The following is a 264,438-nucleotide window of genomic DNA, read 5'->3' as shown; positions in this document are numbered from 1 at the left end:
GACAGATTATCAGCGGCCCGATTGACACTCGACTCCTTTAGTCCTTTCTGACAGGATTCCAACACTCCGACACTGACTAGTCTCTCTCCCTCTCTCTCTCTCTCTCTCTCTCTCTCCCTCACACACACACACACACACACACACACACACACACACACACACACACACACACACACACACACACACACACACACACACACACACACACCCGTTGCACAGAAGTAGGATTAAGACATCCAGGATAAGTGACTGAGCTGAGTTCAACCAATCCAAAACATGAGCGTCCAGGCTTAATCGGTTGCACAAAGACCAAGCCAGGATGAGCAGACACTGATTCAACAAGCCAAGTGAAACCTATCCTGGATAAGTATGTGCACGTGGCTTCTTCAAATAGACCTCGCCATCGATCACAGATTCACCGATTCACCATGGCAACTAGAGCGGCGTACTTCTCCCCGTCGGAGGCAGAAGTCCTAATGGAGGCTTACGACGAGGTGAAGAACCAAATTAAAAAGACAGGCAACACCGCCACAGTTATAAAACGACGAGAGAAAGCGTGGCAAAGTATTGCAGACTGCCAAATACCCACTCACTGCTCCGCTGAAACCATCACAATTACAATCCAAATAGTTGATTCCGAAAACGTAGTTGTACTCTGATTACGAATCAGTTGAAATTGTAGGTGAAATTGTGTAAATGTAACTCCATCAGACTGTATAACTCGATTCTGATTGTCTGCGTGTCCGTTAAAAAGTGTTGTAGGACTCCTATAAAAAAGTTCCAGTCAAATATCCTGATTGTTCTAAATTATTGCGCTGGCTCAAACGCTAGTTGGTAACAGAAACTGTCTTACTTACCTTACTTACTTGCTTGATACAGGGTGAATGGTGGATAATATTTATAAAAACGATTTAGGATAGACCTACTTGTTTGATACACATTTAATGATCAGAGTCAATGGTGGATAATATTTCTTGCAATAAAAACGATTTAGGAAACTATCTGTGGACTTTGATTCTTTGAAACAAAATGTCGCATCATCCTCTGGACACACACAAGCGGTAAGAGGTGCGCTTGCCCTCTGAAATGATACTTTGTATCACGTAACATAACGTTAAGCAATCATCTCACTTCCCTCCACTGATTAGGTCTAATATAACAGCTGCGGCTGACCGAGCTGCACGTTCTGTGGCCAGAGCCGGTTACCTTGGCAACGCGTCACAACGAGAGATATTAAATAGTCCACTTTTTGTGGAAAAACTTACGATTTTAACGGTAAAAAACAACATTAATGTATTAATAATTGATTTAATATTTATTTCTTTCGTAGTGACCATGGTATAAGCGGAGCTTCGCGTTGGACGGTTCACGCCTCCGCGTCGTCAATTCATTTCTGATAATGGACACCTCGTCGGGCATTATCCCTTACATAATTTCTCTTTGGGATAAATAAAGTTGCTCTTATCTCATCAAGTTAGATTGATATTAGATAAGCCTCTTATATTTGTGCTGTATACAAGCTTGTGGACTACTGCATCCATTCATTTGTCTGTTCATTTGTTGTGTACGGATTTGTCCTGCATTTATTTCAGTGTGCAGACATGTGGGGTGTATTATATACAGACCGTTGGATGTGTACTTATTCTTGTGTTGTATAATATGCTTTGATTCTGTGCTTTCTATTTTGTAGAGTCACTGTGTGACTTCAGTTTGGAAAGGAACTGATGCTTTGCTTTATCCTTATTCAATGAAGGAACATCATGTTACTCTTTGGTGTGTATTTGTATTTATATTTATATTGGATGTGTATTTTATATATAGTCTATGGGAAACTGTATATCTGATGATTGCAGCATCATCTAAAATCATCATTTATCTACAATGATTGAAATCAATTAAAATTGAAATTAATGATGCTTATGTTTTGTGTTAATGTTTAAACTGACAGTGGATCTAGTGAATGTGATAACAATGTGTAGTGGTCAGTGGAATAATTATTGGTTTCCATTTGTGATGACTGCTGACTGAGATAAGGGATGAGATTAAATAGATCCTGGAATTTAGCCTGGTCTGGAGCAGGCTAGCTCCACAGAATAAATCTCCATGGTAACATCCCATAACATATTCCACTTTCCGCTACCCTGCTTTTGTGCAACGGGATGACGGATAAATTGAGCCAGGATAACCAACATCCCGGCTTAATCCCTTATCCTAGTTTTGTGCAACAGGCCCCGGGTCGGATCCCTTCCCGGGTTATTATTATTATTATTATTATTATTATTATTATTATTATTATTAGTAGTAGTAGTAGTAGTAGTAGTAGTAGTAGTAATAGTGGTAATATTATTGGTGTGTGTGTGTGTGTGTGTGTGTGTGTGTGTGTGTGTGTGTGTGTGTGTGTGTGTGTGTGTGTGTGTGTGTGTGTGTGTCGGGTCGGATCCCGGCCGGATTGTCGTTATTTTTATTGTTAGTGAGTGCGTGTCTGGGTCGGATCTGGGTCTGGTCCCGGGTCGGACCCGGGAATTTATCCGGGACCGACCCGGAAATTTTCCGGGACATTGCCGGGACCGACTCGGAACTTATCCGGGACCGACCCGGAAATTTCTCGGGACATTGCCGGGACCGACCCGGAACTTACCCGGGACCGACCCGGGAAAGTTCCGGGTCGGACCGGGTAGGTACCAGGTCGGATCCCGGGTCGGATGCTGAAAAACTGATTCATGCCTTTAATTCAAGCTGACTGACCCAGCTGTTATCATCATCATTATTATTATCATCATCAGCGTGTGTCCTCGGTCTGATCCCGGCAGGGTTGTTGATATTATTATAATTAGTGTAATTATCCCGGGTCGGATCCCGGATCCCGGAGTTTTAAATACATTTGTCAGGGGTGATGATGACTATATGGGTATTAAGGTGTCCTTAAACACAGTGTCTCACCCCTGAAGTGCGCAAAGTGCAAATATATGTAGGGGCAGTGGCGGACTGATCATCTGGCATACCGGGAATTTGCCCGGTGGGCCGACGTGCTGTTTGGGCCGACAGTCGGCCACTTTTTTTTTTTTTTCTAATATTGGTCTGACCGGCCCATACAGACAGTTGATCAGCGGCCCGATTGACACTCGACTGGCCTAATCACGTCGTTAAACACCCTTTCGTTTTGGCCCTGCGGCGTAATGCATTCGGCGAAAAAAAAAAAAGTCAGCGCAAGAGTTTGTTTGTAAACACCGACCGGCCCTCGACTCACGCAGTTCTGGGGCCGATAGGTTATTTTCTTCTCTGACACGAGACAGGGCTCATCTCGCCCAATCATATCATGAAACACTTCCCTTCTTTCACGTCGGTAACGCAATGTGTTAGGATCTGCGAGAAAGGAGAGAAAACGAAAAGGAGGTGCAGAGAAACTGCGAGACAAGAAGAAGCTGGCTCTTCAAGCCAACGCTGCCAAATGCGCAAAAAATTCTGCTATGTTTGCCATGGCAGGGCCTTCATCAGCTCCCGTGGCCGATGACAGTGGTGGTGGTGGTGACATTGAACAGGGACATACAGTAAAACCTGCAGTAAGCTGGACTGCTTTCAGAACACTTGTCACGAGGAAAGCAGCCCAACCCCTTGGTAAATCTGACAATGATAAAACGTCAATAACATATGTAGCCCTCTCCCTTATTCATGTGTCATCATCCCTCTTAAGTTTTCAGTTTCTAAGCTGCTATTTTTATCTTGAAGATTGACCAATAATTAAATCTCTCTCTCTCTTTCTTTTTCAAACAGACATACACAGAGTTCAAAGTTCATTCAGGAGTTCAGCTACATTCATCCTTTTGGACTGGGTCACTTCACAATTTATTGAGTACTACTCTTGGAAGAGTTAGCATCTATCCGTCATTTCTCATCTCTATTCGCTCTCTTTTCTTCCTCCCTGAAACACATAGGTACACCCAATAGGATGACTTCTGCTTAAAGATCCATAACTGTGATGGAGTGGTGGAGTGTACTTTTTGTAGTGTTAATAAATTAGACTTTTTGGAAGTATTTAATGTGTCCACTCTCACTGATTCCCATTAACTCATTGCATGGCTTAAGGTACATGGTTTTAAAGAGTTGCACAGTTGGTATACACATTCAAGAGACTGAAAAGACCGAAACAGTGCGCGTTATCAAATGTGGTGGGCCGGTCTGGTCCAATATGCCGGGGCCGATTTCTTGTCCCAGTCCGCCCCTGAAGAGGACGGTACAGACTACAGACTGAAATTCTAAGATCATTCACTAAACCCATTAAATCACATTAAAGCTCCACAAAAGACACACACAATTTGTTTTTGAAACATATTTTAATTATTACTATTATTCATGATAGACCATTGTTGAACAGAGGTACAGGTATTGGTATTGCAACAGATTGTAATACTGTGGCGCAGCTGTGAGAGCACTTTGGTAAACCACGTGTGCCCATGTGCTGGAGAGCACAACAAATTCATACTGATCGGGTCAATATGGCGGCACATTACTGTCTATGTGTGATGACGAGGATAAATACAGAAATTTACAGACAAGTGTGACGACTGCAGGGAGATCATCTGTAAAAAAAAAGAAAAAAAAACTGAAATCGCTCTGCATTTGTCTCCTCTGGATTCTCCTTTCTTTCATCTCACATCATTACTGCATTTGCAAAGGAAGTGACATCATTCCCAGTGCCTGACAAGAAGCAAAGATGGTGGTCTCTTCTTCTTCTTCTTCTTCTTCTTCTTCTTCTTCTTCTTCTTCTATATTTGTCCTTGTGGATTCATCCACCTCATAATGATGAGGATGAAACAGTCTCTCACTCGACCTGATGATCTTCTCTAGATATTTTTTTTTCTTTGCTGATTGACTGATACACATGTATGATTTTTTACAGTTCTCATAGACTTACTACTAGTAAAGAAATATACTGTATTGTGAACTATCAAAATAAATAAAATTATGTTATTTACATAACATATAAACAATACTTCATCACGAAACTGTTGTAATTGTATGAATAGGCTACTGTATGTCTGTCATGCTTTCATCTGAACAAATGAAGCCATGAACGAGGTTGCACAGAGCTGAAATAAAATCCTCTTCCACCCTTTTAACTGGACTGCTTTCCAAGAGTGCTGCTGGTTCTCTGGCATCCATACTGACTTTCTCTCAGACCTGTTTGACTGCACTTAGACTGCAGTACTTTGTGCAAATAGGCAGCCCTCATAAACTGTTAATTGTACACATTTACCTCCTAAAACATTTCCCCAAACCCATGGAAGTGGCACACCTGGGCTGCAACAATTATACCTTTCTTAACTGCTGGAATATGTGAATGAAATATGCCTTCAGTGTTGGAAAAAAATGTAAACAAGGCTTCCTATGTGTACATGAGCATCACAAAATATCAAGAATAATATGAAATCAGTAGAGAATGATGGTGGTAATGTGTGCATTGAGAAAAATGTTGTTTAAATGTTGAGTTTGCTACACAAGCACCCAAATGCTGCTGAATTTTGTGTATCAAGATGTCATCAATGAAGCAATTAACAAAATCACAAGAAGGAATCAAATGCACCATTATTGTCTTAATAGCAGTCTGTGTAAAATGTAAACTGTAATACTGCAATCCAACATTAGAGGAAGGCAACGCCAATACTGTGAGGAGCACAGGATTAAAGCACAAGTGCTGCTGTTTGTCATTTTGAACACGTTTTGAACACATTTGTAAGAAAAACTTTCCACTCTACTGACCGTACCCCTCATTTTCACACAACTGCACTGTTCATCGAGTAACCTACTTCAATGTCTGAGCTCTACTTCTACACACTGCTCCAGTCCACCAAGCTCTTAGGACAAGTCAACAAAAAGTTATCCTTTAAGAAAAAGGGAAATACATATCAAAAAATGCAGTGAATAAAGAATGAATGAATAAGGTTCAATAAAACATGAACATTGGTCCATATTCTCATATTGCCCTGTAGAGCTGCTCCACCTTAAGGAGGTTTCCATGTTGAGCCCAAATCATCACTGAGGGGCGTCGCCCGTTCTCGCTCCTTGAGCTCTGTCACTGTGCTCAGATGAGAGAACGTCAAAAAGAAATAAATGAAACGTCTATCACCTCATTTCTCCTTTTCCCTCTTCCTCGTGATCTCTGTTTCTCGTTGCCTCTTCAGTCTGTCTCCCAGCCTCTCTACCCTCTTTTCCCTCTGTCCACCTTTTGATCGGTCTCTCCTGTGGGGTTTGGAAAGATGGATTTAGGAAAGCTAAAAGTTCTCTCTCATTTTTTTTTCTTTTTTTGTTGCTGTTTGTTTTTCTCTCCACAGTTTCCCCCCGTTCACCCCCAGCCTTAGATGAGAGGCTGTGGGGAAGCAGATGTCTCCTCTTCCTCCTCCTCCTTATAGAGGGAAGAGCTGGATGAGGATGTTCCTTCCTCACTTCCTCCTCCTCCTCCTCCTCCTCCCCCTCCGCCTCCTCTCTAGAAGGGCGAGCTGGGGGAGCAGGCGATACTGGCTGAGCTGATGGAGATGTCATCAGAGTCAGATGGGAGGCTGGGGTTCGGGGAAGGGTCAGAGCAAGTGTCAGGGGTCACAGAGGGAGGGGCCACGGGCAGGCCAGGGAGGCAACTGGGAGGCTCCGCCCGCAGTGTTTTTGTTGTTGATGTTGTTACTGTTGTCACTGTCGGCATCATCTGCAAAGGCAGCGGCTTCACATCCGGGTGGCGTCCTCGTCTGAGAACCTGCCCCTCCTTATCAAGAGGGGTGGCCTGAAAAGGGAGGAACAGGAGAACATTACGATCCTCTGAGGCAGGGATGCAGGAGCACAGTGCATAATCCAGTATGAAGGACCAGGAGAGCCTTGTACATGTTCATTAAGTTATTCATTGATGCTTAATTGGACAGCCAGAAGAGGAATTAACAAAAGCAATAAAGGCATCTATAAACTAGTCAATAAATATCAATGAAAAGATTCATTAAAATCCATTTATCAACACAAAAATGAAAAGTAGAAGAAATAAATTCATATTATTTTTGTTTTTCTAATTCTATTCTATTGTTTCTGAGTTCACTTTTCTATGGACTTACTTTACTGTAATTTTCATGGCTATGGTTTGTTTGTTTGTTATAAAGTGAGACTGTGTAGCTCTCAAAGTTAGAAAAAAAAGTTGTCTTGTTCTTGTGAAAAGTTGAATCAATAAGCAATAAAAATGCACATTTGCTCAGTTTAGCACACTCAGAGATTTAGCTCCAACAGCGTTACCTGGTTTCTATAGACAGATGATCTGGCCAGTAAGCCAAGTTTTACCAAAAAAAACCATTGCAGAATAAGCTAGAGATCTATTTATTGCTTCATTTTGTTATTTATGCATATTTTTTGTTACCTCTTTTTAATACTAGATGTATACATTCATGTATTAATTTCTTATTGATTTATTCAAGTCTGTTGTTAATTCCTCTTGTCAGTGTCCAATTACTGAACTCATAACTATAAACCTCTACAAGCCTGAGCCTCTAGGTCCTCCATAAATCAATGGTGGATGAAGTCACACATCAGGAGTTGGGCAATGGGGGCTGAACAGCCCTGGTGTTAGTGGGAGGCAGCCAAGTGGAGAGCATGACATCAATCAAAAAAAGCACTGAAACTGACTGCAGCAAGCAAGGGAACAGGGATATTTCTTTGGAAGGCAGCATTCACAAAGAAATGGTGTGAACAAAAAGTGACTGAAAAACCTCAGCAACACCAGTTTGTTTGCTTTGTTATAAAGCAAATTGGTTTTGTAGTACATGTTCAACAGAGACATTTAGGAAACATTCACGAGGGTGTTTTTACGGGCAACTCGCACTCCCTTATTCACACACTCAGAAGTCCAATGAGACACTGATATACAGCGATAAGACACAGAAGACGAGGCTTTGCCAAAAGACAGACGACAGCGATGCATATACTGTGTGGAATATGTGTTTAGGTGAGCGAGGGATGGGAGGGAAGAGGCAAAGAGCCAAGCACAAAGACCACAGACACGAAGCTGTCAAAGCAGCACAGCAGCAGCCAGTCAGCAGGGCTGCACGCAGGGAGGAGGGAGACATCAATTTCAGAGACACTATTTTGGTTTGTTATGATTTCTCGCTGGTTTTTGACCATCTATCCGGTTGTGTCTCTATGGAAACCTGGCGTACCTTATCCAGTACATGGCCGGGTGCTGGTAGAAATCCAACGACCCAGATCTCTGCATAGAAAAGCTGTCATCCAGCTGAACACAAAGAGAAACCAGCACAATCAATCTAAACACCAGTTCATTTGAAAAGAGAAACACCACAGAGCACAAACTTCACTCAGAAAGTCGTATCTGTTTGTCTGATAGGCAGAACACATGAACAACTGCAGACCTCCGTGTAAACCAATGCTGTGATAGCTACAACAGCTGAACCTAACGATCCATCAGACCTGTTGGTTTATGGGTACTGTAGATTAGTGACTTACAGAAATGACTGACACTCCCGCAGTGGTGTCGTTGACCTTAGGACTGGTGTTGAAGTGCTTCTTTATCTTCCCTGCTACTGACAACTGATGATCGTTCTCACATAGACCTTCATCCTGTATGAAGTGAGGTAGGAGAGGAAACAAAATCAGTGTTTCTGGGGAAATACTGCAATTCTATAGATGCGAGAGCTCAATTAACGCTGTACTTACAGTGACCCAAGGGTGCTCGAGCACCTGCAGGGCTGTGTATCTCTGATCCACCTCCACCTCCAGCATGGATCGAATCAGCTCCTTCAGCAGCAAACAAAACAGGGGTGAGTTTTGATACCCTCGATATAAAGTGACTTTCCTCATAATGCACGCAAACAGATGACGTCTGCGCAGGTGTACATAATCACCTTAGCTGTCTCTGATACATTGTCCCAGTACGGTAGAGGAAATTCTAGCTGTCCCATTAGTATCTGATCAAAAAGCACTTCCTGATCATCACTGCTCCTGCAAACCAAAGAAGAAACTCAGATTAACCAAAGAATATCAGTATGCAGTTCCTTAACTCTCATATTGACATAGTTTTTAATTAGACTATACACGACAAAAGCATAACATAATTCACTTTTAAAAAACCTGCTGTTAGCTTACCCTCGGAATGGCGGGAAACCACACAGCAGGATGTAGGTGATGACTCCAGCTGCCCAGATGTCCACCTTAAGGCCATACCTGCGCAAAGACCAAGAAATGTGATGACTTCAAGGCGAAGCAGAGCAGCATTGTTTCTTTTAAGATTAAAAAGCCTAACTGCATTACGACTGTGTACCGTTCCTCTGCAACCTCGACTCTGCTGCTCATGCTCTTACCCTGTTTCTGCGATGATTTCAGGTGCTACATATGTTGGGGTCCCGCAGACAGTGTAGAGGGGCCCGTCCGCCACAGTCGCCAAACCAAAGTCTCCCAGCTTCAGGCTTTTGCTGCCATCTGCATGCTCGTACACCTGAGCACACAGAACAAATGCTGTTAATAATAATAGTATCTTAAATGGCTGCACGGTGAGTATGCTCTGGACTCCTCTGTCTTGTGAATCCTGCCGGTGTTAAATGTTAAATTCTCACTCTCCTATAGATAAAGTGTTTGTAATTCATCCAAAGCTTCTATGTGTAGGGTTTTTTTAAAGCAATTATAGCATCTTCAATATTGTGACAAATGACAACGTTAGCAACTAGCTGGTGAATACTTGTGAATCATGAGGCAGCTAAAGAACCAGATATTTCCCTCAGGAGTTGGTGGAGACCAACAACAGAGCTACAAGGAGAGCCGACATTCACCAGGTGGCCAGAAACATGATTAAAAGTGGATGTCAGTGCTCCCATGTGTGCTGGATGTTCAAATAGACTTGTTGTGGTGCCCCCAAGTGGCCAAAAAATCATTAGCGCTGGTTCAAAAATGCACCAAAATTTTGCACATTGCATAATTTACAGAGGTAACACTCATTGTAAGGCTTTCATACACAGTGTCAGGCATTCTAGGTATTTTGTCCACCAGCTACTGTATATGTATTTGTTATTAATCTCCATATCTGGGCCTTAAAAATATATATATAAAAAAAGAGGACAACTCTGTGAAGCTAATTGACAGAGCGCCAGCACCCAGAAGTGTAGCGTTTCTCTTTTGGCAGCCCACTCAACCTCAGCACTTCTTATTTAATTGAAACAGTTGGAGAGCAAAGAAGGGGAGGCGGAGCAGAGGAAACACAGGAAACTCAGATACCTTTGGAGTGGAACATTTCTAAAGTCAGAGTCTGGCCAGACCATGATGATAATGAGTGACTCGGGGTGGTAGAAAGGGGCAAAGGAGGGAGTGAGGGACGGCAACTGAGGGATGAGGAGGAGGTCAACAGAAGGGAGAAGGAGGGAGGGAAGGCACAAGCAAGGGAGACTGGAGAAGGAGTGTGAGGGAGGTGTGAGGGCAGCAGGGATGAGTCATCTATCTTCTCAGTGAGAGTCCAAAGTAAGTGATATTGCTTCACTGTTCATTGAGAAAGGAGGGAGAGGCAACACTGCGGTAAGTTATATGATCATGTATCGAGCACAGATCCACTCCCACTGTGTGAACTCACCAGCAGGTTTTCCGGCTTGATGTCTCTGTGCACAATGTTGAGGCTGTGGAGGTATTTGATGGCATTGGCCAGATTGTAGAGCATGCCGCTGGCGTCTCTCTCTGTGTATCTGTTGGCAGAGGTGATGGCATCGAACAGATCTCCCCCCTGTGGATAAATCATGATGGACGGGCGGGTTGTGAGTGTTAGGAACAATGTCACAGGAGCCTGTTCGCTGTTTTCACACACAGAACAGAACAGACTTGCTTCCATGCTTTCACAGTTGCTCATCTTTTCTGCTGAGAGGACTTTTCAAGGAGAAAGTTCATTTAGTGACGGCGGTTTTTGTTTGCTCAGCAGCTGAAGGGACAAAATGTGTCCACTTTCCTCACCACGGTTGAAACGTCTCCTCTCTGTCTTAAATATTTCCTTCTCATTTTAATGTTTTCCTTTAATTCGCCTCTGTCCCTGCTCTCTCAGGCTTTTTTTTTTTTCATTCTGCATCGATCTCACCCTCCTCTTACCCCCCACCCCCCGCTCAGTATCTCTCTCCCTGAGTGGACTAAGTGGAACAGAGGCTTAAAATAGGGTTGAATCTCTCTCCAAGCTCAGACACACTATCGGCATCCAACCTGCACAGCGACAGTTATTTAAACACAAGAGCTGTCAAATGTCACAGCTCAGCCTCTAACCAATGTATTTGTCTACCTCCACTATGTGGCCAAAAGTATGCGGACACTCACACAGATTCTGCTGTAATGTGACTGTTGCACATCTCATTCCAAAAGCATTGATGTTAATGTGCTGCTACAACAACCACTTCCTCAAATTCAGCTACAACAGCATTATTGCTGTTGGGTGATGAAGCCTGGCTCTCACTTCATATCCCAAAGGTGTTGGATTGGGTTGACGGCACCTGGCAAAAGGACAAAAATCTATGCGCAAAGCATACTTCTGGCCCTATTTTGTATGATCTCTCTCTCCCTCTCTTACCCTTTGCCTCCTCTTTCAAACCATCCATCTGCCTTCCTCCCTCTGTCAGCCCCTGTCACTCTTGAAGTGACTCTCTCCACCTCATTCATCCACAGCCTCCACTCGATCCTCCCCCTTTGGACACGCTCACACGTGCACACATTTCTTCCACAGATTGCCTCTCATCTATATTCTGTAGTACTCTACACCACAACACGAACAGATGGATCACATTCCTGGCTCCTGAATTATGCACAAACATTTCTTGACTCAGAGAGCGGGAGGGAATAAAGAATGTGAACACACGAGCGCTCCGGGCCACAGACCGATTCTCTCTATCCCACACTGTGTGACTGGTTGAAATTCATCACTTGCTTCACCGGTTGAATGTTGCAGTTCTGTCTTGTCACTGTTTCTGCCTCCTTGTTCCTCTCTGTCATTCTCAAATTGGAGATCATGATCACCAGCACACAATATATAGAAAACAGGGTTATCTGTTATCTAATTTTGGCCATATATCCCAGTCTGTCCATAACCAGAGCAGATGGCAAAGAAAAACACCAGAATAAACATATAATTACAGAATACAAACACAGCCACACACCTTGACCAGCTCCATGACCAGGTAGAGTTCGTTGTAAGTGTCCACCTCCTCTATGAGCAGAACAATATTTGGATGTTTCACCCTGCGGAGGATGGCCACCTCGTTCTGGATCATATGCTCCTGGAAAAAGAATTGAAATGGATTTTGTAGCCAAGTGAGACCAATTTATCAGAGGATTAAAGAGTAATAACACCAGGCTGACAAGCGGTGTTTCATTGCAATCTGGTTGCAGGTTTGAGGGTTGTGGGTGTGATGGGTGTGGTCAGAAGTGTGCACCTTTAATGACACCCAACAGTAATGTCACTTTCAACCGAATTTCGACAAAATTGGCAAAAGAAAAAAATGTGAAAGAATGTTTGTTTCCATCCACTGTTACGTTAAGTGATTATTAGAAGTTGGTTTGTTGACATAAGCAGTAGGTGGCGCCAATTCTCCAGTTGAAGAATACCATACTATTGCAGAAGAAGAGAGCGCAACAAGATGCGGTCATTAAGAGTGGAAAATGGAAATGTGTCGAAATTTGACATTTCTGTTTGTTTCATGTATCAGGTTGAGGAAGGTTACATCAAATCTGTGTGGAGCGATGAGGAGGCGGGAACATCGACTGCTTCTGCTGGAGCAGGAACAGCTCAGCGGTCATGTGAGTTACATCTGAACTTATTCAGAAAAGGTGTTTCCATCTAATCTCTTTAAAAAAGCAAAAACACAAGTAATCCTTTTTCCCACATGAGTTCTACATGAGTAGCTTGGCACAGCACTCTTTTGCCTTTGCAGCCATAGTTTGTAGCTTACCTTGCCTCTGCATTTGCCCTTGTTGATGATCTTCAGAGCGTACTCCCGCCCTGTGGAGTGCTCCACACATTCCCGGACAACCGCGAAGTTCCCATCGCCTAACATGCGTCCCACCTTGTAGCGGTCCGATATGTAGGACGGCACAGCTGGAACTTCATCGACTAGAACCTCAGCTGCGGGGAGGAAGCAAGAGGTTTAGAGGAGCTGAGAGACTCAAGAAAGTAAACCAGTTTACAGTTGTTCAGTTCAGTGTTTTTGTGTACTCATTTTCAGGCCAACAAGGATTCATTGTATACAAAGAGGTAAATCCAGAGGACCCTGTAGAGCCTTGCTAAAGCATTTACTGCAGCTACTGTAATGGCTGATAACTAATTAATTGATATTTAACTGGGGAACAGGTGGGATTAATAAAATGTTTTTCACGTAAATAATGCATTAATAGACTGAACAAACTGTGAAGAAAATGTAATTAAATTAAATGTAAAACATTAATTAACTGATTGATTTATAGCTTCTAGGTTCTCTGGGTCCTCTTTCAGTAAATAAACAGATCCATGACTCAATGTAAATGAGAAGAATAGCACATTATCGTGCCATTGTTTGTAGTGTTAAACAGTTTTATGGAGAGTGAGAGAGAGGGAGGTGGAGAAAGACACCATAGGAGGGGATGAGGAGAGAAAATGAGGTGATGAGAACAGGATGTACAAGCTAGAAGGAGGACACAGAGACAGGAGAGATGTGCGAGAGAGCGAGAGCTGCATCAAAGGTCATGAACGTGATTCAGACACGCATGATATTTGTAAATACATCGCCTTTGCCCATTGACGGACAGATGGGGCATTCTTGCAATTTTCCTCACCTTCAGTCACAAGTCCGTCCCCATCCTCCACTGAGCTGGAAACCTTAGTGGAAGACAGAGAGGTGGAAGAACCCTGGGACCCCTGTAGAGAGGGAGAGGGGTAGACAGAGAGAGCAGGATGGCGAGAAAAAAGGTTAAATTTGCATCATTACCCAAAATAGTTTTTAATCCACTCCACAATCCCCACCAAAGCAAACATCCAAAGATAGACAAGAGGAACATTGTGCAGCCCGTCTCATCCTCAGAACATCCTTCAATCTGTCTTTGTGTTTGCATGTCTGGGTGTTTTATTGTGCTGCCCTGTGTTATGTGTATGCCGCGCTCACATACAGAGCCAGAACAGATTTACTTAAGCTACTGAGCTGAATATAAACCAGTTACTTATTCAGCAAAGCACCTGTGTGTGTCCACACTGGGACAGACGACTGCATCCCAATAAGCTTCTCTCCATTCACACAACTTCAACTAATTCCTATGTAACTGCACATTCCTTCAATTTCTCATTACTACCTTTAATAAAGCATAAAAACGGAGGTTTCGGTGACATTAATAAAGGCGGGTGAACACTGCCTTTCATCTGGTTGGTAAGCAGGAGGTCATTAAGGCGAAAGAGAGTGGCTGAGATGCGGTGTCTGCATCTATCTTAAGACAAAAACTCATTACGCCCTCCACCTCCTAACCTTCTGTCTGGTTGTCATGGAAGCAACAAGGGTGGGGAGCGAAGATCTAGTCGGGACTGTAAATGAGAATCTAGCCTTCTCATATTTCTGTCTTTTCTCCACTCCTGTCCATCTTCCTGTTCTCCTCTCCTCCTCCTCGGCTTCAAATTCTTTTACTCCATTTGGGCAATTTCATTATGCTTCATTTGTCTTAGCCGGCAGCTGTCAGGACGGTCAGTCTCTTCATTTGTAGAATGGACATTGTTTAAAGTGTTCAATATCTGTCTTTTCTCCCTCTCCTTTGTCTCCTCTCTGCTCAAATCCTCTCTCCTGCCTCACAGTCAGTCCGGAGGATGCAGCAGTGAGGAATCTTTGTGATTTTTGGGGTTTCCAAGTCCCACAGGTGCAGCCGGCACGTGCAGCCCGGCCAGTGATGGAGGTAGATGCCATCACATAATACAAGCGGAGCCCCCCGGCCCATGTGAATTATTAACAAGCGCAGTTTGAGCTGTGAATGGTCTGCACTATGCGCGTGATGCATGAGCCAATCTTCATGTGCAACTTGCCTGAAATGTAGAACCGAAAGAGAGCAGTGCATCAGCAGTCTGTTGGTGCCCACCTCTGACTAATGTTGTCTAGACCAGGATACATTTTTTTCTTTCCTCTCTCATTTCAGTGCAGGTGTAGTGTTTTTGGTGCTCTCTCATTACAAATTCACACCACAAAGTATAATTCACACATCAGCCAGTCCGGGCTCCTAAGAGGAGATGAGATATAAAATGCTGAATTCACGGATGCTGGCCATTGTTATGATAATAGCCCAGAAAGCTTTTGCAACAGGGTGAAGTGCAAATTTGGCTTCAGAGAATTTTAGCAGTTCATTATTAGAGCATGGAAAAAGTTCATGAAACTTCTTAAAACTTTTTAAAACTCAACTTGCACAGAGCGGGTATTCAACAACAACCCATTCAATGTAAAAATGCTTGCAGGGACCTGATCTCAGCCATAGTGTGAAGGATAATGTGTGTGCATTCGCGCACAGAAAAAGTGTGACGCTCACGCTCCACAAAGTGTTTCTCATTTGCTTTCTGTTCTTTCAGCCCGGCCTCATGTGAACTTCCTTTTTCTTCGGAGCCAGTCAGACTGGGTCGCAGCCTGGAGAGCTTGCTGTCATGGCAGGGCGAGGAAGAGGCAACCCATCGTAATGACTTAGATCTGAAAACCATTTACAGAGCAGAGCTGTCCTATATCTCTGCCCAAGTAGCTGTCAGCTCTTTTGCTCATCTCCACCGCTGTGACCTGACAGCCACCCAGGTGACTGTAGCTGTGAGTCAGGCTGAATGTGGCTTATGTAATGTTGTTTTTCGGTCGGGCACTCATCCCAGAACAACAAAACCCACTTAATGCCCGTAAAGGCAATGACCCTCCTGTGCTCCATCCACAAAACATCCCTCCTATTTTTTAATTTTCTCATCCCGACTCGTATATTTACCTCTCTCGTGCCCTCATCTCACATCCAGCTCTATCCTCTGCTCGGCATCTCATTTTGAACTCCTGTCTCTCTTTTTCTGCCACCGAGGGAAACAAAATACTGTTGCTATGGAAACTGCTCACAGAGAGGAGAGAGGCAGCTTCTGAGACTTCCAGTGTGGAGACAGACGCCTATATATGGCCATTTCCTGTCTGCGGGCTGGGAGGTGGGTTCAACCTTCTATGAACATTGTGTCTCTCTTTTTTGTGTGTGAAACACTACGAGGCAGATGGAGTGACAGACAGAGTGAGACAGAGACTGAGGAACACAGAGAGGGAAACAAAGAGACACCAAGAAGGATGTATGGAGTCTGGCCCAGTTGATATCGATCATTAGATTTGGCAGGAACTGTCTTGTTATTGTTAGACCATGCAGCTTTTTCCCTGTTGCACAACACAACATACACTATTCCTAGCTGCACATCTCTACTCTTTTGCTCCGGCTATGACTCATACTACTTAAAAACACACTGACAAACCTTTTACATCATGGCTGCAGCCGCTGCTCTTCAAACCTGCAAGGGCAACACTCCGCTGCTGAATACTGATCAGTGCATAAATGTGAATCAAACAGGATGTCCATGATTGACCTTAAATGTGGAGTGTCATCTCTGGAGCAGATGTGCAGCAGCAGACATGGTGATTTATTCTCTGGTGGAAGAGGAAGTCCATTAAAAATGCCACCACGCATTTACAAAACCAACTTAAGTGTGACGCTAGCGATGTCTTCAGTCAGATTACGACACACATCCTAAAGCCTTATTTCTCTCTGTCCCTGTAGCTTGGAGAGCCAAACCTCTTCTCCAAGCAGCATTTCCCATCACTTTCACTGTCACGCAATATCCAGCAAAAGCAGGACTTATTGGTGTTTGCTTTGGTGGATAAATCTAATAAGACTGGATAGAAACAGGTTACTTTGTTTTGTCCCAAGTTCCCACTCACAACAACACAGGTACAGGAGATAATATTTCTCCGCTCTTATTTTGGTGTCTAGACAGACAGGAAACATAATCTATTTGACTCTCATCTGAAGAGATCCACACCGTTTGGGGATTCAGTCTCTCTGCTCTGCCAGTTGGACACAGGGAAGTTTTCTAATCATGGTCCTTATGGACTGCAAATCCCAGGGAATCACAGGAATGTGATTAAATGCTTCAGGGAGAATTAAAAAAAGGGAGACTTGGGCTGTCTCACCCAAGAAAAGCCCATCCTAAACAGAGGCAGTGGGACAGGGGAGATGAATGCACCTCTGGGACTGTGTTGGTGTTGTAATCTCCTCTCTGCTCTACTGAATACAGACACAAGTTTAACAAAGGAGAACCGCTGATGAGGGTACAAATGAAGACAATCATCATAAACCTGCTCCATCTACTGGAAACATTTGATTTTGTATGTGATGAGCATGATGTTTGCCAACACAAATGGCGAGCGTGAGACGAAAAAGAACACACAAAATGAAATGACAATGAGTTTAATGATGACATCAACAAATGGAAATGAATACATGAAGCAAAGAAAATACAAACAGAAACAAACGAGCCGAGAAGAGCTGGCAGCCTCACACGAGTAGATGACGGACCAAGTTATCGAATACAATGTGCCTGTTTGAGTTTTTAGAGGCATCAGAGATATGTAAATACGAGCCAAGTTTGAATCATTTCTGAGTTTGAAGGGATAAAATGTTCAAGAAACAACGTGCAAGCTTTAAAAGTGCAACAGTTTCCTCGTGTGCTGCCGCCAGCACTTCTGACAGCTAAAGGAACAAAAATTGGACAGGTCATCTAATGACATCAACACAACATAGAATAAGAAATATAATACAGCCAAGTAACAAATACAATCTTAAGTAACGACACATGGATGAGATGAGACAATAGTTAACAAGCTCATAATACAAACGTTCTTCAGTCTGCTCTCGCTCTCTCTCACACACACACACACACATAATTTAATTATGAATCACCCGACACAAAATATGAACGGCAATAATAAGAGATGGAGCATGCAATTCAATGGATTATGGACATCAGTGACTCAATGGTGAGAGGAGGATGTAGGTGACACACTACGGTTGACTATTAGCACTTTGTTTCTCTCGTACACTGCTGTTGTTGCTGCCGTATTGGCATCGTAGACGCGCTGCTTGTCAGTCACTACTCTCTGCGTATTGTCTTTTTGTGTCACTGTGTGTTCACTTCCCCGTCTGTGTTTTTCACACACAGACACAAAAGCTGTGACATCAGCAGCTTATTTGATTCATCTGTATGAGCTTTAGAGTGAATACCGACAGGAAACACAATGCTCAGGGTGTGTGTCTGCGTTTCTCTGTAGGTTTAATATGAAATATTAAAGCAATAGGGAAAGCCGGGGTGCTCTTAAAGTGGCTCTGAAAGGACTATTAGGCGTGCAAAGAAGAAGAGGGGGATGGATGGCTTTAGGAATGTAGACCATTCTTTCATGCTTCTGTTGCAGACTCATAAAAATGGGTCATACTAGCAGGGGGCAAATGTATAAAACATATTAACATGTGCAAGTGTGCATCGAGCTAATTGTCTTTTGCTTGTGCACAAATGGCACTTTCATGTATAAAAGTCTTTTCTGTAGCACACATGACATGTGCCTGCAGCTATGCATGTGTGAAAGGGAAAGGAAAAAGCCACAGTGCAATGCTGTCTGTATATTCCGCTCGGAGAAAGAGGCTGTGATGGTCTGAGCTGTGCGAGCAACCTACATCAGGCAGCAAAGTGCCTCTAAGTGTTTAAATGCAGGGTCCAGTGAGGTGAACTATTTAAATGCAGTACTTGTAGTAGGTCACTCAGGCTCTGTGGCTGCTTGGGAAATGGGTTTATGGTAGCTTTCAACGCTTTACTGGCTGAATTTTCGAAAAGATTTTAGTCATATTCAGCCACAGGTGATCTTTTAAGGACACAGATGTTAGAATTCTGTTTTTATTGGAAAGAAAAGGGTCATTTCTAAGTCACGGTTTGCTTGAATTGAGTTATGCATTGGAGGCGTAAGAGTAAGAAAGGTGTTTGCTTGCCATTGTAAGTGTAACAATGAAAGGATCTGTGTGTGTACTCTACATTTATGATTATTCATGCGTGTATACACAGAGGTGAAGGGGGGGGGGATGTGTAAAAATAGTGTCAGAAACTTGGCGCCTACTTCTCAAAGAAGCTTAGAATTCATCTACAAGGGAAATGATGGAGTATAATTTGCTCCCTGTGAAGTTAATACCCTTTCATATGGGGAAGTGAGAGGGGGATGGGGGAGGTGGCTGGGTGGGGGTGAGGACGACGGAGCGAAAGAGAAATTAGAAACTGTCAGGGAGGGACGGGACTGAGGGAGAATTGCTAACAGGGAGGATAGAGAAAGAAGTAAGAAGCGGAGAAGAGAATTACATCGTCATATAGTTGGGGAGTGTGAAGCTGCAAGCCTAATGGGCTGCGAGGCTTCCTCCCTTCCTTCCCGCCAAGCCACTGCAGGCTTAGTATATAGAGTGTCAGCTGGTACAAAGACCTGAATAATCTCTAGTTGAGAAATACACACTGAACTTCTGTGAAACTAGAATTTAACCGCAGTATCGCTGAGGTCAGAACTGCACTACAAGCTAATTTGTGAAGGCTAATGTTTGATGAGGAAAGTGGACGGAGACCGAAAAAAAAAAAAAAAATGCAGGCAGTGTGGCAGAGGATTGTTTTTCCTCATTACATCTGGGTTAGCTCTCCATCACCTCACTAACCCCCGACTTTTTTGGAATATCTCTCTGACACCATGGAAATTATCTGGGAGGAAAGAACAGAGCAGCAGAAACTGAGCACTGTAATTGTCTACATTAACCACCGTGCATGCATTCATTCTGAGAGAAGTAGGCAGAAAGAAAGAGTTTAGAAATGTGTGCACTCGCCAACCTCTTTCCCTTTCAACACTGAAATCTATGGTGACCCACTTCCATTATACATATTACTGTGGAAGTTCCAGTGCACCTTGTTCTGTTCTCAGCAGCTACAACCCAAATCTGATCTGCTCCCATTGCCCTGGCTGACCTTCACATCGCATCAATATAACCTTGTCACTGACGGATCCAGAAGCCTAAGGGCCAGACCCTCCACCAACCATTAATTCTTCCTGGAACAACAAATGTAGCACGAGATTGAGGCGACTGAGCCCAAGAAATGAATTCTTTATGCTAAGCTAATTTTAGCATATAGAGTCGTGCACACACGCAGCCACACACATGCAGGAATAATGCACAATCCATTTTCTTTGTGTCCTATTAAAAGGTATTGACTCCAACTAACATTCTTGCCCCCCCCCCCCCCCCCCCCCCCCAGAAAAAAGCTTTGCACCTGCACCAATAAATAGCTAAATAATTGCAAAATTATTTGCTATTGCAGGGAGAAAGGTGGTACACACATGCAGTAAGTTGCAGACAGAAGGTCTGGGGCACTGATATGAATGCATGACAGGCTGGCATGTATTGCTGTGTCTGTATGCGAGGGTGAGGAGGGTGAGAGGGTGAATGCATGAGTGTTTGTTTATGAGGGAGAAGGAACTAAATCATCAGCCGGCTTAGAGCTCCTGAGAATTTAAGAGCTGCTGTGAGAAAACAGGGTCTGATTAGGATTGAGGCTGATATTAAAAGCTCACCATCATCACTGTCAAGGGCTGGATTAGCAAATACTTTGATCTTGAACACACACACACACACACACACACACACACACACACACACACACACACACACGCACACACACACACACCCTGTATATGAACTCTCTAACATGGAATTGAAGTTTTCCCTTTGAGTTGCATGCTCCCTCTCTGCACAGTAGTATTTTCTCTGTAGTAACTACCATCTTTACAGTGTACATAGCGTGTTTGCATCTCAGATCCTCTTTGTTCTCCCCTGGTGGCTACAGGAAACAGATTACGATTCTTTGTTTGGATGTTGGAGCAGGGATTTTTTTAAAAGCCAGGCCAATGGCAGAATAGATGACGACAAAGAAACTGGCTGAAATAATCTGATTTACTAGTATAAAATGCGTTTCTAAATTCTTTTCACAAAAGGACATGTACAAAATGACATGACTTAATAAAAAAAAAACCTAATCCTAGATCAGCTGTTGGTACTGATTGGGTCTTTTTTTTTTTTTTTTTTGCCGGCTAATGGAGGATTTCTTGCAGAATAAAACCGGACTTAAAAGACTGGAATAGGCCGCTCACAAAGCCGATCATCAGTTTCATCTTTAGAGCAGATATTGCACAAGTTACTGACTCATAGCTCTCTAAAAGTCAGTGATAGCGTCATTCATTGTTTCGCTACCACAGACAGATAGAGTTCTTCATAAGGAGGAAAGAGCTACGGGTCAGCATGTGTGGGGAGGCGACAGAACATCAGCATGCAAGTGCAACTGGCATAGAAAACTACTAACACTGGATAAGAGTTGTGACATGAGAGGATCCTAACATGAGCCTGCCATTCTTGGACTGGCAGAGCTGCACTGCGTGAGGTCAAAGGTCAATGCCCCACCCCCTTCTGAGACACTAAAGATGCCAGGATGCTGTGGTTTCTTCGAATTCTAGCGACTCTAAGATGTTGTCGGCCTATGCTCAGTCACTCCTTTGTCCTTTTCCTGAGAACATAGAAGGGATGTGTTATAGATTTAATGTCACTAAATGTTCCCTCTGACTGTTTGTGTGTGCACGCGTGTGTGTGTGTGTCTGTGTATTCTTGTCTTACCCGGCGTCGGCTGAGGCTGCCAGGGCTGGTTGGGGAGGGGCTGGGAGATTTTCCCGAATGAGGAGTGGAGAGCTGACTGGCCGGCGTCCCGTTCACTGGAGGGAGAAAAGGAGAGAGAAAATGGAGCAGGGTGGATGAGAGCGGTGAGACCGAGACGGAGAGGAATATTGAAATAGACGATCCTATAAATGTGATCATGTGTTTTCTGGAACGGTTTTATTTCTGAGTGTCTAGCAGCAGCCCACACTTCCGCCCTCAGCACCTATCCATTCACATGAATGAGGCAGAGGAGGAGGAGGACAAGAGGGGGAGTAAGAGAGAAAGGAAAAGAGCGCTGAAGTCCACGCTGCTCTTTTTTTCACCTCAGCCAAAATAGAAATCCTGTTGCTCCAAATCTTCCTGAAACAAGCCAGTCATACCTGAGCGTTCAAACACAATGCACGCAGAGTAATTACAGCATGTTCCAGGCTTCAGCTGCATGGCTGGAAGTCAAGAAACAACACCATACTGTCCTCATTTTCAACCAGATCCTCTGCTCCATGCACTTGTGACCTCAGCTCGGTCTACTTTTCCAGCTGCAGCACAGCACAGAAAGCCGGCGGCATCACCTCATTAAACAAGAACATTGGATTAATCAACGCTGCACCCAAATCCTGTGTGTGGTCAAGCACAAGCAGGATTCTCAAACAGCCTGATGGCATCATTAACCTGCACACAAAACATCAGCCATGTCTTTCATTTTGCTGAAGATATGGGGCTATTGCTTCTTGGCAACTAAACACAGCTTCACCTGAAGTCAACTGAGGGTGGCCTGGAGGGAGCGCGGGTGGGGGGGGGCTGTCTGGTGCCTTCAGGAGGCTAATCAGGAGGTCTGAATATCAGCTTTGATGGTCTGCATGGTTGAACGTCAACTTATTATATAATTTATGTGACTTCGCGGGTGGCAAGAGGCATTTAAAGTAAGTGAGATCTGGGCAATGATGCGACTCTTTCGTAGTTTTTGGAGAAAAAAATATAAATTCAAAAGATCCAACGAGGAATTACAAAACATCACCAGACTCACTATTCTCTGCCATTTCTCAGCGTTTGTTTAATCATAATGCTATCCATTACTGCCATTTCTTTGTAAATACTTCCGCATTTAAACATCATTTCATTTGTAGTCTTCACCTAAACGCATATTCTGAGACAATCCCTCCTGACGGAGCGCAGAAGTGAAACCTGTGAGAGCGAACCTTCTCCGTATAATGTTTATTCCTCCGCCGAGATCAAAGAACTTTCTGAATTATTCAAGACAAAGGAGATAAAGCCCACAGCAGACCAAAATAGCACCGGCTCTCAATTCATTACACTAGTATCCTGCATGTTTTAAACGCGCCGTGAAACGTTGACATAAAGAAACGAGCTATTGTTTGAGCAAGTCCTGGACATCTCCATTGATGAAATCCAGCATCAGCGTTACGCACACGGACAGACACTCCTCCCAGTTACACAACGATAAGTGTGAACATTTAAAGACACCTCTCACTGACTTCATGCCATGAAATCACACCATGGCAATGTCATTGATATTCACATCTGTGGAGAGCGATGGAAAATAACCCCGAGCGGGAGGGAATAAAGTTTAGGATGACGGGGAAACGACTAATGTCGTGGTTATAAAAAGCCGATTGACATGTCGTTTTAAGTTCCTACCTTCCACTTCCAGCATGATGAAAAACACAGTGATAATCCAAAGCGGGGTAAAGAGAAGAAGGAGAACAGCACCTCTTCACGCGCTCCGTCCGAGTGTGATAGTAATATGTGGTGAATGGGAGAGACGGAGCAGAGATGTACTACAGCGAGAGGCGGAGAGGCTGCTTGCGCAAACTGTGACGCGCACCGGGGAGGGAGAGAGAGAGAGAGGGAGGAAGAGAGAGAGATGGAGAGATAGAGAGGAAGAGAGACAGGGAGAGAGAGAAGAAGAAGAGAGAGACGGAGAGAGAGAGAGAGAGAGATAGAGGGAGAGACAGAGGAAGAGCTGGGGGAGGAGAGAGAGAGGAAGAGAGGGAGAAAGATAGTATGGAAGTAAAAATAAATAAATCTACAGTTTTGATATACAGGAGCAGGTTTTTAAAGAACATGACACTAAGATTTAAAAGTTGAACTAGAGATAGAGGAAGAAGAAGAAGAGGAGTGCAGATAGAGAGACTAAACAGCATACAGAGAGAGCCTCTGAAGGGGGCTGGGGTGGTCGGGGGAGGCAGCCTGTCCCACATGGATGCTGAAGGCTCTATTGTTCCTTGTCCAAACATCCTCAGGTAACAAACGCTGCTATTTTTGAACTGAAATTTCACTCAAAGCAAAAACAGTAGCAGCATGTTCTGCAGTTTCTCTCGTTCCTGCAGTTCACTGAATGGAGAAATGTGTGCAACAGTCTGAAGCGTTTTAGAAAACGTCTGAAGCAGCTCTTTGAAGCAGGGTTGGGGGTTCGATGCCCAGCTCCTCATGCCCACATCCGGGGCAGAAGCTGCATTGGACAAAAGCGTCTGCCTGACAAACACAATGTAATGGTTTCTTTCTGGACTCGTCTCCTCATCCGTTGAGGATCAAGACGCCAGAATGCAATGTGGCCACAAAAGATGGTGTGTTCCAGCTTCTTTCACACCTACTGTGTTAAACACTGTGGTTGCACAAAACTGCACAAGGAAGCTGTGCTGGCGATGAATATGGAAAAGCACCTCATGTGTCTGCCTGTCTCCAGCTCTGATGTGTTGGATGACACATGGTTACATATTGTGATATAAAACAATAAAACAAAAACATAGACTCACAGTGACTGTGGAACATACTGAGAAGATATGCAACAACTAGCAGCCTAACAGGGTTTGAATATTTCTATTTCTATTTAGGCTTTACGTGTAGTTGAAGTAACACCTTTGAGTCAATTTAAGGGTAGAAAACAAGGAAAAAAAAAAAAGAGTCTGTGGCCATGCAAGTAGCTTTCTGAGGCTGTACTCGGCACACTGGCTCTAATTTGCCAACTAATTAGTATGAGCACAAAGTACATCTGAGGCTGATGAGACTGGCTCTAGTTATGCAAGTATTTGGCACCAATCAAAAATATTGGATATTAAAAACTTTGTCTTAATGGTATTTCTGTCTGGACCAAAGTGGTGGCTGGACCAACATTGCAACATTGGAGCCATAACACTCGGGTGGGTAAAAATCCAATAGGTGCAACAGTAGCAAGATAAAGCCATGCATTAACAGTGCCAACACAATTCTATTAGGTGGCAGCGATGCATCTTTTCATGGGAAAAAGCAAAATACTGTTGGCAAGCAACACATTTGACACATTAGCTGTGAATAAACACAAAAGCTACAACTATGGCAAGCTATATGGGTCAGTGCATATATATCCAGGAGATTCCATTTAATGTGGTCAGACTGCAAAATCAGTGTGCTGGTATTTTCTTTTTCTTCTCTATGTTGGGAAGGACATCATCTAAATTTACAGATTAAAGGTCTTAATAATCAGCTAGTCACGTTCTTCTCTGGACATCTATCACATGTGTTCCACATCACATGTGTGTATCATCACACCTTCATTCTAAGGACCACACCTTATCATACGTATACCACGCTGTAAATGAAGCATGTATAATAACACATGTGGTTTATATAAACACACGATAACAAATGGAAGTTTGTGTGTGTTCTATGAGTTCAATTTATGATTGCTGAAAGTATACAAGAGCGTCACTACAACGCTGTTTCATAAACACAATGGTGGCTGGAAGCATGTCATTATCTTGCCTTTAGTGCAAATATCAATACTGCCTTGGCTGTTCATTTGTTTTTCTTGCAGCCTCTATTATTTGTTACACTCCCTGTTCTTACCAGTTTTCAGAAAGTACATTTGTACTCTTCGTGACTTGGTTTTCTGAAGCTGGAAACGTGGCAAAGGCTGTGCACATCATGCGATCACAGTTCAGACAGTCACAGCCTGCAGCTGATCCTCTGCAGACATGCTGGATGTATCTGTGGGTCGGCGCCCTGCACACGTCTCTCCCGTCATGAGGAGTTACTCATGACAGAAAGAGAAAGGTGAGACCCTTAAGTATCAAAAGCGATGCTTGCTGACACCATCTGCGGTCGTCTGTTAATTTTAGCTGACATGAGGCATCAGAGGAGGGCAGAGAGACAGATGGCGAGACAGGGAGAGAAACTAAGTCTGAGTGCAAATTGTTTTCTCACATTATTTTGGTGTATAGGCACTCAGCTGGAGTTGTGAGATCATCGCAGAATTAAGTGATGACAATGTCAGACTTACACGCAATGACCTGCCTACACAACGCACACGCACCTGGGAGGACGTAAAGCCACATCACACCCTCCACAATATGAAATACCTGGCATTTCTCTCAGCAAAAACAAACTTGCACTTAACTGCTGAAAGTCAGTCATCGAAATCATTAGCTGGGTTTGCAGCAAAATTTTTGCTGCAAAATTTCAAGAAAACTGGAGGAAGAAAATGCAAATTAATGCTTGTTTTCATCCACTACTGTTGTATGATTATAAGGAGTCGGTTCATCACCAAAACCTGTAGGTGGCGCCAATTCCCCCGTTGAAAAACTATCATACCACTGCAGAAGAAGTGGGCGGAACAAGATAATGTAATTAAAATAGGGGGATCAACTCTTTTTCAAAAAAGGCAAAATCCACCTCGAGCGAGCGCAAAAAGTTTTTCAGAAATTGATGTAATTTGTGTCTCAAGATTTAATCAGTTGAAATTCCTAAAAGTCTGTTCCACGTTCAAATCAGACGACCGTATGACTCACCCACAACTCATACTGTAGGTCTCCGCGCTTTGATGTTTCTCAAAGGAAGGAGAGTTCAGCTCGATCTGTGCCCGGAAGCAGCCTGAGAAGCTGTTTGTTGCTGCTGCGTTTCTAAATTGATTCTTCATATTTCTCAGAAGGCTCGTGTTCTTGAAACAGACGAGACGAGAGGATGCGCTCGCCTAGTCTGACAAAGCAACACAGAGGATAAAAAAAAAGGACTAAAAAGTTTCATCCTCCTTTTCATTCCACGTCAGTCCGACTGTTTTTGAGCTCTATCCACAATTTGCATCAGGAATACTTTATTCTACTCCTTTTCCTCCCAATGGTGGACAAATATGTTGTACATGACGGTTTTCACATATTTGTATTATACAGTAAGTGAGAAGAAGTAGCAGCACAACACAAGACATCACATTAACTGACTGCTTAGTTTGATAAACACTAACATTTCATTTTTGTCTCACATAACTAGATACATAAATTGTACATTTTGTGAGCATTAAGCAAAGTTTCATATCACTTTTGAAAAACTATGAGGAGCTTAGTGAAGGAAATCATTTAAAATTAATGGTAAAAGATCTGTAAAATGAACACATGGTTCTTTCTCAACCTGTAACTAAAGTCCCACCTGTCCCACCTTCCCACACCACATATTCAACAAATCACATCACCTCTACAGCCAGCTGACTGCACATTTTGGTGCGTCCTATTAAAGCGATGAACTTATGCATGCATGCGTTTTGTATTTTATGTCTGCAAATAGTTTAAATCAGTTTGGAGAGACCCATTTTCACGTAGACATACATTTTTTTGGCGATCAAAGACACACTAAACCCACTTCAATTCACAGTGTTCTAAAACAAAAGAAGATGAAAAGTTGCATTTAATCTTACAGCATGAGATCCCGTGTTTGTCTTCTTTGTGTGTTTGTGTTCAACTGTCTGTCTCACCAGTCTGCTTGTCCGGGCCCTCACACGCACTTCTGTTCCTCGGCGGTGTCGAGGTCTAAGCTGCAAACACACACATCGAGGAGCAGCCAGACAGACCCAGAGAGAGACACCAGGTGGTGTTTGACAGCGCATGTGTTGTGCTCCCCGTCTCTCTCTCTTTCACTATCTGAGACATAATTCACGCTTCACATCTTCTCAGTGCAGCTCTTTCAGTCCGGATTATTAGATGTGATAAGGAATGTTATTAATGCCCGTGTTGGCTGAACGGAAAGTGAATATGAGATTTCAAGGCTGCTTTCAGAATACCTGAACGCGAAGGTTTAAAGTGAAAAGCTTTCTTTATTATGAGCTCTCCCAGGGCAGATGAGAAATAATAAAAACCTACTAGTGCTGGTGTCTAAATATCAAGGAATAGACTGTCTGGTGTCCACGCTTTTAATTTCACTGCCAAGGTCTCAGATAAAAAGGGTTTGAGTGTAGCTGCAATTAAATAACCGACAAATGCTGCGATAAGGCAATGTTTTATATAATTAATCAACTTTCTTCTAAATGCATTATTCTGCAGAGTTAAGTGGCTTAAATCCCTAAATAATTATCATATTTAATAGAACTAATACAGAGAGCCAAGCCAGACGGCACTGTTTCAGCTGGAGTACCATCAGTTGTTGTCAGTGGACTGCACGGCCAAAGGTCCATTAGAGAACATTAAGATGACAGACGTCTCACATTTCCCGCCTGTGATTTCAGCCTTACTGTCAGAAAGCTGTGCACGCTTGAACAGGACACGAGGTTTAACACGAGAGGACATCAACAAAAATAAAAAGGACAGTCGATAAAGATCTGCAAGTCACACTCACAGTCGACACGAGGCTGGAAACACGGGGAGCAGCAGGCGACCCTTTCACATTCACGCCTAGAAACATTTCTACATTTAGAGGAAATGTGTTGCTGGGATCCCCTTGATTCATCACAAGGACTGCTTGTTATGTATTTAAGCATTTGTTGATCAAATAGTCCAAAACCAGATTATATTTAATGTACAATGCAGCAGATCCTCACTTTTGAGAAGATACAGCTATCAATGTTCGTGATCAGTGTTGATTCATTTCCTGTAAATCAGCTGATTGATTAGCTCACTAATTAATTAATATTAAGTCTCATTTATGAAACATCTGTATGGTAATACGTTTAAATAAATCACAACTGTGAATGGACGGCACGCTGTCCTAGTCGCATGGAATCATAATACCACTGTGACACAATGACTCTGGGAAAATGTAATTTCTTTATCAGACCGTACTCGTGCGAGATACTCTGCTCTATCTGACTGCCATCTTTTCATTTGCCATTATCAGTGGAGAGACGGCACATAAGGCCTGCATGTGAACACGTGGAAATAACAACAGAGCGGACACCTCCATAAGCCATGTGGTGCTGTGGTGCTCAGCTGCTGTTGACTATGTAATATAATTCTTGAACAAACCGTCCTCAAGGGAAGCGGCGCAACGTGTGCTTTAAAAGTGAACAAAAAAAAAAAAACAACTTCTGAGACAATATTGACTGATTGAGTGTCAGTCAGGGTCAAACAACGGACCAATCAATTATTTCTCATTTCCTCCTGTCGCTCCGCTCTAAAGTCTTCTGGTACAAGCTAATGATGTTTTGGGGAATAAATACAATGCAGCACAAAACAGTCAACAGCGCGCCGGGAACATTTTGATGATGTTAAGTAGCGGAAGCAGCGCCAGAAGGGGAACATTTCTCAGAAGTGAGAAACGTCGGGGATGCTCTGACTCAGGGTTCCAGCGAGGACCGAGCGTCAGTCAGCGCCGTTTCTCCTCTGCAGGCCATTACAGGAAGCCGCTGCCATATATGGCTGTCACAGGCTATTGTGTCTGTAGCTACATGCTCCTCCTGTGCTATGTTTCCATGGCAACCAAGACGAGTCAGTCTTTTTTTCCATCTCCCCCCCTCTGTCTCAGTCTCCTATTTTCTCTCTCTCACACACACACATTAGTACACACCTTCAATCCAGACCTCACCGCTGAGATCAGATAGCGCATGACTCACTCTCGTAACCTTTTCCCCAAAGTTTCGGAGCCATCAGCATCCAGAACTTTCTCCGGTCACCCGAGGTCTCTCCCCTGCTCTTCCCTCCGCCTCACCTCTGCCTCCACCTTAACAACAGTTGGTTTTCATTCTGCAAAGTGTGCCTGTGCATGCCCGTGTGCTTCAACAGCAGGTGGAACGACTTCTGGTGAGTTTCTGGATGTTGCATCACCCATCAAATCATCCCCCAACCCAACAGGTCTCTGTGCACCCAAATACCAGAGAAAACAGCAAACAAAATAATGACACTAAGGATGAAGAGTCAAGTGAGCTTTTGCATAAATGCTGTGAAAGTATCTATACTTGTAGACTTTGTTTAAAGAGATACAACCTCCACTAATTATACATGCGATAGTAATGAAAGTACTGAAGCTTAAAAAAACAGATGATACAATGAGATTTTCAACCCGAGGCTGCACAGATGAAACATTTTCTTTTTGGCTGTGGTATAGAAAGAGGTGTCAGGTATTGTTTTTTTAATATTCGTATTGTTAAGTTTAAAATTCTGGTATATGCACACAGCCAGAGCTCAAACTGTGCAATCAAGAAAAGAACGACCTGATACTTGTTAAAGCTCCAAACTAACTGCCAAGTCCTCAGCAGCTTTGAGCCACGCTGAATGCTTGGCCCACATGTACGCGCGCAGGTGCATCAATGGAGGCTGCATCCAGCTGTTGGAACTAATACCCTGTTTTATTTGAGACCATTTCCCTGCTTTGCCGTTGCCTCAAAGAGGGATTTTGTTTTGAGACATTCATAAAAGCATCATTATCGGGCATAAACAATGCAGCAGGTACCAGTGCAAGCTCTCCCCATTTCATTACATTTCATTAGTATGTCAGGTGAAGAACGGCTTGTGGGGAGCTGCAGGATTGAGTCACCAACCCTCCTCTTTCCCTCTCATCTTCACTCATGCTCCCCCTCTTTTTTTTTTACCTTCTCATCACTGTTTGCCTTCTTCTCCACTCCCTTGTGAAATCATTCTCATTTGAATTTATATTCTGCATGAAACAAGACACAGCTCACACACACACACACACACACACACACACACACACACACACACACACACAGACGCAGTAAACACTGGCAGACACTCCGCAGAGCTCTGATTTCATTGCAGTGTTTATTCATACTGTTTTCATTTGCTGCGACACTGATTAAGTAATGAGCTAGAAAATACTGAGCAATCACATGAGGAAGTATTAGGATACAAACAACTCCCAGCTGTGTCCATCAGGTCTGAGACACAGGACACACACTCTTCATGCACAAACACACAGACGTAGGGATAGGCAGACACACGCTCAGATGTCTTAAAGGACTATGACACCACATCACAGTGCATTAACAAATAGGTTCCTTGGGAGAAAAAAAGAAGAGATAACTTATTTTACTGTCTTACCTGACGCAGGGGACTTGCTGCGTCGTGATTGGACCACAGTCCTGGGGGAGCCTCGGTTCAGAGAGCCAGACATCTTCCCATAGTTTACAGACTTCACCACACGACACTCTGCAAGCACAAAGACGAGACACACAGATGTGTTCAGGGACAGCGTGGAAACCACAAATTCCCTACGTCTCCAGAACGCAGACGTTTTAGAAAAAGAGTCAGCATGTGGGACAAATCCAGTGTTTAAATCCAAATCCATACAAGATCCATACAAGGTGGCAACTGAAGTGCTACACATAAAGGCGGAGAAAACTCTTGCTGCTGGCACACACACAGTGATGCACTGAAAGAGTGAACATTAAGTGTGACAATGTGACATTGTGTTTCATGATACGCACACATTAACGAAAAGTTTTACCAAAATCACAACTGAGCATTGTGAAGCTCAGTTCTGTTAGACTAACATTCAAATTTCATTGATTTCTAACCAACTGTTGTTAATATTTTGATTGATTTTGACCTTTAGTCATACAAGAAAACACCAAACCACTAATGTACCAACACAGCTGTAATTGGTTTTACCTTCAGGTCGCCTGCAAAAATGAGTTCTGACCTTCACTGGGCTCGCTTTGCAAAACGCAATTATTGTGCCGTTTCAGGAGTGACAGCTATGACTCACAGAGGTCTGATATTTTACAGACACACAGTCTTGGTAAATGAGCCATGTGATGGTACTCGCACACCCTCCCTGCCTCCGTCGTCCCCCAAACTTTGCCGCTCTCCCGTTCATTAACCCGGCCCCATTATAGCTCATTACCACTTCAGACCAGGGGGAAGTGGAAATTATACACAGTCTGCACGTGTGTGGGTGCCTTCGTCTGCACATGTGTGTGTGTTACTTGCTTGCACGGCAGTCGTTGTGGCCCAGTGATTAATGTACAATGCGGAGTGTTAACATGATGACAGTGTGCCAGAGCTGAGGCAGAGGCGATAATTATAGTTATGCAGAGAGGAGGCGATGTTGTCTGCAGCTCTGACTCCTACTGTCTCTCTGTCGCGTCTGTTTCGTTTGTCGCTCTGCTTTCTCGTCTGTCTATTTCTGCCTCATGCCTCCTGCCCTTTGCCTCTGCTTTCTGTCTTCCAGGGCATGAGGAGGTGTCAAATTGTGTTAGTCTGTCTTCTGGAACAGAAAAAATCCTATACGTGTGTGTGTGTTCGTGAATGTGTGTATATTACATTAATCACAAAAATCAAGACCCCACAAGATTAAGCGTTTATATTCAGGTTAAGTTTAAAGCTTTGCTTTTGGTGCATATTTGGATTAAGGTCGTGGTTCAACATGTTTTTTTTTTTTTTATTTCAATCAATCAAAATGAGTGTATTACTACAGCAGTTGCCTTATTCAGAAGGAAGGAAGGAAATGCTAATTTAAGCAAAATTGCATGCAGTTTAATTTAACCATGTTTCTCCACAATATACTATAGGTTACAAAAGGTTTCACGGCCTTTGTGGTGAAACAAGTAGAGTGTGGTCATATATGATGTCTCCAACTGTATTACATTGACTCACAGCATCTCACTTTCTTCATCCATCCATCCATTGTCTATACCGCCTATCCCTTTCGGGGTTGCGGGGGGACTGGAGCCTATCCCAGCTTCAATGGGCGAGATTGCCCATCTTGATTTTTGTGATTAATGTAATCAGCCGATTGCAGGGCAATATGCAAAGACAGACAACCATTCACACTCACACCTAGGCAATTTAGAGTCACCAATTAACCTAATGAGCATGCTTTTTGGTCTGTGGGAGGAAGCTGGAGTACCCGGAGAGAACATGTAAGCTTCACACAGAGGGGCCCCGCCCGGGGATCGAACCGGCAACCTTCTTGCTGTGAGGCACGCGCACTACCTGCTTGCGCCACCGTGCAGCCCCACTTTCTTCATGTAAGGCTAAATCATCCAGAAATGTCTGAGCTGGATTACAGATACAGATACATTACAGATATATTAAATACAGAGCAAATAAGTCACGATCATGGGATATCTTTTTTACTTTAGAAAAGAGCAAAAGAAAAGTCCTAATTTACTCCAAAATGGACACAGACACAAACAGCGGGGAAATGACAAGAAGTGTTTGCAGCATTGTTTTGGGCGCTCGTGTTCACATGTGCAGACACGGGCAGATAATGCATTGCCTATAGCAGGTTAAAACGGCAAGCTGTTAATGGAGAGAGTCATCAGCAACTAATGAAAATGCAGATACGCTGGAAACGTGGTCTTCGTCGCATGTAGGACATTGTTTTGTGGTCCTTCTCAAGGTTACCAAAAAGAAACTAGCTAATGGAAGCTGCTAGCAATTATATTTTACAAGTGAAAGGAGAGTAGTGGGGAAGAGAGGGAAGACAAAAGGGGGAAGAAGGTGGAGGTTGGCGACCCAGGTGGGATGGATATTATTTAATGGATGAAGGGATATGGGGGGAACAAATCAATTGAATAAACCTTTGAACAAAAGCCAGTGCACACTCATTCATGTAGGAGACAGGAAGAGAGATGAGAGGGTGAGAATACAGATGAGCACTAAATGGCAAGAGTCTTCAGACAGCGATGCAGAAAGGGGAGACAGAAAGCGAAACACAGATGGGTGAAGCGAGGACAGCACGTATGCTCAGCAGACCGCAGTGGAGAGACAGGAAGAGAAGAAGAGGAGCGATGGCACAAAGGGTTAGATGGTGGCTTAAGTGCAGTGGACCCGTTCTTCCAAGAGGAGAGAGGAGACAAGAGGAGAGGAGGAGTAGTGAACTGTAATGAACTGGACAGCCTGCACAGTCCTCTGCCACCTGAACCAGGGAGATGTGTCATAAACAGGGAAGACAAGGGGAACTGAGGGACTGAAAGGACATGATGAATGAGGGAAAACACAGAGAAAGACAGAAAACAAGAAAGAAAGAATTGGGTTTTTTTTCCAAGTCGACTCGAGTTGATGGAAGATTTAAAATGCCTCAATAAAACAACTCAAAGCCTCATTTTAACTAATGTTTTTCATTTAATTATAACACAGTACAGAAGAAAGTAGGACGCTGATTTGGCCTTGAAATTTTCCAAATTGTCAGCAGTGTGAGACAAATTCAGGGATGCCATTTTGTGTGTATATTGAACAATGAGTAGCCAGCTTAGCACAGTTCAAGAATTTAAAGGGAAATAAAGTTTCTACACTGATGAGGGTTTGAAATGAGCTTCCTAATGAACACATTATGGTAAGAAGTCAGTTACAAGGCGTACATTAGATTAGAGTCATCTTTAGAGAAGTGTGTTGGTGGTGTATTTTTCTGTTTTGGCTCTGGTTGGACAACCTCTAAATAGTCAGATTGTTGATCACTGCATTGAACAGCAAAGGAAGATAAAACCACCAATTTGACCAAAAATTATTCCCCATGTTTCAGAATTACTGAAACAACATAATAATGTATCGCAACAACAACAACAACAACAACAACAACAACAACAACAACAACAACAACAACAACAAACAAAGGAAAAACATAGGAGGTCAAATGTGAAATGTGAGCATGGAAACGTCAGAGGAACAACCATTCGCCTCACCGCTCTCATCCAGCATCAAGTCATCTTGGTAGCGGAACTTCTCCGGTCCGCACGCCACAAAAATGTCCTCATCGCCAAAGAAGTCTTGCAGACATGACACCTGGAAGCAAAGACATGCAGATGAGTTCGTTATTTTTCCTAGTTGATTGGATACTTACACAGATGGCAGCTGCCAGGAGCAATGACAGCTTTCTACCATTATGGGCTGAATGCCTTGTTCAAGAGCACCTCAACCATTTGTTTAGGAAAAGAAGAGGTTCTCACAGTGAAAATGTCCCAGCTGGTCCGCAGATGTTTAAAGGACAATTCTATGGTCAGATGTTCCCTTAAACATACACACTGTGTACTGTACTGTCATACTGCTCTGCACATGCTCACAAACTTTCCCCTCCTGTGCTTTGGTGAAAAAGCACATGCACTGAGCACCAGGAGACGGATAAAGAACACTGGGGGGGGGGGGGTCGGTTTGTGCGTGTTTGTTTCCATGCATTCTCATTGGCGTCTGGGAACATCTGTGCGCATGCCTGACGTGTCCCTGAGCTGCAGCGCTGTGTTGTTTTTGCAGTTAATCAGTCTATCAGCGACTATAAAGAGACCTTGCTGACTCACTGATTTGCTGATGCTCTGCTGACACGTGCACCGGACATCCAGAGCAGCAAGCAGGGGGTCTGATCCCTGAATACTTGCATCTTATGAATGGTAATGACTAACTACCAAACTAACTAAAGTGAGAAACTCAGACAAGAGAGAAAGTGCATTACAAGCTACAGAGAGTTTTAAAAGAGAGAGAGAGAGGGTGTGAAGCAGGGAGAGGTTTAAAATAGAGATTTCTGTTGAGTAAGAACAGAGCTGACTAAGTTAATATCTGACTCACAGAAGAGGAAAAAAACGCAGTCTTGATGAGTCATTGTCATTCTTTGACAGAATCCGTCCTGTGGAGCTAATACCAACCTACAGTGACATGCTGACAGGCACATATTTAAAAACCTTGGGTCACCAAACGCAACACAACAGGAACTGGGTCATTAAAAAAGAAAGACGTTTTTTCACCAGAGGATCTGCAGAATCTTCATTATTTTGTCTAGAGCTGCCTAATTAACACATCGTTCACATATCTTTAACCTAAGGTCTTAACATTTTAAAGAAAGACGTGATCCTGTTGTTTAATCGGTAAAAACTCACCCGCAGTCTGCTCGGAAGAAATCTCAGCGATATGGTGTTTATTGTGACAAATCTGCTAAGAAACATGCTGCTGCTCATTATTCTGTATTTGATTTACTCGACAGCTAATTCCATATCTGATCTGAACTCTGCATGATTTACTCAAACAACTTTAATTACACCCTACAGGCCATCACATTTCAATCCCAAGCAATCAATATTCCAAATTATATTTCACGATAGGCAACGGTACAGTCAGAAAGGGATTCACGGGAAGACAATAGCTCATTCATCCGCTATGACAAATCTCCCACCAAAAACCTATTAAGAGCTATTACAGTTTGTGCTGCATGCGTGTCTAGCACCGCCTGGAGTTAACACACAAACACAAAGCTACCGTTATTGCATTTTCATGGCAATTAACATCCAAGAATCCATTTAGATTCCTATTAGCCACTGATCAACACCCCAAAAGAAAGTCACAGCTGATATAACAGCATTATGAACGAAATACCCAAAAAACAGCAAAGAGGCCATTCTGTGCGTGTGTGTGCGTGTGTGTGCTTGTGTGTGCGTGTGGAGATGGGAGTCCTTTAGCTTTACCCCCCCCCACAGACTCTAAATGAGCCAACAGGGAGACAAAAAACAAGTTTAATCTCAGACACAGACTCTCTGTGGAGTATGGATCGTTTTCATTTAACTTTTCAAATCAAGGCTCGGCGTCTGTGTGTGTGCGCATGTCTGTTTGCGTAAATTTGGCCACACATCACATGAAAACGCACACTTCTGCACAGGCATACAGGAACACGTGTGTGTGTGCGTTGTGTAAGGGAGTGATATTCTAGTTTATAACAGAGTGCATATTGCTTTGTTCCCTGATATCCCCTGATAGCGTGTTGGTGATTATTTCAGGGGCGAGCGGCTCCACTTCCTAACAAGATGGCTGTGATACCACTGCTGGTGCCGCTGCTGTTAACATTTCCCCAATGTGTCAGCACTGATAGGTAGCCGCGGCCACTCCTACCTCTTCTTGTACTGCTGTTTCACAGTATTTTCACATAATTTCCATCTTTACACCAATTTGAATCAACTTGCTGCTGCATACCTAGAATCTGTTGTGTCTTTTAAAGGTGCAGTGTGTCAGACTTGGTCACCTGTAAAAGGCTGCTGCAAACAATTAGGGGGCAGCATATCATCAGATTAACCGGTAAACAGCTGCTCATTGCGTTCTTTAGTTAGCTGCAATTAGCTGGTTAGCTCAGTTAGCTAGTGGTTGTATTCGCTGGCTGAAGTCTGGCAAAAAGACAGATTGGGACTGATGTTGTTGGACTTCGTGGACGGTGGAACCAGGCTCAGCAGCCTCAGCCGAGCCAAATAATTTTGTCAAACCTATGGCCCAAAACCCAAAAGTATTCAATTTATAACAGATGAAAATCCCCACATTTATGAAGCCGGCACTAGAAATGTTTTGCATTCCTTGCTTGAGCAATTCTAGGCCACAATTAATCAACTATCAAATTTGTTGCCAATTAACTTTCAGTTGACCTGACAAATTGATTAATCTACTAGGTGTTCCATCTCTGATCATGCTTTTTTTTCCATTTCAGGATGCAATTCATCAGTTTTAAGCTCATGTTATTCTGAAAGCTTTGTCCCCGTCAAAGAGGATTTCTGTTGGATGGGAGCAGCTGGATGTGTGTTTGCTGCTCTGAGTCAGTCTAACCACGTCCTCGGGCCAGGACTGCTGCTGTGACTGGAGTCAACCAAGAGGGGGTTGTTGGAATGAGGCCCTTTGAAGCTGCTCATCATGAGATAGAGGCGGTAGCGCACCAGAAATGTCGGGTAAACAGGGAGGAAAGAACACAAGCAGAATGTAATGAGAAGTGAGCTCAGAGGGAGGAAATCAGGGAAGGAAAAGTGTGAGGAAACAGGGGCATTCTTCATGTAGGGCAGCCTCTGAGGGCACCTTTAAGCTGGGGGTAAACTAATATGGAGCAGCACAAACACACACTGTATACTGAGAGGGGTGTGAAAAAGTATGGTTGCCATGGTGATAATGCCCTCTAGGCACGGGTGCATGTGCGTGCCGCTGACTGCACAATGTGCACACTATAACAGAGAGCTTCGTCATTCATATTTCATCTACTATGGGCACGATACTCTACAGAACTGTGTCATTCACACAAATCCACACACAAACACATACGAGTGGCACATGGCCGGGTTAAAAGAAATACTCCTGTTTGACAAAGACAGCGTGGAGAAGAAGAGGAGCTCGCCTTAAAGGCTGGGAAAGCACTGAATGATGGAGAGCTTCACGCTTGTTTGCCTCCACCGACCAGTCAAGCTGCAGTTTACGTCCGTGTCTGTCCTGAATCATGTAATATGCATCATGAGGACAAAAATGGAAGTTATCACTACATTCACATGTATGATTCTAGTGAATAATTTCCAGTGAGAAACATGCTGCCTTCACTCAGAGACTATTTTTAGAGGGGAGCACAGAGGGCTGATGGAGAGCTTCATCACATGGTGCAACAACAATCATCTAAAGCTCAATATCAGCAAGCTTGTGGACGACTACAATGCTTCAAACATGAGCGCAGCTGCAAAGAAACTACAAACTGTAAAACATGGATGCTTCAGCACCGTTTCAAGGTGGACACCCGATTCAGTATCTCAAATGTTAAATATGGTCACAATCTCTCCTTCTGTTGACCTTTGGCCCAGAAAATGTCACTTCATCATTTTATCTTAAAAAACGTGTTTCGACACAGTGACCTTGACCTTTGACCACTCAAATCTAATCAGTTCATCCTTGAGTCCAAGTGAACTTTTGTCCAAAATTTGAGGAAATTCCCTAAAGGCACGCCTGAGCTTTCACGTTCACGAGAATCAGAAGTACGCACAGACGGACTCCCTGAAAACATAATAACAGAGACAGTCAGAAGATCGCCAAATCCCCTGAGTTAGAGAGGAAGCAAACAGACAGACAGAGGGAAATGAGCAGCAGAGGAGGAGATCTATTCCTGACTGCTGCTCTGAGCCCTTCTCTGAGCCCAATGACAAAACAAGCCGCTTTGATGTCTCTGGTGCTCGGTTCTCACAGAGAACCAGTGCGGTTACACAACATCCACCACTGCTAAAACAAGGACAGAAAGAAACAAACAGAGGAAAAGAGGGACCAAAATAAGATGATGAGAAGAGAGCAGAGGAGCATTTCATAACCCTGCCGTCACCCCTCAGACATCTTTATTAAAGTGAGAAATGGGGCTCTGGGACTGGGTCACGATGGTCAAAGCAATTACCCAAATTAAAAAAAGGATCTGTAAATTGATGTGCTTGATCATTTATTGAAGTATTATTTTGGATTAGTGCAAAACAACAGGCAGAGGGTTGACAGCTTTACTTATTGTGTGTCACATCTCACTGACAAACCCTCCTGCCTTATTGTCCACCCCATGATTGATAGGATAGTTTATCACCTACTGTATTATGGCGCTCTACATGACAAAGGGAGAAAAGAATGATGAAAAAAATGATGAATTCACATCTAGAAGTGACAGCGAGAATTAGTCTTGCATAAATGGGATCATCATTTCCATCTGAAAATGTCTTACACAACAAATGATCTGAGTAAATCCATTTATTTTCTCACTACGCCACCTAGTGTAGAATCACCAAACACCTGCTACAGAGTCCGTTTCTCTCTTTCTTTCTCTTGTTTGTTCTGCTTCTCTTTCTTTGTTTCTTTCAGATTAAATGCACATTATAAATAGGAAACCAGCTGGTTTTGGTCAGATATGGTGCTGCAGGTTTGCACGACATGGCCGCAATGGTGGATCCCCAAACTGAGACAGACAATCACTGCCACCACATGGCGGCACTGTTTAACAACCACACGCAGTGGAGAGACTCACAAGCCATTCCACGCAGCAACAATTCAACTACAGTACCTCCAGAAATGCAGGGGGGGTAGACAAGCTACAAGTCAATTTTTCTAATGTTACACAGAGCCAAAATGATGTGAACACGCCAACCACCTGGATTTAAAGTGGAGGATGAATCAGAGACAACTGTAACTTGTGACTCACATGAAAATAGGTCGAACATCTACAATGCAAGAGCTCAAATATCAACATGTGAAACACCCGGGGACTTAAAAACCACATGTGGTTATATTTGAGTAAGCCGACCACAGCAGCGGATAGATTAAAACATTTTAAATCTCTGTTTGGTGAATGTCAGGAGGGATGACTGTGGAGCTGCTGTGCAGAGTTTTAGTTCGGGTGCTCGGGGACACACGAGGGGAAATGTGTAACCAGCTGTAGCAGTAAATTAAAAAAGGCATATGTTCATACATGGTCCATCTATAGAGCTCCACACACATGCACCACCCCCCGAGCTCCTCAGTGGTGCAAAATCTTATCATTTTACATTCAAACAGTCTGTCTGGTTCCTGCCAGCAGCTCCTGTGAATCAGCTGCTGGAAACAAATGATCAGTGACAACATTGCTCACTCTGCTCATTTAGATCAGCTATTTCTGTCTCCCTGTCAGATTTCAGAGCTACTTGAGGACTCATCTGTCAGCTCCTCACTTTTTAGTGGGAGTTTCTGACAGCCTCCCAGAGGTAGCTGAAGAAGTATGCGTGTGACGGCACATGCAAAGTGCATTTACCTCTGGAAATTAAACAACAGAGAGTTTGCAATTAATGCTGAAACGCCGAACAGATTAGTTGACTGTGAGAAAATTAATCGTCGGCAATTTTGCGAATCATTCGAGTCATTTATCAAGGAAAAATTCTAAATATTTCCTGGTTGCAGCTTCTTAAATGTGACGATTTGCTGCTTTTAAATTATATTAGATAATATTTTTTGGGTTTGGGAACATTGTTTGGACAAAACAAGACAGCTAATTAATATGACAGCTACGACATTAATACTGGCTTTGGGAATTTGAGATGGACATTTTTCCTATTTTCTGACATTTATAGACTAAACTACCAATCAATTAATCAAAAACTTAATATATTAATTGTTAATTTAAAAAAAAACAACAGTTAGTTGCAGCCCTAGTTACAATACACTGAACAAGAAACTTAAGTTTGTCTTTGATAAAAAACAGAAGCATTTCCTGCTGAGTTTAAAACAGGCAGCTACATAGCCAGGAAAAAAAAAAAAAGGAAAAGAGATTGGAGACTGAACCACTAATCTCCTGCACCACAATAGACTCACAGTGGTTACACAGAGGACATGGTGAGGTCAACATTATCCTGCCCACAGAAAGACCACATTTTGGAGGGACGAGCTGTCGCTCCACTCTGCCAGGGGAGATTAGCCCGGTGGAGCTGTCCGCGGTGCTGAATCAACTGCAGCTGGCCGACAGGGCATGCCGTGCTACTCAGAAACACTCAGCCACAGAAAGACTGAAGAGACAGACAGACAGACAGACGGACGGACGGATGGATAGACAGGCAGATGGATGCTGAAAGACAGGCGGACTGACAGAGCAACAGATGGATGTATTGATACAAGATAAAGGGAGACAGAAACAGAAAGGGCAAAGCACTGCTTGTAAACATGCAGAGCCTCTGAGGCTGAAGAGGAGCAGAGGAATGAAAACTGACTGACAGACATTGAATATTTACACAGCCGTGTGTTTGGAGCTGCAACACATCATCAGTGTTTCAGAATCGCACGCAGCGCGTGGCCTCGGGGGGGAACCATGATCAATAAAACTACATAGGTTTGACATTCATTTACAAAGAACGGGACATTTTATGTTGTAGGCAAACTCCACAGAAACTAAGCACTGTAAGGTCAAATCTACCGTCACTGTCAGAAATATATAACATATTAAAAATATCTGCTGGAACAAAAACAGCCAAAATGCATTTCCTTACTCTCTAGGAGAATTTAAATAATGTCCTCCCTGGCCGAAGGGAGACACAGACGGGCAGAGAGCCTTGCTGGGTAAAAAAAGGTGGACAGAAACTGATCTGAAAGTGGCAAGAGGGAAGAATAAAAGCACCTGCGCCCTGAGGGAGAGTTCACACAGCAGCATGACCTCCCGCTGCCTCCATCAGCACACTGACAGGGGATGACGGAAACTGACTGAAAGGGCTGGGAAACAAGGGAAGTCAGGAAGAGCTAAAAAACAAACAGAGGAAAAGAGAGCGGCGGCAACGCGAGGCCAATTAACTATGCATCGGGCTGAGCTGGCAGTGGTGTAACTGCGTTCACCTCAAACCAGCGCAGCAGACTGGCTGGCTGTTCTGTTGCATAACAACTTATGTAACAGTGTCTGCTCTCCACGGGGGGATAGCAAACTTTCTTTCGGAGCAGTGTTTCTCTCAGAGTTTCAGTGCATTTTCCTGTCATTCATGTGTCTGAAGGGAGCCAAACTTTTTGCAATCATGAAACAAATGAAAAATAAGGACTTATGCAGCGCTGTTCCCAAAAGGGCATAAATGGGACGCAACATGGCATCAGCATCAACTTCCAACCCCTCCTCAAAGCCTTTTAAGGGTCCCCTTATGGTAATTTCATCTCTCTTGACGGGCTCATCGTCTGATTTGTCAAATTATCTCAGAGTGTCTTGCTTTTATCAGACTCTCTGCTCTAACCCAAATTGCTCATTCCTTCATTGGTTTCTTTCATCTCAGCCTCGAGGATCTCTCTCCCCACTTCAGTGTGTTGGCTCTAATCCAGTTCCCAGTATGAGTGCGCATGCATGAATGTGTGTGTGTGTGTGTGTGTGTGTGTGTGTGTGTGTGTGTGTGTGTGTGTGTGTGTGTGTGTGTGTGTGTGTGTGTGTGTGTGTGTGTGTGTGTGTGTGCGTGTGTATACAAATATATAATGAGTATGCTGGATGTGGAATACATGGGTTACTAGAGAGAGCATTAAAAGAGGAATTCTATATGAGATGTATGAGGAAGGAGGGTGAGTGCATGAGGGGGCTTTTTAGTCTGTTTCTTAGTTTAGTTAATTGACCTCAGTATTAAAAATTAGGGCTGTAACTTACAATTATTTTTATGAGGCACTATGCTACTGATTAGCCTTATCTTGTTTTGTCCAACCAACACTCTAAGACCTGAAGATATTCCACATGACCACAACATCGCCGGCTGGTTGCATGTCATACCCGCCTCTCTCTCATGTCTACTTCCTCACTATTGCTGTCCAATAAAGAGAAAATGTCCAAGGATGATACTGACAGACAGACAGACTGTTGAGGAGTGATAATTATTTGAGGTACTGTTTATAGAAGCTGCAACTCGACAGATGCATTAGAGAGGACAAGAGTTCATCTATGCACTTAAATTCTAATTTTAAGCTGGTGCCAACTCTAAGGCACGTGTTAGCAAATCAAACTAGCTTGAAGACGTTATCTTCTAATGTTTACAAACTGGCGTCTCGGTGCTTCCGACTCTCACAGTCGAGATATGTCAGTCTCACTCTTTAAGCAACTAAAAACGCAGTACACAGTCTTTCAAATGCAGATTCAGTGGAGAGAGATTAGAGAGTGAGTGAGTCAGGAAGTGCATGAGTCAGACAGTTTGTGTGTGTGTGAGATGAAGTAGTGGTGTGATGAGGTTCTCAACAGTCTGCCATGGCTGAAAACGTCTGCCATCGATCCTAATTTGGCAGCAGATCCTCTGACTACAGACAGCCCTCCAATCTGCCACAGTCACTCTGCTGGTAAGCAGACACACAAGCTAACTGGCTGAAACAGAGGCAGACAGACAGAAACCAATCTGAAACCACCTGTTTAAACACAAAAACAGTGGTTTAATCTCAAGATTTCGGCTGATGATTGCTCTACAATCCATTTATTATCAATGTCACTTACTGCAAATGCACTGTATAGTCGAAAAAAGACTGTACACTAGGTGCATGACACACATTCACACTCTCCCCCCCACACACACACATACACGATGCTGTGCTGAGTAGCTGTGACTCAGCAGATCAGCATGAGCAGATGGACTTTGCTTCCCACAATCCTTCGATACAGAACAAAAAGTGACATCATCAACATGCAGTCCATCAAATGAAGATGAAAAAAGAGGCACATGCTTTGGACATAATCCCCGTACTTCAGAGGACGCAATATTTTTAAGTGACGTCGCTGTGGCACCCTCTCTACAGTCCCTGCAGAGCTGGACACAGGCCAAGGAGGAGAAAAGAGACGGGGAGGGAGCAAAACTAAGAAAAAGTGAGAGACAAACAGAGGACAAGAAATGACAAATGGAGGTGGGAGGTGAGGCAGGGGGACGCACAGAAAGACAGAGAGAGGGGGAAGAGGGAGGGGAGAGGGATATGCCATATGTTGCAGCTCTTGGATTTGGGGGTGCACGCCGAGTGTGCTAATTAAATGAGGGCTAAAAAGCCGTAAACACACGACGGCGTGTTGACAGCAAGAGACAGACAGAACGAGGAGAAATTAAGAGAAGAAAGGCGAGAGAAAGATCAGAGGAAGAATGGATGACTGGTGGATGTGAGGAGGGCAAATTTGTTGACAGGAGGAAAACTAAACATTATGCAAGAGGCAAAAAAAATGATGCAGATGGAGAGAGAAGCACAAGCAGCAATGGGGGGAGAGAGAACGAAAAGAAAATGGAAGACACAGAGAGATGAAGGAGGCTGCAGAGAAAAACAGAAGAGGAAGATAAAAGGATATTAAAAGCTCTTCAGCCTTGCCAACAAGGAGAAGAACTGGCCAACAATGCGGTTTGAGGAGTGAGAGCTGCACTGCAGATAGTGACCAAGTGGTTCATGCACACACTCCTCCTACATATAACCTCTAATTAACATCCACCATTTAATTAGCATGAAACAGTATTGTGAGTGCCATTATATCAAAAAGGGAGGACAGGAAATGCTAACATGCTGATGCTAAGAAGGTATAATGTTTATCATGATCAACATCTTAGCTTAACGCGTTAGTATCAAAGATTTGTGAGTATCACTGAGGCTGATAGGGATGTTATTAGTTTTGCAGGTATTTGGTCAAAAACCAAAGAAAATAAAGCTCATCTGATAGTTGGTGAGATATTTTGCTAAAAAAAAAAAAAAAATGGTAACACACTGGTGGCACTGAAGGAAAAATCAGGTTATTGACAATCCATCAAATAATCTAATAGTTTAGTAATAGTTTGAGATTGACTGGATCAGTGTTGGACTGACTTTCTTCCATTTGGATGAATTAAAAGTGTTTCCATTGGGCTGTCACTGCAGGAGTCATACCTCTTGTCCATGCTTCAGATGCAGACTAAAACAAGCTCATTAATGAGATACTCAGAAACAGAATGCAACCGACCTTCGAGATGACTAAGTACCATCACTTCATGCACTGGTTAATAATTGCCTCCAGTTAATGGCTAGCGATGCATGAGCAGAAATCTAGATGAGTACATTAAAAAAGAGTGTGTCACTATCTGCGCCTAAGTATGCGTGAGACTTGCGAGGCTCAAGGCTGGCAGCTGGGGTCCGACCTAGTGTCTGTGTGTGTAAACAGAGCTTAGATGTATTAATAGGCCAGCCATGTCAATGTCCTAAGCCACTTACAGCTTGTCTATCTTCTTGATCAGACCGGTACAGCTACACAATCCTGCCATGCTACTGTATGACATCACAGTGAGTTGGCCGGTTCCTAGGCAACTAGATCAAATCATCACACAAAATGGCCAAGGTGAAGAGCTCGCCGAGAAATATGAGGTTGTGGTAACTCTAAAGAGGGGATGGCACTAAAAATACCACCTATCTGATCCAGTGAGACCTGAGACAGAGAGAGAATTAATATCGCAGAGGGGGCAGAACCTGATATATTCTTTCTCCCTCAGTTTCTCCTATTACAGACAGAAATACGATATCCAAAACGATCACAGTGGAGTAAGCTCCCAGTGGGCAAAGTGAGTATATGGCAGATATCTGATGCTCACAGACGCTTGTTCACAGTCATATGGCTCTATCCCCCATCTCATTATCATCTGTTCTCCCAGAATACTGCTGAATAAATGCCGTAACAGTGATAACATCAAAACCATAGTTTTATAGCAAACAGGAAGTTGTATACACTGCAGGAGGGAAACTTAGTAATATTCTGTATTTTGTTGGGCAAAGTTTGTGTATGGCCACTTGTATTTAGACAACATTTAGTACAACCCTGCTTCCAAAAAATGTGGGACGCTGTGCAAATAAAAGCAGAATGCAATAATTTGCAAATTAACTGAGCCCATGTAGTAATATCCTTTATACATTATTCATGTGTTCACAAAGTGGTGAACCTCACTCCATACTTGCTTGTGAATGACTGAGCCTTTCCAGGATGCCCCTTTCATGCCCAATCATGATACTATCACCTGTTACCAGTGAACCTGTTTACCTGTGAAACGTTGCAAACAGGTGTTTTTGGAGCGTTCCACATCTTCCCCAGTCTTTAGTTGCTCTCTTTGTCCCAACTTGTTTGAAACATGTTGCTGAATAAGCAGATATTTACAAAAATCCATGAAGTTCATGAGGTCAAACATGAACTATATTGTTTTTGGACTCTTTTCAATAGAGTATATGTTAAATGGTTTGCAGAGTGTTTTGTTTATGTTTTGCACAGAGTCACTTTTTCAGAATCAGGGTTGCATTTTATAAAATAAAAAAAGGTTTGGCAGAATTATAATCCTCAGAGCAAGATATTACAAACAGTATTGTTTTGATATCAAAAGCAAAACTCTGTTAGCATTTTGGCAACGGGACTGAAAATCCTCAGTTACAATGAAGACGCATAATAAGAAGCCTGACAGAAGACTGCAGATCTGAACTTATTCGCAAACCAAGAACATAATCCATTATTCATTTCAGTGCACTTCAGCTGCAGAATTTTTAACCGAACTGAACTTGTGAAAAAATTCTGAAAAAAGAGTGCAATTAATTAATGTTAATTATGTTAAAAAAATAACAATAAAAAACAGTCTTGCAGGCTGCTGCAATCCTTGAGAACAATTGCAAAGAAAGAGAAGACGAATCTGGCTGTGGGGATCTACGCATACATCCTGCCCCACTGTCTCTGGCCTCATTACAGGGGTTAATGAAGGCAAGGAGCCTGAGATCCGGTTGTCAGAGGCTCTCTCTCAAGGCTCTGCGGCTCTGCTGGGACTCAACGTTACTGGCAGCCAGGCCCAGAAACCTACTTCTGCTGTAGGCTCAATGACTGACACGGCTCAGCTGACGGCAGCAGCCCACACACACACACACACACACATGCACACACACACCAAAAAAAAAACAAAACATGTACGTGTGTTTGCGTGCACACACATACTCTACTTAACCCTTAAAGTAACCTTATGCGGGTGTGCACTCAGGTAATTACCTTTAGCACACTCCTGATATTCAATAATGTGTATTCAAGTGTCATTAACACACCGTTAGCTCAGTGTATCCCTCCCTCCTGCCCTCACTCATTCATATGTTACTCTTATGATATTGTTCATTCATGTTCATCCAGATCTAGTTTATGTAATTATTAGTTCATTATGACCTAAAAAGGTTTCATATTGTGATATTGTCGCAATAAGTTATATTGAGGTTTATTTCCAGTTATACTGAGCCTGATTCTGTGTGTGTGTGTGTGTGTGTGTGTGTGTGTGTGTGTGTGTGTGTGTGTGTGTGTGTGTGTGTGTGTGTGTGTGTGTGTGTGTGTGTGTGTCTAAAATGGTCAGGTTAAAATGGATTAACCACATTTCATAAGGGGTTTACATTTGCTGCGAGCTTATCTAGTGTTTGAGACCTCTGACCTGTTCAGAAACAGGAGACTGTTCAGGTCTTGTCCAGGATTTCCTCTCATGCATGAAACGCACATGGACCCTCTCAACCTACATCCAAAGGTGCCCCAATCCAGTCTACTAACTCCTTTCAAATCTGTCCCCTCCTGCTTTACAATCCTTTATTCTGTTCTCTTCATAAAAACAATCACAAACTCTCCCACGTGCAACAACCCACGCATGCACAGGCACACACAATCGCACATAAAAATGAGAAGGAGTTGGTCGTGCACTCAGCCCAGCCCAGCCAATTTGCCAGTGAGCGTGTTACCATGCCTACAGGCCCAATCAATACAGTGTCTAAAAATAGCATAACCATACTAGTGTTCCTTCCAATCTCAGGGGGTGAACCCAGCGACAGCAGAGTTTATTGTGTAATCTCAAAGATAACTGTAAGAAACGGGGACCACAGTGTTAACAGGCGTTGTGCAAAAGCATGAGTTTAATCCCCAGCAGGAGGTTTGTCAGGGAAAACCTGACCCTGGGATTTTATTGGCTGGTGCCAGGCTCTAGCAGCAGATCAGATCAGGAAATCTGGAATGAATTTGTACTAGGTTAGCAGTGGATCATTAAATAGACTGCTGGACTTCAGAGCCAGTGCCAACACGCGAAGATTCATCTTTAGAACTGGGATGAGCGATAACACTGAGTATGAAAGTGGCATTTAAGAATGAAATGTCCATAGGGCAAAGAGCATATTCATGAGGATGAGTCACAAATTGGCCATTTAGAAGATGATTACTGCTGTACGACACAAAATGGCAGGACGCCCTTGACGTCAAACACAATCTGTTTCAAAATAATGGTGTCATTCTGATGCTGCTGCCAGGGGAGAAGTAGTTCTGTGGTGCTACATTCAATGTCTTGGAGCTAGGACATGACCTAGAGAGAGGCAGATAGAGGTGGAGCAGACGGCCAGACAGACACGGTGATGATGGGGGATGACGTGAAGACAAACAGGAAGAGACCAGAGAGCTAAAGGATGTCACAAATAGAGCCTGAAACCCTGACATGCTGGCAGAGACAGTGCAAAACATGAGCATGTGCCAGCAAGGAGAAAGAGAAAGTTCACCAGGGACCACATCATTTTCAGCACTGTGGTGGAGAATGTGTGCATACGTACTGCGCGTGCATGTACAGTAAAGCCTGTTCTTTTTATAGCGCCTCCCTCCACAGCTGAGAGAGGGAGCTGAATGGGTGGGTGGACTATCAAGGGGGCCTTGACTCTGATTTCTTCGCGTGTTCGGAGGCAAAGCTCTGGCACACATCACTACAGCGTGGGTGAAGCGCAGACTCCATTCATAGATTTCTTTCATCTTTACCTGCTCTCGACCTCTTTCGGTCTCTGTGGCGCTCTTTCTCGTCACAGCTCTGGCTCTGAACGGGGACGCTTCATTCATAAAAGGCCCATGAAAGAACAATGAGAGCGTGGTCATAAAATATTTAGCCGTTTTGATCATCCTATCAACCTGCTGATTTTCACTTCCCCTCTCCGAGCAGCACTAATGAATCTCTCAGGTGCATGTAAAACCATGTCCAAACACCAGCAGAAAGGCTCTTTGTTAACTCAGTGTCTGGTTTACTTCTCTCAATGGAGCTACTCATCATCAAAACATCAACTCCCACTGACTGCATTACCAGAGATGGCATTTAGACTGGAAGCTTTTAGAAAAATAATGCCACCTTGAGCGCAGGCTTACAATCAGCATTGCCAGTCATGATAAAACCAAGTCAAAGATATGTTTGATGTTCTATAATACCGCAAAAAGGTTCAGTGTTGCCTTCCATAGCATTAATAATGCTTATAAAATGAGCTTGCTGTGTGACACCATGATGATTTTGGGAGGATTTCTCACCAGTTTGCCCTCCAGCGTGTAGATCTTCTTCACCACTCCAGAGTCGAGCTTGATGGCATCGGTGATGTCGGTCAGGACTTGTTCGTAGGAATGAGCCGTTTTCTTGTTCAGCAGGATCCTCACAGCTTTGCGGGGCTTCACTCCGCTTCGTACCACTGTCACGAGCTTCGGGCGTATGAAGTCCTTGATTTCGCGGCTCTCGGGGGCCCCAGCCTTGGCACTGCCCAGAGAAGGAGGTCCGCGGGAGGACGCCGCCGAGGCCTTGACGTTCACCGACCAGTTGGGGTTCACATTTTTTGTGTAATCCAACTTTTTGTAAGCTTCAATGGAGCTGCACACATAGCTGTCACCTATAGGGGTTAAGGAGGGGAAGCAAGGAGAGAAAACGTATAAAAACACTGGGAGAATTCGATGAGCTTTAGAAATAACAAAACAGATGAGACTCTTTAAACAGAGAGAGAAAGAATACAGAAAAGGAAGGAAAGGAAGCAAGCAAAGACAACAGCATAGGCTGGCTACCAAGCAACAGCACTGTTATTCGAGCAGCCAGCATAATGCATTGATGAATGGACTGAAATTTAAAATCATACTGACATGGGACTGTTTGCAGCTCCTACATTTCACATCCCATACCAACCAAAGATGATGTCAACAACTTTAGCTCTTCCCATGTCACTCCTTAGAGAGTAAAACAGATCAAGAGAGAGCTAATCTGAGCCCAGACATCTGTCTGTATCACCATATGGTCATCAAATGACTGATATAATCTTCATAACAATAATCTACAGCATGCTCAATAGGATTAGACACTTTTATAGAGCAGTGCCTATAAAAATAGCTTGTGGAGCCTGATTTCAAACAAGCCTGTAAATGTTTAGCATAGCTTTAAGTTTGCTGGTTGTGCAACAGGGAGGTGATTTTTAAGAGAGAGAGGAAGAGATGTGCAGGCAGATGTGTCCAGTTTAGATGCCATTATGGATGCTGATGAGCAGGTGCATGAGAGGACCGGTCCTGCAAAGCACCGTGAAGGTACCCACCTTCTATCAGATGGTCAATAGAGGTGATCTTCTTGGAGCCATCCAGGGTGTAGATGGTCCGGACGCCCTGGGGCAGGTTGACGTTGTCGGACAGGGAGCGGGTCAGATCGGCCAGCAGGGCGTCGAAGGTCCGGAACCTGTCTGTGGAGATGGCGTACACTATCCCATTGAAGTACCGGTCTCCGTTGCGGTAGAATCGGACTTTCTTGGCTCTTTTCTCCGCGGTCAGAGTCTTCAGGGTCCGGGTCCGGTACAGGCTGCAGTGGGCGCTGTGCGTAGGGCTCGGCACGCCGTTCATCTTGGCGCTGGAGCGGCTGTGTCTCTGACCTTTATCCCGCTCGTCGAAATGCTCCATCTCCATCTCGCTGCCGAGGCTCACAAGTACGGCTGTACTATCTGGAGGAGACCAAACAGGAGGAATGCGGTGAAAAGTTTTCACCACCGAGAAAGTAAACAAAAACAAGGGGCGCAGAGGAAGGAAGGAAAAGCGAGCCGGGGAGAGGTTTGCGCGGTGGATAAAGTTGCCAGTCGGTGTCCGTCGCTGGTGTTCTGTCTCAAAATAACCCCCTAATGACAGATTAAGTGCTGTTAAGCCGAGCGGTGAACAGCATGCTTCATGACGACCCAGCGCTGTCTGTCAGAGCGCCCCGGAGTTGCTCTGACGCGCAGATGGATGGAGAGAGAGCGGCAGTCACGAATCAATAACAGCCGATTAATTCCCCCCCCTTTATAAATATTCACTACCTCCGCGCACAGCCGGGCGAGCAGCAGCCTTCAAGGCGACAAGAAACTGCGATTCTTACGTTAAACAACGAGTCAAAGGCGGAATGTATCTTTTCACTTCCAGTCTCGGGGTCAACAGGCGTGAATCTTTGAGACTAAACAACGAAAAGTGTGTTTTCAGACAGTGGCGCACATGTGAAATGAAAGAATGAATCACTTACATCAGGAGTTGATTGACAGGCTTACCTACGCGAGCAATTAACGCCTCTGTGACGGTCACCTCCAGACTGGCTGATTCCTTATTCCCCACAAAGATGTGAAATATGAAGAGTTCAGTGAGCTTGTCGCTGACACTGGATGTTGGTGTGATCCTGTCCTGGCTGCAGTGAGCCCCCCTCCCCGACTGTGCGTCCCTTTGTTGTCCGGTTGATGTGCTCCACCACCACCAACCCAACACCAGTATGTGTGTGTGTGTGTGTGTGTGTGTGTGTGTGTGTGTGTGTGTGTGTGTGTGTGTGTGTGTGTGCGTATTGAGCAAAAGAAGCAGAGGCTGGACTGGAAATGGACTAGGTAGCAGCTGCTTCCCCTCCCATTCTCTTTTCACCCCACCTCCTCTCTCCTCCTCCACGTCACTCTGTCGTGATTTCCATTCAGCGCCCCCACCCCTCATTAGGATGCAAAGCCACGCTTCCCACCCGTGCTGGGGGAGGCTGCTGGTCCTGCACGCCCCCGAAGGCACGCGTCAGCTGCGGAGGAGAGGGGTCTATCTTACTTCTTTTCTGGGAATTTAAGAGCAACTTTTCTTGTATTTTTGAACCTTACAATGACAAAAGAACACATTTCAGATGTTAAGGCTAGATTTTATTCTCATGTCACTTGCATGGTATATGTTTATGAATGAACTTTGGTGTGTAAAGGTTTATCACATCACAACCTTGAAACTTACTATGTTTAACCCACAAGAACATCTGCACGTGAGACGTTCAGTAACACATGTGGAAATGACTTTAGCAGCAACATGAAGGCAGAGGGCTGAGAGCTGGAGAGGATGCTGCTGTCTCATTATCATAAGCTTGTTTCTTCCTCTCAGCTCTGAAGTTTGTTTGTATGTGGCAGCAGGAAATAGTTTCTCCGAGCTATGGAAGAGATAAAGACCACTGACCTACATCTTGGCCTCCAGAGACCACCCAATTCCGCTCCATCACCACTCCCGGATGAACTGTGCATGTGTGTGTGTTGTCCAGCATTTATCTGTGCCAGTGATGGTGAAAATAAAAATAATCTCCTGCTGTCATTGTGCCTAGAGTGTTTAACAGGTCAAAGACATTTATCGCGTAAAATGTTTACTTTCTTTGTATTATTACGTTTGTTTCGTGCTTGTTTTCCATCCACAGCATCTGATCCAGACCTGCTGCACAAATGCATCAGAATGTATAACAGAGAGAAGGAACAACACAGCTTTCGCTATTTTGGGGACACACACACAAGGACCAGCGTGCGTCACAAACTGATGTTCTGACGAGGTGTTTCTGTCTAAATTCTCCTAAAAACAGGGCACATATGGGGGAACGTGTCGTCAGACCAGCACAAAAACAGTGGAGGACGCGGTGAAGGACTCAAAAGCAGGACAACGGTCTCATTTCCATTCCCATCAGATGTTTGTGAGTGTCTGAATACTGGATGAAATACGCTTTGAAGGCATTGCAACTTTCAGAGTAATCAAGCATAAAGAATATAAAAACCTATCTGCATCCATTTGCATCAGCATTGCCTCTGACTAATTAATGCAAAAATAACATCAGAATGACGTAGTTTGGGGGAATACAGAATGTGAACAAGTAATAAAAATGGGTGCAGTTCTTCACAGGGGTCATCTTTGCTCCTGAAGCATGACTGTGCACTTTCCTGAGATTCAGTTGACCTGCAGATAAAGAGATGGAGACTGCTGGCTTTTGAGACTAAGGTTAGAAAAGTGTCTTTTCAGGCACAGTTTATTCTATTTGTAAACTAAATTACACAGAGTACATTTAAAGTGGATCGGACAGGTTTACGATCTGCCATCCCTCATAAAAAAGGACAGAGATTATTGAGTTTTTTTATGCCCAGACCTCCTCTCAGTGCCACTTTTTGACTCTAATCGTTGTTTCAAAGACACTAAAAAACAGAAGTAAAAGCACGATTTATCCCAGCTCAGCCGCGACATTTCTGTGAAATGAATGGTGACAAATACAGAGAGCTCATTAAGATGCGGATAGATGGACTGATGATTAATGTTGTGGCGAGTCCCACCTGGAATAATTCTGAAAATTAAATCTGTCTTAATTTCACAGCCCATTTAAAAGCCCACCCACTCAGACTGCTGACAGATGCCACTGTACAAAGATACCCTTTCCATTCTGTCAGTAATCTCTGCATCTTTATGCTGCGAAAACATCACAGTTTCACACAGCATAGCATGTAGTGTGAACATACGGACAGCTGTGAAAGTCCACTCTGACACATCTTACAGGGTTTTTTTCTAACTCAAATCAATCCACATGCATATTTAGCTCACATGCATGCATATGTATGCATGCATGCAAAACTTGCAAATCAGTCCCATATATACACACACACTTCAAATGCACTTGCATGTACACCACATTGTTTGCAGCATATTCATGGTGAGTACAGAGAGAGGAGCTAGCTGAGTTAGCATGAGTAAGCAGCAGAGTGGTGTTTTGACAGATACTGTAGTAATTTGTCACCATGTTTCACCTGTCAGCACAAGACATCTACACACATTGCCCTGTGTGCAGTGTGATTCATGGACAGGACGCAGCGAGCTGTACTAAAATGAGCTTTGCATGAAACAGAGAGAAGAAGAGAGGCGAAAGAGGGAGAGGCTGGTGCACTGTAAATGTGCTCGCTCTTTCAATAAGGCAACACGGACCGGCTATCTTTAAATTAAGTCATCAATCTAAGACAAACAACCTGTCACTGCAGCACATTTAGGATTGCACACCAAGGCAGCCAACCATATCAGAAATATGAGCGGACCTGTAAAGGGAAAACACACCCTGAAACAGACTTCACACTGTGCTGGACCAATGATTTTAGACAGGAAAGTCAATACTCGCAAATGCAAACAAATGCGTCCTGGAGCTAGAAATTAGAGCTTTAGGATTTGGATTGATGATGTCATTAGGTGATACTTTTTGGAGATGGTTTACTGGATGAGTGGACCGATAAATTAGTGACTCTGAGAACATAGGATATTTAAGATATTTAAGATATCCAAGTGTAGTACTTAAGTGTGTGAATCACAAAACACCCTTAAAGCCATTGAAGTGACTAGCACAATATTGCAGCTAAATTACATTTTTTTGGACGGATTGCTGCTATCAAGTACTTTCAAACTCACATATGTCACTAAAATATGCTAGTTTTATTAATTCATGTGAGGAATTTCTTTCTTTTTTTCAATTGAGCTTTCAGTGTCATGCTGAAGGACAGATCAGCTGCTCTGATGTTTGGTGACACCGGGATTTGATCTTTGCCCTTCGAGTTAAAGGGCCAGTTTCCTTGTCACTACAACACACTGCCACGCCGGTCTTGGACATAAAAGTCATAGATAGTTAATGCATAATCCTCCTTCATGAATCTATGACCTAATTAATAGGATGTCACTGCACTTACAGACCAATCAGTGAACGAGGAAGATAAAGCTAAAGGGACAAGGCAAAATAATGAATTCCTGCTATGTGCCATGTGTTATGAGATATTATTTCAGTTCAGTGTTTTCAGAATGACAGCTGAATTCATCCTCCACATTTCTTCAGAAAAACAAATGAAACAGCTCCTGGCAAATTTCCTGTTCACTCCTGCATCTCATATGGATGCAGTTTTCTTACTCCTACGTTTATCAGGGCGGTCAGTGGGTGGAATGGGGGTGACTGGTTGCTGTGCGGATGGACCACACACAGAGAGAGTGGTGGATGTGGTGCTGCTTACGTAATGCAAGTCGTAGGAGGTGCGTCGAAAAAAAAATTTGCAGTGACAACAGAAATGTCAGACTCAGCAGGCTTCTAGCACATTAGGGGATGACCTCACAACACTCAAAGCCTGTAATATTCTTGGCTATAAAGATTAGTTACTCTTCTCTTAAAAAAAGAAACATGTTAGGAAATGATACTGCCACACCTCATTATAAATGTAACATTTTATGGCATGAGATTAAAGTAGAACTGTATTTTCCATCAACTGTAAAAATAAACACTGTAGTACAACTCTGACTGTGGCACATGGGCAGATAACCTACATGAGAACTGCATTTTTTCCAGCCATTGAGAAATGTGAACAAAGCCACAAGAAGCTGAAGGACATATAAGTACATTCCTGCCTGAAAAAAAGGTAATATTCTACTGCAATCATTCCAGCATTTGTTTAAAAGGGCTGTGACACCAGGTTTGGTTAGGGGTTGTGTTTCTGGTAGTACTTCAGGGTGGGTAACCTGCTTCCCCTCTGAGATGTCTTCTCTTCTCGTCTCTCTGCTGCTGCTGCTCCACCACCACCACCTCCTCCTCCTCCTTTCACACACACTCCTCCTCCATCTTCGCCTTTCTTAGAGTCAGCCTCCGCCTTCCTGCTGGCCTGCTTCCCTCTATGCAATCAGAAAGTATATTTAGGTACGCAGACGCACGTAGTAGATACAGGGTTTTCACTTCAAAAGATTAAGAGATCTGAAATTACAGCAGATTTCTAGTTTCAAACACTGCAACAATAACATACTAGAAGACACGTCTCTGAATTTATTCATTTATTAATTCTGAGTTAATTTGTCCAGCATGGTTACTTCACTAGATAGAAATCTGTGCACTAATTGATCCCAGTCGTATCCCAAAATAAATCAATATATATACATAAATTCCAATATGCTATTTACTCACAGAAAGTCACATAGCAAATAATATATATAAATATATATACTGTATATCAAATTATAAATTAGAAAATATCAAAATTAAGGCATTCAGACACCCTCAAACAAACGTCACCAATGTGAAACTGACATATGACACTTGTTCATATTATTGTGTCCATCACCTGTCAGTGTTGTGTGTCACTCACCTCCTCTGTTTGCTCTCTGGCGCCCTCTGTGGCTGGGTGTAATACTGTCTTTTTTGGCCCTCAAGGGTGGAGGACAGCTGTGGCCGTGGACAATACAGGAGTAATTACAAAAAAGTGGACTCCAGACACATGAGCACTGTGTAGCTGTATGCACATGTATGTGTGTTTTTGTGTTCACAGCAGGTATGAGACACAGTCACACACTCAAGCGTTTATATTTCTACTCCACACCATCCCAGATGCAAATATTGTACTTTTTACTCTACCACATTTGCCTTTTCAGTTTTAGTTACTAGTTACTTTTCAGATTACAATTTTCACACCTTTCCTGTCCCTTGAAAACCATGTATCTCTAAATTTGGTGATTTTGAATTTGAATGTTTCTGACAAATTGAAGGATCAAGTGTATCTTCATGGGTTGAGAACATTTTCCAACTTCTTAAGCTAAACAAACTATTGAAAAAGCATCTTGGATTCACTGGAAAATGCATGGTCGCAAAGCTGAACACAGGACTGTTTTTCTGAGCTTGTTAAAAAGCTGACTTTTTAGAGATACGTGGTTCTCACCAGACAGAATGATGATCTGGTAGAATATGATGCACTGCTGTAGATTAAACTGCACAACAGTATATGAAGCAGTTACAATCAGCTCAACCATAAACATCTACAGCAATAAAATGCAACATACACATTAATGCAGCTGTAATATGAATCCAGAAACATTAGATATAACAGTAAAACACTGACAGGGACCATTTCACTGAGAATGAGGACTTAAGCAAAATGTTGCTGATGATAATTAGATACTTTTACTTAAGTAAAGTTTTGAATGTAAACTGTGTCTTTCAGTTAAGTCAAGAATCTGAGTACTTTTTTCAAGAAGATTCGTTTCAAAACCTCTGAGAGAGAAATGTAGTTGACTTTTCTTTCAGACCTGCAGGAACCAGTTTTATTGCAGCATAAGGAAGAAAGTCCTTGACTCACTTTTTTTGGTTGAGCAGAGGCTCACCTATTATATAACACATGAGCGCAGCACAAGAGGATGAATGAGAAATCATAACTAGGCCTGAAAGAGAAGAGCTAGAGAGTGTATCACTCTGCTCTCTACACTGTATTGTCCTTTTGAAACACTTAACCACAACAGCTATTCTTCAGTGTGGAATATATTTAATATTCAACGAGTCTCAGTCGGTAGGTTTGATTTGAGAGCTCGATTTGTCAGTACAGCAAAACCGCTGTCACAGATGAAAGGGAATGCTTACCTTAGCGATTTCTGAAAGGTACGCCCGCCTCTCATCATTGGTTTTATGAAACGCCTGATATTTGAGAGAAACACAGGGCCATATAGTCACATTTCTAACTGTCAGTAATAATCTGTCTGCTCGTGGGTGCAGTGCTTATTCTGCCTTTGCAGCCTGTGTGTATTAAGAGTGTATTTCAGGAGGTCTTCAGTGTTAATGAGCAACAGATTAGAACGTGGATTACTGGCTGCACATGCTGTGGGTTAAACCTTATTTCAACTAATATCTTGCTGTTTGCAGAGCAGAACAATAAACAAAGAACCAAGTCGCTAAACTAAGAGCATACTGGCCTCGTCGCAGCAATACAGGACAAAGGTTAGGCTTGAATTTTGCATCAAGGGTGGGTAAAAAATAAAGATTGCAAAACAAATATATCAGCCAAATCTTTTTCAATCCTTTGCTAATGAAGGTAATTTGTAGTTGAAATATTTATTACCTGGAAAAATGTAAAGCTGCTTGTCTGAGAAATAATAAAAGTAGACGAGCAGACATTATGACCCTCTACACAAAATCCTGGCTAATTGTGCCCCCTGTCAACCGGAACAGCTGAGATCCACACCTTTCCCTCCTGCTCGATTCTGAGATGACAGTCCATCAGCTGAGCCTGGAGGTCAGACTTCTCCTCGGTCAGAAGCTTCAGGCGCTGTCTCAGTGTTTCCTGCCACAAAGTGCTTCCATTAATTAGCAACATTCATAACAAAAGAGGCCAAGAAGCATTAAGGTTTTCTACTGCTGATGTCTGATTACAAATCAATTCACACGAGAGGATCAAACATTTACAGAAAGGTTGAGCGCAAAAAGGCTCATACATTATTCAGTAACCAAATAAACATGCAACAGCTGAGCTTACACGGCAAGGCCACGTGAGATTTCAGAGCAAAAAGACATGTGTGTGTGTGTGTCCCAAAATGAGCAACTGAAGTCAGGTATCTGAGGTATCTGACGGACACACATAATCTTTCAGATGTAAAGCTCAAGTCGTTGGAAGCTGTGTTGGCACTGATGCTACAGAATGTATCAAAGGTCAGGCTTCATGTTTTGGGGGTTGCAGACACTCTGACAAGCTCAGACCACCAAATATTTACATACTGTCCTTAGTAAAAATAATCTATATTCTTCTCACAGACGTCTTACTGTCACACTCACAGTCTGTCTAAAGATCTTCAGTCCACAAGCTTTCTCTCACTCCTCGGATACACTAATGAGCATCTGTTAGTTCTGCCTTAAGGCACACAGACACACACACATTTAGACTGTATTTTGCAACCTTTCAGCGTATGGTGTGCATTCATGTGTGTGTATGTGTGTGTTTTAAAGCATTGTAATTAGTCTGCATTACTCTCCCATGGTTTGTAATCCTGTGATTACAGTGCTTTGATTAAACTCTGGGTTGTTCAGCCTGCGTCAACTGGAAGATGGAGAGCAGCTGGCATTACAATCCTCTCTGTCCTGCCTGCCCTCTCTCCTTCTGTGTCTCTGGCTCTCTCTGCTGGTTAAAAAAAAAAAAACACTAAATAACACCAGTGTAAAATAAACACATTTGCACTCACTACTGGCATGTCATCATAAGATCGTATGGAGGCCAATCGATCTGTGAAAAACAAGAGAGAGTGCGTGAGTGTTACGTGTGCATGCATTAAAATACAAACTTGCTTGAGATGAGTGCAGTAAACATTTTGCCTTCTTCATTTTTGTTTTTTACATTGAAGTTGTTGTTATACAGTACACATACAGCTGGAAGGGAAGATTGACTTGAAGAGTCTTTAGGTGTGGTGCATTCATGGGATATATGTAGATCCAAGAAACATCTGATGCTTGAGTATGGAGTGTGTGAGCCACAATAATTGTTAAATGCAGTAATACACAATTTATACTATGTCATCCGAATGGGAATATTTAATGGACTAATGTGCTTAAACTTGACAGCGCGTTTGGTATTTTTATATGCTTGTGACAGCTTACAGACATATATCACCAACATATAATTTTACATGGCTCACAAGCTAGAAATAATTTTTAAGAAAAACATGCCATATAAGTGACCACTTTGACACCCCGATGGAAGCTAAAACATGATAAAATGCTCTCTATTGTAGCCCAATGTGCAAGTAAATGTGATGAAGAGCCCTCTAGGTTGCCCTCCAGGGACAAACAACACATGCAGTGCCACAGAGGTTGCCCTACATCCTAGAAAGTTATTTGGCCCCTTGCTTGAAGCCTGATTTAAGCATTACACCCCTTTAAAAGCTGGCACCAGCCTGTGAACTCACCCATGGGGTTCCCTCGTAGGTCCTCCAGTCTCTCATGAATGAGTGACATCTGTCTTTCCAACTGTCCATTTAGCTCTATCTGTGTCTCATATCTCGTCTTCCACTCATTTCCTGGTGCATGAGAATAAAGGGAGGAAACTGTCACACTGTAGTCTCAACACAGACAACACTCGAGAGTCACTGGGCTGGCAGAAACCAGCAGATAGCTACTAGCTAGCTTAAGCTAAACCTTTGCTGGGGAACAGCTAGCCACCATTGGTCAGGGTAACAGATAGCTATATATAATTCTAGATATATCATAACATATAGTTTAAAAAATGAAAATTTTACTCACCTTCGCCATCCACACTGTGCAGTCTGTCTTGCAGTTCACACATGGTATTCCGGAGATCTGACACTGACTCTTCGAGCATTTCTCTACGATAAAGACCCAGACGATGCTATATTTCAGTGGAAATTAACATCTGCGATAACTGATATTTACTTCAAACAAACTTACTTCAGTTCTCTCTCTTGTTCGAGTTCCGCCTGCAGTCGTGCCGAACCATACTTGCTGTAGTCGTTCTCTCCAGTCATGTTTCCGAAAAAGTAACATCAAGAGGTTTGCTACCAGGGGTTTCCATGGAAACTGCCGCTTCCGGGTTTCTCCGGGTCCTCGGGCGTGATGGCGCCATATACGTAGACGCCTCATTACGTGCTGGAGCGTAATCCAGCATCGCCGCCATATTGGGTGGGTCTCCGCTAGCACCAGAGCCAACCGAAGTCAACGTAAAGAGCGCAACAATGCCCCTATTTTATTTATTTATTTTATTTTATTTAGCTTCCCAGCCCCAGTTACAAGCTTAACGGGGTAGTGTAAGACGCTGGAATGACCTGGAATTTTAAAGCTAACTTTTCCAGGCCTTAAAGAAAGAAAGAAAGAAAGAAAGAAAGAAAGAAAGAAAGAAAGAAAGAAAGAAAGAAAGAAAGAAAGAAAGAAAGAAAGAAAGAAAGAAAAAATGTACTGAGCAGTTATATATGGGAGCTTTGTATGTATGTATGTATGTATGTATGTGTTAAAATCAGTTTTAACACAGTTGTTTAAATTTAGACACGTCAGGCCAGAAGGTGTGTGTGTGTGTGTGTGTGTGTGTGTGTGTGTGTGTGTGTGTGTGTGTGTGTGTGTGTGTGTGTGTGTGTGTGTGTGTTTGAAAGCAGCAGTGGACTGTGGGCCGACACACATGATGAGTTGGCCAAAAAGAAAAAACCTTCCTCGTTTCGACAGTTTGTTTAATACGCATGTCAACAGGTTATGCGAGATGTCTGGTTTTTGTGCATGTGTTGTGTGCTTAACTTTACATTAAATAAACTCTGTGCACAAAAACAGAGATGAAGAAATTCTTGTGTTATTGGTGTGTACAGAAGGGTCATGATTTTGTGTGTGTGAGAGAGAGACAGAGAGAGAGACAGAGAGAGAGAGAGAGAGAGAGAGAGAGAGAGAGAGAAATCAAATGAACAATCAAACTGTTTCTTTATTAAAATCTATAATCAATTAATTAATACATTTATTAATATGCCATACCATATGTCTGTATTATGCTCTTTAACAAAGACAAAGTATTTCAGCATGGAAGTATTTGTTTTTAATGTGTGACAGCGTCCTGTATCATAACTACACTTTCCTCCGTAGAAATAAATGCACTGGGGGCGCAGAGGAGACCCATCCAAGATGGCGGCCGCGCTGAACGTCAGCTCCAATAGGAAGTCAATGAGGCGTCTACGTGTGGTCCCATTTACCGATGGTTGATGCGGCCGACGGAGGAGCCTCCGCGTCCTCCGTGGGCCGGGTCCTCCGGGCCGCGTAGGATGCAGCCCCTGAATTGGGACACAGCCACAGAGGCACGACCGGGGTCCTGCGTGGATCCCCTCACGACAATTTTGCTGGCCTTAGTGTTGATGTGTGTGTGACAAACATGTGTATTGGACATTTGTGAAAATACGGAACAAAACGCGTCCCGTATTAGTTCAATACGGGACGCAAAATTTAATTGTCAATTAAAGGACGATTCCGTATTTTACGGGACGGGTGGCAACCCTACCTATAATTGAACAGCCAATTATGTGGAGAGATTGCTGCCCCATACAAAATAAAACAAATATAGAACAGAAATATGTCAGCTAAGACGCTACATTGATGATCCGTTAATGTCAGGAAGCACCCAACAAGCCATAGCTTCGATGAGCCATAGACGAACGGAGTTCAATTCGCCTGATCTAATAAGCAATTGATGAAGCACTGAAAAAACACCTTAAAAACATTTTCATGGTCAATTTTTTAAGCCGAATTACTCAACAGAGCATACTGATTACTTTCCCAGATCAAAATGCGTGGACCGACGCAGATTTTGGAGAAAAAGCGAGATAACTTTAAATTTGTGGATTTTTGACTGCGGTTCGGCGAGCCCCGCAGCGTCCCGTTAGAGTCCTCACTTCGGGACGAAAGCGACTGCCACACTGTCAAAAACAGTTATATTTCTCCGTAGATTTTACAAATAGATCATAAATTATCGCTGAGTTTTAGGAATGTTATTCAAATGTGTACTTTTTCCATAATGAATCTTACCTGGCCACAGTTTCATGCAAACGATGTCCTCGTGCGCCTGAGATGAACGGCAGAGTCCCGTGATCTTGCGGGGCAGGTGGAGGTCTGCTATCCTGCACGTTCACATACAACCAGATTGACTGTCCGTGTACATGTGTGAAAGAAGATTCATCGACCGGTATCGAGGAACACTTTTAGGTCAAATTTCAGGTTTCTGCGTGAGCTCAGAGCGGGACACAGCGGAACTACACTGTTAAAAGGGATTTGGGCTTTTAGTCAGAAGGACTATTGCTGTCAAGCTGAGAGAACTCTGCCCATTACAACAAAGTAATGTGGCGGAGCGAGGAGGAGGAGGAAGAGGAGGAGGGGGTCAAAAGGACCTTTAAATGTTGTCAACAACGCCACCCAGGGAATTATTTTTCTCAAATACAAGGCACACAGGTTCGTTCAGTCAAGACGGCATGAGACGTGGTTCCCAATTTTAAAATGAACGTTTATTAAACAATTAATTTTACAAGCAATAAAGGAACACACCATTCTCACAGGACGGGGGAAGGGAAATAATCTAATCAGGGCTGGGGCCTGGTGGATGGAAAGGAGACTAGTGTTGGGGAGGAATCCACAAACGAAAGAAAAAGGGACTCAACTCAAATCACCGGACAAACGTGCCAGACACACTCAGTGAGAAAACCCGCTCCCAGGACACAGCAGACAGGGGGGACGCCACCACCAACCACCTCCACCACTGGCCTCCAGCAACTGCCACCATAGACATAATGTACGTAGACGCCTCACTGACTGACGCTTCCTATTGGAACTGACGTTCAGCGCGGCCGCCATCTTGGATGGGTCTCCCATGCGCCCCCAGTGCATTTATTTCTACGGAGGAAGGTGTATGTCCAACTACAATAATCATATCTTTTTACCCGATTTTCACACGGTTTGGTTTGTTACAAATGGCAGAGATGTAGTTATGACACAGGACGCTGTCACACATTAAAAACACGTGCTTGATGCTGAAATACTTTGTTAAAGAGCAGAATACAGACATATGGTATGGCATATGAATAAATGTATTAATTAATTAATTTTATATTTTAATAAAGAAACATTTTGATTGTTCATTTGAATTTCTCTCTCTCTCTCTCTCTCTCTCTCTCTCTCTCTCTCTCTCTCTCTCTCTCTCTCTCTCTCTCTCTCTCTCTCTCTCTCTCTCTCTCTCTCTCTCTCTCTCTCACTCACACACACACACACACACACACACAAATCATGACCCTTCAGTACACACCAATAACACAAGAATTTCTTCATTTTTGTTTTTGCACGCTGAGTATTTTTAATGTAAAGTTAGGCACAGGCACATGCACGCGTGCGCGCACACAACACACACACAAAAACCAGACATCTCACATAACCTGTTGACATGCGTATTAAACTTTGAGTAAGTTTTTTTACTCAGTTGTGTTGGAATAAAACTTCACCAAAACAAACTGTCGAAACGAGGAAGGTTTTTTCTTTTTAGCCAACACATCATGTGTCGGCCCACAGTCCACTGCTGTTTTCAAATACACACACGTACACAAACACACACCTTCTGGCCTGACGTGTCTAAATTTAAACAACTGTTCACAGCTTTAGGATGACAAAGATTCCACAATAGCCTGAACTGAAACTGCTGATGTTTGTGATACACTGATTTTAACACATATACATACATACATACATACATACATACATACATACATACATACATACATACATACATACATACATACATACATACATACATACATACATACATACATACATACATACATAGCTCCCAAATATACCTACTCAGTTTTGTTTTGTTTTTTTTTTAAGGCCTGGAAAAGTAAGCTTTAAAATTCCAGGTCATTCCAGCGTCTTACGCTACCCTGTTAAGCTTGCAACTGGGGCTGGGAAGCTAAATAAAATTAAATAAATAAATAAAATAGGGGCATAGTTGTTCTCTTTACGTTGACTTCGGTTGGCTCTGGTGCTAGCAGAGACCCACCCAATATGGCGGCGATGCTGGATTACGCTCCAGCACGTAATGAGGCGTCTACGTATATTATGTCTATGGCTGCCACCGCTGTGCGTTGCCATGGATACGAAATGTAACGGTACACACATCACTCATGAGAAGCTTTTTTCTCGCTGTCTTGTCAGTGCTGTGCCATGTGGCTTCTGTTTTTACAATGTAATCACTTACCATTCAGATGAGTGACATGGCCAAGTGTGTCCACTTTATAATAAAGTCGTGTTTATTTCATGTTAGGATACATTAAAATCTGGAAGCTTTAAATTGTGAACTGTGCAATTTTTCAGAGATTTGTGGCGATGCACAGTATTTTGCACATCTAAAAATACACATACACAATAAGGAAACTGAACGTAGTGTGTTTTGTGCTGATAATGGTTGTATATCTTTCTTTCTTTCTTTCTTTCTTTCTTTCTTTCTTTCTTTCTTTCTTTCTTTCTTTCTTTCTTTCTTTCTGTACAGGGTTACTTCACTTCAGTGTAGGCTGTGCTGTTTGGGGCAAATGCCCCTCAATGAGGTGGTCCTGCAAGTGTTTCTCCTCGCCGAACCAACGCACACTAATTGCCCATTATATGTCCACCTTGTTTTCATTTTCTGACTTATTTCTATTGCTCTGTTTGGAGGAACACTAATCCATGTGATGTTATAGAGAAATTGTCAAGAGAGTGGACATTTCAGTAATGTTTGAATGTTTTCATTTTCAACATTTTGAGCAAGTTTCTCAGATACGTTTTTTTGTTTGTTTGTTTTCATGAATCTTTGCAATTTACTGCAGCAACTCTGAACATTCACTCAGAAAGGACTCTGTTGAACTCGGGGAGTTATTGTTTTTCCCCAAAGGAAGGCTCTTCTTTTTATGTATATTATTATTATTATTATTATTATTATTATTATTATTATTATTATTATTATTATTATTATTATTTATGTGTGGGACAGTGTAATTTCAGTTTGTGAGCAAAAGTGTGTTAGAGGGTGTAAGGGCTATTTCTTTAATATGTCCCAAGGAAGGTCTTTTTTGATGTCTTGACATCCATTGACACTTATTTTGAAGCAAGGCTGCTTGAAGTTGGACTTGTTGGGGGTTAAATAAAGGTCCTTATTGAATTGTCTGTTCAGCTATTTTTTCTTGTGTTATTATTTAGTTTGTCTTAGTCTCATGGAGATTCTTTGTAGATATTATTTTGCTTAAAATTTTGAAATATAGCAATTTCTGTAAACTCAAGTAACTTGGCAATAAAGCATGAGAAAAAATAATAATGTTGCCCTAACTTGATAAAATAAGTTCAACCAACATCTTTTTTAGTTCTCTTAAGTAATGTTTTCCAGTCCACATTACTTGATACAGAAAGTTGAGTCAACAAATCGCAAGTTGTATCAATTATGTATTCCATGTTGAGCCAACTTGATCCACAGTTGTAGGAACTTGATAAAATAAATTCAACCAACATCTCTTATAAAAAAAATAATATTTGTAAGTTCAACTTACTTGATAAAGGAAGTTGAGTCAACAGACTATGTTGCATGAACTCATGTTTTGAAGTGTAAAAAACTTGACACTATAAGTTGACTCAAATTAATTCAGTCAAAGCAACAAGATGACTTGACATAATTAAGTCGGGTCACCTAATCTTCTTTTTTTTTCTCTTTTTTTTACAGTGCATGCTTCCCGTGAAATTATTTTCTCCGCATTTATCCCATCCTCGGTCTGTCGATCCTCCGCGGCAGACCAGGAGCGGTGGGCTGCCAGCTGCCAGCCGCCAGCCGACGCCGGCGCCCGGGGACCAGTTCTCCTTCGGTGCTTCGGTTCTCCTTCCTTTGGTGATCTTCTTGCATGTTTTTAGTGGGAGTTATTTAAGGAGGAAACCTTAGGTTCATGCAAACTCCACACAGAAAGGCCCCCTTTTTTCCTCGAGCAGCAGGCACCGAAGGCGTGGTGGAGGACACGCCACCAGCGCCCACAGCGGGATTCCGGGGGCCTTCTAGCTGTGAGGCGACAAGTGTGACCACTTGTGCAACCGTGCAACCCTACAAATAAGTGTCTGACATTATTATGGAAAGAATCCAGACAGAGATACTTCTTTGTTGATGAGTAAGATCTGTTTTGCTTAAGCAGAAACAGCTGTTGTAGCGCTGCTGCCAAAGCCACCAGACTCCATTAAAAAAAACAGTCATTTTAGCATTTTTAAAAATACTTCTTCAAATGCATCAAAAACAAAATAAAACTCGACAAAAACCTTCTTGGATCACATTTTTAATGTTTCGGCAACAATTACTAACTCTGGATTGGTTGAAATAAACTTTCAATTCACGGAATGGGGAGAGGAGCGAGAGAGCTGGCTGACGTCAGAGAAGCAGAGGGGGAAACAGCTCATTGAGTCGGAATGTTTCATATTTTTACACTTAGACTGACACTACTACGTAGACATAAACATGGCGGACTTGGTTCTTGGTTAAAAATAAATAAATAAATAAATAAATAAATAAATAAATAAATAAATAAAAAATAGTAACGTACAGCACAATGGAAACTGTCCATCATGAAGTTCTTTCAGCAGGCACCAAAACAATGCTGCTTTTTTCCCCACAATCCAGTATTCATTTACATATATATTTTAATTGACAGCCCTACTCCTGATTTTGATGATCCCCTAGTTTTTTGTCTGGCGCCATAAGATGATTTGTAATAACTTTTATTAGCCCTTTTTACTTAGTGCCATCATCTGGTCAAAAACTTGATATATGGTGCATGTCCATATATCTCAGAAAAATATCCCCATCAGCTTTGACTTATGTTAAATGCTAAGTAGCAAGTGTTGGCACACTAACATGTTGACCATTATGCATACTATTAACATCACACTTGCTAAACATTAGTACATTAGCATTGCCACTGTGAACATGTTAGCATGCACACGTTAGCATTTAGCTAGTGCTACTGTGCCCAAGTACAGCCTCAAAAATTTGTTAGAAGGGCTGTACACTCATGTTAGAATATAAACTGTATAATGTGTAATATACTTCAGTTATCAACAACAATGCAGCTACCAATGTTTTATGGCCTTTTCGAGTCTTAGCCTCATTAAATTATTGCTGTTATTTATTTTTATTGTTAGATAGCTCTTTTTAGGATGCCTGGTTGTTTCAAGGCTGAAATCTTACGTATGATTAATGAATTTATTAATTCATCAAAACCACACCACCACCTGGTTGTCACTGCAGCGCCATTTTGCCAGCCTCCTCATTTCTAGTCACACCAGTTTATGTTGTTATTGACTCGAGTACCGCACACATCAATACAGTATGTTCCAGCGGAGTGCTTACCTGTGTGGGGAAGTCGGATGAGGCGTGGAGATATGAAAAGAGGAATGGTAACTGTAGATTTATGGGTGGCTGTGCACTGTTCTCAAATATTTTCTATACTTTTAGTCAGGTTTTCCTGTTATTCGCCTGAATTCAAAGGAATTAAAGCTGAAGAAGTTACAAAATAGAAGAACTGGGTGGTGATGTCATTTGATAGATATGAAATTCTTAAGTATTTCAGTATTTTGAGGTTATGCGTCTTTACAGGGGCTTTATTAGCACTTAAAAATCTCCTTAATCTCACAGGTACATCTCATTTTTTGGCTGCAGACCAAGCTTTGATGCCTCATTACGGTAAAGCTTTAAGGGAGAGGCGATTTCCTCAGGATTCAGTTGCTTATCTTCTCCTGAGTGTTTGGAGTTTACATATGCTGCATGCTTTTCACAGGCTGTGTGGATGCACAGGATTTCGCGGAGCCATTTTACAGCCCTTTGTTTTCTGTTCGCATTTTCTGTCCTGGACAATGGGACCAGAGGTTTTGCGACACCGGCAGCTCGTTTATCTCCGGCTGGGAGAGCGCCGTCGGGAGGTAACATTAACCGGCTAACCCATATTAATGTTCATACATTACCCGTTAATAAACAATACCGTTTAGTGACAAACGCTTGCCATATAAACTATGGACTGACATATATGTCATTTAACCATGAGTCTTGATACTTCTGTATGCTGTAATTTTAATGCTATGTTTTCAAGATCTGAAAAGTGCTTGAATTGAATAGTTAAATGTGTACGAACCCTGTAAATAACCCTGACTTAATTCAATAGCCTATTAAAATGTTGTGTTATTAAACATCAGAACCATATTGAGGAGCCAAAGTGTAATAGATGGAGAAATGAAGCATTATTGGTCTAAGCTTTAACATTCACTAGAGTTGTTGTATCAACTAAAATTCAGTTGCTCTTGTTTAATCCTCATGTTCTTACCCTCCTTTCTTCATCCAGGCAAGGGTGACGTACTGCTGCATAAACATCAGTGTTCCTGTTCTGCTATTATTTTTCAACGATCATGACACCAGACGAGATTTTAGGCTGAGCAGAGAGTCCCTGGCGGTGCTGCTGGAGCTTCTCCACCAGGAAAGGCGACACGGATGGGGTGCCACAATAGAGACCTTGGTCTGTCTCTTCTGGCTGGCATGGGACATCCTCCAGTTGTGGTGGCAAGGGTGTTTGGGATGCCTCGCTCGCTCCACTGTTCACCGCATCATCCACTGAGTCACTGAGGAGGTTGTGGCCATTCACCACAGGGTCATTTACCTCCCCAAGACCACAGAAGACCTGGCGGCAGTAACTTAGGGGTTTGCAGAGCTGCCAAGACACAGAGCTTTTCGAAAAGCTGCTGGAGCAATCGATGGCTGCCATGTGAGGATCAAGCCTCCAAGCGGTCCTGATGGTCACTGTTATCGGAACAGGAAACTGTTTGCTTCAATAATCTTGCAGCACCACCAGGGACTCCTGCTCAGCCTCAACTGTATACATGTTCTCTGTAAATCTGTAAATGACTCTGTAAATAGTCATTTCTGCTGATCTTTTGTAAATAGTTGTACATTTTAAGAATGCCCACTTGTAAATAGAAATATTCATATTATATTTTTGTAAATATCTGTAAATCCATCCATCCATTTTCTATGCCGCTTATCCCTATCTTGGCTGTCAGCAGGCAAGAGGCGGGGTACACCCTGCGCTGGTCGCCAGCCGATCGCAGGGCACATACACACACCATTCACACTCACATTCACCTAGGGGCAATTTTAGAGTCAGCAATTAACCTAATGAGCAAGCAAGCCGGAGTGCCCGGAGAGAACCCACGCATGCACGGGAAGGACATGCAAACTTCACACAGAAAGGCCCGACCCGGGAATCGAACCTGCGACCTTCTTGCTGTGAGGCACGCGCACTACCTGCTGCGCCACCGTGCAGCCCTATATCTGTGAATATCACAGAAAAAATAATTGTGTTGTCACTGAAAAGTAGTTCAAAAGTTTACTTATACTGTAAATAAGAAATGGAATAGATAAGATTTTAATTTAGAACACAATATTTTTAATTAACAATTTAAATCTAACACAGAACGTAATCAAACAGAAAAAAAAAAAAAACATCAGCACCTGTCAATCATTTTTTGTCAATCCCATTTTCTGCAGGATTGTTCTAAACATGAGTGAAGCATGACAAAAGGTAAACACACAAAATATTAAACATTCCGACTCAATGTGCTGTTTCCCCCGCTGCTTCTCTGACGTCAGCCAGCTCTCTCGCTCCTCTCAACCATTCGGTGAATTGAAAGTTTATTTCAACCAATCCAGAGTTAGTAATTGTTGCCGAAACATTAAAAATGTGATCCAAGAAGGTTTTTGTCGAGTTTTATTTTGTTTTTGATGCATTTGAAGAAGTTTTTTTAAAAATGCTAAAATGACTGTTTTTTGAATGGAGTCTGGTGGCTTTGGCAACAGCGCCACAACAGCTGTTTCTGCTTAAGCAAAACAGATCTTACTCATCAACAAAGAAGTATCTCTGTATGGATTCTTTCCATAATAATGTCAGACACTTATTTGTAGGGTAGCACGGTTGCACAAGTGGTCACACTTGTCGCCTCACAGCTAGAAGGCTGTGAGGCGAAATATAACATAGGAAATATAGGAATATAGGAAATATTATGTTCAACCCAAGTCCGATAATTTCATATCTTAATTCCAGATAGGTGAAGCATTGTAATGATCTTAGCTGTGTTTCCTCCCCTCCTGATTCTACCAGAGGGCTTACCAAAGCAAAAAAAAAAAAAAGGATATGTACCCAAAATATATGTCTATATAGCCTAGCAATGCATGGAAGGGGAGTTTAAATAACGTCAAAACATCGACAGAAATGAGAGGAAAAATTGGAAGTCCACACAGGTTTCTGCCATCTTGTTTACTAACACAGGGCTGCAAAGTCAGTCGGTTTATATCCAAACAAATACGTCACAATATAGCAAGGTGGTGCATGACAGAGTTGTAAAATAAATAAATAAACAGCAAAAGGTCCAAGTAAACAATGCCACTCGCTGGATTCGAACCTGCAAGCTAAAAGAACACTGATTACAGAGCAAGAGTGTAAATGACTCCTATAAAAGGTCTGTTGATCAGTTCATCAGTTTTTGTAAGCCTTTGTTTTGTTAGTGTTAAAATAACCGTTCCCTCCATGTTTTTGTTTTTGTTTTTTTTGTTGTTTTTTTTTTGAAGGTGTATTTTAATGTTACAAGCTCTTATTTTGGTGCCTTTCCGGCGGCACAGGAAGTGTACAGCTAAGAAGCGTCACTTGACATGAGGGAGACATATCCATAAAGTACGAAAAATCATACGGGAAGAGGAAAAACGGATTACACGGTGTTGCTGTCCAATGCAAAGGAGATGTATGAAAATGATTCCTCAGTGGCTACACCAGTCAGAATGAACAATGACATAGGAGCATTAACCACAAAAAGAAATAAATAAACGATGCATGGAAGAGGAACTTAAAATAATGATGAAGTTAATATATGGAATATATTCCTGCCTATCATCCAAAATATTTACCTATGAGAAACTACGAGGTAAGCGATTGGGCGCAGACACTTCAAGTTGAGTGGCTGAGAGAAAAGAAGGGTGGAGATTATTATCATACTGGGAAAACGCCGTTTTTTACGCGCGTTGTGATGTGCACAAACGCGCGTATTTTACGCATTACGGCGTAAAAAACGGCGTAAAGTCTGAAAAAACGGCGTTTTTTACGCCGTAATGCAGTTGAAACGCGACTGAATGTGGCGTATTTCTGACAGGAACGGCTTGCCATAACGGCACACCTGAAAACAATCACCTATCACTACGTGTTTATACAGCATCTGACTACATAAAAAATATCCATACACTACGGTGGTGGTCAGTGTTTTTCCACTCCTCTTCCTCGTGGAACATAAGTTGCTCTGTTATTTCGCTGCCTTGTCAATCCTGTGCCAGGTTGTTTGAGTGCGAGCAAAGCCTCTTGTACAAGTCGCAACGTCACGTATATTAGCGGGTTGATCCAGGTATAATATTCCCACAGTTGACACATTTTTCCATTATAATAAAGACAAGTCTCGCACTGTTTCACTCCTATAAGAGTACATTGTCGGTGCCGAATACTTGTTACAGTCGAATATGAGGCTCAACCCCACATTAACTTGCTGTTTCACTCTGGCGGCGCTAGCTAGTTAGCGCTACATGCTAAAGTATTTCCGAAAAAGAACGAACATGAAATATTCATCACAGGTTTAATATCTTGACGGATCATTTAAGATGGAGAGACATTAGACGACCAATGCACATTACCAACAGATGAACTAACTAAGCTAAAATAATTTTAAATGTACTTACTGGACGGCTCGGCTCAGAGGTAAAAAGATGGCGGTCGGCTCGGATTTAAAGTTTCGGTTTGTTCGGCTCTACAGGTATGTCTGCACGCTGCTTCACCTCGCGGCTTCTGGTCTTGTCAGTGTACTGAAGGCATTGTTCTTGGCACAGGGCGACTGTTTGTGCGGCTCCGTGCCCCCGTATGTGCGACTACGCGTATCTGCTGTGGTAAGTGTCCTCTCTCTTTGCGGTGTGGCTGATGCTATCCGGTTGCTAACGCTGGTGTGGTCGCAGGTAAACGCCGGCGGCTGTGTGGAGCTCTCTCTCCCTCCCTCCTCTCATGCAAGTGTGTGTGTGTGTGTGTGTGTGTGTGTGTGTGTGTGTGTGTGTGTGTGTGTGTGTGTGTGTGTGTGTGTGTGTGTGTGTGTGACTGTAGCTGCTATTAAGGTAAGTACACTAACTGTAGCTTGCACCGCATTATTTTTAGCACAACCCGCAAAACTAATAGTGTGTTCTTGGTGCAGGGCTGCAGGAACCTGATAGCTGGGGCTACTGCTGCTTTGTCTCCTGCTGCTGTTTGTCTCCGGCGCCTTGTCTCCATTGCTGCTTTGTCTACGGGTGTTTTGTCTCTACTGCTGCTCTGTGTCCACGGCTGTTTGTCTCTGCTGCCGTTTGTCTCACATTACAGAAGCCGCTGCAGATGTTCTCGGCACGGCCTCGCGCACGTGTCAACGGCGTGTGCACAGACACTTGTTGCCGGCTGCTCGCCTGGATGCCGCTGGCCAGAGCACCAACTTTGAACCAGGATTTGGTTCCTCTTAACTGACTGAATGAGAGCGCGACAGTGCGGGTTACATTCATTTTCCTGGGTTATCTGTATAGGCTTATGTTGCATATTTTTGTTTGATTCTGATTTTGTGTATTGTTAATCATTTGTTAGGTTGATTTGAAAGATTTTCTACATTTAATTTAGTAATTGTTTTGTGTTTTGTTTCTTTAACCTTTGTTTAATTACATTGATTGCATTGTTTAGTTTGGGCATTTATTAGTTGGAATATTTTGTTAATTTTGAACTTGTGATTTGCCCATTAATTATATTTTGTTACAGTTTGATTTATTTTCGTGATTCGTTTTGGTTGCAACCCGGCTAAATTTCGCACTTGATAAGGCCTGAAAACTCATTTCCTTTTTATAACAACATCCAACATTAGGCCCTACAAGGCAAATTGAGTAATTTTGCAGAGTAAAATTCTAATTTCATTGTATTGTGTGTAAACAAAAGAGATCAGATTTTGCATACATCATTTGTTTTTGTTTCCTCCATAAGAATACCTTTCAGGAAAATCCCATTAAAAATTAATCTCTATTAATCATACTTGAAATGCTCAATTTACATTACTAAAGCTACTTCCACACAGGTCTCAACATACAGGTGGTCAATCTACAAGTTCTGTTTATTAGAAACAGAATATTTGTCCTATACTAAACATACATAAAATATAATATTTACATGACTATATAATGACAAACCTAATTAGAAAGTTTAGAATCATGTGAAACAGAACAATGCAGCCAACCTTGACCCAGAGAGATATAAATAACTTAGTATTCAACAGCTTGTTAAGTAAAATTGCACTTTGTGTTAGGGTAATTCCAATATTTTTGCCTGCAATGAGGCATTGATCCGTCAGTCTGACAGAGACCTTCAGTCAAAACAGTAACATCCCATTATTTCTTCTCCTCCTCTTTCTTCTGCACCTCCTTCCCGTTTGTCTCTGCTCGATGTTCTTGTTTCTGTTGTTTCTCCTTCCCCTCGCTTCCTGCTGACTGTTTATCTGAGCTTTTGACCATGGCTTTGGCCGTCTGTTTGCCTGCAGTCGACAGGATGGCTTTCATGCCCAGATTGTCAATGTTGTAAGCAGTCACTCCAACATTGACCACTGACTTGAGAGCAGTGTCTGTAGCTTGGCTTGCATCGTCACCATACCTTCACCACAAATAAGGTGGTGGAGAAGGGGAAGAGTGATTTGGTGTAAGAACATAAATGAAGGTGTGTACAGAATGTGATGTGTGATATTGACACTGCTGTCACATCAATACACTGAGGTCAAGAAAAACCAGTCATATTTCACTTCGTAGCAGTTTTATTAGTAACAAACCAGGAAAAAGGGGCTACAGATAGTAACAGCAAAAGCAGCACCACCCAACACAAGCAGACACTTAGCTGGAGTGAACACACCGGTAGACAAGCCCAGAACACACAGGCTGAAACTACACCAAGTCAAAAAAAGAGCCCGAAAACACATATTTTATGGGTCCAGATATAAGTGAATTAAAGATTTTAAAGATAAGTCTTTGTTAGCTGCTGTATTAGATTTGGAATATGTCTTGAGGTTTTTTTTCTGACTTGATCTGAGTTAATGACAGAGCATACATGAAAGGGTTGAGCAGGGTCAGTCGTTAGTTCACAAGTCTTTGCCTTTACTCCCCCGTGCAGTCATTTCTTGCTGGACATGTTTATTAGATTCTCTAAGCCCTTAAATCTGAAATAAATAGAAATAGGTGTGAAAGCAGATGAGTTTCCCAATGCACCAAGAAGAAAGCAACGCAGCAGGAAACTGATAGGCTGAGTTCTGTTCTAATGTAGTTTAAAGTGACCAAAGAGATTCAGAAATAAGCTGGAAACAAGATCCACAGTAGTTTCTCAAAGATCAGAACGTTTCTGTCGATTAAATAAAGAAGCAGAAGTGGGAAATGTCAGAACTTACTTGTACTTCACAGTCATGACCGTCTCTTCTGAAACACTTTTGCCAACAAGCTTTGCTCCAGTCTCCAGGCTGGACCAAACCGTAGAGAAACCTGGGTTACATGTAAATGAAAAAGACAGTTAAAATAAACTTAAAATGCTTCGCTGATGACAGTGTAGGGCAATGTGAAGAATATGCTGTTGGTTTCTGCGTGTTCTTTAAGTTTTTATTATTTAGGTACGTACCTTGCACACTGCTGGCTGCCACAAACTTGGCTCCTTCCAAGTTGGAAGCTTGGCCATCTTTGCTCTTCTTCAGAGACTCTGGGACCAGCTTAGCGCCATGTTTCTTCACATGGGGCGCCACCTTCTCTGCCACATGTCCTGCCACTGTACTCACTCCATTAACTGTAAACATGCATGATTACACAGTAAAAGGTACAGGTACATATCAATTGATAGTACAGCATATTAATGGCATGCACTTAAGGAAAACGGAAAAAAAAATCTGCTTTTCTTCACCCATTTGTTAAGTTTGTTTACCACCCAAAATAGATTTCTATGAATGACTTTGTCCTGTGTGGTATTTTCTTTTACTGGTTTAAGTCCTTACCCAAGAACTGGCTGACTCGCACAGCACCACCGCTGGCCTGTTTAGCCACCTGCAGACCTTTGGTGACACGTGGGCTGACCTCTGAAGGAGTTTCCTCAGGTGTGATGTGGTCCCGGATCTTGGCTGCTCCTTTGTGAATGGCCCTCCCAGTGGCCTCTGCTCCTTTTACAAACTCTACACTCAGCTTTGCAGCTCCTAAAGAAAGAAATATGTTGATATGGTGATGAATGTACATTGGCAATATCATCATTGTGTTGTGAAAATATTAACTACAGCCAAACGAAGAGGCAATTGTACACATTTGTAATGGTAAACACCGCCATCCAGTGGTCATTTTATGTATTTCTGTATGTTTTTGTGCAGTGATGTTTTGTTTTCCCACATTAGGACTCACGCTTACAAACATACCTGACAAGATTCCTTGTGCCATCTTCTCACTCCATCCAGGAAGCAGTGGTTTCTCTCCTGTCGGCACCGTTTGTCCCGTTTGCTCTTTTGTGGGACCAATGGAGATTTTCTCACTCAGGTTGATGATCTCTGACCCTGCCCCCTCTGGACCCTGTCAGGAGGTCATTTGAGCCACATACACAACAGTCATCATGAAAGGACACACGGTAAGATGCTTTTAAAATGTGTATACACCCAAACAGCTAGCGTACATTCTTGTAAGCCATGACTAAGCTGGCTGAGAATGCTTTTACGCACAACAGAGCAGCTATTTTGTTCTTGCTTGTAATTTCAACACCCCCACCCCAATATGCTCCTTTTCTCTGCAAACACAGAAAAACAGCCTACTCCACCCACATGCATAGCCAACCTAAGTTTTCTCCATATAGACAGTAAAGACTGACCTGGATCCTGAGTTCAGCGAGTTGCGTTAGGAGGTCTTTAAACGTCTCTCGGTCAACAGCAGGCAGTTCAGAGGACAACACTATGCCCACGTAAGACCCTGGGGTCTCTGCCAAGGAGTCAGGGAACATGAAGATCCCAGAGTTTGCCAGCAGCACTGGAGTATCTGCTGTCAGCGGGTACAGCCAGTCACACACCTTGAAAACACAGTGATACAAAAACACTGGCTGTCATTGGTTTAAATTAAAAATGCAGGTCAGAGGTCATCACTCGTGTCATCATTATCAAAGAGATTGCATTAATTCTAACTGATCACTGGTTGTCGATGCTTTAAATTAAAATTAGAAACATACACCTCATGTCCACTATTTTGGCAACAACCTCAGATCTTTGAAATTAGACAGAGAAGTACGAGATGATGGCGTCTGTTGAGCCCTTATTTAGTGAGTAATTAGGTAAGAGGGAGTTTCGTGTTAAGCCAGCCTGTTTCTCTTTTACGGCATGAAAATGCATCATCATTTCTCAGCAAGCATAGTGTCCCTTATTTTCCTGTCTCAAAAGACACATCACAGTATTTCAGCCCCATCAGGACTTGTGTCGCTCATCCACACGGACATAATACGGACACAGACTTGCCACTGGTGTGCCGCCTGACAGAACGACCCCTGTGAGGGTGCAGGACACTGACCAGCAGCACAACAGAAGCGCAGAGTCATCTGTTAATGGGACCATTGTCTTGCTGGGAAACAAAGCAGGGCCAGAACACAGGAGAGCAGGGAGTCATGGGTTGCAGTACACAGCGTAGCACAATACACGCTTTGTAGAGGTGCCAGAATACATTACTGTTATGTTTTATATTGACTCAATCCAAAAAATCATCACACAGACGTAGCAGGTTGTGAGAAGACTCCACATGAACAGGACAGATAATAAGTCATACTCTTGGATGAGAGCATGTGCCATAAAAATAAAACTTTCTGCAGAAAGTCCAGTAGTTCTATTCTATTAGCATGCTAAAACAAGTAGAGATTAAGCAACTGAGATCCATTTCTTAGCATATAGGCATAGTGAAGAGTAATACTGCCCCAAAAATAAGTATAACAGATTTGCAACAGCTCAGCTTTATGAGGTCAAACCACAGTCAGATTAATTATCTCTTGTTCCTCCAATGTTAGCTTTTTTGTTTTTCTCTGTTTCCACATTATTGTGAACTGAAAATCTTTGTATGCAGACCGTTGGTCAACATCTGCAGATATCACCATGGGCTCAAGGAAACTGTAACAACCGTTTTCTCTATTCTCTGAGGTTTTATGGACCAAACAACTAATTGACAAATTAAGAAAACAATCATCTTAATCGCTAATGAAAAGAATTTGTTGCAGATCGAATAGTAACAGCTCTAGTTCGTTAATAAATTCAGTGCAAACAAGTGCAGGTAAACATCCAAGTCAACTTTCACGGCTCAGTTTTGACATGTTTTATCATAAGACGTGTTGTCAAGCTCAAACACACGTATGACGATGCATCACCAAGGCAACACCATCATTTGCAAGCAGAGCATTTCTCTGTGACTGGTAAACAATCTATATACCAACATAATGACTCATAGTCTAGTTGTTTCACCTGATGTAGCTTGGTGTCCACACCCACTGCCCGATAGGAGACTCGCCCAAGAAAAACACTTTGCTAACATACCCACACCCACAAGCATGCAGATACTTATATAACATATTGTATACTTACATGTAGAAACGCAGAGGGTCTTCCAGCAGTGGAATCCTTCTGCTGGCTGTCAAATATCATGACACGAAGGTATCCGGGACAAGACAGGGAGCTGACTTGCCCATCCGGTGCCACAAAAAACATCTGCACCCCAGAGGGGATGAAAAGCAGCTCCTTTCCATCTCCTCCTACTCCAGTCTGCTTTCCTGACCCGAGGCTGCCTCCAGCGGGACCGTAAGCCAGGCTGCGGTGGCCGGGTGTTGGCTGTGGTGTGTATGCTGGAGGCTGGTCCCCTGTGTTAGCCATGGCTGTAGTTCCAGCTGCAGGGAGCGTGTGTGTGTGCAGAGCAGCGGGGGAAGGAGGCCTGACAGGGGGTGTTTTTGGTGTTGGGGTTTTGTTCTGGGCGGTGGCAGGTATGGTGGGGTACAGATGGTGGAGGGAGCTTTGGGGAGGCTGACTGTTTGGTGCCAGGTCAGGATAAAGACTAGGAGGAAGATCCATCAACAGGCGGCCCCTCTGGCAACTTGTCGTCAGCTGAGAGGTCTCCAGATCAGAGAGGTGGGTATTGACAGTCTTCAGAGTGTCCCTCATCCTCTGCTGAAGCTGCCTGGCCGTGTCCCATGTGGCTCCCTGCTGCCTCTCCCCCGCTGTGGGGACTTCCATTCCTTGGGTGAGGTGCAGCTGACCTTTCCTGTAATAGTCCAGGGCCTCAGCTCTGTTCCCGGCCTCTTCAGCAGCCAGCCCACGGCTCAGAGAATGAAACGCCAACTCGTACTGGTCCTTGATGAGCAGCAGTTCAGCAGGCTCAGCCATACTGAGGAGTCGACGGGTTACAGAGGCTACAAAGGAAAGAATGGAGGCAAAGAGGAGCTGAGTGATATCTCCAAAGTGAGACAAAAGTTAAACGTGCTACTTTTCAGTGTTTCACAGCATCAATAAAAAAACAAAAAAAACAAACAAACATGTAAAATATCATTTGTTAGTGGTTTAAATATTACATCCTGAGTTATTAGTGGACAACAGTTTGTTTTTTTTAATAAACATTTCTGGGATATGGATGAGAAACAGCTGGCATTATATGATATGATACAATAAAAACAGAATGACAGCAGGAGCAGCAGTAAACAGTGGGACAGTGGAGAGTACGTACCTGCGACCAAGATAAACCAGGTGTGAAAAGGAAACAAAAAGAAGATTTTGTGGTATTCCTCTCTGACACCGTTTGGACAGTAAGACAAACAAGGGGAGTGTGAGAAAAATGTCAGTAATGGAATTGTTCTTGGCGGCTGTCAGAGGTTGTAAACTGCCCGAGTGAGGAAACACATCAGGTTTAACCTGAACGGCAAGCCTTCTTCAGCAATGCTCTCTAGACATTAACATTTACAAACACCAGTTTACGCACATATTCTTCACCTCAGTATCTATCAAACAGTAAATACCTGTTACCTTTTTAGACATACTGTCTGACAACAAACGATAAAGTTCCGATTTAAATCTGTCTTACCTTGACAGCCAAACTTCAATATTCCGGGAAAATAACTAACAATAAATAAACTGTTTCGGGTAGTCCTTAATTCGGTTTCTGACAATTCTTCTGTACTTTGGTAATGTGGAAACGTCTACTCACGCCAAAACGTGTTCGCTTCACTCACTAGTTCGATCTCGCGCACCCCAGGGCCCAAACACGCGCGTCAAATCACCGGAGTGACTAAAACGGCTTCCGGCCAATACTTTCAAAATAAAACCCATAGGCTACACGTTGTAATAGTGTTAATTCATAGAAAACTTTATTTAGAAGGAGTCTGAGAAAAACAAAATACATTTGCTTTAGTTGTAGTAATTTTATTTCCTATTATGTATCACCTACTTACTGACATTACATGTAGAATTATGGGGAAATATAAAAAATAAAGCTTGAACATATTACAGAATCACTCTGAAAGATATGGAAGATGCTGTAGTTCATGATTTAAAAACATCATTCTGAACAAAATATAAGCTTCTGTTACAGCTGATAATTTACAACCTGTAAAAACATTATGCATGAATGCCTGAAAGTATTAAAGTTCTCCAGTCATAAAGAATGTTTTTTATTTTTAAATAATTTATTGTTTTTGCACGACCTAAAATCTCAAGATGATAAAGTGTCCAGAGGGTTATGGTGTGCTTGGGCTTGGTGGCAGAATGAGCTGTTTGTTTACTTCTCACTCTAATTATATTCTGACAGAGGCATTAGAAGAAGGGTGGAGCAGTGATTCATAGGAATGGCAGAACAGCAGGTGGGGTGATCAATGAAACACGACAATACCTGTAAATGGAGAGATAAAAGACACCCATTTAGAGATATAAAACTGTGTCCTGGATGTATTTACTTAGGAAAACTGCAAATCACACATAAAGGATCCCAAAGGCTTGTAGTTTCCATCCACGAGCTGTTGTAAAATTGTCTCAATATATATTAAAAAAGACAAACTATAAACCTTACTTTGAGCTCTTATACTTTTCCCTGATGGCCTGTTGTGGGTGAGTCTCTGCACTGACAAATAGCTTGTGGAGGTCAGCGAGGCAGGGCACAATATCAGCCATGGTATAACCGGTGAAGGCATGTAAGGAATCAGGCTAAAGTATGAGAAATAAATGAGCCATATGAGAAATCCCCATAAAAGGGACTCTTAGCAATCAAGACAACAATCTGGACAAACTTACCCAGAGGTATTTGTTTACAGTATAGGTGGCGAGGCAGTAGGCTCCTGCTGCCACTATAGATGGGAGGTACTGTAGAAATGGTTCAATTTCCATCAGGCTTAAATCAGCTACATACTAGAGGAATTAAAAAAAAAACAAAAACAGATCAAATAAAAATAAGATCAAGTGACATGATAAACTGTAAGTTCAAAGGCATAAACCCACAGTCTGACTGCAGGGGCGTATATAATATATGGATCTATGACAGACTTGCAATAATGATTGCTGTGTAATATGTATGTTGATGAGAATTCCCTATTTGATCATGTGCCAACCATTCACTGGGGCTCGTCATGGCTACCTTATACCACCGCTTGCTGGGATTCGACTTATTGATTTTTCTCACCAGGGCAAGGTTCTCTGTGGTGGCACAGACACGGTGAATGGACACGAAAAGGTGAAGGAACTGGTTTGTGGTGGGAGCTGCCATCTTGAAAGCCAGCACCCTCAGGAAAGCATGCTCCATGTGGATCAACTGCTTCTTGGTGTAGGTGCTGTCTGTGCTGTACACAAACTCATTCAGCTCAGGAGGGAAGATCTCCTCGTATTTTCTACAAGGTGACGGATCAGGTGACATCAGGCTTTTGACGTTTTGGACAAATCAATGACTGGATTGGACAGGAAAAGTATTACATCTTTGGAAACATGTGCTTACGCAGCAATCAGCAGTGCAACTGTGCCAACCAGCTGCAGCTTGCCCCGTTTCACATGTGCCGTGGAGGACAGAAAGCGGTCCAGGTAGTTGATGGCGAGGTGCAGGGTTTCAGCACGAAGCCTGTATTCCTGCACGACTTCCACCAGCCAGTCCACCAGGATGACCCGCATGTCATTAGTGATCTCCGGATGTTTCTCCAAGTGGCCCGGCCTCGGCCTGAACCTCACCTGGCATTCGAAACGAAAGCTAGTCATCATGAAGTAATTCACATGAACTGAGGGGCAAAGCATCTTAACTACAACACATTTAATGCTGCCCACACACAGAAATATGAAAGTAACAACTCAGTGCTCATAGTTCAGATAATTTCGCACTTCACTCTCCCTCAAGTGCCGATGAATGTCCTCCGCATACTCAGAAATACACAGCAACTCCGCTGACATGAGGGATTCGTCTGATTCAGACTGCATAGAAGCATCCTGGCACGACCCTACAAGAGTAAACAGCAGCTAGGTAAAGAAAAAGACACGGGTCTGACATGGCAGGTGTTTGTGTATTTGCCAGACTCACTTGAACTCAGTTCCAGCAGGAGTCTCAGGTCGTCATTTTGCAAGGCAGCAGTTTCAGCCTCTTGGTAACAGCTGCCTGAGACCACTTCTTGGCCAGAGGCAGCAAGAACAACTTCACAAGCCTCTTCAACGTACACCTCATGGCTGGAGCTGGAGGCGCAGCCAAAGAAGGTGAGCTGGGAGCTGTTTGAGATGGAACTGTGTCTGGAAAATTGGCTTCCCTGTGGAAACAATGAGCTAACATGATTGCCACATTAAGCTGAAATGTGACTGTGCTGTGAGGTGAAACTGAATTGAAAATCACAACATGTAATTGTCTCCCCTGCGCCTCCCTCACTCGCCTGGCTGAGGGATCGACCACGACGCTCATTCTCCGACAACACACCGAGCACCGTGCGCTGCTTGGCCCGCTGGACCTGCGGTGCATCTGCTTTGGTTGACGGTGGAATGTTTTCTTTGCTAGCAGGATTGCTGCAATGGGCATTCGTGCTGAAGTTCATCTTAAAACAAGAAGATGTGGAAAGATTCGTAAAACATAACAGGAACACTTGAAAAAACGGGTACATAAATTATTACATATACACCTGAAATGTGGACCATGTTATATTGCATTTGTCAGTTCCCTGCATGTATAGTATGCCCCATGTTGAGACCCCAAAAGGGGTTACAAGACAAGCATGAGGGGTCACAAGATAATTAAAATGATAGCAAACAACCTGTGATGAGGAATTAAGGAGACACTGCTTTACATAAGAGTCAGAAGACAAAATACTGACTTTTAATAATTCACTGTTTTTTGTCTATAACACATTGCCCAGAGCCCAAGGTGACAATTCAAATTGCTTCTTTCAAAAGCCAAAGTTATGCAAATTTCACTGATGTGGGATCAAAAAAGCATTATGTAATCAATTTAATGTCATAGATAAAGTGCAGCATCAAATCATCACATCTGAGAGACTGGGAGCAGAGAGAGTTTAGCAATTCTGCTTCGAAAATGGTCATTTTTGATTAATTAATAGTTTCAGTTGGTAAAGGTCCAAAAACATTTAAAGAAATAGAGAAACAAAATAAATTAGTCAGCTTCAACTACATTTTACCACAATGGAAAAAAGGAGTGTGGAAAATCAAAAAAGCATTTTTTCTTTTTCTTTTTTTTTAGGATTTGTTTTTTCAGTCCAGCAGTGAAGAGTGAAATGTGGACTCCTGCACTGAAGGTGTAAGAAACATCATTACCATGGTTACAAGAAATCATCATGTCCATCAGTCACAGACAAACTGAGACAAACAGGTGGAAAAACGAAACGAGGCTGGAAACGAAGCGCATCGCTGCAGTTCACCACAGAGCTCAACAGAGGTGCGTTTGAAGTGAAAAGGCCTTCATGTGCTCCTCCCTGCAGACTCACCGTGTTCAGCTCACAGGCTGACGTCAGATCAGGAGGCGACAGCTCCTCAGCGGACTAATCAACGCTGACCTTCTTATTTGTTGCTAATTTGGAGACAAACAGCGACCTCTCGCTGCACTCAAGCGACTTAACTCGGATGTCGGATGTTACTTTTCTTCGGGTTGCGTCGTAAACTAATCAGCTGTTTCCCCCAAAACGGTTCTCTGTCCAATCACGTGCACGAGCGCAACGGCGAATCGTCGGCGACGTCGTGCGTCAGGAAGCCGTCACTGGACTCACCTGAGCTAAAATTAATTAACTCCCAGTGTAAATTAATATTGATTATCAGAGCAGTTTAGCGTAAATCAGATGGTGACGTGACAGCACTTCCTCCTTTTTACGTACACTAAAGTAAAACATGATCATGGGTTGAGGGTGAGTGCGGCTGACAGCAGCGCTGGGGTCAGCTGGGGTTAAACTGTGTTCTGCATTATTTACTGTACATGTCACTGCTGCTGCCTTTGTTCTTGCTGTTGCACAAGCTTTGCGGTTCCTATGTCAGAGTGGTGGCAATGATTTTTTTTTATCCCAAAGATGAGTAGGCAGGAAGACAATAGCAAACCGAGATCGACCATGCATGATACATTGTGTTAGAAAGAGTGGGCGCCATCAGACTGATGGTGGCCTTACAGTTTCTTACAAGCTTTGTTAGTATCTTAGAGCAGGGGAAGTTCATGATGATGATCTCTTTTTAAGAGAAAACATACAGTCACAACAACAGTTCATTGGTTGCATAATAACTGTATAATGAAAAGTAGTAGTTGCATTTTGGCCCTGCATGGACAGTAAATGGAGAAGAGAGGGCGATTAGATTGTCAGTTAAATGAACAAACACTATTTAAAATAGACATTTAAACACATTCAAAAGTACACGCTGGACCGCAAGAGAAAGGAAAAAGTATGCATAAGCTTCGTGTGTTGTCTGAGAAGAATCACCTGCTGAGCGCCTGCAAGTCCTGCGTTGTCCATCAGGTGGCAGTCTTTCTCTTCAATAATAATGAGCTGATGTTCTGCATCTGTAGTAAATCTATCAGACTTTTAACATATTGTGACTGTATGTGAAACAAACCTGGATCTCCCATATGGGCAATCTGGACACATGCAGGGGTCCCTGAGCATGACATGGCCCTCTGTGGTGGATGAGAGAAAAAGTCCACAGAAATATGACATAATGCTTGAACCATACTCTTCAGAATTATCCAGTCAGGATGAAATAAAAGCTGTTTCTGTGAAAATGAACTCTCATAAGTGATTGTTTTATTGGTGAGATGGCTGGGCAAGTGCACTGTATGGACTGGCTAATGGTCGAGCAGGTGGCTTACATTGTACAGATCCAAGATCAGGTTGTTTTTAAGTCAAGGTAAGAAACAGTGCAATTCATTTTTACGTTCAAGATAGACTGTATGAGTGAGAAGTGTATGGGAAAAATTTCCAAGCAGCAGACCTAAACCCAGCAGGGCTGCCAAAAGACAGAAGAGAGAGAAAAATGGAGAGAAAGAAGTGACCGCCATAAAAAAAAGTGCCATTACAAAGTAGGTTTTTTTGTTTGTTTTAAAAAAGAAAGTGAAGAAAAGGGAGGTGGAACAGCTCCCAGCTGCATTCTGACGGAGGATGTCGGGCTCATAATGTGTGTGAGGGAGGCAGGAATAGAGGGCTCAGTGCCCAGGAGACCCTGAGGCTACTAATGCAACCTTGAAGTCAAATAAACATTTTATGGAGATGTAAGACTACGTAAGCAAGCAGCGGCAGTTTAATCATGTGGCTACAACCCCAAGAAGTCAAATAACAGGGACAGGTTTGGATAAATGCGTAACCAACCCTGCGACACTGTGACCCTGTTATATCTCATTTACAAATTACCACAGAGCCTTTGCTCACTCCGGCTCCTCAGGGATGGGGATGGTGCAAAGCGGTGAAATATTCAGCTGATTAAAATACCAAAGTGACTCTTAGTGGTGGTGGTAGCCTGTTTCTATGATGATCATTATTATTACATCTTGGTCACGGCAAGAAGTGCAGGCAGCAAACCGAAGAGTCGGGTATGCACATATAACACGGGAGGACCCGGGGGTGTTAACCACAGGCTCGTCATGCAGCTGCTGAGCAGCTCCAGTGGAGCAACAAGGGATTAAAGTTTCCAATTTGCAACCTTTTGGTCAGCAGGCTCCTTCTTGAAACTTCAGCCAACCATCACTCTCCTCACTCTCACTTTCCTGACGCTGCTTTCGATGCAGGACTCAGCAATACAGACTGACCTTTGGTTAAAACGTCCTTCTTTTCCTTTCTTGTAAAATTCAGTTGGATTTTAGTGGCGTCTTAATTCTTGCCAAGGTATGTTGTGTTTCAACCCATCTTCGAGTAAATCTCCGATGGTCAAACACCATATGCATAGCTCAGGAAAACAAATATCAGCAGCTGTCCACAGTCGGCACAGTTTTCCCCAAAAGAGTTAATCACCGAGCACTAATTTGAGTTAGAGCCAGAAAAGTGTTGGCTGACAGGAATAAGACGTTGATATACCAGATGCCAGCATTTGCCAGCATTTTCTGGCAAATTAAAACATAACACTTCATGTTTGATGATTTGATTAGAAGGCGCTTCTCCAGATCCAAAATGTACACAACTTAATGCCACAACAGAGGAAGCAGCTTCGTCTTTTTCTGTTATCATGTCAGACACTTAATGAAACACAGACTTCTTATTCTATGATTTTGTTACCACCAAACAAAATAGACGTAATGTCAGCTTTAGTGAGATTAAAATTGACAACTGAATACATTTGAAAAAAACTCTATTTTTCGTTTCTGTCAATAGATCCTCCTTCACCTTACACAGCGGTCCTTTAAAGAATACATCCCATAGTCTAACACCAAAACTACACTTGGAAAACTTATTCTTATTAGCTTGCAAGACAATATTGCCTGGAACAAGTTTGGGTATTTACAGAACAAACACTGTGACTCAAAAGCACATTTCATTTGAACTAAATTTAATTTTGACAAGATTACACGTGCTGTCATCTGGACAGGGGATCATCTTTTTCTTCCAGTGTTTGGTGCACATTTGCACAACCGTGTGTAGTTATTTATAAAATCTCAGTTTGTGGAGCTGAAATAGATTTCAATACCAGATGCAACAAAAAAAAAAGAGGGATGAAAATGTCTGGGTACTGTGAGTAACTGTGCCTGACAGATAGGATGCACTGGAACTTTGTTCTACCACAGAACCAAAGAAATCATCTGTTCGGTCCAGCAGAGATGGGAAATAAGGTGGTCTGCTGTGGCCATTTTCTCCCCTCAAAATAGAATCGATATCTGTTCACATCGTGCTGAGAGGAGCGCGCACACACATATTCATACTTACACACAAAACCACAAATAAGGCACCTGCTCAGGGGACACAAAGTCTCTTTGTCTTCCTTATTTCTGTTCAGTCCCAAAGCAGATACAGATTGCTTATGACAGATAGCATTGGGCTGCTGCCATTTCATTAGCGTGATGTATTGCTGGTGACAGGCTGGGGCCAGATGGGCTGAGTTTGAGCATCACCTCTAAAACACCGCGGCATCCGGGAGAATCCTCCAGGCCGAGGATGGACGCGTCTCATCTCTCAGCTGCACCCTCATCCAGTGGTGTTACCTCTGTTGGGAGCGATCGCAGCTGAGATCGTCTCTCACCCAGAGCCCGCAAAATGTTCTCAGTGCCCCTTCAAAAACAGGCCTTTATCTTGGCGGATAAAAAGATGAATAGGCAGCCTAATCTGCTGAGGTTTATCCGTGTTGAACAGGGATTTTCTCAGCACCTTTTGCTGGAAAAGAAGCTCATTAGCTGATCGTGATTCAGTCCTAAATTTAAAAACCACAGTCAAATGAGTCTCTTAATTTGTGAGGTTTGGTTACACGTGTAGACGCTGGGAGAGGTATTGTGAGGTCGTCTCATGTTACAGCAACTTTTATCTTTAACTTCAGTCTGTTCACTGTCTACTGCACGCTGACATTTGCAGATGAAACAATGCAAACGCCTCACTGAGACGAACCTGAACTCTCCAGTTATCGTCTTACAGTTATAAACACTGCTGCAAAGATGGGTCATGTTAGGTTGAGGGCCAATTAGCAGCATTTATTGTCTCTAAAAGAGGGCTGGCAGTCAGCACTCTGATACCCAAGTTTTCAAAGCAACATGAGACAACTTACAGAACTCCAACGAGGCCAAATCATCCACGCCAAGCACCGCAGGGGGATCAGTGAAGAAAGCTGCAAAACAATTTAAAACGAGGAGGAGAAGAGTCTGAAAACTCCACCGGCAACACCAACACAAACAAAACACATCAAACACAGAGAGTCTTTAAAAATATCTGTTTGTCTCATTGTCTGAAGGTCATATTTGCCACCCAGGCTTTGTATTAAAATAATGCTTTATTTAATATCCCTCATGTGGATCAAAGGGCCTTTTGTTGAGAAATATGATGAGGAAATTTGATGCCAATCTCCTCCAATAAAAGGCCCATCACTGTAATGAGCCAGGAGCATGAAAAGAAAATGAGCTCTGAGAGAGGAAGGGGGTGTAACATCCAGACTGAGAGCTCTTATTGTCTGCTTCATACGATGGTGGAATAATTATGCTTCTTAAACCAGGATACCACAACACACACACACACACACGCACACACACACACACACACACACACACACACACACACACACTCTGTTTGACCAATCTATAACCAGCGGGTAACGCGATCGCAGCATGTGGTGATAACTATAATAACGATGCAACAAAACCTTTGATGAAAGTTTAATTGTTTACTTTTTGGGGTCTGATGCTGCTTTTTTTTTTTTTTTTTTTTTTCAAATTCATTAACTATTCAGTGAATCAGAGAGGAAGAGTGACTGACTGACTGAAATGTAGAAACACACACTGACTCAGTAATTATGCTGACAAACTGTTGCTCTGCAGCTTTTGCCCTTGTGTCCTCTGTACCTTCGAACCGGGCATCAAACATTTCCCCGTGTCTCCGCGCCTGAGCCGCGGTACATATGAATTATGAATGTCTGAAGAGTAAGGGCTTTTTTTTTTATTTGCAATTTAAAGGGCCTCAAATCTTTTGGTGCGCTAAATTATTCATATATTCAAATGAATCTGACTTTGAGGACAATTTTTCCTTTCTTCTCCTCTTTTTCATGAATTTAGAGTGCACCCTTCAGAGGGATCGGGCAAAATTGCCAAGACTATTAGTGGTAAAGGTTTTAGCAGAGCAGTGATTTCAAAAGGTTTCAGTCCACTTTTGGGCTTCTTGCTCAGAGATGTGTTCTTGTACAAGGGGGTTTTTACCCATTTCCTCGCTCGTCGGGGATGGTACGGTGCCCATATCATCCCTCCATCTCCCCTCATTGTTATTCTGGACAAGTACTTGCCTGTCAGGCTGCTGTCCTGTGTGAGTGTGTGCGCATATGTGTGTGACTGTGTCACTGTTATGCTTCAGTATGTGTTCTCCACTCCGTGCCCTCAGATCTGTGCAGCTCATTTTGATTGGCATGACGCCGCCATGAGACGAAAGCTGGGGTGCAGCCAGTGCACATTTGGCTGATGTCTGATCTTCAAAATCTTTGAAACCCAAATTGAACATCACATCTTGGAGACATGAACAAAATATTATTTCAACTGTTTCTCCAAGATTAAGGGTGCAAAGAAACTGTCTCCTGCAATAAGGAGAAGACAAGTAAAGCGTCCCTGCACTCAAGTCTCGAATTTTGCTTTTGTGAGCGTCTCTCTCAGTAGGGAGCTTTGTAAATGGGTTCAGATTACCAGAGAGATGTAAAGCATGTTTAGCAGCGCAGCTAAAATACACTGAACTTTTAACATATTTGCAACTAACATCTTGACACTTTCTCTTCTGTTATCTCCGAGTTTAAAGTCACTCCCACGAGTTACGCAGAATAAGCCTGTCAAATCCCCAAACGCACACTCACACATGGGCCCAAAATAGTCTCCGAATGCAGTTGCGAATGCAGTTGCTGCATGTCTCCCCCTCATTATCATGCAGCGCAGAGACTGGTGTCCTCACAAGGGCAGCGCTGGGATGGCGTGGAGTCAGAACAGGCTGGGATATCAGGGAATGACACGGAATTGGCGGCCAGGTCTTTCGGGATTAGTGACAAAAGACAGCTGAGGCCAAAGCTCTTATCTCCATCCTTCAGTCCGTTCTCTGTCACACACACACACACACACACACACACACACAAACAAGAATACTTGAGTTTGCACTGAGACAAGCATGCATTCACACGGACATAATTAGCTTTGCCAAACATATTCCCTCTTTCGGAAAATAAGGAATTGCGCGAGCGAACGATTCCCTGTGATCGCTTTAGAAATGGCCTTGCAGAGCGTGATTAGCAGAGTGGAGGTCAGGGGAAATAATTACTGGAATAATTAAATGATCTGCAATGTTCCCTTCCTCTGTCCTTGGTTTCTCCCTCGACATCGTCAACATCAGTGACACTGCCTGGCGGCCTTCATTAAAATTTTTTATCAGGGCAACCCAGTAGCTGCCATCAAGGCTGAGTCTTACTGCAGCGGCCTGGGTTCGATTCCAACCTGTGGTCCTTTGATGCATGTCACCCCCCCCTACTCTCCAAATAAAGCAGAAAGGCCAAAAAAAAAAATCATGTCAAAAAAAAAAATCAACAACTTTTTTTAAGAAAATATTCACAAACAGATATATTCTCATGAGAGGGATCCCAGACCTCCTCACATAGCTGTCCCATTTCTGTCTGAACTCCACATGCATACCAGCCATGTGATGTTAGCGAAAGCCGGATTTGGATGCGAAATAAAGTCATCTTCCTCTCATCTCGACTCTCTGTTCTCCTCTCGCTGCTGCTATTCCCCTCTGGTGCCTGTGTCAGCGGGCAGATGGCGGCAGGCATCTGTGGAAGAGGACGCACCTTTTCCACTTCACAGAGCAGGGACAGGTGTCATCTGCCTCGCAATTAACATTCTCATGAATACCATTAAGGCGCTAACAAGCTCGTACGTGTGATTCAGGGTCACGCGCAAAATGTTTTTTTAGATCAAAAGTGACTGAAACTTATTTGGAGTGTTTCATTCCTAAAATGAGCTATGAACTGTTGCAATCATATCATAAAGTAAAGCACTTTAAAGGGTCACTTCACATAAATTAAAAATACATGTTTCCTCAGCTTGAACTACTTCACACCAAGCAGTCCTGAAAACTGTGCGTTCTGTGGATCCTCCAAACTGTGCACTGCTTCTGGAAAGAGATCTCACTCCTGAATTTTTTAGCCATGCTAGCGGCACAGCTCTAGGGACAGTTTCTCAGTCTGTTGGTTGATCTGTCAGATGGAGGCTCCACACTGAAATATCTCAGCAACTATGGGATGGATTGCATAGGAAGTTTGTGGTCTCATGAGGATCAATCTTACTAACTTTAGTGATCCTCTCCCTTTTTCTTCATGGTGTTGAATCACCTATGCTTTTTGCCTTTGAGACTAGAATCATCTCTATTTTGTTCTTTCAGACATCTTTTATTCCCCCATAAAAAGTGTGGAAAGCACTTTGGAGCGATGCCCTTGTTCCTTGTTCGTGTAATTTGTTTCACCTTTTCTCAGTTTTTGCTTTGTGCACTTTCAACAGACGTGCCTCGCTGCCGTTAACAGACACGCCATTTTGAGAGGGGATCAGAGGGAGAGAAAGAGAGGGAGGTGAAATCACAAGCTTCAAGACGAGGAGAGGCGAGGAGGAGAGCTGTGCTGAGAAATTGAGAGGTGTTAAAGGCTGCGTCTTTTCGCATTCGTCTGCCGGTTTGAGGTCTCATCTGAGCAGCTCGGTCTGCCTGCACAACAACAGCCGAGTTATTGCTCACAACTGGGTAGAGTCTACTGACGCAGTTTGCTGAGAGCAGAGAGCAAGGCCGCGTGTCCCCCACATAAACAGCGGATAGATGAGGACCAAAACAAAGGGCTGATTGCGTGTGGGAGGACGTGCATGTAGTGGCATTGATTTGTTGGTCAATTCTGAAACCAATTATCTGACTGTATTGATCCAGGTATTTGACCACCTAAACTAACAACTGAGCAGCTTGTTAACTGCGAGGGATGTGCGCTCAATGAAAAGAGTACAAATGTGATTGTTGTTGAAAGATGCTAAGCAGCAGAGAGGAAAGTGGGAGGGCAGAGACAGAGGGGTGGGATTGGATTAGAGACAGCCACCACTTCTCAAGATAAAAAAAAAACTATCAGTATCATTCATTAATTACAGCCTTTCAGTTGCAGACCTTGTGCATGTGTGTGCTCCCTTTTGACTGTGAAGCCCATTCATAGAGAGGATCCACATCCGACAGGGTCTACTCCAGCTGTAGTGCCTGTGCTGTGTCTGTCTGAGTGTGTGTGTCACACTGAATGACACACAGAGAGAGAGAGAGGGAGAGGGAGGGAGAGCGGACAGCCTCACAGGGAAGATCTCAGGGGCAACAGATCTGGTTTGCTCGGCTGAAAGACCAAACACAACGGGATGGATTTCTGCACGACGTGAACGCCAGCGAGGAGCAGCTGCCTCACACACAAAAAAGGTCTGTAACTATTCCTTCTTTTCCAAACAATTTCATGTGTGTGCTGATGCTTCGGGCTGCTTTTTTTTTGAGGAAATGTTTTTCAATTATTTTTTAAGAGGGAGACAGAGCGGGGTCGTGTTAATCTGATCTGTAAGAGGGGATTCCTGTTGGATACAGAGAGGCATTATTCACCTCAAATGGATCTGTCTCGGTTTAGTTGCCAGCAACTTTATTCAGTGTGCTATCACTGCCTGCAGAGCGGAGACATAAAGGGGAGATGAAATTGGGAAATGAAGAGATTTGAGACTTGCAGGAAAAGATAAAGGTGTGGGGGAGAATTCATGTCGCTCGCTACCTTGGGAACGAAGTGGGCTTCCTGTGTGGCAGTTGGGAAAAAAGAGGGAAGGAGCGAATGATGAGAGGAGCAATTGTACCCCCTGATTGAGAGAAGAAGAAGGAGGGCACAGAAAGTGTCCTTTCAGGGGCAATGAGAACAAGAGCAGGGTCTGTTTGTGTTTGAAAAATGATGTATGACTCACCCTATTGATCATAATGAACACACACAGCGGCCGCACACAGACAAACCCCGCTGAATTTATTGGCAACTGCATTCAGAAGTAAGTAATTAACAGATATGAGAACAAGGTGTAAAAATACACTTCACCACAGGGAAGAACTAAGAGGCACACACACAGGCACTCACTCACTCAGACATCAAAGCAAAGAGCTCATTATCTACACTGGCCGCTGACCAAAAAACCCTTCCAATACTTCCTATTCATAATTGTGACTGTTTTCAGGTTTTAACTCGTGTCACCTCGCTGTACGCTATAAAAAGTCCTTCGTAACACATTTGAGAAGTCCTTCTCATTTGGCTTTTTGAAATCATTTCTTTCATGCACTGAATATCTGACAGAATCACATGGCGGTTGAACAGCAGTGCTCGACCCCTGGTCCAGCTCTGAGCACACTCAGGTGCGCTGTGAGATTTTGTCAATTCAAATGTAAAGACAGTGAATGAAAACATTAGTTCATTGTTTGGCAGAGTCAATTTCCACCCCACGAATCTCGCCTGTCATTTATTGGCATGCCTTACGTGCATCAAGTGTTGTGCAAGTGAACTGAAAAGAAGTAATTAATGACATTACTAGTTCTTTCTCTCAAAGGAAATTAATTACTTTCTCAATTACTGCATATAAAAGCAATGAGTTTCTAGGAAAAGTAACTTTTAAATGGCTGCTTCAGTTCTCTTATCATTGCATGCACAGCTATATTATCTTAGTGTTGTTGTGTAGAGTTGTTTTGTGCCATTGTGCCCATGATCACTGCAGCCATTGGAGCTATTTATACTCCCAACCACCAGAGGGCAACAATGACTCATATTCCTACCTGTAAACTACACTTGCATTGTGTTGTTTAGACAGAATTTGGCAGAAGAACAGCCACACAATACTGATTATGCATGCTACAGTGCTAATAAATTATTATATTTCATGAAGCCAGGTTTTCTCAGTTAATACTGAGCTGTCGCTAAAGCTCGGGTGACGTTAAACCATAAACTGGAAAATCTGAACAGGCTGCAATTGTCTGCTACCCTCTGCAGTTTCACCTAAGACGAAGGCAATGAGTAATGAGCCCATTTAAATTTTAGCAATTGCGTTATTTAATATGAAAAAGTCATTCACTGTATTTCTTTTAAGGAACATAATTTCAAGTAAATACTGAATCAATCCACGCTGGAGAGAAATATATTTCTTGGGGTCTTTCTAAAAAGTAGTGGAAAAATGGCAGAGAGCCTCTGACGCATACTGAAACTTCTCTTTCTTAATACTTTCATCATTCCTGCATATCTCTGACCCCTACATGGGTTATCTGTGGTGTTTGGGGCTGTAGAGGCGATTTGGAATTCATGTGGTTGAGCCTCAGGTCTGTTTTCAGCTGATCCGGCTCAGAATATGAGATATTTAACATGTTTCAAATTCAGGCTACTTTTATCTCCTGGCAATTTGAGCTGAAATTGTATGGGTGTGTGTGCATACAGTATGTGTGAAAATCTTTTGCATTTTCACACATGTGCATGTGAATGATATTTCTGCTGGTGTTTTGTCTTTGTCTGTTCAGGCGCGTGTTATGAATACAGTATGAGAAAATGTTCCCGCACACACTCACAGACACAAACAAAAGAATATGGTCCAAATGCCATGACATTTTGCCACATGTGGATCTTGTCCATTATTCATGAAGTGAAGAGGTAAAAGAGGTAATACCAGAACTGAACAAACAGAATAATGTGTCTCTCTGGGAAGTTAAAGGTTATATATATCTAGATCTATATCTATATCTATACATCTATACATCTATCTATATGTCTGTAGATAGATAGATTTTGATAATTAATATGGCAGCATACAGCTATTTGCTATGTAAAGATATAGTGCAGTAATGGAGTCCTGAGCAGAGAACGTTGTAATGGGAGCGTCTATGCATGTTCTCAGTTTTGATAGCCTGTCCGGCCGTGCGTGTGCATGCTAGTGCACGTGAGCCCCTCCCTGTGAAACTGTTGGCCCTAAAGAAATAGAGAATGATCTCCCACACAGCATTAAAAAAAACAATGTGCAGGTCAAAGCATCCAGCTGAAGACAGTCACATTCATTCAAAACCATCAAACTGAACATCAAGTAATGTGTATTTTCACATTGTGACTCCAGATAAACACAGCTGCACGTATAAATGGGGCGATACAATCAGTTTTTGGCAGACAACATCTTTCTGCCCTCTCCATTTCAGGTGCTCTGGGTGATTCATAATGGCCCTTAATAAACTTCATTACCCAGAGGGCACTAAGTGAGGCTCACCTCACCCTGTTCTCAGCCGCCTGCTTTTCTCTGTTTAGAAAGCTACATTAATCTTACAAGTCAGAGCTCTCCACTGCAGGCCTGACGACTTAATTGCACCACACACCAAAGCAAGTGTATATATCCTCAGGGACAAGTGGACACAGAGCATGGAGATGCAGAGGTGCTTCAATTGTGTGCCACGCTAACAGTGATCCAAAGATTTCACCAGGAATGCAACGAACTAAGGGCATCCCAGCCCGATGACTCCACTGCCCACACACTAAAGCAAGTGTACATAATCAATTATTCTTATTTATGTTGTGATCATCCGAAATGCCTTTGAGTATCTTTTATTGACTGTAGAAATTAAGAATGTAATACTTCTAAGCACTGGTTGCAACAGTGGAAAGCTTAACTATGATGGTTTTGTTGAGTTGTACTTTGTTTCTGTCGAGTTTGAATAAAGCTTGTTTTACAATAATCAGCAGAGTCAAATTACTGTATTTGTCAGTGAAATCTGGTGGCTCTGAGGAGAGTGATATAAGGGCTGTTTCTTTTCGGGAAGTGGTGGTGCAAGCATGCTATTTTGGTCAGAGAGCTGGTGCATTGTGCAACACCTAGCGGCACTAAATGTCACTATCAACATATTTGCGACTGCATGCGCGGACTGCAAATATTCCAGAAATGATCTTCTATTTTCTAACAGAAAGAGATCACAAGGTTTTAATTAGAAACAGCAGAAAGTCCAAGGCTGTCTGTGTGTGGCCCTGACTGGGCAAGCCATGGTGAATATAAAAAAGCCTTGTGCAAAAATAATACATTCCATGAACAAAAACAGAAAATCAAGTTCACACGAATCTTCAAAATTAAGCTAGACTGAATGTGTTTTAGCTCGACCAAATACCAAATTATCATAGTTCAAATACCTTTAGAGTATACAACTATGTACTGTACAGCAAGGGCTACCATTTAAATAGGGGTCAGGCAGTATTAAAACCCAGCACACACTGTATAAAAGACTTCATACGAATACGTATTAAGCAACAAAACATCCAAATATGCTTTTGACAACAAGAGGCAGGATGGGGCAGAACACATTAGATAAGACAAATTGCATCGAATATACGCTGACAGCACTAACAGTGAGGAAGATTACAAGGAGATGATGAGAAAATGAAGGAGGGTGGAGGGTGAGGAACAGATTGAGAAAGTGGAGCAGAGGAAGCTTCACGGCACAATGTCTCAGGAGGAGTGAGTTTTGCCAAACGTACTCCACCAGCGGAGGAAGAGATTGTATGCGGAGTGCTTACAGAGATTGTGCGGCTCAGGAAGGAGTCTGAGGAGGACAAAGGGGAGCTCTGGGAGTGAGGGCTCACTGTCTTAAGGTACAGCCTAGTGGAGGACAAAACATATGCTCAAGTCAAGACCAAACAAGAAAAGGTGGAGCAGAGAGAGAAGAAAGCTGTGGAACTCATAAAGAGAAATTTGCTCAAGGCAACCCAGTTTGAGGAGTGTGCAGCAGAGATAGCCAAGGATATACAGAATATATTAACAGCTCTTGACATAGCCGAGAGGGCAATGCTGACATTGGAAAAAGCTGAAATACAAAATAATAGAGAAAAGTCATAGCTGAGTGAAAAGTGTGAGGCACTTCTGCAAGAACCCATTGACGAGCTCCATGCTCAGGGACCCAGGAGGAAACAGGAGAATAAGGAGGCTGAAAGGCAGAACAGTCTCAAAATGCCTGAACTCCACATGGCCCTGATATGGAGTGAGGGGAAGAGATTTATTCTGCTTCAAGTTGTCAAAGAAGGATAGAGATGTAAGTCAAGTAAATACAAGTCAAAGAAGCTCAGGCTGTGGCGTCAGGTCATTGCCCCTTGCCTCTCAGAGGAGCAGCTGCCATCAGCTTGCATCATCCCGTCCGGCAGAGAGGCCATTCAGGCTTTCAAAAGACCCTGTCTGCTCAGAGGCGAGTGCAGAAGCAGCTGAGATCCCACCCGAGTGAGTTTGAGTCTACCTATAGCATCAGCGGATGTCTAAAACAGCAACCACCGCAGAGCCACAAGCAAACCTTAACGCTCCTTTTTCCATTCTCATAAAAGCCGATATGTGAGGCTTTTCAGTAAGTACTGAAGTGGTAACCCTTCCTTTTGCCACAAACTGGGCTTGTGCATTTGATGTATGTTCATGTTCATAAGCAATCCCCATAAAATTAGGAAAAGTCCTTAAGTATCAAGCTGTTAAAACAATGAATATGTTTTTTGTAGCTGTTAAAGAGGATCCAAAGTCTCCAAGACCCAAACCAAAACACTGGGGTTAAGCTATAGAAGTTAAGGTTGTTACAGAGACTCAAGAACAGATGTGATTACAGCTCAGCGGGGGAGAAAAAAGCAGGTACAAAGTGCACAAAAAAAAAATCAAGTTCATCTCCAAGACTCAGCAATTTGCTTTCTCAGCCTCAGAAAAGAAATGTAGGGAGGCTCAAGCTCAGCTGACTAAAGAGCAGGCCAAAGTCAGTGCAGTCTTTGAGGATCAACTGGTGACTGCAGCTAGCAAGCAAGGCATGACTGCAGAAGAACCATGGAGAAAAATCAAACTCACATTCAGAAGAAAAAACTGAGATGAAGATACTTCAAAGAGCAATGTAAACACCTCAAGAAAATCCTTACAGCTGACCACTTGTGTTAAGATTTCATTACTGCCTGCGTCACTTCTGCCAGAAGGTCACAGGGCCTGTGGACAGTTATTACATGTTGTCAGATTTGTTTGTTAACAGCTACCTAAGATAACAAAACTAATATAGAACTAATACACACGCACGGGCTGATCCAGCTGTTGACATTAGCAGATTGACATTCATCACAAAAGATATGTGGTCACACGTGTGCCAGACCACCTCAGCAAGTAGTTTGAGAGATCGGACCGGAGTACGTCTTGGTGGTGTTTTTTAGCTGTATTTAGTGTATGTTAATGCCAGGTGGAAACAGGGTCAGTGCAACAAAGAAACCGTCTGACCGCTCCAATACTGCTGTGCATGTCCAGAAGTGTTACAGGCTTGAACAAGAGAGGGAAATGAATAACTATTATTTTCAGATGGAAGCTGAAGAGAGAGGGCGGACATGTGGCTGTGCTGCTCAGCAAGAAACACCTACCACTTACTACAGTACCTAACCACCTACAAAAAAAAAAAAAAGTCATTTTCCACATTTATGTAATTTTCCTCAGTGAAGTCATTTCCTCAATTCGCCCTTGATGTTCTCTGAATTACACTGGCAGCTATTCTTAAGCTAAAAAACCTCAGTTATTTATTATACGTAGGTGTGTGTGTGTGCACGTGTATGTCTGACCTGCTCTGCCTCAGCAGGACTGCATGGCCTGCCCTCTTAAAGTAGATTAGCTTGAAAAAGAACTGAACGTACCTTGTTGCCTGGATACAAAAAGCATCATTAAGCCCAATTATCAGCCACTTCAACTCACAATGAGCAAGCTTCATCACAGATTTCAAAACAACATATCATTAACGACAGCGACCTATACAGAGCAGGAAAGAGTAGGAGGGAGCCGCGGTGGATTGGATGAAGAAATGGTGGCAGAGTAGAAGAAATAAGAGCAGACAGAGCAGGCAGGGCGTCATAAATGAGAGCAGAGCAGGTCAACCCAAACGCAGGAGACGGCAGGCAGACGGGATCAGATGGGAACAGACAAAGACTGATCTGGAAAACTGGACCAAAATGCAAACTAAGCTGCTGAGGACATGAGGTGCAGGTTAAGAGATGGGCGGAGGAGTTCAGGTGAGTGGAGTAAGGTGAATGAAATAGAGCAGGGCTAACAAGGTTGATGCAGGGCAGGTGTGTGTGTGTGTGTGTGTGTGTGTGTGTGGGACTGAGCAGTGAGACTGACTAAAATGTAGCATGTAGTATGCAAACAAAAGCAAAATCTGCAGGATGTCGTACTGATTCTGCATTGGCTCAGTCTACCTCGCCTACTGTGTCCCACAATGCAAAGCGCTGAATTGCTCACAACAACCAGCTGGGCTAGCACCAGGAAGTGTTTTCATTTTCACGTCCTATTTCATCACTAAATTCACTTCTGGAAATTTGTGGCAAGAAATCAACTGTAGGTTTCAAACATTGGCAGTTTGATAATTTCTCTTTTTTCAGAGCATGACAGGATGCTGCTGAAGACAGTTTGCAATCTGTAGTATATACTGCACCGCTGTGTTCATTGGTAGTTTGTAATGTAAAGTGCAAAGGGACAACTAAACCCCGGACAACATGAAAAGCAGACTGTCGCAGGGCCATGACACAGGGGCACAGGGTCATGTTCATGGAAGCTACAAGAGAAAAACTGAATTTGTAGGAGGAATTTGTATCTGGAATTTGTAGTTGTAATAAATGAAACCAATGTTTGAGAGAGGATGGCAAAGAAGAAAAAGGGAGAGAAAAGATAAATAGCTGAAAGAGCAGAAGGACTGAAGGACAATGCATGTGCACTGAATATCAATCTTTCCACTCAACAAGTCTCTGCAGAGAAAGACACAATATAAGTCAGCAAAAGTGGCAAGACAGTTTTCCATTGGCCTGGAAAGACCAGTGGGAGTCTTTGATAAAGAAAACAGAGTTGGGGCATGAGAGCAATCATAGAGAGAGACGGCAGCCCAACTCATCCCTCCTCATTATGCTGCGAATCTCCCTGAAGGTACAGTGGGCTGTAAATTAAAGACAGCAGAGTTCTTGTCAACTGTACCATCCAGAGAGAGACAAACAGAGAGAAGGGCAAAGAGAATGAAAAGGACTGAATAAGCTGAGAAAAAGAAGAGTTTGGGGCAGAGTGGTCTGCTTAAACTTCAAACGCGACATCACTCATAGAAGATTAAGTTTTGTACCAACACTGACATTTGTTCCAGGCGCAGAGTGAAACGCTGGGTCCAAACTGGTGCAGCACTTTTAATCAGAGGAGTTATCAGTGCAAAACATCAATGACAACAGTCCATCCTCTCAATGTGCACCAGCTCCTCTGTCGCTCTGAACTGTGAATGGGGCTGAAATTAAACATGTAAAAGTATAAACAGATATCCATACCTGTGCAATAGTGCCCTCTCTCTCGCACTGTGCGATGAATCAGGCACTCACTGTCACTTTTTGATTCCAACCGGCCGTTTATTCTGATAACAACAGAATAATACTGGATCTCTTGCAGCCAGCTTCGTTGTAAGATGATCCAGAAAACACTGGAGAAAGAAATAATTTAGCTAAGTGCCAGTTTGCAGGTTACAACATAGAGATATCTTGTGATGCTAGCAAAGTCTCTGATAACATGGTGAGGAACAAATGTCCATCTTTAACATAAAACATGCAGACAGTTCACACATTAACCTACAAAGAAATAGGACAGAGGACAGCTTGGGGTTCACCCCTCAAGTCTGCCGAGACCCAGCAGAGGGCGCTCAGGCCACTTCCTGTCGTAGTTTAATATGTTATATAAACAATATCGGCAAAAATGAGATAGGAAAGTAGTGGCTTGCAATGGAAAACAACGAGTAGGCTTCATTGCCTCATTTTGCGAGCCTGTCGCCACATATTACGCAGAGCGGGCTTGGTGCGTGAGAATCACCTGAAGCGATAAACCCGTATTTTGCTGATATTGTCTCTTAAATGCAGCTTTCTTTTTCTTGGAAGTTGTATGCTCTTCTTCTTCTTCTTCTGTCTCATGATTTGGCCTTTTCCCCTTTCCGAAGAAGCTCTCCAATGACTTTTGTTTTTAACTCGTTTTTGCTAGCTTGTGGGCTTACTTTTTCACTGCCCTATCACGTGACCGAGACGAGCAGTTTGACATCGTGCGGGGCACAGGCGGATGCGTCTGATTTTCAAAATAAAGCTTCTTTCAGACGCTGCTGGTCAATAAGATATCTTTTATTTAGTGAGGCCCGGTACCAAATGGCCCAGGTGATTATCAGTATTAATGTGTGTGTGTGTGTGTGTGTGTGTGTGTGTGTGTGTGTGTGTGTGTGTGTGTGTGTGTGTGTCGGATCAGATCCAGCTCCGGGTTGTTATTATTATTGTTATTAGTGTGTGCGTGTCCAGGATCGGATCCCGGTTCTGGTCCCGGGTCGAACCCGGATAAATCCCGGGTCGGATCCTGGCAAAGCCCTGGAACTTACTCGGGACCGACTCGGGACTTTGCCGGGACCGACCCGGAACTTTCTCGGGACCGACCCGGAACTTTCCCGGGACATTGCCGGGATCGACCCGGGATTTTTCCCGGGAAGGTTCCGGGTCGGTCCCGAGAAAGTTCTGGGACTGATCCGAGAAAGTTCCGGATCAGTTCCGGGTCGGATGCTGAAAAACTGATTCATGTCTTTAATTCATGCTGATTCGACCCAGCTGTTATTATCAGTATTATTATCATTAGTGTGTATGTGTGTCCCGGCCCGGGTTGTTGTTGTTAGAAATATACACTCTGTTAGGCAACTGCCTCTCTGCCAGCAATGGCCTCATAAAATAACGCCAAACAAACCCCTATGGTTCGGCTACATTGACGCAAAGTGCACATTTTACCAGTCTTTATTGACGCCAAGTGCCCGTTTTCTTTGTTGTGTATTGCTTATGCTAATTGTTAATGCTAATCGCTAACACAAGCATTAGCCTGCGAATCGCTGACAGTCCCAGCACATACACATATCCCAAACAAAAGTTTATACTGTATTTTATTTCAGCTGAACAGTCTCGAGTGCTGTCACTGGCACAAAGAATACAGTGAAACTACAAGTTTTAAACTGGGGCTTCTGACATGCTTTCAGTATTTTCTAAAGCAGTCTTTCACAACGTACTGAAAATAGTCTATTAACCCGTTAGGGAGCCACATATGCAGCTATTGCAGCTCTAGGAGAAAGTACTGTGATGAATATATTGTAGTTTACCGCACTCTGCCGACTGCAGGCACACACAAGGTCCATGGTGAAATGCATAACCATAAAATGGAGAGGAAGCAGGAGAGCTGGCAGATAAGAGAGAAATGAGCACACACCACTGTGTGGCTAAGTCTATGTGCTGACCTCTCGCTTTCATTCTGGTTATGGTCTATTATTCGTCCCTTTGAAGTGTCTTTCTCAGCTGTCATAGATCAAGTCAAGACACAAGGCTGGCCTAACCCAAATACAGCACAGCCTCCCTCTGTTCCTACTTGACAATGCTCACAGTCACATCCGCTCATCAGTTTTGTGCCATGCAGTAATTTGCAGTGGAACATTATTAGCAGTTTTAATATGCAGCGGAGGAGGGCTGGCTCTCAGCTGTCTTTGTGAAAGCTGATTATGAGGAGTTTAATTTTATCAGATAAGCATGCCTTCATTTATGAGCATAGTCGGCTGCAGGCACCAAGCCTGACAGGTATTCAATGAGACAAGCACTCCCCCTGCTGTTACTCCTCATTACAGGCTGGTCAGTGCAGCTCCTCCAAGCTATCAAGCTCCTGACTTTAATCATTAACAGCCACGCCACTCATATTAGGTGATCACAGCAGAGCAGCATCCATAGGATTTTTGTGGTTGGCAAGAAATCCACCACTAAAAATGATAATTGTTCTCATTGCAATAATATAGTTATTTGTGCATCTGTGTTTTTTAGACATTTAACCTATTCTGCTGTTTGATGCCATCTTAACCATCTGGAGAAATGCAATTGAGATTTTCTCTTTTCAATTAATTGAGTATTTGTAAGTCAATTTGATGGTTCTTAATTTTCCTGAAATCTCCATCTGGTGTTCGAAAGAGGGCAAAAAGGAATTATCATTTGATAGAAGTCTGTTTGGCATCTGGGGCTCTTGAAGTAAATTGTTGGCCCTAAAATCAGAATTGCAGACGTGTCCTCTGTCTTCCTTTTAATCTCAGCCAAAGCTGAGGATGTGGGTGAAAGCTCTTGTGTCAGCAAGCATCTGACACGCTGAAATGTCCTGGGGGGAGAATCCAAATCTCTGGCAATTTCATCAGACAAAAGCGAATTTCTCCTCCAGGTCATTTGAATTATGAATTTTTGAAGTTGAGTGCTTTACAGTTTCACAATAAATCTCACTCATCTTTCTTTTTCTCTCCTGCAAAACTATGCCGAACACCAGCCAGGATGTCAGGGATGGACATCTCATTGGTAGACCACAATGAAACTGGAATATCTCCAATAGACAATGGGACCTTCCTCCGTTTCTCCCCAACCTCTGCTTCCACATCCGCAGCCGCCTCGTCACCAGGACGTCCAGGCAACGTTTACGTTTACGTGTGGCTCTTCCTCGGCCTGCTGGTGTTCCTGCTGACGCTGCTCATCATCTCCCTCCACAGGCTGAAGAACATCATCTCCTCCTCCTCCTCTGTCCCCGACTGCAGCAGCGAGGGAGGGAGCTCCTTCACCAACATGGAGATCTGCAGCATCTCGTCTCAGAGGTCCACCATCTCCTCACTGTCCACCTGAGACAGAGGGAGAGCACGTGGACACATGGACATATATGTCCAAGTGCATTTTCTCATGTGTGCATGCAGCAACAGGCAAGCATGCACGCACACAAAGCACAGAAGGGGCCAGCAGCCCCTCACTGTGACATGCAAACACAGAAACACTTCAGCCACAAAGACAGCATGGCATTACCCTCCATGCATGTATATTCTAATCCCAGTGATCCAGTGAATCTGGTGTCTTCATGCAATTTGCATAAGCACAGGAGAAATACAGCTCACAGTGTGATTTAGAGGTGTTGAGGGGTGAGAGTGACTGAACCCTTCTGAGGCCTAGTTCAACAATTAAGATGAATGAACCCGAGAAACTACTTTCCCTCTGCAGGAAAATGCATAATGAAGAAGTATTAGCTTTCCTCTTTGTTTTTGCAAGATCTTTTCTTGTACTGTACTTGTCATATTTACTGTAGAACAAATAACATTGCCTTCGGGTGATGCTTTGTACAGCATGTCTCATAATGTCTGTAGGCTACATTGCAAAATCAGAATTACAATAGTATTAAAGGCAATTACTTTGTACAGAAATGCATGCTTGTGCCGCAGTTACTCAGAAAGACTTTGAGATGCTGTAATTTTATTTTACCATAACAAACAGAAAGATACCCTAGGAGCTGTACACATGCCAAATTTCTTCATGGGGAAAGTCTGGGGAGACTGCTCATGACATCTTGCTGTGGATGTAAAGGTGACAAAGAAATGAAGGTTTTGTCTCAGACTATTGACAGGCACCCAGCCTCTGACGGCAGCTACAGACAGACCAGGTCAAAAGTGGCATCAACAACACGATGAAATTCTGCTCCTGAAAGACGGTTCTACCAGCGTGACGGATTACCCTCTCCTCCCTGTCAGCTCACATGGCGTCTGATCGCAGTCTCCATAGTGATTGAAGCGTGAGAGCTCTGTGCAGCTGTCAGCCTTGTCTGTATTCCAGCATTAAGCTGCAGCAACAGTTGGTTCTGCCCAAAATACACCGTTTTTATTTTAATAATGCGAGATGGATTTTCTTTGTCGTGCAGCAAAAACACACCACACATTCAGAACAAATGACGTGAAAAAGGATCGTTCATCTTTGTCACACTTCCCCACAAAATTCAATAACAGCCGAAGGCTCAGAGAGCAGCGATGACGGCTGCGAGGCCACGAACAGTGCAAGGAGTCAGATCTGTCTGTGTTCTTCTTGACAAATCGCCTTGTTTCTTACATTGGTCTGTGTATTTCAGGTGATGGTACTGGATCAGACAAACTCCTTGGTTCCCTCATGTAGAGTCTGCTGCAAAGCTTTAACCACCTCTGGCACATGGTAACAAACCAGTAAGGACTCTGGCTTTGTTTGCATTATAGATTAGATCTTCTCCTTTTGATCATGTGTTTCCATCTCGTTGGCAAAATGGGCCCCGCCCAACCCGAAATGGAAATCTGATTTGCGTGTTTGATTTGGCATCGGCTCCTCAATTATCTGGGCTTGAGACCAGCAATTAGGAATGCACTGGCTTGTGCATCCCCAGTGGCTGGGGAGCAAGCCGGGGGGCATGGAACTGCCAACACTGTGATCAGCGGACGACCTGCTCTACCTACTGAGCCACAGCTGCCGCCACTATAGATTAGATCTTTAATGGTTGTAAATTAAGACAAATGCTTTGGGGGATTAATGTTGTATAATCCATGAATTTTAATGGAGTAAATTACTAGATTGCAAATGTAGACTACAAAGAAGTAAAAGCACATAATTAAAGAAAATGATTGCAATCCCAGATAAAAGCCGGAAACACAATGATCTTTTTCTAGTTTCATCCCTGAATTTAGACAACAAAATTACAGAATTCGCCACAAAGAATGGGTTCATTGTTTCAGCTGTTGATCAATGCGTATGCACACCAGCCGCAAGGTTATCATGTCCAGAACCTTTTGGTTTAATGTAGCACAAAAGATGCAAGTCTGAAGCATGTTTTCAAGTTAACCAGTCATTGTTTCAGTCTGCTGATGTTGAAACATTAGTGTGCAGATCATGTCGTTTTGCAAGTTGAATTAGAGCTCTGATTTTCAGTTCTGGTCCTGCAAACACAGAAAAATCATTCAGTGAGAACAAAATACAGATTAAAATGATTTCCTTTTCCAGCTTGGGTGATTTGTGTCTTTATACTTACATGGATGTCTTACCTTGTATGATTTACTGTACTGTATGTATACCTTGCAAATCTGATTGTCCTTGGGTTAAATGAGTGCCACTAAGGATTTGTTCCTCACACATCGACTTCGCTGTTGGGGATGTATTCCTATTTTTAGCTCTACTTGATTGCTGGGTCTGCTGCATGAGGTGCTTTAATATCCTGTTAACTAAAACTCCCAGCACCTGAGCACAAGTCTACAGCAACATGTGACATGCAATTAACCAAACTCACACCTGGAAAAAGGTCAGTTTAAACACATTTTTACACCGTTTTTCTTTCACAAGCTCTGCAGAAGAGGCTTCAAGTTACATGGCTTCCTCAAGGGAACTTTAATGGATGTAAGTAGAAGACAAAGCAGGGAGTCAACAATGTAGTCAAGAGTCTTTAGAGTGCAACATTTTAGCCAAAGAGCCTCTTGAAATCATTTGAGGAGGGAAAATTTCTTTTTCAGTCAATGTCTTGAACGCTACAATAACACGTCCTTGACATGTCACTCTCTCTTCAGCACGACTGCCATGAAGTCGAAGAGGAGCCGCCACTGAAACAGAATGTGTGACCAACGAAAAGTCAAGTCATCAAATTCTTTGCATATTTTATTTTTCTTATCATGATTTTTTTTTTTCAACTCACACATGTCATATTTTACATCTTTGCAATAAAACATGAATACAATAGTTTTTAGGGTTTCATAGATCCAAAAATATTTAACCTTTTTTTGGATACGTAAGTTGAACCTGTCGATAGAGTATGTGCATGTGCGCATTTGATCAAGATGGCTTCACACATACAGTACATCTCACATTTCATCCCCTCGCCTCCCTCCTTCCCACCTCTATCAGCTACAGAATCATGATATTGCTTACAACTGTGAGGTTGTAAAACCTAATAATCACACATGAGCTCAACGTTTTAAATACAAACATCAATGCACAAATAATCCCGTAGGGAAAATGGACCTAAACAAAATGGCAGCCGACCAGAAAGAACCAAGCTAATAAATAATGATATGTGATTGGTGCAAAGTGCAAATACAAAACAAACTTTTACATTGATTTGATTCTCTTTTTTTTAAATAATCAACAAATGTGGGTAAGTGAAGGTTTCCTTTGCGCTTTCAGTCTTATTCAGCTGATTAAGTCTCCCACCAAGCCTGAACCAAGACTATATGTACATATTTGACAAAACAATCACCAAATATACAAAGGAAATCATGTCAGTCTTGTGGTTGTCATCCTTGGTGGCACTGGCAAGATCTCTTTATCGTTACCATCTCCGGCAAAATCATCACCATCCTTGACACCGCCGTTATTACCATCAGTCTTGTCAACATTATTATAATTATTACACAATATTTTACATACAGCAAGTCATTAATAAATTAAAGGTGATAAGCGCAGTTTGTGTAGTGAAAGAACACGTGTAGACTCTGACGGAAGCAGAGCCTTATTTACATAAAAATCAGATTTAACCCTGCTGCAGGTAAAAGGAAAAAAAAACATTATAAAATAAAAGAAAACCACATAAAATCAAATAAAATCATAATCCCAGGCATTCTTTTCAAGGGTGAATTTAAGATTGAGCCAATAGCACCGGTTTTTGAACAGTGGGTGGGGCTGGTTCATTTCTGACTATTTCTTATCAGTTGAGACACATTGAAGGAGTCTTAATTTATAGTCCACCCAAAATAATTCCCAGACTGTACTCCCCTCAAACCAAAAGCAGAGAACAAAACTGATAAAGAAGGAAGATATAAAGGAAAACAAAACTTAGGTTCTTTGTTTGTGAAGCATTAAGCGTACCAGGAACGGCAACTGCAACCGGTCCTGTGAGTGGTACGGGTATGATCGACCTCTACAAGGTCCGCTTGACTTGCTCTTTACCTCCATTCTGCAGTCTCTCTATTTTACTAGCAGGTTATGGTGTGTATCTCCGGGGTATTATGTGTCTGTGGTTACACACGTGTGTACGTACACATGTGCACAGAGGAAGTTGTTTCCACCAGCGCTGCTGCATCCTCAAATCAAGTACACTTCACAAGGGAATAGAGCCTAAGGTCCGGTACTTGTGTTTCCTTCCCCTCGGTACCTGTAGCTTCCCCCCGCGGATCGCAGATACACAGCAGAATGCATCACTTCCTCTCCCCCTTGTTCTTCTCTCCTCTCTCCATCCTCTTCTTCCTCACGCTGTCCACCTCAGTACCTGTTCTGGTGTTCGTAGTGCCAGCGGTTGAAGTCTATGTTGAACGCCACAATGCTGCCGGACGCCATGCCAGTGATCAGAGTCCTAAGGGCAGAGCACACAGGAAGTCACATCTAAATCAAACTATGTATACACACTAAAGAGCTGGAATGCATCAATCTTTGGGTATTTCCCTAGGCCTGGGACATCATTCTGAGGTTTGGGAGAAATAACTGCCCCATTACTGATCATTCACTATTCTCTGCTGTCCACTGTGAGGTGACCCAGTTTCTCAAACAACAGTAGTACCTAAGAAAAGCACAACCCTGAATTTGGCTCGCACGTCAGAGTGTGTCTGTCTTACCTCTGGTCATGTGAGAGGTCCATGGCACGGATGCCTGCGTCACAGCCTGGGTAGATGTAAAGCTGTTTGAAGTCGCACGCCTGCCACACCTCCACAACCCCGTTATCACCTCCTGTCACCAAGTTCTGTCCGTCGCTGCTCAACAGGATCGCCTGGGGTGAGGAAGCAAGCAGAAAAAGAGGCTCAGGCACTCATGCACAAATATACACCAAAAGGAATATTACAGTATGTTTACATGAGCAGCATTAACTGTGAGAGCCTCACCCGTGTGGAGTCGTTGACCTCCATTTGTGCCAGCAGTTTTCCATTGATGCTGAAGTTGCAGAAGCGGCCTCTCTCATAGTAGATGATGCAGTGGCCCTCGCTGGACACTGAGATGAGGCGGGGCCGCTGACACAGCTCTGGCCCCTCCAGGGCCCTGAGCAGGTCCCCAGTGATGGTGTGGACCAGACACGGGCCCTCTGAAAAACGAGCAATTTGAAGGTTTTATCATTTTTTCACTGGTATGAATTTACTGTAACATAATGTCTTGATGTAATATTCGGCACAGACAGATATGAAGACCCACAAACCTTTAGCTCCACTGATAACCAACCCCAGCTCTGCACAGACAGACACACACACCACCTCGTGGTCATGTCCTGTCAGTACTGCCCTGGGTGCAGGGTAGTCACCTGGAGGAGAAAACACAGTAAAAAAAAATAAATGAACCTCTGCTTAGAAACGCTCCTGTGGTGTTTTCTGAACGAGGAACACGGAGACGGGCAAACATTCGCACGTGTTGTTTCCACTCACTGTTGTTTGGGTTGTCCCCGATAATGTGATGTCTTCCACTCCAGTACCACAGAAGAAGAGTGGCATCTCTGGAGCCTGACACAATGTAGCAGTCTCCTCCGATGTAGGACTCTGACCTGGCCAGACACGTCACGACATCCCAGTGGCCAAAAACTATCTGGGTCAGCTTTCCTGTGGAGAGGATGGAGGAAATGGGGAAGTCAGTGTGTGGCGTCTGCTCATACTTTTCCAGGCCATAGTTGATTTTCCAAATCAAAAGCAAATCCAAATGCACGAGTCTGCATGAGCCACATTTAAAGCAGGACCTCTGACAGAATCACAAATTGCAGCTTGAAAAAACACAGAAAAAAAAACAGCTAAGAGTAAATTTCGTCTGTACTTCATATTCAACGCGCCGTATAAATAATTCACAACCCACCGGTTTCAGTGGAGTAAACACGGAAGCTCTTGTCCCAGAAGCCGCAGACCAGGATGTAGCGGTTGTCGGCAGTAACCACAAAACAGTGCGTGTTGATTTGGATGCTCTGGTCCACCAGGTCAGTGATCTGACGCTTGTTCACGCCCGAGTTGTTTGCTACATGGGAGAGATGCGAGAAGGGTAATGAGGGCATGCGAACGCAACATGGTTAACAAACCATTTGATGAACTCTAACCTTTCCTGACCCTTCACTCAGGTCCGAGTTTTAAGTGTCTGCAGATTTTGCAGCCTGCAGTCACAGCAATAAATGTATATAACTCCCCGTGTATCATGTGGTAGACTGACCTCAGTCCTAGCAGCGACGTGGCTGCGCTCATTATCTCACACATTCATGTTCACATGTCCAGTATTGTCCGAAGTGAAGATTTGCGAGCACTGACCTATGAGGGGGTCCATCTCAATGGGTAGATGATGAGCCTGTTCCAGGGAGTATCCTGGAGCTCCACGGAGGCCTGAAGGATTTAAGGATCAAACATTACAGACAGCATAACACACTGAAGGATGAACGCTAACATGAGACCTCCCTGGTTGAGAGCTCTCATGAAAGCTCTGACGTATGTTAAAAACATAACGATGACGGCAATCATTGTGACCCTCCATAATCTCATTACAGAGATGAATTATACCGAGCCTGCTGTGCTGATGAGGGCATTTATGAGGTTAATTGAGACTTAAATGAACAAATATTTCTAAGTCAACATCCAGGGCGTGGACAAAACAAGAGTAAATACTGATACAATACAATCCAATACAACAAAGCCCAAAACTAGAGGCTCAGTATTTACCACTGAAACGAAGAAACATCTCACTGAGTTCAATGTGTTCAATCCTGTGGTCTAGAAAACATCAGAAAATTGTGAAAATGACAAGATAAAATAAAAAACTGTGTACTGTTAAGCTAATGTAATATGCTCCTTTCTTCATAGTGGAGAGGATTCAGGATTTTTATCCCCATGTTTAGATGAATATTCTTACCACAACTAAAATAGATGCAGTGTCACGTCAAACTCACAATAACAGTATCCAACTACCAAACGCACATCGTACACACTCTTCCTTCAACACACACATACTCACCGACTGTGTTGTGCCAGCGGTTGACGGCAAACAGCCGGCTACATGTGACGGTGACGGCTGCTGGTATGCTGAGGTGGGGGAGCGTGTTGGCTGCGACGTGAGTGACAGGCGAGTTGGAGGGGAACTTGAGCACCATGATGACATCCTGCTGCATCTGATCCTTAAACATCAGAGGACTCTGGGGAAGGAAACACTGGTGAGACAGACAGAGAAAGAGAGAGGGACAGAGAGGAGGAGGGAGGGTTGGGGGAGGGAGGGGGGAATGGAGACGGAGGCAAAGGGAGAGACAGAACAGATGGGACAAAGGGAGGGAAGGGAAAAGGTATATTAGTGGGAGCACAGGGTCAGAGCAGGTACACACACTGAGGGTGGCTCTAGGCCGAGGAGAGGAGGTGGAGGCGCTGGCTGGTCGGGGTTCAGGACTGACAGGTTTGGGTGGAAATGGATGGCTCTGATGTGGAGACACGGAGGCCTCGTGCTGCTGAGGGTAGCAGGGAGGACAGAGAGACTAAAACCAGGAAGAAGTTCCTTTGAAAAAACACCACTACATCCACTTGTATGTGATAAAAAATCTCACGAAACCATACACTTTGATAATGAAGCTACTCATATCAGAGGACGATGTGAACTGAAATGAATTAGTGCGCAGGGCTGAAATGTGTGAAATGTGAAAAATGAATGCACACAATGTAGATGTGAAGCACAGATGTCTTAAGATAAGTTCAGTAACCTTCGAAGTTGGCAAATGTTTACTCAATAACAACCTCTCAGTGAAACGACACTGACTGAAGGAACACGCAGAAGCATAAGCATGTATATTTTTGTTCTGCGCTTCAGTCGGCCTGCAGCTGAGGTCTAATGTGTGAGTACAGCTGACTGGTTGTTTTTTTGGATATATATATATATACACACACAGAGAACATTGCTCTGAAGCTAAAGTAAGACGAGCTAATGCCGTCGAGGTGTTCTCACCAGGTGCATGGCGGAGGAGCGAGGTGGGTGTGGCTCGATCAGCAGCTGAGAGGGGACCTGACCAGACATCTGAATCTGGGTCTCGATCACCTGGAATAGGAGAGGCGGCGATTACACAGGAAAAGGAAGGTTACACACTTTTCAGACACATGAAAACAAGTTTCAGAAAGCCACATATGCCCCACTAAGACCTCCTACTTTACTTTTCCTAAATATGTCTGTAAAAATAGGAGTGTTTTGTTGTTTCTCTTGCTTTATGTTGATTTCAGCTGCTCAACAGTTCAGGGTCTGAGCACATTTCTTCATATGGTGTGGGAGTGCCCGAGAGTGTCTGAGCTCTGGAAGAGGGTTTCAGAGATGATACGAAGCATATTGTCTCAAACAACTCCTTAGCTGCAGGAAGTCCTGTCACTTAATGACAGCTCCAGCTTGGAGTCTAGCTCTGTCTGTCTGGCCTTACAGCTGCCAAATTACTATCTTGTAGAAGGAAAGCTCCTCATTCTGTCAATATACAGACGGCGTCATAGATACAGCAAGCATCAGGGGCTGCCAACATGCACCGGGCAAAAACAGAAAACATTTCACACGGGGAACAAGTGATTACTGTAATAAATATAACTCTGTGTCATAAGGTCCTGATGGATGCCTCGACATTTGTGATTATATTCATCTAGCCTGCCAACTTGTAACCCGGCTCCAGTACAATTATGTTTAAACACCAAGAAAAAAATAAAACATTCATCACAGAAAACAAAATGAGGGGGGAATTTCTGCACTGCAGCAGCAACAACAAACAAGAGCGATGTGCTGCACAGAGACCGACCTCGCGTTGCACAGCGTCCAGATTGTCTAGGTTGATGGCTCCCTCGTAGGACAGGAAGTTGAACACGTTGAGAGCTCGGACTGCTTCTGGCCCTCGCTGCTTGTACCCAAATATTAGATCAATCCACTGGTGAAGCTGACACGACACGAACTCACTCTCCAGCGCCTGGAGGACAGGTGCAGAGAGAGGAGGAGAGAGAGAGAGAGTCAAGGACACGTTCAGTGTCTTCTTCATATTGAGGAAAATTCTGGATGTCTCTCTCACCATCCGGTTAATGCGGACAAAGTCTTCAGGTTTCTTGGCCCAGGCAGGAAGCTCCACATCACACACGGGGACGCCATCGTCACGCACGCCAAGCTCGTACTCGTTACTGTTGACGAACATCTCAGGCAAGTAGTAGAACTCTGGGATCAGCTCCTGAAGGAAACGCGTTGTTTATAGGAACAAAATTAGCACTCAAATGATTATTCTTCACCAATGTCTCAATTATTCCATCCAGGACTTACAATACTTTCAGTTATATTTAATATTTCCAGGGCTTTAGACAATGTGTGGAGTACAGCTACTGACACTCCTTGTACACTGTACCTATTCACCGTAACAGCACACGACTTTCACTGCTTCGTGTTATCAGCTATATGTCTCAAAATGGACACATTTCATGCTGGTTTTAACTACCTTGACATCAGCCGTGTCCCTCTGGCAGTTCCTCCACGAGCAGCCGATGCCAGAGAAGGCTCTCTCTGGATGGTCGAACTTGTTATCGTTGGCGTTGAGGAAAAATGTGGTGAAGGGCTCCTACAGGCACAAGAAGAGACAAATCCGTTTGAGAAGAAGCTCTGGGTCTCTGGTGTGTGTTCGAGCAGCTGCTGAAGGTTAACGTTTGTAAGTGTATAGAGCAGATACTTACTATTCTGAGCATCCACATCAGGGTTGAATGAGCGGTGGAGTACAGGGTTGTGTAGTGGTGAGGAGGCGAGGCGTCGTCGTCCCACGTCTCGTAGCGTTCCGCGTAAAACGCTGCTCGCTTGGGATTCAGCGCACCGATTGGCTGGAAGACACCGGAGAGACATAAGTGGCATGAGTAAGCGATTGCAAGAGAAACCACACGTGCAAGCTCCTGTTCATTCTGATCCAGGAAGAAATGCAGGGACCACAGTGATACCATGTGGCCTCAGCACAGTATATGAGTGGTACTGCTTTGACCTATTGGAAGCAGTGCATAACATGTTGCTTGTCTAACCTTGGAGAGGTCTCTGAAGTTTCCAGGTAGAGTGAGATCGAGCTCCTCTGAGTCATAGTTGGTCAAGACCCAGGGGAAGATCGGGTACTGGTTCAAATCATTGTAGGTTCTCCCTGCAGGGACAAACGATGGACGGGAGAGGAGAAAGTGACAAAGGATGTTTAGGTACGACATTTTAAGTTTTCAGAAAACAGTCCCATTCTGCAATGACATGCTTTGGTGTCAGTCTGTTTCTATGTCAGGCTTATTATGGCAGATCCAATATAAATACGCAGCATGTTTACTTGGCATAACGGTGTATTATGACATTGCTTTTTGTTTTACATGATCATCTCAGTACATGCTATAATGTGGCTCTATAAACTGTGGGAAAAAGTGATTTACAGCACCGTTGCTCCCAACTTTCAGGATTCAAAACCTCCATGGCTAATAAATCAGGCTAATGCTCAGATGTTTAATTAATGAGACTAACTTCCTGATGCGAACAAAGATTAAGCACCAGTCTGGGATTACGATGGCACCGACCGAGGATGTATGGGACCCTGATAAAAGACAACGCATGCCAGCATATGTAAAGGCCTTTAAACAAACTGTCTATGGCTGCCATTTGTCTAGATGTGTATTTGAAACAATTTCTGCATTTTATTACATAAATATATGACCTTTTGTTTTTTTTTAGAGCTAACTTTTTAGCACAGATAGAACATGCAAATGCAATAAAATAGCAACTGGTATTACTTTGTACATTGCTGTCATTGCAGCTGCATTTATTCATATATTTTTGTATGTATATGTATGTACAGGTCACACTGTTGACTGTTATTATGCGAACTGCCGCTGAGCTGGTGCTGACTGCAGCTTTATCTTATTTACATCTTTTAGATTCTTTATCTGGTCTCTTCAATAATGTCTTTTTACACATTGGCTTCTTTATTCACGCACATGGACAGAAGTAAAAAAAGAAAAGGGGCAAGTCTGCAATTTCTGGCATTCTCTACAGTTATTTTTGAACAACGCAGCACAATCGGAACTGTCAGAGCAACCGAATGAGGTCACCTATGTACAGTTTTCACATCCTCACAACAAATAAGGTAAAAAAAGTCAATATCACACAGTAGAAAGAGAGAAAATGAAGGAAAGTATTCAATTGTTTGGTCTGACAACCAACAAGACTACATTAGACATGGTTGTGTGTTTGACCGCTGACCGGTACATCAATTATTTAGAGGCTGAGATCCATAAAAACGGACATGAAAGAGCTCATGAAAAATAACTGAAAGCGGACTTCACCTGCAATAGTGTTAAGGAACATGAGGTACTCAAAATTGGAGATCTCTCTCCTCTGCCAACGCTGAGTCATGTTGGATGACTTGAAGAGCTGACGAGGGGTGGCCAAGGAAATCCGCCTGACACACACACACACACACACACACACACACACACACACACACACACACACACACACACACACACACACACACACACACACACACGTTAAAGCAGATGTCCTTGCTATCACACTAGTTAAAAATCCCTTTGTTATGCAGAACAGAGGTGGAACAGCTGACTAAACCCTGCACCTACCTGGCCTGCGGCAGGCCGTAACTCGTTCCTACTCCCACCCGTGGGAGGCTGTAGACCACCCTTTTGACCGTGGCCTGGTCAGGGAAGTTAAACATCACAGACGCTGGAGAGAGGAAGAGACAAGATGTAGTCAGCACACAGACAACATGAAGTCAATCACTCACCATGACTAATGCTGAACTAAAATACATCTGTAGACACTGTATGGTGGTGGAAAATATCTTCATTAATGTTTTACTCATCATAACATTATAACTTAACTTTAAATGGAAAAAAGATGCCGCATATGTGGTATCTTTGCTAACCTTCCATGCCACGAGTTGACCGTATTGATGGGAAATAATCAATAAAAACAATCAATGCCTGTGAAACAGACTTGCTGGAGCAGATGCACGCAGCACTGAGAAATCAATAAATGTGAGTATGCTAATGTAAGTGATGAGAAATCTGCAGACTTACTTCTGTTGGCCATGAAGACCTCTAGTCCGGTATTCTGCAGCAGGTAGCGTCTGGAGAACACGGCTCGGATCTCACTGAACATCCATTTGCCATGCAGACCCTCTGAGTAGGCCAGTACCTGTTGAAGAAAACATTTTAACTAGTGCTGTCAATCGATTAAAATATTTAATCACGATTAATCGCATAAATGTCATAGTTAACTCGCGATTAATCGCAAATTAATTGCACATTTTTATCTATTCTAAATGTCCCATTAATAATCATTTTAATACTGTTATCAACATGAATAGGCTTGCTTTGTGCAAATGTTTTTTATTGAAAACAATGTGTAGTGTTATATTTCACACTAACATTCTCACTTTGAGCAGTCATTCACATTTGAATTAATCAAATCTCACACAATTTAACAATGTCAATAAACAGATGACAAAAAAATAAACACTTGGTTACAAAAAAGCCCCTTCAACAACCCTTTCTACGGGATCAAAACAGGGTGATACAAAATAAAGTTACAAAGTGCACATCATTGTAAACTAGGACTCAGCCTACAGTGCAGTTAAACCATGGCTTAAACTTTCCTTTCTTAGGTTTCCTTTGAACATACAAGCAGTCAGACTGTGATGCTCTTCTGTTTATTCACCAGAGGCTTATCAAACCAGCCTCTTATTTCTCTCCAGAAAGAATGAACATTACTTGGCTATGGCTGCAGTAAGCTTGTTTTTAGTTGCGGTATCCATATGCCTCTGTCCAAACTTTGGTCTTGTCAGTCGACCCATCTGGCAACTTTTTGAAACTAATCTTTCTATTCAGAATCTTGTTCGCATCCATTTCGGCGTTTCGCACTTGACATCCGCCTACACTTTCACAGTTAGCGAGCAGGCGAGACCAACACATGCGTGGGGCGTGCCCATTGTTTTGTTTCCGGTTTACAATCGGATCCTGTAGTTTTTGTAACGTTACCAGCAGTGGCCACAGCTCATAAAAAACTACAAGTTCACTAGGTCACAAAGAACGTTAATCGCGCGATAAAAAAAATTACGGCGTTAAAATTGATTTGTGTTAACGCCTTAATAACGCAATATTTCTGACAGCACTAATTTTAACATAAAGAAAGACCTGGATGGACAAAATAAGACCCATGGATCAATAAGTCAGAAGTATGTGATGTAAATCTCTGCAAAACAATAAAGAAAGACAGCTTTCCCTTACTTTAGCATCAGTATTCTTGAATGTAGGATCCTCTTCGTCCACCTCAAAGTAGATCTCAGTAGTAGTGATGGACAGAGTGCCTCGAGCCACCACCACTGGAGCGACCAACTGAGCTGGAGTACTCAGAACGACGGGGCCTGGGGGGTGGGGGGTGGGGGGGTTCACTCCTTTAGATTTTCATGGCACTGACTGAGGCTCATGATACAGTTATCAGCAGTCATCACACACAGCGGGTAATTAAACGGCACATATACTGTAATAGAATCACTTCATGTTAGTTGAGTGATGATTTATTTGCTTCTTCTACTCCAACATCAGGTGTGTAAGTCAGAGAGGAACCACTGTGTTCAATCAGATCTGATTTGCGGCAACGTCGGTTTTTAGTAGATTATGGTTTAATCTTCTCCAGTCAGATGAATCAGACGGTTAGTGTAGCTGCAAAACTTTCAAATGTCCAACTTGCCTTTGGAGGTAAAAAGTCTTGGACGGAAACGTACTAAAAACGAGAGTCACACACACTTTACTGTTCAGTCGCACTGTGACACCGAATCTGTGTGTGTGTGTGTTTATGTGTGTGAGTCTGACCTGCAAGGTTATCGATCTCTTTTTCCTGCAGTAGGCTGACAGCGTCGTCGTCTCCCTCCAGCATTAACTCCGCCTCCGGGTTCTGGGTGACCACCGATTGGCTGCGGAAAGTCTTCTTCGACTTAAGACCCTCCTCCTCCTCTTCTGTGCCTGTTTGAGTGTTTTTAAGTGTGCATGTGAGAGTTGTGTGTATGCAAAAAGGAATAAAGCAGATTGTGACCAAGCATAACATGTTTACACATCACTGACCGTAGTCCTCCAGAGCTTTGAGTGACACGTCAGCGTGAGTGGATCCAAATGCGTTTCGCACAAATCTCCGTCTCCTCCTCAGGTCGTCCTCCCAGTAGTCTAGACGCCAGAAGTCGTGTAATTGGCTGAAGATGTAAAAGGGGAGGGACAAAGAGGAGTGTTTTAGCGGTGGGACGCAAACAAGGTGTAAATTTTGAGACTTTTCCTTCAGGAACAATAAAGTTGTAGCTGAAGTTACAGGTGACATTTATGACGGGAACTTCCTAAACTACTTCCCGACATTCAAAAGGTTCCTCTTTATTGGGATAAAGGGCAGAATCTGACCAAAGGAGTGTGTTTGACAAACCTCTCCAACTCTGCAAACACCAATAACTGGCTTTAAGCTGAGAGAGAAAGCACTAAATTGACTTATGGAGCCTTAAGAGCTGAATGAAAGAATGAAAAGTAAGCCCGAGTCATACAAGCATGGCTGACGATCAGCATTACGCTAATGTGAACAAAACAAAAACAAACAGTTAAAAATATCATCGGGGGGCACCAGGAGTATGGTGGGGGCTATGGCTTCGTAAGCATGTTGCCAGTGTTTGTGTAATTACTCTCACTGCCAGAGGAGGGAGACAAAGGTTCTGCACTGCAGATATTCAATTGATTTGTTTTTCATCTGAGTGCAAAAGGTGTTTATTATCGGCATGCAGGTTACTGTAAACAATTGACTTCATCAACAGTGACACAAGGAAGACGGGCTTCAGATGTTGCGTGTCACACGTCCTCAGATTAAATCACATGTCCTCAGAGCAGCTGCCAGCCTGGAGGCATATCTGGATAACAAGCAATCATTTATTTAATGTGTGTATGTCAGAGTGCTGATTAGGGAGATGATGTTAGGATGGAACTGTGTGTGCTCTTAGTACAATAATTCATATTAAATAAGACTTCACTGTCTCATGAATCCTGCATTTCAATAACCAAATTATCTTTCATAAATGTGTTTTTTGTTCTACTGTATATTTCAGAAGTGATTATATCCTCAACCTTACACAATTAAAAGTAAAGGAAATATACCATGGCAATGTGTTATAGTGATAAGGATGAAAACATAATGATGTTGCTGACTTAATAATCATTACACATACTGATGCCATTTTCTCATCATATGCAAGGAGTGTTGCATGTGAGCACTCAACCACGGCCTCCTGTCGAATGACATCCTGTTTAATCTAAAAGCGTCCCGGGGCAGAACCTGAGACGCAGCTCCTCGGCGTCTTTAGCTCACCTCTGTGACATTGTCCCCCATGCTCCGTGCTTATTGGTCAGGATGTTGAGGATCTTCTGTTTCAGCTGGTTAGCGGTCACATGATCTCTGTGCTTTGCTGCACTGATGAGGTGATCGCACATTTTCTCCTCCTCTCTCCGGTCCGCAGCGTACTGGGCACAGTTAGACTGCAGGAGAGCGGAGGGTAAAGAGTGAAACAGGAACCCGAAACAGTAAGAAACCAAAGAGTTCGAGGAGATCGTGGTGATGTGGTGGTGTTTCTCTTACATATATATATACACATGTTAAAAATCTAGACTTGCTGATTTATTGTAAGCCTCAAAAAAATCATTTCTGCTTCATTTCTATCAGAACACTACGGCCATAAATTATAGTTTTATTTTCATTTTTTACATTTAAAGGGTCAAACATTCTGAAACTAGCCAAATCAGATGATAACATACAATTTATTGATTGTTTGTTGTGTCTTGTCGTAAGTAAGATGTACTCAGTTGTGTCCTCCTGCAGCAATTACTCATGTATGAGTACATAAAATCAGTTGGAATATACTTATTGGGTGTAATAACTTAAAAAAAAAAAAAAATCAGGTATTTGATGATGGCAACACTGCTTTTTACCTGCAGGCTTTAACAGCGTCACATACCACGTCTAACAGCGGCAGCGCTCTGTGTGTTTACCTCAAATTCAGCGTGTTTGTGTACATCCTCCGCCCTCTGTCTGTTCAGGATGAACTCTGCTTCGTTGGCAACACGCACAATATGATCCTTCATGGCGTGGCACAGAAGTCTGGTGGAGGAGCGAGAAACATGAGGAAGTGAAAGAGAGCGACAAACCTCAGCCACGTCTCCATCGAGAGAAAATGTAATTCTAATATAGTCTTCCTCAATGAGGCAGCCTTTACTAAATTAAATCAATAAATCAAGTCCATGCTTTGTATGTTTAGGTAAACAAAATGTTTAAAAAGCAGCATCGCATGGCACCCTCTTCTTTTTCCTTTTGCACTTTAATTAAGTTTTGTACTAATACCGCAATAAACAGTTTGGAGTAAATAAACAAGATTACAGGCACTGGAAACAGACCAACCCAAATTAAATGTAAACCTAATTGCACTTTAATGATCAGACTTCCTACTGAACACACATGGCACCATGCACTTATCCTGGCACAGTTCTCATTAGCGCTCTATCATACCCATTAGTTGTTAAACACTGATAACACTGTTGGAGTTGATGTGTGAATCAGAGGGAATTATGTGGGGTGATAATCAGTCCGTGTGATGGATTACCTTCCCTCATTGATGAGCTCAATGAAAGCCAGTCCAGCATTCTTCTGGATGGAGTTTTGCCACTCCTAAGTGTAGAGGACAATTAATATGGTCACTGTAAATGTCATTCTATGTTGATATAGGATATTGTCTGACTTTAAATGAAAACATGCTTATAGATAAAACCACCAGATTGAAATGCCTGCTTTTGTCTAATCTCATGAATTAAATGCTTAAAAAAATGTACTTAGTCTCAAAAATCCTAAATTCAATATAGCCACGAAGCAGTCCTACTTATCAATTTGCAACCTTGTCCACAACAGCCTAAAGTACACTGTGTGTGGATACCAGAGCGACGTCGTAAAACCCCTCACAAACTTTCATGGTTTCAGAGTATACATATATTGTCACATCATTCAACCCTGCTTGGAAGAGGAAGGAAAAAGTCTTTATTCAAGAACTGAACAGTTTCATCATGTATCACCACCAGCTGAAAGTCCACTAGCACAGAATTGCTCAAAATAAGGATAAAGAAAGAGCTTGCTGATGAAAATACATCCGTCTAAGAGTATGTGATTGTTTTATGTGTTTGTGAATATGAGAGTGGAGACTTCTGAGAAGCATAAGAGTGTTGCTGAAAGCCTCAAGCTATCAGAGCTCCATTAGCTCTTAAGGCTGTTACGGACATGTGAGAGCATCTCCTGTTACACCCCCCGCCATTCAGCGGATCGATATCTGGGCTAGGGTTCGCTCTCCGGGGCCTCTAATGGCAGACAAGGCCGGAGCCAGGGGTAATACTATACATGCTGACGAGCAGCCAGCCAGAGGGGAAGGAGAGGGAGTGGTGAGAGGAAAGGGCAGTGTTGAGAGAGGCAGAAGATGAAAGCAGTTGCCACTGGATCACTGGAGTTAAAATGGACCAGGAAAGCAGATGTGCCTGATGGTGCACTTGAAGATGGGGCAGGAAAACAGGAGAGAAGAAAGCAGGCACCGCAGTTGTGAGGTTGAAGAAAAAGAAGAGCAAGAGGAAAGAACTGAGCAGCTCCTCCAAGGACAGGAGCTCTTAGAAGCTGTCAGACTCCAGTAAAGAAGAGAGAATAATTGGGAGAAACTTTGTAATATAGAAGAAAAAGAGCGGTGGTGACCTACGCCTTCAGGGGAATGCTCTGTAGTGGTAAGTGCCTCGATGCTGTCATTCTGTCTTTTGAGCGTTATTCAGGAAAACAGGGAACTTGGCTTTGAATGCGAGTTAGATAAATAACCCATGATAACAGTCTGAATGTATTACGCTGTGAAGCCTTTGTGATTTCATTCAGTTCTTAAAAGTTAAATCCAGTCCAGGAAAACTTTACACGCATGTGATTGACATGGAAAATTTGTTTCCGTGGCGTGGATGTTGATGTGGGAAAAGTACGGTTCGATGATGCATATGAGTTGATATTGTATTACATCTGCAATGCGCTCATTACACAGTCAACCCTGCCTCAGAGGGCAAATCAATAACTCAACAGCGTCTTGTGTGTAACTGAGTTTTACGCCAATTACGACACTTTCAGAATGAGTTCAAAATAAGGACGGCTTTGAGGACGTGGATCATACATGTGTGGATGCTAAACAGAGAGACGGAGAGGTGAGGTGAGAAGTTACCGACCTGAGAACAGAGCAGCATTACGAGCTCCACCACAGACGTGCTAGACTTCATACACACCAGACCTGCAGCACAGAGACATACAGCACAGTCAGGAGCCTCTATTTCCTTCACTCTGACACACACACACACACACACACACACACACACACACACACACACACACACACACACACACACACACACACACACACACACACACACACACACACACACACACACACACACACATCGCTGCCAGACACAAAAATATCATCAAAGCAGACACTGTCGTGTCAGTGGTTTCTGCTATTGTGTACAGTAGTCAAGAGTCAAGTTTATAAAAAGCATGCCACAGAGAAGACAGGAACAAACAGCAGAGAGAAAGGTGGGGAAAGGGGGAGGGGGGAAGGAGCAGGAAGCGAGGAGAGGGAGAGAGAACACTGAGACGGTGGATCACGAAAACAGGACGCCAGGAAGCAGGTGGGCAGAGAGAGGAATGCAACACATTTAGTACAATCTATAACACCGCTGGTATTAATGCTAAATCTGAAAATAATCTGACTAAGAAATGTTGACATGATCTAGCTAGCTGTTTGAAAACGGTGCAAGATACTGACTTCATACCTCGTTTGACGAATGAGTGAAGCAGCCAGCTCAAAGACACCCGCTCACGCACTCAACCTCAGCACACATCCACTCGTTCACCCACTCGCTTCTTTTTCTCCCACTCGTTCTCACACACACGCATCGCAGTGAGGGACAGTGAATGGGGAGACTCCACAGAAAGACGCCAGTTAGAGAAAAAGGAGCCGTGTACAGCACCTGTACCTTCTATGAGCAGTTCCTGCCCATGGCTACCCAGCAGCGTCCTAGACAGGAAGGGAGCAAAGTCCACAAAAATCTCCCTCAGCAAGGGGGCCACCTTCTCCAAAGCACGCTCCAGCTTAGTGGTGATGCTGCGGCAGGAGGAAAAAAGCGAGAGAAAGATGAAGAGAATGGGAGTGAAGGTAAAATAAGCCACGTACAGATGAAGGCAGAGAGGCATGTGGGGCAAAACTCGAGGGGGGGTATACAGTAGGTGACAAAGGAAGGAGAACATGCAAGAAATGAGTCGACATAGGCAAGAAAAAGGGAGGAGAGGAAGGCACAGGACAAATGAGACAGGGGAGGAGAAGGGAAAAGGCAAGCTGAGAGACGTTAAAGAAATAGAAAAATGCCTGAAATGGACACAGAAGACACGAAAAATTTACAGAATCAAAGTGGATGTGATGGTGGTTTGGTATGGAAGCACTATGTCTGGGTTAGTATTAGTAAGTAAAAGTTGATGGTGCTACAGTTTTAATGCTAACAGCTGAGCTAATTAGCTTAGCATCGTGGGATGAGTGAAGCTAGAAGTGCACTAAAAGCTAAACCTGCCAAGAAAACTGCCCTTATTTTAAACTGCACAGGAAAACACTGTGTATATCGTGTCTTGTCTTTTTGATGCGACACACCTTCATATTAATGCCTTCGTGTGTGTGAACAGGTGCAGATCACGTGCAGAGTAAAATACTTGTATGTTCAGTTAAGAAAAGGAGAAAGTAAGGCAGGACAGCAAAGCAGACTAAACTATGGAGCCATGATGGCAGTGAAGTGCATGTTCTTGGCCTTATAAGCATGTGACTTCTGACACAGACCTGGGTCAATCTTCTTTACCGAGTAAAACATGAGTGACATTTGCTAAATTTACACTGGAGGTTAAAACAAGCATTTGAGTCATTTTAAGCAAGTTAAGACAGCTTGACTCAGGTCTGATCTCGGGTTTGGGGTTAGTGTGAGAAGACGACCATGCCAGAAGTGACAGAGTTGACTGTAAATAGAAAAAATATGAGCTGCTGGCCTGAAACAAAAGTGATGCTAACTGCCGAAGCTGTTAGGAAAGATGTTCTTTCTCCCATGGCATTCTGGGAACATTTAGTAGTGGCTGGGCGTAGCAGAGGGTGTGTGGTGGAGGTGGGGCAGAGGAGGAGAGGGGGTGGGGGTGGGGCATGGGGACAGGACGAGTATCTCCTTGCCTAAAACACTGTCCTGCATCTCGGGGAGCTGCCTGGAAGCCTGCCAGAGAGCTAAAAGACTTGAGCTCAGGGGGCGTCTGACCGCTGCGCAGCGCACACTGCGCCACCTCACAATAGGCACTGCAATACAAACCACACACACACACACACACACACACACACACACGAACACACATGCACACTGATTAAGGAGCACATGCACACGCACGCACACACTCACACTGCATGTGCACTTTTAGGAGCACACGCACAGATCATAACAAACTGTCTGACATGTCTAAGGAGAGAGTACATTGACAGAAATGTTACAGTACAAACGGCTACAATGTTCAAAGGAATTATATTTCAGTCATTATCGTACCGCTGCCTCCTAACTGTTAGCAGTCTCATATCGCAGATTATCGGATATTTTATCAGTGAGCGTCAGATGCCTACACAGAATATGGAAACACAACTAAAACACAGATTTATGTTTATGACAGTCTTATTTACATGTTTTCAAATAAGTACTCTAAAGGACTGTTGATACTGTCATGATCTACAGTATACTGCAAGAGTAACATTACAACACAGCTGCCATGTCAAGGATGGAGTGCACCTTAGTGTGGACGGAGTGAGATGTGTGGGCGGTTATGCGTGCATGTGAGCAGAACATATGTGCGCGTGAGTTACCACAGATAAAGCAGTAGATTTTGTTAGTTGATATCAGCTTTATTAAGCATGATCGGAATTAGTCCAATATCCTTTTTATGGCTGATTATCATGTGGAACTTGCATTTTTGTGACTTTTCTAGTCATTTCACATAGTAGAACTGTCAAATTTATGCAAAATGTGCTTAATCATTCTAACATGTCAGAACATTTTTTGCATCTGCACTGCTCCTGACATCACAGATAATAATGAATAATATTGTGTATTACAGGCATTGTAACATAGGCCTCAAAAAGCATGTAGGTGTACCCCAGTTGTTTCCAATTCTAGACAAATCATATCTAAACCCTGCTGTATAACATCAGTATCATGACTGTGAGAGTGAACTGCTAGTGAGAGCTCTTTGGGAGGGATGAAGCCCTAAGTGTGAAGTGAAAGAGGGACAGGAATGAAGTGGAAAAATGCCAGGCACCCAAGAAAACAGACAAATCAACGGAAAAACAAAAGCCAAAAGGAGGGGAAAAAAGAAAGAGCGGGAGGAAAGTGAATGGCTGAAGCGATAAAGAGCTTTGTGATGCTGCGAGCTCTGACCTCATGTTCTCCATCGTGTCTTCTGGCATCGGTGCCACCGTCTGCACCGCCGGCAGATTCTTACTAGTCGCGCCGTTGACGAACGATGAAGAAGAGGAGGAGGACGAGGAGGCAGAGTCTGTGGCACCTGGAAGGGAGGGCGGGAGGGAGGGTGGTGAAAAATCAGACATGTATTATAATAACATGATTCAAGCGTGACGGAGATTAGTGTGCAGGATAATAATAAAGAAATGTATTAATGTTCCGATCAGCCGCGGTCAATTCAATTTGGAAAGTATTTCACCGGACATGCTGCTGCGTGTCTTCTGGTAATGGCCCTCATTTGTGAAAATAGCTTTCCAATCAATATACAGAATCCGTCCCCGGGAACAAATCCCTTCCTTGGCCATTATGCATGTATGATACTGTACAATGCGTCTGAGCCTTGAATACAAATCTGCTCTGCAACAATGGATCTGCTGAGTCTGCTGCTGTGTGGAAACAGCACTGACCTGCACGTCAGCTGATTGTATTTGACTTGCTATTCTGTAAATGTATTCTTATTTAATTACTGTTTCTGGGTAAATAATCATAGATAAAGGAGCCGTGAGCTGTGTGAGATGGTTCGGCACAGGTAAGTTCACGGTATTAACTTTTTCACGGTTGAGATATCTTAACTTCGCTGTGTCTTCTGCAACCACATTGATCTGGATCCTGCCCTTGAAACAGGCTAAAACTAATCACGGAAGGTGGTTCGGTTTGTTTCTATTCTAGTTCGTTCTGGCTGTCAAAGGACAGCGGAGCAAAGCATCAAAGAGTTTTGTAAAAAGAGAAGAAATTCAGCTGCTTCATCGAGCAGCCTTTGAGTTGCTGGAGGCCTTTCACACAAACACCTTCATCATAATGCAGGTGTCTGCTGCCTCTCCTTAAAAGCACGCTTAATAGATGCAGTGCAGAAGAAAGTATGCAGGTAAAAATACCAAAAAGTATAGATCACGGGATTAAATTCATAGCATCACAAAGACGAAGGTGTGAAGAAGATAGGAGTTTCAAAATGTTCTATATCTCTCACCTGTAGTGTTGATCATGCTCTTGGGTGTTGCTGTCGCAGCAGCAAAAATGTTTGGTGTGCTGCCAGCAGTGGCAGCTCCACTAGTGGTGGGCGTGCCCACTGTGTTGACTGACAGGCTTCCAGGCGGCGGCTTTTTGACTGGAACCACAACGCTCCTGTAACAGGTGCGACACAAAGGCATCAGACAAACCTGCACACACACAAGATTCGTTATCAAATGCTCCTCGGTGATATCTCGGCTCTGTGTTGGTCATTGCCCGTGGTCTGATTATGTTTTTATTACATTTTACACAGCGTCCCAACTTTTTTTGGAATCAGGGTAGAAGTGGCAATGCACAATTAGTATTTCAGACTTCAGATCGGTTTCTAATTGGTGTAGAATTGGTGTTTTTCAGAAGGTATATATAAGGCTAATATAAACCATATACCCCTTTATCAATATGTAGCATCTGATTTAAAATGCCAACATTACAAGTATACAACCAAATTCTAGGGATGGTGAGTATTTCGATTTCAAAGGCAAGGGTAATACAGCAGACTGTTTGATAGAAGTCGAAGTAACATCTTTCTTTAGAAACACAACTCAAACAACTATGTGTTCGCCTTGAATTTATAGGGGCTGATGGATCAGATGCATCAAGCCTGTCTACACAAGTCAGACAGACTGATATATCGGGTCGACATCTTGCAGACGGATGGACAGCCATCCATGATCTATTATGCATATCGTCTTCAATCAATAACATAGCTCTCAAGGACTGCCTCAGGGCGAGATCTAGGAGACTAAGTGGTGCACGGGAGATACAAGCAGGTCATCACTCAGTGGAGACGCTATATGTTAACAGTTTTGAAAAGAGGAAAATTCGAGCCTCTGTTCAGACTTTATGTCCTGTCATGTCCCACGACTTTATTATTCCGCAGCAGTGCCTCTATGCCTTTGAGATTTTTGTCTTGAATCAATGTCAGAAATGAGAAGAAAAAAACACATCAACTGCGACACAGTCGTGTTTTATTATCACTGCTACTGACAACTAATCATTGTGCTGAATTCACATATTTGGGTTTTTCTCATCTGTGCATCATTGGAGTTTCATTACATAAAGAAATGTAAATTAAATTAAAAAACAACATGATTGCTGGCAAGTCAAACCATCTAAAGAACTTCATTCAAAGGGGAGAGTCAGCATTTTGACAAATAGCAGTATGCTAATACACATTTAAAAAAAGATGATCAACGGCTCGAGACATCCATGTATTGATGGATGTGTCAGGCTGCACTGACTGTTTTTCTGCCTCTTACTGGTCAAACAGTAACTGGGACTGACCTGTCGAAGGAGTGGAACTGCATGGGCAGCATGGGGTGCGTCTTCAGGGCCGGGTCTGGGTGGTAGGGCGTCGGCCCTGACTCCTGTCCCAAGTCCCCGCCGTCAACTGGAGCCGCCACCAAGCTCTTCAGGATCTCCTGCATTTCAGAGGAGAACCCATCTGGTGACTACAGGACTCAAGCTGCGGAGGCTGCGAGGTTTTTAATGGCTTGACTAATTCTTGGTTGTTTTTCAACTTCTTAAAGGGGTACCGTGACATTGTAAATGTTGTATTCGTGTAGGCTTGTGTTAAAACACATCCAGCACCAAGCTATGAATGTAAATGAGCAAGGACCTCATATAACCTCACTGAAAATAGCATGAATGCAGAGATCTTGACCCTATTCAGACCTGGCATTAAAATCAGTCCAATGTGATCCAACCAAACCATATTAAACAGATTAAGGGTGCAGGGGACCTCGGTAGTGTAGAGCAAATGCATATGTATTTCTTGGCCCCAGTCAGCCAAAATTATCATTTCTATGAATGGAAATAAGCACACATATACATATTAAAACATGCTGAATAATGGATGCAGAAAGAAATCCAAACACTAGTTGTCATTCGATATGTGGATGCGAGCAGCCAGGTCTGACCGGGGCTCACGCAGACCCACCTTGACATTGATGCCTTTGTTTGTTTGGCTGATGCTGGAGATGGATGAAGGAGGGGCCTGGCTGGAGTTGGGGGTGGAACTGGGGTTGTGGGGAGAATCCAGAAGGCTCTCCTGTGACCTCCTAACATCAGACAGGCTACACAATAGATCTGTGCCTCCTCCCCCACCTCCTCCTACACCTCCCATGTCTCTGTCTCTGTCTCTGTCTGTCTCTCTCCCCACCAGGCCGAGGCCGAGCCCCAGACCCATCTCCGAGCCATTCAGGGACCCAGCCACATGGCCCTCTTCTCCGATGCCTGAGTCTGTGTGGGGGAGGCCAGCCCGGGGAGAGTCGTCCACTGGGGTGGGGGTCTGCTTGTCGCGGTCAGAGAAGGCTGTGGATGGGTGCTCTGGAGGAATAGGGAAGAAAAAGAGGCGGAGCAGTGATTTTAAGAGGATAAACTGGGTTATAACTACACCAGAAATAGATTTGTTTTTGTGGAACGCATTGTGAAGAAATTCCACGGCACGTTGTCTCTTTAACATTTCATTCTGTTATTTTCTCTCGCTTGTTAGCTTTTATTTCTCTGTCAAGGAATACCCTTCTGTCTGCCTCCTTCTCACTTGTCTAATTGTCTTGACACAGGTATTGTTGTTAGCCTGAGGCCTGTATTCACTATGCTACAATGATGAGTCACCACTGGAATTTCCAAGATTACGCTCTAATATTGAGGATGTTGCAGCAAAAGGAAATCAAGATTCACCTGTACTGGTTGGGGAGTTGATCTCATGGCGGATGCTTCTCCCTGATAGGCTGGTGGACCTGCCAATCTCCCGCTGGGGTTCCAAAATATCCCGGTACTTAGACACCATGAGAACTGAGATAAAGTAGACAACTGCCAGCGCCAGGAACTGAGCCTGCTTACTGTCATCCTACGGCAAAATAACACAGACAAATTTACTCAGTAAAAACAACACTCTTTGCACTTTTACCCACATGCATACTGTATATACTAAAAATACCCACAAACACATGCTTACCACATCTCTGAAAACCACAGCTCGAAGGCGATTGATGTCTACATCTTGCAGGAGTCTGTCTGGATCCTGCTAAATATGGAAGACAGAATGTCAAACGCGGTGTGTCATAAATATGCATGTTTCTGCGTCTCATTCAAATGCACAGTATGTAATTTCTGCCACCAGGGGGTCTCTCAATCAAAACAATGAAAATGAAAGATGTTGTTTGATGAGATATTGAAGGAGCGTGGATCATGGGAGTTGTCGTCTTCATCGCTGAACAACCTTCCTTGCTGATGAAAAGGCGTTCGCCGCCTTCCTTTCTCACCCTCTGAAGTATCATCTGGTGTTTCCCTTGTCGCCAGTGACAGGCGACCAAATGAAAAGCACCGTTACCTTGAATAAAATTACGGATCCCTCTGGGTTTGAATATTGTTGGAAACATTTGGGGCGATGTAAATACACAACTCAACAAAATCTATAACATAGGCCTTGTCAATTTTAGACATTTTAATGCGGACAGGTGTTGTGCGCAGCATCCACATTTGATTTGTGTGTGTGTGTGTGTGTGTGTGTGTGTGTGTGTGTGTGTGTGTGTGTGTGTGTGTGTGTGTGTGTGTGTGTGTGGGGAGTACCTTGCTGGTGGTGGAGGCACTGTGGAGGCTGTCCTGTGACTTGCTGCTGGTTAAGGAGGACTTGCAGCTCCGATCTCTCTGTCTCTGCCTGCACTCCAGACAGTTTCTCACTGCCACGCAGCATACTGATGAACACAGAGAGGTGGAGATGAAACCTGTAAGTATGATGCACTGGAAGGCGCTTCTAACATGTCGGAGCGTTTCTTTTCTGGAAAAAAAAACTGAGGTGGGTATGAATCGTGCAGATTGTTTATTGGCTTCTGTTTTCTGACTCCTTTGATGTACTACAGGTGCACAGATTTATCTGAAGGCTATGCACATCCGATACAAGAGCAATAACAACAATATGAACACGCAATATAAATCAGTTACGAAAGCCCTGTTAAAAACTGGCCCTGAACAGCATAAGCATGTGAACAAAATGTAAAGAATTTAATAGCTGAAGACTGAGAAATCAGAGGATGATACATTTTGAGCACTTGCATGCACATCTATTGCAATGTGCATCAATTTTAGGTTGTCTTAAACACCATTTTTCAACAGGAGGGAATATTTTTTAACCCTGTCAACAACAGTGCTGAATCAAATAGATCATTAATCATCATTAATTAGTTAGCTAAGAGACAGAAAATTCATCTAAAACAATTTCTTAACTCATTTATTAAGATAAAATGACAAATTCTGTTTTTCCAGCTCATAAATCTGGGGTACTGCCGATTTACTCTCGCTTACATAATTGCAATTTGAGTATCTTTTGGTGTGAAACCGTAGTTGCAGCCCTGCACAACAAGCCAATGAAGGTCTAGGAGTCGAACTCCACAGTCAAAATGGCTTTAAAATTTAAGTTAGGACTGGAGACATCAAACTACACACACCCAGGCGGAGGCACTGCCTCATCAGCCCTCCCGATGACATGTTCTTCTCTGCCTCAATCTCGCTGAAGTTGAGAGAGCTGGCGAACACCAGTACGTCCACCATGGCCATGAGGCGTGAGAGGAAGGTCACTGCTGTCTCTGAGGACATGCCCTGTGTTGCCTCAATGTTCTCCAACTCCGTCTGGGAAAAGGAGGAAAAACACACACACGCTTGCCAGTCATTCAGTGAAAATCAACTGTACGCTCTCTCATTTGTTTTGAAATACTGTAGTATCCCCTGTTCTTTTTTAAACAACAGAAGGAACCTTCAGAAAATGTATGCAGCTGGGTCTTACATGGGCATGACCGCAACAGTCATGGCTGGTGGTACCAACAAACAGGAAAAGCAACCTCTGAGTATCATGCTTGTTATGTGAAATACATACTTAAATGATGAAATCTGGCAACATGGGGTGTTCTACACAACACAGAGGAAGTACAGCCTGATGACAGACAGGTAATGGTAACAGTGGGATTGTGACAGTAGCAGTTGGCCTATCAGCAGAAACAGTAGCAGCCTACAATATATTTCACATAAAATGAAATAAAGTCCCCTTATGTTTTCACCAACGTATGTTTTTAATTACCAAAACTTCAGTATATCTGTAGTGAAAATAAATCTGCAGGCAGCATAGCAGGGGTAAAACTTGCAGTCAAACCAAGTGTGTGGTTTGCTGTGCCTCTGCTTCACTAAGCAGGATGTGCAGGGCTGTGGAGAGTCGACAAAGTGCAGGCTCGTCAGAGCAAGTGAGCACGGACATTTGGGGAAGAACAGACACACAAGGTGAGGACAGAAGGGCTTGGGTTGGTGCTCTTAGCTCTTCTGGTGATGGTGGGAGTCTCAGGCTCTTTACGCACCTCTCCCCCTGCGCCTCCTCCCCCAGGAACAGGGGTCACCTCCTCTCCCTTTGAACCCCTCTGGGGTCCGGCTCCTCCTGCCTTCTTTAGTGTTGATACAAATGGGACAGGCTTAGCAGATGCAACCCCCAAGGACTATTGGAAAACTCTCATGCTTTCTCTCTCATAAAATATACTGTTTTCACCTCTAAATATATGTTCTCACTCTAATTTCTCCTTAATATCAATCCACCTTCTGACCTTTTTCGTCTATTTCAATCCCCCTTGTTTGTATAAATATTCTAATGGTGTTAGAATATTATACAAAATGTATCTAGTTCAATATATCTAGTCCTTAGAACTTTAAGAACTTGATACAGTGAGGCAGAGAGATCAATGCATACCCACAGTAGATACAAACATTATAAGGGGAAGTATTGATTAGCAGCAAAGGAGCACAACAAATAGAAACACTATGGATGTCAGACAAGCAAGGTTTAGTGTCAGTCACAATGGTAAATTAACCAGAACAAAGTATTAGTAGAATAGAAAGAGAGGAAGAAACTGCAACTTACAGTGTTGGCACTACTCTTAGAACTCTGCACATGCAAAAAACAGACAAAAACAGAGACAAAAAAGACAAGAAAATACACAGAATACATGTAACACAGAGAGGAAAGGAAAAAAAGAAAGATGATTGAATAAATTGTCAAACTATCAAATTAAATAAATAGTTAATTAAAGGGATTAGAACAAAGATCAAATAAAGGTTAAAATACTGTGCAAGAAGTGTTAGACTGCCAGTTAAATATACAAATACAGATGGCAGGAATCCAGAGAACGATCGTGAAATTTCAATTAGTGTGGCCATTTTTAAACTCAAGGCCAAACTACATAGAACTTTTTGCAAGTATAAAATTCAACCTTTAATGCTTATGTCGTCATTGTTGATCTATCATGATTTCATAGGCTGGAGAAAGCTCCAAAATTTAACAGACATAACAAATTCTTTAACCGATTCAATCATGCAAGATCAACGCTGCACTGAGCATGAGAGGGGAGTCAGCTTCAGCGGGTTCTTTAAAGTCTGCGTTTGGTAATAACGCCTGCGTTGAAAAGCCTATGAAGCAGATGTTGACCTGCAGTTTCCCCTCCTACCACAGAGGGGCAGAGTAGAGCCACTTACAGAAGGGGAGGTGGCAGCAGACAGGAGAGGCAGGATGCCTCCGCAGGCAATGATGATGTTGTCCACCATCTGAGAAATGAGGTGGATCGTGTTGTGGACGAAGATGATGTTCTCGTTGCTGTTCACAAAATCCATCACTGACTTGGTGGAGTGGCTGAAACAGAAAACAAGAGCGGACAAACAATAGAAAAACAGAGTTTGGAAACTGAGACATCATGGCTATCACCTCTATTTTTGAGTATCTTCAGTCTGATCAAATTTTTCAAAAGCACTAGTAGGGTTAGCTTATGGCATAAAAGATCTTGCTATTATAGTAACATATTAGAGGCTTGCTCAAAATTATATCTTATATCAAACATGTAAACATGGTGAACGTAGAATAACCAGCAAACCGACTTTTGTGCCTGATTTGCAAGAGACACACGCACCTCCAACACCTCAACTCACCTCCTCCACACATGCACATCAGTCTCCAGGGCAAACAGCAGATCAGTGAGCAACCTCTGGTGCATTGGAGACCACTTGAATTCTGGGATGCGGAACATGGTCGTGCGTGGGCCGGGGCTGAACTGACGCCGCTGCTCCTCCGTCATGGGCATGCCCCTGAAACCCAGATCAACGCGGAGGTCCCGCTCCAACTGTGCTGCGGTACGACCATGGAGGGCCTGCGGCATGGTGGAGGCCAAGATTCGGTCAGGCAGAAGAATACATGTCTTACGCGTCTCATATAAAACTTAAAGTTGTGAAATTCAGGTTCATAAGAGAAACCTAAGACGCCTCTCTGGGATTCTGTATTCACTCAGCTATTAGAGAAACGTGGTGTAAAGTATGTGTGGGCAGTCACTCGGCTTTTCAGTCCAGACAAACTGTCCATGGCTGAGCTTTTTACACTAATCAACATAATCAGACTGGGTCAGCGGTAGCCTAAAGGCTGGACATGAAGGCTTGAGAACCAGCAGGATGAATCTAGGTGGGGAAAGTGTAAGAGCACATCTCCCTCCATCCAACCCACCACCAAAGTACTCTAACCAAACACTGTTAAATCCTCTCTTCCCCTAGTGAATCAGGTCAGTGACCAACAGATCAGACGGTACGAGGCAGCTTCCCCACTGATGTGAGTTTGTTTCAGGAGGTTCCAACTCACAAGAACAAAATTATGACAAGTAACAGCCAACCAAAGCTTCCCAAGTGTGTTCGGTTTTAGCAGAAAGAGGAAAAAACATCCAAAAATATGCCAGGAGAATGTTTGATCCTGAGGATGATAAAATACAGACTTTTGTTCTCTTAATAATGTCATTTAATTATCACAAGCTAGAGTCAAAACCACACGCATTTAAAAATTCTGCTGAAAAGTATAAGAAAATATATGATTTAATTCTGTAAAATACAGTATGTATTGTAGCTGCATGAGACCATTACAGTAGGTACAAAAGCAGCCTTGATAAGGTCCAGTGACAGTGAGCCAGCAGCTCCCGTGCAGACCTGTGTGAACAAATCAGACGCATGTTCACGCTTAACACACCTGAGTGGTCGCAGTAGTCTGGATCTTCTTTGTGTCTTTGTCTTTCCCATCATCCGACCTCTCTGTATCAGAGGTGGTGCTGGCTGTGTCTCCTCCAGTCTTAAGGCCCGCAGCCTCTCCCTCTGCCCCAGTTGTGCCCTCGCCCTCTGGGAAATCTGGTCTCGAGGCTCCCTGGATCTGGGTTTGGCTCTCAGCCTCAGCGATGGAGCTGATGTCAGCGAGAGGGCTCTGGATCTTGAAGGGCCCGTCCTCTGGAAGTTCCCCAGAAGTGTGGCTCTGGGTCTGTGCTAAATCAGAGCCGCAGCTTGTCATGTGGGCTAGCAGGCTGAGGTCATCGCTGGCGCTGGTGGTGGAGTGAGCTGGGACCGGGCCGGATGGAGTGGACTGGTCTGGACTCGGCAGCACAAGGGGGTCTGTGGCTGCCAGAGCTGGAAGCAGCTTCTCGTCAACCTGGAGGGGATGAATGGGGTGATGAAAAATAGAAAACTTTTCTTCCTTTTGGGAAAGTAGGAAGACTAAGAAGTGATAGAAATGCAACAGTTACTGATTGGTGGAGTTATATTCTTGATCGGCGGTGGAAGATTTTAAGCAATCAGTGACAATAATCCTCGTGTAACATCCTACCTTGCTGAAGAGAAATCCGTTGTTACTTGGGACGCTGTCCTTCTCGTCAGCCAACGTGATGAGTGGACCCATGTTCCCATCATCCTCCAGGCTGACTCCCGAAAGTCCCAGACTCGACCCCATCCCGACCCCTGAGCCTGGCGTGTCATCTTTAGGCGCCAGATTCCCATTGAGGTTTTGAACTACAGCGCAGTAAGCACTGTCCAGGAGAGAATCCACCTCCACCAGAGGTCCGTTCTCTATTCCTCCCCCACTTCCTCCACCCACACTTCCACTAAGGCCCTCTGGAGACAAGTCCAAGTCATCCAGCTTCACTTCTGTAGCCTCTACCTTCTCTGCTTTAATGTCTACCAGCAGGTCGTGGACCTCCACCCTCACCCCTGGACCAGCGCTCTGCTCCCCGGGTGTCAGGGCTTCTCCGTTGGGTCGCTTCACGGCGCCTTCAGCGAGGAGGTTGCGCGAGTCTCCGCCAGCCCCCTCGCTGTATTCGGCCTCGCTCTCAGGTGTCTGAGTCTGGGAGTTGTCGTCAATCTCCAGGTTGCCGTTGACAACAGGGGCGGGCGTGGCGGAAAGCCCAGAGATGGTGGACACGGAGCCTTTCTTCCCCTTCTTCATGTTTTCCTCCTCCTGCCGCTGGTACTCTTCGTACATCTTAGCCAAGTACTCTTTATGGGCTTCGTAGGTCACCTGTGACAGATGGTGGGGATATAATTGGTTATGTGATCAGGACACAAGTGCTGACAATAGTTAACCTTCACATCAATAACTTCTCCACCAGGTTGTCCTTATGGGGCTCATAGATCATCAGCACCAAAGGCTCGACGGGTGAAACTGGGACACTAGCCTAACGGGACAATTAGACCACCATCCATAATGTCGCCTCGTTTCTGCACTGCCACGAGAAAATGGGTGAGTTAAATTTCCACCAGCGAACAGAGAGGCGATCAGTACTGAAAATGATATCTACTGAATCACATGGCAGCATGGTACTCTTTCTGCAGGTCAATGAAAAAAGAATATGATTAATAATAGTCAGTGTGTGCAAATCAATAGGTTTTTTTTCAGCCTTCTCTCAAAATATCAATACCTACAAATCAATACCATCAGTACCGTGTGTTCATTTTTGGTGCAATAGATTTTAAATTCAGCGATCTCCTCCAACTTTAGCCACATTTCACAAATCAGTCAATATCAGACGAAGGAATATAACGACATGTATGCGCATGAAAACTAATAGTGTCTTAAAGGAAACGTCCACCCCCACACCGACCTGACCAACTTATTCTACAGCATATTGATTAATTCATCTGTGATCAACAGTGGCATTAAGTAGTCATTAACCTTGTTATTGTGTCAAGCGTCCTTATCTACTTGCTGATATCTCAAATTTCCTTTCCGCGGCTTCCATAAAACAGGCTGTAATTTTGCGTTAAGCTGTGACTTTCACAGCACTCACAATGATTACGCTTGATTGAATGATTTGCATTAATATTCTACTATTACTCCAAATTTTATACAGATCATGTAAAGAGCATATTCCATTTATATATTCCAAATTCCAATTATTCTGAATGTAGTATTTTCCAATTAAGACGTGCAGGATATGCCAACATAATTCGGGTTTTAGGAGCATTCTTATATTATCTGAATATGCGTCTCTATTTGGGGCAAACACTGGAATATTAAAATGCAATGAATGGCATTCTAGTCTATTGAGGCTCCTCTTAATGGGGAAATTGGTATTGTCTCCTCATGAATTAATTTCTTCATCTATGATTCTTGTAATGCAAAATGGTGAGTATAGAGTGAAGCCTTTGGTCTTTGATTCTCGAACCAAAATCCTACGTTTGCTGTGGATGAATTACAATGCTTGCACAATTATCCAGAAGTCTAAGAGAAACATACTGCCTCACAAAAAGTTGAATCCAATGAAAAGCGTGTATCCTGCTCTCACCTTAGAGTGTGCGATGGATAGGGTATCAACCCAGACCCTCCACCCTCCCCACTCATATTTGATGGCGTGGTAGAGCAGGATCCTAAAGATGTTGTACACCATCTCGGTTATTTTCTGCTCCTCTGGGTTCTTGGGGTTGATGTATCCGAGGGAGAACATCCAGTCCTGCCACACAGAGCACTGCAGCAGGCAGCTGGGACACAACACAAGCACCGAATGTGAGCCGGGCTGCAGCATGAGCTTAACATCAAATAATATAACACAACAATGATTGTAAGAAGCAAACGACATATCGCTGAGTAAATGCAAGGATAGTCATTTGGGTGCTCTTACCGCCGGTTCTCGCGGCTGTTACTGAAAAGTTTTATCATGTCAGAAAGAAAGAGTCTCCTGACTTCCATCAGCTCAGCACTGGGAGAGGAGTTCTTCAGCAGGGTGGCCACTACCTTTAGAATCACTGGGTGGGCGGAAAAATCGGGTAATGGGGACGGGAAGGGAAAGAGGAAGGAGATGAGATGAGTGCGCGAAGCAAATGCACAAAAAGCATTTTGAATGAGAGAGAAAAAAGTGTGAAGGACAGGAGAGCGTGAGGCAGATCAATAAGCGGGAGATGGCGGCAGTGTCTGCTTCTGAAGTCTTTGTTGTTTGTTTATTCGCATTAAAACGACTCTGCATTATTGGCAGAGCAAAGAACACAGAGAGACAGACAGATGTGCGCTGGTGTTTTTGTACTTACTGGGATTCTGGATCTTGACAGTGGAGTCGGGCTCAGGGTGGGGTTTGTGAACCACCTGAGTGCAGACCTGCTCTGTCAGGATCTGCACGGACAGACGATTAACAGCCGTCAATTAAAAGCCGGAACGATCGCTTGAATTCTGACAAAGACTAAAAGGGCGTCGCTGTATGTGCGTTGCTATAATAATGCGGTGTGTCAGTGAGCCGCTGCCAAACTATGACTTACCTCATACAGAGTGTTGTAGGTGGTGATGGAGACGGTGTTGGTGTGCATCATCAGCCTCTCCCCCAGCAACGTGAACAGACTGTGCGTGTGCATTATCTCCACCTTCCTCCTGCAGGCAAACACACACACACATACAGCCATTCATAAGTGAATTTATGACAGTTGAAATTGACATTGATTGTCACTGGCCTGACGATGATCTGATATTGGCTGGTGGCACCATGTGGCCCTGTCAGCTATGATGGGAGCGAGGAGGACGAGGAATGAATACCAACAAGAGAAATTAACAAGAGGCATTAACAGAACACTGCAGGAGTCGCTGGGGCAACGTTCATATGGCTGCAAATGATTGCGTTTGGCTATTAACCTTGCCAGTGGGCGAAAATTGTGTCTCTAAGAGGCTTTTAACTTGAGAGGCTCAGAAATCAGGGTCGACTAACTTTGCGAATTTCTTTTTTATTATTGAAATAAACATATAAAGCTCCAAGCTTCTGCAAATTCCTGACTCGAACCAGGTCACTAGAAATAAGAAATGAAGTAAAGTTTGCACAATATCTAATCATATATAAATATTCCTAACAAATCATTTAGCTCCCATTATCATGCTTTAATTAGTTTTCCAGTCAGTTTAATGAGTTACTAATTTTACTCTCTGTTCTAATAGAATAATTACATTTTACAAAAGTGCGAATTGTTTTTTTTTTTTGACACTCACCCACTTGTCTGTTTGAAGAAATTAAACGAAAAACACAAAATGTATAACTGAGGGCATGATGACATACTCACAAGGAAATAAACACATTATGTCTACGAATCCTGGTCTGTCATAATAAGATATCACCACACACACACACACACACACACACACACACACACACACACACACACACACACACACACACACACACACACACACACACACACACACACACACACACACACACACACACGTGTAAGTCCATGAGAAACACAGTGGTATATATCTTATCCACAGCTCATTCCTGGTCTAAAGTGATGCCCCGATGATGCACCGGTGATGCAGTTTCACTCTGCTTTCCATCAGATGTGAGAATAAGAGGGCAAATGCAGACATGCATATCCTGTAGGCGTAAGCAACAATGATACTTGCAGAAATTTTGATTTGTCAAGACTGGCTTTTAACCCGAAACAAGAGGGAATGGCAAGCAGCTTCTTATGACATTTTAAACAGCTGTACTTTAGGCATGACATTGACTCTCACTGGTTTTATATAAACATCAATCAGATAAACAATCCCATAAAAGAGAGTCAGTGGCTCTGAAATCATGATCATAGCTCAAATTCTTTTTGATTTTGATCCAGTTTTTTAAGCCGATAAATCAACGGCTTAGTAGTAAACCACATGAAAATAAGTTACATTCAACTGATTTAAGCAGTATTTACTATGAAAACATCTTGAAAGGTCTTTCAGAAGTGCAAATGTTTGGCTGTGCTGAGTGTAAATTACTACTTGGATCAATATTACATTTCCATAAGTATTGAGGCTTTAAGAGGCGGCCCCGCAGGATGTTTGGTTCTAGCACATGTTAAGTAAGAGGGGGACTGAAGGTGTGGGGCTCAGGTGCAGCTCGGCTGCCTGCTCCCATGTCGTGCAGGGAGAGGCGTGTGTCACATGGGATGAATAAACCCCCCAGCATTCATTGCTGCTCATCAAGGTTCCACCTCCCTACCAGTGCACGATGTCAAAATGATTATTCCGCCTGGACTTGATGATGAGGACATTATCTTCGCGTACACACACAAACAAACAGTCCTGCTAAGGCTCACTGGAGGCTGAACTGCTGCAGTTCTTCACTTTTTACTGCAGAGTGTTTTCTCACTCTCACACTGAATTTGAGCCCTTTCAGTCTCACTATCCTGACGCAGTATATGTGTTTTAGTTGTGACGGAAAAAAAGATGAAGTGCTTTAAGCGCTCCCTTTTTTCAGTGATTCACTGTGTGCACCACACAGAGGAATATAGCAGACAGAGAGGACAGAGGCGAAGAGGTACTGACTTGTGACCAAGGTGCTTGAGGAAGTAGCCCAGGACTTTGAGGGCTTGGACCCGGATACTCTCACTCTTAGAGGCCAGGAGCTTGCAGATCACCCTGCAACATGTCAAACACACAGCCACACTGATTACATGTCAATGAAGGGATGAGAACACCTGACACGAACGCTAAAAGGAGTCCTTCCATGTGCAGTAAACACCTGCTGCCTGATACTCAGGAAACATCCTCAGAGTTAGGAACATGCGCGCTGACTGAAGCATTTTCTTCAAAGGAGTGAACTCAGAGGACATAAAAGTAAAAATAATAAAAAAAAGGAAAACAACAACAGTTTGCTGACTAGTTCTCTGGCAACAGAAGATTTACCATAGCAACTACAGAAGACGTCCATGTGTAGTTGGAGAATTAGCAGCACAGTCGGAGTCCGTCCCTGAGAAATCAACTGCTTGGTTGAAGGTACCCTTCATATATGTAAGTATACGTACTGTAACTGAACTTATACACAAAGGCCATGCAGTGAAGCATTAATGTTACGGTCGCTGCACAAAACCATTCTGGAAGAAAGCTGATGATTTCATTTTGCTCATCAGGCAAATCATGTGAGAAAGGCAGAGAACGTTACTTTGCACACATGTTGGCTCTTTATTAGTCATTATAGAGCACTTATTAATGTTTTATAATTGGGGGTTAGGGCTATTAAGGGTTGGGGTTAGGTTTTTAAGATCGTTATTCATGTACAACAGCTTCCTTACTTACTATCAATAAGCAGTAATTGGGAGGTTTTTCAGGGAAAATTTGTAGTTAATGGCATAGTTGTAGAATACGGTAATGCAGAATAAGACATATAACAAATAACATATGGTGAATGTATGTTCCTTAATATAAAGCGTGACCATAAAAAACAAACAGCAAGGGTCTGATCAAAACTTGTAGCAAACTGTGGTCTGATAAGACTCATATTTCAGAGAAAAAGATGTTTTTCATGTCAGTTGGATCTGGTGCTGCATCAAATCTTCACGTTTGCATGTACGTGTGGGCAGCATTCACCTTATTCCATTTCTCTGGTCGAATGCAGGGATCATGGACGCTGGGTGTTCAGACATGAGGGCCACCAACAGCTGGAGCACATCATGGATATTCTCATCCTGCGGAGATAAGAAAGCCAAGTTGAACAGGTGATAAAGGAGGAAGAGGATGCCCGTTGGGACAGAAGAATAGAAGGTTAAGAGGACAAAGAGAGAGTTGTAGGGGTGGACGGAGTGGATGGGGGGGAGGGGGGTTGCGTAGGAGCAGGTGGTATTTCAGAGCAAGAATAGATATAATTGTTACAGAAGAGTACATTCTGTTCAGTCCATTGTTGCGCCATTTTTCATGCTGTCACAGCACCGAAGCTGACTCACACTCTCCCTCGTTTAAGTGGACCATAACTCCAGCCCACAAATTATAATGCACATTTAGCCACCAGCTCCACTCAACCGCTCTCACTGTCTCTTTTTGTGCTGCCCTCTCTCACAGAGTCTCTTCTGACAAAGAAGCTCGCGTTTACCTCATGCATGGTCAATAGGTAGTTAAGGATGCTCTGCAGCTCGTCCTCCTTCACGCCTCGGTCCTGTGAACACAACAGACACAGCATCTTTCAGCAAAACACTCAGGGTCTTCACTTATTTTTACATCTTATTAACCTTGCGTGACTTCATTATTCTTGTTTTTGTTGATGCGTGTTAACTGTGAAGCAGCAACAACCGCAGACCAACAACCCCACATGGATGCAGGAAATCAATACAAACACAAAAGATACAGGGCTTCATTCAGGCTGCTGATCTATAATGCGATTCTCCACACATGTACACACACACACACACACACACACACACGCATTTTAGATTAAGCCGGTGGTCTGTAGGAAGGAGAAAAATAACTGGACATAATGAAAAAAAGGGATTTCTTGCAACATAAAAATATACCATGCAGGAATTATTGGTCAACTTTGTAAACAAGCGGCTTTCAGCGCTACATCCACCATTTTCATAGTTTCCTCTTGGACTCGTGCTGCTTACAGCGTGGGGGATACACACCCACTGCCAAAGGGCTGCAGCCCAGAAACGCACCCACCACAGCAAAATAAGAAGAAAATAAGAAAACACAGGCGGGGTGTCTGCGATAAACACACCGCCATGACACTTCTTAGGGGTCATAAATGACAAATGAGAGGCAATACTTTTGTATGAGTCTGTACATTGTTCATAATATTAAACCATGTGATTAAAATAATCGTAATCCATTTCTGTCGCCGTACCTTCAGTATGAGTTGTTTGAGGAAGAGCAGCATGAAGGCTCTGAGCGAGATGATCTCCTTTTGGGATGGCCGCGGTCCGTCTAAACCAAACGCACACAAACAAAAGAATCATTTGCTGTTAAAAATCCATTTTTACACACGATAATGATGAGCTAAATAAGTCTGCAGCTCAGTCTGAGTGAGCCCTACTGTTTACTGATATTAGATTTTATTAGGCTTCCTGGAGTGGAGAGAAAAGCATGTTAACACACACACACACACACACACACACACACACACACACACACACACACACACACACACACACACTCTCAATGATAGAAGTGTGAACTGTAAATCACTGTCATTAACTCCAGAGGCACTTTGGCAATCTGGATATTTTATAGTAGTACTAATCTAACTGATTACAGCAAAGACATGGCAATTTACAAAAATGTGATTGATGGTCCAAATGATCCAAACCAAACAGGCGCTCTAATCCACTGTATCTACTTTCAAGCTCTGGCACTCGGTCAGTTTGTTTGCTGTGCTGGGCTGACAAAGGAAACAAGCGAGCTAAAAACACAAAAGCATCTGACACATAACACCAGAAATGTGGGTGCGGGTCTGATGACATCGCCTCTTTCCAAAAGGTGTGATGTTTTGAAGCATTTCCCTCCACTCTGCCGCGATTCATAGCATCCACAGACCTCTGTTATGAGCTTCAAAACTGCCTTTTCCATTTTAAACTAAGGCTTGTTGAAAGACTTCCTTCAAGGAAAATCAAGTGTTTAACCTTGTTAACATGTTGATATGGAGTTTTTTTACTTTACTTTTTTACTTTTTACAGTCAATGCTGAACATAAGCATTTCCACAAGAGGACCGATGTCTCACAAACAGGATTTCACGCGTCACATAAAGCCAAGTGTGGGTACGTATTGGTATTTTGCAAGCTAGGTTTCACTATTTTCAAATGATGGCAGAGACTTGTTCTGTTTTCAGCTGCAAAGTTGCAAAAGAAAATAGAGAAATGGCCAAAGAACAGGCAAAATGAAGCCTGCGGTGGCTTTTCTCCAGAGCGCTGCTGTGTCACAAAACTTACACTGAAGCCTGACGCTGTTCCCTCCATTTATCCTGAGGTCGCAGCGAATACCAGCCAGCACGCTGATAAGTTTATTTTTTTATTATTAGCCTGCCATGATGATTCACGTCAAACACTGACAGGACGTTTTATACGGCTTGGTGGCGTTGACGAAGAAAGCTGTGGCAAACGCTACTCAGGACAGTTTGTCATATAGCTCACGGCTGATGAGGTTTGATGAGCAGAGATGAAGCTGCAGGCAAGCAGCAGAGGGGTGGGTGGAGACAGAGGCGGTGGCTGCTTGGAGCCGTGCGTCCAAAATGAAGATAAAACTTTAGCGTTTTGTTGGAATAAACTTGGTATGAATCTCGGTATGAAAAATGTTTTTAAATGAACCCATTCCGTGGAGCTGACACTGTTTTAAGTGCATGCACGCATGTGCGAAGACTTTTTTCAGGGGTTCAGTGAACGCCAGGAGAGGAACTTTCAGAAAAAAAAACTGACAACTCAGACGTTGGCATTGCATTTTCATTCTTGTAATTGTATTTCAATCATTTTTGATGTGTTCGATGTGTGTGCCAGATACACTAGAAGCTCAGGGCTGTGATGAATCGCCCAAAAAGGCTGCCAAATAGCTGACTAATGGAGTATGGTGAAAATAGTCCAAAAGATGAACACATCAAAGCAAGAGCGATGTAAGACCCACCCTTTAGAAATAACAGCACTTTTCCTTTAATACTCCCAGTGGCCCCTGCAGCTACTTAAAGTTGACTCTCTCTTCCCTACATTTACTCATTCTTAACTTGTCATTAGCGAGCGAGCAGTCAGTGCACAATAAACCTCACAAGCTACCTGTTTTCATCAGCACTCTACATTCCCAACAGAGGTTTGTTAATTTTATAAGGCAACAATAAACATTTATGATGCTTGTGTGCATTTGCTACTGCGCACTTTGCTGCGTCAGGACGTTTGGAATCAGCCGTATTTTATGCTACAAAGGGAGAGTGCTGCAAACAGTGCTTATTGTGAGCTGAATGAGATGCACCTCTCAGACCATTTAAACCCGTATCTGACCCATAGCTGCTTAGCCAGCGGAAGTAAGCTAAGGGAAACATAAAAGACTGAGGGTGTGAAAGGAAGAAGATATACCCTCCGTATCTTTGTCATGCTCTGCTGGCCTTGAATCATGTGAGCGTGTTGTTGTTTCGCTTGGTTCACCTGCTCTTCACAAAGCCAAAACATGACACTGAAGCAATCCCCTGTGATCCATCATCCTTGCGTGTCAAGCTGGTACATGTTGGCGGAGTGGCGACACTCACCATCCATCATGGATACGCAGCAGTTCAGTGTCACGCGACATGCACCAGGTGCAACCTCTGTTTTAGCAGCCTTTTAACAGGATTTGAGTAAAGCTTATATTAATCCAAACCAACTTCTCACGGGCAGCTTTAACTATCGTCATCGACTATCTGAAGAATTCATTTTTTTTCCTCTTGTGCTCCTTTGACGCTGATCTGACTTGACTGTTTCATGCAGTCATTATGAAAAACAGATTGGTCCTGCCAGTGTGTGTGTGTGCGTGTACATAAGTGTGAGTTTCTTCTGACTTTGGCTTTGACGTTGATTCGATCTAAAAGTACGGTGACTTTCTGTAGTTTTTGCTTTTTTTTCTGCAGTCTTTTCATTTATTTGTTGATCGTCATTCGTTCTGTGTGTGCACAAGATTACTTATGGGCATGTATGATATTTACAGAAAAATGTATTGTGTTACAACGATTACATGACATTTAAATGAAAACACAATACATAGAAATAATGGCACCGCTGAGGTTACCAGAATAACATAAATACATAAATAAAACTCAGGCACTTAAATACTTTGATGTCAATAATTTGTTTTACCTTCATTCCTGTTTCATTCAATAAAAGCCATTTAATTGTGGTTTCTGTTGTATTATAATTTAGCTGCAAAGTTCAAAAGCAATGTACCTGTCGAGTGCAGAAGGCCTGAGGTGTTTTCATTAAGTGCAACACACGGTCCCTTTTTGTGGCCCTGACAGCAATTTTTAACAAACATCAAATAGCGTTATTTGCAAAATATGAAGACAACTTGGAGAGGAACTATGTATTTCTCACAAGGTTCAAAGCAGGTGCAGCGTAAAAATACATTTAAATAAAAAATACTCTGCAGCTTGGATTCAAACTCATTGCTTCAAACTGAGGTACACTTAAATGCATTTCTGTCCACAAAGCTCATTGTATGTTCAAAATATGTGGCCATTACTATGCAAATTAATTCCATGAGCGCATATCACACTCTTACAGCGCACTCAAGTACACATATGCGCAGCTCCACAACACAACTAGCCCATCCTCATGCTTTGAACAGCCATTAGTATGTGTCTGAGGCTAATTGCTACCGTTATCAGTGTTTCTTTATGTGGCTAAATCCCAGCAGTCAAACAGCAATATTGCCAAACAGAAAGGAGGCCAGACAGCCACTTGATTAGAAATTCCAACAGCTCCCTTGGATCTGCCAATCAAATCTGTCTGTTGCCACGGCAACGCGGGATGCGTGCTCATCGTCGGAGGAGGGTCCAGAGCGAAAGACGAGTTTGATTAAAGTGAAAGGCCTGCGCCGACCTCCCTGAAGCTCTGGTGTGCAGCAACAGCGGCGGCATTAACGCTGCTCTCTGCTGAATTACGAAAAACAAACAGAAAATCTGACTTGATGCCGTGCTGCGCTTAGAATATGATGTGTTTTAGAACTGAAATTCTTTTTCAAATATGGACATTTTTATAGTTTTGTATCACAGGCAGGACATCAGAGTGCGCGCTCACATTACAGGAAAAAAGAATATGTATCCTCTGTTTGCGCAATGGTCTTATTTACCCTCAAATACACAGAACCACTGGCAGCACAGGGCCGTTACACTCACACCCACCTTCTGCCATTCTGCATAACCATCCAAAGCCATTAAACATTCAGCTAGCTACTCAAGTCACATTGATTATTGACTTCAGGTCTTCAAGGGGTTGTTTTCAGCTGTGAGCTAAAACTGATTTGACAACTTTAAACCTCTAAGCTCATCTTAAAAAGCTCGTCTTTTCACAGAATGATCACTGCCCATACGGCAACTGCTTACATTTAAAAACTTATAAAACACAAGGTTATCTACTCTGTCACGACTTACATTTTCTACTACTGTGGAGGGTTAGCGTTATAACTTCTTCTTCTTCTCTCTCAGGTAGAAATAAACTACTTCCTCTACATTTTCATCACAAGTGCAAAATGTACTTGCCAGCTGATGGAGCTCCGCAGGAGACAGACTGTTTTAACAGCAATTGAGAAAAGAAAGAAATCTTTAACAAGTGCTTCAAAGCGATGATTATTGTGTCGACTCAGACATAATGTTGATTTAGTCGAAAGATATTACTGGTATTTGGCTCTTCAATAATATAGCATAATGTGACTGTGGCCAAGAAATCTTAAAAATTACAATGCTTCTATGTATTAAGCAATGAAAGCATTTATCTAGTAATGTCTGGATCAACTGCATCTGTAAATTGCACTGATGAAGAGACACCAGCTACCTTAAAGAGAGCTGCTGATTTCAGGAATCCTATATCATGTTTATTTGTATAGTCTGATATCACACACAATGTCTCGACAGGCTTTCTAGGCTCATGCCAGCAGTGGCTCCCACTTCCCAGATCTTTGTTTGTCCCATCTTAGACGACATGATGCCGATAGTCTGGAGCCCTGGACAATGTAAACACACACTGCCTCTGTGTCAGAGATCCACACCACCACCATGTGCACAGATAAATGCCTTTTGTTTTACCATTTGTGAAGTGGCAACTTTTTTGTGAGGATATGAGAGGGTGCTGTGAAGGTCCGAGTGCCAGAAGCAGATGTTCGGTGTGTTTAAGACGAAAAAGAAGAATGTGAGACAGACAGTGTAATGTCATGTACTGTACAGACACACTATAGTGCCATATATGTAGCGTACAATAGATTCCAGCTCAAGAATTGTGTCTTTACATCTCAAAAAGGGACTGCCATTGTTCCTTGTGCACTCTTTTTTATCCCTAACAGTGAGCCTGCTTTTGTGTGCAAATTGTGAGCAAGTGTGAACATACCAAGACCTTTGGGGGTGATGCCACTGCACTCCAGCGGATTGATAGCCCAGTAGTAGTACTTAAGAGTGTGCATCAGCTGCAGGACGGTCCCCACACGTCGTATTGTGGTGTAGATCGTGGCGGTGCCGATGAACTCCGATGACAGGTACGTGTAGAGGGATAGCTGGACCTGCATGTATGCACACATCCATTTAGACAGCAGATATAGGTACACACACGCATAAAGGTCGACGGATAAATGCAACCTGCCAGACACCTGCTGGGGAGAAACAAATCATCCGTGCATGTTTCTGGTGCTCAAAGAAAAGGCGGTTTTATTGTGAAAGGATATCCACAGGGGAACAAGAGGAGACTTCCCTCCAGCAAAAGCGCCAATGTTTCCTGCTTTGTGTTATTTTTGATCTCTCTGTGCCTGAAGCCATCAAGCATCTGAGGAGCCCCGTGCGCAACGCTGACATTTAAAGAGGGCGCTCGCCGATTGCTCATTTCCTTCGTCCCTCCTTCCCCATCTCCTGCTGTCCCCCTTGTTCCCTCTCTTTATATTCCTCTACCTGATCCTCTCCATCTCCCGTACACAGATTCGAGTCTACTGCGCGCTCGCAAATCTCTGAGCTCATTACGGTGACCACGACGCTAAGGACCAGCCTTAACGAGGTAGCTCTGCTTAAGCGGAGGAAATTAGCGCGGCCTGACCATACCGCATCGCAGCTCATCTCAAATGGAGAGGGCGCTCAGCTGACTTAAATGGCCTTCATTACATTACGTTTCACACAATGAGCTGATGTGTTTATCTGCTGCGATTTACAACAAGCTCCGGCTGCACAAAAGCCCGAAATTCCTCAATCATGGCACAACAGTTTGGGCCGCGCTGCGGCGACGATAGCTTGCAACAAACATCCCGCTGCCTCTGAAAGGATTATGTTTACTAGTGGCACTTGGTAAAGAAAACAGACTCTTTATTTTCAGCGTGAAGCGAGGGAGACGTTATGAGAGCTGGGAGATGAGATTCAGATGTGATTTCTTCAAGTGTTTCATTAAGTCCTGAATATGACCAAGGCTATTCTTGCCAATAATGAAGGTGATAATAATACCCTGAGAAGTGGAATATAATAAAGCTCAGTGGGAGACAGAATGGTATAGTGGAAGCAAGATTAAAGGATTAAAAGATTTTTTTGTGTGTGTGTTACCGCACAGCACATTTATTATGCTTGTCTTGATCTCATTCTGGCCCTGCTGAATGTTTACAAGCAATTCATTGTAATGTTCTGCATTGGCTCTCAATTAAAGGTAAAAACCCAAAAGGAAATCACATCATCGAGCCACTTTGAGCTGTTTTGCGGTGATGTGTAAATTAAGGGGGATGCGTTTAAGCTGCTTCGGATTCCGACTTTCACACCCTCCTTATCCTCCTGAGCTGCAGCAATGGCTCAGTCGCACACCTCCCCCTGGAGAGCGGCGCTGCTACGCCCAGGAGCCAATCACATCGCAGGGTCAGAGGGGAGAAGACAGGGAGTCAGGAAGTTCTGAAAATAATGGACGCAGGAGCTGACTGGCCCTGCGGGAACGCCAGGAACACTCACATCTAGTTCAGAGTGAGAGGGAAAAGAGGAGCTACACATCCCTCTTCTGTCCTGGGGTCTTTTCAAATGTCACTTTTTCTCTTTGTTTCCTCCGCTTGCATGTTCTGTCCCTGCGTGATGTGCCAGCTCCTCCCTCTGTGTCCTGCAACCTCCTTTGTTATATTATTGTAAAGGGCAACGGCCGCTAAGATGTCAGTCCCTCCTTTCTCTTCGTTTCACGTTGCTTGCTTGTCTGAATTCCCCTTGCATTCAGAGAGAAATCTTCTGGACATGCTAAGCAGGAAATATGTTCTCTCTTGGTTTCTTTTTCTGTCTGTCATACGTGTTTGGAGTCTATCACCCCATTAAATCTCTCAATCAGACCATTGTTGTCTTATGCAGCAAGGTCATGAAAACACACACACATATTCACACAAATAAACAGACCTTGGCAGGGGTGTGTATCCAGATGGCAGCGTTGAAGAGGACATGGTCACAGAGCTGTTTGAGGAGTGGCGCTCCGTGAGGTAAACCATCCAGATACTTGGCGAAGGACAAGAACTGTTCAAGTACCGCCCTGGTGATGTGAACTCGTGACGACTGGACAAACGACAGGAAATACAAGCTGTGATATAACCAGAACAAATGCTCATGCAAACCTCTTTTTTTTTAACTTTTAACCAAAGCAGCGTCTTTATACGGCACGGCATATCTTAAACTCTCACCAAATCTATTAGTTAGCCAACAAATCCAATTTATATCTCCTTCAAATGTTACAAAACTTGGCAACATGTCACCAATAGAGTTCCTTTAAAGTGATACAAATGATAACTGCATCGTTACAGTACAGAAGATGCCTTGTTGCCACGGTTACTGTTTTGACACTTTAGTGACACACAGGACTCACAAGTGGAATGAGTTCAGTGCAAATAACACTTTCATTTTAATTATAATTACAGGTATTATTTAAGTGACGGGAGACGCTGTCAGCCTACTGTAAAGCCAGTGTTACTGTGGTTACGTTCAATCATCTGCTGCATTATGCTTTACATTAGATAATCCAGGGTTCCCACACATTTTCAGCAGAGGTACGTTCACTTTGTTTCCCCACAGCTAAATTCAGCCGCTGCTCTGCTGTCAGGAAACAGAGCTCTGATATATGGATGGTTAGAAGTGGTAACATTATGCGGCCTGGCTACGGCAGGCATGAAATATCTGCTGACGCTGGCAGTCTGTTGATTAGCATTTTGGTTGCCTTGGTGCTTTTTCCTTTTAGCATGGCTGGCCAGAACCACTTCCCCCATGTTGCCAGCGTCAAACATTTTGGCGGAGAGCAGATATCCAGCACGGCGAGGGTCAGCCTCTGTCTTGAGCCTTACATTTATCATTCGAAAGCCATTACCTGACCAAACACGTGCTTTCCAGCTACTTTTGTAATAATCAAACTGCTAGCGCTTGCTAACTTTATCGACATTCCCGCCGCCAGCCTGCTGCATATGGTGATTTGTATCCCATGACTAAAACAATGTACTGCATATTCAAAACATTTCCAAACCCATTTCCAGGCCTGGAAACAGTTTTCCAAACTTCATATCTCCCATGAATGTCATGACCACGGGGACCCTGATAATTTTCGGTGCCTTTGTTAACAGTTGTCAAAGGTGTCAAGTCAATAATTTACACCAGCAAACAAGACTGTGATGTAATTCTTGAGGTATCTATCTCTTTCTCCTTATTTCAAATCATCTTTTTGCACATTTGTGGCATCCTGTTATTCCCCCCTTCGTTGTTGTTTCGGAGAGGTGTTGATTCAACTGTATTGTCATTCTAGAGGCTGCGGCTTGTGGTGCTGTCGAAGTGTATTGCATCACGCAGAGAGATGCTGCTGCATTTTCGCAGTAAATGCGGTGGACAAAATAATAGAAACAGCTGCCAGGAATTCAACAAGACTACAAACAGCAGCCTCCGGAATGATTGAGCATTACAGATTTATTGCAGGGCTAATTACACTAATTGTACCTAATAAACAGTGTACAGCAGATAAACATGAAATATTACGGCAATTAAAACATAAGGCCCAACATAAAAAAGGGCTGTAGTTCCATACGCATTACGAAACTGGAGGCCGTAAAAGCCTTGACAACTTTAGTGGAGGCCATGGTGATACCAGGACCCCCAATCAAGGCTATTCCCCTTCTTCACCCAACAACAACAACACGTACATGAACACGTAAACATAAATTCTTCATTGTGGAGGCCGTTTACTGACCTTCTCGAGCAGGTATCCAATCACCAGGAAGCCCTTCCCACCCAGCATTTGCTCCTGCATGGCCACTGAGCTCTTCAACAGCTCCACCAGGAACGCCAGCAGAGTGGCACTGCAACAAATATTGCACACGCATGTTGCAGTAAAGAGGAAAGAACATCCGCTCCATGTTTGCGTCACCTCTCTTTAACCTTCTCGGTCTTTTAATAAGCAGGTGTATTTTTCTTTGTTATCACTGTCTTCCTGATGATATCTGACGAATAGTCTGACTGCAGCTAACGTGATGCGGAGATGCAGCCTGATCTGTAACTGCATTAAGGCTGATGTGGCAGAGGTGGTATCAGGACCATCTCGGAGCGAGAAGAACGCAGACACTCTGACTTTGTAAAAGCCTCTGGGGAAGACTACATAACTCTTCTTCCTTCAGACTTCCACGACTTTCTCTTTATAATCAGTTACTTCTTGCCTGCAGCATAATAGTCTAAGGTTGGTCTTTTAGATGGAAGATAACTCTCACACATGTAAGATTCATCTTTATCTAATGTCATTCATAGTCTCTTTTTTCCCTTCCCTCCTTTGTTCTGGGTCCAGGATCAGCTGCATGTTGCACCTTAACAGCAGAACATGGCATTTTTGGATGTTGCAGCCTATTCACTGCACTAGAAACCGTTGAAACTGTTCATGTCGCTGCATTACAGGCTGTCACCGCGTTTATTTTTGCCGACCACTCACCACACTGTGGTGTCCACGCTGCTGTCATTGAGCTGTTTGTAGTCAAGCTGAGCGAAGAGAGGGAACAGGACCTGGATGCCTCCTATGGAGTGGATGGCACTGTGGATGGAGTGGGTAACGATGGCCTTCACATCCTGAGGGACGGAAATGGACTGTAAGTGCTGACAGGGACACGTACTGTACCGCATGTACACACAGATAAAATCACACACTCGCTCACTGCCAAATTAAACTGCCCTCATATGCAGACTTACAGCAGAGCATCTACTGCTGGTCTCAAATACAGCTTTACTACAAATTTGAATCGTGACTAAAGCTCAAAAAACATATTAGTCAGACATTACAACTGAGGCCTTATTTCACAATGTACACACTGTTCTCTGCTTTTAATTATCTATTGCTTCCTGATTTCCGAGAGAGATGAGTAAAAACAAGACATTTTCTTCATACTGTGGTGGAATAAAGACAATTTCCCTTTGATTTCAGAGAGATTTCATTCTGAAATAATTTTAATCAGACCAAAAAATGTTTCCATAGTTTCCATAAATGGCATTGGCGTGAGCTGCTTTAAGATGACCTCTGCTGACTCACTAAAATATCTGTGTAACTGTGAGACAAACTGACTCGTAGTGTGATTTGTAATGGCCTTCTGAATTGCCGTTGCTTGGTTTGCACAAGGAGAAAAGCAGGAAGGAATTTTCACAAAGAGATACAAAGAATATTCACCATTCGCAAAGCAGACCCTCCCCAACCTTGGATGAAGGACACTTTGAGATATCTGCTCCAATACAACTACCATACAAGCAATATCCTCAGAGGAAAGAGTTAAATGAACAGCTGAGAGTCTCTCCAAAAATAAATCTTCGTGATCTTCAAGACATTGGTATTTACTGCAGGGTACAGCCTTACACAAGGTGCATTTTGTATTTTCTTTTTTTAACCTGTCCCTCTGTGATAAACCCCACATCTACTGCACTCCATGTAGGGTGAACACAAATGCATTTGATACCAGGAAGAATCCAAGCAGACTGACCTGTAGCATGAGTGCGTGTGGTGAGTGGACGAAGATGGAGGGGTTTTCCCTGGGCGACGACTCCAGGCAGAGCTGGGCATCCGTCGCCTTTGCATTGTAGGTGAAGGAGATGGAGCTGGCCAGCTTGCCATCGTACAACACCTGCTTGTGGTGCTCAGCCAGGTGGATGTCACTCTCGGACTTAAACTTGAAGGTGCTCTGCAGCGGTGGAGAGAAAAGGAGAAGGACGCGTGAGAAAAAAGACAGACCGATGACTTGTCCAGAGACAAGTCAAGTGTGAGTGTGCGTCTGAATGTACGAGCTCAACACCCAAAATGGAGTCTGCTTAATTGGAGCATGAGCTGTGTGTAACAACACAGCATTAGCTTAATGAACACAGCGCTAACCCGGGCACTAATTCAATTATCCCAGAATAAGAGATGGAGAGGGGGAGCGGATGTGTGGGAGAGGGGCACTCAGGGCTCTCTCTTTGTAGTCCACTGACAAAAAACACACAAAATAGAATAAGGACGTAAACGGACACGTGTGTGTTATTCCACTTTTGCATATTATGGAAAAGGAACTGCTGTTTAAACACACTTTGTCTTCTGCGCTACCTTCAGGAACAATAACAGATAAAAATGAAGCTGTCTTGCCGGTGCAGATATTGTGGGAGGTTGCGCTTTGTGTATGTGTGCCTGCATCTATGTCTACATCTGTCTGTCTGCACAGGTCTGCGGGTCCGTATATATCCTGCAGCAGTGCTGATACACGCATGAAGCCCTGCAGATGAAAGGCCAGCGAGTTGCTCTGCCACCCTTCGCAGCAGCTCAAGGCAAGGGCCGCTCTCACCTCCAAGCGGCTGGGTCCCCAGGTGCCCTGCTCAGCCTGACTGCGCAGGAAAGCCCCGGGCTGCTCACAGACCTGCAGGCCCGACTTGTTCTGAACCTTTCATCTGATGTCTGAAGCAGAAAATGCGCCCTGAGCAGTTTTAACAAGCAGCGCAAAAGAATCACGCTGAAGTTAAGAGTGCACTGCACAATGGAGGTGTCTGAAGAAAGCGGCCCCTCCACAGTGTAACATCCTTATCTCCGTCCAGGGGCTGAATACAAGCCTGCAGTTTTCTCGCACCGTCTCAATTTCCTTCTTCCTTCCAGTTACCAGAATCAGCTGTGACACAAAAACCTTGCTTTTAAACTGATAAATCTGAAAGCGAAGCACACTTTGCACGCACACATTCTTGCTAGCAAAACATTCATTCCAAGAGTAATTAGCAGTAATTACATGATAGGAGAGCATGCCTGTGTTCATATTTTCAGAACATATTACTTTACGAGCTGAAGACCCAGGGTTAAAAACAAACAGCTAGGTTAAAAAAGCTTATCCTTTAAAAGTAACCGCAGCCATGTGCAAGGATAATCCATCACAAACACAAAGAAATTGCTCTTCGGTTTATTTTGAAGGTTAGCGGGCCCTCTGCAAGAAAAATACTGAATAGCCTGAATGTGAAATTAATACACTTATTAAGATGCACATTTTTTGCCGTGTAAGCCCATTTATTGTGGTGCATTTACGAAATGTTTGTGTGTGTACTTGTGCATATATATATAGATGTTGCTGTGTAAACGTGAGCTTGCATTCATGTTGTCCTGCTAAACGATGGAGGCAGCCAGCTCAAAGTTTAAAAGAGCTTTGCTGACTCTTTACATAAAGCATTAAGGGATGAACGGAGGTATTTGGCAGGCAGCGGGAGAAACATGCAGAAGTGAAGGGGAGTGCACATTTTTACATATGTAAAGCTTTACACAACTGCGTTCAAACACGTGTGCCACTCACCCAGTTACACAAACAAACACGCAGGGGAATGAAAGCAACTGCTCTCACCTGACAGCTGCAGATAGGACACTGGCCTGCCAGTGATAACAGCACACACACACACACACCTGCATTCAACTCAGTGTGGGCCTCCCTGCATCACCACACAGTCTGCAGTCCTCCAAAATCACTGCTCCAACATACATCTAAAATGTTGTCCAATTTATGCTGCTAAATTATGAATGAATATCTTAATAACCACAAATCTAGAGGTGCCTAAGTAAAATCTAAAAGTGGTCAAATAATAAGTAACATTATCCATATCCAGTGTCACTCATTACATTAAAATACACAAAAAACACAAAAAGCATTTCGATAAAATTATTATGAAACCTGACAAATACACACAAGACACACATGCACACAGACACACACACACACATGGACGTGACAATACAGGTGTCCAGATAGACTCACACACTCCATTAATTACGTAGTGTCCAGATTGTTGGCAGTGCTCTGCAATGAGGACATCTGGACTCCTGATGAATAGGGCACCCGGCGACACACACTCAACGACATGCGAGCAACAGGACATACACAGAACACACACACAAACGAGAAAAAGAAGGAAAAAAACACCCCTGGAGCTTTTTTTCGACCAAAGCCCAAACAGAAAAACAAGATGTTATGTTCCATCTTCTTCTTGTCATTAGGAGAGCGCAGAAGTGCTGAACTGCGCGCACATACAAACGTTCAATACACACAGCGTGTCGACCATCATGAGGCGCGGCGAGCGAGAGGACCTTGAACACCCTCGCTGTGCCAAAGGCTTGTTTAGCAGAGCAAGCAGAGTGTCTGTCTGTTTTTTGCTCCTCGTTATTGAACAGTAATACTGACTGTGGCTGAGACCAAGAGGCTACATACAGCTATGCACACACACTTGTATAGACCGTACAGTATGCATACAGTCGATACAGTTCTCTTCATTCATTCAGGCAAAACGCTAGGAACAGCTTGTCATCTTTACACATCAGCATCTGAGTGAAGTCATGACAGCGAGGACCGGCCTATTTCCACTTAGCTGTGTGACACAAGCTGAGTCCCACCGGCGTTTTCCTTTAGCCAACCGACAAACCTGCGCACTCGCCATTACAACACCAGCACCGCGGCCGGCGGCTTTGAAACAACTGAGGCATTTAATGGTCTCTTCTGGGCATGTGAGAAGCCATGCAGAGAGGCAATCATCTGACTGATCAGCCCCAGGAAACTGCGGGCTGTGGCAGAGCGCGGAATCAGTATTCATGGCCGAGAAACTGCAAACCCTAAGCATGTGATCATTAGGAGTGAGATGTTATATGACGTGAGAAAAGAGTTTGAGAGGGAGAGGAGAATTTTGAGAGAATGACAAAGACAAAGGCGGTCCTGCGTGAGACAAAGCTCAACCTCATGCAATCTGTGTCCTCTGCATTTCTGATTCAGTATATACCCTTTGTGAGGAGCCGCTGAAATACCAGCAGCTGTTTCCGCACATCAGCAGCCTCAGATATCCGTGCAGCCTCATGGTGTGGAAATCTTGACAGCTTTGGACACCTTCATAAACAAGCTGTAAGTGGCCTGAGGCGTGCAAGTCTGCCAAAACAAGAAGCAGACAGCTGGCAAGGTGTTGCGACATCTCAGCTGTCACCGATAGCCAGGCCAAAAGGCGGAGTTGGTGATTTCTAAAGCTATCAGTGCGCAACACCTAACATTGTGAAGCCTCATTTGAATAATTGTTATCTACAGGAATGCAAAGTTTTGTGTCTAGACTCTGGGTTTAAAGGCAAAAACAACTCTTGCATACTTCAAGCAAATCCCAAACATCAATTTTGGATTTCCCAGGAGGTATTTGGTGAGAGAGTAGTAATTTTCTTTTCATTGTGCCCCTTTAATCTCTATCTGCTTCATCTGTTTTAACTTTATGTTGTGCTGTCATGTGCATGGATGCGTTTCTATTTCTCGCAGAGAATTTGTGTGTGAAGAAAAGTTTGAGCGTGGGCATTTAAATGGAAGTAGCCAGCAAGTTCTCAGACAATTTGGTTTTAATTGCAGACCGCCCCTCATTCAAATCACAGCATGGCTTTCAGCTGCGCGACATTATGATCTATTTTGGAGTATCAGACTTAGAAATGATGTTCTGACAGGAGCAGAATTAATCAAAATGAAAATGTTCTTGCAACTATTAGATTGCCTCGAAGAAGACAGCCTCCGTGTCAAAAGCTTGGTTTTGGACAATAAAATTTGCTGCATCAAGGTTATGAGAGTGAAGCGGTTGCTTACACTTCGACCACCTCTGCCAGCTCTACTGCAAACTGAATTTATCTCTGCACTCTGGCGAAAAACTCCTGAACAATTTTCAGTGACTTTAAATTATTGCAATGTAGATTTTTGCTTCGTGCATTAATCCTTAAAAAGAAATCTAGTACTATACTGGAGCACAGTGATTCCCAACCAGGGGTGTTTCTGCAGTTTTCTGCAGTTGCCTAGAGGGTACAGGGACGGACTGTTGAGTAAACACCACGTACACCATGATTTAGAGTGTGAGAAAACTATAGTTTGCGAGTGGGCAGAGAAGTCAGCAGTTAAAAGCATGAGACAGATGGTGAAACAGATAAAAGTAAAAAGTAACGGACGAATGATTGACATAGAACTAAAAATGACAGATAAACATTTCAATAATTAGCCAGAAATAACTGATAAATGGTTGAAATAGTGGATAAACAGTTTAACAAGATAGCTTTTTGATAAATTGTGAGACAGCTAAAAGGAATGGACACATGGCTAAAATTGTTAGCAAAATGTAACATTAATAAAAGATAGATACTTTATTAGTTAGGCAAAAGTAATTGATAAATGCTTGAAATAGATACTTGGATAAGTATTGGTGAGCTAAAAGTGATGGATCCATCTTTGAAATGGTGAGCGAACAGTGGATAAACAGTTGTATTAGATATTCATTTCAAATGGTGAAATACTACTATAAGTGATAAATGGTTGAAATAGATATGGATGGATAGATGTTTCTCACTCCAGCATTAATGCAGCATAAGAGAGGATCCACAGGATGTGAAACAGTCTGTACATTAACTGACAACAAAGACCTCAACCAGCAAACACAAGGGCACCCTGGCACCAGTGTACAAGCTCTATTTTTGCAATTGACAGCCCAAGAATGATGGCCTCAACAACTTCTAGCTGACAATGTGAATCGGCAGACAGCATTAAGTAACGCTGTAAATGCAATCCTCAGTTTGCCAGAATATTCTGCCTGCCAAACAGTACATGGCACGAAAGTGTACAGAGAATACACAGTACGGTGGGTAATAAAGTGCGCGGCCGCTGTCTCACCTTGTATCCCGGGCCAAGTTGGTGAATAGCAAAGATCTGAGCTGGGTTGAGAGCTTCGCTGAATACGTAAATGGCTCCCAGTTGACCACAAAACACCCTGTTAGCGTCCGCTGTCTCTGATGAGCCCAGGAAACACTTGTCATAGCTCTGAAAAAAAGGTTAGACACATGAAAAAGTAAACCATCATACCAAATATTTCAGATTTTCAGAGTTCAGTTTAGGTGGTTTAACACGATTCTCTGCAAGCAAGCAGGGCAAAAGTGTCCTTTTGGGGTCATTTTGGAAGCTTATTTGAACGCTATTTCAACATTAAACTAATTCTAGCTTTGTTGAAATTGTACACTACAAGTGCGCCAGCCACAAATTCTCTTTAATATGCTATGTGTTTTCATTATCAGGAGCCATTAACAGAGAAGATGTGTTTGTTTAAAGTGTGTTCGTCTTTACATTCTAAGATGTCTCAAGAGTTAATTAATCCTTCATCTTCAGTCTCTGGTCATAAGTTCACGGCATTCTGCAGGAACAAACACAGCAGACAGTGAAAGGAAGATGAACTCTTGATCGCTGCTCATTTCTAATCGCTCCGTTATAACTTCGCCATCACCTGCGATCACATTCTTTCTGTCCACTCGCCTTTCATGTACTCCATCCCTCTGATGCCCTTTCTCACAATGAAATCTTTACTCTTCTTCAAAGTGATGAAGTTTTATATTCAGCCTTCGGGTTGAAACAAACCCTGATAGAATCTGTGCATTTTGAGACCTCATTTTACCCCAAGGCTAAGGTATTTCTTACAGAGAATAACACCAGTCCCTGGTAATTGCAGCAATGTCAAGAGCCAACTAGGAAGGAAGTGTAATGAAGGGTTTGCTGCCACTGCCAGGTCAGGCTACTTGTCCCCTGCTAAATGGAAAAGTTTGAAGTTGGAGTTTGGGCGAGCTGTGCTGGAATGAGGCCCAAGGGCAACTCTTCCCCCACTGACGAATGCAGAGGGCAAACCTCAAATGTTTGCCAATATCACAGCAGGAGGGAGGTGGAAGCGGAGCCAGACCAATACTGGATATCTGCAGCTGGGAGCAAAACTTCTGCTTGTAACATATGAGCTACAGGAAATACTTTTTTTTAGCACGAATAAAGCTTTTCTTATCCAGAGGCAGCTGAATATTAAACTCTATACTCATAACTGACTTTGAAGCTGTCCCTTTATCAGTGCCCTTACATCGTTGGTGTTGACGTGCCAGGCCATATCGCCATAGGAGACCAGCTGACCGTTGACATAGCACCGGATCTCAGAGTTCCTCCAGCGGTTGTAGATGTGGACGATGCTGATCATGTACCACTGGAAGAAACAAGAACGCGTTCAGAAAAGAGACAAGATGATAAATGAAAACACACTCGTATGCAACAACATGCCACATTAAAGACTGAGGGTGCATTTTGCTTGTTTCGCCTGAGGATCACAGAACAAGTGGCGGGCTCTATTGTGTTCCTGTTGATTGAGGCTGATGTTTTCTTGAGGTAAGCAGTGCCATATTGTAATTGATTTTTTTTTTTTCATTGTGCATTTCTTCACCCTTTGTGAAGCATCTTAAATAGTCTCTGTGCCTGAAAGGTGTTGCCTTTCCTTGCCTGCTCGACAGTATCTATACTGATAACGATGTTTCTGTATATTATTTTTTATATTGCTCTGTCGGTGGCCAAATTCATTATATTGACCGGACTCCTGTAAGGAAAATCCATTGAAGCCTGAGAGAAAATTTTTTCCATCAACGACTTGTTTGTATCTAGAGGTTTTTGTGTGGCTTGGTCAAAACATCTTTGCTGTACTGAGACACTCCCTCTAACTGCATTAGCTCTCTATAAGAGCGTTACAACCTCATTCATTCGCCAGAACGCTTTGCTCACCTTAATACAGCATTAACAGTGTGCACGTGTTCATTAGAAAGAATCTGCCCTGCTCCCAATGCACACAAGCTCCCTATAGGCAGCACCCAGAAAGACCAAAAGCCATAACTGAGTATCAGGAATTCTACTATACTGTTGTAGTAAAGAGACTAGTAGAATAAAAAAGTCAATGTGACAGTTAAGGAATATCATACTGATAAACAGGTGCAGGAGTTTGACTGACATCTCCCAGAGTGCACACTTAGAAAACATGACGTGGGAAAATAAATAAAATCCGAGATCAATGAACCCTATGCCCTGTGCATATGTGACTCAGGGGGGCGTGGGGCGGGGAGTGAGCTGGGATGGTACCCCCCGCTATCCCTTGGCAGCACTATTACCTGGAGGGAAGACTGCAATGGGAGGAGGTGCAGCTAGGATTTTTTGCTGGTGTATGCATAGTGGTGGACAATACTACACGAGCACGCAAGCACTGACGCATACACACACATGCGCACCCACACACATTAACACATGCGCACAATGCTGTGAGACATGCCGACTTATAAATTGATCAAATGGAACCACTGGGAACTTTGTTAGGCAGTGCAGAGATTCTACTGGGTCAGCAAAAACTGTGGAAGGCCATCTCATCAAGTGTGTGTTTATGTGTGCACGCCAGGGTGTGTTCGCGTGCGTGTGTGTGTGGAGGACAGTAGCAGAATGCTGACAGTGCGGTGGGGGTGCAGCGTGCAGGTCTTAATTGACAGACGTTATCTACACTCATCAACGCTCCTAGCGAGCGCAAGGGTAGATGCAAGAGGAGAGCAGGAACACACTCGAGATGCCAACAAGTGGCACAAGATTACCGAACTCTGCACAGACTGAAAGTGTTTGGTTTTGCCCGTGCATGTGTGCAGGGGTTTTCTTTACCTTGCGGGGTTGGAAATCATATTTCACACAGTGCTGAAAGCCTTTTCCTTTTGACTTCAACGATGTCACGATGAGACAGTTTCCCACAAAGTGAGCAGAGTAGCCAATTCCTTTACTGGTGCGAAAACTGCGGGAGAATCAGAGTCACAAGCTCAGTTTATTATCAATTCAAGATCTGTGCATGAAAACGAGCATTTCAGTTAAAGAAAATCAATCATGGTAAGTGATTAGACTTTAGTGGAACTGAATGACCGCACTGGCTTTCTGAATGGACATAAGTTCAAAAGCAAACGTTTGTGAAACACATTTCAGCCGTGTTGTCTGGTCTGAACTGTCAGACCAGCTTTACTGTAAGCAAGTCAATGTTTCTGCGAGCTACCGGTGCACCCGAAAAAGGTCAAACGCATCAAAGGAAGTCAACCATTTTTCACAGATAAAATTGTACAATAAGAAGTGAAAATACAAGACGCACCTCTCACACTCACTCACAGCACTGTTTAGGCCAACACCAGTCACAGAAAGCAGGATTTTCAGAGGCAGTAGAAGTATTTTCTTTGCAGGAGCACCAGGGGTCCCAGATCACAGGTTTGTGGAAAAACATCACTAATCCCCTTCCCTCCATTTTCCTCCCATAATGTTTCCCTTCCCGCACTCGAAACCTGCATGTAAAACCCAGTCTCACAGCTAAGCTTCGTCACAAAACAACAAGACATATTCACTTCTAAACCAGGCCCAAGAGGATCACACACACTGCAGAGCCAGAAAGCAGATATAAATCCCTCTCAAGTGAATCCCTGAGATACGTTAGGACTGCAGACAGTGTGTTATCGTGGCCTTCCTGCAGCTGTGGAGGCCTGTATCAGACAGGCAGCTGGAGTAGCAGCTGCATCTGGGGGAGGATGATAAGACCCGGGCCAGAGGAGAGGAGGGCACCCTCCCTCTCTAGCTCCTCACTTACCATGACAACCTGACAAACGGTTACTAAGGAAACAGGATTACATCCTGACACTTTTCACGATCAGAGCTCATCTCTGCCGTGGTAGACATACGGCTCCTTCCCGTAGACGACGAGCACCCTGATTATTTCGCAAAACTTCTCCGTTCAGAGTGAAGGGGTGGAGGGAAGAAGCCAGGCAGTGGTGTAAAGGAGTTCAATTAAATAAAAGGTCAAAGCTAATGAAGCTTCATAGTAGCTAACGGCTTGCACTTACAACACTAACGCCGAGGCCAGAGAGGTCCAGAGCTGCACGACTAGCAGAAGAATCCGCCCAGCAGCACAGTCCTAATGGAGTGCCTTGACATTTAAAGTTATGTTCTAATTCATTATCTGTTTGTCTATTAACTTCCTGTCTGTGTCATTCAGTCTGACGAGTTCAATGTTTATCATCTGATGTGCCTCAATAAAAGAACGCTTGGTGAGCTCTGAATAAAAATGAAGCTGCGTTTATTGCTGCGGCAGAAAATAGAAGATTGGTTCACAAATTTTCAATCGTGCAGAGGCTGAATTATTCCTTTTTACGAGGCATGTATATGATTGCCTGTGTGTCTGTGGCCTGCTGATCTTCCATTTGGTCACCTGCACGTAAGTATTGGATCACCTATCCTGCACAGCGTTGGCAGCTCATGTGGGACATTATTAGGCTAAGGCCAAAGTCTGCAGTCTATTGAGTGCCTTCTCCTACTCTCTCATTAAGTACAGTGCACTCTCCTTCAACCTGCACCACTCATGTTCACTTCAGTTAGCTTCTTAATTTAACTGGAAAGCCTTTTGACACGCAGAAGGAACAAGCCTGAACCTGCTTTATTTTCAGCTGTGTGCTTTTCTTTACTTGGATCAATAGTAAAAGCAGGAGCAAGAGAGACATTTTGTACAGTCAACAAGAAGTAAATCTCACTTCTTACAAAAGAAATTCTTGAAGCTGTGCTCCGTTAAGGACTACTGTCAGTAGAGAAGCTGGTATTTCTGCATCTTTTACAGTCTTTCTTCTTTTTGTATGACTCTTGGAAATGGAGAGTCTACAAAGAAACCCTTCCTCTGTGATCCTGAAGGCCTGACACAAAAAACCTGATGTTTACCGCTGATGGTTTTGATTCCTTTTCTTCTATTAAACTCCTCTGCAACTGTGCTGGCAAAAATATCGACGTGATGTCATCAGGCCAACAGAAACGGGCAAAGAAAAGAAAGATTTGAGGCCAATAGAAATATTCTGATAGTGCTGAGGCATTGAAGAGTGGATTAAAAAAAGGCACTTTCATGTTTTATGATGTCATGATGTTTTCACTCCCAGTATCCCATTACAAGGTGTGTATTCTTATTATGTAACGGACCAGAAGGCGTTCCACTTACCAATACAGGTACGGTTTGTCTTTATCCACATTGATGTTGTTGAGTGGATCTTGTCTGAACCAAGTGTTGATGGTGAATCCATTCTGGTAAGGCCATTTGGCTATTGGCGGCAATGCTATGGCCTGTGGGAGGATACACACATCAGATCAGCCAATGTTTATAGCGATCAATACGCCACTCGGTCAGCCGCTACTTCCTTTTCATCGTTCAACTCTTTGCACCAGTGTGCAAATTAAGATGTGCTGACTGCAACAAAGACTGACATGAAGGACTCTTGAGTAATTTGGGTGCAAAGAGAATAAATTTGACTTTTTTTTTTTTTGAGAATGACACTCAGGGTTTGTGTGTGCGTGTGTGTGTGTGTGCATGTGTATTGCTCAGTCTCACCGCTGCACTGCGTCCTGGAAAGTTGAAGAAGGTATCAGGACCATGTCTCTGTGGCATCTGGTTCAACACCGACAAGAGCTTGATAGCATGTCTTGGCTGGAGGAGAAGGAAAGAAGGAAGGAAGGAGGAAAGGAAGGAGAAAGAAAGTGATCATTATTATGTGACAGATGCCGACAATCCGAGGCACAGGGGAAAGGCTCTATTAAAAAAAAAAACATGGTGTGACATCACATCTCTACCACAGCCCCACGGGATCAATAAGTCTTCAATCACCTCCGCCCTCCCCCGACAACACCTCATCAATACCATGGCAACCCTTAATCGATCTGTCTCTGGAGAGGGCTGCTGGGGGAGGAGAAATTGGAAAAGACAGGGAAATAGGAGCGAGGTGGATGAGGTTGTGAAGGGCTGAGGGGATGGATGATGGCCTTGCTGTGGACCACTGATCAGTGACTAGGGGTTGTTGATGGCAGTTGCACTGCAGCCTGAGCAGAGGGGAGATTGACGAGAAGGGATGAGGGTGTATAGACTTAGCAAGTAGCCACCAGCAGCTGCCAAGCAGCTGGTACACCTCGCTAACCCTGCAGTGAGCAGGGATGGCAGAGGAGAAGGTTTAACCTCATAAAGCCGCCTTAAATGTCCACAGTTCAGTTTTAATACGTCCACACTGAGTAAACTAAAGCCAGTGATGGGAAGCTGGGCCAATCAGCAAACCACAGGGAGCAGTTAAGATGATGACAAGTAGCACTGTAAGTGGAATTTGTACAAAGCACTCCCAACTCTCAACTCCTCAATTAATCTCATTAACAGGTACTTAAAGACAACCTGGCATTGAAGCTCTAAAAGGAAGCAAGAATCTGCAACTGCACGGTGTTTTTATCCCCTCGCTTTTTCAGAAGCCAATTTCAACGGGTAACTCAGGCAAAATTCTACAGTAAACAGCGTCTCATCGTGTGTTTTCAGTCTGAAAGCCCAAGGCAGTCAGGTGTAAGAGCGGTTCATGTTGATGGTTAAGCAAAGAAGAAAACGTATTAAACAAACTCTTCTCCAATCAAGTGCACGCTGACAATAACCACAAGCAACGTTTATTATAGTTGGCAGCATGCATTAAGAAAGGTTCCTGGGCTTGTTGTGAGAGGGGAGAGAAAGTTAGAGATGGGAGGAATAAAAAACAAATGAGCCCTTGAGCAAGGCATGGAGCAGCTTGGCGGTGAGCAATAAAAGATGGTGGTTACATATAAAAAAAGTGTGAGTCTATGGCAGGGTGAGCTGAGAGGGATTCACCTGCAGAAAAACAATAACCGATTCACGGCCTATTTAATGAGCGTTTCACCTTCACAGCTGGTTAGGCAGTCTGTTTTTTCATCATGGTACTCAAACAAAAATAACAAAGGCAAACCTCTGTCGCATTAATAACGTTGATTACAAGAGAAAAAAAAAATTAAACGTTAGCTAAATTGCCCTTGTCTTGACATACGCTCGCAAATCAATCCAAACATAGATAAACACACGCACCCATCCTCTATTATTCTGGTCTATTAGCACAACCATCCTATTAAATGACACCCAGACTGATGACACACAAACAGACTCGTGCTGTATAATTAATCGAGGACAAAATAAATTTAGCTTCCGTTGCTATTAATTGCAGAATAGTAGCATATCGGAAAACATCACTGTTTTGGTGGTGAATGCTCAATGTGAAATACTGAGTCTCTTTTGATTTACACATACACACATACACACAGTTATAAAGACACAACATCTTAAATTCAGACAGGTTTCCAGAACTAATGCTGCTGCTTTTAACTCAACTGTAAAATATGGCATTGTGTTATCTGAGAAAAAGCTGAATAGGTACATCCAAAAACTAGCTCTGATTACTAACTGGTTGCATCTGATACTTTGGTGCCATCAGAGCCACAAATGGGGGTTGGATTGAAGCTCCTTCTCTCACTGGAGTGGATTAACTTCTTTGTATTGCAGCATAAGTGATTTTTCAATGATATGTCAATATCCAGACCATGATGCCAGCCGCTATAAAAATAAGACTTTAAGCCATAAAGCAACACATAATAGTGATGATGTTATCATCTTTTCCATTTTTGCGAGTGTTTGTTGTTGTCCAGCACCTGCAAACACACCAATAGGTGTGCATATGTCCTTTAAACGTGGGATGAGTCACTCTGGAGAAAGATTGTTCTCTCATCCTTCACAATGCGTTTACACGTTAGCATGCCAGATTTACCCGCTCCTCTGGCTCCCCTCCATCTCCCCTCCCCTTCCCGTTGTCCTGTGCACGAGCACGAACGCCACCTGTTGCTGATTGGTTGGAATAGTGCTGTTTCCCATCTACAGAGCCAACGCGCACACAGAAAACAGACAGCTAGCGGATCGTGAGCAGATAATTTCGCTGAATTTCAAATTCAGCAAATATCAACAATCTTTCTCCGGAGTGACTCACCCCACCTTCAAGCAAAAAAACAGCACTGTCTTAACACTAACAACGTCCACTGATACACACACACGCCAACACAATCTGAAACTCTGTTCACTTCCCTCAGAGTTCTGACTTACCCAGACGCCGTTGTCGCCCCTCAGCATACTGAAGAGCAGCTTCAGCTCCTTGACTGTGATGCTGTAACTGGCCATGACTCCCAGCATGTCCACCAGGAGGTCTGGGAGAACACAGAGAGAGGAAGAATGAGAGTGCAAGAGAGCAAGTGTGTGTTCTGTGTGTGTGAGTCAGCATTTTGAAAGGTCCTCTACTGACACTTCTCTGATAAGATATGGTCGGGTCATTAGAGAGCAACTCAAGTGAGTTGCATCCAAGTCTTCAGAGCTACTCCACTGTTTGCAAAATACACACAGCCTTGAAACGCGAGTAGCGAAAAAATCTACCTTCCAGCATCTTGTGAAACAACACAAATGTAAAATTAAATTTATAAAAATAAACATTTCGTGGCACAGGCCAGTGACTGTGTCCCCCTGCTTCATGTCTTTATGCTAAGCTAACCTAATCACCTGCTGGTTCTAGCTTCATATCTTCAGCACACAGACATTAACAGTGATATCAATCTTCTCATCGCTTGGCAAGAAGGCAAATAAGTGTATTTTCCAAAATGTCACACTAGTCCTTCAATTTGTTCACATTCACAGGCAATAACAGCCTGTTCGCAACCTCACTCTTCCTGCAAATGAACTCATTTTATGTCATAAAATTGACAAAAACAAGGCTTTAAAAATATTTCCCTCCGCATTAGAAGTACATTGTGTTAAAAGACATCTGTTTGGTCAAAATGACCTTCCTGCCTCATTGACTTTCACATCACAGCCACAACAGATCAGTGAGGATATGGTAGAGGTACAGCACAGCCCTCTCAGAGTGAGGCAATTTGCTTACAAAGGCTCCTCTTTCCCATTAGGCCTGCTAGATATGAATAGAGTCTTCCCACAATATTTCATTAGCCAGGGCCCAGAGATAGGGAATAAAGCAGGAGGTTAGCTCACCGAGGTGCCTGGTACGAGAGGAAAACGCAATAGACAATGTCCTAGATTCAAAACCCCTAAGCTCTGTTTTTGGCACGATCAATCCATGTAGGTCATTTTAAATAGTTTGTAAAAAGTGTTGGAATCATGGTTCAGAAAGAGTGTCTGTGAGAATTGGCATTCAATTGATTTAAGCAGCGTGTGCTCTGCCGCGGTGAGCTGTAATAAGTCATAGTAGTTCTAAAGCGCATTATCCTGCGGCGGTAGGTAGGACAGAGAGGACACTGGGGGAGGGAAGGAGAGGACACGCACTCCGAGGCATCATTAAGGGGAAGTCAAGGTCAGTATGATCATGTAAAGAGACAGCCGTGTATGTGTTGTTTTGTAATCGAGCCCTCCGTACAAATCACAGCACACTCAGAAACATACTGAGGTCATTACTCCGCTTCTGCTGCACCAGCGGGTTGTTATGGATGTCTGCCTGCAGGGCGAGCACGCACGCAGACATGAAATAGAAATAGAAAAGGTGAGCGACGGGCATCTTCAACTATCGTCCGGTTCTGATCTGAAGAAAACACAGCGTGAAGGACAAATAGTCCAAAGTAAACATTATATTGGAGGTGCCACAAGAGTTCAGTGTGATGTACAATATCAACCGCAAACACAATGGAAAAGCCCAAAGCTTTCTCCACCATCTTACAGCGAAGTTAAAGAAATCACACGCTGCAGAAGGAACAGACACCATTATTTCTCCAGGATTCAGTCTCAAGACATGTTTTCAGCCTGGCATGCGGCTTCACTCCTTCCTTTCTATGGTATTAGAATTGTTTTTTCCACCTACACATGCAACCCACTGCCGAATGTCGGGAGCTCTGAGCGATTTTGAAAGGCACTTGTGGGAAAGTCACTACCTAGGCCAAGGATGGTGCAGTTAAGTGGGAAAAGCTAAATAACACAACACCACGCAATCTTCGCTACACCTTTGTACTCACTTTAAGGCAGGATGAGTGGGACTTTCCTGAAAAAAACATGAACAGACTCGAAAATAATCCCTCTCAATCATCACTTACGACCCACTTGAAGTATGTGGCGGAGTATCTGCAGAGACCCTGCTCTCTGCCTGAGTTTTCTTATTTTCTAATTGTTTCTACTGTGGAAAGTGCAAATTTAACCTCATATTTTACATGTGATCATCGTATGACCCCTCCCTACTTTACCCTGTCATGATGCCTCCAGTGTCTTTATCACTGCATGCTCGTTAGCGCACACGCACCTGCGATCATGTCGTCCACAGTGCTCATCTTTAGCAGCACCTGCTGGATGAGGCCGACCTCGGTGCTGGTCTGCAGGTTGCGCACGCTCTTTCGGAGGATGGCGGTGAACATGCTCCAGATCTCGGCCTGGCACGTCACCTCGCAGTGGGACAGCAGCTCCACCATGCAGCCGATGCTCTCCGCCTCCTGGATGATGAAGTTCATCTCCAGGTCAAACTCACCGCCCACCAGCTGGAGGAGGGTGAGGGAGGAGGAGGAGAGGGATGACAGGAAGGGGAGGCATGGTTTGGGAGGCAGGAGAGGGCAGGGGGCAATGTTAAGGAAGGTGAAGAGTGGAAGTGTTAGGATGGGGAAAAGGATGGAGGGAGGGGTGTAAGAGTGATGAATCAAGTGAGAGGAGAGAGAGAACAAAAAGAGAGAATGATTTAGTGAAACATTTAACCTTTTGTCTGTAGGAGAGGTAAGCCTGGCTTCTGATGGATGCTGATTGTGGTTAGGAAAGCATTTCTTCTGCCGGGGGCTGCACATACTGCAACAAATAAATGTCCTTCATCTGTGCGCACACGCATGCATGCACGCACACACGCATGCACGCACACACACACTGCCATCTCCTTCTCTGCTGTGTCTCTAATGTGAGGAGCGCAGAACTCTCCTCTGTGAACTACAACCGCTCTCGAAATACAGCAGGCATAAAAAATGCCCCCCTCCCCGGCCTCAGATACACACAAAACTATGCAAGCACACACAGACGCACGCACAGACACTGATTACTACACATTTCAGTTCCCGTCCTCTCAGATAGCATTAGTCAGAGGACACCATACTTTAAAAATCGAGTGCAAATGTTCTCTCTTAATGGCTGGTGCACTGTAATTACTTGTGATAGCACAGTCTTTATATCACTGTGACTGCCTCTCTCTCTCTCACACACACACACACACACACACACACACACACACACACACTCACTCACGCACCACATGAGCAAAAGCATACCCACGCAGTTCATCCTCAGCATACTACACTATCCAGGAAATGGTAGCCATGGCAACCAACAAGCTAAGGGAGCGCCGCTGAGGTAATTAAAACAGATGGAACAGAAACACGCAATAAGTTATGTGAAGGTAGCAGACGAAAGATTGAAGACGGACATGAAAACACAGAATATGATCAGCAGGGCTGTGATGAGGTCTCTGCACAGGCAGAGAGACACTGACAATAATGGATAAGTCGAGCACAGCCAGTATGTTTCACAATGAGGTGGAAAGGAGAGGCTGGTCCACTCAGTGGTGGGTTTGTGAATTTTTAGCAAAGGGGATGGTGGCCTGTGCAGGTGGTTGAGACTAAACTTCACCTCCAGTTATGTAACTGTAGCAGGTGAGGGCGGTGCAGGTTAATGTCTCCCCTAAAATATTCTGTTGCAGAGGTGGAGGTGTGTTTTCAGCAGCACAGACGCTACTGAATGATTGTAGAAATGTAGCAGGAATATTACAGGAATACTACAGGCAGCATTGTGTCTGTATGATCCTCCAACTTTTCCGCGACGGCACGTTGCTACTTGCTACACCATGAACCTGACGGATTGTTATCATTTCACTGCTTCCTTCATCAGCGACTGAGGACAGTGGTTAGTGAACATCTGGAGGGACATCAGGCCATATTTCAAGGTAAAACAACATATTTAATAACCTGTTAGAGAAAGTTTCTAGACACATAACTAACAATGATTACATTCATTTCAGGAAGTTTAGAAAATCAAAGCGAGACTATGAGACTTTTAAATTAAGAAACAACACATCCTTCATATGAGAAAAGTTGAAATTATACACAATTAAAAAGACACTGAGGGGTTTTGCTGCTACAACCTCTCTCATTCTGGTGTGACTAGTAGTTTTTAGTGGCTAATGTAAACTAATGTAGCAAACTTTAGCTAAATATGTGTCTGATTAGCATAAATGCACATTTCCATCATTCATGGTTTTCCATTGTTTGAAGTTTGGCTGGAGCTCCTTGTCATCTCATTGCACTTTCTTCTGCAATGGTTTAATGGCACTCAGTTGGAGAATTAGCCCCATCAGTCATTTATCTCAACGCAAATACCTCCTTTATATTCACACTACAGTGGTGGATGGAATGGCACATGGATCTTGCATCTTCTTTAGCACATTTTATTAAAATTCGGTTAAAAATTGCGCAACATGTGGACAGACACCTGACTCTAGTCTTTCAAAGAAGTCCAGATGTTTGGATTTAACTGAAAACTGACCCCGACCCCAATGAGTGCTGGAGAACCAAAACAAAGAAGACCAAGGGCAGAGGATGGTCTAATGTATAATACATAAAATGACATAAAATGCAACATTACCTGCAGCAATCATTGGCAACAGCAGGGTTCATTACAAGCTGGCCCATCAAGAGACTTGGTCTCAGCCCCTGTGAGACCTTTAAGATTAAGGGTTAGACCTTGTGAGCCATGGCTCCTTTTTTACTTTATCTTTCACTAATGTCACCCTGTGATTGATCAGGTTTTAAACCTGGGGCTCTGTCACAATATCCATGTACATCTACCTGCTTTCATTCCTCCCCTCTCTTCCGACGGACTAACTGCCTCACATTTCTCTCTTTCATTCTGTCCCTTTCTCTTTCCCCTCTCTCTCTCAGTGAAGTGAATTGATCCAGTGCACTCTGCGAAAGGCACTAGCACAGATTAGAGAGGACCCCTGAACAAGGCATGGAATAAAAGGAGGAAGAATTAATTCATCCCACATTGAATTTTCCCTTCTCCTCCGAGGTTCTCAATTAAAGAGCTCGCTGGGGACCATTGCGTCCTACAACATCTATATAACCTGCCTGTCTGAACATGCTTGGTACACAACGGAGCGGAAGCTTAGGGGGAGACAGCACAGAAAGTCTTTGTAAAAACTTGCAGACACAAGGCAGCTTGAGCGCGGAAACACACGGCCCCTCAGGGCATACCTCCACATGTATAGCACGGACGCAATCTCACAATGCTCGCGCTTCCCACCCGTGCACAGAACATCACAGCAAGATGAGAGGGGTGATGCAAACGACAGCAACAAATTGAGTCTTGTGACCAACAATACAGAGCAGAAGGAGGGTGAGCGGTGGAGATGCAGGGAGGGAAAAATACAAGGAAGTGCCCAGATAATTATTATCTATCCTCCAGCAGAAGCAACATCTGAAAGGGTGACTAAAACCTAGGTGACACTGCCAAGAGGCGCCTGGACAGAGGAGAACATCAGGTGGCATGAGACAAAGATGACAGTCAGACAGAGAGGGACGGAAAAAAGAAAATATTCTTCAGGATGGAAAAATGAGTGTCAGATATGCTTTCTCCATTTCATGTGGCTCCTATAAAAATGCCAGACGCCGGAGCGTTAATTTGCTCGAGTGGGGTTTTTAATTGATGTATAAATAAACATGCTGCCTCGATGGCAATAAGGTTGATCGCGAGCAGCCGAAGCACACTTGAGCGCACTCAAGCATCATCGTCACCGCCACCGTGCACACGGACAAAAGAGGACTAATTAGTTTTATGAGTGAACACGCTTCCCTTGCATAAACACTTGTAACCCGCGATCTCTCCCCTCATCCCACCCTGTGTGTCCACGATGTCGGTTCCCACCCCTCGTCTTTGCATCAGAAACCTACTGGGGAAGCTCTCACAAAGGGACGAGTTATCGCATCAGTGAGCACGCACAAGAGGTCTTTACTACCCCGACCCTGGTGGTTGAAGGATGAAGACACAAAATAGGGGCCGACACTGTGCCACATGCCTCAGGATAAAGGGGCTTGGCAGTGCCACCCCCTCTGTCCTCTGAGGCAATGTGAGCACTGACCTCGCTGTCTTCTTGGCTCCCAGTTAAGGACGTTTGTTTTGGCAGCATTATGACAATGATTGCTCCCCAAGTGTACTGGTCATGTTCCATTCATAAAAATAAAACTAAAAAAGGGGCAAGGAAAACCGGCGGGTGAGTCAAACAACCTGCTCTCCGACAGGTGATAAGGAAGGAAGTGACAACCTCTTTCTCATCATCACTGTTCCAGGCGGTTTTATGAACGTCTGGCAGGTCGACACTTGAGGCTGGGTTGTGCTTTGAGCCAATGCATATGAATGTGCCTGCATGCTATATGTCTGCTGTATATAGAATATGTGCTCACACTGGAAATACAAATACATTCAAGGCTGCACAATATAGAAATACAATACGCTTCCTGTGCTATGATGAGAGAGAGAAAACTGTATCTTTTGCGTCAGAGCATTGAGTATGTTATGTTAACCCTTAAACACTTTCAGGAACAGTCTGAAATGTAAGAATGTCAGTGCACTTATCACTCATGACTAATCTCCTCATACTCTGGAGCATTTATTGGTTTTAGTGTCTCTCTGTGTGCAAGACTTACATGTTACCCCTTCCTCCATTTTCCCACATTTCTAATTCTGTGTAGCTTTGCAGTGCTGCTCATTCAGAGCCTGAAGGAAGCTGGCACTCAGCTTGGCATCACTCTGGCTGTGTCAGGGAGGTGGGTGTTTTGGGGGGGGGGGGGGTCAATGCCAGGACCGTCTTCACACCACAAAGAGCTTATATGAACAGGCACCTCGACCAGCCGAAACCAGCTCTCATAAGAGGGCGGTAAAACAAACACTCCCTCTGTCTGCTTTAACCCTTTCTCATCAGCCACATGGCTCCTCAACAGTCCTGAGATGCTCCAAAGGCAACAGGCCACCGATGTTCAGGTGTAAACAATGAAACACTCATGAGAGTCGTCTCAAATGTGGTTAAACCTTCAATAATTGGCCTTTTTTGGCCACCTGGGGGCAGTAGAAACAAGCTGTAAACACAACATTGACATATTATCTGATGATGAACTAGTTCGCAAACATGCATATTTACACATCCAGCAGATGCGGAGCAACACTATCTTTCATCTGAGCTGCAGGGGGGAGCTGCAGATTCAAGTGCTCATTCCCTGCAGGTTCATCAACACGAATAGGGCTGGGCGATATGGCTGAAAACTCTATTGCAATATTAGTGTTTTATATCGGTCAATATCGATAATTATTGATATTTTTATGACCTATTTAAAATAAGGACCAGGAGAAAAATACATTCAATTTAAACATTTTTATTTTAAATTGAACCTTCCTCTGATTATAATCCCCTCAGCTATCAAGGCAGAAAGGAAAGGAAATGTCAACACAACCATGGAAAACACTCAAATAATAAATGTAAAAAAAAGTGTAAAAATGTAAACAGAGAGAAACCTGAGAACTTTTTTTCTGTAGGTTTAGTGCAGGAAGTTCACGAGCTGATTCACCTTCTGCTGAATAAAATGTTTTCAGATATATGGAAACATAGCACAAACTGAGGTGGACTTGACATCTGTAACATACAAACAAACAAACATGATAGACAGTACAGTAACACTGAACTATGAAACCAGCCTAGACATATGAACAACTTTAGTCACTCTTCTTACTCTAAACATACATGAACTATTCAATTATATTTTTATTGCAAGTGTGTTTAAGAAAAAAAAAAAGCACGTGTAAGAGATGTTTATAACCTGGCTTCTCCTCAGTGCTCAGTGAAGCATGTCTTTAGCTATATGATATGCCGCTGCCTCCGTTACGTCTTCGTGCCTTTTAGATGATTTGTCATCAGGCACTGAAGCAGATACCTCTGCATGGTGGTCAGCTGCTTGTGTGGTGGTGCTGCGGTTGGCGGATGTTGGTGAATACGGCTGCGCTCCAAAGAGTGAGCGTGGCTAAGGAGGTTAAATAAGTTTGTGGTCTTACCGGTCTTGGTGGGGACGAAAGTCTTGCATAAGTTACAGACCACATTGGTCTAACTACGGTCCGACTTATAAAATCCAAAAAACTCCATACTGGCGAGCTGACTTTCCCTGTTCTATCGACAGTTTCTTCGCTCGCTGCAGGACTCACTTTCTATTTCTCATCTCACTCCTCGTGAAGCATCAAACACGAGACAACGAGATGTCACAACCGAAATTGCTAATGTTACATGATTGGTGTGTTAGCATGTCTCTCTCACTGATTAGTGATTACTCCCTACGTTGCTCGGTTACCTGAGAGCGAGTGCCTTTGTTCATGCAACCAACCTCGCTTCGCAACTTCAGGTTTCTTCCGACAAAGAAAAAAAAATTATCGAGTAAGTTTTTTTTTGAACGCATTTTTTATTGATATTGATGACGTGTCTATCGCGAGACATATTGCTATCGTTTTATCGCCCAGCCCTACACACGAACACTCTGACTTTCTCTGTGCGTCGCTCTGCTTGAGCATATGTTTTTGACAGTGATTATATGTAAGAACACAAGAGATTGTTTTTCAAAAAAAAAAACGCTTTTGAACATTTGAACAAAAAAGCATGGCTGACATTTTCCTGGTGAGGACTGTGTTCGCTAACCTGCATGGCTGAAAAAGTAGAGCAATTCAGTGGCACTGTTAGAGTTCCCCTGGGTCTTTCCATGCTAAAAATACAGCCATGCAGGCATTATATTCTTACAAATACTCATGTTTAGTTTGCACCAGAAAGGGGGTGCTCACCGGGTAACTTCTGAAGTTACATAAACATCTTGAACCTAAAAAGTGAAGTCATGACAGTGAGTGACAGCGAGGCTGCGCGCTCAATACCAGGACCCTCAAACTGAAGCATTCACTCATTTCATCATTTTTATGAGTACATTTTTCTTGCTGTTAAATTGTAAAATATCTTCGATAAAAAGGCCTATTTCTCACCCTGAAACACAGACGCTCTCTGCACACTCCATTACTTTTATCTTATTTATGTGCTTTTATTTTTATTGCCTTTTATTTATGTTGATAATTCACACCTCGCTGGCCTTAGCCTTTAAACTCCACTCTGTCAGTGGTACTCTGAAAGGTGCTGCGTTCATTAAAACCATGATTACTTCACTGAAAATGATATCTCACAGACCCACCGCAGCCCATTTTGCAGCGCTGTGATGGCACATCAAACGAGCCATTACGCTGGCTGATTACTATGACTGACTGTTGAATATTGGATGACGCTCAAGGCCGAAGCTTGCGAAAAGAGGCACCTGTTGCTCATTACGGCTGTCAGAGATGACAGGTCAGCGAGGAGAGTGGACAGTCAATAGCCACCTCCTCTGCCTCTGCACATTCAATTGAGCCTTTGGAGCTGGCATCATCAATATGCAACTTCAAAGCCCCTGGGAGTGCGCTGGAGAGGTGCGGGCATGTGTATGTGTTTGTTTGGTGTGTGCGCTTGTGTGCATGTGAGCGTGCGTGTGGCTCATTACTCATTTGTGTCCCCCGAGTGAGCCACAGCCATTCAGTCCCTTTGTGCGCTGAGCGAGTGAGGAGACGAGAGGCCCATCTAGACATGAGATCATAGATTATACACTTAACGCTTCGCCAAGAGGCTCGACGGAGCGCAGGAGAGCAAAATTGTAGGAGAGAGAGGGAAAAAAACAGGGAGCGAGAGGGGGACACGAACGGGAGGAAAGCAAACAAGAGAGTGAGCGGCGTGAAGCACGAGGGGGGCAGGAGGAAGCAGATTGGGCCGAGGAGAAAAGCATGATGGCGAAAGCGTGAGTGTTTGAGAGAGCGAGCGGCAGAGATGGAGCGAAACAGAAAATGAGGGCGGCTGAGTTCTATTGTGCTTTCTTATCAGGACGGCAGAGCGATTTTATTGCCCTCAGCCTTACAATGTGCAGCGGAGGGTTTAGTGTTTCGATGATGACCATAGCAAATCTCTAAAAAGATATGGATTACACTGGGGCTAAACTGGCCACTAAACACTCAATAATCCACATTCTGGTTTCTGCATGACCTGGTTTTTTGTAAACAGCATTGATAAGAGCAGCAGTTAATTTTATCACTGGCTCAGACCCAGATTCGGGATAAACTTCTGATTATCTTGGTTTTTCAAAGCTTTGGGGATCTATGTGGGCTCGATGGCTTTAACGGCAAGGGTGACGGGAATATTTAGAGCAAATCAAAAACACTGGCAACAGCTCGCACAGTGATTAATCTATTTGTTGATCCACAGAAGATTTTAATAAGCAAATAATGGTTTAGGTTGATGCAAAAACTGCCAAATATCTGCTGGTGCAGCTTCTTTAAATTGAGGATTTGAGTGAGGACTACTTTTGATTGCGTCACATGATGCTAATCTGAATATCTTCAGCTTTTAGACGAACAAACAAGCATTTTGAATATGTCATTTTGAGCTTTACAGCCTCTCAAATTTGAGGATATTTGCTTTCCTTTGTTCCATATTGCTAATTGAATATGTTACATAGTAGGAAGAGTTGGAAATGAGGAGCTTTAATGGAAAATGGTAGCGTATGTGTCTCCATTTCTGCCTCTGTGACTGTGATCAACAATGACACGTTGACTGACTGCAGCCTCCAGACACAGAGGAAGGAGGGGAAGGGGGGGGCGTCCCCCAGACTGCATTTCCCATGGGCCTTTGTACCAGTATCTCCACAGATGGCAGATGGGACGAGACGCAGCCCCCACTCATGAAACCCTGATTCAGAGCATCATGATCACACACACACACACACACACACACACAGGTACGAGTCAGCGAAATGTGTGTGTGTGTGGAATATCTAAGAGCTGTTATACATGAAGTGAAGGGCTTTCACGTTAGACTTTACAGGGAGAGAGAAGTCAGAAATCAGAGCAGAGCAGCTTTAAGAAATACGCGGAGGAAAAACAAGGTTTCAACACACACTGCAAAAATACACCAGTGATTACGTAAATCCACACTGGGGATATAAGGGTGGTTCAGGCCGGCAAGCTAGGCAGGTTTGTGCGTGTGTGTGTGTTGTTGTGGTGTGGCCTAATAATATGTAATATCCAAAGTTCATGAGGAATGTTTGACAGCAAATGCATCTCACCGCCATAAAAACTGCAAAAGGACAGAGAGTAGCATTTCCAGCTTATGCAGCATTATGGAGGATCCATACTGCATGCTACCTTACATTATTGAGAGGTGATGAATCAATTGGGGTAAATTCTAAATACTATTCCTGAATAGGGCAGCAACTAATGATCATTTTCATTATCGATTAATCTGCCGATTATAAAATGACAGAACGTTGGGAAAAATGCTTCTCCCAGAGCCGAGAGTGACGTCTTCAAACTGCTTCTTTCGTCCAACCAACAGCTGCAGCTCTATTTCTGAACAATGTTCAAATGTCAAAGGGATAAAGGAATCTGGATTTTATGTCGTAACGTGGGTGAATGTGTAATCTCATTACACTGTCAAACATGTATCTCAGTCTGTCCTATGAACTAGTTGATGATGTGGAGACACAACATTAATATACAGCGACAATGGCACATGTCGAATCTGCCAGACACACTGCAAAACAACAGCAATGAAGGCGATCCCTTAAGGCAGGAAAATCTCCTCACTGACATGGAAGTAATTTGATTTAGCAAAATCCGGCAATAAGGTTTGCAGGAAGTCTGTTATTACTACAGTGACTGGTATTTGCAAATGAACAGAACGACTAGGTGACGCATAATGCACCAAATTCCTTGTTTGTGTTTATGAGCAATGTAGCTGTGGGGTTCTGACAACGCCATTGGTTTAGACTGAAACATCTAAACAATTATTTGATGAATCAGCGTGAAATGTAGCACTGTCATTCATGGTCCCCAGGGGATGAATCCTGCAAACTTTGGTGATCCCCTGATTAACAATCCCATCAACCGATCAGCATACGTTAGCATGCTAACACCCCCGAACACCACAAACAAAAAATGGTAAAAACATCAGTATGTTTGCATGATCATTGTGAACATGTTATCATTTCAAAGCAAGTACAGCCTCACAGAGGTGCTAGTATGTCGCCCTTTCTCTCTCTCGTACTCTTATTTTCTAATTAAGTGCCTACAAATGTTGTGGTTTTTATTTTGAGAAAAGAATAATTACAATACCTTTCGGGCCGTGTGTATCGCAGCCCTGGGTTGCATTATGTCGATGTGTCAGAAAGCACTAATCGATCATGGGAAACTGACAGATCTTCATCCAACCACTCTCAATGATTGGACTGAGACTGATGTGTCAGTGCCTCCTTCCATCTTCCACCCACATAACCCTGGTGACTTTTATTAACCGCCATCAGAGGACAAAAGCTACCTCGAGAGGTTCAAACAGCCAACAGAAAGAACAATCCGCACAAGGTTCAAGTTGTACTTTTTATACACACACTGTATTTTCCCACCAGCACAGTGCAGATGGCAGTTCATTACCAGCCGATACGTCAGCCACATACAGCAGCAACCACACTTCCTCCTTTGACATCAACACTGTTTTCATCACTCTCACTCCTCTCTCACACATGCAGTAAGCCACCCAATCACAGAGCCAATACGGAGAAAATGGGAGAAAATAAGATGGGCTAAAGATTTGGTTTCGAGTGCTTATCCACTGTACTCCTGGATCAAGATTTGCATTTTTCACATACAGTTTTGTTTGTTTTGTTCCCTGAAGTGCAAGTTTTGTATTGAACATACAGTAAGTACCAGCACCTTTGGTGTAAAGTAAATCCAAAGCCATAGAGTGCATGAATTTGTGTGTTTGGGATTAATACATAGTGAACAAACATGTGAAGAATCACACTTTTTTTTTTTAGCTCTTCGGGGAAGCTGACAAACTACATGGGAATGGCTTTGCACATTGCATGGCATTGGTGAGAAATTCTAAATTGAACATTTGATACAGAACAGAGCCAGATGATGTGCTAAAAATACATTTATGTATGAGCCACAATGCATCGAATGAAAAATGAGCTATGCGGGCCTGCACCATTTCATGGCTTAATTTGGCATGTGGCTACAGTCATGTATGCATAAACATTTTGGTCCGAGGGGCAAAGAAGGCTCGTTCCCAATCAGTTAGATCCCGTCAGGGGCGTTGCGCAGGGAAGGTGACAAATTCCAATCAAGCCACTGCTACCTCGAATTTAGCAAATAAGTGTACGCTTTACAGTTCCATTAGATTAAAACACAGACGTTTGTGTTCTCAGTGCCAAGAGCTGTACCCTGGGCACATTTTCCACAAAAATAACCACGAATGTGCCTCTGTACATACATCAAAGAGAAGCAAAGCTATTGAGCGTTCCCATGTATTGGCTTGTTAGCTTCTATTAACGCTGCCAGAAAGCAAAGAGGCAGAGCTGCATAAAAGAGGAGTGAGAGAGGGCGAGATAAGACAGTAATACCTGCTGAGATCTGTCTTTATGAAAGCCTCTACAAAGTCTCCAGTTCACTGCAGACCAGTTCAGTGTGCCTTTTCCCGCCTCCAACATCTGACTCAAAGCTCGTCGAGTGCTCGCTTGAAACATACTGCATCCACACATGCAGACAAATGCGCACCAACACTCGCACACACTTGACAAATTCAGCCAAAACACACACATTCAGCATTCAAAGGGCAACAGCCTTTTAAACAATTCATAGCAAACAGTCTTGTAGGTTAGTCATTCGCACATACACTCTCACTCAGTTCGTCACTAACGCGCTCGTACAGCTGCAGCAGCGATTCACATGAATGACAGCATGAGTCCACACAGAGAGCGAGAAGAGTGGAGATGGAGGAAGAGAACTGGAGGGATACAGAATCTTCCCAAAATAATCCAATAATAATGAGGCGCCATTTCATTAGCATATGCAGCTTGTTATAAAAAAAAAAAAAGTCAAATTTTTCAAAAGTCTCTTAACTGGAGTGGGAAGCGAAGGAGCTTTAAAAAGAGCAGAGAAGAAGAAAAAAGCTGCAAAGAGGGAGAGATCAAGAGGGGAGAGCGAGACGGGGGCAAGAGAGCGTGGTCAGACGTCACGAACGGGGCCGAGAGGAAATGCGCAGCAACAGTAATGGTGTGAATGTTTGCTTGGGACAGATAAGGAGAGCACACAGACAAATACAGCAGAGTCTTTTCAGCACAACGGACAGCTCCCGCTCTCTCTCTCTGCTGACAGACACACTGACGGAGAGAGGCTGCAAATCCTTCACCGCGGCAGCAAAATTCATTGACAAACAGCTGAAGCTGCATCTGCACTAATTGTTGTATTAATGCCGTCTGTATTTTTCAAAGACTGAAAGTCCCTGACAGCGAAGTACGAAGCTGCGAGAGCTCCGGTGTTCGCAGCACAACAGAACCACGCTGTTCTGGGCCGATATTCTCCGAGAAAATCCAGGTCAGAGGCGCAAGCACGCAAACACTACAGGGATTGAGGATCGCAGCCAAGTGATCACAACTCTGACTTCATCCAACTGCAGTTTAAAATGTCTGCCACCTGATTGGCCAAAGAGGCTTAGTAACGGATCTAGCAATAAGCCTTGTCACATGCTATTGGGCAACAAATAAAACATTTTTTTCCCTTCTTGTCTTGCAGAACACCACATGTGATACTCTCAAACACCCATGTTATTACACACGCCGTTTGTAGATTCACGTAGCTTTCACAATGACCAACAGCATCGAAAGAGCAGCATAAAAATACACATTTTACGGTGATTTTAATTTGTATCATATACTGCAGTTGCAATGTAGTCAGACATATCAAAGAGAGCAATAAATAATTATGCTACAAAATGCACAAACAAATATGACCATGTTTGGCCAGGTAGTTACATTTTCTTCCTCCACCAAGAAACTGATCTGAACAGATTTCTTTTATCCTTGAAGGACAGACAGGAGAAGCACCAATGAGCAATTACTAGCCGTTACTGGTGAGCATGTGGAATTTCAGCCCATAAAAAGCCATTTATTTACATTTTTTAGCCATGACAGGGTTTGAATTAAAATTCTATGTATATTCCCCGCAAAAGAAATAATTTACCATATCAATTTAATGACAAAGTATGTGCTTGAGACTAACGGCATTGGAGAATCGAGCCTGCTGGCTAAAATAATAATCCACCGCACTTTCTCATGAATAAATTTCCATTCGTCTTTGTAGGAACACAATACCAATTCAAGGCATCAAGACATTCAAGATATAGTTTTTTCAATTGAGTTTTTGTGTCATCATCAAGTGACATCCAGTGTTAGTTGAATCCTTCCCGGGAAAAGAAGACAATCGGAAGAAAAGCAGAGGGCTAATAGGAATAAATACACAAAGCATCAGCAGCGACGGCCTCAGTGCTCGATCAGATAACACAAAGGTCAACCTACATGTACTGAAAATCAAAGCAAACCCTTTCCAGTCACACGGTTACATGTATGTATGAAAAAATACTCCTGAATCACGCATGTCAACACAATATCTTGCAGATGGTGACTTTGAGATCACTTAATGTTAATGTTCATACACTAAAAGCACAGAGAGCCTTGGCCTTGCTGCTCTGAGGTATGTGTTAAGACCTCAAGACGTTTGGTTTAATGCAAAAGGACCAAAGGTGACTTCTCTCAGCGGGGGACAAAGAGGTCTAGAGGAGAGCAAGAGAAAGAAAACATATAAAGTGTCAAGGCAGAGAGTGAGAGAAGAATAAGAAAGACAGAAGACCAAGAGGCAGGGAGAAGACTAGCATGGAGGAGAAGTGGCGCCACTGAAAGGACAGCATGAAACAAACAAGACATGCTACTGAATTCTACCAGACACAGACAGCGCACAGAGAAGTTGAATGGTGAAGTGTAGGAGGGGGTGTGATGGTGTTGTCTTCGAGGGTTTTTTTTTTTTCTCCTACTTGGAAAAATCTGATTCTGTCCAGGACAAGAGGCAGCGCAATCTTCCTCTCAAGACAGGCAGTAAGGAGGGCAACCTTGTGTGTTATGTCATGGGCGCCTCGGAAAGGGAGGACTCAAGGCTCTGGGATTGGGTACTTTAACGATGCCTCGTCTCCTGACTCGACTCAAATGGGCTCGTTTCTGAGAAGCTGACAGGAAGTGAAGTCCTGCAGGGCATCCTGCATGCTGCTTACATCTCACTGGGCTTATCGGAGATGAAAATAGAGACGAGATACGTGTCACTGTGAACTCTTTCTTCTTCGTGTGCACCTATAAGGATCACAAGGCTGATCAGAGCAACAACATCGTAGTGTATTAAATGTCTGGTGCATCAAGACTGTGTTAATGGATAAAATGTTTTATATTTGTCATGAATGACAACTACCTTTTCACTGAATGCATCTGAGTGTGTGTGTGTGTGTGTGTGTGTGTGTGTGTGTGTGTGTGTGTGTGTGTGTGTGTGTGTGTGTGTGTGCCTGTGAGATGAGGCAGGTGTAGACTAGCTGATGCTTAGTTCAAAGGTCAGCAGATAAGCCCTGCAGACCTGAATCAGGCCAGGCTGGTGGCAATTCACAATCGCTAATCTGTTTGTTTGGTTTGGTAGAGTGCATGTGCCGCAGCAGATAGGATGTGTGCATGCATGTGTCTAAGTACTCGCACGTTCACGCACACACACACACGCAAACTGTGCACGCGTTCACCATCCGCTGAAACAATGGAGAGTACTGTTCCATTGAGCCACAGCTGATGGAGGATAAGAGAGTCTCAGTAATCCATCATCATAAGACAGAGTCGGGAATGGCACACGCACGCGCTCACACGCACACACACACACAATCTATGGTTGGAAGGGTTGGTGGAGCATGACGTAGTGTATGTTGTTGTGCAAAAAGACCACACACACTGTACACACAAGATAATCATAAGTCAAGTTAGACAACCAGATAATGTAATTCTGAGCAGAGGAAACACACAGGGAGCCAGAATGCTGAACTTGCCTCTCAACATATTATAAGTTTAAACACTCAGGGGGAAAAAATTTGAATGAAAGTTTGGTCCAAAGACTCAGCACCAGCTGTTTCTCTGTCCAGGAGTTTCTACAGGCCTGTCAGTGCCTCAGCTTCGCTTCAGACTCGTCCTCCACGCTGGACAGCGGTGAAGATGAGCTGTTTGAAGCTCATGTAGTTTGAAGTAGAGCAGACACAGCAGTAACAGTGCAGCAGTTGTCAGGAGCGCCTGCTTTGGAAATAAAAACCTTGAAAGCGAAGCATCTGAAGTTTGCATTTGCAGTGATCAACTACGATTCCAACCTTCTGCATGTTTTGACCGATGCTCCATTTTTACATAAACCATATTCTTCACATCAGCTCCTTCTGTTTTTACACTGAGAAATTTGCCTTATTTGCATGGCCTCGGGGGATGTACTGCATTAATACTGTAGCTCACAGCTTCCACTACGATGGAATAATTTACAAACAGTGCCATCATCCTGGAGGATATTTTCATGGATACTAATGGATCACTAACAGACATGAGTAAGCTTACTTTCAAACTTAGCTGCAACTGCAACGAAGGATAAAACTATGAATGAAGTTAAGTTCAAATGCTTCACATCTGCAACAAATCTATTATTCATAAGGTAGATGAGTGACTTAAAAGCAGACTACAGATCACAAGATGTTTCATTTTCATCGGCTATCAGAGACCAGCTCCAGCTGCCATCTAATTGCATTTAAATTCATATAAAACTTCCAAATAACACAAATTACAACAATAGCATTATATTAAAATACACAAACACACACGTTAAGTGCAGAATATTCTCAAAATACTTGGGCAGGCTGCTCAGATGAGGATGTCAAATGTCAAATTCACTCTCAAAATAAAAAAAAACCAATTTCCTATAAAAAGGTCATATCAACACAAAATCCATTCTCAAATATCACAGCCCACTGCTAGCATGTGCTCACAGCCTTGAGAGCTCACACTCTTCCTCGAGAAGGCCAAACAGTTGGAAAAGGAAATAAACACTTGGTTTCAAAAGGATTAGATTTAAAAAAAAAAAAAAACATCCAGTGCTTTTGCAAAGTCTAAAATAATATCGGGCGGAGGAGAAATAACTCTGGGGATGGGGTAGGCGGGCCAGTGAGTCAATTCTGAAAAACAAATACAGACAGTTCATAAATCATAAATATTAAGTTTGGAGACCAAAAAAAGAAAATCTCAGTGCAAATCCAGTCCCAAAGGCAAGCGACACAATGTCTGATTTAGTTCATTGTGCAACTGAGAATGAACTAAAATTTCCACGACCTTTGGGGTAACATGAACAAACTCAAAGCACGACCTTTTGGATCCATACATTAGCTTGATTATAAGAGTCTGTGCTTCTCTGCATTCAAAGCTGATAATTTTCCAGGAACCAGAGCCTGAATGCAGCAGGGGGCAGGGTGAGGGTCGAGCAGTGCGATGGAGGGAGCGGGTGGGTGATACTGAGTCACCACTGCCAGGTCTTGGCTGCAAAACCTCTCCCTCCACCTCCATCTACCAGCGTTATACCGAGTGTGAAAGCGCTCGCAGGAGGGGTGGAGCAAGGCCTGGCACGATGCTACGGAGCATCAATCCTGCATGGTAGTGCAATGATACCAGCACAGAAAACTTCAAACGAAGGGTCAAACCAATATCTGCTTTGTGTTGCTCACAATCAATACTTATGACCAAATACCTGCAAAACTGATGACACACAATCAACCTCAGCTACACTTACAGCTCGGCCAATTAGCAAACACTAGCATGCTTACAAGCTAAACTAAGATGAGGAACATTGCAAACAGTATACCTGCTTTGCATTAGCATTCTAGCACTGTCATTGTGAGCGTGTTAGCATTGTATTTCAAAGCACTGCTGTGCCAAAGTAGAGCTTCACCAGGCTCTGCTAGCATGACTGTAGACTCTTAGCCTCGTTGATATTCAAACAGCGCTGCTTTCTTCCCTTGCATGACGCAATTAAGTGCTTTACTGGCTGCCACCAGCACTGCTCTGCATGCTGTGGTGGATCTGGAGTGTTTCTCTAATGCTGTGTTGGTGACATTTTCCTTACTTAGCATGAGATGCAGGAACGGTGACTTGTGGGCACGCTTGTTTTTTCCTGCCTCTGGTACGTAGTTATCTCACGTCCCGCCAAGGAGCCACTTTGGACATTTGTGACAGGTGTGGTTACTGGACGAAAGACAACGCAACACCTCACAATGCACAAATACTATGTAAGATTTAATATGGCACCAAACGGAGGCACAAAATGCTTTAATTTTAGTCGTCGACACTCCTGAATGACAGTCAGCCCTCGTACAGATTGTTATTGTTGAATAAAGTCTCAGTAGATTAGGACACTGTTCTTATTTCCCTTGCTGACATGGGCCAGAGCACACAGGCCCGACTTTATTGCGTGTGCTAAAACCAATGCTGCTGCAGTGCTAGCCAGGCTGCATCGACATCCACAGAAAAGAAACACAATAAAGGAGCATATCATGGCACTGCCTGGTCTGTTTAACTACTTCTCTTCGGAGCGTGCAAAATATTACCAATGCCTTCTCCTCTTATCAAACTGTGCCGTCTTATGAAAAATCTCAGTCTGAAAGCTTCAAAATCCTTGTTTAACCCTCCCCTTCACCTGCAGCTCTCTGTCATTACTGAACTGGATTTATTAGATGAAATCCTTCAGGGATCGTAGCTCTCATCTGCATTCACGAGTTAAAGTCTGTTTCATGGGGAGAGCATGCAGTCCTGATCGCTCGCTGCAGAGCGCAGATGGAAGTAATAGGAAACTAAAGGAGAAAATGTTTTGGTTTCATAGCGAGTGTAGATCTTCTAACCAGTCTAATGTGGTGTTAAATGACTTCTATGACTCCTGACAGTGTTTTTCATGCTGCAGGGGGAGTGCGGGCATAGCAGGGAGATGCTAGATGTTTGAGGTGTAGAATAACATCAGTGGTTCTCGAATACTGAATTTACAGTCACACAAACACAACAAAGTTTGCTATAATCAACCTTCGGCCACTGCAGCATGCAGCATGATGAATAGCTGCACAGTTAGCTATACTTCACAGTAAAGCAGATGTATTCGTGTGTGTGTGTGTGAGGAGCCAAGGGAGAAAGGCGAAGTAGGCCAGCATGAATATAAAATCACCCCTGCCAGGCAATGATGTGGGCTACAAGAAGGAAGGGAGCAGTGTGTGCTTTTCTTTTTTTTTTTCAGTGTTGTTTTTTTTGTGTGTGTGTGTGTGTGTACACGCGTGTGTTAGTGCATGCGTGCGTGCTGCCAGGGAACATGCGCAGATGAAGGTGTGGGAGACTAAAGCAAAGGGTTCGGAACACTCATTTATCAACTCTCTGGGATGTTGGGGGCACACACTCGCCAGCGCACAAACACCAGGTAATTCAAACAAAGCAGCTTGTTCTAATGTGAAGATTAGTGCATTGTAGGGGTGCCAGACACACGCGCACACACACACACACACACACACACACACACACGTAAAGAGATGCAAAAAACCATCTTAGGACAGTGTTTTTGATCCAAATGCCGTATGAAGATTCTATAGAAATGGCACCCACAAACCTCCCGCCCGCCGCCCAGATGCACACATTTTAGGAAGAAAAAAAAAACACAAAAGAGCCAGACACAATGGCACGGACCAGCCAGACACAATAGCGCGAAAACAAGGAGCACAGAGGAGGAAAACAGGAGTAATTCACACCACAAGCTTCCTGTCGCATTTATAGGAATATTAGCACTGAAATTAATAATTTACAGAAAAATAACACTTGACAACCAATTAAGAGTCTTAGTTCTCTAAAAATAACTCAGTTAGTTTAAGTTTCACATCATTATATATCATCATAGACAAGTACTTGAGTGAGTGTTCACCGTCACGCAAAACAATTACTTTGGGCCCCTTGTCACATTTTCGTTTCATTTCTTTATACTTTTTCTGGGGTGAATAACTAATGAGGCTCAATATCTTAGGTTTGTGTTTCAGAGAACAATGTAGCAATGTATCCTCATTCATTTTTGGATATATAAGCCTGGCAGAAATGGAACAAAAAACATTAATATTAAAAAGGTCCAGGTGAAAATGACTTGCAGGTGAAATATCCTGTTTCATCATTTATATATATTTTTTTTATGACAGGACTGCTGCTTCATCTGCAGCATGACTGAAAACCCTTTGAAGCCTGTGTGTTTCTTCACTTTCCATTAGAGGAAGCGTCTCCTGATTGGTCCTCATCACAAACGGACCTTCACTGTGTCATCTTGCTGGAGGCTGGATCAGTTTAAACTTGGCTGGATTAAAATATGAAGGTATTTTTTCATGCAAAATTAATAAAACCTTAAGCAAAAAAATAATAATAATGAAGGCTGATAATGAAATCCCGGTCATTGAAAATAAAAAGCAAGAACATAGCAAGCAGGGCTGAGGGTTTGGTTTAGCAGTGATTACATTTATGTTGTCATTAAGTGCACGCTTTGCATGTGAAATGCATGTTTAATTCATGATAGCTCCCCTTGTAGAAGATCACTGCAATGTATTCATAATAGATTTCTAACATCTGCTGAGGATTTCTGCGTCAATGCAAACTATTACAGAAGAACCAGCAACACATCCAAAAATACAAAGCAGTATATTCATCATTTTCGTCCATTAGAGCTTCAGAAGAATCATTGCTGCTACTGTATGACTCAGTTCTTCGCTTCATTTCTGTCACTTTCTCCAGAAATGGCAAATAAGAAGGAATAAATAAATAAAAATGAAAAAAATGAAATATTTAATAATCCCTCCTCATCTCCGCTGCTTCCACACAGCTTCTCCTTTCCTCAAAGAGTTCCTTCTGCCATCTCCCTCCATCCTCTTCAACTCTGCATCCACTACAAAAGTATAGCTACAGCAGGTTAGAGGAGGTGGCTGACACACGGTTAGCCGCAGAGGCTCTCCCTCTGGCCTTTCTCAGCTCGGAAAGTGGCAAAGATGAGTGGAAGGAGACAGTGAGATGGGAAGAGGAACCGGAGAGGAATGGCGCTGCAGACAGCTCCATTACCTCCTCACAATAGGGATCATCCAAACTCATCCACCAGCCGCTTCACCCAACCAGGGAGTGAGGGACAAGATTACACCTGAGGGTTAGCGAGATGGATGTGCTCAGAGCAGATAAAGAATGGAGAGATAGAGGAGGCAACAGAGAAGTAACAAAAGGTGTCGCTAAGCGAGGATGGGATGGGTTTTTTCTGTGTTCTCCCCATTCCCAAAAGGTGCCCTCAACCAAAATCTGACGTGGCTTATCCTCGGCAAAATCCCGGCATCTGGAAATAGCAGCCAGGGAAGGATGAGGGGGAATTTAGAGAAGTGGAGCAGAATTGAGGCACTCTAAGACACGAGGAGGTGAGCGGTTTAGCCGGGATGCTTAACGGCTCACACTTCCACACACGTACAAAGCAGAGCGGTAAAAATTAAACACAAGTAGTGTTATAATTATATCTAAGAAGGTATAATGAAACCAGGAGGAATCGGCGTTGCACCGTGAAAAGATCCATTTGGCTCCGAAGCGCATCATTATGGAGAAGCTCTCCGGTAAAGAGGATTTGGGAGCAACGGTTCGTCGTTTAAGCGGCAACTTAAGATTCAGATGTTGGGTTATTTTTCTTTGCTCAGATATTTGCGGAAGTGGAAATGGTTTGTCCAGCGTGCCTCACTTTAACCGAGGAACACCAACCACGCTAACAAGCCATTAGAGGGTAATCCCACATTGTGACACGTGACTGATGAGGAAATGGTCAATTAAAACTCAAAACGCCAAAGTATTTCAGACAGTGCGCAGGCCCCCTGTCTTTCACTCTAACACCAGGTGCAGAGGAGAGAGGAGAGCGGTGATACACACACAGCGTGATGAGGCTCCACAGGGGGTCCAGAGCTCATCAGACCCCCACAGAACACCATACAGCTGGACCTATGTTACACCCAAGAAGAAAAGAGCACCTGAAGGACAATCACAGACTTTTCAATTTTCCCCTCTGAAACTTTCCGAATCCTCCTCATCATCTCTCTTAATTTAGTTTACCATCTCTCTCCGTGTCACTATTCCTACAGTCAAGATGAGCGTCCTCCTCTTTTCATCTCCTCCACCTCTCTCTCCTGCTCTCTGCGTCTCTCTCCAGCTCATGCAGGGGTCAAGACAGACCAGCTGTGTGATAGATCGCAAAGTCATTCATGACCTTGCAGTGGAAGCCACACCCTCCGTCCCCCACCTCTTCGACAGCTCGTATGCATGTGTGCATGTACTGTGTGTGTGTGTGTGTGTGTGTGTGTGTGTGAGGGAGCGAGAGCAGGCGTGGAGTGTGTCCATGCAGTTAAAATGTCAGGTCAGCCAATTCAAGAGCATTTCGCCTTGTTTTTGTGCTCCTTGTTGTCACCGTTAGCTAATGATGCTCACTGGCTGCAGCCCAAAGTCACAAACTGACTGAGCTTCTCCGCAGCATGACGGCAGCTAATCTTCCCCAAAACTACACTGCAAAAAGCAAAATCAAAGTAAGACGAAAATACCTTAAATCAAGGCAACATATGCTTGTTTTTTGTTGGTCTGACAAGATGCGTCTTCTTACCAGGCAGTTTGCATGTTAGACCGCTTGACTTGCTTCAAGATATTTCAACATTTTACTGAGTTTATATTACTGATTCTGAGTCACTTAATGATTGACACTAGAATATCCAGAACTATAAAGCTGTTTGATCAGTGCAAAACTTGAAAAACAGACAAAATGTGCTTGTTTTGAGTCCGGCTGCTCTACTTTTAAGATGACTGTGGGGTTCTTTGAGATGAGATACTTTCACGTTTTTGCAGTGTAACCCCCAACATCATCTCACAGAGGACGGCGAAACACTTGGTGAAGACAAAACGAAACGCGCATCCTCTCTCTGAGCGATGTTTGTGTAGAAACTTCAGGCTTTCACCAGACACTTCTCTTTACCGCAGCATTAGCCTGAGGCCAATGTGACAGGAATGAAGACAGGATACAGCAGCAGGTCCGCTCCAGAAATCTATTCAGAATTCAGGTAAAATACCTCATATTTTTCACTTAGAATGGAAACAATTAGTCGATTAATCAATCTGGTGATCAATAAACATAATCCCCCAGCTCCAGCGCTCACGTGCAGATTTGCTGTTTTTCGAGACCACAGCTGAGCTCATTGGAAACCTCAACCGGCCTCCACATTATTTTGCTCCGTCCGCTACTGAATGAGACTTCACGTGAATTGGAGTTGAGTCACTTTACAGCAAATCCAACGCTGTCTGGACAGAAAGCCAGGAAGACGGCCCCTGCAGCTCATAGTAACAATGGAAAGTGAAACAAGCACATAACGAAACAAGCAACATCCTCTTTGCATTATGGCCGTGATTGGAGAAGTGGTGCTAGTTTCAGGAGCACGGACTGCAGAGCCAGTGTGACATTGAACCCGTCATCCTGACCTGTGGTCTTATTAGTCGATGGCAAAAACACATAGCCACCACCATGTTGTGATGCTGTACATAGGACCATTAACTGTGTGCCGCAGTACAGAAACTGCCTCATAACTGGAAAACCTAAAAACAATGCTATAAAACAGCTAGCATCTGCTGTATTTATTCAAAAATCCATCAAAGATGGACCTGGATGGATGTTTGTTATGAGAGTCATCCGCATGGCTGTGCGAGCACACGATGACGCATTGTTATTCCCCCGCATGGCCGCGCAAGCAGATTACAGTGCTGCAGGGAAATAGTTAGCCTCTGCCCCGAGTGCACAGCCACAGGGCACACTTGGAAAAACAGTTCAATTAAACTGAATTTTGTACAGCCATTTCAAACCCCCTCAGGGAAAAACAGTATGTCACATAATGTGTTTTGAAGCTGGGTGACCTACTCGTTCAGAAATCTGTGCAGTATAACATCAGCACTCCGTGTCACGGCACTCCAGACAGGGGGTCAAGCAGTGTAAACACATGACAAAGCAGAGGAACGCTCTCTTTTCTGATGCTGTGCTCATTTCTACTTTCCATCTATTCCTCGTCTTCACTTTCTTGACTTTTCCGTTTGGTTGTTGTATCCTTCAGAAAAGGGAAACAACAATAGGTCGCCACCGTGCAACTGTGTGCCTGAATTTGTGGCTGAATGTCAACATAATGAACATTTGAGTGAGTGCATGCGCATTTTTGGGAGGATTTTTTGTGTGTGTCAGACTCGTGTTGTGCTGACTCCGGCTCTGCTGGCTCTGGACTCGGTATCAGGTGACCTTGGCGATTGTGGAGTGTGTGGACAAGAATAATGAGACGTTTGCTAACAGAGACTCAGTGGGACCGCTAAAGGGGCTCAGGTGGGGACTGACACTGCCAGAAGATATTGCAGCCGACCAAGGAGGAAGGTGAACAGGAGAATGAAAAGCGAAGAGCGAGCCGGAGTGAGCATCACCGATCTTTTCTTTGCTGTTTTGATCCCCAAAAAAAAAAAAAAAAAGCGTTACAAATAAAGCAGTCTATAAATAAGCACAGCTGCTGCTGTACTCAGGCAAGACTGACAGTACCGCCTACAGATGCATTTGAAATATACCTCTCAATATTTCAAATAAAGAACAGATATGAGAGTACAGTTCGGATGGATAGATCACGTCAAACCCTCTTCCCTCTGTCAACAAACGTCCAACCTCCTGCCTCCTCTGATGTCCAGCATCACAACATGTCAAAGCAAACAGCCGCAGCCTGGTGGAGGCAGGTGACCATCAACGAGAAAATTGGAGGTTTCAATGCACTGAACCACCAGTGCAGTGACAGAAAAGAAAGCAAAAGGGGTGACAGGAGCAGTAATGGGTCCATCAACACACCTTTTTGGCCTATGACCACACACAAAAGAGCAAAAAGAGGCTTTGATGCCCTGTTTTAGCTGAATAATTGTAAGTATTCAGCAATTAAAAAAAAATAACAAAGATTACAGCAACATCTGAGGAAATAAATGCTCTCCTGTTCCGTTTATCATCTCATTACCCTTTAGATTTATCTCACAGCCCCTAAATCCAAGCTGAATTATTATCTCACCATCGTATGTCTCCACCAGTCAAGTTGCAGTTTACATCCATGTCTGCCCAGACGCATAACGTATATAGTGAAGCCTTTGAAGGAATCTGATAAAAGGTTAAGTGTTTTTTTTTTTTGTGTAATGGAAGTCATCACTACATTGACAAGTATGATTCCAGTGAATAACGTCCAGTGAGACACATGCCGTCTTCACTTAGAGACTATTTCTTAAAGAGGAGCACAATATCAGCAGAACCAATGAGCTTGCGGTGGGCTACCTGCTGTATGTCTATTAGTGTGAAAGTTCGTTGAGAAAGAGAAGAAACAGAGTCAAATTCTTTGTATGTGTTCAAAGCTGACTGTAACAGAACAGAGTTGCAGCCATGACGGCAGACATGGAGACGTGGACGCTTCACGCACATCTTCAACCCAACAGCACAGAAGATCTATGCAATCAGCACAGCTTCAAGGTGGACACCCGAGATAAGAGTCGCCATATCATGTCTGACCGAATGTGAAATATGGTCACAGTCTGTTAAAAAGTGTTTCTGCAGAACACCGTGATGTCACAGTGAAGGTGACCTTTGACCTTTCGCATTTCAACTGTCATCACTTCATCATTTTATCCTATGAGATATTTGTCAAAATTAGTGTATGAATTCTTGATTTATGGCACAAAAAAAAACATGTGATGTGAGGTCACAGTGACCTTTGACCTTTGACTACCAAATTCCAATCAGTTCATCCTTGAGTCCACGTAAATGTTTCTACCAAACTTGTAGAAATTTCCTCGAGACGTTCCTGGGATATCGAATCCATGAGTATCAAACGGACAGATGAACAAACAACTTGAAAACATAAAGTCTCCTGTTGCGGCTGTCACCAGCACAGAGGGCTGGAAACTGAGCGAGAGGAGAAACATAACTGAATGGTCTCTGAATGATCAGATGAGCATGAAAATGATGTGAATCATAGCTATGGCCGTCACCGCCACCAGATCTCAGCCCACCTGAGCACCTATTGGAGATTCTGGAGTGACATGCCTTCCACCACCATCATGAAAACACTAAATGAGAGAACATCTTTTGGCAAAAAGTGTGTGAAGGCTCATGAAGGCCCATCACTGCAACGCCTGTCATTGCTTTTCCCAACTGTAAACCAGGCTTATCCGTCACTGAGCCCACTAAAATGTAGCCATAGCAGCGTATTCTGCCCAGAGTTTCTCAAGCCGTAAAAACATTAGCACACAATAGGAGACAGATAACCTGATGTGGCAGATGGTTTGTCACACCAAACCATCTGGGAAGTGGTCACTTTCAAAAAATACTTGGCAGGTGATTGGGTGAACCATCTGTCTATCACTGTCTAGCTTCAACCAATCAGATCAACAAACCGTATGACTTAGTAGGAGAGTGAAACTCATGCTGATAGTTCTGATAGAACTGATGCTATAGCAGCAGCTACGCTAACCACAAACACTCGTGCTCTTGTCACATCTAAGCCACACCCACCCATAGCTTCAGGTACTTCCTCATTGAACACAACTTGAAGCCTGCGTCATGTGATCTCGTGAATCAAGCTGCCTCGCATGGTGAGGAGACAGAGAGACGGACAGACAAAGAAGGAGAGAGACAGAGAGATGCTGTGGCAGAGTGCTGTGACAGAGGTCCGGAAGTGGAGAGCAACACCAGGTGGTCGAGCGTCTGGAGGCAGGCAGTCAAAGAGCAGTGTTGCCTTGACAACTGTGATGCCTTGTTGATGGTAATCGCTGAGCACCTCGCCGCCAGCAACCCACACACGCACACACAATGTTGGTGTTTCTATAAGAACGCACTGCATGTATTGTATCTGCACGTTCACTTTTATTCAAAATCACTGTTATTGCATCATGATAAACAATAACAAGCCCAGTGTGTTCTCGGCTACACGGCCGGCGGTGCCGCTAAACTGATTCTGCTCTGTTGTTCGTCACTCTATCAGCATCGGTGCAGCCAGCATTCCGGCCCGAGTTGATTTTTATTGTCTTCTCTCTCCTTTTCTTCCTTTTATTTCCAGAGACAGTACAGTTCATCATTCGCCAAAGGGCCAGCATCACGCCATATAGAACAGGGGGCATATCTGATCCAGCAGACAAGCCATCTGTTCACCCAAGCCGCAGTGGGATCTGATCAATACGGCCACGGTGGACTGAGAATGTGGCTGCTGTGGTCTCCCACATTGACTGGAATAATGGATCGGCTTTTGGGTCACAGTGGACTCATTGTACCAGCAGCATGACCACTGAGGTTCCTGCCTTCACACCTCTTTGTCTCAACTCTTTTAATTAAGGAGCTGGGCAGCAGAATTCCCTAACAGGCTTAGCTATTGGCAGCCTCGCAACCAGAACTGATTGTTCAATTCAGGATTTAGCAAGTAAAGCTTTGTATGGCTAACACATACTGCTGTAATTTGTCAGGGTGTCAGGCCTTTGTGTGTTAATGCATCAGAGCAATATTTGCAAATAAAGAGTGAGGCCCGAACGCGGGTATTTAAGTAAAACAGAGTACATTTCAGTTGAATGCTCTGGTGAGCTTTCACTGATCTGATGTGGACCAATCCAGAGTCCTTTCCTCTTGCGCTGCATCAGCTGGTGATTTCTGAGCACATAGCCACTGCAGCATCCTACCACCTCATCCTCCTCCTCCTCCTCCACTCTCTCTCTTCTCCTCCCCCACCCTCCCTCAACCCCCTCTCCTCCTCCTCCTCCTCCTCTCCACCTGCTTTTAAATGCATGGCGTTGCCCTGCCAAGCCAGTCTATGCAGGCAGCATCACTCCTCTCAGCCCCTCCAGAGTGAAGGAGGAGGCCGTGGAGCAGGATGGATGGTTATCGGCCTGTGCAGCCAGGGAAGGAGACAAGGTCGGAGTGAGCCAGCAAAGCCCCCCTGCTCTGTGTAGAACCAATAATCGATTGGGAGATGAGAGGCGACCTGAATCCAGACCGCTCACCAGTCTGACAAGGAGGAAAATGGTTTAGCCCAGCTGTAGGCTGCCCTGCTCCAAGCATCCAGTGAGTAAATAGGCCACTGGCTACATGAAAGCCTGAAATAGTCAACCTAAAGAAAGCACTGCACTGAAACCAAGCTATAAATTATGTCTACCATATTCTACTTATTCCACAGAAGAAAATGAATAATGACCAGATCCCCCCTTTCCATGGCAGATATGTAATATCATGCAGCACACGCCATCGCCTGATGCATGGAGGAGGGAAAACAGCCTGGCAGCATCCAACACACACGTCCCATAGCCTCCCAACGAATTAGTCTTCCAGATCTACGTCTGCTGTACATTTTGCTCATCTGTTTCGTAACGGGAAACACCAGTCATGTCAAAAGCCCCAGCTGGATTAAATCCTGTGTGTAGGGCAGGCCCAGCATCGCCAACACAACCTCCGATGGAGGGGTAAAGATGGAAAGAGGGGGGGTGGCAACGTATATCTGATCCATAAATAAAATAATCGTTGTTTGAAGCACAGCAACACCACTACCCGCTTCACAGCTACCTATACATCACTGCTTTGCGCACAGGATGCAGGGCCCTGCCTCCAACAATAGGCCTATGCATAATTTTGAGCCATTCTCATGCACACATATGTCGATGGATAGCATAATGCTAGTCGGCCTTTGTCCGTGTTGGATTGATTTTGTTTCGGTGCTCGACAGACGTGCAAACCTGCATGATTTCGCTCTTTAGGAAAGCGAATGAATTCCGTTTGGGTTCGGTGTTGTGCGCAACATTGTGACCATTCGCCGTTTGGTAGCTACAGCCTGCCCTATGCATCACTTCATGGTACATATCGGGGTCAGGGGCAAAGCCTGCATACACTTTCACCCTTTATCCACTTCAGTTTGACTGCAATTTTATTTTTCCTTGTTGCGCCGCAAACGGGTCATTTAGTCAACAATGGCCGGTGATTATACCCTCCATGCCTTGGTGGGGTCACATGCTTCATTCAGCTCCTCTCGGCTTTACAATAATACAGCCTCAGCTTATTTATTCCCCGTCATACAGCCTCATGAATGCTCCTTTTTCTCCGCAGAAAAGAAAAAGCCCACATCCATCCTCCGAACAAACAAATGACATCATCCCCTGAAAGCCACACAACCATGGGAGTGAGGCATCGTAAATAAAACATAGCGGGTTAGGTCTCTGTGATTCTGCTGTGCTCTATGGCTGCCTTTCTGTTTTCTAACACTGCTCGATCCTGCTTCCACTCACCAGGTTCAGCACCGTCTCCACGATGTCCCTGTTGCTAACCTCCCCGACCTGGATCAGGCCCACCAGCACTGCGAATTTCATCTGGATATTCCTGATCGGGACAGCGGGGTTGATCACCCCGGCAGGGAGGACCATAGAGCCGGCTGCAGACACCATCCTTTCCCCGGTGGCGCCAGAGCCAGCGCCCGCGGCGACCTGCTGCTGCGGCGCGGAGGAGCCCGGCGGCGGGTGGGAGTCTCGGTCTGTGTCCGCGAGCAAAGAAGCAGAGCCCGTTGGTGCTGAAACCGGCTTCTCGCTCGACATTTCCCCTTGGAAACAGGGAGGAGAGGAGCGGTCGCCGCTGTCTCTCACACCTGCTCTAGTAGCTGCGTCTGCTGCCGCACAAAAACCATCCACTGCGCAGGAAAAACCAAGCGAGCGCGGTGTTTTAAAAATCCTCTGAATTCACCCTATCCTCCCGAAAATGTGTAGGGACTCATAAGGCTGGCGATAAAGGATGGAGGTTTGACAGAATGGTAGCCTACGCTTCGCTCTCTCTCTCTCTCTCTCTCTCTCTCTCTCTCTCTCTCTCTCTCTCTCTCTCTCTCTCTCTCTCTCATTGGCAGGTTGCAGTCAGTGCGGTCGTCGAGAAGAGAACGCCATGTTGACGCCCCCTGTCTGCGGCAGCGCGCTCTAGCCACGCATGCGCAGTTGTGGACTTTCTAGTAGGGCGCTGAAGCAGAATAACATGGAGCCATTTATGCTTGGGTTCATACAGAGCACAGCAGCACCTGAACAACTGGGTGTTTTTTGATTTGTTTGTGTGTAAGAGTGTGTGTGTGTGTGTTTTCTTTTTATCTTTTTTTTTTTTTTAATTTAATGACTACAGATATGCAGAATACTGAAGAAGAGCCACTATGGCAATAGATACTGGTGGGCATATTGTGGGTGCAGTTCAGGGGCAATTCAGAATGAGTTCATGCAGTTTACAGAGTCTGGCTTCCAGACGGAGGCTGATTATATATTCAGAAGCCATCCATCTGTCCCACTTATTGCTGTCCCTTGTTCAACGCAGGTACCTTTTGTTTCCTCATTAAGCATCGCACAATTGCTCTCTTGACACTCATCTCTTCTTGTATGATTTTTCTCACTTCTCCTCATCTTCACTTTTCACTTTTTGCACGCACCACCTCTCTTCTCTATCCTCCTTGTACCTTCTGTCTTACAAAGAATCATTCCTATTTCCTACAGGCCCTGAAGTAAAATGTATTGCCTTAATATTATGCTGTATGTCTTTATATGGTAGGAAAAAGGAGGACACTTTCAGCAAACAAGCCTTCCGTCTGAAGGCCAGGAGCACACATGCACATGCAATATGCATGCTAATGGTTGCTGTATACAGTGGAGGAATGTAGCTAAGTACTTTTACTTGGGTACTGTACTGAAGTACAAATCCAAGGTACTTGAGGTAGGTGCTTTACTTGAGTATTTCCATTTTATTCAGCCTTATACTCCGAGGCAAATATCACTTACTCCTCTAATTAATTTACTGTTCACTCTTCAGATTAATGTTTCATGCCTTTCCTGTCCTGTGAAAACCACACATCTCCAAATTTTGTGGTTTTGAATTTGAAAAACAACCTGAAGGATCAAGTGTTTCTTTGTGGGTTGAGAAAATTCTCGCACTTCTTAAGCTTAATAAGCCATTTGAAAAGCCTTTTGGATTAGCTGGAAAATGCATCGTCACAAAGCTGAAAACAGGACGACACTGCAAATATACGATGATCTTACTGAATATGATGCAGTGCTGTTGATTAAACTACCCAACAGCATATAAAATAGCATTGATTAGCACAACCTCAAACATGTACACCAGTAAAATGCAACATACACATTAATTCAGCAGTGATGTTAATCCAAAAACATCCTACATAACAGTAAAGTGCTGACAGTGACCATTTTTTCGCAAAATAAGCACTTTTCCTTTAGATACTTAAAGCAGATTTAGCTGATAATACTTGCACACTTAAAGGTTTTGAATGCAGGACTTTTACTTGCAGTATTTTCAGAGTGTGGTATTAGCACTTTTACCTCTGTTATCTGGATCTGAATACTTCCTCCACCACTGACTGGATAGTTAAATATCTGTTTACAAGTAGCTTCCATGAATTCAGTCTGGATGATGCAATGATGTCCTGCATGCTCAACCGTGTCTGGAATTTTTTTCTTTCAAATTTTTTGATGCTATGCTCTCATCCGAGTCTCATTGAGCACTGACTCACAGGTCTCATACACACACACTCACTCACACACTTAGAGTATCCTCTGGTGGCTGCACAGACCGTGGTTACTTGTTCACTACCTGTATGCATACATAAGCCTGTTTCACACTCCATGTGTTCTTCCAACAGGGCACATCTGCTGGGTAGGATTTCCATTAGCAAGGTGGCTATAGAGGCTGATTCGTCACTCAGTCTGTGCATGTCTGCTCGTGTGTGTGTGTCTGAGTGTATTTTCATAATAGGCAGTGACGGCAGCCACGTCTCGCTCCTCATTTTTCTTGAGACGCTGACCGTTGACAGAGGGGACACGGTGGGGGTGACTTGAGTGACTGGCTGTATGTGTGCGTGTGTGTTTCACATTTGGTGCACGTGCATGTGCGCACATGAGATCGTTAGAGGATTTTACAGATGAGCAGAGCCCATCTCTTTTTCTTTTTTTTTTTCCTGGACCCAATCTTCAGCACAAAGGAAATGAAGGAGACAATCGCACACACACTCTGTCAAATGCACACTCACACACAACGCCTGCATCTGTTACACACTTCCCTCATAGTCAGAGAAGTAATTTTTCAAACTAACACATGCTATCTTGCTCTCGGATGTGCACACGCACACACACGCACACACACACAAACACACACACACAATGGCAGGCTCCCTCTCACACACAAACACACTCCTCTTTGTTTTCAGACAAAGCCTTGCTTCTGCAGCTTTGTCATGATTCCACAAAAGACTTCTTTAGCAGAAAGAGAGGTCTTAACCGGGATCTGGCTGTTGATTGGGTAAAAAAGCCCTAACATTGTTCTCCTCTTTCCCTCCTTCCCTCACTCTCTCTCTCTCTCTCTCTCTCTCTCTCTCATCTCTCCTCCACCTCATCTCTCTTTTCCTCTCGATCACCTCCAGTAAAGGCGCAGGAGTTGCGGGCAGGCAGTCATTTGCCTCTCTGTTCCACTGTACCTTTGTAGAGCTGTGCAGAGGTAGTGCCGGTGTCTTGTGTGGGCTGATGATCAGAGTGCTGGAGCTTCACAGGGGATGGGGACTCAGTGAGGATCAGGCAGAGAGAGAGCAGCACAGGTGACGTCTGTCAGAAAGGGTTTGATCAGTGTGTAATGGAGAAAATGCTGTTTGTTTCCTTGGCAATTTTTTTCCATGTAGCGGTTGTGGTTAGAGATGTATCTACTTTCGGCTGCTGTGCTTTAAATGGCTGATTATTCAGTCAAGGCCTTGACGAAAATGACAGCACCATTTGGGGGGGACAGAATACAGGTTTGAATTTAAAATATTTGATCTATTCTGCTTCCCAATCGGACATCAAGGACAACTGAACAGCAGACTTGTTGATGTATCAAGGGGCTGACCTCAGACAGCGACAGACAAAAGCACAGGTAATAACTTCCTGTTTTCACAGACGGATGTGAGTCATCATCAAAATGTGTGCGTGTGTGTGTGTGTGGACTTGTATTGCTCATGTTGCAGGGACATAAATCAGTTTTTCAGTCACACTGTGGGGACTCCCCTTCCTTATGGGGACAAAACACAGGTCCCCATAAGGTAAATCATTACATTGCAAACAAAGACTTGGGTTAGGGTTAAGGTGAGGGTAAGTCTCCATGAAACTGAGGTAATAAGTAAATGTTTGTGTGCATGATAAAGATGGAAAGAAACTGATTACAGAGATAACACTAGAGCAGCTTGCTCTCTTTACATGCAATTCATCAACTATTCAATTTCATATTACTTCGGGGAACAGATCAAATGTTTTTCCACAAACATTTCCAAAGAAGGAACTTTTGATTAAAAGATAATGAGCTAAATTAGGCTGAATCAAATGCTTTTCTGTCGTTAACTTTGGTCAGTTTCTGTCATATCGTCTGCCATCTTTTAGCATCATTTCCCTTGCTGTACAATACAATATCAAAACAAAACTTTCTGGACATCTGTGTTTCAAAGTAAGGCAAAACTCAAGAAAACTGTAGAAACATGATTTGTATTAAAAGCATGGTGTTAAAATATCTCCCAGCTGGCGTTTTCTTTCACTTCTTTATAGACTTAAAGACTAAAAGACCTCAAGTCCTCACTCTGAGGGCATTAGACAAGATTTTCTTGCTGGCTCCTTTACTTAGATCCTCTGCAATCTTGGGACCAAATACTTTCAGCAAGCAGGTAATATTCCCCATCGTATTCACTCACTGACTCTAATACTGGTGGAATTGCAGAGGACAATCCTCAAAGGACACCACAAAGTAGCTTATTAAAGTATTAAAGATAGAAAAGAGCACCGATGTATCAGTCTGAGGAAAGAGTGCATGAGAAAAAAAAAGTCATCCCACTAAAATCTCGTAACCTCGATATTGGTCATTGTCATATTTTAAGGATTACACACTCCTCTGTGGATTAAGAAGATTAGACCATCTTTGCTCTCATGAATCACTTTCAAACCTGTCTGGATGAACTCAGAAGTGTGCAGCGATGAAGGTTTAAACAACCCTCTTTTGTCTTAGTCAAATAAAAATTTTGGAGATTAATGATTTCTAAAGAATAAAATGTTCCATTGGTAAACATTTTCTGTGTAAGCTTTGTCAGAGCTGTCATTTTCTTTATTCAAATGGCGAGAAGCAGTGGACTGTGTTAACACTCAACACACTTGGTCTGGAAAGCTGTCACCAGGGATGAAGGATCAGGTTCATTGACACGGGTCACGACCTGGCATCAAGGACGCTCTCTGACTGGGGCCGGAACACGGGGCTCCAGAGCTGTGCGAGTGACCATGAATAATCCAGCTGAGATGAAAACAGCCACTTCTGTTTGATGGAAAAGCTTACGTACAGTATGTGGCCCTCAAGGCGATTGAGTTAGCAAGGCCAGCTCTGGATATCTGTACACCAGAGAGCTCTGAACGATGTCCAAACACATCTGCTTGTAAGCAGCATCTGCACTGTTGTTGCCAGCGTACGTGACGATGATCTCATACGGCTCAACCCCTTCAACCCCATGGACCCCCAACCCCCCGATGAGTCAATTATTATGTGGCCAAGCACAGTTCAAACCCACAGAACTTTATTAAAAATTCTACTCCAGGTCTCAAGATTTTTTAAGTTATCAAATCTGTCAGGTTGAATTACTGTGCATAGCCGGACTCACAACACAACCAGAATTTACTATGTGGAGGTGCAGCCTTACAAAAAAAGTGCACTAGGTTTAGGAATTTTACACAAATTAGTGTGATTTAACCTTAGAGGCTGTGGAATAAGGTCAGACTTAACAGCTGATTTTAATAAACAGTGTGGAAAACATGTTCTCAAATTGAAGCAGCATATAAATTAAAAGGGAGAGTTATGGTGCGTTCATGATGTTTTTTTGTTTTGTTTTGTTTTCTTTTTTTTGTTTGTTTGTTTTGTTTAATGGAACTTCGGTGGGTTCATGAGCGTTTAAGTCGTAATGTTGTAACAACATGGACACCACAAAGATTTTCTAACTAATCTCACGAACATCATGTTACAAATTACATGTAACAAAAAGAAAAGAAATGCAATAGGTTAATGAATTAAAACTTGCTTACCATGGACCAAACACTCACTTTCGCCCGCCATGTTTCATTATATGATGTCAAAGCCGTGCGCCAAAATTTTCGCCGACTTTCCCGGTTGTTGATCCAACTTCAAAGGGCGCTTGCGTGAACTGTCCTTGTCGGGTCTCAGTTTTCCGATTCTTCCGACAGCACATGAATGCACACTCGCCCTGCTGCTTTCCCTCGTGGCCTGATTGGACCTCCTGTCAGGACCTGCGGGAGTGCTCACACAAGTGAAAGCGCAGTCAGTTATCACCTGTAGTGAAGACCAACCAATCAGGGACCTGGTGTCACCTGCCGGCTGACTGTCTGTGCTTTATAATAAAGTATAAATATTAGACGTTTTTCTAATAGTAATGTATAAAATAACAACGTGAAACGGGATCATATGCTGAGAATTATCACCCGAATCTGCTTTTCCTCTTGTCTTTACAGAGTTTTACAGTTTCAGTTGAGTACAGTTTCTGGCCTGAAATACTGCTTCTTTTCACCCTCATAGCTCTCATAGTGTTGTTCTTGGCTGCAGCTTTCTTTGTTTCAAAGATCGCGGCTTTGCTCTGCGACTTAAATTGAATAGGAATGCATAAGAGGCACAAACCAGGGCTAACTCTGCTCTTGAATGCTTAAATGAGTTTAAGTGTTTGCAGGTGAGGAGCATTGGCCAGTGAGCCTGAAAAATGAATCCAACTTTGTTTTAACATCCAATAGACCATTCTCACGGCATATTGACTTGTCAGAAACAGATGTAATGTGAATAATAGCTGGAGTTCTATCAGCTGTTCCTTTTCCAGGGTCTTCCTATTGTGCGCGCTGGTGCACTGGCCGACCTGAATGGAGTGGATCCATCATTGATGTTATTAGTTGCACTGCTATAATGAATCAAAATGTCTGCCCTTTCAGCTGTGAAAAAGGGCTCTATCAGGTGCTGTAACAAATCAGCTTATTCTCACTGTGGCCACATTTGCTATGCAGTCAGTCAGGCAATTTGGATAATGGTGTGCACTGCATGGCATACAGTGTACTGTGTAGCTGCAATAGTGCATACTGTATGTCCACCTACTCAGTATAGCTTTGTCACCTTTGTCTGTTCATAACTTGAACCCGTTATGAGATTAAACCGGCCAGATGTGCAGAAAGTATACTTTTTATGTTATATTATGGTAACCCTGAATAATGATACACATGTCAAGCTTTTCTTGCTCTGAAGGTGGTGTTAAAATTTCTAATCTTGAGAGGCTTGAACAGAGGATGTCACTGGGCTGCACAATGCTTCAGCATTCTGACAATACAGCAACAACTTTAATCTCCATGACTTGACACTTCTGGAGTGAATTTTTCATGGTCATGCTCGACTTGTTTGCCATGAAAGTAACAAATGTGATCAGGGACCTTGGTAACATAAGTACACATGAAATACTGCAAATATATTTGTGCCTTTTATGTAACAAAACGTGGTCCGTGTTTTTTAATCGAATGCAGTCTGTGCAGCAGTCTTGAATTTATTTTTGCTTGACTTAATTACTCGAGCAAGCTGCGACCGTTGCCTTTATGTGCTGCGAGGAAGTGACAGATTTCTTCTTTTTTTTCCAGAATCTAACACATGCTTCACTAATTTTGCTAATTAATTGTGTATAGCTTTGGTTATAGGATGCCAATGCCAGGGCACAAACTCAAGGATACTGTACACACAACTGCCAACACAGTCTCATCAATAATTCATTCATTGGATAATTTATTCATTAATGACCTTATCATGATTGTCTGGAAGAAGACAGTGGATTAACCAGTCTCAGAGGAAATACATCTGCTTCCCCGTGTCTTCCGCTCTCCCTGCTCAGTTTCCATAATGTGAACATGATGCAGATAAGGAGCAACAACAGCCGAAGTCCATCACCACAAACATCAGCTGAGTTTCTTGTCCGGTGTGAATGATGTTGGTCTCTGTAATGACCGCCGATGAGAGATCTTTTCAAATCCTGTTATTTCGGCCTGTTGCATAAGTGAGGCTGGGTTATATTAGCCAATACATCTAGATAATATAATTTTCTTATAAGTGTGATGGAGGAGAAAATATAAAGAGAAATAAAAGAAGGCAAAATTGATTAGTTTTGTGATATCTCAAATTATTCAGTCTCCAGTTGTACAGTAAGGCTTAATGGTGTATTATCAAGTCGTTAGTATCACATACTGAGAATTTTCTCAATACAATATAATTTGAAGAATAACACATTGGCTATACACCTTTTTCTGAAATCAGAATTTACGTTTAAAGCCACTAAGCTGTCCTTTATTATTTAAAAGTATATAAACTAAATGTTAATTATTTATTAGGAAATTGCTGTTTACTATCAATTATTGAATGGATATATTGTAACACACATTAGAAACTTTCTTAAGTGAAATAATTTGAACCTCTGATTCAATAGATAGATAGATAGATAGATAGATAGATAGATAGATAGATAGATAGATAGATAGATAGATAGATAGATAGATAGATAGATAGATAGATGCCGCATGTCATAAATAAATCAGATGTAAACACACAAACATGATACACATATTTTTTTAGAGGCTGCGTGACTTACACTTGCCGGAGAGAGCATCATCTCTGATGTCTGTTGCGAATAAACGTACATAAATCCGCTTAGAAATCGTATTTAAAAATGCTGCAGAACTTGCCTTAGAATGATCGCGTTTTTAAGTTTTCTTCAGTATCAAAGTACTCTGGTGACAGTTGTTTGTACATGCATAGATACATTGCAATCAGGAGCTACCAATAGATCATTCGGCATACTTTGAATGGTGCAAATTTGGCAAACTGTGTCCAAATATAGGCTGAAAAAACGTGGCTGAGGTTGTAATCATTCGCGAACAAACGGATTCCGTAACTAGACTTTCTGTTCTCATCCACCAAACCAGTAGTTCCCAAAATTAGAGCATGATTATCCCTCAAATAGAAATAAGACAAAGAATAAAAGCAGCTATAAAATCCATTGGTATTAACTTTTTGCATGTTTCACTGCAGTATCAGCACTTCTTTGACAGCTTTAAGGCTCATAATCCAATCTACACAGCTCTTGAATTTCTTAAATTTATCCATTAACAAACTCGGCCAGTGTTGAAAACCTTGGGAGAAATAGACAAAAAAGTCAACAGTTTAGAATTACCCCAGGGATGTAGAGATGTTTCGGACGGGATAGTAGCCGGACATGCGCTTCCTGTTTTCTCCAGAGGAGGTCACCCTCCCATCCTTCAGCAGGGTCACTGTGTGGGGAAAAAAAGGAACATCTTTTAAATCCCTCTGCATCTTATCTGCACATAATTACAGCCAGCACTGTCATATCAAATTAAACTTTTGCACAGTTCATTTCTTCATAATTTCAACATCTGCTTCGACCCCTGTGGATCTCAAAAAAAGAAGAAGAAATTACCTACAAACACAGTGGATTCAGCTGGGAAAATCAATGCTTGATTCACCCTGTCAGTAATCTTTTTTCTTTTTTTTTTTCAGGGTGTAATTTGCAACATGATGTTCCTCATTTGTCAGAGCTCGTGGAGTAGTGGAGCTAAAGTACACCCACAGTGCAGAGCATCATTGACATTCAGGAGCTGTAACAGTGTGCCCTACTTTCTCGATAAAATCACTGACATGTTAAATGAGGCAGGAGTTAATGAAGCACTGTTTCACTCATTTCTGTGCTGTTACCAAACTAACAGACGCCCCGGCATACAGGGAGGCTGGGGAGAGCGGCGTCTGTATTCAAACACCTCCACTGTCCTCTGCGAGGGTCCCCATCTAACACGGCTAAGTAGGTAAATGTGATTGAGTATTGATCCGAGCTGTGGAGGTTTAGTTTCCTACGTTCATCCCTTTTAGAGGACACCGTGAGGATGTCCTTAGGGAGAACCCCCTGATACTTTGATGACTCTTCATTCACTCACTTACCTAAAAACATTTTCCATGGCATACTTTCCAGATTCATTCATGACCTTCAGACTCCAGCAGGCCAACAGCACCACTCAATGGACACAAGAACACATAACAAGGAAGATTTTATGTGAATATACATGCAGTCAGGAGGCAATTTGAGGGGGGATGCCATCCCCTTATTAGCAATATGACCAGAATGCATCCAGCCTATCGTACCCCCCTCTCCATCGCCGGCTAGCAGAGGGTAGCAGGGGCGGAGGGGTTGTTCAGTGGAATCTAGTCTGTCTGACTCATTGATTCTTAATCTGAGGTGTGTGCAAGCAACAATCTATGACCTCGACCACGACTCTGAAATATCAGCAGCCTCACTGTGTATTGATAAATCTATGGCCCTGTCCATGGTTCTGAAGTAGCAGATGTATTTCACCCTCCAGTCCTTCTGTCAGTTTCATCTTGAATCTGTAATATTCTCTGAACTATACACTATAAATACTGAATTCTGTACTTTATTGTAGCCTATGTACTCTGTAGAGCCGTGTCATCTTCAGGATCAAAGTGACAAGTAGTGACGTGCGGTAGTGGAAGAGCGAGAGGATGATACAGACACTCTGCTGCCTGGAGTATTCCTGTAATACTTCTATGATCGTTCAGTAGTATCTGCGCTGCTGAAAATGCTCCACCAGAACAAGCCACCTCTGTCACAATGACTACAGATCATCTACTATTTGTCATTTTCATTCTTTAGAATAACAATTCAATATCAGAGACTGAAGAAAATTCCCACACAAGACAATGTTTTTGTTGAATCCTTAGACTTTTTATTCTGTTGTTTAGAAACAATGGTTGTGTTTTTTTTGTCACTTCGTCAGAAACAACCACGCAGACCTGGTCTCAGCTAGGTTTGGAGCCTTTCCCCACACAACCGAGGGCTCACGTCAGGTTCAGTCACTCACTCTTTGTCTCACTCATACACACATATTTACACACACAGACGCACGCACATGCCACACAGCTCCCCAGCAAACAGCACCCACACAGGATTTTGGTGGCACTGTAGAGATATTGTACTATAGCAACACCATAGCAATGCCGCCTACAGCCGGAACAAAAGGAAGCCAAGGCGGTGCCATGGCAGAGCAAGCTTTAGTCTGCTATTGCTTTAGTAGGATGGTGTGCGGAAAGTTCACATTTCACAGCGTATCAATATGATAGGAAGACCCTGAAGAGCTATGATGTTTAATCTGCTGGCACAGAAAGCGTCATATATATTTACAATACAGGCTGTACGTATATCTAAAATGCAGATACACGGGCACATCCATGCACACACACACAATTTCAAACATGCTTCCCAGAAGCAGTGAAATGGTCACATGTCTTAGACATTGTATAACATGACAGCAAAAAAAAGCAGAAGTGATACCATAATACATCGATATAATGACAATAATAACTTTAAAATAACTTTTTGATAAGAGTAACACTGAAAATAGTGACAGAACTAAATCAACAGTGATATCCAACACAATGCTTCCATAACAACACATTTATGGACCCGATGAGTGTTTCCCCTTTGTGTGATTTGGATCCCTCATGTACTTGTTTGTTCCTGAACTAGTGCACTTTTCACAATGTAATGCTGACATGTTGTACCCATATTGTACTGGTCCTGGTCATTCCTTTTGACAGGGAGCACTGGGATTAATGCATTTCTACCAGTAGAAGGCTTACTCATAATTAAGTGCATTTGATAAATGTGCATCTGTCAGTGATAAATTAACAGCTGTGCAGGAGGAGTGAAAAAAGCTGCTGCAGTCTGCATTAGTTTACATATGGACAAATTCCTTTTAAAATGTGGTTACTGCAGGAATAAGATGCCAGTATCACATATTATTGTTTATTGTTCACTGTTATTTTTGATTAACAGTGATAGGGTTGTTAGACTGGATGGATTTCCCAAAAAAGAGTACAAATAAAATGATTTTACTTTAAGTATTAATGTTTTTTATCCCATTTTTGATTGTACGTATGATAAAATCAGGTACGTTATGAGTAAGCTTCAGATGTACACTTCATGACAACAACAATGATTAAAGTGATATTAAATTAAGGTGTTGCAGATACCCTAACACTATGGCAACCGTCTCATGATCACACTTTCTTGTGTCTTATTAGGTCATCTTTTTTCCAAGATAGTGGATTAGTAGATGAGGATTTAGAAAGAAATGATCCCGATCATTAAATACTGAAATACTTTCAGTCTATATAACCTCATCTTTCCAATAATGAACATCATTACGAGCCAATTATATGAAAAAACAATATCTATTCAAAGAAAGTCAAATTAGCTGGAAACTGTGCTTGGAAAAATCATAATTTATAAGATAAATAAATAGTGATAAGTTGTTAAAGTTAAAGACTCCTGTGTGAAATGGCTGGAATAGAGGCCAGAAAGCACTCCTCTCTTCCCTTGTGTGTGTGAATGACTGTCACTCAGTACAGTATGGTACAGTAAAGCTCTGTGTGGCTCAGCAGCATGAAAAGACACCATATCTCCACTGCCTGGATGATTCCCCTCCTGGATCACTGGTTCTCAGGCCCAGCTGCTCTGGAAGTGTAACCCGAGACAAAGCTTGATTCCTTGCGTTCAGATCTTGGCCTCAGTGCTCGTCTGATCCGGGGGGTGAAAAGAGGCGCGGATCATCTGGGCCTCGTTCACGCACAGGTGACCGAAAGCCTTGTTGTACCATTCTGGAGACCTTCCCCTGTAAGACCAAACAACGCACATTAATGATCGCAATGTGGATTCAAACCTCGACTGTGAGAACACCTGAAGTTGGCCCACACCTGAGGTCCACTCTGGAGATGTGCGTGAGCCTGGTCCTCCCAGCCCCACAGGGCTCGAGGAGGTACTGTGACTCCAGCACCACCCCCCTCACTGCTCCCATGCGTGGGCTGTCATCGTGTTCCACGGATACACACACCAGCGCGCAGGAGCCTTTACACAGGTCTGTGCGCCACGATCTGAGGAGGCGGTGAGTTTAGGTTAGTGGGAATGAGAGATTGTTGTGCAACTAATCATTATTTCATTACTGACTAATCTGCAGATTATTTTCCAGATTAACTGATGAACTGTTGGCCTTTAAAACATCAAAAGACAATGAAAAGTTCCATCACAGTACCCCAGGGCACAAGGTGATATCATCAAACGTATTGTTTTGTCGGTCCATAACCAATTTTCAAATTTCAATTTATTATAATGCAACCATCACGTGTGATAACTGTGCACTGCTCAACAGTGAGTAATTCTTCAGAAAGCACACAAAGCACCCACACGCTTCGGTTCATTAATCCTGACCTTAGTACCACGTAGTCACAGCTGGGTTGAGGTGCCATGTTGCAGCAGGAGTACTGGTACACGTCTGTCTGTTTATCCAGCGTCTCCAGGACCTTCTCCTGCTGTAGCTCCGTTTGCCACAGGGGGCGCTCCCTCAGCAGCCGCTGCAGCACCTCGCTGGGAGTTGCCGATACCTCAACACTCACTCGCCACCGCCGTAGAGGGTTCCCGTCTCCCACCTTGCACGCAAACACATCATGACAGAAGAGATTTATACCTTTTCTGATCGTGTATCATTTGAACATGTACTGTATGTATGTAACAACAGAATTTTCCCTAAAATTTCCTCTAGAGCTAAACAGACAAGTGGTGTAAGAATTTCCTTCCTGTGTAATTATTCATAAAGAGGCTGATATTCATGTTTTCGCTTCTTTCTTCCCTTCCCCTCTCAGGATTCCACGATAATCCAGAAATTCAGCAGCCACACACCTTTTTAAATGCCAGTTCTGTGTGGTCAGTCGTGGAGCGAGACACCCAGCCTTTGCTCTTATCCTTGGCCTCTTCCAGCAGGTTCTGGACCAGCCTTTCTAGATGTGCATGATAGGATCCTTCCTCATCCTCTTCTTCTTCATCCTCATCAACTTCTTCCTCATGGGCCTTGCACAGCTCGTCCAGCGGGGGCACCATCAGCTCGGCCTCCATGTAGGAGTTGCGAGACTGGGTCACCATCTCCTCTGGGATCTGGGGAAGAGACGGAGGACTTGTTCAGGATCAGTTCAGGCCTAAATACTAACACGTCTGAAGCAGAAAATAGAGCTTGACAAATAAAACAAAGTGTGATTTGACTTGGACTATTGGAGCAACAGCATGTGTACTGAGATGAGAGAAATATACGTCATGCCGGCACTTGCAAAGTATTTTTTTGGTACAAAAGTGGAACATTTTAATAGCCATCCTCTGCCTTTGAAAAATCATTATCCTACAAAAAACCTTTAAACTCCAACACTGGTTAAATTTGTGTTTTGGAAGAATTACACTATCCTTTGTGGGTTAAGAAGATTCAACCATCTTGCTCACGTTAAGCTCAAAATTTCACGGTGATTAAGACTGTTTTTCCGAAAAGGCAGTCACTGACAGCAGCTGTATGTACTGCACACACCGACAGTCTCAAGGTAGCGATGATATGCAATTTCAGAAATTAGCTCATTACACACAATTATGCTGTAGCCTGCAATAATAACAACTCAGCAGAGGAAACATCACTCTGCTTCACAAAGTCAGTTATAACGTCTTATAGAAAGACGTGGCATTATTTCTTAGTCAGCATGGTCAATTGCACAGCTTCTGTCAGTCATTTATCATTTTTCACCTCACAACCCTAAAAGAAGCAGTCAACCCATCATGAATGGATAATATATTGGCAATCAAACACTGCTGTGAATCGTAAATCCTGACCTGGAAAAGACGCTGGCACTCAGTGATCATGTGTGCCAGGCCCTGGGTGGCAGCCAGGTTCTCACTCAGGTCCTTCTGATCGGGGCGGCCTGTGGTGTACTTCCTCTGGATTGACCTGGAGGAATAGAGATTACACGGAATATGCAGAACATAAATCATGTGAGCGTTTACACAGAGGGATGCAGAGTAAAAGCTATTTCTATAAATAAATGGAAATATCTGCTGATCAGTTTCTATCTGCACCTTGGCGACAGCGTCTCGTTCTTCAGTATGCTGAGGTGGAAGAGCGAAGGCCCCAGACAAACAGCCAGGTTCATTGGCGTCATCTGGTTCTCCTCCACCAAGGAAGTGACGTCACGCAGGAAGTAGAGGAGCGTCTGCAGAACCTCCCTGTTTTCGTCTGGCATCAATAAAATGGCCGCTCGGACGGCCTGTAACCTCTGATCCTTTGGGACATCTAAAGCCAAAAGAAAAGAGGAAGTGAGGAGGAATGAGAGTTACCGACACTCAATCTTTGATGTAGTCGTTTATGTAATCATGCATAAAGAAAGTGGAGACAATTTAAATGTAATATCAAACACTGTTTCTGTCAGATTTGGCTAATGGTGTCCACAATTTAGATTTCATCATTAAAACAGTAAAGCTGCAAGTTTGCCACTTACTTTGACTGTTGAGTACTTTCAGTACATGCACACTGTTAGAAATTCCAGCTTGTGAACTTTAATACTAATATACTGCTCAGCTGCACCAATCCCCATTCAAATGATCTGATTTTAAACCATTTGCAGTCATCATCCTCCTCTGAGGCAGACGGCTGTGACAGCGGCTGTAGCTCTGAGGCGACTTACACTGGTAAATGTGCAGGAAGGTTTCCCCTAGCTTGCTCGTTAGCAGAGGCTCCGGCAAGTCTCTGAAGAATTGTTTGACCATGTCGGCCACGTCGTAAGCTGATTGGTCCTCGTAGCTCACCAAGTCTGGAGTCAGCTCACACTGCTGCCTCAGAGCCTGAATACGAGACTTCACGCCTGACTTGCGGAAGAGTCCCACCTGAGACAGGTGAGAAGCAACGACAGAGAAGAGACAGGGCACTTATTTACTTTGCGTCAGCTGCCTCTTGTTTGAATGAATGAACGTGAATAACCAACATTTAGCGCGATAGTGAGAGGAAACGTGCAGACTCTAATTCAGTCCTGTAAAACCTCTCTAACCTGGTCCAGACAGTGTGTTCTGAGGTGGCCGAGGGCCTGCTGTAAACACAGAGGGAGCGGAAAACCACAGCGCTGGACATGAATAATGAGGGGGACACCGAACACACTCTTCTCTTTGTAGTCTGGCACCTTCATGCGCTTCATAAACTTGGGCACAGACCTGGGAGCGATGGAGAGAAAATAATTAGGGAAGTGTGTGGGAGAAAGAGCGGCCCAAGCTTTCATTATCTTTCTCTTCATGTTGATGCTGGTCAACAGAATTTCCCTCCGGGGGATTGTAAAGAATCAACAGGCCTCATCGTTTACAACACAAGGATGTGCTTGTGTTTGCAGGTCGTGGCGACTGTTGGCTCGTGGCTATGGCTGGGAATCTAAAGCCGGTTTTTAACCAACAGTTTGACGACCTAATCATGCACAAACCCTTTGTAACAACCGGGATCAGTGTGACAGATCAAGTTATGGTTTTTAAAAGGTGTGTGAAGGTCGTGATTGTGCATATTGTCCTGCTGTTTCAGCTCTGATACAGAACAGGTGAAGGAAGCGGTAAAATAGCCTTCAGAAAAACAGTCATGTACAGAGCATATCTTCCTTATAGAAGATTGTAAATAATAAGCCAGAAAGAACACAGAAAGTTTGTTCAATTTCTCTACAACCCTGATTGGGACACTGTGTAAAACATTAATGAAGCAGAATGTGATCCTTTGTTAATCCTTTTTGACATGTACTCAGCACAACAGACAGCACAAAGACAATATATTGAATATTTGAACTCATCAACTTCATTTGATTTTTTAAATATATGCCTAATCTGAATTTGATACCAGCAACAAAAGACTGGGAAAGTAACATGCATGTGGCAGCGTGTGTACCCACCATGTCCAGCCATGTTTATTAGACATCGAGTATTTCTCCATGATGGCGGTGAGGCGGAGCAGAGAGAACTTCTGCAGCAGGCTGAGCTGGCCGGCTGATTGGCTGCTGATGTGCAGTGAAGATGCTGGTTGGTTGAGGTGATCGGAGGTTCTGAAACTGGGCCATCGTAGACTGGGATGGTGAGAAATTACCAGTAAAGAACAGGAGAGACAGTCAGTAGAGGCCTTATTGCTGACTTTTCATGTGCATTCAAAATAGTGGGAGTAGTAGTTTATATAATCAGGCTGAACTGTTGGCTTGTTTACAACCTGCCTGAGCGTCTGACTACTCGTTTCTATAGATAAAAATTAGAACCAAAACTCTAAAAGGAGACCCGAGATGTAATAAACCCAAATGCCCGAACAGCTACTCACCGTGGTCGCGTCAGTGACGCCCCAACTCCAGAGTCCCGCCTCTCCCGACTGGTCCCTGTCGAATCAGTGTCGTTCAAGGAGACCCCATCCCTCTCGCCTTCACTAGGGGTGGTCCTGCCCTCCCCTTCCTCCTCCCCCTCCCCTGCCTCACCCTCGGGCAGCACGCTGCGGCTCCAGTGGTCCACGATTTGCTGCAAACCACTGACGTGCTGGATGATGTCATCTAGGTGAGGGAACAGATTGTCCTCTTTCTCTAAGTCCAGCAGGTCGCCTGTGCTGGCGTAAAGGTGGGAGCCCGGCACGTTGTCATAAACACTCACCCTGCTGCCCCGAGGAGCTCCGGGACAGGGGGGCTTGGACAGAGCCTTACCAGACCAGGGCTCACCCAGGCCATTTTTAGGTGCAGAAGTTTGGGCCCGTGTCTGGGGGCCACTGTTCCTGTCATCAGGGGATGGCACCAGGCTCTCTATGGATAGAGCTTTTGGAAAGGTGCCTGGTTTGTGGTCTTTGGGGATGTGAATGAGGAGGTTTTCATATGAGTGAAACTGGTTTCTGCCAAACTGGCTCTGTCCATCAGTCCTCTTACCCTGAGAAGGCAGCTCCATATCTTCCAGATACATGCTGCTTCTCTTGCTGGCAGTGCGGGGTTTTGCACACACAGGCTCCTTCACTCTGGGCACCACTGCCTCACTGCTGGGGCTCACACTCACCGTGGAGTGGTCTTTACAGTCATTGGTAAGGGACGCAGGGGAAGTGTCACCATCAGTTTGGTGGTTATGTTTGGGGCTCTGCTCTAATTGGCTGATGGGAGTACATTGGAGCACCTGCAGCGCGTGAGGCTCTTCCCCCTGCAACACCGGCCCACTGATGACCAGCGGCGGCCTGCGATTTGAGCTTTTCCGCCTCGTCGACGGTCCCCAAGTGCGCATTATTTCCATGCGACGCAAAAACTCTTTGGCTTTACTCCGCCCTCCCTGCCCATGGCGGCTGCTCTTGATTGGCAGGGAGTTGTAGTGTGGAAGTTCCCTGGGTGGTTGGTAGGAAGCGGAGAGAGAGGCCATAGATATGGAGTCAGGCATGGCGGAGGCGGAGTCCTCGCTGTGCAGCGAGGAGATTTCTGTGATCTCCTGCTCGCTCAAGTCAGTCAGCACACTCTCACTGCTCACGGTGCTGTGCAGACCCTCCCCCTGACCTGTCGGGCTGCTTTCATTGGTGCTATCCAACAGGAAGTCTTGCAGGCGAGACCAACGTCGGCTGCTCCACTCGAAAGTCCATCTTTTACTGATGGCCAACGGGTCATCCTCATCAGAGTCATCACCCTGTGGAAGGATAAAAGAGGTATTAGATAGAAAAAATCAGGACTGTTTTATTTTACTGCTGGTCCATTTAGGATTTACTACAATCAATCAAGAGTTGTAAATGCAGCATCACATGGAATTAAAGTTTAGGTTGAAGGTTTTATTCTATCAAACAGAAATGCATGGAGCACGAGCCAACACTGCAGCTGCAGTTCATGAGTCATAAACACCATGAAGGCATCAATGTGCATTTCTTTAACTGTTAAGTGTTTTGAGACGATGATCTCTCTGAGCAGGCTGGATGGTTAACCACACCTGTCCTCAGAGAGCCTATCAGCCTGTTAGTATACACAGCATGGTGATGAAGATCCACCTGGGATCAAAATGCTGTCCAGTAATCTGTGATTTGGTCTCTTCAGCGCAAACACACACAGCCTACATGGCATCAAACGCCACTGACCAGACAACAGTCGTCGGCACAGTCAGTTCAGATGTCTTACAGTTGAAAAAAAAAAAGGTCTTACTTTCTTCTTCGGGTGGCTGACATCCAGTTTCATGGAGGCACACTTGTTGAGAGTATTCAGACGTCTGCAACACACACACACATGAGCACAGTGGGTGAAACGTGCTCGAGCTGGTGGGTTGGAAATGTTCTGTCTGTTGCTGTGTGTTTGTTTCCTTCTGCACTGTAACGCTCTCACTCTCTTATCTCTCATTCCTCATTTCCACCGTCTCCTCTGAGTCTGATCAGTCACTCTCAGACATGCTTCTTCTTTTTCCTCTTTGATCTTCTTTTCTGACTGAATCCTTCTCATTGCACTCTGACTATCCTTTCCTCCCCTTACTCCTCTCCTCTGCTTGTCTGGCATTACTCCACTGGGACTGATCCTCACCCTCAAAGAGTGCATCTCCCCCCTGAAACACAGCCGGCTCCTCCCCTTCGCTTCCCTCCTTCCTCCCGCTCGTCTCTGTGGATGTGCTGGGGGCAACCTCCTCACCAAAAATTCTCTTTCTGCAGTCTGCACCCATCCTTTCCACCTACATACCCCTCCCCCTTCTGCAAATCAGGGAATGCGAACAGCGGCTGATTTGGACGGTGGTGTCTGTGTTGATGCCTTTCAAGATGGAATTATCAAAAACATGTTTCTTGGCTCGGTGAAGATTTAAGCCTCTAAAATTGTTGTCTGAATCCTGCTTGTTGCCACATATAAGACAGAGAAATACCAACAGTAAGCAGAGAGCTGCCATATCAACTGTCTTACTGAAAGTAAAAATCCAACTTGACAATTATACAGGAGGAGCTCTGGTCGTCTCCACACCCTGTATTTCAGCTGCAGGATGCTGCAAACTATTCTTCCTAGTTGAAGGCCTATACACTATATTTTCTTGCAAGCATGAGAATATAATCTAAAATTACAGTTCTGGAAGAAAAACAATGTAAAGAGCCACGCACGAACAAGAGAGAGCTCATTATGAGTGTGTTTTACAGCCCCTGAGACAGTTCTCAGGGGGGATGATGTGTATTCTCACACAATATAGCTGTCAGCGTTCACTAATGCTATAATTACCACACCCTCCTCTACCATAGGCACTGGAGAATTGGAGAGGTGGGGGTGAACAGGGAAGAGAGAGAAAGATGGGGAGAGGGGTAACATGGTGGCGCAAGCTGGGAAAACTTCAATGAGAAGAGAGATCATAGAGGTGTGCAGAGGGACTTAAAACACACACTCAAAGCCATCTGGTAGAATATACTGGCATCCCCTCACTCCTTCCCCGTTACCCTCAGCGCCCCCCCCTCGCTTCGCCCCCTGAGGGTCTCTGCTCTTTGAATGGGAGATCAGAGTGTGGCAGAGGGGAGGGGAGGTGACCAGATCAAAGCCTGGGTGTCTGAGCAGGAGACAGGGATGGGGACTTCATTAAGGGTCGGGGTCAGACATCTAATGATTAGCTGGGGAGGGGGGGAGTGAGGTCTGCATGTCTATAAATGACTGCAGTGAGCATCCTTACCGACACAGAGGCTCCACCAGATCCCGGTCCAGAAAGTCATGGTCCCTTTTCACCGAGGAAATATCAATTGGGAACTGGGAATCTGTAAGAGAGGGTTTCACTGGTTAGTGACTGACGGGAGACGGTGTGTGACGTGTGGCACAACTGCTGTCGCCGCTCTCAACACATATCAGCTGCATCTGAAGCTCACAGAACACACACACACCCCAAAATAGCTTGAATTCCCCCACAATGCCAACGCCAGAATGACTCAAGCCTTTTATTTTGGTGATTCTGTGTGTGGTTGGCAGACTGCAAGCATCATGCACACCCGGGAGCAGCCACAGAGTCCCAGAGGCCGGCATCCATAACCCGACATTACTGGAGCTCACAGCAGTTCTCAGAGAAGCTCAGAGTGTGTATGTGTTTGTGTGTGTGTGTGTGTGTGTGTGTGTGTGTGTGTGTGTGTGTGTGTGTGTGTGTGTGTGTGTGTGTGTGTGTGTGTGTGTGTGCTGCTAAAGCAGGACTGCTGGATTTTAAGAGCTACTTCGTAGATTACTGGGGCCATTTCCTGTTTGTGCCTCAACTGTATGAGATCCGATGATCATCGCATGAACAAATGCATGTAGCTTTTCCAGAAAGGCGGAAGGAGGGCAAGACAGAAGGAAGAAGAGAGGAAAGAAAGAAAGAGATAGTAAGAAAATGCACTGGAAGAAAAGGGGTGGGCGAGCTGAGGACAGAGAGGAGGGAGAAAGGTGGAAGAAAGAGGAGGAAGAGAGAAGCTGTGAGAGTCCCAGTAGAGATAACAAGGCCTTTCCCATGACCCCTCCCTCTGGGCAGGAACTGAAGCCTGGAAATAGAACGCAGCGGCCCATAGGACGGGGATACGAAGATGGAGGGTTGGCAGAAAAAGAGAGAGATGCATAGATGATGGAAAAATTAAGAGTCAGGGAGAAAAGGGAGATCTGAAGGGGGCGAGTCTTTGTGTCAAACAAGGCAGCTGGGTAAATGCTGACTACTCTGTGTGCGTCTGTGTGTGTGTGTGTGTTACCTTCATAGAGCTGGGCGTACTGTGGAAATCCTGCTGCTCTAAGCCAATCACAAGCCTCCTTCGCCTCGATCTCTGTAAAGAAGGAAAAAAGCAGTCGAGGCATGTTGAGAACACTCGTGAACATAGTGATCATATGGATTCTTTGGCGAGAATTCAGAGCAATAAAAGACAGTGTTGAAAAGGGCCCAATATCACATTGTTTCGTCGAGGAAAGTCCCCCTATTATTGAAGTTCCAGCTGTCTGATGTCTTTTGGATGCGCAACTTGATGTTAATTACTTCCTCTGTGAAAACATATGCCGAACACAGATAAATGAAGAGCCTCGCACTGCATTTGTCTGTAATCCCCATTAAAGCATTTTCAGCGTACGGTGGAGGAAGATCTCGGAGAATTAAATCTTCCTCTGGGAATTCAGTGGAATGATGAGATTGGAAAAGCTGGAAGCGAGCCAGTGAGGGACGCGCATTTTCTTCAGACAAAGGAAACATTTGATACAGCTTAGAAATATATTACACACTAACCCAACAGTCAGTCAGATTTCGGCCCTTAATGCATAAATTTAACAGGCCTTGCACATGGCACCACACCCCATTAGGTGCTGCTGCCAGCGCCACGAGAGGTTTTACAGGCATTTGTTTTACTACTTTTTTCCGCGAGCATATGTATTGCTCACACTGCTAAACGGGCAGCTCTAAAATGTGCATGTGTGTGCGTGTGTGTGTACATTGTCTTTATGAGCAGTCACTGATTAAACCGCTCTGCGGAGCTTTGTGCTGACAAAGACATTTGAGTGACCCTGGTGCCAGCGACAAAGTACAGTAAAAGTATAGACGTCCAAGCACATTTACACCGATACCTACACACATATATGTTAAAAAAATGTGCAAGAGAGAGAGAGAGAGAGAGAGAGAGAGAGAGAGAGAGAGAGAGAAAGAGTGAACCTTGGGGTTTGTAGAAGGATATCTCAAAACTCAAAGAAATATCAAGCAAATTCTATAAATTAGAAGTTACACAGGATGGATTACAGGGTCATATCAAGCCATTAGAAGACATAAGGACAGGCTAATTGACAAGTTTTTAAAATAATACAAACTTAATGAGACAATAGCGTCACTGTCACGGAAAAACCACCCACAGCCACATTACTTCTGCACCGTCCTACAGTCGCTGCCCTTCTCTCATACCCCTCAAAACCCAATTCATTCAATTTCACTTGTCTCATTCACTCATTTCAAGGTGCTGGCAGTGAGTGGGAGAAGCACCGCAGAAACACAGGGGACAAAGTTCAGCAGGGCAATAAAAAGCCTCCGTCTTCACCATCACAGATGAGAACGGTCAGAGGAAATGATCCTCTCACCGCAATCCAGCAATTACATCCCTCTCCCTACATTCTCAGCATAGCACATGTCTGTAAATCACATGTGAAGCAACACGAGGGCAGATCTGGAAAAGATATTTCTCTTTGTAACAGTCTGAAAATAGACCGGAGAGACGGAGAAAGTCCGGTGAGAAGCCTGTAGGGTGAGGAAATCTGAGGAAAGGCAGAGAGCTGAATACTTACTTGAAGCCCTCATGGTGCGGGTGATGGCATGCTTCTATTTCTTTCTCCTTTGCTCAGACTGAAGCCTCCTCTCCATCCCATGACACATCCACTCGCCGCTCTCCAGCTTTCCATCAAGTGGCAACGACTCTGTACTTTCTCCCTCGCTGCCTCGCCAACCCTTGTGTTTACAACTCTGCCTCCCTCTTCCAGCCTGCCCCATGCAGGTTTTCTCTTCCCTCTAATTTTCTCCTCAACCTCCTCTCTCGCACTTTCTGCTTTGTTAGGATCCACATACAATGCCTCTCTATTTTTGCAGCTCTCCCTCTGCCCTATGCTGCTTTCTCCTCCTCGCTCTTGTTTTAGTTTCTTACCTTTTGCCTCCTTATTTCTCCTCTCTGTGCATTTTTTTTTTCCTCTGGATCTGCTTCTTCTCAACCTTGTCTTATCCTCTCATGATCGGTCCCTAAACAAAAATACTCCCTTACACATTTTCCTTCATCCATCCATCCATCCATCCATCCCCTTTGCTTCTTTCACTTTAACCTCCTCATCCTTTCTTCTTCTTTGCTCCTGCAAGAAGCTGGTTGATGCCACCAACTCCACATTTTCTTTGTCATTACCAGCGCTGCTGTTGCCCCATCACGTCCATGGAGGAAATGGCTAATTTCAGCTGGCGTTTACATCAGGCAGCCCCCGAGGTCACAGACTGACGACCAGCGGACACTAACTTCACATGTCAGCTGAACCTCTCGGCAGGCCGACAAGGAGACTCTGACCTCTGCCTCCTTTCTTTTGGTTTACTGTGCGACACTGCAGAGGGGACGATGTGCGGGGGAACGCAGTGTGTACGCACACACATGCATCACACACACAGTGCAGACGTTTAGCACAGTCCAGATGTTGCCCCCAGTGAGTCAGGGAATGCAAAAAGGATGAGACAGGCAGACAGCTGGGGCGGGGAGGGCAAGCGAGATGGACAGACCCTGTGGGAAAACCACAGGCAGGAAGACATACCACTCCAGCCGCTTATTTACTGAATGTGAGATCTGAAAGATTATCGACTCTTTTTTATAGAAACCAGATGTTGAAGGATAAGTGTGGTGATATTCTGTATTTTTCATTTTATCAACAAATCCTGTGAAAAGACCAACCAACAATGAACAAGTACTGCCTTTGTATCCAAAGCCTGATTATTGATCTGTGACACAGACCTCCACTGTCGTCACATCAGTGAGCCGCACTGTTTCACAGGTCGACACGTCATTACAATGAACACGGCCAGCTGCTTTAGTAAAGTACTGAGCCCTCATCAATAAAACCAAACTATGTATTTGTGTCCCAAAAGGGGGTGTAATTAAATGCAAGGATGATGATTCAAAGAGTGCAATCATTTCAGCCACAATCACAGTATTTTCATATCAACTTGTTTGCAGTTTTTCAAAATTATTGGTCATTTTCTCCAAAGTGTCAATACAGAATAACTATGACAAACGCAGAACCTCCTCTAAGGAAATTAGAACTTAAGTAGAGTTCTCATAAAAAAATAAAAAAGAAGAAGAAACATGATGGTGGAACATGGAAGACTCTGAGGAAGAGGACCTGCCCCCTCTGTAGATACTAAGAGCTCATTATAAGGTAACAAAAACACAATGATTCTTATTTCCAGGTGATTAAACTCTAATGAAAACATGATTATGAATATTATATTCCATTTCAACCAACAGATGCATCTAATCCTACACACAAGTCCTTTCAGGATGAAAACACAATCAAGCAAACGCTTTGACCTTTTCTACTTAGAGTATAGAAATACTCAATTTAGATCCTATAGATGAATAAACGAGGCACGCTATTACTATTCAACTGAATGCGACAAGACCTTCACAACCCTCAATTTACAAATTACATTTACAGATTTTTCTGGTGTTGCATTCAAAAGTAATCAACAGTTACATTATGCCATTGTGTCTCCACATACAATGGGGAAACGGGACGAGAGGGCATGTTCATTACAGTGTTTGTGTGATTGGCAATGTGTCTCCGTGTTTGCACACAAAGGTGCCAAGTGGCAAAGCTCCCGTAAGCGTGAGAACAAAGCGCTGCCATTCATCTGTGCAGAATTTAATCAAGAGATTAATTAGTGCACAAACATGTTATTAGTGTCCCAAAACACACAAACGCACACAGTCAGACAGACTTAATCCAAGCTGCCTACCGTGCTTTTCCTTTAGTCTATTCCATGTTGCTGCATCCCTGCTGTGGAGAATATATGACAACAGGCAGCAAGCCACTAGAACAACAGCAGGGGAGATGGACAGATGGTATGTGTATGCCTGTGTGTGGGTGTGTGAACACGGGCGTCCATGTGTGGGACAAAGAGGTTGTATGGTAATTCCTTACATAACAAGAGTGCCAGCTATGTTACATAATAGACATAATACAAGCACCCTGACGTCCTCACAACTTTTTCTCTGACAGCGCGCCTTCGCCTTTCTTTCCTCTACCTTTCATTTCCTCCCTTTTATCCAACGCCAGCAACCTTGACTTTCTGACAGCCTTTTCTCAGCATTATGTTCGCCTCGTGCTGGGTCTCAAGGACCCTGAAGAGCCTTGCATGACATCATTTCCTGCTCTGAATTTCCCAGGTGTCCAGAGCGACATGTGAGCTAAGAACAGCAACAGGAAGTTCCTGGACTGAACATGTCAGCGGGACTCAGCTGGGATAATTGTTAGACGACGCAACAACAGAGAGAATAACTGAAGAACAGCTGGTAATTTCACGAAATTTATGTTAATGTTGAGTTAAAATTAATTTCATAACTAGAAGAGATAAACAGCACTAATGAGGGGGAGAGAAGAGACATCTTATAGTTTGTAAAGGCTGTACAGGCATGAATTGAGCAGTCATAGTCCCTCTATAAAACTACACACACACACACACACACACACACACACACACACACACACACAGGATGCCTGGAAAGCAGCCATATTCCCACATACGCTAAAGCACTTAGTCCTTCATGTTTAAAGGTCAAAAAGAAAAAAAAGGAGCAAAGAAGGCAGAGGAGGAGTGATGGGAGAGAGGGAGGAAGGAAGAGAGGGAGGGACCAAAGAGGAATATGTCTGTCGCGTCCCATATGGTTAATCAGCGATGATGTGGAGCCCTCAGGAATGTTCTGTAAGACAGAATCAATGCTGGCATGAAATCAGTGCAGGTTCAGGCGTAGAGTCTCCTGTGCATTGCTGACTGAGGACTGCAGAGATTAGACAGCACCTGGATATAATATGAAAAACACTGCTGTAAATGAGCACGACCGTGATTATTAACAGCACTGAGATTATGGTGAGTGTTGGATTGATGGGATGAGACAAGAGGACTGATGACAGTGATCAGGTTGTGTTTTTGGTAATGCCACTTTTTCTCCAGCAGAGGGTGTTAAAGCAATGTGTGTTGAAGCACAGCAATGCATTTAAAAATGATTATATGGCTTCAGGCTGTGGATACATGAAGTGGATGTGTGTTGTCTATTTTTCTGTTTCATGGTAGAGCATTTAGAAAGGAACAGTTTGCTGCTCAGATTGGATTGGCAGTCAGTCCAATCTTGTGGTTTGGTCACGGTGAGTATAACAGTGAGTGTTAACTTTAACTCTGATTTTTGTGAACACTCTATTATCATCAAACACTAAATGACAGCAAATGTAACGAAACATTTGGCGGATGCATGTCAATCAAACTGACTTCGGAGCATCACTGGCAATTAAACTTCATAAACAAAATGTTTTTCCATGAATAGTTATTTTTATTATGTGGGGTGGTCACAAAGCTGTTTTACCACCATCAATTTTTATTTTTTCCAAAAGTGAGCAGCCCCGCCATTTCCTGTGTGCATTGCATTGTGGAGGGGGAGTATCTATCAAACAGTACAAAGGTTTTTTTTGTATGCATACTGTTTGGAGTATACTTTATTTTTTTGTCACTTATCCAGAGTGAACAGACTCCATCCTGAAAACCTGCTTGGATTTGAGACACAGATTCTATGTTTGCTTTTTTGGCCACTTATGGCAAGTGAAAACAAGCTGTGCAGACCAGACTGACCATCTGAAGTCATGTTTGTGCGTACCTGATGAAGGTGAGTCAGACATTCACTCTTCTTTTAGCTCTGTTTTTGGGCTCCACCATCTCCTGAGGGAAAAAGCTGCTAAATGGCCCACTGTGTTCACCAGCTAGTCGCTAACTTTGTCTGTTTGCCATTAGGTGCTCAGCTGCTTGTGTACAGTAGATAGCACTCTGTAACAGTCGCTGGCTGGCGCAAATTTTAACCAAATTTTAAGAAAATCGGCAAAAGGAAATGCAAATTAATTTCTATCCACTACCTGTATGCACGAATGGAGGTTTTTTAAGCACATATTGAAAATGTACATAAAACCAGGTGGATGGAAACCCACCTAGAGTTCAATATAGTCATTTGATGTATTGTTATTATAAAGATACTGATGATAGCCACTTTAAGCTGTCACCCATCTGTATATAGAGCATTAATCTAGATGGCGTGTACTTAAATATGAATCAAGCCATTTCTTCTGAGAAGTTTCAGTAGGTTTGGTTTATTCACTGACATCTTTTTTATTTAAGCCTGTCTGACACTTTAAGTGGAAGGCAACTGGGGAGTGAGTGTGCGTGTGTGAGAGAGAGAGAGAGAGAGAGAGAGAGAGAGAGAGAGAGAGAGAGAGAGAGAGACAGCATGATTGAAGTAGAAGATGAGAAAACTGTGCATTGGTGAAAGAGGCAGGGAGTGAACTGTAAATCAGTCATACCATCACCCAAAACCAGCACAGGCATAAACTTGCTTCTCCATCCACATTCCTCACCCGCCACACCTGACATCTGTCTCTCTCCTCCACACATGATCAGCTCTTTAGCATCATACAAGATTTGGCTCGCAGAGACAAATTTATCAGCAGGGGATAGTAAAAAAAATAAAAACATAACACAAGACCGAACAAGTTTCTGCTCCTTCATAAGGCCGGAGCAATGCACCATCATCGCAGCTGGAAAAACCTCAGGACATATAGGAGAGGAACTCATCTTCTACAACTCAACGCACATAATAATAGCCAATGCAACAGCCCAAAGCCTCTTACAACACCGGGATGTTATGTGTACTCCCCGGGAAACATGAGTCATGTGACAGGAAGTTGAGGAAGTCACCATGGAATACAAAGCTGACGAGCTGGGAAGGGGGACATAGACAAAAACAATAACACTACAGTCCTTTAGGGCTTGTTTTGACTTCTTTCAGATTTATGAAAGACATTTTTGAGGGAGAAGTGGCTCCACATCCCACTGATTAAAACCAGAAATAAGAGGGAGTATTGGCAACCTGTGGTGTGTAAGCCTTAAAACTCAAAAAGCATGATGAAACAGAAGTTAGGTTACTTCTAGAGGTCTAAGAGGTCTTTTCATTTCTTTCATTGAAAACTGAAATATCCCTGTGACGAAGACACCATCTCAGGCTGCAGTCTCAATCCCTGCCTGTGTTTTAAAACTGACACACTTTCTTAATCAAAGCTTACATTGTCTGAATGTGCACCCAGCTCTCTCCTCTACCTCTGAATGGACAAACACATGAGGTTTCATGAGTTCATCTGCAGGAGCAAAGTAAACTGATGGGAATTTCACACTAGGTATGCTTCAAATACTTTAAAGGCAGCGTCAAATCCGTTCATGCTCTATCGCCCACTTGTTAAAAAAGCAAACCTGAAGGGAAAAACAAGAGGAATGTGATAAAAATCAAATCATTTGATTAAAGTTACATAATTTCTAAGTTTGTGAGAACATCCAGCGAGTCAGATCACCGTCATTACAAAATCACTCACAAGTCTAATCACAATGAGATTCCAACAACAACCATAACTCTCGATTTCTACCTTGTGCCAGCCTCCGTAGCAGCTGCTGGCGGGCTATGATGCGTGAGAGGCGCAGGGCAGAGCGCCGTCGAGGGGTGTCGCCCAGCCTCAGGTAATAGTCCTGCCCGCAAGGTGTCATGGCCTCCAGACAAGTTCCCTCACTGGTGCTGTCGGTGTCACTCTCACAGCCGTTACTGTCGTCCTTGGCACTTTGATCCGTACTTTCCCCGAGGTCATCGATTTCCATATTCCTACTGTCTGTGAGATCAGCGCTGTCCTCAGTCCCGACAGTGTCAGCACTCTCTTCACCGTCCCTCACGCTGTCCACACTGTCAGCCATGGTTACGCTTGTTGGGTGTGTGTATTTTCTGATATCTCTCCCGCCACTAACAGCCTCAGTTTCTATTCCGTTTGCATTGTTCACACAGTCCAGAGCGTTGTTTACTACCTCTTCAGTCCCTGCAGCGTTTGCTCTCTGTGCTGAGGCAGCAACACTGTCCATACTCACTGCAGCGTCCACATCATCCATGACAGTCACACTGTTGTCCACAGAATCCATAACATTACCATCTAATCCTCACGAACCTACAAGTCTTCCCCTCTCTCACCCTGATGAGTCGCTGTGTGAGCACTCCTTCTGAATTCCTGCCTCTGACATGCCCTCACTGGAAGCCAAATCAGCTCCCCACCCGCCCGTCTCCTCCCTTCAACTCACCACAGCCGAACAAACACACACAAGCTTCATCACACCACCTGACTCAGATGACAGGCCTTGTTCTCCCCACACACCCACACTCACACACATGCTGACTTCTCAGCTGAGATTGGAGGAAGACTCATAAACTTTCACAAGGTCTTTCCTTTGGTCACATGACCAGCGGCCAATGGCACGAGAGCTCAGGGACCGCTGGTTCCTGACGCTGTGCCAAAGACAGTTTGGTACATGCCTCGGGCAAATGTGCATGTGTGTGTGAGGGAAAGGCATATCTGGGATGGGAGATGTGATGAGAGTGGGGATAGGCCTGGAAAAAAAACAAAAAAGCACTATCCCAACAGCGGCCATATGCCAAAGTCAAATGGGAAAGTGGAGAACAATAGAGAGTGTGTGGGTGTGTGAGACTGCGCTGAGGAATGTATGTAGGAACAAACCTATTGTGACTAAAGCTGAGCAGGACTGTTATGCCATTGAGAAAAGTTCTCTAAATCCACACCATCTAGTTCACACCACATTTCAAATAACTGATCCCAGTTAAGTAAAAGCACCACATTGTAGAAACGCTCCATGAAAAAGTTCTGCATCCAATCTCCTAGTAAAAGTACATCAGTATTAACAACAAACTTGTTGAAAAGTATCACTTGTTCTGTAGAAAAATGTTCCGCCACTGATCTATTATTATATAGATTGTTGCAGTGTGCAAGCAGCATTGTTGCTGTTAAAGCTGGTCGAGGTGGAGCAAGTTGTAACTTCTCTCTTTACAGGTAGTTTAGCCCAGAGGTTCCTAACCGCGGGGTGGGGCCCCCTCAAAAGGGTCACAGTCTGAGGGGTCATAAGATGATTAATGCGGCAGGACAGAAGTATAAATGAAGTTCTCCCACACAAATTTGTTTTCTGGCTCTAATCTTTGATTTCTATGTGAAATATTGGCTCATTTTACCTCTTTGACAGTGACTGAAATGGAACCGTGGTTTAGAGGGAACTAACACCTCACAGGCATCTGACACATGATAAAGAGCAAAGACTGCTTTACTGTAAGAGGTCACAAGTCAGAAATGCTAGGAATGAGCAGTTTAACATGTTTTTATGTGAGATCTTCATCTGCAAAGTAACTAGGAGCGACAGCTGTCAGATATATATATATAGAGGAAAAATTGCAATATTTTCATGTGCAATGTAGAGTAGTAGAAGCATAAAGTACAATGGAAATACTTCAGTACACGTACCCTGCATGGGGGGCTCTTGATTGCAAGACATCCATCAGTTGTTAAGCAGTAGGAAATAGTAAGAAAAGTTAATGACTGAATGCTGCCATACAATAAAGTTGCTGGATAAATGTATGGAATGCAGTGAAGGAGGAGGGAAGTTCATACTTTGACCTAGTTTGGTAGAATAGTGATTCGCCAGGAGCAGAGAATATAGGGGGTCCTTTTAATTTGCTTTAGGGAGGTAATAGGCAGGGGGTAAGAGCGGGATGGGGGTGCACGTGAAAAAGTAGGTCATAGCAAAGTCAATTTCAGGTCAGCATTCACTCACAGGCACCTGAGCTCACGATAGACAGGCATAACTGAACAGCAGAGCTTTTCAGTCAGCGGCTCATACGCTGTCAGAGAGGTGAGAGTGAACAGCCAGAAACGTGCTTTAACCACATATCCTACTTTAGTGTTCAGCCAAAGAGAGCCAGTGAAGTTGTGAGATCTAAAACCTGTGCTTCGATTTGTTTAGACTGCCATCTTGAGGTAATCTAGGACAAAATAAACACAATTTATCTTGAAGATAAAGATCTCAAGAGAGGAGAGATGAGATTCAAGAGCATGGGAGTCGAGATCTCTCACTGAAACACGGAAAGCATGAACTGACTTTGTGCACTTTTCATGCCAGTCTAGAGCTTTTGGTAAAAGAAGACCAAAACACGATGCAGAGCCCTGAGCAAACCGTCCACCTGATGCAGGGCACAGCAGGCTGCCGCAGTAACCTGATAGTGAGCTAAATGGATGTGTGTAAATGGATTGGCATGGGCAGGGCTGTAGTAAGCAGCCAGTAATACAATATCTATCGCTCTGTCTCAGCTACGGCCAGCCAAGGAGGGACAAAAAACTAAAGAGACAAACTAAGAGGACACTGAAACATCTGCATTTATAAGACAGCTGATGAATACAGATGAATCACAGACACTGAAATGAGACACAATCGTCTATTTTTGTGAAGCTAAAATGTTGAGATTTTAAGAAGGTCATGATCTCATACTTATTATCACGACCCCAAACCTTTGCTTCTAGTACAGGATATCATACGCAAGTATAGTTTCCACTCTGATGAGTTATTATTTGTAAAATGTTTTATTTTAATACGTGCGCCAATTTTGTGTGACAGCCATCTTGCCATTCAGGAAAAAGCTGCAGGTCTCATTTTAAAAAGCCCTTTGGGAGCTTTTCAGTGATCTGGAGGATGACACTAATGTAACCAGTCTGAGCTCCACAGTCAGGGTATTTCCAAGCTTCAGGGCTCTGACTGTCAGAGCCCGGTCACCTTTAATCTTTAACATTCAGACTTAGATTCAGCTGAAGGACCCGATTCCTGAGCATCTGAGGCCAAGCATGAGCTCCAAAGAAGCAAACTGAACTAAACCAGCCATAAAACTGAAATGTTGAGCTGTGTGTGCAGTATTGTGCATATTCTGCAGCTGCATATGAAGAATTGCTTGTTAACAATAAGGTTTGCTTGGAAGCCTCAATTTCTTGATACAGCCTTGATTATCTATGAAAGCACAAACGTTGCATTCAGGGCCACTAAAAACAAACAATACATTCACTGGGGTTAACACTCAGTGAGTATTTTCAGTCAGAGGTCCAGTTCCAGGTGGGCGAGGTGGCGAACATACAGCGAAAGCGACTGAGCGATGATTCAAGGTAATGGTTTCTACTCATTTACCTGCAGGTTTTCAAACAAACGTGCATGCACACACACACAGAGGCAACTAAGACCCACAAATCCCACACGCAAAGGGAGATCAGACCCCCACCGCTCACTTAAAAATCTGTGGGATTACAGGTAAATCCAGGCGCTATTATGCACTCTCAGTTTTCACACACGCACACAAGCATGCAGATGATTGAATGCAACCATAAACACAATAGAATTCACATTAGCGTTCAGTCAGACGTGAATTTGTAGGTTAATCTCTGATATTTGGACTGCATCCAACTGTTAATGTGGTTTTTGTGCATAAGCCCTCAGCTATATGTACATTTCGCCTTTAAATGCTATTTTATTACTGTGTTTCTTAATATAACTTCATTTTTAAGCTTCATGCAGATAAATTCTTCATATTTAATTTTAAGGAGTTGCAGGGACATCAGGGACCCTCACAAATTACACTACACAGCTTCAAATTTAAAACATCTGACAATCTCCTGACGTGCACTTCTTTATTCAATACGCCATTTCTCTGACTAATTCATAGAGCGGAAAATGCACTGCTGAATACCAGCATAACGGAGAGGCCAGATGTGCGCATTTTAAGGAATCCCCATCTCTAAAATCTGATCCAGACAGATGTGAACTGTGTGCCTTGTGAGCTGATGGGTTCAGCAGTGGGGTGAGGAGGGGCTGTGGTTTTGGGAAGGGGGGGTTAGGCGCTGGCTAGAGGACAGGATGAAGGGGTGAGAAACTGGGGGAAAGAGGATTACTGGGCCAGCAGGTGTTCTCTGATGCTCCATTTGACAGCTATCCCACTCTTATTAATTGCGTACAAAAGTATCACTAAAGCAATGTTCATCATTCAGTAAATTACCCATCATGCCATAGTAAAAATGATCTTTAGCAGTGCCTTGGGAGCCTTTTGCTGGTCACACATGCGATTTATCACTGCTGTGCACTTGAATACGCCTGACAGGCACAGTGGCTTTGACCGATGTCCTGGCCTGCGGTGGTTTGTGGGGTCGCGATGTGGGAATGTTCATCGCTTAATTTGCTTAAGAGGCAGACATCTCGGTAATTACATTAAACCGAGGAGACAGCAACTCTCTGCATCCCTCTTCTTTTTCTCCTCCCTCTTTGACGCACAGTTGGAAGAGACACACATTCATCTCTGCGCACCCAGGCCACTGTAAATATAGAGCAAACCGACTGACCCTCCAAAAACTTGGCGCATTGGCGCGGACACAGAATACTTGACTCCATGCAGCTGTGTATGAAACCCCAAATCCAAAATATTAACACCCCCTTCCGCTTTCTCTAAAATGCAATGGGCTCAATAAACCGTTCTCCAGACTGGAACAAGAAACAGTGAGGGACTGGCATCTGAACCCCCCGCTCCCCTCCTGTCCACAGTACATGCCTGCGCTGTTTTGAGCACTATATTTGACAATGACCTTCCCAAAATATCAGGGAGCGCGCTGCGCATGACGCTACAGGCATAACAGAAGCTGTATTAAATAGACTAAGATTAACTTTATATATCCCTCTAATACAAACTTATTTCAAATGGTAAAATGCGGGGAAATGGACGGTGAGAAGCGCAAACATTCATCCATGCTGTCAGAAATCCATTTTATGTTTAATGTTTAAAAGACTATGAAGTAGCAGCGCTCGCGCGGCCGGCCGGACAGATCTATTTGACAGACTTGTGTCAGTCAAAATGAGGACAAGCTGTATTCCGCATATTAAAATAAGTTTCACATCCATTGGTTTTTGGCTCTCTGACCTGCCAGCCGTCTCTCCCGGACATTTCTCCACAGCAGATCCCAAGCCTTGGACGTGGAGTCCCGCAGCTGCTCGCTGATCGACCGCCGCAGCTGCAGCTTGGCAGTCCTTCGCTGGGTTGTCATTGCGGTGCGGCCGGACGCATATTCCCCGACTGTGAAAACCGGCGCTGCTATTCCTCAATCCCTTTATTCCAGCCCCGGCGCTCCTGGCTGCTGCTGCTGCTGCTGCTGCGTCTGGCTGCCGCAATGGTCGTCACCGCTTCACCTGGTATGAAGGCTCCTCACGCGCTGCGTCACCTTCCTGCACCAGCGGAGGCGGATGAGGTCCTATTCGCAGGATCTGGACCCACCAACGATACACTGATTGAATTCACCCAGCATGTCTGCTCTCCTCAACCCCCCTCCCGACTCGTCTACAACCACTGGTGGGGCGAAGGTGGAGCAATGATTCAACATAACTTCTCTATGTGAGTCTGGACTTCTGACATGGCGAGCCAGATGTGAGGGGCGGTTTTCCCCCTCCCTGTGTGTAAGACTCTCTCTCTCTCTCTCTCTCTCTCTCTCTCTCTCTCTCTCTCTCTCTCTCTCTCTCTCTCTCTCTCTCTCTCTCTCACTCACTCACTCACTCACACACACACGCACACACACACACGCCAAAACTACATATTCTCCAAGGCCCCAACCCACCCACTCACCCAAACAAGGATCTCTTTCAATCCCCTCAATACACACTAATAAGTCATGCCACAGACACATGCACTCAAAGTTGCAGCTGAGTTATGTTGCCAGGGAAAGCTTTCCTCAGCATCTCTGGCCTTTCCGTCACACATGCGACCTTACGGGGCAGCTGCACAAACTGCTGCAACAGACATGCTGAGCGCCGTGTGTGACCGACTTCACAATTTGCTTCCTTTCATTTCCAATTATGTTTAAAATCTTAAAGAATAAGTGGCACAAGATAACAAAACTCAAGCAAAATCAATTGCTCAAATCCAAAATGTATGCACTTCACAGTGACAGAGGCAGCAGCGAATCCTCACATTTAAGAAGCTGGATATAGTAAATATTTGTCATTTTAAAATGTAACTGCATTGGAAATTAACAAAATGGACAAAGGGCTCCAGGGCAGTTCTTGTTTCTTTTTCCTTAAACTGCGTGAACCCGACACTCATGCACACTCCAGACAACCTAAAGTGAAAGTGCACAAACATCAACCATCTGAGCTGCCTCTCTTTATGAGTCCCTTCACCCCTCTGACAGGTCCCGAGTTTTGGGAATTTCACTCTGAGCTCTGACTTACTCCAGTGTCATCCCAGGAATGCCAGACAGAGTGATCGGACCGGCCGGGACGCTCCTCAGCTGCCGTCTGCCTGACACCATCGGATGTCCTGTTTGTGGTGTTGAGTTCCAGGTCAGCACGGATTCACGAGTAGAGACCTGATTCGACATTTTCAGCCTGTCGAAACATGCTTGACATCCCGAGCGGTCAGCAGAATCCTCCGCTTCTCTGGACACCGAATACCACTTCATTGGCTGACTGTCATAAATGGGGCTATGAATAATCGCCTGGGGTTGAACAAGTTAGTCTTCACCCAAAATTTGACTTCTCCAGTTTGTTCCCCATCAAACACACAGCTCGCATGTTGAAGGGGAATGTTATTAAGGCTGGAGTTCATGGCCCTACTTTCTCTGCCTTGCCCTGCCGTGGCCTTGACAGTGGCCGTGGAGTGATTTATACTCCTGCCTTACGCTGCTGAGACCAGGATGAGATTCATGGCTGGCACTGGCACTCAGCAGTGATGAGAGGGAAAGTGATTTAGAAGGAGGGAATGATGAACAATGAGTAGCTGCATGGAGGAGAAATGACAGAAGGAAGGAGCAGAGGAGCAGAGGGGAGAAGAAAGCAGAGTCGATCAACAAGATGTAGACCAACATAAAGCAGATCCGGACAGGAGGAAACGAGAAACATACTAAATGACGCACTTCATGCAAGGAAACGCCTGATGAAATTTCCTCTTCTGTTTCGATTGCAGCTCAATGAGATTCACGAGCATTATATTTGGAAATGGAGGATGAAAATCACACGGCATGTTTCTTTCACATATAATTACAGTCAAATGGTAAAAATAAAAAGGAGTACCGGGAAGAGGGGGAACTGGGAATGGGGCAGTTTTTTTGGTGTTCGGTGTGAGTCACATCGAGGAGGAAATTTCATAATGACTTGTTGTTGAAGCATAATACAAAGGCATCGATTCATGTATGTATTTGGTGAGTTTGCTGTATTCTGACCATCAATTAACTGATTGTTGTTTCAACTCCGGTCAAACATTAGACATTTAGAGTATTTTCGGGTAGCTTTCTCCTTTATAGCCTAACTATTGATTACAGGATGACAACCAATGCAAGCAACTGAAACAGTTGAATCAGCTTTATTCGTGGGTTTGGATCCCAAGCTGGCAAGAGACGACATTCTGCAGGCGGGTGGCATTGATCTCTGAGCAGTGGTGCCAAGCATCTCTTGAAAGAAGACGTAGGCACTGGATGCTGTCATGCAGGCTTATATTTTGAGTGGGAGAGCTCTAATCATGTGGAGGAGAGGCATGAAGAAGCAGACAGGAGAGGAGGTGGTGAACCTGTGTGCGCCATCGCAACAACATGGAGGGTTGGAGAAAAAAGAAAAGGAGAGCAAGTGAGGCATTTAAGACTATGTGGGACTAAAGCATGCAGGTACAAGATGAACCACCAAATGTCATGAAAGAGATAAACAAGGCTGTTATTTCAGTCCCCACACACTTAAAATCTCATGTCTGCGAGCCTCCTGCAGGTTGTTGCAAAAAAAGAGAACCAAAATTTGCTTCTTCGTGGCTCAGATATTAAAGGGGAAGACGAGATGGCAGATGCTTTCATTCAGGGCACAAGGGACCATGAAAATGGTGTCAATCACATGCTACAACTCTAACAGTCACAGGATCTGAAACTGACTGAGGAGATTTTGGACCAATGTCGGCACCATCACCAAAACACCAACTGAGGGGATGTCCTCTGGAAAGAATGACGTTCCAGTCGTCCAGCAGAGTTTAAAAGACTTGAAGAATTTATGCCAAGGAGCACTCACATCAGTTAGAAGCGGCTTCATGTTTCAAAATCCCAAAATCGAGACTTCAACAGTAGCTACAAGAAGGTGCTATGAGAGTTAAATGTGTTGATGCATAATGGCGGAAAGCCTCTCTGTCTCTTTCTACTCTGTTCATCAAAATACAGATAGATGTTGCTTTGAATGAGTGTGCATTTGATACATAATTGTACATTTGCAGTCATTTCCTCAAGGAAAACCATGCATGCCTGTGGACTGTTTGATGAAACAACATCTGTCATCGAAATAGAAACACGGTCTGCGGCAGATTGCACGTGCACTTTTTTGAATTTCTCACATGTTGTTTGTACAACTGTATGTGTGTGGCAGACGTTATGTCATAACTGATACACACATCCACCAACATTACTTTACGACCATGAAATGCAGCGTAAAACCAAAGTGTAACATAAACCCCGAAGGTACCAGACAGAGTGACGGCACAATGGCCGGCTTCGCCGACACCCAAAGAGACATAAACACGCTACGTTATGTACAGACATGAATAGCAAATGTGCGTAAATAAACTTAAACCCACACAAATACAAAGCATGCATAAAATAACATTAAAGTGGATGCACATGTACCCAGTGTGGACGCACACACACGCATTACCTTGTGACTCGTGTTCCCTGTGCAAATGTGTGTGGGCTGCAGGATTAAGGGATTTTAGCACATTATCACAGCCACCTACAGGCACAACTGGCTTATAATCAGAACACTCAAACATAACTCTGAGGAGCAGGAGATTAAGTACCGCTGGCATTTTCTTAAATCCTTCTGAACATTCACTGCTGATATACAGTCTTAAGATAAATTCACTGGGATCAGCAGAAGAGTGACTAAAAAGATGCCCTGAAACCTTGTCTGGGGGCAAGGGTCATAATTTATATCTTACAAATGAAAAGTTAATCTAATACATTCTATTGAGAATTTATTTTTATTTAGTTCTTAAAGGGCAACACCCAATTGTACTAATGTGAGACACTGAAAATGTAACTAAAGAAAACTAACTGGACTGTATGAGCCATCGCAGTGACAGACTCTTAAAGAAACCGTAGACAGAGGGGATTGTGGGTTGAGGTTGAGAGACGGTGTGAGAAAGAAAGAGGCCAGAGGTCAGAAATTAAACACTTCTGTGGGAAAACTACAAAACTTCCACTGACTTTGATTCAGGATCAGTTTTATATTTCTCCTCTGTGATGCTGAAGGCTATGATGTGTGGATTGGATTGAGCTAAAACTCCGTGCCGGGCAGGGAGGGGGAACACCACAGGAACACTGTCTCACAGCAGCGGCCAATCAAAACACAAACCTAACACGGTCCAGGGCTCAAACAGCCAATCAAAGCATCACAATGGACATGTTCTGGACAAGATCGGGGATCTGATTGTCAGAACAAACACACAGTAGAGCATGGGCGTCTCCGCCAGGAGAGCAATCAGATCTTGCGGTGGTTAAAGAAATGGACAGGGAGGGTTTGGCGAAGGCTGCTGCCTTCAAGAGGCAGAAAAAGGAGGAGGAAGAGGAGAAGGTGGAGGAGGGGGAGGAGGTCGAGCTTCTCTCTGGGAGGGTAGGACATTTTGTCAAATTAGCACAAGCTGCATGTGATGGGCACAAAGATGCTCAAAGCCCTCTCTCGTGTTGCCTCCAATGGATAGAGATTTCTAAATCACAAATTAAAACCCAATGCACCCACAGTTGTGTTTTTTAGCAGTTTTAGCAGAATTTTGAATACATTTATCTATTCTGAAGATGTTATTCCTGCTGTTCCTGTGATTCTCCTTCACTGTAAAAAGTCAGGAGCTGCATATGCACACAGAGTCTGGGTTAGCGGGTTCAGGCTGATCAATAATTTAACAGATCACGTAATCAAAGAGGGTGACAAAAGCATCTTGTGCAACCCACTCCTCTCACCCAGCTTCCTTTAAATTTGCATGTCTGCTCAGCTACCCTCTTGCCCCTCCTCCTCTTCCTCCTCCTCCTCTCCTCGCTGCTCATTTTTTCTCCTCTTCATCCCTTCCACTCTCTCCCCGGTGTCTGTCTTCTATTTTCAGCAACACTCAGCCATTCAGGCCAAGCTGCTCAGATCACTTGACTCTGCTGTTTGAGATAGAAACGAATAAGCCGCCCAGTCCTTTACTGTACGTCACCCCGAGAGCTGCTCGCTTGAAATTTAAAGGTGCACTGCGATGCAAAAGAAGCAGCAGCGTGTTACCTCCGGTGAGCACCACCAGACTGCTTAAAGTGGAAAACCTCAGGATTAAATGAAACCATTGAACAGATGGCACTGTGCGACCTTGACCTAAATTCCTAGCTCATACTATCTGCTTGTAATGATCCTGGAGAGCACACGCACGCACGTATGCACGCACGCACGCACGCACGCACGCACGCACGCACGCACGCACGCACGCACCTAATCATCTTACTGTGAATCGCATAGCAATTCCATATGTTGCTCACTTCCTCAACAAGCATTTTGAAGAGCTGCAGGATTCATATCACAACATCTGTTTATGTGTTCACTCATGACCCTTCAGCAACATGACATGAACTGAAAACTGTATATTTATATTATAAAGTTGCATCTGTACAATTCTAAACTCTCACAGAGAGGTAAAAGGGCTAAAAGAGGCCAAGGCGGTGACAAATTTAAACAAAACAATCTCAATCATACAAAGAAAACATGTCCTTTCTCATTCATCAGTTTGCTATGTTTAGTATTCAGAGGTGATGCTGTTAACTTGACCCTTGGCTCTGATACATCAGAGGGACGCTGTGATTGACGGGTGCTCCTTGCAAAAGCAAAAGGCAGCAAAGACTCAGCAAGAGAGGGAATGAGGAGGGGAGGACGGGCGATAGAGGCCATGGAGATCAGAAGGGAAATGACCCAAGTTAAGATAAGAAGTAAAACAATAAAGATGTGAAGATATTTTTGTTAAAAGCTTTGAAGACAGTGGAGGAAGAAGAACGTCTGAGTGGAAACGACTCCTGTCTGACATTTGACTTTGAGACAGGCATCACTAAACGTAGCACAGTGGAAGAAACAATATCTTTTCTTATTCTATGGTCTGTATGCTTATTGTGCATCATCATAAAAGAGCCTGCACTATAACCATCCGCTCACAAGGGCTTGAATCAACAGTATCTGTGTGTCTCTGTCAATATTTCTGCACCAGCTGTCGAGGAATGCTGCTCTGGTCAGTTCCTTCAGGAAAATGGGCCAGGAGGAAAGTGGGTCAGGAGCTAATTCAGAGTGACTATCCCTCACACTCTCCAGTAATAACAACAACAACAGCAACAACTTCCCTTGTCCAGCCTGCAAAATTAAGTCTGTTGACATCGTCCACCTCCTATTCTGGACACTGGATCACCCACAGACGGAGATGGCTATCACTGTGGCCCACCTCAGGCCACGGGACACAAAGCAGAGGTCTCGATAAGGACCGAGAAAGAGAGATGATACATATGGGAAATAGAGGAAACCAGTGCCGGGATATGAGAAGCAGACTTGGCCTGAGGTATAAAGTATAGTACTGAATGGGGAGGGGTAGACGTCGTATTTGGAGACAGACGTGGGGGTTTGAAAGCTGAGTGCAGAGGGTTATGGGGTGCAGACTGTGGTATGGAAGAAGCAGGACCTGGGGCAGGACTGGGAGGGGAAACAATAGCTAATGGACACGGAGGAAACCCCACAGGTCATGGGAGTGCAGATCACATGCTGATAGGAGGCCTTGTTGCTGAGTGTCACATTTTGAAGGCACTTAGGAGAGATACACATATATTGAGGTTTTTAGTTCTCAAAATAAGCATTTTAGCAGGAAAATCCTCAAGGGCCGACTTCCTTCCTCAAGCCTTTTCCCTGCGCTAGTATACGATTGCAGGACCACACACAAACACACAAGTGTGTACAGGCAATCCACAAATATGCACTCATACATGTGCCGCCAAACACACATGCCAACACACACACGCACAAATAAACAAGTGGTGGAGTCTCATGTAAACATCAGTGGTGCTTAAAAGCTGTCAAAACTACCACCATAATGGTAACATATACTCATTAACTGAACATGGGACTCATTATCACAAACATTTTGAGTGTATAATTATAGCGAAACAATAAGACTGAAGAGTAAAACAGCACGTGTTTGCTGTGGAGTCAGACGAGGCAGAATCAACAGCTGTTTTCACCCTGCACCAAATAACAGACAGTCTATTGGACATTCATCAGATGCACACCAATGAATGCTAACACTGCGGGTTTAAAAAAGGAAATTTGGTTCGATTGGTTTAGCTAAAAATATTTGGAAGAGAAAACAAATGCAAACAATTACAAATTATTTCCTGTTAAAACCAAATTGATGCATTTGCAAGTTGTGTTGCATGGGTGTTCTTTACAGATGAAGAAAGAGGCCATTGGAAAGGAGACGTGGGATTCATATGCAAACAGAAACGCAGCAAACAGTTACATTAAAACAAAACCAAGATGGAAAATAGACATGGAAACAAAAAAAAACATCAGTGTGGGGTCGAGTTACAGTTTGAAGGGTCAGAAAAGACAGCAGAGGGCAGAAAGACAGAGGAAAAATGAAACAGGAGAGGTGAAGGAAGAAACAGAGGGAGAGACTGGGACTACAGCCAAATCCACTTCCAGACTGGTTAAAGCGCTGCTGCACACTGCTGCAATATTCAACACACACACACACACACACACACACACACACACACACACACACACACACACACACACATACAGCTGTATTTCCATCACTTATGGGGACTTTACATTGACTTGCATTCATTTCTTGGAGACTTATCCTAAGATTAACCATTACGTTACCCTAACCTTAACCCAAGTCTTCACCCTAAAATACAGTGTCTACAATGTCACCATGTAAACAGATTTATATGGCCACAACTTGAGTAACACACACACACACACACACACAAACACACACACGCGCTCCCTTACTAAGCACTGAGTTAATAAGGGACCTCTTAGCATCACAAACCTTTAATGTATGCACTCTGGTGGGTCTAAACATCTCAGCTACTGACACACACACAAACACACACATTAACACCACAGCAAGCCACCATCATTAAGTTATAAAGGTTTATTGCATGTTAATTGCTGAGCCAACTGGTTTTCTGTGTGAGGTATCTGAAGCATAACACACAGTGGCAGCAGTGGAGGTTTTCACACATACATGTACACACACCCACAACGCTCACAGACACATATACAGTATGAACTCCCTGACACTTACAACACTTTTACACAAGTTAAAAGAAAATGTCATGGCAGTGTGCGACTTCTCTAAGAACTAAAATGAGAGAAAAACATTCAGGTTAAATATCAGCTGACACTGCCTCGAGGAAAATGTGTGTTAGAAGTCTGCTGGAGCCATAAATCAGCTGAATCCCTCCAGTCAGACATATTAAAAACATATTACAGACATGCAAGGGACGCACTAAAAGGATTCACGGGCCAAAGGTCGAGATTACTCACAGCCTCCCCGAGCGCTTTCCAATAACATGAAAACTCTGATGGATTATATGTTTTTTTTATAATCCTGGGCTGCAGTGAAAGTGTAGAGAATGTGTGTCAGTGCGTGTTTGGTTCAGACCAAGGTCATTTGTAGCTTATCAGCTGCTGTAAAACAGCAGCACGCTTCTAAAATATCTTTGAGAGGTCATTTTTACCAGCAGCTTTTTTGAACTCGACTCTGAAAACATGTGGAGCTGTAACAGCTGGAATAAAATTCCATTCATATGCAGGACACAGTCATATGTTTTGATATGTCCAGATGAATTTTAGATTTTAGTATTTCTTTTGCCAAAATGAATGCACAGTATTCTGTGATGAAGTCATTCAATCTTAATATACAGTTAATATACTGTATATATATGAGGAGGAGCTCATTAGAGCTATTTTCATGCGTAATAGGCAAGACAAAGTCATTGTTTTGCAAGTCTTAACTACATCTTAAGTTTAGGCTATGACGTCCAAAGTCCAGACCAACAAGTCTGGAGTCAAGTCTGAGTTCTAACTTTGCGTTTCAAGTCTTAAACAGGTGTATTATTTGTCTGGCTGCTGCTCTACGCCTTTACTTCCTGCGGGTACAACTTGATTCCTTTTCAAATTGTATTCAAATGAAAATGAAGAATGAGATCGCTGCATTCGTTTTCATCACGTCATGTTTCATCTTTGAGTTTAGAAGATATCAAGTTTTCCCAATTCAAAAGTGAGAAGTCCAAGCAAAGTCACTCGTCACTGGTGTTAAACTCAGTCCTTTTTGACCTGATCTGTCATCACTTCAGGTTAAGATGACCCCTTCTCATTTGAATAAAGTGGACTTTTAAAACTTTTTTAAACCTTTAAACTCTTTGTTGTGCTCTATAATCAAATTAAAAGTGGGCTAAATGTTTAAAAATCACTTCGTTCATGTGTACTACAACTGAGGAAACAGTCTGCACCATGAGAGATCGTTGAAATCCAAACCAACTTGAGATCAAGTAAAGCGCTTCTGTCACTGCATATTAATTCTTCAGAAAAACAACGAATTGAAACTAAATCTTTTCATCTTTGCTGGGGTTAAAACATTTTCCTCAGTGGTCTGAGGGCAGACTCGATTTAAATCACGTACCGTCATGGCATGCATTATCTCTCATACAGACACCCAGAGACACATCAAAAACACTGAGGATAATTCTAAACACCTACAGGTCAACATGGAGACCCCCCAGCAGAGACCACAGGTAGTTCTGTGGGAGGAATTCCCCGTTTATCTGGCCGAGTGCAGAGTGAATGTCAGCTATGTGAGCAGAGATATGTGCATATCATATCCTGTCCCTTTGCAGCTGAGACTCGGCCCACACAGGCCGACGAACACTGATTGATTAGGCGGGATTTCTGTCAAAGAACCAAAGAGTTTCCTCATATCAGAGGAGAAAATAAACACTCTCAAGTGAGAAAACAAACCCTGAAGCACCAAACCCCAAACAATGAAAGCAATCTGTGCTCAGCGCTACCGTGTCGTATGAAATGTCTCTCTCTTACACACACAAACATACACACACTCTCGTCTCGTCGTACGCCGCTGATGACTTCACCTCTGACCTCCCTGCAGCCTCTGGGGCCTCGTTACCCACACTGCACCTCTCCCGCATGGACTATCATTGACAGTAATGTGACCCTTGCTGACGGTGGTGCCACATCGGAGACACCCTAACTGTTATGACACACACACACAAGCAAGGGGATGTGTAAGCTGGCACACACATACAGACAAAACACATAATAATAAACAATCCGAACACGAGACATCTCTCTGGGCTGTACTTAACCACAGTCGTCATGACGCCTGTGCATGTCAATCAAAAGGGACACACTCTGAGGATAAGAGATACGGACTGGGGTCAGAGTTGGACTCATTAATCATCTCCTCAGGGTCAGCGTCTCTGGGAACTTGAGTCCCAGAGAGAAAAGACACAAATTCAAGACTAAAGGGACTTTTTGACACAAGAGATTTTTTCAATTAGAAAACCTATTTTTGCTCTGCTGAAGGGACGATAAGCTTCTAATTCCACCAAACCAACAGTGTTGGCATATCTGTGTCCATGCACATGAATATGCATGTGTTCTGCAAGGCTGTATGTGTGTGTGTGTGTGTGTGTGTGTGTGTGTGTGTGTGTGTGTGTGTAGAAACAGTATTACTTCTGGGTGGTTGAGGTTTGACATACTGGCTGGGAATCCTGTGGGAGACATTCCCAGAAGTCCAGTTTTATCCCAAAGCGGGAATGCAAACAATCCAGCTGAATGGATACTGAGCACGCGCGCACACACACACACACACACACACACACACACACACACACACACACACACACACACACACACACACACACACACACACACACACACAGTCTCACTCTTATCGTACCTGCTGATCCGCTGGTCATCCTTGCAGCAGCCTGACATGAAAAAGAGAAGAAATACACAGTGAGTACCAAAACAAGAGTAATACAATATATCAACACCTAATGGATTCACATGAACACTCTTAATCTTTGGAGAATGTAAACTCAGCATCAGCCAAAGGCAATGACTCAGTTTCCCTTATACACACTTTCCTCATACAGCAGCAGTCACTGCGCTGGGAAAATGACCCAAATTCCAAATCTGGTTCAACCAAAAGAAACAGCTTTCCTGAGTGTTTATGTCATACGATCAGATGAAGTCCCACCAAGCCCTAACAGCTTATTTGTTTGAATATTAACCAGAGGTTTATTGGGATTAAAAGGGAAAAAAACACATGGAAAAAAAGTCTTGTTGAATTGGGTGACATCCGCTTCATGAATGAAACTGAAGCCCCTTTGCGGAAAAGCAACTTAAGTCATAATAAATGATGCAATTAGATTAGAGGAAATTGGAAAGGATGTTGCACGGGTGGGTGCGTGTATGTATGTAGACGTATATTACTCATGTTGTGGGGACATAAATCTGTTTATGCAGTTGCATTGTGGGGAGTCATCTTCCTTATGGGACAAAATGTAAGTCAGGGTGTGTGTGTGTGTGTGTGTGTGTGTGTGTGTGTGTGTGTGTGTGTGTGTGTGTGTGTGTGTGTGTGTGTGTGTGTGTGTGTTTGTGAGCTGATTTGGAAGAGAGGGAGAAAAGAGGACATGACAGAAAAAAATCCACTAGTGACAACCCATGACTCAAATGCTGGATTCAATAGCTGGAATATCAACACAGGAACTTAAAGGTTACTACATTTCACTCCTTAAAAAGTCCCAGAATCACACAATGGCCCAGATGAATTTCCTAATAAGTGTGTGAACCTGATAGTTTATCATGAATGCTGCCACTGTCACAGGAAAACCCCACATCCCTACAAAGGTCTTCAGGAACTGGGATTTACCAAATGATGCGTCTACAGTTTGGCAATTACACATGAAATTCTGCATGATTCCCTCTGGCCTGAGGTCACATACTGTAAATGACTGAACAAACAAGGCCCCATCTTACCTCAGCATAGAAAAGCATATTTAATATATCATGAAAATATGAAAGCAGTCATTTACATTTTGTTTCATGTGTGTGTGAGACAGCTATCAGTAATTTTATGTAGCGGTGGAGGAAGTACTCTAACCTTAAAAGTAAAAGTACCAACACAAAGTACTCATTTCAGAATAATATATATCAGATAATATTTAATTCTAATTATTGATTCATTAACGTGTTCATTATTTTAATGTTGCAGCTGGTAAAAGTGGAGGTAAGTGATTGGTGGATTAGATAAAACTGTCAAATAAAATGTACAATATTTTGCAATGAAGTATAAGTATGTGCCAACACATCACAAAGTACCTCAAATTTGTACCTACGTGCAGTATTTGATCGAGTATAATCAAAGGCTCAACAAACACCAGGTATGAAACTTGTCATCAAGACATAAAAAGGTGATAAACAGTAATGGTGATTGAAGCGGGTTACGGACGAGTATTGACCAATGAAATATTAGTGCACATCTATGTTTGATTAGAAAACAACCATTGATTAAAAAAGGCCTGAATTAAACAAATACACAAGTATCCTCTAAATTTAGAGCTGAGGACAACAGTGTAGTGAGTGAGTTTTTAACAAACAGAACGAGGACATTTTTGGACAGCGAGGACATTTTGGTTGGTCCTCACAACTTCAAAGGGCTGTTTGAAGGTTAAGACTTGGGTAAAGGTTAGAGTTAGGCATCTAGTTGTGAGGGTTAAGGTTTAGGGTTAGGGGCTAGGGAATGCATTATGTCAATGACAGTCCTCATAAGGGTAGAAGTAGTGTGTGTGTGTGTGTGTGTGTGTGTGTGTGTGTGTGTGTGTGTGTGTGTGTGTGTCCATGTCAGTTTGGACAGCTGTACTTTATCAGTCACAGTCAGGGGAAAATAAACCCACTCCTTACCATCAGCCTGATCCCACGGCCCCTGCTGCTCTCTCTACCTACCTACACACACACGCGCACACACGCGCACACACACACGCATGCATGCATGCACGCGCACACACACATACACATATACACACACACACACACACACACACACACACACACACACACACACACACATTCAATAATTCTGACACTTCAGGATCAACAGACAGGGATGTACCACTGCATTCTGCAGAAGCATGCGCTCTGTTGTGGAAGCAGGACAATGGGCTTTCAGCTCATCGATGCTGTAGAAATCAGTGGGTCAGTTAAACCCATTTCTCTGTTTTCTTGCTCTTCACAGCCCTTCGACAGTAGTGCCTGTTGAGCAGTGGTGTACATGTGGCAATTTCTGTTGTTGCCGCAGTGCTGACACAGAAAAAAGATGACCTTGCATCCTGCTGGATGGAGCAGAGCTGTCTCATCCTTTTACTTTCACCTTATTTACACAACAGCAGGGGACATGCAGACTGGACCGAGGCCCAGAGAGAGAGGAGGACACATGATAAAGGAAAGGGAGGGAGTACATTGAATTTCAAAGAAATAGCGAGGAAAGAATAAGAAAAAGAGAAAGTGAGGGAAAGGTTTACTTTGCTGTAAAGAGCTTTGGTTGGAAATTCCCAGTGTAAGACATCAAATATAACAAAAGGGCGTGAGAGGTCAATGTGTTTGCAGAGCAGCTACAACAATGTAAAAATAAAATAACATGTTAAGTCTCAGTTTGTTTCAGCGCACTCTGCCCCCAAAAACCAACAATTCACTGTCCACAATTACACAGCACAAAATAGGCCTGAGCCTGATGGTTTCGCTCAAAAGATGCTACAAACCGAGTTTTGCAGACATCAAACATTTCCTCAGCTGGTTAAATGATCAACTTCAATCAATCAGACTTGTCTCTGAAACTGCCTGCAGGATCAGCTGCAAAGAGTTAGATGGTGTTTGGCTTTAAAGCAGCGTGCATGCTGTTTCTAAAGAGTGAGCAAGGCATGACTTAACAGGGGCTTTGAGCTAAGAACAACATGAGTGGTAACCTCATGTGCATCAGTATACAAACACTGGGACAAAGTGGGTTTTTCATGGGGGAAGCTGCAGCAGACTGAAGCCTCGATGCACTTGTGATTACATTAAGTATTCAGGGCAGAATTCAGGTGGGTTAGTTTTGTGCCAAATGGATGCACAAATATTTACAGTGAGTCTTTCCTAAAAGCTTTCTCTCACCTTGTCAGCAATGTGTAGTGAGCAGTAAAAGGAAGAGGCATACACAAGTGTAACCACAAACACTCACTGTCAGTTCTGACTGCAAGATTCACCACAAAGTCACTCCAAACAAGCTGTTGCTCCGAGTATAGCAGACTGACTCGCTCTCAACTCACAAACACACCAACAGAGGTACCGTCTCGCTCACCCTGGTCCGTCGAGCATGGAGATGTGTAGGGGACGAGAGGGACGAACGGGTCAGCGGTCTGCTGCGGGTCAAAGGTCGCGAGGGGCGCCTGGACAGCGGCTCGTGTTTGTCTGGAGCTCCGGAGGTTCCCTGATCCGGACTCGGCGCTCGGCTCGCCACCCTGGCCACAGCCGGCGCACCCTGGGAGGACAGTGAAGATGAAGTCAGATAAGACAAAAAGGCAGTTGAGGTTGAAAGCTCCCTCTTGACGTTGGAAACAGCAGTTGACAAACAAGCCCATCATGTAACTTTTAATACTGGAAATCCCTGAAAAGCCCAGAAAAAATGGAAATTTGAGCATCAACATGTCTCTGACAATAGGAGGCTCCATCCAATCAGAAGCTCCAGAACAGCTGTTGACTGAAGCTAACATGAATAAAGCAAGCCAGTCAACAGGTTAAAAGAAAGTAGATATATCTCTTTCACGCATGTTTTCTTCAACATCCAGCATTTTTTTAAGTATAAAACCATCAATTCAACTCTTATACACTGTTAAAATCATCACGTTAAATCGCATCAGCTGTATTCTTACTGCTAGTGTTTAGAAGTGGCAATAGCTTCTTGTCACAGACTATTGTTTTCTCTCTCCTTTTCCTCTCCAAAGTGAATATAAATTATTTTTTGATTTTTGTTTTTTATTATTCATGGCAAGAAACACATTTTTCATCATATGCTGTCAAGGCAACAAACATAGAAGTTAAACTGCTGCTCAGGTTTAAATTTCTTGACTTGTTTGCAAATATTAATTGCAGATACGTCTCAAAATTTGTACTTTTTCGCTTCTAAAACTCAACACACACAGAAGCACCTTTAGCACCAGTCTGTGTGTAGCTGTGTCTCTTCCAGCCTCTTACCCCCGTCCCTGTCTTCATGTCACCTGCCTCGTCAGCTGCGCTCTGTATCTGCAGTATGGTTTCTGTGGAGTATTTAGTGGCGCTGGTGTTGGTGTGTGTTAGAAGATATAAGACACTGCAGATGATGTGTCTCTCATTCTGGAGAAGTCCCCCCCCCCCCCCCCCCTTATCCTGCCCATCCTGAGTTGTCCCCTCTGTCTCTCCACTCAGAGCCAACACTGGAAAGTCCGTCCCAGCTTGACCTCATGACTCAATTACTGTACGCACTCCAGTGGGAAGAACCGCCGTTGTGCTTCCCGCTCTCCCCCTGGCGTCACACACTGGGATGATAACATGGATGCATGTGTCAATGTGTGCGTGTATTTGTGAGTGAAGGAGGAATGGCATACATTTTTTTCAAGCAAGAATCCAATCCTCCATTGAGACACATTTTCCCCTCATCACAACATACAATGAGCGTCTGTGTGTGAAATTCCCTTTCTGACCCGCGGAGCGTTTCCATCATAGAGACGGCATGAAAATGTTGCTAATTTTCTAACTGTGCAGTCACAGTTAGATAACAGCATCAAGGACACTGTGTCCCCAAAACAAAGTACAGCTCAAGCTGGAAGTCAGTCAATTTCTCATCTGAATTTCTAATTTTAGCACGACTGTATTTCCACATTTCTTAGCCTACTCCTGAATAAAGTGGTTTGTTTGATAAGCATTTATTTTTCTTTTCATCATTATCATTTAACCAACAGGAAAAGATTCCCACAACTATCAGAACACAAGTCTTAGAGTCCACAGTCATGTTAGCAGCAGTGCTTTGAGCTAAATGCTAATATCAGCATGCTAATGTGCGCACAGTGACAACGCTAACGCTCTGATGTTTAACCATCTTCACTACTTTAGCGTGTTAGCACATTAACATTTGCCAACTAGCACGAAACATAAAGTAGAGCTAAGGTTAATGGGAATGTCATTTTGTTGAAATTTGGGGCAAAATGAATTCTTGACCTGATGACTGCACTACATGCTGTGAATGTGTTTCCCAAATTTCATTCCAAGAGCTGTTGAGACATTTCAGTCTGGACTAACTGACCAGCAGACACTGTCACCCCAAGAGCTGTGACGCTAGCAAGGCTAAAAAAAAGACATGAACAATAGTATCTAAGATGGAAAAAATGAGGGGCTTTTTAGAATAGAATGAGGAGGATTACAGGACAGTGCGGGAGGAGTGAATTAAAAGATGATGAGATAACCAGTTTTTCCTGTATTAATGACTGTAGCAATAACAAAAAGTTTATTCTAAATATATGTGTTCTGATATTTAATTGCTGAATTCAGTATTTTTTATTATTGTTCATACAATAAATCATTCTGCTTCACACCCAGCCCTGAATATCTTTCACTCCCAAAAAAGAAAAAGTCATACATTGCCCCTCTGGGCTGGCAGCATTTAATCTTTACTACCCTATGAATATTTCACATTTTTGGGATAAATGGTCTCTGTGCTCCTCTTCCACTGTAGGGCAGGCAGCTGAACTAAACACTTTTATCGATTTTTCTTTTTATTGATCTTCATATTGTGCTGTTTTGTGCCTTTTTCTTTGATCTCTCCTCCCTGCAAACAAAACTGATTCTAGTTTTACATAAAACACTTGACAGAGCTAAAAATGTCTGTTTCACTGCTGTTTTCCTGGCTCGCCAGACAGTTTGATTGAGATTAGCTTGATTAAATACAGCCTTTTTATACGAATTCCTCCAGCTCTGTGCTGTTGGTTTAAGAGCTATTTGAGGTTACCAGATTTACACTTGGTAAGCATAATGAGGCAGCTGGAATGCCCTGTGAGAGGGGAGCAGAGGAGCGCAGCACAGGAGCTATTTACAAACTGTTCTTCTTCCAGAAATTATGTCGAATAAACCTTTAAAATAACAGGGAGCTGGTATGAGCTCAGCTCTTAGAATCGTGCTTTCTGGAGGATTAATGCTGTTTCCAGATGGATGCCAGACGAGTCAGAAGCCGCTTGATTTATGAAGGGCTTTAATGGCGGAAAAACAACAGGCTTGGAGACCATCCAAACTATTATTCTTAATGAATCTACCTCATATTAAATAGGGGGAGAGACTGCAATCCTGGCAACCCATTCCCCTGAGTAGGCTCTCTGTTCAACATGTGTGTGGTACACTGTATGATGATTTGATGGTAAATTCTGCTCGAGAGTGTGTGTGGCCATGACTGGTGTAAAGTCTTGCTGAAGTTATGAACTGTGTCTAAAATCTTTTATGTGATTTATATACTTAACATATTATATTTTTATTCTCTTTTGTAGTCACACTAAAGTTCTTGCGTGTGAACATCTGAACTGAATGTGAGCTGAACAGGTGACACTAACTTAATCTAATGCTAATGCTAGCAGTCTGTGTTACAGCAGGATAATCAGTGAAAAGCGACACTTGCTATGGAGCATATACTGCAAAAAATGAATTGTGAAGCAATCAATTGAGAAATTGGTTTATATTTATATATATATTTGTGTATTTAACACATGTGCATGTGTATGAAAAAACGCCATCTATTCACCTTTTCATGTTTTATCTTGTGTTCATTTGTTTTTAATCACTTTGTTCCTGCCGGCTTGACTTTGACTTTTGACCGTAAATAAATCAGACTTGGCTCGATTTGAATGTACCTGACTTACTGCCGTGCTCTGCAGCTCCTCGTCAGCATCGGCCTCGTCTGCGTGGGAGGGATTAGTGCTTTGGACTTCCTGACTCCCCTCATTGAGGTGATCCAACTTTTTCATTAGCAGGGTCATGGAGTCACACGCAGCAGCCTGAACTCAAAAGACACACACAGACACACACAGGTAAATAATACGAACTCTGGAGTTAACCTTGCACAAAGGCCTTTCATACATGCTGGAGAAATCTGCTGTATCTAACCCAACACATACTCCTATTCCTCATCCACCCACTTCAGTGCCTCCAGGCTGCTTGCAGATGAACATTATGCTTTTTCTGCCCGAGCAGGGAAACACAGTGTAGCCTGCACTGTGGAGGAGGCGACACCTTCTCAGTGAGATTATTGTAGAGCAAAGACTACAGACGCTGTTGCTAGAAGAGACATCCTAAAGCCAAAGAGAGAGGAACAAACTGTCTTTAAACTCGATAACAGTAGCAGTGTGGCCGATGCATATTACGTAAATGTGTTGTAATATCTGTCCATTCCACACTGCTCTGTTATGCACATACCTAACCCCTCGCTTTCCCTCTCTTTCCCTCTCCACGCATTGGTCATGGACTCTGACTGAGACACTTGTTCACTGGCCTTCCAGGAAATGAACAAACTGCTTTGTTTCTGGGCTCCGCTGCCAATCCCAGAGTCCCAGAGGCTGATAGCAGCACATAGGGCCCCTTTGAGGAGCTTGCAGTCCAAAAACAGCCCCCTCACACACACATGCATGCAATGACACAAGCATGCCCACACCCACCCACTCACGCACACAAACACACCCTTCTGTCCACTCCCATTCCCTAACCCATCATGTTGACCAGTTTAAAAAATATCTGCAGCAACAGCTTTGGCCGTAAAGCCATTTCCTGTGTGTTACAGCCCCCACATCTCCAGATTCCTACACACAGGAACACAGAGGGCTGCCTATGTGCAGCAGGGTGCTATTTTTACCCTCACGATGGGGGACAGAGCCAGGGCGAGGGGAGAACACAGGGAGTGGGGGCTTTTCGATGGCATGAGTGACTGCAAACACAAACACATACGGAGTGGCATGTAAATGTGCACACCATCACATGCGCACACTGAGTTCTCACAGCAGAGTGCTCTCAAAGTTCATGAAATGTTAATAGGCTTCTGTCCAGTGTTTATAGAGGATAGAGCTCTTAATGCATCACTACATCTCTGCTACAAGACCATTTCATTATTTGCCTGAACTGTCTTAGAAAGGCTAAAAAGCCCATTATCATGATGCATAGATCTATGTGTGAGTAGCTGGTCTGTAAGTGTGCTCTGCTGATCTCAAGTGAAGGGCATTTGTGCATGAATCCATGACAATATAATGTTGTTAATGTAGCTAAATAACGATATTGTGAAGAAGGAGAGGAGATCAGTCAGCTATCGATGCACCAAAATGTTATCTTGTAAGCAGGGCTGCTGTTAACACCATTCAAGACCAGTCCAAGATGAGTTAAACCTGCAATAACAAGTTTCTGGCCACTTGGGGGCAGCAGAAACAAGTTGTGAACTCATCATTGACATATTTTCACCTTTTGGTGTGATAAGGTGAACTCGTTAACAACCAACAGTTAGTTATTTAGGCATTAAACAGTTACAGAGTTACATTATCATTCATTCAGAGTCCTTCTGACCACTTGATGAATGAAAAGTACAGTGTTAACTCTACTTTAGCTTAGCTTAACTTAGTATTGGTCTCTACCAGCGGCTGAGAAAACTGTCTGGCTCTTTTGGCAATAAGTGCTCCACAGCGTTCACTGTTTGGTGTTGAGCATGTCGTTTACAGTGGGTGTTTAGAGCTTTTTCAATAAGAACTTTTAGCAAAACCTTTGTGCAGTTAAAACAACATTATGAGAGGGGTGAGAGTGAAGCAAAATAGCTAATTTACAGACCAGAAAGCTAAACAATGAGCTAAACTTGCCACAGCGCTATATAAAGTTGCGGGGAGCTGCAGATTTGGGTGATAATTCTCTGTAAGTTTATCATTATGAGTGACCCCATCACATTTTCACTTTCTCATTTGACATTTTGTTTTTGTAAAATAGTGGTTATAGCTGCTTTAAAGTCCAAAGGAGGTCAAGACGAAATAAGGACTTAAAATCAAATCATAAACCCAAGTCCAAGCCTGAAACAGGATTTAACCAGCTATTTAAGAGTAAGGTATGTTATCTGCCCCCGCAATCACAAACACAGCATCTGGATTTAAACATGTAATTGAAACAGGAAATCTCCAGCGCTGCTGTCCAGTGGACATGGACTGTAATTTCAAATCTGCAGGAAGCAGCAGCAGCTTCACTTGCAAACTAATTCTCCTCCAAATCCAGAGAAGCAGAAGGCGCATTCCTACTATCAGGCTGAGTACACCACTGGAAATGACAGCAATTCATAACAAACGTGACTAACTGGTTGCACTTTATGCACTTGTGGGAATGAAAGAATTCATCGTCAAATCAAACCTTTATGTATGTATAAGAACAGATCATAGTCTGCATACATGTATCTTGTGTGTGCCCTGTGATTGAGGCCGAGATATGAATGAGAGTCAAAACGCCAACAGAACTGAGATATGGTAGAAATAGTGTTTTGATACTGGACTTGGGTTTTCCAGCCAAGCTTTCAACACTCATTTCACTTAAAATGCAGTTTGATAAATTGTTTTTTACTCTAAACCTCTTCAATTATTTCATTTGGCAAAGCTGTCACCCACATTGTAGACTGTGACGAAACTGCCTGAACCAAGATATTCCAAGAATGTGGAACCACAATGGGGCCTCTTTGACTTAACAGGTATTCAAATGAGCACTGGCCTCATCCTGTCAATAAGTGACTTTAAAAGCCACTTGGTCAAATTCTGAGAACGGCATCCCAGAAGGAGCGCGGGGAGAACTAATCCTTTCATTTCAGTCCAAGAGGGGACAACCATGCGCAGTGTGCCAGAGGACTGTTATGGGAGCGTGCCAGCGACTGAGGGCTGCTCTGACAGGTGTGAGAACACAGTCAGGGGCACGCTCACACTGATGGATGCCCGCTGGTACAGTGCATGCTGGGAGCTGGAGGTGCCAGGTGTGGCCAGGAGAAAAATGAGAGGAATTTGTGGTTGAAGGTGCACCTGCCAAAATATTCATTCTTATCCAGACCCCCCCCCCCCCTTTTTAAACACAGTTTTCTCTTTCACTTCATAAACATATAACAAAGCATTCAAATGATTATCTCCAGCATAGTATAGCAGTGCTACTACACACTAAATACATGCATTTTTGCATCTATGCATCTCTGACCACTTATCTGCCAGGATGCTCCAGCTCCCCTATTGCAACATGCGGTGCAGTATACAGTGTGGAAAATGTGAATGATGCAATCAGTTATTGCTCGTAGTAGATATTAAAGCATTGATAAATTGACAGGGATTCACGTTTACACTCTTTAATCTGTGGAGGACACACTGAAAAATACTGCAATCAATAAAGGGTTGGTCAAGTAGAAACGCACTCATGCTGAACAGTTAGAAACGATTTGACAGTGCTGCCCTCTAGTGGTGGAAGAAGAGTTCAACGTCACAAAATAGACCTTTTTCACTGAAAACACTTTGCAGTATTCAGATCCTTCACATCAGTAATCAATAAATTTATACAAATATCCTCCTGAGACCCAGCCTATTCATTTGTGTCCTCTGTAGTGGACATTTGGTTTTGGTCTATATCTTTTCACTCATTTGAGCTACCCAACGAAGTCCTGGTGTGCTCAGTAGAGGACATCCTGGCCTTTCCAATGATATCTCGTGTTTGGGTGGGATGAGGGGAACTTTGTTTTCATGCTGAGACAAAGTGGAGATGGCAGCAAAACACAAATGCCAGGAAACGAGAAAAGATAAGTCAAAGATTGTTAAGATATTGTTTTTTAACTATGGTAATCATATAGTGTCTTGTTTATGAACATGTCAGGAGTCATAAAATTGGAGTCAGACTTCAGTTAAACTTTTTGTTAGGAAAAATAATAGCAATGTTATGAATGTTTAATAATGTCAATTTTGTTCAGTGGTTCAACAAAAGATAGGGGCCAAATGTTCAGGTTCGTTTTTGTTTTCTTGTCAGCCTATTATGATTTTGTTAATCATTCTGTTAGTCCACTACAGTGAACATGCTGTAAAATCTAAACTAAAAACATTTTTACAAAATTCTAAAATGTGAGTTGTTGTTTTAGCTTCAAAGAGGCAGGAAATCACAAAAAAAATTAAACTGAAAGATACTTTTTTTCCTTGGTTCTCAGGAGGATATACTCCATTATAAGTAAAACTCCTACATTCAAAATCCTACTTGTGTAAAAGTACAGAAGTGTTATCAGTAAAATGTATTCAAAGTGTCAAAGAACTGCGACTGGCATAATATCATATATTACATTATTAAATTGTTAATCCTGATGCATCAGTGTGATTTGTGGTTGAGGTGGAGCTAGTTTTAACTATTTTACGTGCAGTCACAAGATAAATCTGAGGAAATCTGCTTCAGCTTCACGCTGGCTCACTGTCACACTGTCTTACTGCGACACATGCGTGGAGCAGAGCTATTGTTAATGTTATTAGCAACACCTGTGCTCTTCCTGCTATGACAAGATCTACTCTGATAAAGGTGTGTCTGCAGTACAATGTATCGCATGCTTGCAGCTAATGAACTGCTTTCTCTGGCAACAGTGATAAGACGTCTTTGTATTTGTTATCACTCTCCTCTTGTCTTGTTATTCTTACCTGTTTTTCATTGTTCTGCGCTGCATCCTGTTCCTCCTGGCTACCTGTGAGCTCTGGTTTGCCCTCGTTGGTGGGCTTTTGCCAGCCCAATGTGGAGCTTTTGGGCCAGGCATCCTGTCTCTTCCTCAAGCCCTTCCTGTTCCTGCTTGAGTTTCTACGCTGACGACTGACCAGGAATTCCTTATATTGTAGCATCTCTGGAAAATCGTCCTCCTCATCATCGTCATCGCCCTCTCCCGCTTCACTGGTGGATGAAGAGGACTCCCAGCTGTTGGAGCTCTCGTTGGCAAAGACCACCTGGCTGTCAGAGCTACCATCATGATCACAGAACACAATGGCACTTGGCTTGTGCTTTACTATTCTTAGCAGATCCAGTGAGCAGTCCTCTGATGCATTTACAGATGCTGGCAGATGTTTGCCACTACTCTCATCCAGGGCTGCCGAAAAGGCAGAATGACCCTCATCGGATAAGGAGGTCTCTACTTGCTGCTGAGGTGATACGGCTCCACAATTTTTCAAATACCTGGCAGCTTGATTTCCCAGGTCTGACACCTCCATGTCCCAACCTGCTCCAGGAGTCATGTCTGAACTGCTTTCGCAATGTCCATTCTGCTTTAAGTCGGACCTGGTTGCACTACAGGTGGAGCTGATGTCCATATTCAGCTCCTTCCATCTTTGAGCATGACTAGCCACGGGCTCTGGAGCACAGTGTAGCTGGGGAACAGGTTCAGACATGGCTCTCAGTTTGCTGTTGGAGCTTTGAGTAAGGAGGGGAACTTGACCTTGCAGGTCAGTCAAAGAGACGCCCACAGCCTCAGGGACAATGCGCCTGTTAGGCTGCTGCTGAGCAGGCAGTGCAGCGACTGGACCTTCGTGCATCACTGGGGAACCAGTCCTCAGTCTGTTATCGTGAGTGCACCATGAACTGCCAGTTAACCTAAAGCTGCTGAAATGACGCTATGAGGGGATGATGTTTACACTTCAGCCCACATTTGAATGCCTCAGAAAATTCCTTCGACACCTGAGCTGGAGAGAAAGAGAGAGAATGTAAATTTGGGCAAACTGCTTCATGTTCACACACGTGTACAAAAAAGAATACATGCATGTATAATGCAGTCATTTCTGTAAATAGATGTACATGTCTGGATTCAAGTCTGGATATGCTTGGAGACTTAAATGTTATGTTCGAGAGGGATGAAACTGCTGCTTAGATGAGTTTATCCGTCATCGTTTTCCTCTTCGAATACAGAGACCTGTGAGCAGAAAGAAATGGCTCGGTGCTGCAGTTTCACAGTATTTAACAGAGATGATTTTTCCAATGTTTCGATACTGTAAATACTATTAGTGCCAGATTAGGTGTCAACTGATTAATCGGGATGATATCTGGTGCTTTGATAATCAGCATCAGCATTAAAATTGTTTATTTTTATTAATGTAACTTTACAGATTTTCATTCTCCCTCAGAAACAAGGAGATGCTGCTGTCTGCTGATGTTAAGCACACTAAAATGTTATTCATTTTTCATTTATGAGGGTTTTTTTTAATAAAGTTTAATTTTTGATTACCTGTGGACATTCATTTAGTTGATTTTTTTTTTTTATTGAAAATAAGTGCACTGCAGACAGAGTGTAGACCTACTTGAGCAAACAGACTATGCAGACAATTAACACATTAGTGTTAAAAAAAAATCGGTCGACCACGATGCTAGACTTGAGTAAATGGGATATTTTGGGCCAGAGCAATCATACATGTGATTGGTCCAAGCCAAAGTCAACAAAGTTTGTCTGTACAAAAACCCCACTGAGCAACATTCTGCAGCTCACACTTGTTTTTTTTTTTTTGACAAATGCATTTTCTTCAAACACATAGTTTTTTCCTGCTGGATATTTTTGGCTGCATCCAACACACCCTTTCCTTGCCTGGCATGTTTTCTTTGTCTTTCAAACACACAGCGGTGGGTCTTAAAATTAGGTTCAAACCCGAAAAAATCTGCAACTGCAAACCACAGACAGCATGCATATGTGAAACAAAATAATTTTAAAAAGAGTTTCATACTGCACACGTGCAGAGAGTCATTTGTTACCATTATATGAAAAAAAAATATTGCTGTACACTGACTTAAAAACATCTTCATGTCAAAAAATTCTCAGAATACTAGAATTCATAACTCAACATACCCGAGGTTTTTCTCCAGAAACTGTGTCATCCAAGAACACATCCAGCACAGCAGTCTGAAGAACTGAAGAGCATCCAGCCAAGACGGACTCAGTGCTTATATGCTGCATGACAGACAGAAAAAGTGAGTTTACCTCTGAAAAGATATGAAATGCTGTGAGGGGAGGAGAGAAGAAGAAGGAAGGGTTGAGGAATGCTTTCCCCTCCTACGTTACCTCAGCAAGAGCTCCACAGGCAGGTGTTTGTGCTATCTGTGCAAGTGTGTGTGTGTGTGTGTGTGTGTGTGTGTGTGTGTGTGTGTGTGTGTGTGTGTGTGTGAAGAACTATTTTGTGCAAGAGAGAAAAAATGTGAATATGAATTATGCACTTAAAGCAAATAGAAAGATCTGTTGTGGAAATGATCAAGCAGATTAAATACCTGCACGTACATTAGACTTAGACAAATGATGACAAATGATTAAAAGGCTTGGGGGTCTGCGGTGCACCTTTCCCCCCCTCCCCATTCCTCCTTTTCACTCATTGCTGTATAATATGGCTCGAGGCAAAGGGCTTTTCAGCTTCGAAGCACATTCCTCGACAACACATGAGGTAATGCCTGAAACGTGTTCTTATCCTCTCTGAATCTCTCTCAGTTCACACTTTTTGTAACTAGAGCAAAGCTGCAAGCATTGATCAACAAGGAAGGGCTCCTGGTTTTAAAAAAAAAAAAACTGTCAATGAACTGCAGAATTCCTCAAGTTTGCCAGCAAACACTGACTTTCATGTTTTGGAGAGCATGTCTTTGGTCAGGGATTAAGACCTGCTGTTTGTACGGTAATGCTGAGGATGATTCTGCTTGTTGAAGCCTGTTTGACCCTCAAGGTCTCAGAGAGAAAACATCTGGTCAAGGTGAAGGGTGCATTAAGAGTTGAGAGTGAAGTTATTCTATTCTGAATCGCTTTAAGTAAAGTCTCTTCACCCACAAACACAGCACATAGACAGTGCTATCTAACTGTCCAGAAGGATTTCAGAGAAAGGGCTGTGGTTTAATGATCTTTTCATATTGAGGTTATCAAATGAAAGGACCACAGACCACAAGTTTTGGGGCAAAGTGATGCTTTAAAATACTACTCTGCTGCATATGAAATAGAAACTAGTGTTAAAAGTCTATACAGCATCACCACAAGTTGAATTATCAGATAAAAACCCACTGACTCATGAATATGAATGAACTTGACCCACCACCCCTACCTGCCCCAGATGCTAAACTGTCCTGCACTGCTCTGATGATGGATGCATATCAATTAAACTCGAACACGTATTTCAATACAAGCTACGCCAACCTGCTGAGACACGCTGCTCCATATGTAGCATTCCTGTCATGACAGGTATAGTTAGCTGGGTCAGGCTGCAGAAAAGCAGGGCAAAGGAAACGAGAAAGGCAGAGATTTGACAGGTAGATCCAGAATACATACATTAAAACGATTAGAGACAAGAAAGGGGAACATAAAGAGTATCTATGACAGCTTAGGTTTGTTACGAATGTCTCTTTTTACAGCCACACTGAATTATGTAAGATGTGTTATCTTGACAGTGTGTACTGTAAGTACAGTGTAAAATATGAGAGACAATAAAACCTGATTTTGACAACAAACATTCACATGCATGAAGTCAGATAAGCAAAGAAAAATGTGCTTTCAAACTCTATCACTGCATGACAGAAAACATGGACTAACTCAGTTGTTAGTATGTGAACCTGTGTGTTAAGTATGAACTTTTTTTTCTTTTTGCATGGCACAGAATCAAACTGTTGGTTCAACAAATGGGTTGATCAAATGGTGATCACAGACTCAGTGCATTTAAAAGGACCCCCTATATAAGAAGGAGCATTTCTAGAAAGAAGCCTACATGCTTCCAGTAATAACAAGATGAGCTCCTCTAAAAATCTCACACCTTCTGGTTATTTCATGGCATGACAGCATGGTGGGCTTTTGTTTTTGTTGCATGGGATTAACAGCTTCACATTCCTGGGTGGCATCATTGCAGCTTTGCTGTCTGCAGTGTAAATGCCTGCAAATCTGCTGCAACAGAGAAAAGATGTTATCCTTCAAATTCCATATGGGATGTACCCAGATTAACCTGCCAGTGAGCCCTATAAGAAATATTAGCAGCTGGGTCCCTTTCAACCTCTCGTCCTCTCCTGGGCTTTCTCCCAACAAGACACATGTCTTCTTCAGGGCTGTCCAGGGTTGTATACACACACATCTCTACTTATACCACACTAGACACTTGTGGAGGTCATCTGTTGTGGACAGCTGGAGAGGAACATAAATCATCACAAAAGATAGTGACTGTGGGGACATCATGGACATCTATGAAGCTGAGGCTCCACAGGATCAAGCTGTTGCCTGCACAGCTCATTAACGCAACTCAAATAGCTTTACAATACTTCTAAAAACTTTCTTAAGTCAGTTATGAATCACCTGCCGTTATCTGATAAAGGCCTGTTACGGCAGAAGCACATTTTCCCAAGTATTGTACTCACGTTGTAGTTTTCGCGATGAAAAGGTAAATTTGTCATTTCTGACCCGTTCGACTCTCCGTAGAAAAAGAGGAAGCGGCAGCGCGGGTTGTGTGTGAATAAATTTCGCGGGAGCGCAACTAGCGGTGAGCTGTCTGCTGTCAACACGGACGACAACAGTGACTAAATTCATAACGCTATGAGTCTGTGGGTGGACAAATATCGGCCAACTTCCCTCGGGAAGCTGGACTATCATAAAGAGCAAGCGACTCAGCTGAAAAACCTGGTAAGAGAATCAACTTCATGCGTCATGACTGTATTCAGGCTACGTTAGCATTAGCATTATATTTAATAGGTGCATATAGCCGGACATCAACAAGTTTCATTCATGCGTCCCTGTGCTGATCAGTCTTCGTTGTTAGCTAGGTCATTTAACTGTAAATATAAGGTGGAGTGCAACCCGAGCTAAAATAGCTCGTTTGTGATAAGTGTCTATCATTTCAACCTTGTTTTGGGGTAACCGAAGTTATGGCGTACAACATTACAAAACAAGAGACTTTAGTGAGTGTGGTGCAGGACAGCTACATGTTTAGAAACAGTTAACACACTGTTGTGTCCAGTGGAGCTTCAGCTTCTTAGAAAACAATACCTCTTTGTTTCAGGTTCAATGTGGCGACTTCCCACACTTGTTGGTGTATGGTCCATCCGGCGCGGGGAAGAAGACCCGCATCATGTGTCTGCTGAGGGAGCTGTATGGAGCTGGGGTGGAGAAGCTTCGCATCGAGCACCAGTCCATCGTGGTGAGAGGGCAAATAATGAAATACAGACACAAGACCATTACTGCCTTTCAGCATGCAGGCTCTCCAGACGTCTTCATGAGTTCAAAATCAAATTGTCTGATAAAGGTTCTGTTGCGTCCCTGGTTTGTGCTTTTTGTCTCCAGGCTCCCTCAAAGAAGAAAATCGAGATAAACACAATAGCCAGTAACTACCACTTGGAAGTCAACCCAAGGTAACTTAATGATAAATGAAGCTATGCACATTTACTAAAGCACTGCTCTTAAAGCTTGGAGGTGTTTGAGTTTTCCACCTCACTTTTTACTCCATTGCATTTATGTGACGGCTGTCGTTGTAACAGACAAAAAATGTAATGTATTTCTGTTTTGTGTTGTCCCCAGTGATGCTGGAAACCAGGACCGTGTGGTGATTCAAGAGCTGATTAAAACTGTGGCTCAGTCTCAGCAGATTCAGTCAAGCACCCAGAGAGAGTTCAAAGGTAGGAAAGACACTCATCCCTCTGTGCCAGTTTAACCTGTGAATGCTGGTCCATGTTCGATTGTCCCTATATTAACAACCTCTCCCCTGATGCCCCCTCCGCCTCTGTGAAGCCACTGTATTACACTGTCATTCTCATAGTAACTGGCACACTTTCCTTCTCAGTGGTGTTGCTGACGGAGGTGGACAGACTCACGAAGGATGCCCAGCATGCCTTGCGCCGGACAATGGAAAAGTACATGAGCACATGCCGCCTCATCCTGTACTCTACCTCCACTTCCAAAGTCATTGGGCCGATTCGGAGCCGTTGTCTGGCTATCAGAGTTCCTCTGCCGAGCACAGAAGAGGCAAGATGGAGATGATTCTGTTTAGATTGTAATTAATAATCATCTGGAAATAATGTATTAGAATGAGACGAGACAACATTTTCACCTTTTTTTCTTTGTGTCTGTATTTTTCCTGTTTGTTAGGTCTGTAATGTTCTGACCTCAGTCTGTAAAAAGGAGGGTCTGCTCCTCCCACCTGAGCTGGCCAAGCAAATCGCTGATAAATCTGGTCGAAACCTCCGTAAAGCCCTTCTGATGTGCGAGGCCTGCAGAGTGCAGCAGTGAGTAGCCACAAAGCGTTATCTGTGGGCTCGTATGGAATGTAAACTAAAAGTACCTGCTTATTAAACCTGTTCATCTTCTCCAGGTATCCATTCTCGGTAGACCAAGACGTCCCCGCGACGGACTGGGAGGTCTACCTCAGGGATACGGCGAACGCCATCGTCAGCCAGCAGAGCCCTCAGAGGTAGGGGAGGCAAAGAGAAGAGGTTTAGTTGGTTCTGACGGCGACTAAAATTTAATCAGACTTGTGAGGATGATTTAAAGCTGAATTGACATTTGTCTATGTCGCAGGTTGTTGGAGGTTCGAGCCAGACTTTACGAGCTGCTGACTCACTGCATCCCTCCTGACATCATTATGAAGGTACTGCTCATTGTGGCTCATCTCCCATCAAAGTGCTGGCTTGCTTTGCAGTAATGTTTGAGGTAATGAGTATTCATTTTCCTCGTTTAATCCTCTAACAGGGTCTGGTAAACGAGTTGTTGAGTAACTGTGACGGCCAGCTGAAGGCAGAGGTGGCCCACATGGCAGCCTACTACGAACACAGACTGCAGCTGGGCAGCAAAGCCATCTACCACCTGGAGGCCTTCACTGCCAAGTTCATGGCCATCTACAAGAAGTTCATGGAGGACGGTCTTGACGGCATGATGTTTTGACTCTGAGTGGACTTAAATACGGACACTTTTCTTGACATGAGTTCAAACTGTGCTTGCCCCAACAAGACTTCTTGCATTTAAAATACAATGCAAGGACAAGAAATCTGCATCAGAACATTAAATTACTTTTTCTTTACAACCTGATCAGTCTGGTCCATGGAAATGACCAAACATGGATTTTATTACCATGAACAGACATAACACAGAATGTGTGGCGTAACACCTCATTGACCATCAGTCCTGAAATCATAACGAGCTTGATGAGAGTGACTGTTTGCTGTTCCACAACATAACACTGTCCGATGTCACTCAAAGGTTCCCAGTATGTGAGATTTCAATTTATGGTTAAGCACTAAGGACAGAAACAGACTCATTACAGTCACAAACTAGTGAATAACAGCATTAGACCCAAAAAATAATTGAAGCCATTGTAGTCATTTGACAGTGTTCTTAAAAATAAATGAATGCATTTTAGTCTTGAAAATCACCGAGAAAATATAAAGAACTTGTGTGTATGGTTTTATCGACTGTAGGAGGCTCCCAGCTGGTATTGTAATAAATCTCTTTCTAACAAACCAACTTTACATAACCTTTAATAACTTCTCACCTAAAATGTGAAGATTGGACTATTTTCATTACTCAGATTTCATAAAAAAAGTAAAAGTCAAAATACATATCATAATTTAGGGTTGTAAAGTAAAATAGAGACTGATTCTAAGCTTTGGAATAACACTTTTTCATTTATAAAGACAACAAATCCTGCTGTCAGAGTCATCAATAGCACTCCTTGTGTCTCTTGGCTGTGTAGTAGATAATGAGGCCCAGGGTGATCAGCACCCCTGAACCCACCAGAGTCAGGAAGCCCACCACAGGCCTTTTGACCAGCACGTGGCAGTCGAGGCAGGGCTGAGGCATGCTGGGACACTGCTGGGGCGCAGCTCCCTGAATGGGAAAGCCGTTGTGCTGGATGATGTTGCGATAGTTGGAAAGAGAGGCCTTGACGATGACTTCCTCGTGGACGTGGCCGTACAAGCCAAAGCCGGGGTCCCTTTGGTCGCTCAGGGCATAGGCAAAGTAACCCTTCAGGTTCACGCCATCCAGAGTGTACGCTGAGGAGGGAGGACGCGTGACAACATTCATTTTCATTTACTTATGTGCATATGAGGGTGAGGTGATGGGCTGGGTGTGTGACAGTAGAAAATTACAAAACATTACCTTAAACCACTGTTATTTATCATCTATGAGTCGTACATAAATATCTAATAAGATCTTTACTGTATTTTCAACACTTCTAACTTCTATGAATACCTTTGATATAATTACAACTCACATAATCAAGTTAAAGCAGCATAGAAATGAATAAACTTCTCATGTGGTGGTTGATATCTGTCAGACTTTGGTTTGTAGAGTGTAAACACCACTCTGCATATAAATGGTTTTCTGTGGATGGCTGCCACTTAGTGGTGACACAGCACACTACAACATTCAATAACATGAAACTATGTGCACATCACAGCGTGACACCGCAAGGTCATCACTTAGTGTAGCCCAATAAACTGTTCAAGGACAGGTAAGCGGACTCCAAGTGACCGTGACTCAACAATTCAGTGTAGAGTGTGTGTTTCTGTTGATATTTTTGTGTGCATACGTGTGTGTTTTGAGTCAGCTGACTAATCAAGGGTCAGTGACCTAAATACCTGTCTAATAATTAAGCTCTCCAGAGGCCAGTGAGGGGAAAAAACATGACTTCAGAAGGATTGATCACTCAGCACACACATGCAGTGATACCAATATTCAGCTCCCAGGTGTACTGCGTGCATCCTATGCAGCAGGATGTGTGTGTGTAGTCTCACCTTTCAGTGCTTCGTTGATGTAGTTGTACAGGTAGTACACTCTCAGGCTGTCTTTAAAGCGGGCTGGGTCTTCCTGGACCCCGTTAGCCATCACATAGACAGGTACATCGCAGTAGTGCTCCCTCACCTGACGCAGCACAAGCAAGCAACGTGAGCTGTAACCTCTGTCGAGGTTCTTATATTGAAGCATATCACACTGAAACAGCAATTCACCTTTATCCAGTTTATATGAAAACACATCAATGTTTTCAGACATTCAAAAATGTTTGTGTCTGGTATGTATCAGTCAAATAGTGACTCAGACCCCTCCAGCCTCACCCAGTTCAGGGCTTTCCTCAAGCCCCAGGGCACAACAGGCCTTGGGGACATGATCCACGTGGTGTCTATCATGTGCTGGACCTCTAGCATTGCTGTGTAGGTGTACCTGCAGACATGGAGATGAAAAAAAAACTATTAAGGGTTGTAAGCTTGTGCATTTAAAATGCTGTAGCACTACATCAAGACAACATATGTGTCTTCAACTAAACTGAGCTGCTTTAAGCTCCTTTCCTATTTATATGTCTTGTCAAATCAAAATAAAGGCAAAAATACTTACGAGTCTTCCTTGGCGTGTGTCACCAGCTTGGTGCTGAAGTGACTAATGGCAAAGAAGTCATATGTCCCTTTAACCAGCTGTCTGTCCTCGTCATTGAACACTGGCAGGCTGTGGAAACACAGAAAAGATGATGTTTTAAAGAGGAGATGATAACAGCAGTATTTAAGAAGAAGAAGAAGAAGAATAGTAGCAGTGGGTTTTTGAGTAGTCCCATTTAAATCCAGCCCTTAAATCCTGTTACAAATACAATGATATATCAAATTACAGAGACTAGACTTTTTCCTGTGACTGTCTACAGCAATGCTTATTCTATAACTAACAAAGTGACTGGATTGAAGTATGAATGAAGTATTTGTACTCAAGTGAGTTGAGCTGACGCAGCCAGCTCCTCATTCCGAGAGGATAGTCCCCACTGCCAAAGATCGGCTCTGCAAACCAGCCAACGCGGAAGTCCAAAACCCTTTTAGCTGGTTCCACGTCTTCCCGGCTGAATAAAAATGCTGGTTCCACCCAGTCCATGTGCAGAGCCAGGGACACCTGAGGCGCGGCAGAAACACATGGCAGTACAGGTGTGACACTTTCATTCTCCTATTGATTAAAGTGATTCTACATTTCCTATAAAACTTCTGCCTACCTGTCCTCCCTGTGTGTCTCTGAACTTGCGGTCGTAAGCGTGCCAGGCCAAAGCGTGCGCCCGCAGCATCTGATGACCCTCCTGGTAGCTCACCATCTCATCGTTGGGCTCATTCAGGGTGATCCACATCTTCACGTGAGCACCTAGTTCTCTGTAACAAAGCTTGGCGTAGTCTGCGAAGGCCTCTGGAGTCTTACTGGGGAAAAGGTTGCATTACAACTTTTTTTTTATATGTAAAGTCATCATAATATATCAAAAACGTATATCACAAAACACTGCTACCACACATACATATGAGGAAAAAAAATAAGATAATTCTCTATTTACATGTTAATTCAACATTTTGCTAATTTTGCTAATAAAGATGCCACTACACCAGATTGTTCCTTTATGAAACACTGAATGTGCTGAGTTCAGTGACATCTCTTTATGACAGGAAGA

General features: G+C 43.5%; 9 protein-coding genes across 25 annotated transcripts in view; 2 read left to right on the top strand and 7 right to left on the bottom strand.

The window, feature by feature from the left end:
• Positions 1–4,320: 4,320 nt before the first annotated feature.
• On the bottom strand, positions 4,321–51,758 carry dclk1a (doublecortin-like kinase 1a). Of its 3 annotated transcripts, XM_070983269.1 has the most exons (17): positions 51,453–51,758; positions 50,484–50,879; positions 49,447–49,796; positions 34,610–34,709; positions 31,023–31,130; positions 21,733–21,827; positions 13,801–13,882; positions 12,942–13,114; positions 12,150–12,269; positions 10,595–10,741; positions 9,339–9,472; positions 9,124–9,201; positions 8,883–8,979; positions 8,695–8,775; positions 8,485–8,598; positions 8,181–8,254; positions 4,321–6,769 (listed from the first exon to the last, which is right to left on the bottom strand). In XM_070983269.1, exons 2-17 carry the CDS (start codon positions 50,842–50,844, stop codon positions 6,712–6,714), a joined length of 2,172 nt encoding a protein of 723 aa, XP_070839370.1. In that variant the 5' UTR covers positions 50,845–50,879; positions 51,453–51,758; the 3' UTR covers positions 4,321–6,711. The 3 variants fall into 3 exon arrangements, with proteins under 3 accessions (XP_070839370.1, XP_070839371.1, XP_070839372.1); XM_070983270.1 differs by lacking the exons at positions 31,023–31,130; positions 34,610–34,709; positions 49,447–49,796; positions 50,484–50,879; positions 51,453–51,758 and adding an exon at positions 23,428–23,605; XM_070983271.1 differs by lacking the exons at positions 4,321–6,769; positions 8,181–8,254; positions 8,485–8,598; ... (6 more) ...; positions 12,942–13,114; positions 13,801–13,882 and adding an exon at positions 21,151–21,625 and having other exon boundaries at positions 51,453–51,692.
• Positions 51,759–55,394: 3,636 nt separating this feature from the next.
• Positions 55,395–60,519, bottom strand: ccdc169 (coiled-coil domain containing 169). Its single transcript, XM_070983229.1, has 8 exons — positions 60,386–60,519; positions 60,221–60,303; positions 59,887–59,997; positions 59,167–59,207; positions 58,176–58,274; positions 57,578–57,631; positions 56,316–56,392; positions 55,395–55,848 (listed from the first exon to the last, which is right to left on the bottom strand). The coding sequence occupies exons 1-8, from the start codon at positions 60,460–60,462 to the stop codon at positions 55,659–55,661; spliced, it is 732 nt and encodes a 243-aa protein (XP_070839330.1). The 5' UTR covers positions 60,463–60,519; the 3' UTR covers positions 55,395–55,658.
• A 13,157-nt stretch (positions 60,520–73,676) lies between these two features.
• On the bottom strand, positions 73,677–79,822 carry sparta (spartin a). Of its 2 annotated transcripts, XM_070983865.1 has the most exons (9): positions 79,674–79,819; positions 79,320–79,381; positions 78,191–79,008; positions 76,450–76,644; positions 76,007–76,157; positions 75,599–75,793; positions 75,232–75,393; positions 75,008–75,098; positions 73,677–74,782 (listed from the first exon to the last, which is right to left on the bottom strand). In XM_070983865.1, the coding sequence occupies exons 3-9, from the start codon at positions 78,980–78,982 to the stop codon at positions 74,737–74,739; spliced, it is 1,632 nt and encodes a 543-aa protein (XP_070839966.1). In that variant the 5' UTR covers positions 78,983–79,008; positions 79,320–79,381; positions 79,674–79,819; the 3' UTR covers positions 73,677–74,736. The 2 variants fall into 2 exon arrangements, with proteins under 2 accessions (XP_070839966.1, XP_070839968.1); XM_070983867.1 differs by lacking the exon at positions 79,320–79,381 and having other exon boundaries at positions 79,674–79,822.
• A 504-nt stretch (positions 79,823–80,326) lies between these two features.
• On the bottom strand, positions 80,327–101,226 carry ccna1 (cyclin A1). Its single transcript, XM_070983469.1, has 9 exons — positions 101,152–101,226; positions 82,480–82,638; positions 82,140–82,359; positions 81,944–82,059; positions 81,570–81,796; positions 81,261–81,465; positions 80,876–80,989; positions 80,655–80,788; positions 80,327–80,477 (listed from the first exon to the last, which is right to left on the bottom strand). Exons 1-9 carry the CDS (start codon positions 101,224–101,226, stop codon positions 80,426–80,428), a joined length of 1,302 nt encoding a protein of 433 aa, XP_070839570.1. The 3' UTR covers positions 80,327–80,425.
• Positions 92,032–105,606, top strand: LOC139345237 (serine-rich and transmembrane domain-containing protein 1). Its single transcript, XM_070983797.1, has 2 exons — positions 92,032–92,169; positions 103,104–105,606. Exon 2 carries the CDS (start codon positions 103,109–103,111, stop codon positions 103,448–103,450), a length of 342 nt encoding a protein of 113 aa, XP_070839898.1. The 5' UTR covers positions 92,032–92,169; positions 103,104–103,108; the 3' UTR covers positions 103,451–105,606.
• Positions 105,607–106,234: 628 nt separating this feature from the next.
• nbeaa (neurobeachin a) lies at positions 106,235–197,117 on the bottom strand. 11 transcript variants are annotated; one of them, XM_070982255.1, is made up of 61 exons: positions 196,551–197,117; positions 168,416–168,647; positions 166,231–166,331; positions 163,654–163,749; positions 163,267–163,388; positions 160,920–161,046; positions 159,322–159,441; positions 158,103–158,249; positions 152,922–153,119; positions 151,889–152,022; positions 151,160–151,268; positions 149,338–149,490; positions 147,332–147,500; positions 142,128–142,207; positions 141,378–141,440; positions 140,879–140,976; positions 139,838–139,930; positions 137,803–137,911; positions 137,578–137,659; positions 137,175–137,298; positions 136,842–137,034; positions 134,888–135,574; positions 134,264–134,713; positions 133,189–133,406; positions 132,742–132,895; positions 132,131–132,154; positions 131,577–131,660; positions 130,680–130,860; positions 129,805–129,929; positions 129,191–129,259; positions 128,914–129,082; positions 128,171–128,559; positions 127,516–127,652; positions 126,191–126,345; positions 125,140–125,266; positions 123,897–124,016; positions 122,665–122,798; positions 121,864–121,925; positions 120,234–120,298; positions 119,626–119,734; positions 118,949–119,115; positions 117,676–117,800; positions 117,427–117,576; positions 116,842–116,978; positions 115,633–115,750; positions 115,174–115,276; positions 114,880–114,995; positions 113,590–113,702; positions 113,257–113,397; positions 113,025–113,144; positions 112,611–112,763; positions 112,347–112,511; positions 111,524–111,613; positions 110,552–110,744; positions 109,855–109,926; positions 109,415–109,570; positions 108,997–109,167; positions 108,774–108,875; positions 108,466–108,662; positions 108,202–108,353; positions 106,235–107,942 (listed from the first exon to the last, which is right to left on the bottom strand). In XM_070982255.1, the coding sequence occupies exons 1-61, from the start codon at positions 196,851–196,853 to the stop codon at positions 107,852–107,854; spliced, it is 9,144 nt and encodes a 3,047-aa protein (XP_070838356.1). In that variant the 5' UTR covers positions 196,854–197,117; the 3' UTR covers positions 106,235–107,851. The 11 variants fall into 11 exon arrangements, with proteins under 11 accessions (XP_070838356.1, XP_070838357.1, XP_070838360.1 ...); XM_070982256.1 differs by having other exon boundaries at positions 122,671–122,798; XM_070982259.1 differs by lacking the exon at positions 123,897–124,016.
• Positions 197,118–207,117: 10,000 nt separating this feature from the next.
• On the bottom strand, positions 207,118–245,457 carry stard13a (StAR related lipid transfer domain containing 13a). Of its 4 annotated transcripts, XM_070982762.1 has the most exons (15): positions 245,337–245,457; positions 241,896–241,926; positions 217,938–218,009; positions 216,908–216,989; positions 215,425–215,488; positions 213,603–214,921; positions 213,190–213,360; positions 212,317–212,476; positions 211,957–212,155; positions 211,352–211,565; positions 211,109–211,223; positions 210,143–210,394; positions 209,675–209,892; positions 209,164–209,340; positions 207,118–209,081 (listed from the first exon to the last, which is right to left on the bottom strand). In XM_070982762.1, exons 2-15 carry the CDS (start codon positions 241,912–241,914, stop codon positions 208,964–208,966), a joined length of 3,180 nt encoding a protein of 1,059 aa, XP_070838863.1. In that variant the 5' UTR covers positions 241,915–241,926; positions 245,337–245,457; the 3' UTR covers positions 207,118–208,963. The 4 variants fall into 4 exon arrangements, with proteins under 4 accessions (XP_070838863.1, XP_070838862.1, XP_070838861.1 ...); XM_070982761.1 differs by lacking the exons at positions 241,896–241,926; positions 245,337–245,457 and adding an exon at positions 230,811–231,314; XM_070982760.1 differs by lacking the exons at positions 241,896–241,926; positions 245,337–245,457 and adding an exon at positions 225,412–226,195.
• A 13,023-nt stretch (positions 245,458–258,480) lies between these two features.
• Positions 258,481–261,582, top strand: rfc3 (replication factor C (activator 1) 3). The gene is made up of 9 exons (XM_070983782.1): positions 258,481–258,665; positions 259,042–259,179; positions 259,323–259,390; positions 259,557–259,654; positions 259,819–260,000; positions 260,124–260,260; positions 260,347–260,445; positions 260,553–260,622; positions 260,724–261,582. Exons 1-9 carry the CDS (start codon positions 258,579–258,581, stop codon positions 260,913–260,915), a joined length of 1,071 nt encoding a protein of 356 aa, XP_070839883.1. The 5' UTR covers positions 258,481–258,578; the 3' UTR covers positions 260,916–261,582.
• A 107-nt stretch (positions 261,583–261,689) lies between these two features.
• kl (klotho) overlaps positions 261,690–264,438 on the bottom strand; it is a 6,787-nt gene continuing 4,038 nt past the window's right edge. Inside the window, exons 8-13 of the mRNA XM_070983780.1 lie at positions 263,998–264,193; positions 263,722–263,900; positions 263,364–263,471; positions 263,087–263,192; positions 262,769–262,895; positions 261,690–262,024 (exon numbers count right to left, since the gene is read on the bottom strand). Of these exons, the coding sequence (XP_070839881.1) occupies positions 261,690–262,024; positions 262,769–262,895; positions 263,087–263,192; positions 263,364–263,471; positions 263,722–263,900; positions 263,998–264,193 (1,051 nt within the window). The remainder of the gene's footprint in view (positions 262,025–262,768; positions 262,896–263,086; positions 263,193–263,363; positions 263,472–263,721; positions 263,901–263,997; positions 264,194–264,438) is intronic.

The sequence above is a fragment of the Chaetodon trifascialis genome, chromosome 16 (assembly GCF_039877785.1).
Source record: "Chaetodon trifascialis isolate fChaTrf1 chromosome 16, fChaTrf1.hap1, whole genome shotgun sequence".
Classification (NCBI taxonomy): Eukaryota; Metazoa; Chordata; class Actinopteri; order Chaetodontiformes; family Chaetodontidae; genus Chaetodon; species Chaetodon trifascialis.
Note: the sequence above shows the minus strand (reverse complement) of the source record. Positions and strands in the feature narration are given on the sequence as shown.

Excerpts from the sequence above, each read along its gene's own strand:
- ccdc169 (XM_070983229.1), bottom strand. The coding sequence starts at position 60,462 with ATGACTGGAGAGAACGACTACAGCAAGTATGGTTCGGCACGACTGCAG. Across the intron at positions 59,998-60,220 it reads GCACAGTGTGGATGGCGAAG|GAAATGAGTGGAAGACGAGA; the intron begins GTGAGTAAAATT and ends CTCATGCACCAG. Across the intron at positions 57,632-58,175 it reads GAATCGAGCAGGAGGGAAAG|GCGTTTCATAAAACCAATGA; the intron begins GTGTGGATCTCA and ends CTCAAATATCAG.
- nbeaa (XM_070982255.1), bottom strand. The coding sequence starts at position 196,853 with ATGTCGAGCGAGAAGCCGGTTTCAGCACCAACGGGCTCTGCTTCTTTG. Across the intron at positions 163,750-166,230 it reads GGGGCGACAACGGCGTCTGG|CCAAGACATGCTATCAAGCT; the intron begins GTAAGTCAGAAC and ends CTTCTCCTCCAG. Across the intron at positions 134,714-134,887 it reads ACGGATTTCTCTTCAGCAAG|GTTGACGAGAAGCTGCTTCC; the intron begins GTAGGATGTTAC and ends CATCCCCTCCAG.
- dclk1a (XM_070983269.1), bottom strand. The coding sequence starts at position 50,844 with ATGGAGATGGAGCATTTCGACGAGCGGGATAAAGGTCAGAGACACAGC. Across the intron at positions 34,710-49,446 it reads ACACGCTGGAGGGCAAACTG|GTGTCATGTCTGCAAGACTT; the intron begins GTGAGAAATCCT and ends CTTTGCTTCCAG. Across the intron at positions 8,255-8,484 it reads CGGGAGTGTCAGTCATTTCT|CTGGATGACAGCTTTTCTAT; the intron begins GTAAGTCACTAA and ends CTTTGTGTTCAG.
- LOC139345237 (XM_070983797.1), top strand. The coding sequence starts at position 103,109 with ATGTCAGGGATGGACATCTCATTGGTAGACCACAATGAAACTGGAATA.
- ccna1 (XM_070983469.1), bottom strand. The coding sequence starts at position 101,226 with ATGTCCCGGGAAAGTTCCGGGTCGGTCCCGAGAAAGTTCCGGGTCGGT. Across the intron at positions 82,639-101,151 it reads AAGTCCCGAGTCGGTCCCGA|ATGAACTTCAGCACGAATGC; the intron begins GTAAGTTCCAGG and ends TCTTGTTTTAAG. Across the intron at positions 81,466-81,569 it reads GTTGCACTGCTGATTGCTGC|AAAATACGAGGAGATCTTCC; the intron begins GTAAGCACATGT and ends GTCACCTTGTAG.
- rfc3 (XM_070983782.1), top strand. The coding sequence starts at position 258,579 with ATGAGTCTGTGGGTGGACAAATATCGGCCAACTTCCCTCGGGAAGCTG. Across the intron at positions 259,391-259,556 it reads CACTTGGAAGTCAACCCAAG|TGATGCTGGAAACCAGGACC; the intron begins GTAACTTAATGA and ends TGTTGTCCCCAG. Across the intron at positions 260,623-260,723 it reads CTCCTGACATCATTATGAAG|GGTCTGGTAAACGAGTTGTT; the intron begins GTACTGCTCATT and ends ATCCTCTAACAG.
- sparta (XM_070983867.1), bottom strand. The coding sequence starts at position 78,982 with ATGGCTGAGCCTGCTGAACTGCTGCTCATCAAGGACCAGTACGAGTTG. Across the intron at positions 76,158-76,449 it reads TCGCTGAACTCAGGATCCAG|GGTCCAGAGGGGGCAGGGTC; the intron begins GTCAGTCTTTAC and ends ACCTCCTGACAG. Across the intron at positions 75,099-75,231 it reads GGCAGCCAGCAGTGTGCAAG|GTTTCTCTACGGTTTGGTCC; the intron begins GTACGTACCTAA and ends CATGTAACCCAG.
- stard13a (XM_070982760.1), bottom strand. The coding sequence starts at position 225,949 with ATGGATTCTGTGGACAACAGTGTGACTGTCATGGATGATGTGGACGCT. Across the intron at positions 214,922-215,424 it reads TCAGCCACCCGAAGAAGAAA|GGTGATGACTCTGATGAGGA; the intron begins GTAAGACCTTTT and ends ATCCTTCCACAG. Across the intron at positions 209,082-209,163 it reads ATCTCCAGAGTGGACCTCAG|GGGAAGGTCTCCAGAATGGT; the intron begins GTGTGGGCCAAC and ends TTGGTCTTACAG.